Source organism: Ixodes scapularis, unplaced genomic scaffold, assembly GCF_016920785.2.
Source record: "Ixodes scapularis isolate PalLabHiFi unplaced genomic scaffold, ASM1692078v2 PGA_scaffold3__209_contigs__length_174095766, whole genome shotgun sequence".
In the NCBI taxonomy this organism is placed as follows: Eukaryota; Metazoa; Arthropoda; class Arachnida; order Ixodida; family Ixodidae; genus Ixodes; species Ixodes scapularis.
The window spans coordinates 123,719,408-124,007,765 of record NW_024609868.1 but is presented as its reverse complement, the minus strand read 5'-3'; the positions used below and the strand labels follow the sequence as shown (position 1 = coordinate 124,007,765).

The window sequence follows — 288,358 nt, the reverse complement described above, 5'->3', positions numbered from 1 at the left end:
AACTTATTAAAATAGCTAATGTACGTGTTACTGACCACAAAAAAAGTAATCGGGGTTTTCTTGGCCCTACTGTAAAACCTCGGCGTTTATTTTCTGTAGTCTCTGATACGTACTGTAGTTGTTTAGTGAAGTATACCTTTCCGTCCTCAAACCCTTCGTAAACGTTGGGCCCGTCTATTTGACGTCAGTGCGATGTACGTCGAACTTTAGTTTTGGGATGTCGTATATGGGACAAGGGATGTAAGAATATACCCTTTTTTTCTGAGAGTTCATTCTCCGGGATTTTCCGTGCGCCTGCTCGCGCCTGCTCGCTGACGTTGGTCAGTGCTCTATAAATAATTTATTTGTCTATAAATGCGAAGTTGTCAGGCCAGGGGCATATTACAGATGCGGAGAGGTTGAAGTGTGTTAGGAAAACCAGCATGCATGTTGATATCTAAATGTGGCGGAAACCTCAACTTCCGAAGCTTTGTTGAGGGCGAGCGTGTTTTGGGCACCGGTCACGTCACTGTTTTGAGCGAATATTTCTGAGGGTGATGAGCTTGTGGTGTTTCCACTTTGTCTGGCCATTCGTGATCTAAGAAGTAAGCCGCGCACGGTGACCGTCAAGATCCGGAAGAGCAACGCTCACAGTATTTCTGTCTCCGTACCACAGGCTCTCAACGCGCAGCTCACGGTCGCACTTTTAGTGTATTGCAATTTGCAACACGTGATCAAACTGTGCTATGGTTATTGATAGGAAGTTCTAGCATAGCGTGACCGCAGGCTACCGCACAATGCGGCGTTGCAACCGGAAGCTCGCGCTGTGCCTTTAGATGCTCTGTTAAGGCCTGTTCACACATACAGCGGAGCGCTATAAGCAGAGCGCTGACTGCGCTAAGCGCTTGCCGACGGGAGCGTTCACCAGCATTGTATCGCACTGTCAAAACTGCCGCTCATGGCAGACGATAAGTAGCTGACGACACGGTCCTCACACGCGCTTCGCTGCATGTGAGGACAGGCCTTTATTAGCGGGGTTAGATCAGGTTAGATGTTTCGGTGGCGCCCTCGTTTAGTTACCTCTCGTGACGTCATTACCTTGTGAACAACAAGTTCGATGGTGTTTGTAATGGACATGGTGGAAGCCTGAAATCATTGCGCTCTCAAAGCAACACTGCAAACACCGCCGAAATCGAAGTTTTTACATTCCTCTTATTTCCGTCGATGATACATCCTTTGCTGACGTCATAGTCAGCATTCGGCCAATTGTGATGGGCCGACCACAGCGACGCAGCGTAGAAAACGCGGCGTTGCGCATCGCACACAGGTATTGATTGGTCACAGATATCTAGTTCCTGCTCGCCGGCCAAAGAAAAGCACGCGTTTTGCGCGTTTTGTGCCGCACTACTTTCCCTGCGCTTAACGTCGGAGTATAACGTTGGAGTATCATTGCCGTGCTTATGGTAGCCTGCGGTAACGCTATGCTAAAACTGACTATTAACATCATCGGCGTGGTTAGGAGACTTATTCATTGCTTTGGCAACGGTCTCTTTGCTTTGGCAACGGTCTCACGACACTCTTTTCGGCCCATACTCACGCTGCTCCATGTACCAGGTGCTGATTTGGATTCTCGCTGTCACGGCGAATTCCGTCGGGACGGCGGCAGCCCCAATCTACGAGTCATGGCCAGCGACGACCTTCTTTTCGTCAACTCATCGTCCCCTCGAGCCACCGGATTTTCCAGAAAAGTTTCTGTGTCATCTTGAAGACCCACAGATGGCCAGGCATCGAGGGACGTTTCCGGATCCGCTGCACCGTTGCCATAATAGGGAGCTACTTCGCCTTCAGCCGCTGGGGCACGACACTCTTTTCGGCCCATACTCAAGCTGCTCCATGTACCAGGTGCTGATTTGGATTCTCGCTGTCACGGCGAATTCCGTCGGGACGGCGGCAGCCCCAATCTACGAGTCATGGCCAGCGACGACCTTCTTTTCGTCAACTCATCGTCCCCTCGAGCCACCGGATTTTCCAGAAAAGTTTCTGTGTCATCTTGAAGACCGACAGATGGCCAGGCATCGAGGGACGTTTCCGGATCCGCTGCACCGTTGCCATAAAAGGGAGCTACTTCGCCTTCAGCCGCTGGGGCACTACACTCTTTTCGGCCCATACTCACGCTGCTCCATGTACCAGGTTAGTTATTTAAATCATTCAAAATGTTGCCGAACGAGCAATGTAATGCTTCTCAGAGTGTCGTGCCCAATCGACAAACGTGTGCTTTGTAGATACATGCATTTTGCTGGCTCTTGGGTGATTGCTACATTGATGTCTTTGTGCTGTGAACTATCGTTTTCGTTTTTTGAGACCTTGTTGCTTTTGTCGGGTGACGTGGAGCTAAACCCCGGTCCCATGACTAAGGCACAGATTGAACAGCTTGGGAAAATTGAGACCATTTTGTTGGAATTGCAATCTGGTCAAATGACTGTTTTGGGAAAGTTAGCTGGTATTGAGGCAAAACAAGCTGATCTTGAGAGGAAGTTTGATACCATAAGCTTGAAAACTAATGATATTGAAAAACGTGTTTTGCAGATTGAAGGAAGTGGCAGGAAATTAGAAGCAAAATTAGGTGATCTTGAAAACAGAAGCAGGAGGACAAATTTGGTATTTTTCGGAGTTCCCGACAACTCTCGCAGTGAAACGTGGGAAGAATTGGAAAGGCTGATCACAAAAATCTGCAAAGACGTGTTATCGCTCGATGTTTTAATTGAAAGAGCCCACCGATTGGGGAAACACAAAGATGGGAAAAACAGACCAATTGTAGTCAACTTCCCGGGTTGGAAGGTCAAAGAGTCTGTGTTGCGAAGTGCTTTTAAATTCAAGAATACTTCATTCAGTGTCTCCGAGGATTTTAGTCTTGCAGTCCAAGAAAAGAGGCGTCAACTTTGGAATTATGCGAAGGAGAAAAAACAGAACAGAGAGAACAAGGTTCATTTAAACCACGATAAACTGGTTATCAATGGACAGACGTTTATCTGGGACAGCGAAACGAGACAACCTGTTTTATATCGGGCGCCTGGCCAACCAAGAGAACACGAATGACGGGTCGGAAAGCCTAAAGATGGCCCAAGCAATCATGAGGCTACAGCTACAAAACAGGCGCCTTCAGTACTATTGGTAAATTGCCGTAGCATCAAAAATAAAGTAGACGAGTTTGCACTTTTGTTGGAGACCCTTAAACCTGAAGTTGTTATGGGGACGGAGTCTTGGTTAGATGATACTGTTAGTGACGCTGAGGTATTTCCGGCGGGTTTTACAGTTTATCGCATAGACAGACATCGGCACGGTGGGGGAGTTTTTCTACTAATTTCTAATAGATGGACTAGTCATGAACTGGTTTTCGAAAATGCTACCGAGTCTGTCTGGTGTCGGGTCTTTTTCCCAAGGGGAACTGCTCTCGTGTTCGGGACCTTCTACCGCCCCCCTGATAACAGTGAAACTTCAATTTGTTTGCTCTGTGACATGTTATCAGTGATTCCTGTCAGTGTTTTTCTAGGTGGTGATTTTAATCTGCTAGATTTTAACTGGTCTACTGGAACAACAGAATGTATTGTTAAATCACGCGTTAACACTGTGTTTACAGAGGTATTGGGCACTTTCGGCTTCAATCAATATGTGCAGCAGCCGACGAGGTTGAACGCCATTCTAGACTTGGTCTTATGTAATGACCCTAATATTGTAGCTCAGGTCGGGGTGTATCCTGGAATAAGTGACCATAGTGTGGTTGTTGCAACGCTAAATGTATCTGGAGCACCCGAGAGGGCACAACTTCCACGCAAGGTATTCATGTATGAGAGAGGAAACTTTGACGCCATCGGCACTGAATTGGACAGCTATTTTTCAACCTTTTTATGCTTAGCAGAATCGCACTGTCTAGAAGATCTGTGGAGCATCTTTCGTAATAAAATAACAAACTTAATCGACACTTTTGTACCATCGAGGATTATTCGACAAAAACGAAAACAAAAACCATGGTTTAATATTGAAATTCGTAAACTCGTAAGAAGAGCGCGGTGTGCATATAGAAGGGTTTCCAGAGATGGCTGTCCAATAAACCTGCAAAGGCTAAAGGAAATTAATTACACATTAAAGTTATCTATAAGAAAAGCGAAGAAGTTATTTTTCTCCCGGCTAAACGATGATCTTAAGCGAAATCCCAAAGTGTTCTGGAATTACGTTAAAACAAGTAGAAAAGATGATATTTCTATCCCATACTTAAATGTTAACAATACAATAATCAAGAGTGATGCTGAGAAGGCAGAATGCTTTAATTCTTACTTCAAATCAGTATTTTCTCAAGAAACAACCAGCGATGAATCACCAGTATCTGTTATTTCCGGTAACACAATGGCAGATATTGAAATTGATGTTAACGGTATTACTTGCCTCTTGCGTGAAATGAATACCTCGAAGGCAACCGGACCTAATGGATTACCATCGATTGTTCTTTGTAAGTGTCGAGATATTATAGCCCAGTATTTATGTCTCATGTTTAAAATTTCCCTTGAAACTGGGGCAGTTCCACACGATTGGAAGGTAGCAAATGTTATTCCTGTTTTCAAGTCAGGGGATAAAAAACTTGTAGAAAATTATAGGCCTATATCTTTGACGTCAATTAGTTGCAAATTGTTGGAACATATTATATATCTTCGTGGCTCAGAAGCGCAAAACTATTAAAGACTTTTCTAGGGCGAATGACGAATCTGTTCTAGATTACCTTGAGTTATCCTTAGATACATTTTCTGGGAACGACGTTAATTATTTGTGGAATAAATTTAAATCAATCTGTCATTTTTGTCTTCGAAACTTTATTCCTAATAAAAGTAAATATGTGCGCCGCAAAAACCCCTGGATGACACGCGAAATAATTCATCTAGTACGGAAAGTAAAAAGAAACCGTAGAAGTCCAGTTCACAGTTCCTCCCTCCCCTGCCTAAAGCGAGCACTGGCAGCTAAAATTCGCACAAGTAAGCAGTTCTATCATTCCAATACACTCACACGATTCCTTAAGACAGATCCAGCGAAGTTTTGGCGACACCTCAGCTCAAATCAACAAAAAACTGTCGATTATGTCAAAATTGGGGAAATGTTGGTTCACGACAAACAACAAATAGCTACGGAGTTTAATCTTTTCTTTCAGTCAGTGTTCTCGAAGTCTTACACTAGACATTCCTCCTTTAACGAAGAAGCTGAGGTAAGCTCAGAGTTCATCACGTTTGAAGGTATCTTTTCTATGCTACTTAACCTCAAACCTAAATCGTCAAATGGTCCTGATGATATACCAAATGCATTTCTTCGTCGTTACGCTGAGTGGATTTCTAGATTCCTTGTTGTTATCTTCCAGATGTCATTTTCATGCGGCGTTGTTCCCTCAGATTGGCGAATTGCTCGGGTTGTACCCGTTTTTAAAAAAGGAGACCGTACGATGTTAACGAATTATCGCCCAATTTCACTTACCAGCTCTTCGTGCAAACTACTGGAACATATAATTTCTAATTACATCAATGATTTCCTCGATAAACATGAAATAATCTCGCCTTTTCAGCATGGGTTCCGAAAGGGACTTTCTACTACTACTCAGCTCATTTCAACTATTCATTCTTCTGCTTCTATAGTAGATAGGCCTGGTCAAGTCGACGTCATCTTCCTTGATTTTAGCAAAGCCTTCGACAGAGTTCCTCATTCCGGTCTTATATACAAACTAAATGAGATTGGCCTTCCCAGCACAGTTGTTCAATGGATTTCAGCTTATCTTCAAATGCGAAAACAATTCGTCGATGTAGTCGGTCACCATTCTGATCCTCTTCCTGTAATTTCGGGTGTTCCGCAAGGGAGTGTCCTTGGCCCTCTTCTTTTATCAATTTTTATTAATGACCTCACTTTTTGTATAGATAAAAGCGTGAGTATTCGTTTATTTGCGGACGACTGTCTATTGTTCAAGGATATTAACTCTACTAGGGACCAAGTTGTTCTGAACGAAAGTCTTAATGCAGTTTCTAGCTGGTGCGATCGTTGGGAGATGAAGCTTAACCAAGAAAAGTCCTTGTACATGCGCATCACTAACAAAAAGTCCTCTCATCAGTATGAATACTTTATTGGTGATAACTACATCTCTCGGACGATGAGCTTTAAATATCTTGGTATTACAATTTCTAGCAACTTATCTTGGTCCTCACACATTGAACACGTTTGTGCAGCTGCCCGTCGAAAACTAGGTATGATAAGGCACAAGCTTAAGCACGTGCCTTCTCATGTGAAACTTTTAGCCTATAACACATTGATAAGAACGAAGTTAGAACACGCCTGTACAGTCTGGGATCCATTCACAAAAAAAGATATCAAGATACTGGAAGATGTTCAAAAGCAAGCAGCTCGTTTTATATTTAATCGCTACCACCCACATGACTCACCTGCTGCCTTAATTCAAAGTAACAACATCATCTCTCTTGAATCACGAAGGAAGCTAGCTATACTAAAATTTCTTTATCAACTCTGGTTTAAAAAACTCCGGCTTGAATCGTCGTCCTTTCTTCACCTATCCTCGACTAGGCACACAAGGCATGACCATCCGCATAAAATAACTCCAGTATTCGCTCGAACAAATGCATTTAAATACTCCTTCTTTCCCAGAACCATAACAGAAAGGAACAACCTACCTCATCACATATTTATATCTGACAATGTTTTGGAGTCGATTGAGCGTTTGTTTGATGTGTAACTTTTTGCATTGTGTTTTATTTTCCTGTTCCCCACTACCGCCACTCCTCCCAACTTTGTTGTGTGCTACTACATGTGCTTTGTTACAACTTTTGCATACTTTTCCCCTGTTCCCCTCTCCCATTTTACGGATTACCTGGTGTTGCGTTTTTTTTTCTTTACTTGACTTTTGTAACCCCCAATCCTGCTTGGGCCGCAATTGGCCCGCAGTATTCCTAAATAAAAAAAAAATAATAGTGAAGTTTTCGATTACCTGGAATCCTGTAAATTTCTTGCCCCTTCCCAGCATGGCTTTCGCAGAGGGTGTTCATGTAACACACAACTGGCAGAATTTCAACATTACATTTCAAAATCACTTGACAGCAATACTAATGTAGATGCAGTTTTCCTTGATTTTCGTAAAGCCTTTGATACTGTACCACACCACCTACTACTGAAGAAATTAGCATCTTTAAATATAACTAACAATATTCAAAAGTGGATAAAAAATTACTTAAGTGGCCGAGAGCAGTGCGTGGTTTTAAATGGTAGCAAGTCATTACCTATAACTGTGAGTTCAGGAGTACCCCAAGGCAGTGTCTTGGGACCATTATTGTTCTTAATTTATATTAATGATATTGTAACTGACATTCAATCGCCGATTAAGTTGTTTGCGGACGATTGCGTTGTTTATAGACAAATATATTCAACAATGGACATAGAAATATTGCAAAGCGACCTAGATAAAATAGAACACTGGTGTGATAAGTGGAAAATGAGTTTAAATATTGGAAAATGTAATTATCTCAGCTTCACAAAAAATGTATCAAGGTCTCCCGCCAGCTATACCATTAAAAATGCAATAATCCGCAGAGTAAGCGACTGTAAATACTTAGGAGTTAATTTCACCCAATCCCTTAAATGGCACAATCATATTGACTATACAATAGCAAAGCAAGCAAAATGTTATATTTTATCCGGAGGAATTTCAAGGGCGCTTCAACAGAGGTGAAAGAAACTCTTTATATTTTGCATGTTAGGTCGATACTCGACTATGCATGCATCATTTGGGACCCATACCAAGATTATCTTATCGAAAAATTAGAAAAGGTACAGAATCAAGCGGCACGATTTGTCAGCAATAACTATAACTCTTATGCAAGTATCTCTGAAATAAAAGCCATGCTGGGATGGGAATCATTAAACACTAGAAGATATAAGTTAAGGTTGAAGTTTTTTCATCGGATTTATTATAATGAAACTGGCATTGATAGAAATGAGTATTTGTATAAACCAAGTTACATGTCAGCGCGGTTCGATAACTCTGAAAAGGTTTTTGAGTACTGTTATAAAACAAACAATTTTGGTAGTTCTTTTTTTGTTCAAACAATCAAAGACTGGAACCTGCTGCAACAGGAGCTGGTCAGTATCTCAGACAACGATGTATTTTTTTCTTGTTTGTAAAAGTCACTGTTATCTGTTATTTCGTGATCCCCCCCCCCCCCCCCCCACGATAATGCCCACGAGGCGATGTCGGTATTCTGTAAATAAATAAAATAAAATAAAGAAATATCTTAATACACCGAACCGTTTTAATATACCGTGTTATTTTCGACGTTGCGGTCTGCCTCGCCAAAACTGCCCGTTCTAAGCTCTCATTGCGAAAGCTTGGCTAACACAGACGCGCTTAAAATGCTTCGGGCATTTTGCTCTTTGTATTTGTAATTAACTGAAAGCAGGTACGTGTATTTTGACTCTTGAAAGCGCTTGGACCAAATGTACACGTTCCTTGTAACGGCCTTAAAACGTGAACCCATTCGCGATGTCTATTCCTTGGCATACCGTTGCACGACCCGTTTTCTCCAACTTATACCTCTGTCAGACGGGCTAATCTAGTGTCACTACAAGCGAGTGCACTTCGCCCTTAGTGTCCTTTCTGTAGTGTGCCACACGGCTCCTTCCTGAGGAACACACTTGGCTTCGAGTGAGTTTGACGAACTCACTTCGCTCGATTGAGTGCGTGGCATCAATAGGAGTGTTTTAACAGTAAAACAAAACAACACAGAAACCAAAATGGGTGGTGTAAGTTTTATTTTATAAAAAAAAAAAAAGAAATTCGTGAAAGAGAGGACATGTAGAAGAGTGGCATTGCAAAAAAATAGTGAGGGGACTTGGAGTTTAGGCTGGTCTGAACCAAGATTTGCGCAGTGCGAATTAATAAAAGACGACGACAAAGTCAGTAATTCAATGGCTATCTTGGTTTGCAGAGAATGATGGCGCGTACTTTTGTTTCAGTATGTAACTATTCGACACAACAGGATAATTATGATCCAATTAGGCAGTTTCAGGGCCTCCTCGTAGACCTCGATGGAACGAAGCGGAACGCCAAATTCGGATATGCTTCGTTCTTTTCCTTGGCTTGCGATGATCGATCAGAATCATCCAGTTGGCGTAAAAATCGTTCATTATTGCAACGTTCTTTTAGAGTACAGCTCCTAGGAACCCGTTTCTGAGTTGAGTGGCGTCGGCGTAACCGCGCGTTGCATTAAGGGCTGATTCCCAAAATGACGTCACACGTGACGTCACGTATGTCGTCACGTGAGACGCCAGGAGGGTAAAATTGTCCCGCTAATTTTTGTGGTAAAAGTTTTTGCTAAGTTTGGTGTAAAATTTTTATGCTAAATTTAAAGGGAAAATTTTACCCGTGTGACGTCACGTGACGTCACACTTCAAATTTCAGGTGACATGTCATGGGGCGTTACACGTCAATTCAGCGGGAAATTTAGCGAAAGTTTTACGCTAAGTGGGATGGGAACAGGAGAGGAGGTTGGGAGGGTACGGAGGGAAGCAGCTGCATATCTTCCCCTTCGTACCCTTTCCCCCTCTTCCTCAAGAGCTGCGCTCCAATTCGGCATTACAGAAAATTGTAAACGGCAAATATGTTTTAACGTGTCTTTATTAAGGGGTATTGGTGGCCGAGTGAGCTCGCCGACCAGATTGGAGTGCGTGGGGAGAAAGCTCGCGCTGGAGAACCCAGTGATCCTGAGCTCAATCCCCAGCCCTGCCCGAAGAACACACTTCCAATGAAGGGAGTTCGGGGAGCACACTAGGCTCGCTCCTGTAGACCGAGTGTGTAATCTCGATGGCAGTGCTCAAGGAGTAAAAATAATAGAGAAAATTAACGCTGCGTAAAATTAGTATTTTTTTATAGAAGCAATATTATATGCGCACTTGTTTTCTGTTGGCAGGAAAGTAGTGCATTGTAAAAAAACAAGCGGCTAAACTAGTTTCCAGCTTTGGCCCCAGCGCACGGCGAGCGACGGCCAGGAGGCACCTGCAAGACTCTACCAGGAATCTGAAGGTGGCAGGAGAGACGCAAAAGGCTTTCTTGAAATGGAACTCGCCCAAATGGAGCAAGGTGTCTTCGAACCACCGTTCGTTCCTCTGGAAAGTCCACCGTTCTCGACTGATCGTAGGTAGGCTGTCGGTCATGAGAGCGGGTGTGGTGAAGACATTGGCCTGCAGCTGTTGATCGATGTCACCTGAAATTCTTGCCTCTCCGTCGGCATCCAGGTACAGCTGCCTCTCATCTGAAAGGCGTTAGGCTCTCACGGAGAAAAGTGCCCCAACCACGCGCTTCTACTGTCCAACATCGCGGATATCGCCCTCCAGCTCGTCCTCCACACACATATGATGTTTCATTGTGGCGAGTGGCGAGTGGCCGAGTGGGCTCGCGCACACTAGCTCGTAGCACGCGGAGCGAAAGCTCGCGCTGCAGAGCCCAGGAATCCTGGGTTCAATTCCTACCCCTGCTTGTTTCGATCTGGATGAGCATCGTACCGGCATGCGGACGTGTATCACTGGCTTGTAATGGCTGATCGTAATTATCAAATTGGACTTAAATTTGGATTAAAGCTCGTGACTCAGCGCAACAATGTGTGGTAACGTGTTTCTAATAAGACGACGAAGTTATTTATGAAAATATGCGTATGCACTCTAATATTTTGCGTGCCCATTACTTACCCATCGTCATTGCCATCATCTTAAAGTTGCACTAAGTTTTCCCATGTAGCACCAACACACTTGGAGTGTGTTTCGACGGGTTGAAGTGCACTCACTTGTAGTGACACTAACCGCCGAATTCAGAAACCTCGCTCAAACTGAAGGGCCCCTCCACTTCCTCGAGGAAGGCGCGAGGGCCGGCACTGGCAAATCGCGAGGACGGATCCGCCGTCGCGATTGGCCAGCACCGGCCCTTGAGTCTTTCTCGACGAAGTGGAGGTGCCCCTCAGTTTGAGTGAGGTTTGTGAATTCGGCGGTAAACTAGCCCCTTTCACAGGGGTATTAGGGCAAAGAACAGACTTTTCATCCAGAGCTCTAAATGATAAATCGGGAGCGTTTAAAAAAAATTACACGGGAGCCTCTCCCCAGCACTGTCACCCTCTTTCGCATAGTTCCGACGCCTCTGGCGGGAAGAAGGCACCTCAGTGCTTTTGTGATTCCTCAAGACCCTAGGAAGTGCCGTAGCACTTTCGAAACTGCAGCACAGTGCTGATAAAAATTTATATCTTGAAGGGGAAGCATGAATGAAAGACCTTCGGTCTTGTTTTCGCCAGGCGATTAAAATGCTTGAAATGAGAGTAACACACAAGTTTTATGTAACACACATACACACATATTATAGCATGATTAAGTGCTGAACCTCGACTGAGGTGACACCACATATAATGAAAGAGATAATTGCTTTGTCAGGTAAGAACTTAGGTATCTCTTGTCATCGAACACTTTAAGGTGATGACTTGCCTGAACTAGTTTGTAGCTGACAGTGTGGTCAATTTATTGTGCATGCTACTGTGTTTAAAAAGTTAGTTGAGAGGCATATATTTGAGAAAAAAAAAAGTGTCTTGACATTTTCGGATTGTGTCTTTAATATCTCTTACAGCTGGGACGCAAGCGTGTTAGACACAATGCCGCGTTATTCCCCTGAGCTCAATTCACTGTGTAAGTCAATTTGTTTTTCTCTAGTCTTTGCGGGAGTTATACATGATCCCGCCTTATTAGCTAAATCAAAGTAGCAATAGCGTTGAGAATTAAAGTGCCCAAAAATATTTGGGATTTTCAAAATATTACAAAGTGATACTTCATTCCAGGTTACTATTTCCTATAGTAAAACCATGCATAATTCTTTCACCATTCATCATGCTAGTATAATGGGCTTGAAATAAATGGCTATATAACATACGACCACTTTTCGTTGAAATTTCGTTTATTTGATTTCGCAAGTACTGTAAGACTTCTAGTATTGCTCAGGACCCCAAGCGCCAATGTGGTACTTGCACATTGGCGAGGCACCTGGTTTTAACTCCGCGCATGGCGTTGCAGCGGAACGCAAGGAGTCGTAGCATTAAGGCCCGTTCACACACTTGCGACTTCTTAAGATCGGGAGCCTTAAGTGGAACCTCTTATTGTCTCTTGCGACGAAATGACACACTGGCGCCATCTATTGGGTAGCAGTAGAAGCTTGGCGGTCCCGCATATTTTCTATTTCTCTCGCACATCATCCTTTCTTTCTTGGCTTGAAAAACTTTTGTCAAGGTCATAAATTACCACTTTTTATGTGTATTACACACATTTGACCTCGAAATCCCGCAAAACATTCGCTCTAGTGAAATACAGTTGCAGGGTCGCCGCATAGATGGCGCCAGCGAGCTAGTGTGTTCTCTCGTTCTAAGCAATTTTAGGAGGTTTCAAGGCACTGGATTCTAAGGAGCCGCAGTGTGTGAACGGGCCTTTATAGTAGCGCAGTCGGTCGCAGTGAAACGTAAGCGTGTGAATCGATTTTGAAAGTTTTTGAGAATTTGCTTCAGCCGACACATATCAGTCGCACCCTGGGGCGGAACATCAGTGGTTGGTAGATTATTCTAGCGGTTAAGTGGTATGGTTGGTTGGCCAGGTTTGGTACAACAGACGAACGATGAACAATGATAGACCGCTTTTGAAAGTCATGTGTTGATTATTACAAGGTTGGAGCGACTGCACAATGGCGGAACAACTGACATCATGGAACGTGCATGTCGGTCCGTAAGATAGCGTAGCGAACGTCGGAGCGCGGCCAACGCTAGGAGCCGACGAGCCAATCAAAGAGCGTTGAAAGTGCAACATCACGGCGCTCTTCACCTATTTCTGTAAATGCGTTTTCGCCATCTAATCCAACCAAAAGAGTAAAGTGTGTTGTGCGTGACGTTGCGGTTTAAGTAGGTCATTGTGCAGGGATTCCACAGCTGCCAACAGATGGAAGTCTTTCGAAAGGGGTTTATATAAAGTGATTTCACAAACCGCACTTTTCCTTAAAGGAATACGTCTTTGCTATACTCCGTTTCAAACATAGCGTGCAACGTAGTCAAAGCTAGCGCGCCGGTTTGCACAGCCGACCGCGACTACGTTCGCTCCACAGAATAGTGCGGCCCCTGAAAAAAAAAAAAAAAAGTCGAAAAGTGTACGTCTTTGTAGCTAGTAACTAATAGTGGCGTTATGATTTCGAGGGAACACCATTCTTTTTCAATAAAAAGGAAAAGATAATGTAAACTGCTCCAAATTATTTTCCGTTTTCGTTCGTGCGGCACTCGCACTCGCTTCGGGTTTTCGGGTTGTGCGGCCGGTGCGGCTGCCCCTGCCCGCCCTGCCTCGCCGGTTTCGAGAAATGGCGTCTTACGCGGGAGTGCTTTCTTTTCCTGCTCGGATATTTTCGAAGATTCGTTGTGTGAAGATCTCGCAAAAGTGCAAGCAGGTGATCGCCAACGTGTACGCGAGTTCAAGAACGTGTTTCCCGGGGACGTCGGTCCGTGAGGTCCTGGAGACGGTCAGTAACGACACCGGAGTGTCTGGCAAGGTGGCGTCCCCGAAGCGAAGACCTCGCAACGTGAAAGTTCCGAGCACGCGGACAGTGTTGTGAACTGCCACCTGTTATTTCTGGTGTTGAAATCGGCCTTATGGCTTCAAAGTGAAACAAGCCTCAAGAAGGAACTGTGTCGGTGATGAATCGTGCCTACACTCTTAGAAAAAAGGGTCAGTATAGTCCTCCCTAAAGGGAGGAACGCTCTTGACACATATGTTCCTTCAGAAAGGGAGAAACTTTCGTCCCTTAAGCAGGGGAGGAAAAGTTCCTCCGTCGACTGCATCTCATTATGGCGGCCACGAATCGAGCAAATCGAGCTCGGTAAGGCTTAACGAGAACACTAAGTCTATTACACGAAGCGAGAGGAGCAGGAAATAAAAACGTAACACGAGCTTTCCGCGAACTGTATTTATTTCCGAAGTTTCTTTACCCCTGCAGGTAAAGAAACTTACGTTTTGGAAAGCATGCAGTCACTCAGTCTTCTCATCGTCAGCACTGCGATGTTCAACGGAGACAACCGGCACTCAGTTCGCGCACTTTATGTCCTACCTTTGCTATTCCTCGAGCCACAATTCCTTCGTCAACCGTAGCGTCAACCGCACATCACGGAGGAGTGAAAATCATTCGCCCGCAAAACCAAAAGCCGCTCTCAAAAAAAAGCAAATCCGAAGCAACCTCTTGGCTTATCTCAGCACGGTAACACGAAATTATGGCGTAGCCGCGTAGCGTAAAAGGATGTTAAATCGCTTGCCACCAGATGGCAGGGTCAAGCAGAGTAATCGCACGTAGCTAGGCTAGGTGGCGCTAGGTACCGCCCAATTCATGTTTTACAAAAAAATATTTTTATTTTCTTACGCCACATGCGTTTCCTTTTCTTCGGTATCTCTAACACATGTAGACACGTTGCGCACACTACAAACATCAGGTCAACATATATTGAACGCATACACAGGCATCGCACATACAAACATCAATACAACAGCACACTACCCCGATCACTACTAGCGAGCCCTGCGTTTCTGTCTTTTATAGTGGTCGTTTTGAACGTGCGGAATTTTTCGGTGACTCCCTAAGCAAAAAAAAATATTCCGAACATGTTCATTTTTTTTCAGCAATGTCATACATCTGAGGCTATTTTTAATGGCTCAGGGGATGAATCTCTTATTAAAAAGAAGACGCTCAATCATGCCATAATTATTTGAAAGCCAATAAATCGAGCCGCTCCAATGTGGTTCCAAGCCATGAGTTTGTTTTCCCGCATGGCCCTTCGTAGCCAGTATTTATATTGTAGTGCTCGTTTTTCTATTTGTGCTGTTCGCGCAAAGCTGCAATTGCCGTCTTGAATTAATCTCTGTAGAGCGGATATCCACTCAGCTGGAAGTGATGCTTCACGGGCACAGAAATCGCTTTTCGATCAACTTGAATGCAGTCAAAGCCGCGACTTCCGACAACTGTTAAGTGTACGGAGCTGCGCCGTTGCGAGCTCGAAAACTTCTAGCGCTCATCCCAGCGCGCCACTTAGAGGGCAGTTTCTACAGGAACCGTAATATATTTAAACAGTAAAATAAAGGATAGCGTTTTTTTTTTTTTTCGATTTTGCCTGTCTTTTTTTTTTTTTATGCTAAACTTCCATTATAAATATACGTACTTTCCGTCATACTTTCGTAGTGTTGTCTTTTCCCCAGAGCGCAATCGCTCTCGGGGACCGACAGTCACATTGGCCACTGTACGATAGGAGCTTACCGTTCAGACCAGCGTTCCAACATGACTATCCACACGTCGATCGACTGCACCTAATCCCTCAAGTGGTTTTAAACTCTTTAATGTAAAGCGGAATGTCATCCTGCGACACCCCGGCCCCTCCGATAACGGCCCGACCAGCGGCATCAATGCCCGACAGTTTACGTCATCTCATCTTGTTGTTACACCACTGATACGCGAACACACGGTCACATCGGCGATAATTCCAGTCTTTTGTTCACAACCCACAACACTGCCATCACGATGTCGCTGACACGAAGAAATACAGAACCACGTTGACGATGTTGCTGACACGCAGAAGAATCACGTTGAACGCCGGTTGGCACTCGGCACGGGACAACGGAACCGAACTCAGCACGGAAGGCACCCAGGCAGCCGGCAGGAAAACCTGCCTTCCTTGGACGCAGTTCCCGCGATTTCCATAACGTCGAAAACGTCGACACAGTTCCTCGTGGTTTCGCTGCTGTAGTTCCGCGTGTGTCCCGCAAATTGGAGACGGCCGTCTTACCCAGTGTATGTAGCACTGCTGGCACTGCTCCGGAACTTCGCTGTTTCTAGCGGCTTCGTTAGCTCATTTGATAAAATTAGTGGTAAAAACGTCAATGCAACGGAAATGTTCTGCACGTTTGGACTAGAAGACGGAATTACAGGCGGCCTTCGCTGCCGCGGAAGCTCAATCAACTCAACATTAATTTATTAATAGCATCTTCGATCAACTCGCACCGGAATCGCCCTGAAACCAGCACAGTGCACAGCGCTCCTCGGTCGTGCAGCGCAATGTCGGTGCAACATCGAGGACAAACTGCGCCGCGCCGGTGGAACGCGGCGAGCTCCACCTTGCGGCACTTCGCGCTTTGTTCGTTTTTTCTTGCGTAGGTCAGCGCACGGTGCCCGTCTGCTGTCAATGTCTTCTATTTTTTTACTCGCGGATTTGACGGTCCCACAGAAATAAACATCGTGGACGTGATTGTCGATGGGGTCACGAAGCGGGTGACAATTCCACATGTATATGTTGGCCATCATTATTGGTTCAAGAAAATGAAACACCAGATAATAGCCGTACCTCGCTGTCATCAAAACGCTTCGCTCCGCTTTCCACGAAGTCCGTGCTTTTCGGGCGCTCCTTGCCACCGCAGCAATTGCCAGTAATCGCGGCGATGGTGATAAGCTCGTCGTCTCGCCGTCAGAAGACCCGAGGAAATCATCTAGTGCAGCTGCGAGGCGTGTTCGTTTTTACAAGATCGCCATCTCGTTAGTCTGCGCGTCTGCTACTCCCGCCATCTTCTCGATTCCCGCTCCTGGCCGCAATGCCTCATGGGACTGCCCCCCCGGCGCACCGCCGATTTTCTTGGTGCGCGTTGGGGCAACGAAAAGCCGCACCGGGAGGGTGCGCTTCGTTGATCGAGGACGTCCGGTGCGCACCGGTGCACTTGATCGAAGATGAAGGGGCGCAACCCAGTGCCCCGGTGCGCACCGGTGCGGATGATCGAGGATGCTATAAACAACGTGCGCGACCTGCTCGAAAAACGAAACCGAAAGAAGATGGGTCGGGAGGGCGAAAGCTTTCTCCGGTCTGCCTGGAGGAGGAAAACGTCTCGGAGAATAATAAGGACTTTAATTTTCCTTTCATCGGTCTGGGTTTGTTTATGTGTGTTTTGGTAAATAAAAATTAAAAAAAACTTTACAAAAAAAAAAAAAAAAAATCCACTTTCCTGGGGATCGAACCGTTGACCACTTGGTCAGTAGCGCGATGTTCTACCCCTGCGCCAACTGAACAAGGAGGTACACGCCCTCCTCCTTTCATCTGAACTGCCGTTCCTCCCTTCTCTGGGCAACTTGTCCGCAACAAGGAGGAACAGTCGCTTTTGCTACCTTTCTCCTCCCTTTTTTCTTAGAGTGTACGGCTCCGTCTGCTTGCGGGACCTTAACGCAGGCGGTGCCCGTGATTGCATTCCGAAGCGTCTGGGTTCTTCTGCCTGCGGGACCGTAACCTTGGTCGGCTCCGTCTGCCTGAGGCACCTTAACCTTGGTCGGCTAAGTAAACGACGCACATGCCCGTGCCTGTATTCCGAGGCCCCTGCTTTCCTCGAAAAGGAAACAACACTCGATCCTGATCTCGAGTGCCGTGTGTTGTGTACGCGTCTATTGTGAATCACTCCCGGTTCATGGGGGCGCCGGCACCAGAGCACCGAGATACTGCCGTCTGGATGACTTCTTCCATACACCGGCGAGTATTTCGATTCTGAAGGAAACTTCCATGAAGTCACATCACATGAGGGAATGCGAAGCCGTCTGACCAATGGCAGTGCGGTCCCCTAATCACAGTATTCGTGTTATAAAGGACCGTCCACCACACTCTCAAGGTACTCTCTGATTTTCACGCTACCATGTAAATAAACGGCTTTAAATAGAGACGCCCTGGATCTCGACCGTTCTTCCGTTTTGACGAGGCCGGCGCAAGTTCAAGCGGAACACCAACCCCTAGTCTACCTTCTTATCAATAAAAAACGACAAAAAAAGAGGAATTGAAATATGCACTTCCGCAATACGCACAATCTTGCACAAAAAATAGGTCGAGGAAACAAAATTTAAAAAAAACCCTTGCGCCCTAAGTGGATTCGAACCACCGCCACCGAGACGTCGACATCGCCAGAGCAGTGCCTTGTACCGCTCGTCCACGAAATCTCGCGCAGTAACACATTTTTTTGTGTTTTTTCATGCGCACTACTTCAGTAGCTTTCCCAGCGTTGCACGCGATGTTTGAAACGAAGTATAGTGCTAAGCGTTAGCACAGACTAACTTGGTGAACAAAAATGCTGATTATACACTGACCTTGGAATAGTCTGGACGAAAGCTTCCGTAAAGTGGGCCTTGGATTTGATGATTCCTAGAAGTATGACAGGGAATTTCGCCAACGACCGAACACAAGCTCACACAATGAGGAACATATTTGGTCATTTAGGTGCATTCTGTGGCCAGTTCTTTCGCCGAGATTACACTGGCCTATTTTCACGTGTCAGTAAAGCCGTCGACGTATCGACTGCTGAAGCGCCGGTTTGTTTCATCCCCAAACAGCGTGCCAGTTAAGCCAAAACTGAAGAAATCAGCGCATTTTAAGTAAAGAGTTCGCTACTCGTCAAGTTTTACCCATACTCTGATATTTACCGCGGAAGATGCCGTTATGCCGAAGGAAGCATTTTTCTTTTCTTCTTAATTTTAAGCGCTTGTTTAAACTAGTTCAAGAGGTGCACTCCACGGCACTCTTAAAGCGAACAGGAGATGGTCGGTTTTTCTTTTCCTTCTTAGTAATAAAGGGCCGTTATCAAGGTTTGCTTAACGGGAGGACAAGATTAGTTTTGTAATAGATGTCCTTATTTTTTTTTTCAAAAAGTGTGGATACTTTTTATTTATTATAAATTACATGAACTATGACAATTCCTTGTAGACCAGAACATAAAAAAATTCCCTCCTTTCACCCTACGACATTATTGGCACAGTCTAAAGGCGCGTTCACACTAACAAGTCGCAGCCATCGCGCGACAACTTTTATCCCCAAAAGCGACAGTCGCAAGTCGCAAGAGCGACCGGTTTGAAGCAGCCTAACTTCCAGACTATTTGTGCGACCAGTCACCGAGTCGTCCGGCGGCTGAACCACTTAGTGGTGCCTCGGAAGTGACGTTGGGTGCGCCTAGCGTTTGTTTACATCCGACTCGCCCAACGTCTGTGGGAAAAGCAACCAACATGTCCGTCCAGCGCCTCGGTTCGCGGTAGCGGCCGTGCATACAGAGCCACGGAAGTCTCTTCGGCGGCTCTGGTCAGCGCTATTAAAAATACCCATTGCTTTATAAACGCAGTACTCTGATTTCGATGAACGCCCGAAAAGGAACTCGGCCTGGCAGCAAATTCGTGCCACGTTTGTTTTGACAAGTGCCCACAGCGACGCGGTAGCTCGAGTGAGTGCACCCCTATGTAGCGATTGTGCTTTCATTGTACGGTTCCGAAGGTGCCAATACCAGGAGTTTTTTTGTGGCGAAAATGAAGCTCGTGAAAAGAAAAATAGCAAAGCAGCGAAACGTGGACCCGAGCTGTATCCGGGAGGGAAGGATCGAGGCGGCTCCCGAGAGCATACGAGAAGCGACTCACCGGTATCGACTTGCCGATCACCCGCAGTGTGAACGTCGGTTGTCGCTTGTCGTTACGTGCTCACGTGACTGACCCTAGTCGCAAATGTGAACTCCCCTTTACTGCTGTTGGGTGAAACATGTTCAGGCCGCATTCTCACACAATGACAACAGGAGTCGACCACCGTGTACAACAAAATGCTCAAAGGTCATCGAAACTTTTGTCAAAAGAATGGTATACCAGCGGAGTCGTAGGTGACATTTGTCGTATATTGTGTTTCACAAGTAACCGCAGTGTGTGTAATTTATGCTGAAATAAATATATCAGCACTTTTTGAATATATCAATCATTTTATTGAAAAATTAATTCTTGAGACGCCTTGTATTCCAAACAAAATTCCTTTGACTCAGCGGAATAAGAAAAGTTTTAGTTAAACATCTAATCCCATTCGGCGGCTCGCTTTAAAGTTGTTGCGAATACCTTTCGGAGAGTGTAAATTTTAATTTGGCTCGAACAAGGGGAAGGAAAAGCATCAAAGACGTTTGTCGACAAGTAGGGCAGCAAGTCATGAAGTTGGGTTAGTTAGCACAGGAATATAGATATATGAAACAGGCCCCAGAAGACTTACACCACAGAGCACAGAGTAGACAAAGAAACCGGGCCAGCAGATCAGATTGAGTACACGGCTGCCTGAGGGGACATAGGGGATTGGCTCACAACATGCCCCAGTTTCTGTGGTTTTAATATTAAAAAAACAATAGTGAACATTGTAATAATATATTCTCATCTCGCTGTTAAATCTTAGATATACCAATGGGAATGTTTCACATCGAAGAGACATATGGAATTCCACTTAATACCGATACAAGGTGAGCGAGCGTTTCTTCTACGTGCGCGTAGTTTTCTTCCAAAAGAGAAGCTAACACAAATTTTATTACAGTTTTATAACTGCAGCCCTTCTCCGGTGGAAGATACAATACTCTATAGCGCCAATGTTTTCAGAAGCAGGTAAGCATGCTTTCATAACGGGGTGTTTATGTAGATGCTATCTTTAGAACATTGAACCTTACGTGGATGAAGAATCAGACTAGAAAACTTGTTAAAACTGGAATAGCGCTATGAACGAGGACACGATACGAGGCAAGCGAAGCTAGTTGACTGTTACAGGGTACGTCGTAATTCATTTGACTATTGAGACTGGGACAGCCGTCATCTCTTTAGAAGTTGGAAAAAACTTGCAAAGAGATACAAAAGTAGTTATTATCCTAAAATGCAAACGAGCTTTAAACAACTATGGTTACATGAAGTCGACAAGAGACTGCTTTCAAACCTGCATGGTATAAAAAAAAATCGGCGAAACGCGAACACAGTGTGCGATATTTACAGTCATGATCACAGTACTCCACGCCAATCAGGTCGATAAAAACGCGCAAGATCACGGTGCCTACACTGTGCTGATCCGTATAGCCAATCACGCGCAGTGATTCGCTATGTGATAATATTGTTGGCCACGGCCGGACTAAAGTCAAACGAAATATAAACCTTGCGAGAGTCAGAAAGCGGTTTACAACCTGCGCCCAATGGAGATTCAAAATGGAAATTCGTCTGGATATATATATCCAGACGAAAGACCGTTTTATAAAACGGTCTTTCTACCAGGCTTAGATATGGTGAGGGAGGGGGGGGGGGGGGGAGGTCTACTTGGAAAGCCCACCTGTGCTTTTCTATCGAGGCGCAAGCAGACTATTCAAGCTTGTCTAACACTTCCTACACACTAAACATTATAACACCCATAATCGTGTAAAAAGGGTGTAAGTTAGGAAAAACACCCTTCTTACACTTCATTTACACGATATTTGAATATCGGTGGGTGTAAAAAGGGTGTGCTGATGTTTTTCATCCCTTCCACACCCTTTTTACGACCTCGCTTATTGCGATGGCGTCTGAAATCGTGTAAAAAAGGTGTATGGGCGAATTATACGCCCTGTATTAACACGGTGTGAAAGGGGCGTTATGGTGATGCCAGTCTAATAAACCATGATTTCATATCCGTTAATGCTGATTGCTTTGCTGAAACTGTTGCTGATGTACGGCGGTATAAACATCCAGTATAATTAATCGCTACACGAAGTCGCGTATGGTTAGGAAGTGATGGAGTATAGTTTTTGCAACTCCGATCGAACTCTTCGTCCGAGAGGAGCCGAAAATTACGTGTCGCGTGTGCGTCAGTTTCATCAGTTCAACTTCGACTTAAAAACAAAACATCTCCACTCGCAAAAGATGAACGAAGACGTGTCAATATACAACCCAAACAGCACACAGCATTGCGCCGATATAGGATCAAATATGAAAAATTGCGCCGTTACCATTTTGGTCCAGCCAATATCTGTGAAAAAAAGGATGGGTCGCGGCGACGCCATCCTGACATACCGTAGGCGATGCCGTTTTTGGTTGAGCGTCAAGATTCCCGCATGAATGGCCTATGCCGGCGAGGTATGTCTATTTCTTAACCGCCTAAAATCCGACGTTAAAAAAGAAAAGAAAAACAAGATGAAGCAAAACGGAATCTGCTTACTTTTAACCAGAGAAAGACCTCCTGCGCTGAACCACTGAACAATTTATGGGCCGTGGCGCCCTCATTTCGTGTATTACAAACTCACCTGACTGGCCCTCGCACTACTTATAGCACCTTCACTGAGATTTTATTTTTGTGTGTAGTTCTAACGAAACAATTCCGCAAGACAATCGAAAGGGCCGAATTTATGACACCCCGGCTATAGTACGCGATCCTTAGTTGACACCAAAATATCTAGCCTCCCGACGCTTTTTTTTCCTTTTTTTTCTTTTTTCGTACGGGTGAAATTGCATCTCTTGTTTCATGCGTTCGAATTTGTTTTGTGTTATTTATTTCGTGATTTCGCGGTCGGCATCAGAGCACGCACGCCACTGCGTGAAGCAAGTCCTGACGTGTCCCATTTTGCGACCCTCCTTGGGCAGCCCAGGTGGCTTATACAAAGCCGCAGAGGGAGATTAGCTGCTTTGTCCACCCCTCTTTGACCTCGTCTTCTGATAAGCCTCCACACCTTCTTTTGTGCCTTCGTGTGGCTGTGAGCGAGTGCGAAGGCCGCTTCCAGCAAATCAGAGGGGTGGTGTGTAACACGTGACCGTTCTCCGTGGGACAGGGACGCTTGGACTATAATATATCACGTGACTCGCTCCGACGCGCTGATGGGCTCACTGGGGCCGAAGTCTTTGCCGTATTCCAAATTACGGTGAGTGTAGGGGCCACGTAGGCCCGGTTTCTAAAAAGCTTCCGTCAGGCGTCAGTGTTCTTCTGTTTTTCGTGCGTTGCAGTCGCAGCCGTGGTTTTTCGTCTTGAACGGCCGGAATACGTTCATACTAATTTTTTGGTAATATTTGTGAATTTCGTCGGAGTCCATAGAATTATTGTGCTGTGTTTGTTGGACGCGTTTCGACAAAGAACTAACTGCTCGTCGGCGCTCGTGAGACTTCCGCTGATTGTGATCGACCGCCTTCATCCTCGACATTGTGTTTGCGTAGTTTTGTGCATCTATCACGACAGAGAGCTGCTCATCGGCGACGGCGAGAGTTCCGTTGAATGTGAGCAACCGCCTTCATCCTGGACGTTGTGTTTGCGAATTTTTCTGTGGTGCCCGAACCGGATTATGCAACTATCACGGATTACATGAGATCGGTGTTTTATTTGTAAGTACTCTGCAAGCATGCTTCTGGTAGTAGTCCTGCTTCCGTCTTAATAGACCATTTTACTGTTTACAAGCATGAACTGCTGCTTACGCCTCAATCAACTCCCGGTCGTTCCGTCTCTGCCAGCCTGTCGAGTTTTGCCTACGTCAGCAGAGCTAGAAAGCTTTAAAGTAGGTTTAGGCGAAGGAAAGCCTTATTTAAAGTTTGAGTGCATTTATTTTAAGCCTCTAAGAATTTTGTAGCTTTGTCACAAAAACTTAACACTAGGTCACAAATGCCAGCATTTGAGGTTTGACATGGGTTTCTCGCGAATTCGCGAAAGAAGAAGATGAGGTCCATGCACGTTTTTTCTGGATTCACGTTTTTTCTGGATTCAAAAAATAAAGTGTTCCACATGTTTCAATTTGTTAGCAATCATTTCTCCGTAAATACTTTTTGATGAAGTGCTGTGTTACACATTTAGTATAACTTCTTGTAGCTGAATGAAGTGAGAGTTACTGCGCAGGCGAGCTGGTGAAGGATCATGGTGAAAAAAACCCAAGACTAGGACAAGACATCGGGACAACACAACACGTCTCAAGACATTTTGAGGCAGTATTGTGTTTTCCCAATTTTTTTGTCACTAGTCTCGGGGTTTACCCACCATGCTCTTCTAGCTGCAGTACACGTTTTTGGTAGGGTGTACTGCTGCCATCACACCCTAATAAATAGGTGTAGAGCAGAATCACTCCTTTCTGTGTAGGGTGTAAGGGATTACACCGGTTTTTGAGGGTGTGAGAAATAACACCATTTTTCTAGGGCGTTTTTGTACACCAATAAGGGGGTGAGTTGTGACCCATGCCATTTACACCAATAAGGGCGTGAAAATGTTTAGTGTGTAGATAAGAAACGCCGTATTGCTGAATGTTTAAACTCATTTCAGACGTTCCAAATTGGGGTGTCCAGTTGGCGGGGAACCAATTCGACACGACTATAGCGTAATCGTTCGGCTCCGGCTCGTGTTCACTCAATGAGAATTCGCGTCTGAGCCGAACAATGGCGCAGCACTCGTATCCTATTAGTGCCGGCGTTAAACTCTAGGCAGCGACGAAAATTCAGCCCCACGGCTTCGTTACCCAAGAAGTGTTGACTTGTCCAGCCTGGTGCAGCAGGGCAGAACGCAGGCGGGATGGCCATCCCCAGTCTCTGTATAAAGTTTTTGAAGCACCCCATTCAGATAAATTCGATAACAATACCCGGACCCAATCATTTTGAATAAATGTTTTCTGATCTGATCTGATCTGATCTAGATAGCAAAATGATGCACGCGCAAACGCATCGGTGTAGTATCGGGTACCGTTATCGTCGTTATCGGAACCATCTACAAAAACTCCATTAAGATCTGAGATTCATGAGCGCAAAAAACACTCGCTATGCGGAGTTGGTATATGTAGGTATAATAGGCTTTTATAAGCACCATATTTTAGTAAATCGATCATGATCGCATCTTCTTTTTTTTTAAGTCACTGTTTCATATAAAATACGCCATTTTACTGTCGTAATGTTCTCATCAATTTACACAAACTAACCGTACTCGAAAGCGCAATGAATCTAAGCTGCTAAAAGTGCCACACCCCAATTCGACCAAACACAATCAAGTTTTAGCAGTGAGACCAAACTCTTGAAGATGGAATGAGTGATACTCATGCAGTTTTGCAGCCTCCCCTGTTTCATGAATGTTAAAGACACAGGGTTAGCAGGCGTACGTGACGGGACAAATTTCACATTTACTGCGTTAACATTTGAAGACATGTTTTTATTGAGATTTCAGGGTGTAATGGTCATGTTTACCCGACATTCAGGGGGTAAATCCCTCGTGTTGTGCCTGTATATTATTGTTTCTTGTTCTTGCTGCTCGTCCCTATTATAGTCTCCGGTGTGAAATTGACAATAATACTAAAGAGGCAAAGAAAGGCAGACTACCAACCTGATTGGTGAATTTAAATGTTTTGTTTTTCAATACAGATTATATCATTGTCTACATCTGTTGTGGCATTAAAATCTTTTACCCCCGACAGCCTGTTAACACCGACATTTTTTTGGCGACTTCAATCCTACTAATAAGAGCACATTCATCTGCGATTAAGAGAACCACTTGAGGATAAATCGCGCTTTGCCGGAATTTCACGCTTTGACTCACAGTAATGACGCGCGAAGTCTCCTGAGTTCGTCTTCTTATGATGAACTGCTTGGAATTCGCAGAGTTCCAAATGGCGGTTTCGGTGGTATTTCTGTAGACTGTCGGCGATGGCAAATATCTTGCCGTGACAAACTGGTAGGTTCGGTACGCATGAAAAGTAAAAAAAAAAATCACTTTTTGTACTAGTCGTTGCTAGGAATGCCTGCTGTCTGACACTCACTCCAATGCAAGAAATGGAAAACGTGAAGCATTTTCAGTAGTAATTAAGTGCTCGATAAAGGTTGCTAGCCAAATAAGGCTTTTTTTTTTTTAAATGTCGCTAATTGTTGGATGCATATTTACCCATTTGTACTTCTGAAAATGCCAGCCTCAACGGAACGCTCCAAAACGACAGCCGGTATTGAAGTCCGTGAATCTTACGAGAGGTACAAAACGTGCACAGTGAAACAATATTCGGAAAAGTTGGACAAGTCAGTTGGGCTACGCGTAAGTATTGTGATTGTCATTGACATCAAGTTTTTTCAGTTGCTGTGATTACAAAAATCTTCATCCTTATTTTCAGCTTAATGGAGAAGACACTTTTATGAACGATGATAAAGATATGTTTGCTGCTATTTCTCCGACTTTCCTGGTAATACTGTATAACTACTACTACGTATGGATCAACACTTCTCGGTTAAAATTTGGTGTACCGTCCCTAACTTAAAAGTCCTGTGGTTCGCGGACCTACTAGAGATGAGCATGTCAAGCCAATCAAGAAAAGCAGACAAACGATTATGCAATATCTTTTCCAGGCCCAAAAAGTGTGTAGCATATAAATAGAACTATAGTTATTAAGATCGCACTTAACATTCCTATACAGCCCGTTTATAACTTAGCGGTTTGCATTCGTGTTAGAAATAGTCCTTTTTCTAGACAGAATTTTATGGTACGCAATAAGACGTATGCAATTCGAGCTAATAAACGTTATATACTACAAGCTTGATCATTCTCACAATAAGTGTTGTTGACCGTTTTAGTTCTGCATAGCCTTATACCTTACTTTATACCTTACATAAACCTTATACCTTATACCTTACTTATACCTTACATATACCTTACTTTGCATAGCGAAAATCAAACTTCTGTGTTTATAGGCGGAAGTTTGTTACGAGAGAATAGTGAACATATTGAGGTCGTTTATGCAGCGGGATTGATTGGAAAGATTCTGGAGTCATTCATTTTTTTTTTTTTTGAAATCTCTAAAGCGAAATTGAATCGGTTTTGTTTTGAGGAAAAACACTTAAATTGTTTTTGCTTGGCCTTCATAATCACGAATATTGAGATTATCGTCAATTTGGTGTACTTAGGTTGCAGAAAATGATATTTTTAAAGTACCACTGAAGTCCCTCCCTTCCGGAGCGTGATATCATATTCATAGGTTTCAGAATCTCGGCTCTTGTACATCTTCAGTGCATATCATAGCTAGGCATGTACACTCTTTTTTTTTTTCAAAAGAGGTGAAAAAGAAAAAGACTTCACGACTGGTGTCAGTACCAGCGGTCTTAGATCAGCACAGTTACGGAACTGCTCCTTGACGCTGCTAGAACGAGCGGCACCCCCTTTGCCCCCACGACTCGCTTCCCATCGTTCGAAGCAGCGGACGGCTGCTGTACTAAATGCAGTGTCCTTTATGAAATACGTCCGTTTCAAACTCTGCAAAGCACAGCGTCTAGATGGAGTTCCACCGTATTCTATAGAACACAATTTGGAACGAAAATCTAGATGGCGCTTTAAACGACGGGAGGCGGACTGAAGGGACAGTAGGGGTGAATAGTACCCTTTTCCGCTGGAGTTCCACAACTGATAACTCTAGTAACGTTTGACAGTGCCGGGGAATATACCAGACAAGCCTGCAATCGCACGCACTGCCCACATGAGTGACATACGCATGGCGGCCGAAAGATTTGGGTATGGGCAACGTTACTAGAACCACTCGGTTGGGAAACTGCCATAGAGACTGCTCTGAAAAAGTGGCCCCAATCTGTCCACCAGAACCGTGCTAATGGCGAACACAACGCCGCCATTTCTCCCGTAGCGGCCACTCGAGGAACTGCACTTTACTTCCATTTTGACTTTAATCGGCCATTTTGGCGCCGAAACAGATACAGCTGTAGAGGTTACAGGGGTGCCACCCCCGTCTCCCCAGCGGACACGCCGCGAATTACTCCCGAAGTTAAAATGCACCTAGGTCGGGACGCGCTACCTGAAAGGACCGCTGAGGCATAGTTGTGTAAAAACAATAATAATTGTTCCGCGAAACCTTGCAAACTAAAGATTATAAAAACATTACGCGCCGTTCATTTTGTATTAAACTCCAATCAATTTCATACAAAAAGTGTCTTTTCCGTTTGCTTTTACGCAAAAACATGCTTTCTAAAAGCTCGAGGTGACCACAGTACAGAGAAATGATAAAGAGTGGCGTTGTTGTCGTATTTAGCTCGGTCTCGGTGGACGCCAGCGGCCCAGGTTTCGACGGCGAGTTTCCCAACTGAGTGTTCTAGTAACGTTGGGTATGGCGTAACGACTGGTCGGAGGTTTTTGTGTTTTCCCACGTTTAGTTAGATCTTCGGGGAAAAAGAAACGTAATATACAAATTCTTGGGACAAAAATACGCTAGAATTCTCCTATCGTTTTTTGTTGTTTTTTTTTTTCCCAAGACACTCATACGCTTTCGTTCAAAGTCCTTTTGGAGGGGAGATAAGCATATATAAGCTTAAAGTATTTAAAACATTGTCGTAATAAAAATTAAACATTTCGTTAAAAGCATTAAACTTTAACGATCTGTTAGGTCATACAAAAAGTGAAAGCCATTTACAACTCCCTGTAACACCTAATCAGAGTGCAGCTCTTGAGGAGGAGGAGGGAAGGGTACTGAGGGTCACGTGTTCTCGGGGGAGGGGGGGGGGGGGTCACGCGACGCCGGGGGGGGGGGGGGAGGTAACGTGACCTGGGGTGGGTGTCGTGTGACCTGGGGGGTAGCCCCAGGTCACGTGACGTTCTAGAGAAAACTTTCCGTTAGATTTAGCGGGGAAAAATTTCCGCTAAATCTAGCGGGGAAATTTTTTCGCTAGATTTAGCGCGGAAACTTTTCCACTATATTTACCCTCCAGAGAAAATTTTCCGCGAGATTTAGAAGGGGAAATTTTCCGCTAGATTTAGCGGGGCAATTTTCTGCTAGATTTAGCGGGGAAATTTTTCTGCTAGATTTGGCGGGAAAATTTTTCCGCTAGACTTAGCGAGGAAATTTTTCTGCTAAATTCAGCGGGGAAATTTTTCCGCCAGATTTAGAGGGGAATTTTTTCCCCTAGATTTAGCGGGAAATTTTTCCGCTAGACTTAGCGGCGAACATTTTCTGCTAAATCTACCGGGGAAATTTTTCGGCTAGAGTTAGCGGGGGAACTTTTCCGCTAAATTTAGCGGGAAGAACTTTCCCCGCTAAATTTAGCGAAAAACCTCGCTAAATCTAGCGGAAAGATTTCCCCGCTAAATCTAGCGGAAAAATTTCCACGCTAAATTTAGCGGGGAAATTTCCGCTGGATTTAGCGGGAAAATTTTTCCGCTAGATTTAGCGGAGAAATTTTTCCACTTGATTTAGCGGGGAAAATTTTCCGCTGGATTTAGCGGGAAAAATTTTGCGCTGGATTTAGCGGAGAAATTTTTCCACTAGATTTAGCGTGGAAATTTTTCAGTAGATTTAGCGGTGAAATTTTTCCGCTAGATCTAGCGGGGAAATTTTCCGCTAGATTAAGCGGGATAATATTTCCGCTAGATCAAGGGGGGAAATTTTTCCGCTATATTTAGCGGGGAAATTTTTCCGCAAGATTTAGCGGGCAATTTACCCTTAATAGGGAGTTTTCGTACATCGTTTTCGCCGTCCCGCAAGGCCCTCCGCAACCCGCTACGATAGCGGGAACTCCACAGTCAAGGCTATCGGCGCGCAGGCGCAGTAGCAACTTCTTCGTTGCGGAACGCTTAGCAGAGGGGGCAGCGCGGTCTACGAAAACTCCCTAATGTACCGCGTGGTTACGCCGACGGCGACGGCGACGCCGCTCAAGCTGGAAATCGGCGCCTAAGAGCTGCGCTCTAAAAATCTGAAAAATAACGGATAGCTGTCGCCTAAATGTGGAATGTACTTGAACGTTGTGCCGATACACCTCTGGAAAAGTAAATAATGTAACAATCACTACCTTTGATTTCCCCCGCTACAGAAAGAACCGTAGAGATTGACTCTTTTAGAGCGCAGCTCTTAGGCGCACGTTTCCGGCTTGAGCTGCGTTGGCGTCACGGCCGCCGTCGGCGTAACTGCGCGGTGCATGATGGGACGTTTCCCATGATGACGTCACACGTGACGTCACGTGTGACGTCACGAGGGTCACCAGTGATGTCATAGAAGACGTAACCCTGCGTTGCACTAGAGGTAAATTTCCCCGCTAAATTTAGCGGGAAAATTTCCCCGCTTTATTTAGCAGAAAAATTCCCCACTAAATTTAGCGGGAAACTTTTCCCACTAAATTTAGTGCAACATTTCCCCACTAAATATAGCGGAAAAATACCCGCTATATTTAGCAAAAAAATTCACCGCTAAATTTAGCGGAAAACATTTCCCGCTTAAATTAGCGGAAAAATTTTCCTACTAAATATAGCGAAAAAAAGTCGCCGCTAAATTTAGCGAAAACATTTCCCCGCTAAACTTAGCGAAAAAAAATTCCCCGCTAAGTTCGCGGAATTTTTTCCTGGTAAATTTAGCGGAGTAGGTTTCCCGCTAATTTTTCCGCTAAATTAAAATTTTAATTTAGCGGAAAAATTTTTCGATAATTTTAGCCGAAAAATTTTCACGCTAAAGTTAGCGTGAAAAATTCCCCTTCAATTTTAGCGGAAAATTTTCCCCGCTTAATTTTTGTGGAAAAAATATCCCCGTTAATCTCGCAGAAAATGTTCCCCTCTAAATTTAGAAGAATACATTTCCCTGCTAAACTTAGCTTAAAATTTTCCCCGCTAAATTTAGCGGGAAACTTTTCCCCTAAATGAAAGGCGAGCGGGAGAGGAGGAGGGGAAGGTACAGAGAGGAGGGTATGCCCTCCTCATCCGTACCTTCCCTTCCTCCTCCTCAAGAGCTGCGCTCTCATGTGGCGTTAAAGAGGATTGTAAACGTCTTTCATTTTTTCCCTCATAATTCCACATTTGACTTTCTCAGGTTCATAGTTTATAAAGATATGTGTCTCGGTAGATTGTAATAATTTCACGCCAATCTTTTTTTTTTACCTGGTTGGAGCTGTACCCTACCGCTTTATCGGGACTTGGAACTAATGCCCTGGAGGTCAACTACTCAAGTAGAGAATCTTCACATTATCAAAGGAACAAAGCAAAAAATTCTGACAAAAACACAACACGGAAAGTACTTTTACACCGCCAACAAGTGACACTGCGTTGCAAACTCAATGAGTGAGGACCATCATAAAGCTTCGGTGCATTGTCTTGGAATCAATGACTCAGAAGAGACGTTTTATAATTCGATATGCCTCTGCCACACGCCTTCATTTTATTCCTTATACTGTCCCTTAAAAGCAACATGTCAACAGGTTGCCATCATTACGCTGATTAAAGGGAGCATAGGTAATATAATGGCCATACAACGACTGCGGCGAAGGTTCCAACAGAGGTCCCTAAGCTGCTACCAGAATAACGCTAAATGCCTCTTCATTCCATTTCATCGTTATTCTATGATAGCTCAACGACAGCTACGCCAGCATTTTGAGATGTCACTCAATAGTATAAATTTACAGCGAAATATTATTGCCAATGAATCACTCGTGATACACTTTGGCTTCTGTATTGAATAGAAACCTGAAGATTTTATTCATGAAACGATGTTGGAGTCCAATATCTTTAACCTGCAAGATTTGTCTTAACCACAGGCACATAGAAGGTGAATGCGACTGACCCTTTCTGGCATGCACAATTCTGTAGGGATTTTATCACGGGTAGAATCTAACACAATGATTTTACAACTATTTCAGTGGCCACATGTAAGATTGCGGTTTGAGATAAGTTTCGAAAGCCTTACTCTAAAAATGTTTTTGAATTTCCAGGACATGAATAGGTCTGAAATCATTGACGGCGCGTTTTCCAAAGAACAACTCTACTATATATATTATGGCATGGTATGCACTTTTAATGCTCTAAAGTCTAATATTTCTAATTGAACCTTTTGTTTCTATACTATCAGTCAAGATGCTCACCGCTTGAAATCAACCTGACCCGAAGTCTGATAGAAAATAGGGAATTTAGCCCAGCCAGGTACAGGTAAGACAAAAAATATTCTTATCTATATGTTAATAAAACAAACAATTTATAAGAACAACACAAGTTCTGCCATATATTATGTTGATGTACAGTCATGTGTCGTAATTCTGGCATCCGTTAATATAAACATGTACATGCTATATTGTTCAAAGTTTCGCGCACCAAACCTTACCTATAAAATTCAGCATGGTGCATATAGAAGCCTATGGAGAGCTAGTTTGGGAGCGAACTTAATAAGCACATAAATTTTTGTTAGTTCAATATTGACACAAGCTTCTAAAGACGTTCTACAAGCTCCTCCTCCCCACACACAAAAAAAAATCGTGCATTTTGGAGTCAGAGTACAACCGGAACTTCGCTATTGTATCCTGTTGATTAACCTATTTGGGCATGGGATGAGACCTGGTCATTGTACAATAGTTTATATCAGGAGTCTCAAACACGTGGCCGGAGACTCGCTGAGACGCCGCCACGTGTGGGCTATTCCGCCGCCACGTTCAAATGAGTTTGAGACCACTGGTTCATAGTTACGAAAAACCCATAGACTGAGGTTGAATAAACGACAAGACAAAGATGAAGTCTGAAACGTTTGACATTTCATGTTTAGGGTGCCCCATATTTTACTTTAGTCTAGAGGTTCTTCGTAATTGTAATAAATTTTTCCCAGCTTGTCTGCGCACTAAATGTTGATTTAGGGCCGGTTGCACCAACGCCGCTTAGCGCAAAGCGGAGCTTAGCCGGGAAACTAAGCTAAGTTTCGGTTTCGTTCGGTTGCACCAAAATCGCTTATCGCTAAACCTAGCACTAAACTACGCTTATCTTAAGCTCTCAACATTGGGCGCTTTCCTTTTGGTTGGTTCTTAATCCTGGATTAAAAACATGGCGGCTGGTTTGTCGCGGTCGACCCGGTGGACGAAATTGGTTGTGCAAAGTGTTTTAGGCTATATCAGCGTGAAAGTCTCGATAAAATGACCTTCGATTGTGACAAGGATGCAAAATATTGTCACGTGGAGTGTTTATAGACCCCTGTTTTCAAGTTGGCTCCCCACTCTCAGGGCGTGTTAGCCCTAACCGAGATACGTACGGAGCTGTGGGGCTCACGTCTGTCTTCCCGTTGGTTCTTCTGTCAACGAGCTTATTCGTATGTGCTTATAGCATCTTCGATCAACTCGCACCGGAATCGCCCAGAAACCAGCACAGTGCACAGCGCTCCTCGGTCGTGCAGCGCGATGTCGGTGCAACATCGAGGGCAAACTGCGCCGCGCCAGTGCACCGCGGCGAGCTCCACCTTGCGTCACTTCGCATTTTGTTCGTTTATTTTGCGTAGGTCAGCGAACGGTGCCCGTCTGCTGTCAATTTCTTTTATTTTTTTACTCGCGGATTTGACGGTCCCACAGAAATAAACATCGTGGACGTGATTGTCGATGGGGTCACGAAGCGGGTGACAATTCCACATGTATATGTTGGCCATCATTATTAGTTCAAGAAAACGAAACACCAAATAGCCGTACCTCGCTGTCATCGAAACGCCTCGCGCCGCTTTCCACGAAGTTCGTGCTTTTCGGGCGCTCCTTGCCACCGCAGCAATTGCCAGTAATCGCGGCGATGGTGATAAGCTCGTCGTCTCGCCGTCAGAAGACCCGAGGAAATCATCTAGTGCAGCTGCGAGGCGTGTTCGTTTTTGCAAGATCGCCATCTCGATAGTGTGCGCATCTGCTACTCCCGCCATCTCTCGATTCCCGCTCCTGGCCGCAATGCCTGATGGGACTGCCCCCCGGCGCACCGCCGATTTTCTCGGTGCACGTTGGGGCAACGAAAAGCCGCACCGGGAGGGTGCGCTTCGTTGATCGAGGACGTACGGTGCGCACCGGTGCACTTGATCGAAGATGAAGGGGCGCACCTCAGTGCCCCGGTGCGCACCGGTGCGGATGATCGAGGATGCTATTACTAATTTTCGCATAACTGTACCGTATTGTTATTTACCACCTTGTTTATTTACACTTGCAGCGCGTACCCTTCAATCCGATCAGCGCTTTGAATAGTGGCAGTACATGATCTCGGCGATCAGCTGATTGTCGACACCTCTGCCGTTCGCATTAGATTGCGGCGCTTTTAAGAAATAAAACAGCGAAAATTTAATTTCTTTTGTTTTCTGAGTTTTGAGACAATCTTCAGTGAATTTTCCTAATCTCGCGAGTAGGATCTTGGCTTCAGAAAACTGCATCGTTCCATAACCGTAACTCTTTTGGTGATCGCGATTTTTTAGGAATATTTTTTTTTATATCTTTCATTCGTGGCGACGACAAATCGTAACGACTACTATGCTAGATTCGTTCATTGCTGTATCGGGGCAGGCTGGGGCAGGCGATGCGAAGAGACGACCGTTCTTATCGGCACAATGTGATGTACTAATGGCAGTTTTTTTTTCTTCTGAACTTTGAGGCTGCAGCGGATGTTCAACGGCGGTACAATGCAGTTCTGTCCCCTTGCTGATAGCAACGAGTACCGTCGATGCAAAGTCTCGTGACCTGACCTCTCGACGACTTCTATTCGACGATTTCCGGGCATTTTCGCAGCTGCCGTGGCGAATTCGTCACTGTTTTGAACTTCATCAATCTCAGGCTTGACTTGATTTTAGCAGTCATCTTACCTGCCTACTTATATCGATAATGTTTTGTCTTCAGCGATGTAGCGAGTAGAGTGTCCTTCTCGCGTTCGGTGAGATTTGGGGCCCCCGATGGCTGCTTCACCTCAAAATGTGAGCACGAAAACTACTAGCACTGTCAATATATCATGTTATCAACCGATATTAAACACACAATCACAGATGTAAAGAGCATTCGTGTTTATTTGAAGCTTTGACTTTTCTTATGGAAAGTTAAGCGAAAAAATGATTTAATTTGAAGACCTTTAATTTGTTACTCACCGAAAAAATACAGCGAAAAGCAGACGCCAACGACGACTGCTACGGCAATTTTTTTTTTACATCACGTGATTCCTCTCCGCCAGTCGTATTCGTCCCTCTGAGCGTTCCCTAGTTCGCTCTGTTTGTCCCTAGATTCCCTACGCAAATCCAGCGTTTAGCTAGGGTCGCGTGTGTAAAGCCGGCTTAACGTTGGTGCAACCGGAATTTAAACCCGTGCTTATCTGAGCTCGGTTCAGGGTGCTAAGCCGGCTTAGGAAAGTGCCGCTTTGGGTTAAGGTAAGCGGCGTTGGTGCAACCGGCCCTTAGTGTGCAGATTCAATCCTTCGGAAATTTCCAGCCAAATGGATCACTTGCCCTTTTCTCCCCATGTGTTTAACTGCCGTGGATAACAAACCTGAAGGATATTTATAAGTCATGTGTTCCGCTTCTGCTTAAAAGGCTTCTGCTTAAAAGGCTTAAAGGCCGGACAGTTCACTCGCCAATTAGAAGGCAAGATTATGCCAATTTTTGTGCTTTTTAGTCCTATGATTACATTTTCTAGCCTATGAATATTTGTCAACACAGATAATAATTCTTGAATTTCGTGCTAAAGACGTTTTTAATGGCCAAGCGTAACAGCACTATGCGCTTATAAATTGAGAAAAAGCTTAGTGCGGACATTTTGGGTCACCGCATATAACAAAAGAAAAGTAAAGAATAGTATATTTCCGACTTATCACCGTTTATTATTTTACAGACTGAACATACCGCTAAGGAACTCCAAAGAGTTTCGTCAAGCCTGGAAATGCTCACATCCAAGCTGCTCTATTCCTTCATACGACTAGCCTTGTATCGTATATTTTGTTTGCGTTTTCATCCCGCAATACATTTATTATTCACCGATCAATGTGAAAGAGTGTCCAGTAATAACAGAAGGAAAATGTATGCTACAACGTGTGATGCGGTTAAAACATAGGTTTACTTTTCGTGCTCCATTTTTTTCTTTGTGGAAGTAGCAAAACTCTAGGGTATGGTAAGTGACAGTTTAACAAACGTAGAGAGTTGAACATTATGTTCCCGCCCCTTGCCTCGTGATAGTCTACACTAACCCCCACGAGCAAGCTGAAAAAACCGCGACGGCGCCTTGTTTGCGTTAGCTGTGCATCATACTTTCGTCAATGGTATCAGCTCGCTCGAGATAGCGTCTTCGTGAAATGACCGCGATCGAAGTTGTATCACTCGACCGGTGCGGTGAAGATCTGGTTTCATCAGCTCGTACGGCACACCCTTGGGAATTATAATTCGCTGACTGACTTACATAAAACATTTTAAACAGGCTGGTCTAGCTTTTTTTTTAATCCACTGAAGGCCCTTCTAAAACAAAGGCCGTTCTATTTCGCCCTAGAAGTTCTCTGTGTCAAATAGATATACCACTTGAGCTAGATAGATCGACAATACAAGTTGTTCCAACGGTAAAAATACTAGGAGTGTTCTTTGACCAATACATGAGTTGCAACGAACATGTAGACCATGTTATGTCTAAATTAACAAAAATAACAGGCGTTATTTCTAAACATCGTTTTTGTTTACCAGAAAGGGTCAAGATTATATTATATAACACATTATTTTCTTCACATTTAAAGTACTCCCAGCTTGCATGGGGCAATACGACAAAATTAAACCTAGACAGATTATACATCGCACAAAAAAGTTACGTGTAGCAGCCAATGTACGATATAATAGTCATGCCGATATTTTATTTTCACAATTTAAGGTAACACGTGTTTTTGAATTATATACACAGACATTAATCCAGAAATATAAAGACAGTATTTATTATAGTAACAAATCATTCCTTCACCTAGCTTCGCTGGAAAAAAACTTCGTTTTATTATACGCGTACTCCAGAGCACTGAAGAGTGCCGCGTCCCAGAACCAATTACGGATTTCAAATGCTCCAGTATACTGTTCCATCTACCATTAATGAACTCATTAAAACAATATAACAATATTCACATAAAAAATATATCAAAGAACCAAATTAGACAATTGTATTTTAACAACAAATAATATTTCAAAAGTTCTGTACTGTTCATCAAATCAAAAGCTGTCAAATGTTCTGTATGTATTTTTTCTTGTTTTATTTTTTTTTGCAAGTTCTGACAAATTTGCCCAAGTCTGTATGGGAGGCAGGGACCTGTAAAGCTACGCAATGTAGCTTTTTCCCTCTCTCCTTTTCCATACTGGAGTCAATAAAGTTGAATTGAATTTAATTGAATTGAAGTATCGGGTGTCTCTGAAAAATATTTAAAATATATAAGATTATGTTTTGTCACCGAAAAAATAAACTAGGCATTGTAGAAAGCTCAGTCTCCGTGCAAGTGTATAGCTTACGATTAAGGCCAAGTGCCAAGATACCAAGTTTCGAAGCTAGCCGCTGTCTGATTCAAAAGTTATGAGTGGTACTCGGATATTTCTAACTAAAAAATAACCCAGCCCGCTTCCTGATGGCGGCGCCATTTATTGGACATTTATATCATCTCCGTGTATTCGTGGGCTTCATCGACCGCCATTCATTGGAAATTTCCGAAGATTACTCATCACATTTGAGTACAATTTCTGTGACCTCTGAAATTTGAGCATTTTTTCCGGATCGCTAGTCCAATGTTTGGGCAGAGTCGGAGCGTTCGGCAATGCGTAATTTCTTTTTACGCAAAAAAAAAAAGCAACAACACCGCAAATGTTTTTCCCCCGAATTATCTTCTAAATATGAGACCCTATATCGGAACTACTTGATGAGGAGGCCGGACTAAACAACAAAAACGTCTATTCAACACAACCTTCCCCAAGGGCGCCGTTAGTTGTAAACCAACAAAGAAAAAACAGACATACTGTATACACTTAGCGTAGTTCAGAAAGGGTACTAATTTGGGGTCAATACCCTAGGTAGCGCGCCGCCAGAGAAGCGCCCAACTTGGCACAAGCTTGACAATCCCGGGAGCCTAACTCGGGCCTACTACGGTTTAGCTTCAAGGCGTTAGTTTGTGCCAGGGTACTTGTCTTTGGCGTTCATTTGGTTTTTATCTGCCTCGTCACATAATTCACAAAGTGCCAGACTTGAGCCAAAGGTTGTATGAACCGAAGAACCAACAAGGAAGCCTAAATCATGCACCTGGAAATTTAGGCCCAAAGTGGCCACATGAAAACCGAACAACCAGAAGGGAAGCCTAATATTCTCTGGCACTTGTTTGGCGATTTATCTCCAAATCTACCAGATTACAGCGAAACTACCATAACTGAAGCCTAAATTTGGTGATTTATGGCGGAGATAGGCAGACTATGGCCGCCAAGGAAGGCCAGTTATGGCCATACCTTGACTTCGCACTTTTTAATGTCATAGATTTTCATACGAGAAAACAAAGTTTGGCCCCCCAAAAATACTCCGCTACAACGAATCATCTTTATTTCCTCGGACACGCATCATGAACGGTCTTTGCTGGGGTACAGATTAGCAGTGGAAGTCAAGAAACGGATATGTGAATGCAGATTAATTTGAAAATAAGTTTTCCTCGAGAAAGTCCTTCAACCAATCTGATATTTTATTAAAACATTTTTGAAAAAGAATGTTTAAAGGGTTCATGAAATGCATTTCCGATTGAGCCAATTGATTAAGGATTGTGATTTTACGAAGCTCATAGTGTTTAAGGAAAGGCAACGAAAATAGTGCACAAGTAGAGGGAATCAAACAACACGCTATTAGGTACCAAATTTCGCAAATAAAAATAGCATATTCCTTGCCTTCTGCCCTTTGAAGCGAGATCTCCCTTTTAACAGTGATGCATCCGCAGTCCGCAGGCGCGCCGATCAAACGCAGCTACACGAACATTGCATTACTCAGATGCACGCGCTCGTCAACAGAAAATCTGTCGACAAATTTTTAAATTCGCGTTCGTTGCCAATGTGCCCCATGAAGGCACATGTCAAACGCGAACAACGTGTTTGAAAGTGTGCGTAAAAAGAACTTCACAACTTTATAAGTAAAATGCGAAAATCGCTTTGCGTTAACTGTGTTGCACAGTGTACCACCTGCGTAAGAGACGCTTAAAGCCTTGGTAGCACTACTGCGATTTAATGATAACGACAGCTTTACATAAAAGTTCATTTCGGGGTGTTCTTTTCTCTGGGTTTGTCAAAGGACTGGTAAGCTTTTCCCGGACCCGTAAAAAAATAGGTGAGCGCTTCTGTTGTCAGCGTTTCCTCGGTGAGCTTTTCTCCGTGATTCACAGGTCAGCAAGGTCAGGAGCCTACGTACCAATTTCTAAGGGACATACAGGGTGAATCAAGGAGAGGGCAGGTTCTTTAAATTGACCGCAAAATTTGGTTTTTTAACTCATCGCGCAACGACTTTGTGCAGCGTTGCCCACAGATGGTGCATTTTTTTTGTAAAAATTGCAGAGAGCGAACTTACCTGAGGAAAAAGTAAAAAAAGTGAAAGCCGCTTACAACTCCCTGTAACGCCGAATTAGAGCGCAGCTCTTGAGGAGGAGGAGGGAAGGGCGCTGGGCGGGTTAGACTAACCAGGGGGGTCACGTGACCTTGGGGGGTCACGTGACCTTGGGGGTCACGTGACCCCCAATGCCGATGATGTCATCACTGACGTCACTGATGATCTCATCAGTGACGATGACGATGCGGGTACCGATGACGTCATTAGTGACGTCACTGATGACTTCACCAGTGATGATGACGATGACGATGCGAATGTCGGTGACGTCATCAGTGACGTCGCTGACGACGTCATCAGTGATGATGACGATGGCGATGCGGATGCCGGTGACGACATCAGTGACATCGCTGATGACGTCATCAGTGATGATGACGATGACGATGGGGATGTCGGTAACGTCACCGGCATCCACATCGTCATCGTCATCATCACTGATGACGTCACCGGCATCCACATCGTCATCGTCATCGTCACTGACGACGTCACCGGCATCCACATCGTCATCGTCATCATCACTGATGACGTCACCGGCATCCGCATCGTCATCGTCATCATCACTGATGACGTCACCGGCATCCACGTCGTCATCGTCATCATCACTGATGACGTCACCGGCATCCACATCGTCATCGTCACTGATGACGTCACCGGCATCGTCATCGTCATCATCACTGATGACGTCACCGGCATCCACATCGTCATCGTCATCATCACTGATGACGTCACCGGCATCCGCATCGTCGTCGTCATCATCACTGATGATGACGTCATCAGTGATGATGACGATGACGATGTGGATGCCGGTGACGTCATCAGTGCCGATGACGTCATCGGGGGGTCACGCGACATCGGCGGGGGTCACGTGACCTCGGGGGGTCACGTGACCTCGAGGAGGGGGTCACGTGACTGCAGATGGTCACGTGACCTCGGGGGGTCACGTGACCTCGGGGGGGGGGGTCACGTGCCCACCCACGAAGTCACGTGACCCCGGTGGGGGGCTCGCGCGGTGCATTGTGGGACATTTCCCATGATGCACCGCGCGGTTACGCCGACGCCGACGGCGACGGCGACGCCGACGCCGCTCAAGCCGGAAACGGGCCCCTAAGAGCTGCGCTCTAAAAAGAAAAAGGCTTAGCTCCCATGGAAACGCAGCGACGCAACCGGTCTTCAAACAACACGGCGCCGTTTCGCACCGAAGACAAGAGATGGCGCAAGCGGTCGCGACGCCAGCTGCCGCCAACGAACGAGCATACGACGCCGAGAGCCGGCGTCTTTAGCAGACAAGCAACTGCAGTTCCTTGTTGTTACCGCGCCTGCTTTTGTTTCTGTGACTGTCGCCGCATGCAGAACGCGCGCCGCTTTTTAGTCGAAAAGATCGTTTGCTAAAGACGCCGGCTCTCGGCGCCGTATGCTCGTTCGTTGGCGGCGTTCGTTGCTCCATCTCTTGTCTCCCGTGCGAACCGGCGCCGTGTTGTCTGAAGACCGGTGGCGTCGCTGCGTTTTCACAGGAGCGAAGCCTTTTTCTTTTTTTCTTACTTTTTCGTCAGGTAAGTTCGCTCCTTGTAAATTTTGCAAAGAAAAAAAAAAGCACCACCTGTGGGCATGGCTGCACAAATTCGTAGCGTGGTAGGTTAAGTAACCGAATTTTGCGGTCGATTTCAAGAGCCTGGCCTCTCCTTGAATCACCCTGTAGAATGCCGTAATTTGTGCTCTAGCCAATGGAAAATGTGAAAACTTGCTGCTTATTGTTAGTGCCAATGAGCTTGACGGCTTGGCGGCACTTTCAGAAGGGAAGGACCCATCCACCTTTGTCCTCTTTTCAGGTTGGTGAAAACCGAGTTTACAGTTGTGTTAAAGATGATTGTCTCTGTTAGCAGTTGCTGCCGAACCCCCATGCCCCGCGTTTCATTATTTATCAATGTTAGGACGCTAGTGCATCTCTCCTTTTGTGCTGTAGCGACATAGACACCAACCCGGGTCTCGCACCGGAGGTTTGCTGTAGGCCTTCTCGGAGAATCAGAACGAAATCAGAGAAGCTATAACCGAGAGGAAAGAGAAACTGGCGAACGTATAAATAGCCGTATCGGGGGTTAGAGAGCTAAAAAACAAGATCGAAAAGTCCGAAAATAAATATCTGACATGCGTATTTGTACAAGTAGCTTGTTTAAAAAAGTTGATAATCTCTAAAATCGCAGTCGGAGCATTAATTTAGCAATCTGGGGACTGGACAGGTGTTAAATAAAACGGAGCAAACCTTGAAAGGTGAATCAGTCGACTGGCGAATTTAGGGCGAAGCTGGATATCTCAGTCACGAGCGTTGTGCATACACACAAATTGGAAAAGTTCACTTGTGGCAGATTCAGGCCGGTCATCCAGAACCTTGAAAATTTTTACAAAAAGGAGATACTAGGCAATACTAAAAGAGCGGAAAGGTAGAAATATTTCTTTCAAAGAATATATTTCTAGTACCATGAGGTCGAAAAGACAAAAGTTTTGGCAAAGCGCATAAAATTACAAAACGAAGGGCAAACTATTCTGTTCATTTTTTTATAAGCTTAAAATAGAGGGTGCTATCTATGTCTGGAATGAAGTTATCGATCGCCGTTATCGAATCAACGAGCCGTCGTCTGAATGAGTAATCAAGGCTCGTGAAATGATACAAAAATTACACCAGCACATCGATAACTTTTGCTTGCTAAATGTTATTGTCCGTAACATTGTCAACAAGAGCACCGATTGGGAAAACGTTTACAATGAACACAAACCGTTAGGGACAGAAACTTGGATGCATCCCGCTATTCTGGAACTCCAAGATCTGTCCGTCTAGATATAGCGTAATAGGAAACGACCGGAGTGGTCGAGGTGGTGGTGTGGCCATATTTGCTGATAAAAGATAAAATACTCGGTGATTTAGAATCTGTCCGACATTGAATACGTGAAGTACAAGGTTTATTTGGGATCTCAAGAATTGATTATAGGTGCTCTTTATCGCCCGCCCGGGCCATGCTTTTAAGTGGTCAACAAATTGGATGACTTCCTGCATCACTCGCGCGCGCAATACAAAAATCTCGCAATTGCAGAGTATTTTAATGTAGTGAATATGATATGGGATGAAACGCTAAATGAAACGCGCGAACCTCAAGCAGCTATGGGACTTCAACATTTGTGTTTTTCACTAGGCACTAATGCAGATAGTTAGGTCATATACTCGTGTTCAAGGCAATCGCTGATTCATTCATGATCTCCTTTTTTTTTAACGAAGATCGCGGCCGTTTGAACATGAATTTTTGCCGGGTTTCTCAAAGCACTTCACAGTTATCATGACTATGGCTTTGACATCATTTAGAATAGCGCCCAGGCTTGTGTCGTCCTTCCAAAACTTTAGAATTGCTGATGACATGACAGTACTTGACGAGCTAGACCACCACTAAGAGCAGTTTGAAGAATTAAGTCGTGCTAAGTTAGTAGGTGTAAACGAATTGTGGCTTTAGTTTAAGCACTAGTTCACAAATCTATATTTTTTGTTATGTGCCTTTGAAATCAGAACAAACCATTGCACACTCCTTCGATGACGAGAGATGTTATTCACTTAAAAATAAAAGTGGGCCGACGCAGGTCAGCGTACCGTAAACACCAACGTCGACTTCCATGAATGATATCTCGGCTTTTAGCACCGAACTGAGAATGTTGTTAAAGGACTCCAAATAAAACTTAAAGGACTCCAAATAAAAAGAAAAATTCCTCTGTGAATCACTTCAAAAAGTTTGGAGGCACTTAACATGAGCTATAAATTCGTTTACGTATATAAATAGAGAAACTGGCTTCATAAATGACTAACATGCAATTGTCAGTAACGTCAACAAGTTCTCTGAAAAAAAAAATTATACAAAAGATTATAAGCAGACTATAACGTTTGGTTTACCTGCTGAGATTCAAGTGTCTGATGACCTGAAGCTGTCAGTTGAAGGAATTATGGTCTTGTTGCGTGACTTGAAAACATTGAAATCTTTGGGCCAAGACAAAATTCCTCATTATTTTCAAAGATATATGATGAATGGGTGGAAATTAACCCAATCTTGATTTAAAAAACACTTTCGTCCATATAACGGCTCTCTATGTCTGCAGGCTCAGAAAGGTAACTCGAAGACTAAAAAGTGGAAAGGCTAAGCTTCCCTGCATTGATAGGCCCATCGCGTCAACATCTGCATCATAAACAATTCTGGAACAAATTGTTCCTAAACATATCCGACAGCATTTGTCACCAAATAAACTATTTAGAGAGTACAAGCCCGGCTTCCCTAAAGGGCTGTCCACTGCAACACAACTAGTTGGAAACATGCATCATGTCTGTTAGATAACAGATCGGAAGGGACAAAAGGATATATTGTTCTAAAGTTCAAGAAGGCAGTTGATAAGGTTAAGGACCTGAAGCTGTCAGTTGAAGGAATTGTGGTCTTGTTGCGTTACTTAAAAACATTGAAATCTGTGGGCCAAGACAAAATTGCTTATTATTTCCAAAGATATATGATGAGTGGGTGGAAATGAACCCAATCTCGATTTAAAAAGTACTTTCGTCTATATAACGGCTCTCTACGTCTGCAGGCTCAGAAAGGTAGCTCGAATACTAAGGAGTGGAGATGCTAAGCTTCTTTGGATTGATATACCCATCGCGTTAACATCTGCATCATAAACAATTCTGAAACAAATTGTTCCTAAACATATCCGACAGCATTTGTCATCAAATAAAGTATTTAGAGAGTGCAAACACGGCTTCCGTAAAGGGCTGTCCACCGCAACACAACTAGTTGGAAACATGAATCATGTGTGTTAGATAACAGATCGGAAGGGACAAGAGGATATATTTTTTTAAAGTTCAAGAAGGCAGTTGATAAGGTTAATTATATGGAAGCTGTTAATTAAATTGCATAACATTGGAGGAAACGCTAAAGTTGTTCGGTGGATAGAGGTATTTTTAGAGCGCAGCTCTTAGGCGCCCGTTTCCGGCTTGAGCGGCGTCGCCGTCGCTGTCGGCGTCGGCGTCGGCGTCGGCGTGACCGCGCGGTGCATTAGGGGACGCGTGACGTCACTGGTGACGTCACTGTTTACGTCATTAGCGACGTCATTGTGATTACGTCATCCTCATCAGCATCGTCACCATGACGATGACGTCACTGATGACGTCAACAGTGACGTCAACGATCACGTTATCACTGCTGACGTCACTGATGTCGTCCTCAGATCGTGATGACGTCATCACGAGAACGTCATCCTCATTGTCATCGTCACGATGACGTCATTCACCTCACGGGGGTCACATGACCTCAGGGGAGTCACGTGACCTCACGGTTACGCCGACGGCGACGCCGCTTGGAGGGAGGAGTGGCACGCAGGATGAGGAGGTGAGGAGGGAGGAGGGGTATACGCTCCCCTCAGCACCTTTCCCTCTTCCTCCTCAAGAGCTGCGCTCTAATTCGGCGTTACAGGGAGTTGTAAACGACTTTCATTTTTTTTAACAATATCGGAATGTTTGTAAGTATGGGAGGGTTTAATTCGGAAGAGTGTGATGTATGCTTTGATGTAGCACAAGAATTGGTTCTGTGTCTTTTGTTGTTCTTAGTTTTTTGTTCATAACCTCATAGAAAAATGTCCTATGAAACCTAGACTATTTGCCCACGACAGTTTTATTCGTACTGAAGTTAAGACTCAAAATGATCAACTTATGCTGAACTTATTTGTATGTAATACAACGAGTGGTGTTCTCAAGGGCAAATGTTGTTCAATCTAGATAAGACACAGCGCATGATCGTAGATCATAAACGACAGCCGTTATAATTCGTGCACACGTTTCAGGGGAGTGTGTTGAGCCGAGTGTCATAGTATAGGAATCTTGGTCTCACCATATCTTCAAACCTACGTTGGACACCACACGTTAACAATATCGTCGGAAAACGTAATGGACTAGGGTACATTAGGCGCTTGCTTAAACACGCTCTCACAGAAACAAAATACGCCCTTTCCTAAAATATGCCAATGAAGTCTGGGATCCGCATGCTAAATGTGTTCTTTCAAATTTGGAGCAAGTGCATCGTCGTGCGTAACCTTAGTTATTCTCGTTAAAGAAGGCTAGGCTGAGTATCGCCTGTTGATAACGAGGCGTATCTACACCTCTTTCAGATGTGTAGCAAGCAGAAACGATTGAATTTTTTACAACATAATTAATAACCTGGTTCTTGTAAACAAGCAACTGTATACACACGAAAAAGTATCGAGTATAACCCATGGAAGCATAGTAGATATGTGGAAGAGAAAAAGTTTTCTAAAAATTGTTTTTAAATAATTTTTTTTTACAGACAGCGCGGGAATGAGATGAACTTCCAGCACGCATAGTGACTGCTCAAATTCAGGAGGAATTTGCTTTAGTCGCCTCAGACAATTCAATCAGTGGTACCCAAAGCCTTAAACTGTCGTGTTTTTTTGTTTTTTTTTACTTGTTTTATTGACATGTACTTGATTGTTTGTGTTGATGTGTTATTTTTGCGCGTGTTTCCTTGTGTCGTGTAACTTCCATTCTTATTTTGGTCCTGTGTATGACTGATAGTATTTCACATTAATAAAATAAATAACGGGAATATTTTATGGACTTTAATCATGAAGTATTTTTTTCAATTATTGGTTTATTATTTCTGTAGGAGCTGTTAGGTGCACGCCACAGGAGCGAGTACAAGCTTTCAAGATTACAAATAAAATATTGCGATTTGATTGCATGTTATTGTATTTAAAGCACGTTTATATCAAAATCTTGAAAACTGTCGATTGGTAATAGTGTTGATTAATACAAATAGTTAAAGCGCATAGGAGCTGCCTCCCTAAAAGTTCCTTTTGTTATGCGGTGACCAATGACTGAGAGATTCTACATGCGATGCATACCTTTCGCTTCGATTCTCAGGCATTCCGACGCTCAAAGAAGGTTAGGAGAATGCGAAAATTTCATGCTGAATGTTCTATCGATCATCAAACACAACTGGAACTTCGAACACTGCTACGGCGATAGGACTGATGTTATCTTACAGGCGCCAAAGGCGGTTGCGCAAAAAGAATTCTTCATTATTTTTTTGTTTTCGCGTTATTACTGCGTTCGAGAGCACGAAGAGCTCTGAAATTGTTGGCAAGCAGGTGCACATCTTGACTATTGCTGTTCTCACCTCAAGAACCGTAGTAAAATAAGTTCGGCTCCTCGCGGAGGATTACCAATTTGCACCTTTATGTGGAAAATCAAGATATGTGTAGGTGCACTTCAGATTAGATATATGTTATCTTTAATACGTACAGGTTTCAAACGCCAAAAGCATCGTTTCTTTCTCCAAAAACCAAATCTTGTAAGAACTACTTCGCGCGGCATATAAACAATACGCAAAACTTTTTTTTTTTTTTTTTTTGTCGAGGTTAAAAAGAATGTATTCTGTGCCGAACCAATTTCCCTCAACAAGCTCCGTGTTCTGCTGGCGCTGCCCATCTGATCGATTACGCCAGGTATTTTGTGAGGTCATGCGACTAGTTAAAAAAAAAAAGTGTAAAACATGGCCCCAACATGGGGGAGGGGGGGGGGCACTTTTTGACTTCCAGTTTATCACTCTAGAGCCTTCATGGTACATAGCAGACGGACCTTGTCTTTGCGGAAGAAGACGGTGGTGTGGCGAGATCAGGGCCGGCTTGCTAGAAACAGCGTCTCAGCTGAGACTGGGTGGAAGAAAGCACTGCGAAAGTCAGCACACGAGCTGCGCGGGACTCAAGCTGCGTCTCAAGACGCTCGCGCGCCGCAGCCTTTGCAGCGCTGTCTTTCACTCAGTCTCAGCTCAGACGCTGATCTAGCAAGCCGACCCAGGTGTCTACTTGAACTCGATCTTTCTCCGTGCTTTTGAATTTGTGTTAACGTTTTAGTTAATAAAAAAAAAAAGGTTCAAAACGCCGGTGGCTGAATTTTTCAAGAGCCTAATATATTGACTAGCCTTAGACAAAAATTAAGTTTTTTTTTTATGTTTCGGCTATCGGGCGGCTGGTTTATGTTCTCTGGACGATGAGGTTAAAGTATCAAACTGCTTGATTTCTTTAAAAGAAATCGATTAGACATAACTTAATATTAGGTAGAATTCTTGAAACATGAAACAACGGCATGCTTACTGAACGTTTCATGTATTAACGCCTGTTCCCGCGCCGTCTACGAAAACTTCTAAAATATCGACCGAACCTACTCTATATTCCCTATTTCTTCTCGGAAATTCCTACCACACTTTGGTTTCCTTGCTCTCAGCTTTGTGGCAACTTAAAATGTCGCTTTCACCAATTTTTGCCTCGCATGCTGTCGTGTTCTGTAAGTTTATGAGTTGATTTTTTTAATGTGAAGTTGAACGTCTACCTAATTTAAAACATAATACTATCGTATACTGATTCTAGAAGGTAATACATACTAAGTCATAAAAATATGTAATATTCTTCTCGCTCGTGATCTAAAGAAGCATTACCTAACGCCTTAACTATCTCCCTATAATTTCTTCAGCTGCGGGCCCTTTCAATTGAGTAATTAGGCCTCAAATATGCAAATTAGTAGTAAGAAGGAGTTTTTTTTTTTTTACACTTGTAATTTCTCAGCGGTAGTTACTTACTTGTTTCTAACAATTTATTGTTGTTTCTGGTAACTTCTCCTACGGCCTCGTAAAATAATCAAATTGAATAACTGTTTCGTCCCCCAATATCTTACGCTCGCTTTTTTGCTGATACGACTACTGTTCCTGCATACCGCTTCCCAATATTTCAACATATATTAAAATATGCTAATGCTTAATTATCTTGCCATTTCCGAAGGCTCTCTCCATCCCCTTTTGTTGGTTCTTTTTAATCAAGATTTCTTTCCTTCAAAATTTTAATGTAGCTAAGAATTTTTTTTTTATATTTACATCTTTAAATCTTTTTTTTTTTTTTGCTAATATAAGAAGGAATGAAAAACTCTGCCGTGCAAACAAAAGTAGATGAAACACGTAGTGATTTCAAAGATAAAACACATGCACGTTTGTCGAGCTCAGGGTATGTGCACAGGAAAAAAAAAATGAAATAAAATTTTAGCTATATTCGGAAAACTTTAAAACAGAAAGTGTAGACGTTTCTCGCAGAAGTGTGATTGTTAAGAACTAATTTCAGGAACGTTCTAGAGCAGCAGAAGCCCAATTTGCAGGAGTAAATAAATCTACTGTGGCGCACGGGAATAATAATAATAATAAGAAAAATAACTTGATGGCTGATAGGCTCATATACTACGCGAGGGCACGGTACCGTTATGACAGACATTTTTATTACGATTAGGCAAGAAGTAAGACTTGTATGAAGTTGAGCATTGTAAACTGAGTGTGTGGTCTACAAACGGCCGGGGAAGCCCGTACGGACTTGTGACGGGCTTGGTTTTGTAGCACGCCGTCCTATTCGTCGATGCGCACGTGGTGTGAACGGTGTTTCCAAACAAAGAATTGGATTGCTTTGCTGGTTGGCGGCGAAGCCGAGGAAGCCACAAGCCGGTGGACGATCTAGGAAAGGTCTCTGCCGGTTTTTAATTCGCCTTGCGGCAGGGCGACATTAAAAGCGGCCGGTATGCAAAAAAAAAAAAAAAAAAAAGGTTATGATGGCAGTAATCTAACTCTCCGATGCGAAGTTAAACGAGTAAGGCATGCATGGTGATCAAAAACGGCGCAACAGACAAGGACTCGTGAGAAACATTCACGCAAGGGACGTGCGCTTTTCCTATCGTGTACGTTCCTTTTTTTTGTCCTTGTCTTTTATATGCTTAAGATCGCTATGCAAAAGTACCAACTACCCGTATTGAAAATAATTCTGAAGGGCCCATCAGCCTTGAAACGATTATGGGACCTCACAGGTTTTCAAAACCCTTCAAGAATACCCTGCAGAAAAAAGCTTCCAGGTATTTCAGTTTTCAACTTTATTTCCGAGTAAGACACCTAACCGAATGTCGTTTAGAGCTTTGGACGGACCGGGTAGACTCGTTATTCTTTGGCACTGGACCGGGCCGGGGCCGGGTGCGAAACAGGAGCAGTTTTTTTTCCTAAGCGGATTGCAGCGGATTCACATGAAGCCCGCCTCGGCTTCTCGCCGGGCAGGGACGCGCTTTAAAGGGATACTACAACGAAATTTCGGCGCTCATTTTTCAGTCTATATGTGTTCAAAAGAGCAGTATCACATGGAACATACCAATATCTTGTTAAAAAAGTCTCGAAAAGGAATTTTAAAACGAATTAAACGATTAGCAAAGAGCACCTGGTGGATGTCGCTAACGCCTCGTTTGTAATGCTCGTCTAGGAACCTTGACAGCTAGTGACGGAGGTTGTCTCGTCTCCGGCCACGACGAGAGAAGGGGAGAAGGAGAACTCCCCTCTTCCCGAGAATCCCTTTTGTGTGTCGCAGAAGTCGTTATTGTCCCCCTAGAAGATTATAGAAGATTAACCCGTCACTCAAAATTCGTACAAAAGCAGCCGCTTCGGTGGCTGGAACGACTAGGCCATTCTCTCGACGTCAGCCTCGCCGTAGCTTTGCTCGTCTTGAGACAACCTACGTCACGATTGCGTTGGATGTCACGTGCTCTAAGCTGGGCCTTCTCCGAGCGCTTGCCAGTGTGGGCCGTTTATAACGAAAAATACAGCCACGAGGATCAAAATACTAACGTGCGATTGTCATTTACGGATATTGTGGATCATATTCAACCTATTTTTGAACACGACGGGAATATTTCAAATTTCGTTGAAGTATCCCTTTAAAGGGATACTGAAGCGAAATTTGGATTTCGCAAAGTAAGGCTGCAGAAGTGTTGAACGGGACGCTATGAACCCCAAAACATCACTCGTACATCAATATCTCAAACGGATGGCCGTACTTTTGTAAAAGAAAGGCGCGATCAAGCGAGTTCTTTGACGTAACTGTCCTCCGGGAGAATTTGAGAATGAGGAGAAGCGGCTTTGCTTCCCCCCTCCTCTCTTCGGTTCACCAGCTCGAAGGGATAAAGCAACACCTCCTAGAGAAGAAGGCCAGAGCGCTCTGAGAGGTTACGTCACAATGGCGGAGGAAGGAAGTCCATGGCGCAACTACGTGAGAATACGCTATCGACGTGAAAACAATGTCCCTTGACAAGCGGCGCGGTGGTAGTGGTGTTCGTTCATGCGCGTTTATCCGACATTAATATACGTTTTAAAGGCGCAGTCTTGTACAATTTATTATATATATATAATATAAACGTATTATATAACGCGCTACCAAGGTTGAGAGTACCAAAATTATATTTAGGAGTATTCCCGTAACCGCGGGACTACGTGCAGTTCCGCAGCACCCCACACTTTTCGAAAGGACCGGCTGCGATGCTGCTGATGCCACATGGCTCCGATTCTGGTAAATTTACGTTGTGTGTGAGCTGCTGCCTGTCTGAAAAGGAACGCTGAGACATCTCAGAAGGGAAGCAAACCGAAAAGAAATCCAGTCGTTGTCGCAGGGAGCGCACACCAGCAAGAGATGGGTCGACAACGTTAAGCCTTTCGTCGCCGCTGCTCTCGTGTGTGGTACTTTTGAGACTTGTTTCCCGTCGTATTTCTGTCATCAGCGTAGTCTCGGGTAGTTTTTTTTTTTGTGTTCGCTTGATACTACGGCATTTACGTGCATTTGTGAAACAAGTCCTGCTACGGTTTGAGTGACGTGTGACAACTAGCCAACGAAGGCTCTGGTCGACTAATCGACAGACCTCTCTCTCGACAGAGAGAGGCTTTTTGGAGTTCGTATTCAAATGTGTTCGTCACGGATATTGTGGATACGATCGACAGGTGAGAAACAACTTATATACGGGCTTTCTTGTTCATGTAGGACGCAAGTAAGATGCTGCAATCGTTTTTTTTTAATCGCATGATAAATTGCAATTTTGTTCCTTGTCATTATTCGTATGCAGTTGCGTCGACATTTGTAAATATGCGCGCTAATCTAGTTTTCACTGGAAGATGAAAATCAAGTTTGTGTGATTATTGAAAGTGAGTTGTTTGTGGTTCTGTGTTTATTTATACTAAAGTTATTTTATTGCCTTTTCCGCGTTTATACTAGAATCTGAACTGTATTAAGGTGATAGTATTATTATATACAAAACAAGTTATGTTTTGTTCTAAGGCAGCTCGAGCCCATAGGGAGAAGTAAATTAGTAGACTAAGTAGTGAGTTTAGTACCCCTGCCACAGGGAAACGTTAATATATTTTCATTCAGTGATATAAGATTTAATCAGCTCGCGGTCTTGAGTGATTATACGAGCGCCGAAAGCGGATTTGTCGACCCTATAATGTCATTCGATCGAAATTACATTAATTTTGCCATGTGGCCGGGGTGTGATGCAAGAATTCAGTGACTGCACGCGATAACGTCGCTTACATGATCGTGAGAAACGCTTGTCTTGCCTTGTTCGCGTTGACTATGTCTACCTGATTTTTAACTGTTTTGTTTTGCTGTTTCAAAATCACTGCGTGTCTCGCCATTTTGTCAAAGTATTTCTGTATAAAATATGCATTCCTACAACAATAATTCCATGACTCAATGTTTTCGACTTAGAACAATCACATTTTTCGATAGACGTCTTGTACGCATACCTCGTGCCATTTCGTACCGATTATTTAGCGGTGTAATATTTTGCTCGTGTAATAAAATGTTTTCTAGACCCGTTGCTATCTGCAGCTTTCATTTTAGCTAATATGACACGCGTATGTGACTAAAAACGCGTTACGACGGTCGATCTACGCGCGTTGCATTCGCTTCGACGCGCGCCCCCGATGGCCTTCCTTTGCGACGTCACGAAAAGAGCACTACGGCCTTGTCTTCTAGGAGGTGTTGGATAAAGCGAGGAGGAGAGAGAATGGGAATCGTGACGTGCCTTGTCTCGTCGGCCTCGTAGACCGGGTTCAATCGCGCACTTTTTTTCCAAAAAATACGGCGATTCGTTAATATATCGCCGTATGAGCGATATTTTTTGGTTTTGCAGCTTCCCGCCTATCCGCCCGGCCTTGTTTGGTGAGCTCGAAATTTAGGTTCAGTATCCGTTTAACCCCAACAATTGAGATGCCTCCAGCCTTGCCGGGCAGGCATCCCATCAGGCCGGGCTCAGGTCGGGTAAGGCTGAGGGTCGGCCGACACGGGCATGGTCAAGCCTCAAAACGTAAGCCTGTGTAGAGCTCAATAGTCCCTGACTGGATGAGAACGGCGGGTCACGTCTTACGAACGCCCGGTCTCCACTACGCGCGCGTCACCGTACGCCGTACCATAGCCGCCTCTGTACTCACAGAGCCTGGCAGTTCGACGACGGAGCCATAGAGTGCCCGGTCGCAGATTTGGAGCGCAAGGATTTGGTAGCACAGAGCATCAAAGAGCCAGTTCTCGGGGAACCTGGACGTCAGCGCACAGCTTTTGCAGTGGCGAGGACCCGAAACAGACTTGTTCGCTCGGGAGAAGTGTGTTTCGGCGTCTCGCCGCAGCGGAGCGCCAGTCACGTGGCTCTCCTCTCATCCGTTGACTGCTGCTCCACCTTTTCCATTTCGGCGGCCGCTTCTTGTGGCGATGTGCCAGGCTTTGTCAATATATAGGAGGCCTTGGCCGCACTTTGGCTGCGCACGCGCGCGCTCGAGGTGCACGAGACGACGAAGCTTTGTCGAAGAAAGCGCTGGAGATGGGACAGCTGACGCTGTTCCCTACCATTCTAACCCTGGCCTAATTGAAGGGTTCCTGCAAACGGACTGAAGCGTTGGAACTTTGAACACAAAGTATTCGGCCAATACTTCTAGCAAAAAAAAAATTTTTTTATCCGTACACGATAAAGAGTGTATCCTCTTTTTGTTCAACTAGTTTCTTCAGATTACTGGCCGCCCGTTTCAATACAAACGGTACGTGCAAAATACAGAATTATGGCGGTGACCAGACAACAAAACTCGTAGGTTCGTACTTTATGATTCCGGAAATCAGTAATTGGTTTATTCATTCTTGTCAACACAGTCACACGATTACCGCATAAGGCGAAGTGACCAGAATCGATCACGTAGAGAAGTAGTCACTGCTGCACGAAGGGACAATGAATTGCGCCTAAAAAATAATCAGAAAGCTTCATCTGTGTGCTTTAGATTATCCAGGCTTAATGCAATCGTTACACACAGCGGCTTAGTATAAAACGCAATACCCAAGGTATTGACTAGAAAGAAAAAAAAAATGAAAGTCGTTAACAATTCTTCATAATGCCGACTTGGTGCGCAGCTCTTGAGGAGGAGAGGAGGGTACGGGGAGGGGGAGGTTATGCTTTTTCCCTCCTCCTCTCGTCCCATTTAGCAGAAAAGTTTCGCTAAATTTAGCGAGACATTTTCCCGTTAAATTTAGCGGGAACATTTCCCCGCCAAACTTAGCAGTACCATTTCCCCGCTAAATTTAGCGGGCAAATTTTCTCATAAGGACACGCGCGGTTACGCCCGCTTGCATTATTCCCATGATGCAACGCGCGCGGTTACGGCGACGGCGACTCCGCTCAAGCCGGAAACGAGCGCCTAAGAGCTGCGCTCAAAAAGAAAGAAAAGAAATGATAAAAAAATACCCAGTGTAATTTTTTTTTTGGAAAGGGGAGGGGGGGGGGGGGGGTGGAGGGGGGTGCTTTGTTCGTAATATATATTCACTATTGGCTGTTCGTATTTCAGAGATACTCCAGTTGCTACCTTTCTCGCTCCCACGACAAGTCCGATACATCGTGATACTCGTTTATTTCACTAGCTCCCTCAATTTACCGCTATCCCTTAAGCTTCTATCGAGGGTACGTCGCAGAAATAGGAGCACGCTAGTCCGTGGCTTTTGAAATCTCATCTGTAACGCGAGAGAATTTTGCCTTTTCCCTTAATTGTGTTCCCCCCGCCTTATGTCGCGCATACCGGAATCTAGGGCCGCTAAACGTCTTCGGACGAGGGGTCACGTGATAGGCAGTTGTCCCGGTGGTTGAGCCCGTAACGAAGTTAAACTCGCTTTCTGACAAAACTGCGACGCTCGCTGGAAGTGCGGCGGTCTTCTGCACAACGCCTCTCAAGAGGAAGTGATCAACGGAAGAGGACATCGCCGAATAAAAACGCCGGCGCATTAAGTCTCCACAAGTTTGTCGTGCCAACGTTGCGCCGGAAAAAAAAAAAGACCAGCATTTTACCTTAGAATAAGAAATGGCGTACGCCGTCGCTATGACTACACTACATATTTAACACGTAAAGGAAAATTAAAAGTAAGAAAAAAGAGCTTTATTGAACGAAAATGCGTAAATTCGACGCTTAGTTACCTGTTATAGGCCAATGCACTGTTTACAAACCAGCCCACACAAGGCGCGTTCAAACTCGCAGTTCCCACCCGGATTGCACGTGCACACTACACTCTTAGAAAAAAGGGTCCGTATAGTCCTCCCTAAAGGGAGGAACGCTCTTGACACACATGTTCCTTCAGAAAGGGAGAAACTTTCGTCCCTTAAGCAGGGGATCAAAAGTTCCTCCGTCGACTGCATCTCATTATGGCGGCCACGAATCTAGCAAATCAAGCTCGATAAGGCTTAGCGAGAACACTAAGTCTATTGTACGAAGCGAGAGGAGCAGCAAATAAAAACAACACGAGTTTTCCGCGAACTGTATTTAGTATTTCCGAAGTTTTTTTACCCCTGCAGGTAAAGAAACTTACGTTTCGAAAGCATGCAGTCACTCAGTCTTCTCATTGTCAGCACTGCGATGTTCAACGGAGACAACCCGCTCCCAGTTCGCGCTTTTTATGTCTTACCTTTGCGATTCCTCGAGCCACAATTCCTTCGTCAACCGTTGCGTCAACCGCACATCACGGAGGAGTGAAAATCATTCGCCCGTAAAAACCAAAAGCCGCTCTCAAAAAAAAGCAAATCCGAGCAACCTCTTGGCTTACCTCAGCACGGTAACACGAAATTATGGCGTAGCCGCGTAGCGTAAAAGGATGTTAAATCGCTTGCCACCAGAGAGCGGGGTCAAGCAGAGTAATCGCAAGTAGCCAGGCTAGGTGGCGCTAGGTACCACCCAATTCATGTTTTACAAAAAAAAATATTCTTATTTTCTTACGCCACAATTGCGTTTCATTTTCTTCGGGAATCTCTAACACATGTAAACACGTTACGCACACTACAAGCATCAGGTGAACATATATTGAGCGCATACACAAGCATCGCACATACAAACATCAATACAACAGCACACTACCCCGATCACTACTCCCGAGCCTTGCGGTTCCGTCTTTTATACTGGTCATTTTGAACGTAAGGAATTTTTCGGTGACTCCCTAAGCAATAAAAAATATTCCGAACATGTTCATTTTTTCCAGCAATGTCATACATCTGAGACTATTTTTAATGGCTCAGGGGATGAATTCCTTATTAAAAAGAAAATGCTCGATCATGCCGTAATTATTTGAAAGCCAATAAATCGAGCCGCTCCAATGTGGTTCCAAGCCATGAGTTTGTTTTCCCGCACGGCCCTTCGCAGCCAGTATTTTATTTATTTATTTATTTATTTATTTATTTACATACCTCTAAAGGCTCCAAAGGAGCATTACATAGAGGGGGGTGTCGTATAAACTTTTACATAATCATACAATATTTTACAAGAAAAAATAGAAGACATCGTGTCACGCTAAACAGAACCATGAAGGGAAGACATTACATAACAAAAAAGCCACACACGCACTCACATCATTGGAGGCAGTCGACGTGCTAGAAAAAAAAGCAATAGACCCAGCGAGCGAGTAACAAACATACAGGGCAATATATGATTCATTCACTTTAAAGATTCACGCAATAACAACATAAATGTATCATGATCAGTGACCGTCGCAATTTCGCTTGCCAACTCATTCCATTCAGTCGCCGCTTGTACGAACGGGGAGTATTTGAACAGATTAGTTCTTGCAAATGGAATATGAACTTTGTAACAATGATCATGACGAGGGGAAATGCGAGCCGGTGGGAGAATGTTGTTTTGACGGAAATCTGAGGAACTATGATAGAGTTTATGAAAATGGGATAACCTTGCGAGGTATCTTCGCTGGTGGAGAGTCAATAAACCAAGTGAACTCTTAAGTTGACTGACGCTTATAGGTGAATACGTTTTTAGTATAAACCTGGTGGCCCTGTTTTGTAATGATTCTAAATTATTAATTAAATATTTTTGATGCGGGTTCCAAATTATAGCTGCATATTCCAACTTGGGCCTAATGAGGGTAGAGTATGCAAGTAGTTTCGTTTCTGCTGTTGCCATATATAAATGCCTTCTTAAGAAACCAAGTGACTGGTTAGCCCTCCTAAGGATATAATCTAGATGAGTGTTCCAGGAGAGGTTGGAAGTTAAGTGGACTCCTAAATATTTATATGTGGATACTTTATCCAATTTTGAATCTATAACTTTGTAGTCGTATTGAAAAGATGAGCGACGATTGGTAAATGTCATTATTTTTGTTTTATCTATATTTATCTGCATTTGCCACGTGTCACACCATGAAAGTATGATATCCAAATCACTTTGAAGGGCCAGGTAGTCGCTTTGACTAGATATTTGACGGTATACCACACAGTCGTCTGCAAATAGGCGAATCTTTGAAGAAATGTTGGGGAGGTCATTTATATAAATTAAAAACAAAAGTGGTCCAATAACGGATCCTTGAGGGACACCAGATTTGACATGTATAGGTGGTGAGGTGATGTCATTTGCAAGTACTGATTGTTTTCTATCGTGCAAAAACTCACGAATCCATATAATTACCTTATCATTAATTTTGAGATATTGTAGTTTTTTTATCAGACGACTGTGTGGTACACGATCAAAGGCCTTCGAAAAGTCTATAAAAATAGCGTCGATTTGTGAGGATGAGTGAATACAGGTATGCAAATCCGTTACCAGTTCAAACAGTTGGGTTTCACACGAAAGACCACGTTGAAAGCCGTGCTGATTGGGAAATAGCAGGTTGTTTGAGACTAAGTGTTTCATGACAGATGAATATATTATATGTTCTAAAAGTTTACAAGGAACAGAGGTCAATGAAATTGGTCTATAATTTGTTGGGCAATTTCGATTACCAGATTTATAAATCGGCACGACATTTGCTGATTTCCATTCGTTCGGAATGTGGCCAGTATTAAGCGATTGCTGGAATAAGCCGGCAAGCACGGCACCTGATGCATCCTTTGTTAGTTTCAGTAGCTTCGAGCATACACCATCAGGACCCGGGCTGGATTTTGTCGGCAAGCGGTTAATGGCACTGATAACACCATCAATATTGATTTGCACATCGTCCATTTCTGGAATGACGATTGTAGGTGTAACATGGCGGTCAGATAAAGGGAGCTCATCGGTAAACACTTCGCCAAAAAATGTGTTAAGTTTAAAAGCGGACTCGGATGCAGAAAGCTTTACGTCACCTTCTTGAAGTAAAGGAAATGTATTTTTTTCTTTGGGGTTTACGACATGCCAGAACTTCTTTGGATTTGTTTTTAGTATGCTTGATAAATCGTCGTTGAAAAAACTATTCTTTGCCTTTCTTATCTCATTTTTGCATAAGCGCGCACAATCTTCGTACGACTGCCAGTCACGGTCTGAATTTGAAGAACTGGCCTTTCTGAAAAGTCTCTTCTTTTTGGAGATCAAGCGTTTTACGCTTCGTGAAAACCAGGGACAACCCTCACTCGGGTTAATGATTAACTTAGGAACAAAAGCTTCACGTATAGAGATTAGTTTGTTTTTTATTGAAACCCAGTTTTCTTCAACAGAGCGTGCATGGAAGGTGTTTTCATACTGAATCAAAAAGTCTGACAGTGTTACCGCAATATCACTATAATTTGCCTTAGAGTAGTCATATATCACTTTTTTTAGGTTCACTCTCGTAGCATCCGATATCTTATAGCAGAAATAAACAATTCTATGGTCGCTAATTTCATCCAGCACGCGTACAGACATGTTTTCGGGGTGAGTGGCACAAACAAGGTCCAGTACTGCATCTCCGCGTGTGGGATCATTTACCAATTGTTTCATTGAAAATGAATCTAAGAGATTTATAAAACTTAAACACTCTTCTACACGTGAGCAAGTATTACGTACTTGGAGGTTGGACCAATCGATCCCAGGATAATTAAAATCACCTGCCAATATAAGTGGTAAATGTGGATACTTGAAATGAATAAATTCTAGAATATCTGTTAGTCTGTTGACAAATTCACATGTTGAATCAGGTGGTCGGTAACAAATTCCAACTATAATATTCTGAAAGGATACGGTACCAATGGAAACCCAAAGGGTTTCAAGAGGAGAGTCGATTGAAATCAGAGTGCAAGATATGTCCTTTCGAACTGCGATGATTACGCCACCGCCTCGTTTGGAAATTCGGTCCTTACGAAATATGTTAAAATTGTCGCTTAAAAGTAAACTGGAATTTGAAATAGTATCGGTAAGCCACGTTTCGGTTGCAACAATAACATCTGCTGAGCATGAAATAATGCTGCTTGCGAGGTCATCCTGTTTTGGCAGAAGGTTTCTAAAGTTTGCTAGCAAAAATGAGAGAGGGCGGTGCTGATTGCAGGCGCTCACAGTTGTTCTAAGTTTGGATTTATATTTTTTGTGTCACGATTGTAGATCCCGTGGCGCGTCTGCAGTTCTCCGTTCCCTCGAGGCAGGCAAAACACTATCGGTTTCGTCGCAGTAAACGTACATCTGATTGTTGATAAAGAGCTTATCAAAAGCAAGGTTTACCCCATCGCGCGTGGTTCGGACCGATTTTGCATAATCCCAAAGTTTTTTTCGAATTTTCCTCACTTTTGGCGAATAGTCTTCCTCTATCCAAACTCGCGGGGTGTCAGTCGACCTTAGTCGCGAAGCGCCATGGAGCACATCGCGCTTGCTCTTGAAACTTAGGAACTTAACAATAATTGGTCTGTTAAAACCTTCCCTTTTGCGGCCAACACGATGCGCCCTTTCTATATCGCCGACGTTTAGCTGCAACCGGTCCGAAAAGAAGGAAAGTGCGATTCGTTCAGTCTGAGCCCACGATTCGTTTCCCTCCTCAGGAATCCCTTTAATCAGCAAGTTATTTCTTCTCATTTGGTTGTTCATGTTGTCGACGATGTCACCTAAACCACTTACGTCCTGCTGTTTCGAGGATACGTCTTCAATTTTTCTTTCAATCTCGGTGACAACATCATTTGTTTTTTTAATTTCGTTTTGCAGTTCCTTAATCTTGTCAACGGAGCTCTCGAGACTTGAAACTCTGCGTGTCAAGTCACCGATTCCCAATGACAGTTCATTTAGTTTGTCAGTGGTCTCTTTTTGATGTCTCGCATTGTCAGAAATAACAGTGTTCAGCTTCTGAAGTATTAGGTCAAGCTTAGAGCTATCGCCCTCTTTAGGGCCGGGGCCGGGGTAAGCTTCGATGTCACCAGAACACATGAGCAATTTGACGATGCAGAGAGTGAGCAACGGGATACGAGCACTTGGAAAAGCCCTGCGCAATAATAAGGCACCACTTTGTAACCTCGTGGGCACTCCCTTTGGTCTCACTTTGTTTTTTGGACAAAAAGTACCGACACGGGCCCTGTAGGTACAAATGTCGACGCCCATTGCACACAAAAATCACAGGGCAACACTTTGGGATTTGCGGCAAAAAAAGAAGCGGGTAATAACAACGTGGTAGGATTTCAACTCACCTACAGCAAAGATAAGTTCAAAATTAGCGTGCAAAGCGCTAGGCCGCAAATCCCGCTTGAGGCGATGTGAGCACTTCTTTTGAAGGATCGGTGATGCGGTGTCGCTAGTAGTCCGGATGGTTCCGATATCAGGGCACGGGGCAGTTTTCCTCGTCGATGGCAATCAGCTGTGGCGACGATCAGCCTCGAAGTGCGGGTGACTACAGCAAAGATAAGTTCAAAATTAGCGTGCAAAGCGCTAGGCCGCAAATCCCGCTTGAGGCGATGTGAGCACTTCTTTTGAAGGATCGGTGATGCGGTGTCGCTAGTAGTCCGGATGGTTCCGATATCAGGGCACGGGGCAGTTTTCCTCGTCGATGGCAATCAGCTGTGGCGACGATCAGCCTCGAAGTGCGGGTGACTACAGCAAAGATAAGTTCAAAATTAGCGTGCAAAGCGCTAGGCCGCAAATCGCAAATATTGTAGTGTTTGTTTTTTTCTATTTGTGCTCTTCGCGCACGGCTGCAATTGCCGTCTTGAATTAATCTTTGTAGAGCGGATATTCACTCAGCTGAAAGTGATGCTTCACGAGCAGAGAAATCGCTTTTCGATCAACTTGAATGCAGTCAAAGCCGCGACTTGCGGCAACTGTTAAGTGTACGGAGCTACGCCGTTGCGAGCTCGAAAACTTCTAGCGCTCATCCTAGCGTGCCACTTGGAGGGCAGTTTCTACAGGAACCGTAATATATTTAAACAGTAAAATAAAGGATAGCGTTTTTTTCCTCGATTTTACCTGTTTTAATTAATGCTAAACTTCCATAGTAAATATGCGTACTTTCCGTCATACTTTCGTACTGTTCAGTCTTTTCCCTAGACCGCAATCGCTCTCGGGGACCGACAGTCAGATTGGCCACTGTACGATAGGAGCTTACCGTTCAGACCAGCGTTCCAACATGACTATCCACACGTCGATCGACTGCACGTAATCCCTCAAGTGGTTTTAAACTCTTTAATGTAAAGCGGAATGTCATCCTGCGACACCCCGCCCCCTCCGATCACGGCCCGACCAGCGGCATCAATGCCCGACAGTTTACGTCATCTCAACTTGTTGTTACACCACTGTAAAAAGTTTAAATGAAAACCTACTCCAATTAAATGAAAGAAAGAAAAAGAAAGAGAAAGAAGAAGACTCTGAAAAGTAATCTATACTTCGTCTCACCCTACGATGGACTAAAGGCAAAAGCTATGAACCACCAGATCCAATCACGAGCCACTTAGAAATTGCCTGGTATTTCACTTCAATGAACGTTACTGAGTGACTCATCAATTTTACATTGCAAAGAAAGCCACGACGTACAGGCTCTTTGCAGTGTCGAAGCTATAGAAATGATGCAGCGCATTTTGACGAGGAGCATTATTCGTTCATCCTTAATCAATGTTAAGCATGTCATAGTTCATCGTGGAACGTGATTGGACCTGGCGGCCCGTAGCTTTGGCCTTTAGTCCATCGTAGGATGAGACGAAGTATAGTAAAACGAAGTTCTCGCACAAAATATTGTAAGTAGTGGAATTCCTTCGCCGATAAGGCTACCGACGGTGCACTGATGCACCGTCGGTGCATCAGTGCATTGTCACTGGTGACAGTTCAAAGCTTCAGCGCAGGAGGCCTTGCTCGGGCCAAAAATAAGCAGATTCACTTTTGCTTAATCTTTTTTTTTTTCTTTTGTTTTTAAGCGTCGGATTTGAGGCGGTCAAGAAATAGATGTCCTCGCCGGCATAGCCGATTCACAAGGGACACTCTTGATACTGAACCAAAAACGGCGTCGAGTACGGTATGTGCGTCGGCGCGACCCATTCGATTCTTCACAAACATCGGCTGGTATGGTATCGGCACAATCTTTCCAATTTCAGTTCAGTATCGGCGCAGTATCGTGTGCTGCCTGGGCTGTAAACTTCCACGTCTTTGTTCATCTTTTGCGAGCGCAGACGATTTTTTAAACGGAACCTGAACTGATAAAACTGATGCACGCGCGACACGTGATTTTCGGCTCGTGTCGGAGGGAGACTTCTATCGAAGTTGAAAAAAAACTATTCTCTAGCATTCTCTAATAATACGCGGCTTCATGTGGCGATTAATCATGCTGTGTGTTTGTACCGCCGCACATCAGCAACAGTTTCACAGAAGCAATAAACATGAACGGCTTTGAAATCATGGTTGTTTCCGACCGCATCAGCATTACGCCCCTCGCAAACCCTGGCAATGAAGGACGTAAAATTCGCCGATACACCATTTACACGATTTCAGTCACCGTCGCTACAATTGGGGAGTCAAAAGGGCGTCTAAGGGGTGTAAATCATCAGCACACCCTTGTTACACCCACGAATATTCAAAAATATTGTAAGAAGTGTGTTTTTTCTAACTTACACCCTTCTTACAGTCTTTTTACACGAATGTGGATGTTACTATGTTTATTATGTGCCCGGGAATTGAATTCGTTTAGTACGTCCGCACATGTGCCCGGCCAATAGGAACGCCACCACATCGGCGTGACGTCAAGGTCACCTGTTGGTGTATGAGGTTTATCTCAATTCATAAAGCACAATATGGCCTTTAATCACGAGAAACAATGTTATCGCATTTCAACGAACTTCGTACCGGAGCAGCGCAGAATTCCGGCCCCACTTTTTTTGCTTCGATGATATACTTCAACGAGAAACACGCTGCGGTTGAAGTGGAATTCATTTTGCTGTGTCGTAGAGTTGATTACGTAATGTTCAAATTCCCTGTTTTTTTATTATAATTGAACGTTGAACACGATGGTATACGGATGAAATGCATCTATTCGGGTCACTCTTTATCGCGATGAATCGATACCCCTTATTTCTGACGAGGTTTTAGGTTTGGTATCGTCTTGTACGTTTTATTTCGCCTAGTCTCAAGGCTTGGAATATGACATTTTCAAGGAAGTTCGCCCGCATACTCTTGTTTCTTGAAATACCGGCCAGGGTCGTTCAAATGGACTGGACAACATCAAAAAGGATCCACTAGCAACGTCTCACAGGATACATCCTTCCTTTTTTCTTGGAAGCCTTTTTCAACCCCAGTAACTCCGAATGCCGGGGTTCATCTGGACACATTGAAAATTAAGGGTCAATAAGCTAGAAAAGAGGAAATCAGCTCGTGATAAAAGCTGACAGTGCAGTTAATACCCCGAGTTTGTTGAGCTAATCGTTCTTCTTCGACACGGCAATTATAGGCAAGCTCGTGTTGGGCAGGTGAACATTAAAAGCGCAGTCACGTGTTGCGAATCAGATGATCTATTGGTTCGCAAGGTATGCACTTTTCTGCTCCACCACCGGTCTGGAAAGGAAAGAGATGTGGTATGCGTTGGACGTCTATCCCACTTGCGTAGTAATTAAATTACATCATTTGAAATACAGATATTTACCACATAACTCGGAATGAACGCCCAAGAGAATGAATGAGGTGAGCAAACAGTCGTTGTGGGCGATCGCACGGCAGTTTACGGTAGTTATGTTTGAGTAATTTGTTAATTGTAGTTTACTACATTTGGAGGAAAGTAATTGTAGTTGAAATTTAATTACTTATCAACATCAGCAACTCCAAAATCTGAATTACAATTGAAACAACTTTTGTTGTGTGGTTTTTCATCCTTGATAATACGTTCATAAGTCATAGGCAGGCTGAAAAAAATAGAGCGTTTCCTCTATCTTGTTTAATACTGAAGAAATATTGCGGTGGCTTAGCTCGGCTATGCCAGGCTATACGTACCGCGAGTTTATGCGCACAAAATGAGAGGCGCGATCGAGCGGCTCTGGTGCAGCGTCAGACTTGGCTACTGCGCAGCGGAGGCGCACAGCTGGGCACGCGGCGGCGCCAGTGCGTCTGCCGCGGCTATGACCTCACTCCTCTGGAATGCGCAGACCTGCGAGGCGGGCGTGGCGGCGGCTCCGGCGCGCCAGCTGTGCGCCGTGTGACGTTAGTGCTCCTCGCGCATGCGCAGCACGGCTCTTTGGGAGCCACGCGAAACTGCTAAACCCTGGCCAGTGTAGCTCACACTACAAAAGTGATGCACGCCTCTTACCAGGCACATAGGTAGGGGCGGGGGGCGGAGGGGGGGGGGCATGGGGTTCGGGCCCCCCCTCCCCCCTCTCTAACGAAATCTTCTATTTTGCAAGGACCTCCTCTCTCCCCCCCCCCCCCCCCCCCCCCCGAAACAAGATCGTGGCTACGTGCCTGCCTCTTACGTTCACAAATAAGTTAGATATAATTAACAATATCTGACAATGCCGATCGCACGCTTGTATTTTGAACGATTTGTTATTCTTTTCGTTCTAAAAGGCCGATTCTGGCAAGCGCTCGAAAGCAGCCATCAGAGAACGCGCTGCGTCTCGGGAGATATGGCGCGTAGAAGGGCATGCATTTGGGCTAGTTGGTGATTCATAGCTTAGAAATTAAAAACGCAAAAAAAAAAAGAAAAAAAAGCAACGGAGTAGTGAATGAGGCCAATCCGGTAGTTGTATAAATGACAAGCTCAGGGAACGTGCACTGTCAGTAAGATCGTCACCCTCGGGAAATCCGGCAGCACACTGTAACACATGTGGGTGTGTCCCGAAGTTTCAGAACACCATTCTCTTAGCCAGAAACCTAAAGAAAACTTCAAGGGAGGTATCCAAAAGCGTTCTTCATAACGAAGTGCGTTGCGAGCACGTGTGTCAGCGTTCCATCGATGTATCTGTTTGACTCTTAGGTTGACGTGTTTTTTTTTTTTTTTTTTTTATCTTTAAATAAGTAAATGGTAGATTGATAAGCCTTGGTGGGATGATTTTACAGCTCTTTCACCATACGTTTTTTGATTTCACGGTGTGTGTGTATATATATATGTAAGTTTTTCCATGAGTAAACTTTAGTTACAAGCAGCACTTTGTGGTGTTGGTGTGTTTCACTGGCCCACCCCTGCTTGTTTCGATCTGGATGAGCACCGTACCGGCGTGTGGTCGTGACCTCACTCCTCTGGAATGCCCAGACCTGCGAGGCGGGCGTGGCGGCGGCTCCGGCGCGCCAGCTGTGCGCCGGAGCCGCCGGAGCTACTGCGTGATGCACGTTTAAGACCCCAGACTAGCGCACCAGCGGTTGTACTGTACTGGCTAAATATCTCATCTTCAGCTTGGAGACTCGTCGCCCGTTGAGGCAGACCAAGTTCTAGGCTGTATAAACATAAACCCACCCCAATTTTTTTTCTCTTTCACTTGTCTTTTTTTTTGTATTGCGCTTTTAACCTTTAACTTAAAGAAATGGGGCCTTCGGTGCATTCGTTACGTCGCTTTTCTCTTCATGGGCAAGGCTATGGCGAAGCTGACATGGTTATGAGCTTCGCCACTTGGTGACGTCGGCGTGTTACAACGTAGACGTTCGAGATGGTCGATGACTGGTTGTCGACACGAGTAGACACAAGAGGAGGAGAAGTGAGTCACCTGCGCTTTAAAACTGCACTGACCTTCAACTCTTGGCCCAACCCCTCTTCCCATCTTCCTTTCTATTCCTTAGCCACAAGGTTTGATGGGCGCGGGAGACAAGGAAAATCCAATTCAGCCAAGTTTGACAGGATATGCGCGCTTGGAGCTGGGCACCGCACTTTCGTAAAGCGGCGCTGTTTTTTCGGAAACGATTAACCTAACGGAATTCCAAGTAGCAGACACATGCACCATGGGTGATTTGGGAATGGTTTTATTTCTTTTTAGCGAATCTTTTTCTGTCTTTTTGTGCAAAAACAAAACTGTGTCCTTGTGGTGTTGCCACAACATAGTGAACATTTAAACACTCAAATATGGGCTAGAATTTCGTCTCAGTAGCCTTTGAAAGCCACGGCACCCTCAGAAAGGCACAGAAGATACCGCAAAGAAAAAAAAAAGCGAGAGTGCCTTTTGTGGTCAGGATGTCGTGAGAGGATCAAAATAACGCAAGTTTGACTGAGCCTAGAGTATATGATCACGGCTCATGTCGATTATTTCCAGAATAATTCAGAGCCTGATCCTCTATTGAACCCTCCAACGCCAGTTAGCACTTATAATCGCGTGTTTATAACTGCCATGATGAAAATATTAATAGCATTACTGGTGGTGTTGCAAGATAATAAAACAACTGACCCGTATTATACTTGGAAATCAGCACCTCCTTTATACCATGAATGTCATTGAAACGGGGGCACAAGATGTAATGAATACAAAATATAATACTATACTTTATCCTAAACGCTAAGATGGTTAATGAACCAGTATACAGAGTGTTTGATCTTAATTAGAAATAGCCTATTAATAAATATTGGTGAAAAGTACACTAATGGCATCTATGATGGTGAGTAATACGTCCAAACGCTAGATTGGGTAACTCGCCAAAAAAGTCGAATAATACCTAGAATTTGTAACTTAATTTTTTTTTAATTATTCAAAATTAGACAGATGCTTGTTTTAATTAGAAACTTGCTGAGCGTCAGCGCGAACCACTGAATTAGTAAATTTCAAAAGTCTTGAGACGCTTGGGAAGCACGGGGAGGAACAAAATTACCACACCTATAGAATTCAGGTGCGAGGCTGGCGCAGCGAATTCGCGGATGATAGTCGGGTTACCCGGATTTTTGCACCCGCCAGCCTTGCACCGGTTCCACGAGTTCGGGCACCCACAGCCCAGCGTTTTTGTGTTTTTCACGTGTCTTTGTGTCTCTTTACGCTATTCTATTTATTTCCCGGTCCTTCTCACGTGCCTCGAGTCCTTCTAAAATTTACTAATTTGTTTGTTTTTGATGACGGTCAGCTATCTTCTAATTGAAAACATTCTTTACTTTCTTTTAGTTAAGAGTATACTTATAGTATAGTTAAATTATATAGCCGACTACAATGTCTCCTTCTGGCGGTGTAACTCACCTGCAGAGACCGCGTTGGTTAACTTTTCACTACTTTTCTGTTAAATGAATATGTTCGAATTAAAATCAAGCATAATATTTTCTTAGGGGAAACTCGACCACATCAGCTTCATTGAAGTCGTGCATATCTTTTAAAAGTAATTAGAAAGTAATCGCATTAATTTCTGAATGCCTGGCTTAATTTTAAATATATACGTTCGAACGTTAGCAATACTAGTTATAGTTTAGCTACCTTTGCAGCGACATAGTTATAATTTTAACTAAGTTACATTTTCAAAGTACTTGACATAAGTATGAATATATGTCGGGCTCGTTTATGAGTTAAAACCTTTAGATAGAACGTAACCTAGCTTTCTTTCAGCAGCGCCCTACTGCCTTCTCTTCGGAACATTTAACAGTCTCGTGGACTTCGACATAACTTCATGTCGTCACTTTCTATTTTACCGGAACTCCCGTTTGCATCGGTGTCCCTTTAATTAGGTTTCGAGGTGTCTATGTTTGTGTCGAGATGTGTGTATTTGCTGCTCAAAAAAGAATGAATTGAAAAAGTCAGGAATCTGCGCACTGCAAATTGGGTTGTTAGTCGATACATGACGGGCGATTTAGTGAATCGGTCGCGTCGTGTCACGCCTCTTGATGGCGAAACGTCGAGAGAGACTCAAGATGAAAATGACATTCCCAGCGTAGGGACGTTCGTATGGCTGCCATTCTCAGACCTTTTTGTGTGCCAGATACCCGCAGCGTTGCAATGAAAGAGGGCGTGAAGTTTGCCTCGAAGGCCCGTATACGGTTGTTTTTACAAACGATCGAAATCCCCCAGGGAGCGCTCCATGTTTCTCTGGCAGTTTCCCGCGCCGATCGAAGCGCACAAGGACCCCTGGTTTCTATACTTCCGTAAGGACGGATGGGTAACTTTTTCCACGATAATCCAAACATTGGATCGCTCTTCTAGCCAGATTCAATTTGCTACAGATCGGACTTGGCGCGGAGGTGATAGCTTGCAATAACACTCTAAAGGTCGGAGCCACCGGGAAAGGTCAACAGAGCTGTTTCGTCGTCCCGTCAACCTGCACTATCGATTTTTCCCTATGTTTATTGTCATGGGGTGAGGCTAATCTTGCAATAACAGTCCACTGCGCAATTATCAAAGACCTGAATAGTTTGATTAGTTTGCACCACGAGGTAATAAACGGCACGTACCTGTGAGTTTTGTCTGAAGTATGCTTGTCGACCCGACCAACTTCGCAGCGTTGCTTTTCATTTACATTGCGACCTCGATTTGATATGAACACCTTAAACACTTGCTGGTGTCTTTTTTTCGCTAGATTTAAGTCGGTATCTGCTATAATAACCAATACTGCTTATAATGTTTCTTCTATTTCTTTACGTTCCGAAGTTGTTGTTCTTTACTTTGAAACGCTTATGGTGTACATGATGGTGACCATAAGGCTGGGTTGTTTAAAAGTAAGAACCATAGTAAGGACAGAAAAAAAAAAGAAAGGCCGACATACAACTCCTGGCACTCAATTTCAAGGTTTATTCCGTCCATGTCTTATATATCCTTTTCGGTTGAGTGAGAGACCTTTTGTTAGCGAACGGGCGCCTTGTTTACTCCTTAGCTCTTTTTTTTTTTTTTAAATTTCGATACACAAAATAATTTACGTTTAGCCACCTCTGTACTTAACTTAATACGCAAAAAAAAAAGAAAATAATTTTTTTTTTTATTTAGCCACATATCTATATGAATTACGCGGTGTAATGCAGGCGATGCCAGGTGTCGCTGTGCTGGGATTCGTCTGTGGTCTTAGGGTCAAGAGTACCTGAGTTTTCTATTCTAGAATGTTCTAATATCACAGACGGCCCAGCTCGGTGGCAGTTCCCAGCAAAAAGAAAATGATGCTGGCATTCGCCATTCCAAACGACACCTGTGTATACTATATTAATGCAATATAATTATTTTTTTCTCGCGTGCAGGCAACTTTACATACTAATTCACTTGGATACTAAATAGGGGTACGTTGAGGTTTGTTAAAAAAACTAACAATTATTTTTGTTCAATTGCCACTGGCTACTGTTTTCTTTGTATTTGCACACTTCTTATATCCGAGAAATCGAAATAATCCAGATTGTTTTCAATACTCTCGGCTGTCTCCCCAGAAGCCTGTCTACGTACGCAGCTGCGGAGCAGAGATGACAACGACTTCCGGGCGGGAAGGAGACGCCACGCCGCGGCTGGCGGTGACAGCTCCTGTCAGCGCATCGCAGGTTGCTTCAAAAGCCCAATTTTCCGCTTTTGTTTTGTTTGGAGACTTCATTACAACCTGCTGGCAGCGCGGGACCGAAGCAGAAATAAGATTAAGATCACTTTCTTGTGCGCGGCCGTTCAATTCGGTGATCCCGGGAGCTCTTAATGGATGTAAGTGTAGTGTATATAGACATGCCTCACTCGCAAGATGCGACGTTTTCATTGTTTTGACGTCGATCTTACGAAAAGAAAAAAAAAGTGTGGTGGGATCTGCTGTGCTTTACGTCGCGATATCGCCAGCAATTTTGCGCCGTGTGAATCAGGCTGGACCTTAGCTTATCGACAAACTTGGGTAACGGCGAAGGCTACGGTGCCAGTCAGCTAATCAGTGCGTCATTATTAGGCACGTGACTATACTCTATCTCGCAAGTTGCGCGCCATGTAGTTAACGACATAAGTAAGAGAGACGGGAAAACTTTATTTGCACGACTTTTGAGAGACAGACTAATCTCCGAGGGGGTGGAAACCCGACGCCTGGAACAACCACGGCCCTTTTCTTATCGAGAGAAAGGAACTTGTGCTGACACATTTCAAAGGCCTACCGGCTTCTGACTCCTTAAAGATACCGACGTCTACTGTGTTTGTGTTTCAATTGTATTTATCTACAATTGTACTTTAAATACCGAATTTGCGGTACTTATATACATTTGACAAATGTATTCTGTAAAATTTAGTGAAATAAAAAGATGACTTTAAGAAAAGGGGGCCGACGTCAGGAGGCTCGCGCCTATATAAAGCCTAGCCTCCCGGAGCCCGGGCCAGTCATAGAGAAATATAGTACTACGTAAAGAGTGGCCACTCAAGCCGTTTCGCAGCCCAGGAGTTAGGGACTCTACTGGTCGTTAGTAGGCGCAACAGGGCCACGTATCCTGAACATTTGTCAGATATATAATATTAATAAATTAGTTTGTTGTATAGAGTAAACTTTCAAAATTATTAAGAACTTTGAAAACTTTCAAAAACAACTTCAACGGCTGTGGCTTGAGCTGCGACGATACGGTTGGCTTCGGAGTCGTGGACTCGACGGAGGACGGATACTTCGGCTGCTTGGTCTGTGTCTCTTGCCTCGTTGTGTGGGTTGAGTTGGTTCCGCGGCTTGTTGCCTCGTGCGGGATGCTACTCATTCTTCCGTTGCGGTCATGGTATACGGTACACGGATGAAGTATTGTGACTGTAGTTTTTTTTGTTGACGGACATTTGCCTTAGGTCGCTGAATTTAGAAGCCACTGGACCAGATTGTTCTTCTATTGTTGCTGTCACATGTTCATACGTGCGAGCCGTGCAAGCACTTTTCGTGGAACATGGACGGTAATTTTTTTAAATGCCCTCCATTATATTCCATTTGTCGCAGTAATTCTCGCTGTAATACAGTACTTTTTTTTCCAGTGTTTCACTGTTGACGTGTTATTCACATATTTGCCTGTGGATTCTTATTTTTGTAATGTATGAATAGCATACCTCACTCACTGTCTTCAGAGTTGATGTTTGTTTTGCTTGTCATAGTTACAAAAATAAATACTTTTGTGTGTCAATCCCTGGTGTCGTCCCATGTCGTCCCTTCAAGAGAGTTAGCACAAATGTGAAAATATCCTTTTTGGTGTGCGGTCAGTTTGAATTATATGTAGCGCTGGATGACTTTTTTTTGCAGTACATTTAAGGTATACTTATAAAACAATTCTTACAATAACAATAACACTGACTCGTTAAACTAGAGGGCGCATGCCACTGCCCGATACAAACATGCCGCCAGAATTCGCCTTGAATCCACTCATTCATCTGACCAGCGGTTACGACGTGTATCCGTTCATTCAACACTCTAATAGGGACTGTACTGACCGTTGGGTGCGCTTGCTGACACTGAATTGGGCCGCTGGGGCCTACGGAAGTGTCCGCTCTTTACGCAGTACTATATTTCTATATGGGGCAGTCGGTTGGATTGGAGTCCATCTGCAACACCGAGGCGCAAGTTTCTGTCCTGGATTTGTTGCATTGTGCTTTAAGTACCGATTGATGTGTATTTTTTGTGAAACAGACAGCTAAATGCAGCACTTACGGTCCAGAATCTCCAAGGCACCTGTGCTTAGGTGGGTGATATAACGAAAACACCCTTTATGATATGTCTTTAGCCCATATCTCTCACAGTAATACATACATTCCTTTCAAACTGAAAACAACAGCCGGAGTCTAGAGGTGGACATAAAAAATACAAATGTTCTTTTGTGTCTAAATTCTAACTTCTTCTTAAAGGTTGGGACAGCTCTTGTTGCGTGCATTTTTTATGCGCTGTTTTTAGCTTCAGGGTGTTTAACGTTTAACTCAAACAAATTTCTATAAAAAAAAAGCCGCGAAGGCTACTGTTATACGCTCCGTGTGGGTGAGTTATATACGTCCAGTGGGACAAAATTTATTAAATAAATTTTTCCATAAGTAAAAATAATTAACAAAAATGTGTTAGTCCATTTTTTATTGGCAAAATAAACATATATTTCCAAATAGGAACTTGCTGACTGTAACCTAAAGCCTAATAACATTATGATCCGGCTTTTGCCACTATCAGACTTGTGCCTGCTGCACCGAGTGGTTACTTTAGCGCTTCCCAAGTCCTCAAATTTACTAATTTAGTGCATTTTCACGACGCTCAGCTAGTTTCCATTCAGAACTATACATGTATTTTCACTTAAAAAAGGTAATTAACAAATATTAGTTAATTATTTGACTGAGCATTACAGTTCGCCCCCAAAATTATGTCCTCCTGGCCGTCTAACTCACCTGAACACGCAGCATCAATGAGCTTCTTACGGCATTTTTTTTAAAATATGTTTGTTCGAATTAAAAGCAAACACACTGTATATTAAGTATACTTTGTGCATTGAAGTACCTGGATTGTTTGTGTTTTAGAAGGCTACCTTCGGACTGTTTTTGTATCATTTTCGTATCTATGATTGCTGCCAAGCTTCAAGGGATTGCCCGATATAATTGTGTTTTTCAGAAAACAATTAGATGATATCGTCATTGCCTTTTAGGAATATCATCCGCACAATATCCGAATTTTTAATCCTCCGCTGCACAAGTAATGTATTTTTAAACAGAGCCGAACTGGTCAGACTGCAGCTCCAAAACACAAAGTGTTTTCCATGCCAACAGCGGAAGCTGACGGCGAAGAGAGAGACCATATCCCAACGTGGAACCGTTGTCTAAGAGAGAACTCGACATTTGCTACCGCGATAAAAAATATCGTATACCGCTGTTACGTACGAATCAAGACAGAACACCGTAATAGGCTTCGTGCGAAGCGCCACTAGCTTTACTAACCCAAGGCATGACAGTGACACAGCCATGGTCCTGCTCGAGAAGGCTTCGGTGTAGAAGCGACAAAGTTCTGGGCTCGTGGAAGGGCGCTTGGAGAGGCCTTCACGCACTCGGCGCTCGCGCACAACACTCAAGAACACTGCCACAAAAAATGTCTGGCTCGGTGAAAGCCCGATTGGACATGCAAGAATTATTGCGTCGTGCAAGACGAGTTTTTACGGAAACACAAACCCGGAAAAGATTTTTTTTTTTTCCCCAGTTTCAGGGTTGTCTTAAGTCATGAAGTATCGGAACCTGCGTCGCGTCAGCGTGACAAAGTTTTTCAGTTTCTTTCACGCGTAGAACCAAGAATTGCGCGACAAAAATGAACTAGCGAACGCACACAAGAACGGTGCGCCATTTTTGTTTTATTTGTAGAAATAGACAAAATAAACATTGTATTGATGCTATTTAAACGCTTTTCAAGTCAATCTCCCGCCAAAAATCCGCGAGTGGAAAGGCGCTGGACTGTACCAGTCCGTGGACGAGGCGTGGATCGCAGGAACCGGTGACGTGACGGTCACGTGGTACACGATCCGCGGACGAAAATCACGATTCGGTTCGTCGTGTGTGAATCGGTTAACACCGGCGCACGTTAGCTCAAAGGGGTAACTGCCTTCAATCAACACTTGGAAAAGCCTGAATATCGCAATTACGTGCTTTTGATAAACACACACTTTCAAAGCGGGTTGGTGCACGCACGCGCCTGGTGGATTTAACAAGAAACGGAAACTCTTTAACCCCTTAATGGTAAGTGTTTTTATGGAAAGTTTGTAGAACCATGGACTAATTTGTTTTGACGAGCTGACGAGGTCAGCACGTGAAATTACGTTTGACGAGCTGACCTCGTCGTAAACCATGGAAACTGCGCCAAAAAAAAGGTGTGACGAGGTGAGCTCGTCATAAACCAGAAAATGGACGATCACTCGTTAAAGCTGAACTCGTCACAAACCGTTAAAGGGTTTGTGACGAGTTGCTTTTGGTGATTTGTTTAGGTACCCAAGCATACTCTTCCTTCGGAATCACCGGACTTTGCCCTTCCCGGTAGATGCTATTTGGTATCCCGAAATTAAGACTAGTTACTGGAAAATTAACAAATGAAAATGATGCCCAAATCAGCATTTAAATATATACTCGCTTTTCAGTGCCGTTACGTCAGTGGAAGTCAGGCTTGCAGAAAGAACGGGAAGTCTAAAATGGACTATGACGAGCATTTTTCTGCTGCTGCACGGATGCTGGAGCGAGCTTTTAAAGCATTATTTTGACACCCGTGAAACTTTTTGTAATCAGATCGGGAACGAAATCTACAGTTGAAGGAGTGAACCTCTCCCTTCCACTGAAGTCACTTTTTTGTTGTTGCTAGTAGGGTCATTCCATGCGGAAGGAGACGCGGCAATTTTCTCATGTCCGGGATTTGTACAAACAAAACATAATGTGAATAAAGTGCTTAAACTCCAATAAAATCTTTTTTTTTTTTTTTGTAAAAAAATAATTTTATTTTTGCTGAGATCACATTGCAATGTAAATTTCTGGAATTTTCATAAAACCCGCGTAGCTAAGAAAAACATCGTGAAACACGGTTGCATGTCACACAAATTACTTAATAATATGCCCTTGTACTAAAATACCAACATTAAAAAAAACATTTTGAGTCCAGATAGGAGTTCTAGAAGGAGATACATTACGAGGTTTCTTAATTTTTTTGTTCAACTTCAATTTGGGTTTTAGATATATTATTTCTTTTTATTTCTTCTCTTAAAATAATAATTCAATCGCTTGTATTAAATCTTCAAAACCTCGTTTTGTTGGGTTTTAATTGAACGACAAAATCTCCAGTAAAAGCAGAAACGACCTATTGAGAGCCAGAAAAAGCAATGTGGGCAGCGGTGCTCGGAAATTTCGGAATAGCCAAACTTTCAATTCACATCCTCTGTTTAACATATAAAAAAAAAAGTAAAAAAAAGGATAAAAAAATTTTTTCTTGTTTTTCTTGTTTTGTTTTCGCTGAGAAATTAGTTTTGAAGATAAGCCTCTTCGAGCAAGCTTAAAGGCACTCGCCTCGTAAGCGACGCACCGTGGCGTTCGCCAGCGAAACATCTACGATGTGGGACACCACCGCAAGGTCTTGAACGCCCTCCCAAAAACACGTTTTATTCGGTTCATGGGGACGTTATTCTGACTTTCATGCATCCGTATTCTGATAGTGGCGTCCTAATTTTACTCTACTTCTGCCCTGGTAACTGCCGACGAACGCAGGCCTTCATCGTCTGCTTCCCGAGTTTGGGAATGCGTACTGCGCGTCGGCCTCGTCTGTCACGTGTGTCCAGATATAAAAACAATTCAGACCGGATAGCATTTCACCGATGTGAAGCAATAACGGTGATTTCGCTTCTATACTGAACTTAAATGTATTTTGATAGGAGGTCCCATACATTTGCAATATTTTAGGCTTCGGAATACACTGGAGGCCATAAGAATATGTCTAGAATTCTGAACTCGCTATTATTTTTAGAGGAAATGTGTTTGATAAAAGGTGAGGGTTACACGAATGCCGTCTTCGCCACATGAGTGTCAGGCTCGAAGAGTATTAGATGAGGTAGTAACGGTCATGGTAAGTCGGTTTAAGAAACAAACTGTCGATTAAATTTTTAATTAATGGTTTAACGGCTCACGTTGCAATTGCAGTATTGACGCCAACTACAATCAGAGGCTTGACCAAACTCCAAACTTGGCGCAAAGGTAATGGTTTCATAAGGATTCATCGATCACTTTTCGCGTTTTTACCTCTCGATTTCAATATTCTGCCAGAAAGGATTGCCACAAGGCTTGCCCACAATGACGCTTAGAAGAGGGACGTAATCACATCCATGTCGTCGTCGTCATCTCAGCAGCGAGTCCCTACATGTTGAATGCGCTAAGAACTTCAATACATCCCAGTTCTCTCAATATAGATTTCAGTTCAATGGGGAAGCGACATCACTATTATACTTTTGCATCCGTAAAGAGCTATCCGGTCTTATTAGACCCTTTCCGAAATTCAGTGCCATCTGGTCGTTCGTATAGGAGTTTCGCTTTTGCCATACCAATGGCGGTAATGAACTTGTAATTCATCGGACACCGTCACTTTCGCAAGTCAAGGGCACGCGAGAAATTGTTCAATGTGAGTTCTTTCTTGACCACTTTCAGTTCGATGATGACCAAGAACTTGCAGAACAAAGGTCTAACCCACAGAGATGCTTCGATAAATTTCTATCCACCAAAGGGGTTTAAAGCCGATTGTGTGCCGCCCACAAATTGACTGAATCTAAGTTATAAATGAACGCTCACCTAGCTCTTGTGTTCCATTCCTACGTCGTGTTGTACTAACCCCCCGAATGTACAGGCCTCGCATCATCTGCTTAGGAGCATCTTGAACGTCTTCCTATATCAGTCACTAGAAGGCCGCCATTGGTAGGACACCGATGCCGTTCCACAGATGATGATAGTGATCAAAGTGGCCAGACTGAATTTTGAGAAGGGTCTATTGTTTTTACATCTGAACATACGACAGTTGGGGTCGACGCCCCCCTCACCAAGCTCGGAAAGCAGACAATGACGGCCTGCGCTCGTCAGCAGTTACCTGGGTGGTACAGTAAAATTAAGACACCAGTATCATTTAGGGCTGGGCGTGGATTAAAAGTTTTAACCCGATTAATCGCCACCCTTTAATCGATTAATTAATCGATTAATTGGTCTCGTTTATTTCTATGCATAATATTTTTTTTAAAAATCAAAAATTAATATGTGTTTTCTGTTTTTGCCTTTGCTGAACATAAGGTGAAGGGCCTAATACACAAGTTTTATTACGAATCAACCTTTATGTGTAGTTAAGAACAGCTCGGAGGCACTCACACATTATTACTTCAGCTGCATGAGGTGAAAGGTTCGTTGATATTATCCGGCAAGAGCGACCTCCTTTCAGTGTTCACACTATAGTCTCTCTCTGCTGCGCTAAACGGACACTCAAACGCTATTGAAGCGGCCGGGAGACGTGTAACCTTCTGCACCTTGTCAGGAGTTACAAATATTCCCCCTACAGTTTACTTTAGGCTAAAATCTGACCTTAAGTTGCCCCTTCATAGAGGCGTTCTCGTCCACGTCTGCGTGGTGAAAGCGTTTACTTTTTACTTTATTATGACTCGTTAAAATATTACCGATTAACCGGTTGAACAAATTAATCGCGATTAAAGCATTAATCGATTAATCGGTAGGTTAATCGATCAAATTCCCAGCCCTAGTATCATTACGTAAGGTAAAGAGGATACGGACGCGTGGATGTTAGAATAACGTCCGCATTAACTGAATAAAAAGTGTTTTCAGGAGGTGGGTGCGTACGAGGGGGGTGCCTGGAAGCATGGTCGAAGAAATTCACTTAAAAAAAAAAAAGATCTTAGCAACAAGAAAAAAGTAGTTCTCCATTTTCTTTTTTTTATGTTGAAGAAATGAGGGGAATCGAATTATTCCGAAAGTTGCAGGCACCGATGCCCATATTGCCTTTCCCGGCTCTCAATAAGGCCGTTTCTGCAGAAACTGGAGATTTCGGCATTTAATTAAAACGCAACAAAACAGGGCTTTGAAAATGTACCACATGCAATTCAATTACCAGTTCTAAGCAAACAGAGGCAAAAAGTATTGCAGCTAACACCCAACTCCAAGTTGGCTAAAATAATGAAGAAATCGCATAAAGGTTTTGCTTTCTTTGAGCTCCTAATTGGACTCAAGACTGCGCCTTTTAATGTGTGTATCAACATAAGATAGGGATGGCACGTTATTGAGTAATTGGGCGCCCATCTGATTTGGTGCAGTACGCAATCTTTTTTCACGATCTTTTTACAAAGTATACAAGTTTTATGCCTATTCCAGAAATTTAGAGCATGATATAAGCAAAAATAAAATAAGCGTTTTACAGCAAAATACTTTTATTGGAGTTCAGAGGCTGCTTTATCAAAATTAAATTTTTCGTACATATCCTAGACACGCGAAAATTGCCGTCTCTCCTTTGCCATGAAATGACCCATCAAAAACTTCCCCTTAAAAAAATCTCGATGAGCGTTTAAATTGTAAAGTCTATGACTTCGCGAAAAAAAATTTTCCCTAATATTTGCGTTTGTATTTCAGCGATGTCTGTTGGTGTGTTTAGTCAATTTTCAGGCAAATCGGGGGATATGAAGAGAACGCTGGAGTACCCCCTTAGAGGGTTAATGCTGATATCTACATCGCAGTATAGGTTAGGTAGAGATGCCCTGAAAACCTGCGCTCATCATTTGGTATTTTTCTTCTTTTTTTAAATTCGAGTTTAAATGACAAAATATGTGCCCTGTAGCAAGTTTTGCAATTTTACTTAATCAGGTATAGCTGGGCATCTCTAGAGGCTTAATTTTATGTCAAATCTGTCGTTTACTTGCCATCTCAAGGCATCGGACTTTTTCAGGTCGTAGTTCATAAATATAGTTTGCTTGAAATAAGCTTAGAAATGGACCGGCGGAAGTTGGGAACAACATTCAGGAGTTTAGCTGGGTTTTCGTTTCAGCATGTATTGGGCAACAGAAGCGAAGGGCTTGGACAAACTATTCCATGTTTGATTACAAGATGTTTTGCCAAACCGCTATTTGGCTTCCAATTTGCTTTGAACACAAAATCTACTATTCAACCATGGCTAGTGCTGCGCCATCGTTCGGCTAGGACTTACTAGTGGAACGCGAGTCCCACCCGGGATCCGGACATTTCGGTGTCGGACGTTTCGGTGTATGGCGTTTCGGTGTGGTCTTTTTGGTGCAAGGAATTTTCGGTGCACGGACTTTTCGGTGTAGGACGTTTCAATGTACGAACGTTTCGGTGCATGGACTTTTCGGTCTAAATATGAGTTTCGATTGCATTTCCCAAATTCAAAGGATCACAACGTAAAATAGCATTGATGCCAACGGCTTGCATTTGGGGAGCGAGACGAGAAGTACGAAATGTGTCGTCTTGCAATGCAGCCAACACTTATCTTGCTTCTCATATCGTCATACGCTTGCCGTGAATTGTTCCATCGCTCTACAGGGTGCCGTGGTTTTCCCTAAAATAAATCATGACTGAAAACATTGTCACAGTTTCTCTTCCCGCGCCACCCAGACGTAGATCTACGTAAATACCAAGGATCCCAAATAACGCACCCTGGTTTTTGTTTTCTGCGAAAGTGGATCGCTCTATGCCTATGAAACCAACTGTAAGTTGTTCGGAAGCGTCTCGCGAGAGTTTCAGTATTTTAAAATAAAGCCTAATTAATACAATTATATTAATTAATCCATTTTTTTTTCAAAATTTTGTATTAAGAGCCGCAATTTCAATGGGAAGTTTAGGACCCCTTGAGAAACACCCGAATTATCTATTTCAACGCGATACGGTTCGAGTTCATTTTTATTTTACCAGTAAAAAAGCCCGTGAAACATTACAGAATACCCCGATAACGCGCCCGCCTCCTCGAGGACGCATTTTCAATTGTCACGGGCTTTCTTTATAAACAAAAAAAAAAAAGAAAAGAAAAAAAAAGGAGCGCCCAAGACGCGTTTATTACGCTTTATTTATTTCGTAAGAAAAAACCCTGTGTGTTATAAAGATTTAACGAATTGCCAACAATATGACCATTGAATAATAAAAAAAAACTATTTTTGAAAATCAAAATTTTGTCGAGGGGGCGCTAGAAATTGTGAAGTATATGAACATTCTTGATCTAGTTAACTAAAATTTGCTAATTTACTTTCTAATTAGAAAGTTTAGGTCCATGTCGCAATTAAAAGTTTGAAGGCTACCACCACGGAGGACTAGAGCAATTTGCGGAAAGTAAAAAGAAGAAACCGGCTTGGAGATATTCGCCGCAAAACTTTGCGCTGTGATGGGTGTGATAAGTTGCGTGAAGTGATATATCAAATTTCGGAAATCATACCCATATAAAGCCCAAAGTTCGTCGACGGATATCTCGACTGTTGCTTCATTTTACTTTCCGTAAATTGTTTAAACCCTGCATGGTGGTAGCCTTAAAAAAAATATAACTGCCATAGGTCGCTAATTATGAGGTTAATTAGCTCACTATACGGTGAATTAGCAAAACGACCTGCGTATAAAATTGTGGTTGGAGTTTATTCTCCTCTATGGCACCCCCTAACAAAGCACAGAGCTGCCAAAGCTTTCCTTCTCGCCATGCACGCGGCCATATAACCGCTAACAAGACAACGAAGCTTCGCCGACGGGACCGCGCCACTTCCAACCCCTCAGACCACCCCACCTCGGGGCCATTGCGTGGTCTACACGGACGGGGCATTTTGTCGCCGGAAAGACAGGACGTCTTTCTGTCGGTCTTACATGAATTTATAGTAAATTATCTAGAACCTTCTCTCCCGAACCAGCACGCCACCATGTCATTCTCAAGTTTCGTCTACGAAAAAACACAGCACCGGAAGTCGAACGATAACGTTCTTAATTCTCAACTACGCAGAATGTTTTCTTTACACTCTTCAAGGTGTACTCCAACCTGTCTAAGGACGTGTTGGCGAATATTCTAAGAATTGAATGCTGGTGCTCTTAGCATCAACATACCCTTTGTTTACTAGTTCACGTGCGACGCGCACCGTATAGTTATCAAATGCACAAAACAAACAAATACAGATACAATGCAACATTCAAAAATCAAAAATTAGGACCATTTTAACTGCTTTATCGCTTATAAACTCAACAATTTTAAAGTTATTTATTCGCAAGTTACCGTCTCACTAATTGTGTGGTGTATATTAAGTTAGGTCTGCCGGAACTTGACCCGAATGGGCGTCTAGTGTGTCTGGTGTAGATGAGAGACTTTGCCAGTGTACTACCATGCTAGCCTGTGGTGGTTAAGCCGAATGCCTCCGATATCACGAAAGTGCCAAATATGTTGTGTGGCTCTCCTCAAAATTTCACATAACGGTTAATGTTTCGACCTTCAAGGATTCTACACCCGAAAAAAAACATTGGTTAATGCAATCATTATTCAACACAGCTCCTAAAACTACCTCCTCGAAAGCTATTTAAGCGCGTTATTGAAAGGTGTAAACAACGGCCCTACAGCACTCTTTCTACTCCCTTCCGAAGTGAAGGGTGTTACATATAACCGTACCCTATTTTGTGGCTAAGAAAGATGTGATATTCAAAAGAAAAACGGATCCTGGAATAATCTCATGGGTGAATGCTGGAACAAACTTTCCACACACTTAAAGTTATAACATTATTTCGAGTTTAAATGGCTGTTTTCCCGATGTAAGCTCGCATGCAAAGTCTCCTACGGAAACGTTAAGTATAATTACGGGGAAGTTGGATAACGCGATAACACGTTGTCCGCAGCACCTATCAGATATCCCCTACAGGATTTCGTCCGCGTAGCTCCCCCGAACCTTGTAATTCTTTTTGGCGCGAACGCGAAAGACCCTCTTTCCGCGGCTCGCAATGTCCGCAGATGTTGTTGGAGGCAGCGAGCGGAACGGCGATGCAATCAATTGGTGCGGTATCGACTGACGCCCTCTGCGGGACTCCAGGGATCCTCGTTGGTCCGACCGGCAGCTTCGGGACTCCCGAGGAGAACGGAAGCAACAAAAAAGAAGAAGCGCGGCGGCAACGGGTGATGGCTCCAGACGTCAAGAACGTTCCGAACGCTCCCAGGAGGATGTAATTACGGGTGCCGGTGGCAAGGCGGAGTGTGAGGCTGGGCATTAGGAGGCTTTGTAAGGCAGCCACCCTCCTTCTGCCCTGCAGCCAGAACACAAGGAAAACTTGCGAATTCATACTGTAACTTTCTTGGCGGACTAAGAAAGTTTGGTTCCATCCTTCACGGCGGGAGCTGGGCTCGGAAGGAACGCGAAAACCCCGGCAGGGAATCGGCCACCGGTCCGGTGCGTAACTCAGGGATAGTTAGATTGCCCTAATTACGGATGTTACCTGGATCTCGATGCTGAAGTTTTACTATAATATATTATTGTGCGTTGAATACTCCTGAGAATACTGATATTTATGCTTATTAAGAGTTAAGCTGCTATCCCCTGTGGTAAGCCAATATATTAGATTGATATACTTGAGCGGCATCAAACGAGAAATGCATTATATCCTACGGCATCTCAAGCTGTGTTGTCTCTAATGTTTTATTTGATCTTATTCTCAATGTTTAGAGGCTGATTTTAGACAAGATCGACCAAAGGGTGTGTAAGGATCGACGAGGGCTCTGCGGGTGGGCCGTTTACACCACGGAGACTTGGCTGGTGGGAAAGCGTTGTTGTAAACACTTCCCGTGGTGGGCGACCTCGAGAGACAGGCGTACTTTACGGCTCGAGGTTCGGAACGCGCGTTTCTGCCAAGAGAAACGGAGCGGGCGTTTCGGGCCGGGAGAACGCGGCAGAACGGCAACGTCAGACCGCGTCTGGCAGAATGAATGACGGGATGACGGGATGGCTCACTTGGTCGGCGCTATCCACACCGGGGTCAGTTGTTTGCTTCGCCTTGCAAGAAATAGTTTTGTTTGCATCCGAGCCAGCCCGACCTTTGGCCGTGAGATGTACGAGAGCCGTGGGTTCCCACGCGGGAGTATAAGCAATTGCCACGTGGCGAGAAAGTGAGCTGATTGGTTGGCAGTGGAAACGCCTGTCTGAGAACACGTCGAGGATTCGCCGGTCCACTAGAAGGGGACGGACCAACCAGTGACTTTGAGGGTAAACTCAGCGAGTGAGTTTAGTTCGTGCAGGGGCTCGAGAGCTGACGCTCCGCAATCGAGTCAGGTCGTGGGATTCCGAGGGACTTTTGTCCCCGTAGTCGGGACGTAATCCCACGAGCCAGCCAACTCCCGTGCTTTGATAAGCTAACACCCGACCACACCCTTCCTAACCCCGTACAGGGGAAGTTATCCTTTTTTTCAGTTTTGTCTCTCTTTGCCTTTCCATTCGCTACAATGGTATTCATTCGTTTATTGAAACGTAATTTCTAACTTCAACCGAATTAGTCGTAGACACCTAAGGGAAGCCACTTCGCCTCCGGCAAGACCCGCCGAGCTTCCCAGAACCAAATCCGTCGCCTCATCCGGACCAGGCAAACCGGGCGGCGCAAAGTGACCGAGCGAAAGAACCCGGACTGGGTGGCACGTCGACACTTTTAAATCAACTGAAGTTTTTATATGTCATTGTCTAGTGTCTGGTATGAACAAATCCACACTTAGTTTTGACCAGAACAAAACTTTTTGGACAGGAAAAGTCGCAAGGCATGAAGAGGTGGACAGTTGCATTAACGCGCACTGATGGAGGGGGCACGTTTGAAAGTGAATAACTAAAACGATGAAATTATGAGAATTTTAATACATTTTAGAAACAAATTATGGGTACAGCTTGCTGTAATATATAGTAATATTATTTATTTAGATTATATTTCTTTCTGGAAAAACTGCCAAACATGCCTGCTCGAACGACAAATGGCAAAATTTAGAGGCCTGTATCTCATGAAATAATTTAATCGCCATCATATGCTTTTCAGACAGTGTTCTACTTATATATGGCTATTATTTTATATCTATATTAGATGAATTAGTGTTACAGTAGTCGTGATATATTTAAAAAAACAGAAAAATCAAACAACAAAAATTTTGTTGCAAAAAACAAAACAAAAACAAAAAGAAAAAACACCACCTTCAATTTTACTAAACTTGGGTACTCTGTCATATTCTATTTCGGTGTTCATTTCTGTTAAAACTCGTTGCATTATTTGAGTAAGAAAGAAGACACAACTCCCCAATTTAGGGTCCTTGTTCAAAGCCTACACTGCAGTGCCCTATACGAGAAGTGACTATGAGTTCCAGTTTCATAAAACTAACACACATCTTTCACAAATTTGTATTGAAATGAGGTCAACTAGAGCAATCGGTCACACAGTAAAAGTGAGAAGAAACTATATACAGCATTTTACATACAGTGTACAAATAGGTAATGTATTAGAGACTAATGTTTCGAGAAAAGATGAGTCAGTGTGAAATTTTACCTTTCCGGTATATTTTATATTTAAAACAAGAAATAGCGCTTTACTTCCACACACAAAAATAAAGATAGAATACTGAAATTGTTTAGGTTGTCATTAACTGAATGTGCAGGAACATAATTACTTCTACAGGTGTCAAGTGTTTACCAGAAAAGTTGTTTATAGGCTAAATTTCATGCAACACCTGTCACGTTCGAGTGTCATTAAAAAGCGTTACACACAGGTTAAATCAACATAACGATACACATCCCATAGTAGGCAATGCAGAAGCCTCTAAAGAGGAGGTAAGTTCGTCATAATCGTACGTATACTCATGATTAAAGGAAATCATGAGCATATCACCTTTCCTCGGCGCCATTAGAGGAGGGGACAGAGAACGCAAACAGCAGGACCAACTGTGACGCAGGGAGCCTTCCTGAACAGGCGACCCCTCGCGCGCGCAGTTGGCTCCCTGATGACGAAATGTAGCTCCACACGTTGTCGTACAACGTCACGTGGGCGGATCGCAACGCACCAAACAAAGAATAGCGCAGCGGGCGAATGACACGCGACGCAGCACAGGAGTCAATGGATAGATTTGTGGTTGCGATGAATCTGCTCCCTGCGCAATTGAAGAGCACTAAGGACGCAGTACGCTACACGCAACCTCGGAAAAAGCGGAACTCAAACGTTTTATTCTGCTTCGCGCATATGCACTAGATAATGCGCCTCCAGCGCCAAATCCTACCCGAGCAGATTGAACCCCCACCCCCTTCCCGGTCGGTCTTAGCGAACGCATGCGCATTTGGCTTTCAATCTGCGACCAGGGAGAAGCTGCTAACGCCTTACCCAGATACTGGATTCGCCAAGACAGCAGAAGACGGCAGCTTCCGCTGTCTTGAGGTGTTTACACGACGATAGATGGTGGAAGCTACCCTTCATAATTCAAAGGGTAAAACCCCGATGTTGCGCGTTTCCAGCCGCTGCAACCACGCAAAAGCTGTCGGCGTCAAGGCCATGATATTTTCGTAGAGTAAGATGAGTTCTCTACTAAAGTATTTGCAGAACCGATAGAAACTTCCCATTAGAGCACACTCTCACACATTCCGTTCCTGAATTAATTTAAACTTGTCTTGATCATTCTGATGAGTCCGGCGAATACAAGAGTGTGTCATTTGTGCAACGCATCCATAACCATGCCAAACACCCCATAGCCACGCATAACTAACCGTAACGCAAGCATAATACACGCATGATGCGTTGAGTGCTCTCCGGGTATATCAGTTTAGTCGAGACAAGTTTTTCTTTGCAGATCCTATTTTCCAAATGTCAACGAGGCGAGTCACAGTTTTTCGGCATTACGGCATGTAACTATCAATGACTACTGACGCTCATGTATTGACTATTAGCTTTGATATTGTACTTACAAAGGTGCCAAACGGCAATTGGTTTTTTTTTTTTTTTTTGTGTAGTACAAAATACGTCTTGACATTTCTTTGGCTAGAATTACTTCTGTTCCTACCACGCTATTGCATGGTCCATTATTTATCAGCATAAAGCAAGAAAACTTATCTAATTTAACCAAAAGTTGCAGCGACTGAAAACCTCGAACTCAATTTGAGGCATCGCAACCAGCAAGTTTGCCTGTACCAAAATTCGTGTGATCCACGCAAAAGCAGTTTGGCAAACTTCGACGCCCTGAACGGCGTTCGCGGGCTATCGGCTACATGCAGGTGCTTTCCTATGTCCCCTGCGGCTTCGCGGTCTTATATAAATAGTGCTCAGGGGACCCGTGTTCGGTCTTCTCTTTCACTTACTTTTCTCTAAAAGCCCGATGCCCCATATCCGAGTCTTGACTCGTGATGATGATGCAGGACATAATGTTCGAGCGCTTGAAACGAGGCCACAGATCAAAATTATTAACTTTCTGAACTCCGCATCTTCCGAGGTGTGGTGTGAAGAAGTTGGGCGGTAGAAAAAAAGGAACAAAAAGAACAATCTATAGGGCAGCAGAGGCAATCTTAGACGAAGTGCTTAGAGTGGTTAATGCAGTGCGATTTTCGGCATGTTTTGTTTTTGAACTTGTGTTCCCGCCTTGAAGCACTTTTTGGGTGGTCTGTAAGATAGTAATAGCTAAAACGCATAAATCAAAAATGCATATACATATATGAGATGTCAGTTTTCAATTTCCAAATATCAATTTGAAGACCAGAACGAATGAAGATGCCTAAGAGAACGCTCTCTTTGGTTTATTACCTTGTAAGATGTAAAGAACAATCAAAACTTACCAAGCCGGATGAAAATTGGAAACCAACGTAGTTGTATCGGGGTGATATTTCGACCCTAAGCCACAAATTGGCCTAGATGACGAAAGAAGAATAAAACATGTAGTAGCTTTAATAAGGGGTACAAAGCAACGATCGCTAACTGGGACATTTCTACCGGCAAATTAGGTCGAGAGGAGCTCACACATGTCATTAAAGAAGAAAGAATTACCTTAAGTTGTTTTGGGTTTTTTCTTCAACAAACAAACGCTGAAGATATATAAAATCATTCCACTTGCGGACAGCTAATTTCATCAAAGAGTTTGTTCAGAAACTTTTCGCCGTGGCGTCGTCCAAATAACCCGCGACCTATGGTCCGTGCTTGTTCGCTCGTTATTTCGACAGCGTTATTAAACCATAAAAAAAAAATGCATTGTGACAAAAAAAAATACAATGAAACCTAATTTTTTTAATGTGATTCAGTTTCTTTTCGGCTATGCGATGTCACTTACAATATACGTATATATTTTCCGATAAGCCAAGTCATGAAAAAAAAACGCGAGTTTTACATCAATGTGTCATAATTCTATGATGAACATAACCGTCAGATTCTGATCATCGATCCTTTAAAAACCTTTTTCTCGCCTCGTCTCGATATTATAACATGCTTCAAAATCGCTCCCATTTCAAAATGTGTCTCGTGACGCATATGTTTCGTCTTTATCAATTTTTTTTTTTTTTTTTTTTTGGGGGGGGAAGTTTTATTTTGGGACAGATATGTCCTCCCTAACCAGGCACTTCAAAGTATTTACGAGAGTTCAGTGTCACTCAAAGACACCAGACGGTATCGCGTTCTGGCCGTTACATTTGTACTCAATTATAGTTTTCACCCCCTGCGTTGACCTTCTTTTTCATGTTTTCTTTGTCTCTTTCTTTTGTCACACGGCCAAGTAAGCTTAAAGAGTACCGCATCTCGAGGAGTACGTTCTGAGAGTCATCGACTCATTTGCTATTAGCTCCTTCCAGTAGTCCCCAAACAGCTTGCTGTTTGGATCAAATCTCAAAAGGAATATGTCCACACCACCTTTGCGAATCATCGGTCAGGGCAGTAGTACTGGCAAAACGCGTAAATGGCCCTATATATTGCATGAAAATACGTGACTTAAGCTGCTCACGCATTTTTTTCCTCGTGTCATGTTGTTAAATTAGTTAATTTATAATATACATTGCTGAGACAATGTCAGATTAGCGCATGAATACCATATATACACAAATATTTTACACCAGTTAGATGTTCCCCGAAATTGAGTCACGTTTCGCAAACGTTTCTGATAGCACTGGTATTGAACAAACGAACTTTCTTAGTGCATCTTTGTGTTCGCTCTTTACGTGCATGTCATGACCGTTAATTGTCTGCTTATCTTGGTAGGTGTAATGTCCCTTTAAGGACCCCAAAATCTGAAGAAATATATAAATAAAAAAAAATGAAAGCCGTTTACAATTTTCTGTAATGCCGAATTAGAGCGCAGCTCTTGAGAAGGAGGAGGGGAGAGTACAGGGGGGGGGGGGAGGTCACAGGTGACGTCACGTTTGACGTCACGAGGGTAAAATTTTTCCTCTAAATCTGGGGAACACGTATTCTGCTAAATTTAGCGGGAAAATTTCCTTTAAGTTTAGCGTGAAAATTTCTCCGCTAAATCTCACGGAAAAATTTCCCCGCCAAATTTAGCGGAACACTTCCCCTCAAAATTAGCAGAACAATTATCCTGGTTCAGTGGCGTCACGTGTAACGTCATTATGGAAAGCCTCCCATAATGCAACGCGCGATTACTCCGACGGCGACGGCGACGCCGCTCAAGCCGCGAACGGGCGCCTAAGAGCTTCGTTTTAAAATATGTATAGGCAACAACACCAGTGACCTTTTTACAAATAGTCAAGTGGTGGAAATAGTATGCCAGATAGAAACCATAATTACCTGTATGTTTTAATAACTATTAGAGGAATGAAAGTTCAGGCTTCCAGACATAGACGGGTTGTTTGATAAGTTTTTAAAATTATTATGTGATGTCACAATTCATTTGATAATAATAAGGCTGGTCAATCTGCCACTTCTCAAACTAGCTCAGGCCTAATTTCAGTCAGACACAACACGTACCTCACGCTCGTGGAATATTTGAAGCGAGCACTTCAACAGATGTTACTAAAAAAACAAGAAAAAAACACACGAAAACACGAGTCTCTCGCAGTCATAAAACACTTTTACTTAAGGATCTGAAAGGCGGTGCAAATCAAAACCGAACTGGAGGAAATTTTTCAAAGCGTCGAAGACTGCTTTGATTCACGAACATCCCCTGAAGATAGAGCGCGCTGTGGACCCTGAAATAAGCACAACGGATATCGTTGGCAAACTCCACTGTATATTATGGAAGGCCGTTGAGAGAAAGCGAGCGAGAATGCAGAAACTCTTGGCATCTCAAGTGAACGACTAAGCAATATCGCACACGAAATATTCCACATGAAAAGGATGTGTGCGCGATGACTGCCGAAATTGTTGACTTCTGACCAAACACGCGTGCAAAGATCGCTTCAGTGCAGTGTTTGCCGATGTTCAATCGCAATCCCCGTTTCGTCTAACGTAAATGTTTTTCCGTGCACTTGCACGGAGACGGGCCACGTGACTTCACCGTGTTATCATGTATACCTATGAACTGTTCATGAAGCACTTCGATAGAAAATCAGCCTTAAAGTGCATTATGAACTTAAAGAAATGTGTCTAATGTATTGGACAGTATACTATGGTGCTCCAACTTCCCAATGAACTAATTTCGCAAAGTAGCACTTGCGAAGAAGACGCGCGTTGCTTTGTTATCATTCACGACGCAATCCGAACGCGAGACTCAGACATGTTGATTGCAAATGCAAACGGTTTTATTGTTACGGGGGTAAGGATCAAAGCAAATTTCGATCGAAGATGCAAAGTGTTTTTTTTCTTTTTTTTATGCTTTTGTTTTCTTTTACAGCGGCACGGAGCGCCGCGGAAGTGCAAGGCGGAGCCGCACGCGGCCTTCCTTGCGAACTGCCGCTCTTTCAGTGCACGGACTCGTTGAATCATAAAACCGGCGACGTCGCGGATGTACTCGAGTGTAGCCTAATGAACCCGATGGAGAGAAAGGAGTGCACCACTGCCATAGGAACAACTTCTAAACATGCAGTAATGACTGCTGCGAAAACGGGAAAGGCGAAAAATGTAATGCGGGAAAAATGTAATGCGGAAAAAATGTGAATTTGGCGTACGGAAAACGAAGAATACATATTTTGTGTTGTAGCACTGCAAGTTTTCAAAACTATTGAACACATATATAGTCTAATTTTATAATTAAGGCTGTTCTCAGAAATGAGCCCATCATGCGCGACCTTGACTGTGATTTTAGGTTCAAGCAGCAAAATATCACCGGTATACTGCTTTTAGTCAAGGGGGCGGCTTTCTATTGAGCTATCGGGTGGAATCTCTAAATTCCCGTAAAATTATTACAAATAAATCCGGTCGCGATAATTAAATAAATTACTGAAATCTGTAGAGGCAAGTATCCTTGTTTTATATTGCCCCGCGATAGTGTGTGTCACCCTCACGATTTTGCTGTTTTTTCTGATGTTTTGCTTATATTGCTACACACACAAAAAAAAAGAACACATTTTTGTTGCAAGATTTGTTTATATTTAGGGCTGGCCTTGGGAATGGGCGACCGGCGCGGTGGTCCCTGGATCTTTTATAATAGTATGAGATGTACTGTTATTGTAATACATCTCCTTTAGCAGAACACAAAAAAGAAGGCATGGTTTTCTTATATCACACAAAAGCGCCCACAAACACACAATGACTAAAATACGCAGAATAACTGTCCAAATAAGCAAACGAAATATAAATGCTGTTTAATATTGAACAATTAGTGAAATATCTGGATATCCCAAAATTCTAAAGTCAGATTTGTGTTGGAATATCTTTTTTTTTTTTTTTTAATATGCTTAACAATCATTTATGAAGTATATGTTCATAAAACATAATTTTGTTCATTGTTTCGCCTATACTTTCTATAAGCCCCATTATCCGGGTTGCACAATTTAGCACATCTTAACTACCCTGTTTCCAAGATTGTCTTTCTCCGGCATCCCGGCAATTCAAACCTCTTAGCCCCATCACCCATTTAGACCTCTATATATAAATAATTCAGAGCGCAATTATGTGAGCTCTTAGTCCAAACGCCTTACAGTTACAACACGCACACGAGACGGCTCACATCTGCCAATTTAGAGCAACTCCGCTTTCTCCGAGAAGAGCTGGCTCGCCCCACTAAAAAAAACCCGACCCCACCTACTGCCACTTCTGATCCAGCACGTTCACAACGTGCTCAGGGAAACGTAGTAGATCTGCCCTTCGAGGGGCAGACGAGGTGTGTGTTAAACAAAGAGCTTATCTTTCCCTCTCTCTCCAACCAGAATCGCAACCTATTGAAAAGTAGAATGCCTAAAAGGACGTAAGCCCTTAAACATTTAAGCGTTGCTGAATCTTTTTTTTTTTTTTGAAGACCATTGCAAAAACGGTTTTTTGGCACGTACCATATTCAGCGTTCCTATGCATAGCGCGTGCTTTGCTCGGTTTCTAAAGTGACGAACATGCGCGTATTAGGCTGTGATTTCAAAAATATTGTAACGCTGGGCAGAGCTTTACAGGCGCGTAGAATTCCTCTAAGATGAAAACAACCAAATTACATTGAAATCCGCCTACAGGCCACTGTGGATGAAAAACGATCAGAACGAAAATAAACCACCCAGTCTATCTTTTAGAGTGCTCGCAATGTTGTTCAGTGAATTCTCAAGACGTACGGTTGTCCAACTTTAAAATTCGAGCCGACGCCGCAACACACACGCACACACACAGGCACACAGTGTCAGGAACACTTTTTGCGAAATCTACGAGCAAGACATCAACTTGCCGCCGAATGAATCCTCAGCTCGGTTACGCTTACCTAGTCCTCGGCCATCTTTCCCGCTCACTGTACGAGCGTCTGTGGCAGGACAGATCAAGGGGCGTGAAAAACGAGGCGCGTAGAAACCTGCCCCCGCAATGGTTAGCCCCGAGAAGTTTGCGTTGCGCCCGCTTACGGCGAACCGGGGTGACGTCGCGGCAAGGACAGAATATTTGACTGACTCGCTCCGCTCGCCTTGTGGAGGCTACAGTGGCTTAAAGGGCCCCTGAAAAGAAGAAAAAAAGTTTTTTTTAAACAGTCTGGTTGGGACACGCGTGTCAAAAAATGAATTTTACGCGAAAAAAAAAATTTTTTTAGAGCAATATTGACGGCGAGAGATTTATTTGAAGTTTTGCGCGCAAATTCCATGGTCATTCAGCTCGGCTTCTCATTGGTAGCGGTGGTCATTCAACTCAGCTTCTCATTGGCCAATAGAATGAGTGACAGCTTAGATGTTGGTTTTAAAATCTTCGTGATTTTTTGAAATCGCCTGTTGAATTACATATTTTTAGGTTTAAAAAACAGTCCATTGAATGAACGTCGTAATTGTTTCCAAACGTTCTACAAAATCGTAACTTCCGTTCGGATATCGGAACAAACAGAAGCTTCGCCATTTTGTTTTCTGTCATGGTCGCCGTCTCGTAACGCGTCTCGCGTACGTCGTGTACCTCGGGTGGTTTTATAGTTTTATCGCGTTTATATGTGAAGACCTCCTGAAGAGAGCTTGTTGCTTGTGTTAGGTAGTCATTGTAAGTACTTAGGAAGTTGCGCGGGGTGCCAGGTTTTTTTTTGTTTTTCTGCTCTTTGCGTGATTCGTGTGTCCCGTTTACCCCATCTTTTATCTGTTTGCTGGTGCGCGCCAGTGCCAATTTTTTTTTTTTTTGAGATGTTGGTTTTTGTAAAGCGGCGGCGATGTCGGTTTCCGTAAAGGGACGGCGCTGTTCCGTCAGTTGCTGCAAGCCTAGTGATCGCGATGCCGAGTGTATCAGCAGCCATGCTGTCCCTGATCATTTGAGAGCTACTTGGTTGGAGGCAATCGGGGGTTCGTCTAGCGACACAGTTCTTCGGGTATGCTCGCGACATTTCGCTCCGGATGCTTTCAAGACGCGCACAAAGGTCACGGGACGTCTGCAACTGAGACGTGGGGCGATCCCTACGCTGTTCTTACCGACGGCAACAGCAGCAAGTGCAGCATCATTGGTAAGTGACTCAGTCAAACTTCATTGTCTACTTCGCTATGATAGAGCTTCTAGTATTACATTGTCGCTTTTTCAAACTGTTGTGCGTGCAACTGCAAATCGTTGTAACGCTGCTAACTGAGGTTCACTGCGTAACTTTTACATAAGGTAGAAGTTGCAAACACAGCTTACCATCAGTGGCCTCCTGTGGCAACCAGATTCTCCACTAAACGAAATATCAATAATACATCAATACATCTTCTTTTATATGTATTCCAACCAGCTGCCAAGGGGATCAAAACTGAAAAGGCTAGCAGCTGCGTCTAGCAGTGACAGCCCTGCTGGAGGCTCCATTTCAGTGAGTTTTCTACCGCTTCCCAGTGTGCAATGTATATTGGGTGCAAGCTGCATGTTCTACTACAATTATCTTGCGCGCAGCAACCGGCAGAAGCGTGGCAAGGGCAAGCGGCTGCACATGGATCCTGCGATGCTAGTCAAGGAGCTGGACCAGATGTACGAAGCCTTTGTACCATTCTGGTGACATTTTTTACTGTGGCCATTCAACCCTTTCGTTGATTTTGAGAGCAGATTTTTATATGCATCAGGCACACAGACAGCAGCTGCAAATGTTTACTTTTCTGTAGGTTGCTCAACTTCTCAGCTGACCCAAATAGAGTTGACTCGGTGTGCAGGAGCATTATATTGCACTCAGCCTCCCTTGCATTGTGTTGTAGGCTTACTGCTCCCGGTGTTCTGCCCCTCGTGCAACCGTTGGCACACAGACGGACACTACAGAAATTGGCACCGTAGATCGTGTGACACCAGTGTGTGAGTATGAGAGAGTATTTAATTAACTTAATTATTTTGGCAATGCATCAGCATGTTGACAGCCTTTTCTGTAGACTTCATACTAAGCTTGCATTATGTATTGCATCTCTAGCGTCATCGGTCGACCAAGGGTGCAACGCCGCTGTGCTCGCACCACAACCAGATGCAGGGTCCCCAGGAGCGCCCAGACCAGTCGAACCTGCCACAGCTACCAAGGCTCGGGTGCTGTTGCCAGTCCCCGGCACAACAGGCGCTACAGGAACGGCCACTGTTGACCCTCTGACACCAGTGTGTGAGTATGACAGAGTATTTAATTAACTTAATTATTTTGGCAATGCATCAGCATGTTGACAGTATTTTCTCTAGACTTCATACTAAGCTTGGATTATGTATTGCACCTCTAGTGTCATCGGTCGACCAAGGGTGCAACGCCGCTGTGCTCGCACCACAACCAGATGCAGGGTCCCCAGGAGCGCCCAGACCAGTCGAACCTGCCACAGCTACCAAGGCTCGGCTGCCATCGCCAATCCCCAGCACGGCCCCCGGCTTCGGAGCCCCGGACGAGCCCACCGTTGAAGTCGCTAACCGTCGCAGCTCCACACCCAAACCATCCGAGGACGACCAAAGTGCAGAGCAGGTAAGCTCTGGCGATGAGCCGAATATGCCTTGGTACGCAGAGAACAACGATGGGCTGGAGGACATGTCAGATGACTCCGGTGACTCGGACAATGAAACAAGTTCCGACATGGAAGAGGGCTCAGACTTCTGCTTTCAAGCTGCGAGCGACGTGGGCCTGGGTGAGGAGTTCCGCATACTCGTACAATGCGAGAAGGGGCTACTTCACCGGAGGTGTTTACACAGAAATTTGTTTAAAGAAGGCTAAGCATCCAGGTTACTTTGCTGGTGTGACTGGTCTGAGATGATAGCTGGGCAAAAATTTAGCATTGGAAAAAAAATCTGTCAGAAGACCACTGTCTCAGCAGTGTTTCCCATACTAATGCTATGCCAGCTCCTAATCACTTCAAATATCCTTACATTGAAGGCGATGACACGGAGGACGACTATGATGCGCCTGGTGAACCCGACAGCTCCTATGTGCTCTCTGCAAATGAGAGCTTCCTGAGGTAACAGTTTTCGAAAAATTCCAGTGTGTATTAAAGTTGAATTTACATTTCTAGTGATCAACAGGACCGTGAAGAGGTGCCACCCCAGAAAGAGGGCAAGTACATTGTTTTTGAGGGGCAGCTCCTGGAGCTCTTCCGGGTGTGCCACACGTGTCTTGCCCTTTGCCGCAGCACCACTGTAGTGAAAGGCAGTCTGCTGACAGTGACGAGCACCTGTGAGAACAAGCACACGAGAAAGTGGAGGAGTCAACCGATGCTGGGGGGCAAAGGAGCAGGAAATGTTCTCTTTTGTGCCGGCATTCTCTTTTCAGGTGCCCAGGTCGCGACCACCTTCAGGGTGCTCGAGTCACTTAACATTGCGATGATCACGGAGCGCATGTACTACTACTACCAGAGTGGTTACCTGCTGCCTGTGGTGAAGCAGGTCAGCTAGTACTGAAAGCGGTTCTGAAAATGAAATGACAGTCTTACACACTTAAATGCCATTATTGCTTGCCAGGTGTACGAACGACGCAACCGCGAGCTCTTGGAAGAACTACGAGGCAAGAACCTTGATCTGGCTGGCGATGGCCGCTGCGACTCTCCGGGGTTCTGCGCCAAGTACTGCACATACACCTTCCATGAGGCGAGCACCAAGAAGCTGATCCACATTGAGCAAGTGCAAGTTCGTGAGGTAAGATTTACTAACCAAGGCAAAAGTGGTTACTGTAGGACTGATATATCTCTCATTTACAATCCCTCATCTTTTGTTAAATTGTATAGTTTAAATGTATTTAGTCAGTGCAATGAGCATTTATGGGTGAACCAAAGAGAGTGGTAAACACGACAGACATACTGTCTTTGCCGGTTGATGCAGCTGACAACAACAGATATGGCATTGACAGCGACTGCTGTACCATTAAATGTATACATATTGTAATCAGACAGCTGAAGTGCCCTCGAGCAACGCCATGGAGAAGGTGGCCTTCCTCCGCGGCCTTGCCAAGCTCAAGGATCAAGGCTTCACCATTGCCTCTTTCATGTCAGGTATATAAAATTTACCAGAAGAATTTCGAATCAGCCTATGCTTTTGGGCTCTCTACCACGCAATCCCTCTTCTGCAGACCGTCACCCAGGTGTGGAGTGCCACATGAGGACCATGGAGAGTGGCACAAAGCACTACTTCGACACGTGGCACATCTCCAAAGGTTTGTTGTGCACATTGTTGTTTGCCTACTGGGTTCCTACATGCTGTGGATAACAGATGCCCCCTTTCCAAGGCGTGAAGAAGAAGCTCCTCGCAGCAAGCCGGAGTGGCCCTTGCAAGGATCTGGAGGTGTGGGTGCAGCCGGTAAACAACCACCTGTACCACTGTGCTGCACTGGGTGAAGGAGATGGCCCACTCATGGTAAGCATGTGGATGAGCCTCCTCAACCACGTGGTCAACAAGCATGACGGCCACGACGGACCCTACCACGAGTGCCTGCACCAGCCGCTCTCCGATCGCGCTTGGCTAGCTGTCGGTGAGTTAACTATTTTGTTCATTGTTCACCATAGCCGTGCTGCGATTCTGATGTGGTGGGGTGAGGGGAGGGAGAATGAACATGCCTTGATGATGTCACATAGCTGTATATGTACACTGCAGAACACAGTAAGCACAAACATGGCATCCGCGCTTTTCCATGTTTTCCTCAAACAGGGTATTGAAAAGCGGTCAGTTTTGCTGCCTAACTTAGAGCCCCTAATGAGCAGCTGATGCTATTACTATTACTAGCACTATTAGTTCCTATGACAACCTTTCAGGTCTGAGAAAAGCCGGCAACAACTTGTTCGGGTTAACACTGTCACGCTCTCTACATTTTTCAGGTGCACCAGCTTACGAAAAGCTCAGGAGTATCGTTGCAAGCCCGCGGCTTCTCAAGGATATCCAGCACCTGTCCCCCGGAACTCAGACGTACTGCGTGGAAACCTTCAACAGCCTGCTGCTAGGGTTCGCCTCCAAATCTCGGGTTTTGTCACCAGAAGGGATGGAAGCAAGGTAAAGCTAAACTGGCCTAATGGTTCCTTCCTCTATTCAGTTGACCATTTCTCAAAAAAATTTGCTATAGTATATTGTCACAAAATCTTCCTTATCAAATGTGAAAAAAAATTTCGAAAGAGTTAGGCGGGAGACGACGAAGTGCTAGAAGAGGGCACACAGCACTTGCTTTCAGTTCCTGACCAACCGAGCACGGCTGAACTTCCCTTGTGTATACGAATACATTTTATAAGAAGTTCGTTATGAAGGGCAGAACAATGTATGGCCGTATAAAAGTATCGCAACCGGCGGCGTAGATTCACCGAGCTCTTTATTTTGCATGTGCCGACGACGTTTTTTGTCGCCTTTTATAACAGTAGCTGCCTTTGCACCGCCAAGCAAAGGGCTCGATCGCGTTGCATCACTTCGAACAGCAGCACTGATATGTACAGTCACCCGCTTTTTCTTCAACGACCTTGTCAAGGCTTCTTCAATACCGGCGTCAAATAGAAGCGATCGTGCTCGCCATCGCCTGCTTCCAGTTTATTCGGAGACCGTCTGGCACAGGGGAGGAAGCAGAAACTGTGGAGAAGCAGGTTTGGAGCCGCGGGTTTTTTTGCTGTTCAGTAGGTTCAGTAGGACTCCGACTCGAGTCACTCCGTTCGGAGGCAATGGAGGCGCTACTGAACGCGCCCAATGCTGTAAAGCTTGCAGTGCAGTGTATTGAAGATGGCTTGCTTGGGAAGTTGCTAGTAAAATATCTGAAATAATGCCAACGTGCCCTCGGCTCCCTGAGGCCCCACGACCCCCACTTTGCGCACTTCTGCTGTTGTGCATTGCTTGTAATTGGGAGGACAAGCCTGAGCAGAGCAAGGTCAAAAGTTCCGTTGGTTGTTTTCAAGCCAGCACCCTGTAAACAAGGCTTCATAATTTATCATCAAGTTTGAACTAGCTTTTCGAATTTGAATGTGCTACTCCACTTAGTGTATGAAATTTGTGCCCTGTTGAAACCTTATACTCTTGCGTCAATTCGGCCCCATGCTGTGTCTGTCTTTATTGTTGGACCTTGGTGGCTGTGCATCATTTCAACGAAAATGTCGGGCGTGAGCAAGCCACAACCAGGGAAGGGGAGCTTTGCTTCAAGATCGCAACACCCAGATCACGGAAGGGCCACTCAACGGCACGCCCGAAGCCAGCCGACGCAACTTTTCGTATGTTATTGTGGAAACAGTGGGTAACAAAACCGTGACACGTGATATCGACTTGCAGAGTACCGTGATGAGCTCCTGGACGAGTTAATGGTCTGCCTGGGGAAATGGCCCACCTTGAAGGAGGCCGTCGCTGCGAATCCGCCGGACCATCCGCGGCCCATGTGTGCCAGTTATCCAAGGCCCCCCAAGAGCGAGCTGATCGTGGCAAGACGAACCCGGTTTGCCTCTCATGCCGGGTATGTTTACACGAGTAGTGAACATTTCTGGTAGCGTGGCTGCTTGATTAACAGCAAAAATATAACAAAAGCGTAGCCCCCTCTTCATCGAAGTGAGGGCACAGATGATTGTTTTGTGTTTTAATGCGAAAGCATTAACTGGTCTCATGGAGCGAGCTGAACGAAACGCAAAAACGACTCCTAGTTTCTGCCGCGACCCCAATAAGAGCGATTCGCCTTCGGTTCCATTGACTGGCGTGCGTCGACGGAGCTCCCGTTGGCCGCTGCGGCCTCCGAGATCCATGGCCTCCGAGTTCCCGAAGCGCACGCGCGCTAGTACGTGATAGAACTCCGGCGTGAGGAACGAGCCGTACGCCATGTTTGAACAAAAGCCAAGCAAGAAGATGACAATGTTTATTAGGATGGCGTAATGTGCGATAACTGTACAAGAAAGACTAAGATCGAGTTTTTTCAGTACGCAGCAGACGACAAAGGGAGCGGCTTGCATGCTTTCGCATTTACAACTCGTAAGAAATGCTTAGGTGTACCTCGAGTTTTTTGCCTTCCACAATAGTCGGTGGCTGCTGGCTATTGTGTGGTGTAGCTCACACTGAAATTTGCACAGCAGATCATCTCAGAAGCTCATATGAACCACCTACGGCACTCTCTTCACTGCAACCAGTTACTTGTTTATGGCATAAGGTATGCTACGGATGAAGCAGATTTTCTTTTTCCTGCAAGGTGCATGAGTGTATTGTCTGTCTGTGTAACATGCTTTCACTGAAGTAGAGGAAGCGACCCAACTTTGCAAGGCAAGGTTTGTAGCATGCCTTTTTTTGGTGTCTCTGTCAGTCGTATTTATGCGAATAAATTGTTACTTTGTTGCTTTGTTTACAGCAGAGGTAAGTTGTTGTTTGCTGCCGGTGTGTGCCTTTTTTTATGTCGCAGGCAGACCCCAGGTTCACAAGAGGGCTCTCCTTCCCGTTGCCAGCCGTTTGTCACTGGCCATGAGGTAGGGAAGGTAACGAAGCATATTTTTTATCCCTGCAAGCTGCAGGTGCACGCTCGGAACCTGAACGTTCCCTTGGAGCTCAAGGGCGGCCAGTCTCTTCAGCATTGCATTGTTGCCTCGCTTTCTGTCTAGTCACGTTTATTCGAATAATTTGTTGCATTGTTGCTTTCTTTACAGCAGAGGTAAGTTCTTGTTTGCTGCCTGTGTGTGTCTTTTTTTATGTCGCAGGCAGACCCCAGGTTCACAAGAGGGCTCTCCTCCCCGCTGCCAGCCGTTAGTCACTGGCCATGAGGTAGGGAAGATAACGAAGCATATTTTTTATCCCTGCAAGCTGCAGGTGCACGCTCGGAACCTGAACGTTCCCTTGGAGCTCAAGGGCGGCCAGTCTCTTCAGCATTGCATTGTTGCCTCGCTTTCTGTCTAGTCACGTTTATTCGAATAATTTTTTGCATTGTTGCTTTCTTTACAGCAGAGGCAAGTTCTTGTTTGCTGCCTGTGTGTGTCTTCTTTTATGTCGCAGGCAGACCCCAGGTTCACAAGAGGGCTCTCCTTCCCGCTGCCAGCCGTTAGTCACTGGCCATGAGGTAGGGAAGATAACGAAGCATATTTTTTATCCCTGCAAGCTGCAGGTGCACGCTCGGAACCTGAACGTTCCCTTGGAGCTCAAGGGCGGCCAGTCTCTTCAGCATGCATTGTTGCCTCGCTTTCTGTCTAGTCACGTTTATTCGAATAATTTGTTGCATTGTTGCTTTCTTTACAGCAGAGGTAAGTTCTTGTTTGCTGCCTGTGTGTGTCTTTTTTTATGTCGCAGGCAGACCCCAGGTTCACAAGAGGGCTCTCCTCCCCGCTGCCAGCCGTTAGTCACTGGCCATGAGGTAGGGAAGTTAACGAAGCATATTTTTTATCCCTGCAAGCTGCAGGTGCACGCTCGGAACCTGAACGTTCCCTTGGAGCTCAAGGGCGGCCAGTCTCTTCAGCATTGCATTGTTGCCTCGCTTTCTGTCTAGTCACGTTTATTCGAATAATTTGTTGCATTGTTGCTTTCTTTACAGCAGAGGTAAGTTCTTGTTTGCTGCCGGTGTGTGCCTTTTTTATGTCGCAGGCAGACCCCAGGTTCACAAGAGGGCTCTCCTCCCCGCTGCCAGCCGTTAGTCACTGGCCATGAGGTAGGGAAGATAACGACGCATATTTTTTATCCCTGCAAGCTGCAGGTGCACGCTCGGAACCTGAACGTTCCCTTGGAGCTCAAGGGCGGCCAGTCTCTTCAGCATGCATTGTTGCCTCGCTTTCTGTCTAGTCACGTTTATTCGAATAATTTGTTGCATTGTTGCTTTCTTTACAGCAGAGGTAAGTTCTTGTTTGCTGCCGGTGTGTGCCTTTTTTTATGTCGCAGGCAGACCCAGGTTCACAAGAGGGCTCTCCTCCCCGCTGCCAGCCGTTAGCCACTGGCCATGAGGTAGGGAAGATAACGAAGCATATTTTTTATCCCTGCAAGCTGCAGGTGCACGCTCGGAACCTGAACGTTCCCTTGGAGCTCAAGGGCGGCCAGTCTCTTCAGCATGCATTGTTGCCTCGCTTTCTGTCTAGTCACGTTTATTCGAATAATTTGTTGCGTTGTTGCTTTCTTTACAGCAGAGGTAAGTTCTTGTTTGCTGCCTGTGTGTGTCTTTTTTTATGTCGCAGGCAGACCCCAGGTTCACAAGAGGGCTCTCCTCCCCGCTGCCAGCCGTTAGTCACTGGTCATGAGGTAGGGAAGATAACGAAGCATATTTTTTATCCCTGCAAGCTGCAGGTGCACGCTCGGAACCTGAACGTTCCCTTGGAGCTCAAGGGCGGCCAGTCTCTTCAGCATGCATTGTTGCCTCGCTTTCTGTCTAGTCACGTTTATTCGAATAATTTGTTGCATTGTTGCTTTCTTTACAGCAGAGGTAAGTTCTTGTTTGCTGCCAGTGTGTGCCTTTTTTTATGTCGCAGGCAGACCCCAAGTTCACAGGGGGTTCTCTCTACGATTACTTTGCTTCCATGCACATAAGCTGTGACTGATTATTTGTATGTTTTTGTGCCTGCCCTTGTTTTGTCTCTAGTTTGAGTGGCTATACTATGCATGTTCTCACATCCCCAACATCCCCCCCCCCCCAAAAAAAAAAAAGCCTCCCAGTGCCAGTGATGAAACAATAGACCACTATGCAATGGAGCCTACAATGCAGAGGCCAATATTCTGAGGCTTTGCTAAAACAACCTCCCTTTTTATATACTAAACACCCCTCCCCAGCATATATGTAAAACATTTTCATTTTGATAATAAAGAATACGTCACAAAACGGTCAGCTTGCAACTTCTTTTATTTCTATAGGCCTCAGCACAGCAACTGGTGCTTCTATGTGCAACTAAGCAGATAGTGCTTTGTTCGAGAGAATCAAACTTGTCAAGCAATTGATGTTAACAAAAGGTTGCACAGGAGTGGGAGGGCAAAGTAGATAGTGTTTTAGTTGAGCATGCCAACACATTAACCGCATGATAATATTCACAGTGGTAAGAATAGAGACGAAGTTTTTGCTTACATGCCAATACATCTTTTAGCAGCTTCTAAGCGTACTTTTGGCTACTCCTAAATGGACTTCTGACTACTGCAACAGGTGCTCCAAAGTGACTTGAACGAATCACATTGCTGTAAATGTAATCTGTAAAAGTCACAGTTGCATGGCTTGTCAGATATATCAGATACTCTCTGGTTGTCTCTCGGTTAAATCTCTTTTCTTGCATTGAACTGCCTTATTATAGCTAAAATATAGAGTGCATATAACTTGATCTATTTGGACCCGTGCACCCACTGCTTAAATTACAATTTTTTACATAACATAAAATAAGGCTTGCTGGAGTTCGTATGGTACACAACTTTGTTCTTCAAATCCCATATTCTGTGCGTGGCACTGACTTTTTTTTCAGGTTCCACATCATGACGTAGAAGGTACCGACAACTGTGCAGACCACGTAGAGATTATGGCTGCTGAATGCTCCAAGGCTGCAACAGATGTGAAGCTCTTACTTCAAATAATGGTACAGACGTAACAGGCAAGGAGGGTAGACATCGCTGGCAAGACCACCACTGATGTTATTTAGCTGTACCCGGCCCTCTGCATTCCCGAAGTGGTAATTTTAACACCTTTTCCACTAAACTTTCAAAGCAATAGACAGCCTGGATGGTGGATCAGTTTTGTCTGGTTTTGAGTTACTTCAAACCTAAAAAGGGTATACTAAGAGACTTAGGCACTGTCTAAATTCAGCTAACAGCCTGGTTTGCAGCTGCCTACTTGCAGTGCCGTTGTGCTCTTTGTCTGGGTTTAACACCTGTTTGTGCCATGCGCCCTCGCAGTGTGTGGTTGGAGAGGGGCATCATGAGAAGGAAGGGGCCAGAAGTCTTGTTTTGCCGCAATTTCCTTTTTCCTGCTTCCACACCTGAGTGGTTGCCTCGTCCATCTCGTCTCCAAGATAGCATTTTTATCCATAAAGTATACCTCAACAAGAGAGGGTTTTGAAGTTTTTCCAAGTCAGTTTTTGTTTTCTTTTGTTAGTGGTCAAATAATAGATCTGAGCTCGCTAACGTGCCGTATATGAAATCAGATATCTAGAACGTTGTCTCCATTTTCTCAAGGCTAAAATTTCAGTGTCTCATTTCAGTGTTCCACTAGGCCGTGTTATATTTGATCTATAGTTTAGGCAGAGAAGCATTCTACTCATGTGCTAAGTTTCAATCTAGTCATATGTTCAATAAACGTCAGTATGTTTTTTTTTTTTTGTGAACCGCGGTATCTTGTCTTCATTTCACCATTGACAGGTTGGACATTGCAGAGCATCTCTTTTGTTTCTCCTACCTTTATTCCCTATACCTCATACTTGGTCTTGACAAAAGTATCAACGATGAATGTGTACTTGAATACCCATCCAAGCCAGTGGTTATGCAGTAGATGTAGTGCCCCAGAAAAGGAGCCTTGTCGTTCAAAGCCTGTTTTGCACGTCTCTTGACGTTTGCAAAACGTCTAGGTGATGTATATTGCCTCTTTGAACAGTTCGAGACAGTCAATGAAGAACGGTTTACAAAAGAGCTACTGTACACCTAAAATTGCTGCCCAAGTCGCTTTTTGCGAATAAGTTATTCACGTTAACTCGAAAGTGGTCTTTGCAACAAACCTTTCATTGAAAAGGTTCATAATAGAAAGCTCTCTCGGTGAAAAGTAACTTAAAAGTTAGGGGTGAGCAAGTAGTGGTTGAAATAAAATCCTTGGTAGTTTTGTTTTTGTTCTCTCTCGGAGGGAACGGTTTTTCATCAAATGCCTTTGCAAGCTTCTTATAAGCTCTTTCAATTGACCAGTAAATCATGAAAAACCTTTATTGAGTTTTTTGGGGGTCTAAGGAAATAACAGTTCTAAATAACCTCTCAAGGGAACTTTACTGTTGGGGTGTGCGAATACCCCTCGGTTCAAATAGCGCAGCGATATTTCTAGATTCAAGAAGTCCACTGTACACAATGACTTTCATTGCAGTGTTGAACCTAGAAATATCGCTCTTCTTTTTGAACCGAGGGGGTATTCGCACACCCAACATAAAAGTTCTCTTGAAAGGTTATTTAGAACTTATTTCCTTAGACCCTAAAATAACTCAATAAAGAGTTTTCATATTATTAACTGGTTAATTAAAAAAAAGCTTATAAGAGAACCTTCCAAAGGTACTTGATGAAAAATCGCTTTATCCGAGAGAGAACTAAAAAGAACTGTTTCAGCGACAGAAGGGCTGAAAAGAACTTTTGAAACGTTCCGCACGAAGAACTGTTTCCCTAAGAAGAGAACTTAAAAGAACTGTTAAACGGTTCTTCACTAAGAACTGTTTTAGCGAGAGAAGGGCTGAAAAGAACTTTTTACAAGTTCCTCACGAAGAACTCTTTCATTAAAAAGAGAAGTTAAAAGAACTCCTTAAGGGTTCTTCATGAAGAACTTTTTTATAAGGTGCTTAAAATAACCTTTTAGGGTGCAAAAGATGGACAAGCCGAAGAACTCCAAAAAGTTCTTTTTTGAACTGATTTTTTTTAGTGTGTAGTTGGGCAGTTCGACTAATATCTCTCATATAGTAAATCCCCTTGGAACTGCGTGCGTGCTGCTTCTAAATGCTTCAGTATGCATTTACATCTTCAAAAGTTTTAAGGAATTCTTGTCCTTCTTAGAAGTACCAATAATATTTCTATTACACACATTGTGTGTCGTGACCCACCTTCTTCATGTACAAGTAAAAAAATATTCATATCCGGGCACTTATAAGCAAATGCCACATGAATTTAATAAAAAAAAATTGTTGTTTAAAACTTGTAACTTTCTGTGCCTCTTAAGCGTCTATTTTGTATGTTTGTAATTTTTTTCTGAGTACGCATGATTGTTTTTGTTATACTTTTCATGTTTATTTTGTCAACTTAATGTGCGGTGTTAATAGTTTCAATCTAAAATATTAAATACACGCTATTTATGTATTGCAATACTTACAGTTTTTCTCTGCCACCTCTTCCCCAAGGCACGAGACAGACAGACAAGGTGACAAATGCATTGCTCTGCCCGTCCACTGACCGTCGAAACTCGAGCCAGACCTGCCAGACCCGTCCACGAATCTGGCTCCTGTATCGGTTTCGAACCTAGTTTTTTTAGCTCTCCGGCAGGCGGCAGCACTACTACTATTCCTCTGCTCCTTCCAGCCTGTTTTTCTAGGTGTGTGTGTGTGTGTGTGTGTGCGTGTGTGTGTGTGTGTGTCTGCGCGTGCGTGCGTGCGTGTGTGCGCGTGCATGCGTGTGTGCGTGTGTGTGTGTGTGTGCGCGCGTGCGTGTGTGCGTGCGTGCGTGCGTGCGTGTGTGCGTGTGTGTGTGTGTGTCTGTGTGTCGAATTTTTATTAATAAAGAAGGTCGACATGGTTTAATCTATAGCCTCCAATGTACTGGCAAAGCCTGGAAGATCGATATGAGAAGCGGCCGCCGAAATGGAAAAGGTGGATAGCAGACAACGGATGAGAGGAGAGCCACGTGACTGGCGGCCCGCTGCGGAGAGACGCCGAAACACACCTCTCCTGAACGAACAAGTGTGTTTCAGGTCCTCGCCGCTGCGAAGGCTGTGCCCTGACGTCCAGGTTCCCCGAGAATGGCTTTTTTGATGCTCAGTGCTACCAGATCCTCGCTGTCTAAATCTGCGACCGGGCAATCTATGGCTCCGTTGTCGAACTGCCAGGCTCTGTGAGTATTGTGGAGGCTATACCTCAAAACAAAGGTCCGCATTAGCTGGTGACAAAATACAAAGATATCTATTAGAAAGATACAGATGATCTACTATTTCTTATCACGAGCTGCACCACATCCACAATAACTCCGTAACTGTATTTGGAATGTGCATATTGCACGAACATTAAAGGAAATATTCACTTGCCCTCAACGTTTTCTTTTTTTTTTTTCTCTGCCTTCCTGAATGTTTGCAACGGTACCACACAGCGAAGAACTGTCGAATATATACATCGTACGGCAAGAAATTAATAATGAGAGCCCCAAACCACTGGAGCCCAAGTGAGCGTTTACTTAAACTTTGGTCCAAACTGACGATTAAAAGCAAACTTATGTGGTATGTTCTATGTGAAATAAAGCGTGTACAATGGGTTAATAATGCGGTGTTTTATTTCTCACTAATCAGCGTGATAGCTGGCAATGAGTGGCATTATCAGCTTTCAGTGCTGCTGGCACACAATAAAGAGATATCACGATGCCTGTCCTAGAATTCTTCTCAGATCACGAAGCGCCCTGTGAGCAATGAGTTATTTTTCCAAACGAAGCGGTTGTGCAGCGCGTATAGCTCACTTGGTCAAATTGCTTGACTGGGAATCTAGCGTTTCCCGTAGTCTCGAAGTTGTCATTTCGTAGCTTCACCACTGCAGCACAGTTCGTTTGGGGCCAAGAGGTAAATGTCATTATATTGATGGGTTTAAAACGTTTCGTCTAAGTTCAAAGCATGTTCTTTCTTTTTTGTTGTTGTAATTATAGAGTTTGATAAATTATATAAAAAATTAAACTATGTTAGGTCTACACGTCTAAGTAAGCTGTGTCATTGCCCTCTTTTATCTTGACTCCAGTCTGTACCTCGCGGACTAAGAAAGCCTCACAGGCAAATAGGAGTCAGTTTTGAGACCGATTTTGACACATGTGCAGCGATCACTTGCACACATACTCGTCGGCTTGGCACTGTCCTTCTGCACGCGAGAGAAATAGAGTTCCACTTTGGCACACGCAGACCTGGTACACGTTTTGGTACGGACTTCCCGAGGAGGCAGGAAGTGCTGTTCGGAGGTTCGGAAAGACAATCCGGTCTGAATCCAGTTGAACCTGCGTTTGAACAAGTTGTATAAATATAGCGGACACCTAATGCACGTTCTTTAGTGGTAAACAAATAATTAATCATTACCACTCACTATTTTTTTAATTTGTTTTTAAACGCAACCCGCATAGAGCACAAGCTTTGCTCGAATTAAAAAGGTTTTTACAAAACGACTGTGCACTTGAGGTATGTTAAATTATCAATAATTTGATTCAAAAGGCAATCCGGATATAATAAATACGTCCGTGCATTGGCGCTATGTAACCAAAGCTTGCGAGGATTTGTACAATGCACTGATTGAAACAAAACAGAAGCACAGGTTTTCAGGGTTAGGCCATCATTCGTCTAATAATGCGCAAGTCTACGCGCAGGCTAAGACGTTAAGATAATAAATAAAAGATCCTATAATGCTGATGAATTCAAGCAGCGTAATTTCTAGTGGTTTTGTTATTTGTGTATTCTTCACGGGAATAAGAAAAATTTAAGTAATTTTGTAAAGAATACTCGGCGAATGTCCTGTTTTTAGATGAATGGATAGGTATGAAGATACCCTGAATGGTGGAAGTTGTGCCTTACTATTAAATTAAACAAAGAAACTGGTATTGAACATGACTTTTGACATGTCGACAACGCTCCTCAGAAATAATGACAAACGAATGGGGAGCTTAATGCTACAGGATGTCGACACCTTTTCACTTCTCTTGAAGGAAACAAAATGACATTGGGCAACTTATAAATGCTTGCCCCAAGTGAATCACCACCTTGCTATGCGATCAGTGTCAATATGAAGAATACCACATTAAGTTGACGCACTTACTCAAAAGAAAATACGCAGTCATCAGCCTATAGACAAAATCTGCTAGGCCATCCGCAGTTGCTAATGGACCAGTATCCCTTCATTAGTGATATCGATTTAAAATTTAGAAGAGGTCATCAAAAGTTAACTTAGACAAAATGTGGTCCTCTCTGGGATGCAGGCATCATTGCCAACCAGGTGGTCTCGGTCCCCGTTTGTTGCGAACGTCTTAATAAACTTTCCAAAAATCACGTTTAGCATTTGAACCCGATAACTTCAGTTCTAACACTTTGTAATCTTATCCCAACTCTCACTAAAACACGACCCGATAGTAGAATTTGGTTTGGGTCTAAACGTTGGGCCTACGTGCAGATATACTTAACGTAGCTCACATGCTTTTGCCGTGCCCAAAGTGTATTTTATTTCCTGATTAGATACATTTTGTTGATCATGTACTGTTCAGGATCTAGCCAGATATAGATATAAAATTAATAGGTCTGTTCATTATTTCAGGAAATCAACCTGCTACGTATGTTTCATATTAGGCGCAGCTGGTCATTTTATTTTTTAAAAATTATAGTTCTGAGTCTGAAAGCACGAGTTAACTCTGTAACAAAATTGAGATGCTACAAGTACCTTGCCCTGCTTTTGTCTCGGCATGATATTTTTTCTTAACAAAAAGTAAACAGAAGAAGAGGGGATGAGACCGTCGGTGAGAGGCGCCAATATACCTGCCACGAGAAATAAAATTTAAAGCTGCCTTTGAGATTTGTCCATGTCAGTTTGTCTCGCCAATGTCCTCATACATTTAGTCCCAGGGTTATCATCTCGGTTCGTCTCTATCTTTTCCCATGAATCACTGGACGTCCAGACAGCAAACCTGTCAATGCATGCTAACGCCCGCCTGAGCAGATGGTTCGACTGATAGCCAATGATGTATTTCCACTTCTGAAACGTGACTCTCAGATCTTGAACTTGTTGAAGACATAATCTCAGACATCCGAAACCCGATCTCAATGAGATGGCTGCAAACCGGCAAATTATATTAAATATAAAAAAAATAATGGTTACTCAAAACACAGATCCTATAACTTAAGAAATGTATTCCACTGTCAAGAGTGTCCTTTCCTTGATTTGTGGATTGGCGGTTCTTAGGGTATGGTGCCTGGAACGCGTCTCCGACTGGTGTGTTTACCGGTTTCAAAAAAGTGGTCCCTCGATTTCCGACTGATGACGTCATAGAAGTGTCATGCTGTCGCCTGTTGCGACCCTGGCGGCGCCCCAACAGTTGTGGTATAAGTGGCAGACGCCTGTTCTGCTGCAGATCCCTTGCCACTGTGACAGTTCACGGAAGCTGGAGCAGCTGGAAGTTGGGACGCCTAAAGGGACGCTGTGACGAAAGCGACACTCGCGTTCGCTCGTGCTTTTCGCCAGCATTTCTACGGCCAACCGCCAGGATCGCGACAGGAAACAGCATGACACTCGCGTCATTTGTTGCCACATTGGGACCCCTTTTGATGTATGGGCGGGATAGGACGCTAAACACACCAGTCGAAGACGCGATCCAGGCACCATACTTAGGGTAAATGTATCTCTTTTGGAAGCATCGCCATTTTCCGCACTAATTACATTTGTACGCAACCGAACTATCTCACTGTAAGGGTAACGATGTCCTCAAGAGCTCAAATGTCCTTAAAAGCAAAAAAATTATGTGTATGTTAGGAGTTTCTTATCAAAGTACCAAAAAAAAATATATTTCGCTCCATTTCGAACAGAAAAAAAAAATATTACTACGAATAGTTATAGAATATTGCTCTAAATGACACCTGCAGTGTTCCTTTCTGGGAAATCCTAACTCCCAGCGTATATATCTACAGATTATAAAGACGCGTTCCTTATCATGCTGAAGCGTCCCATATACCGTAGGTGCTGATATCTGGAATGCGTTGCAGGGGAAGCTAGTGTAGGTACCAGTTACGCGTATTGTGACTATTTAAACGCGGAATACCTCAAACGCTTCGCGAGATTTTGAAGTAAGAATGAGCATCTTTGTACAAGATGGCTTTAACCCGAGACTAGAGCAGAAGTAGAAAAAAAATTAACAGTGGTCGAAAAAGAAACAGGGCCAGACAGATTTCGTTCTGTCGGACTGGTTTTCTTTAATCCCTCACCTAAAGAGTGAATAAATAAAATTATTAGCTGAGCCAGACATCATCTGTTTCTGCTTCTTTTTCGGCCACAATCCAACATTTCTTTTCCTCCTTCTGTCCAAGTATCGGGTTAAATTCATGATAATAAACTTCCACCAGCTCGCCTGCGCACTGACTGTATTTCCGGTAATCAACCTAGTTTTTCTTGTAAGCTCCTCGCTCTAGCCAATTGGTTGCTCCTAGATCATATAGCGTGACTCTGGCGGTTCAGTTTGTTCCTGGGTAACGTTTACTCAATAGAGTGCGCAAAAGTGCTCAGACCAGACATTTCTAAGGACAGATACTATACGCACATAAATTTCGTTGCTGACATCATCCGCGTGTATCTACAATGTTCAGAGCTCGACAAAACGAAAGAGACCAGCGGAAATAATTGCTTTGTGCACGTGCGGTGACCCTTATGGTACCTAGACTAACCAAATAAAAGTACACTATAGTTACTCTCAGCTGGAGTATTTATATGCTGGCTGCATACGCTAGAATGATGGTGTGTGCTCCTCGTGAGGAGAAAAGGCAGTTCATGTAGGCGGTCCGCTGGTCCATTTCGTTTCGTTGATAGCCGTACTTCTGCGATCAAGCGCAACACGAGAACCTAATTTACTTGGTGTTCAGCAATTTCGCCGGAAGCAGTTACACGGACGCCACCCCGTCATACGTACAACGCAAGCATACCTCGCCCTCTTTTGATTTCAGCGTGAGGTTGCGATGGCAGGATATGCCGATATCGCCAGCCCTGGATTCGACGAGCACTCCTTGAGGTCCCTGGACCACTAGCCTCCTGGTGGGAGATTCCAACCTGCAAAGATTATCATGATTTGTTTTTAAAGACAACACCGTCTATTTACACGATCGCGTAAAAGTGGACGCGGTACTTAACAACTGAAAATAAAAAAGCAGACACTGCTTGTACTGGAACCTCCATATTTAACACAATTAGTCCTTACATTTTATGCGGCGCGAAACTATAAATGTGATTCAAAGGCCATTTTCATATAAAAATGCTGGATATTATTATACGCGGCATGGGACTATTTTGTGAGGTAATTACATACCGAACTCATGGCGCCTTGTAAGCGCTGTCTTTTGCAACTGGTGCTAGCTCAGCGACTATGCAGAGAACTAGTTGTCACGTGATGGGACATACCCACGGACGTGAAGGCGGCCCGGGGGTGGGTGGGGAAGGGGGGGGAGTTAGGCCAGTACCATTAGGAGACAAGGCCTGCGCCATTTCTTCTCTCAAGTCGTCATTAATGGGTCAAGGCAGCGCCATCTTGCTCACATCCACGACACCGCAAGCGTGACTAGCAGAATCTGACAACGAGCTTATGTAATGCTAGCGCGGCACGGTGGCGCCAAGATGCAAGCCGCTGCCGTTTAGCCGCATTCCCTCTTTGAGAATTAGGGCGCTGTTTAATTTTATTTAATTCCCTCAAAGCGTTCGAAGGTATTACATGACGGGGGAACAATAAACAAAAACACATTGATCACAATGTACATAAAGTTTAGAGAATTGTTTCAAATTCTTAAATAAACAACAAAGAGGAGGAAGCAAGAGCTGTGTACCACTTCACTGCATAAAGGTAAAATAAGTGTAAAAATTTGACGCAAGCACCTTTAAATTGATTACAATCAGAAATGTTTACCGCCCTTTCGGGTAGATCATTTTATTCCTCAAAGGAGTCTCGGAGCACTGCTTGGTGCGACATAAGGGCTACCTGATTTTGTGCTGGTGGTCGTGCCTAGGGAAATTTCGGTGAGGAGGAAGTAAAAGCTGACTTCTAAGAAGCGGAATATGGCAGAAAAGTAGGTGAAGAAGAAGGAATCGCGATACTTTGCCTATGTTGCATCATAAAGATACGAGGCTAGACGTAAACGAAAAATGCCTAAAAAGAGAGCCAACGGCTTTTTTTATATAGATTTGATATTATTAATTAAGCAGTCCTGCTAGGTACTTTAAATTAGGACAGCCAGTTCTATCATCGAACGAACGAAGGACTTATAACCAAGCAAGCGAACCTCCAAAGCTGGCAGATGCAAATGTTTTCTCAAATAAACCAAGGTACAATTTGCTTTGCTAATTATGTATTCAATATGCAGCTTCCAATCCAAATTTTTTGTTGCAATGACTCCGAGATACTTAAAATTGCTTATTTTTTTAGATTGAAACCGTTTTATTTCTAGTCAGAGTTAATTGTTGTTTTCTTCGTAGAAAATGTCGGAGGTTTAGACTGAAATGATGATGCCCATTTGCCAATGCTCGCTTCATGTTACTGAGACAATCATGTCACGCTGCAGGGTCAAGGTATCATATTTAGTAATTATACTCCTATAAATTACGCAGCCGTCTGCGAAAAGTCCGATTTTTGAACAGATACAATTTGGGAGATCATTAACACAAAATAATAAATAAACAAGCCGGACTTTTCTCTAAGGAACACCTGATTTTACTGTAATTTGTGAGATGAATCATAACGAACTGACACTGACGGAGGTCTGTCCTATACGAATGCCCTGATCCACAAAAGAGGATACTCTTTTTTCTTTTTTTTTTAAGTAAGCGCTGGCGTTGAACGCGGTCAGACGCCTTCAAATGATCGGCAAAAAGAGCATCAGTTTGTGTCCGAGAATCTGTGATTTTAGAGTAACTCAGTAAGAATATCAAACAGCTATAGCTTTGCTCCAACGTAACGCGCGCGGCTCCGCGAAGTTACGTCGGCGAAAACCAGACATTCTAGAGTACGGTGTATTTACGCAACCGACGCGACTGGTGTCCTTCGGCGTGCACAGACCTCGTGGCGCGAAATGGATTTGCAGGTGATCTGTAGACATCTCGCACGGGCCACGCCGAAAACCCCGGACCAGCTTCCAAGCATGCATTAACCGCGCGCGCGAGCTTGTCATACAAACTGTGTACATAAAAAGAAAAAAAGTATCGTAAAAAAAGCGAGAGAGAGAGAGGTACCGTTTGAGAGTGCGTTTAGCGCATTATTGACCCTGGGGGGAAGAGCGCCGTGGAGAAGTCGAAGCAAGTTGAAATGGAGACAGGAGAGGCTTCTGACGTGTGCGGCGTAACCGACGTGTCGCAGCTGACTTCAGCCAGCGATCGCTTGCGCGGGGGAGAGGTCTGAGTAGCACCTTGAGAATGTCTACCGCTTTCAGGCCGGTGGGATATACCCAATACGACATGATGTGCAGGCTTTGTATGCCAAGAGTTATTGACTTGTCCGACCGCTCCGGGACCTTTCTTTTTTTTTTTAATTTGTGTAAACAATATTAATTAGCAAGTTACTTCCTGCATGAAAATGTTTCGGAGATGATTGCGTATTATATGGAAAAGTAACATCTGATAGCCACCACTTCATCATTCAAAAAGCCCTATATATACATATATATATATATATATATATATATATATATATATATATATATATATATATATATATATATATATATACAACGGGCATGGTGGCGGGAGGCCGAAGGCGTGGGTATATAACTGAGAAGAAAAAACCCTTAGTGAAAACAGCAACAACGGACGATTTAATCTTCGACGTTTCGGCCGGACTTCGGCCGAAACGTCGAAGATTAAATCGTCCGTTGTTGCTGTTTTCACTACGGGTTTTTTCTTCTCAGTTATATATATATATATATATATATATATATATATATATATATATATATATATATATATGTGACCGCAGAAAGGGTCGAATAAAATTCAATCTGGATATAACTGTGTGCATGCCTTTCTCTATAAAACAATCACCCACCAGATATATTTTTAAACAAATAAACAACACTCATTTAATAAATGTTTCAGAATAGAGTTGTTTATATGTTTAACCCACATCCTCCTTGTGTTGGCGTCGACATGTTTATTATTCATTAACAAAAGCTTCCAAATCTGCGGGTTTCTATCGACGAAACATTCGTAACTTTCCACAGGTTACGTTGTGGAAATGTATTATGTAAAAGAATTGTGATATCTATATTGCAATATGCCTGCACAGTGTGGGGCCCCCCAACTGGTACAGATATAAATAAATTAGAATTAGAAATTTAGCTGCTAGGTATATTTTACGGAATTCACAGAAAAAAAAGTAGAGAGTTTAGCGCGACGCACTCAAGATAATTGTTGAAATAGAGCAAACTGGAACGACCGCAGAGCAAGGCTTCTTTTGAAGATTTTCCACAGTGAATTCCCCTTCCTGACTGGCATCCCACGTGGAACCTAGCTGTTTTCCCCATATTATCCATCCGCGCCTGTGTATCGCCTTCATAAAGTGCGTCAATATAGGTGTAATGCCCGTGCCACACGGGCAACTCGAATAGCATTTACAACGAATGACATTTGAGCGGACGGCCAATCAGCGCGCGACACTCCGGGCGTAGCGCATTCCACGCGCGACAGATTGCGAGCTGATTCGTCGATCACACAAATGCCATTCGTTGTAAATGGCTTTCGAGTTACCCGTGTGCCACAGGTATTAGACTGCAACGTTTAAGAGTTAATTTTTTTTTTTTTTTTCGAACACGGTTAGCCAGTGAAACGGATCACCATTTGCGGTTGTCTCAGTTTTGCCGAACGACGCCGTTTATACTGCTTTGGAAACCATAAATTCATTTGACTGATATGATTGTGTAAAAGGAATTAAATCCATGCAGAAGACTAACACACAATATTACAATTATCTTCATGCTTAGGATCTGCAGACCTTGTTGTCCTCCGAGGGTTAGGGTTTCGTGTATCGTTTATTTTGTTTGATATGTCACGAATGTGACGATTTTCTTTTTTTAATGTCGCGAAATCTGTTGGGATGCTTTGAATGTCGCGAAATATTAAAATATTCATTGAATGTAACGAAAGATAAAAAAGAAAAAAAAAATTAATCCCCGCAAAATGTTATGTATTTTGTCGTATCTTTTTGGTGTTTGGTTCATAGCTTGTTGAAGATGATTACCTATTTTTTCATATTTATTTCTGTGTGTGTGTGTCACGGAACGTCAATTTTTTAGCTTATGTTAACGCGGTAACGCCAACGCCGACGCCGCGAAACCCGGAAACAGGCGCCTAAGAGCTGCGCTCTAAAATAATTACTCCAGTGACAGTATTTTTTTTTTCCAACAGAATTCTTTATATGCACAATTCAGGATTTCATATGAACGAACAAAAGACGCCACAATTCAATCCAAATATGCTATAAAGTATATTCCTACATTTATGACGCTACGCCTTTCCTAGAGCGCAGCTTTTAGGCGCCCGTTTCCGCGTTTCGCGGCGTCGCCGTCGGCGCAACCGCCCCGCTAAATTTCGCGGGATATTGAATTGCTGCTGAGGCCATGTGGCGTCAATTTTACAGCTAAATTTAGCGAGGAACTGTGGGAAAAGAGGAGGGATGGAAAAGGAGGAGGGGAAGGTACGGAGCAGGGGGAGGGGAGAAGAAAAAAGAGGAGGGGAGAAAAAAAGGAGGAGGAGATGTATACCCTCCCCCATTCCTTCTCAAGAGATGCACACAAATTTTGCATAACAGAGATTTGTAAACGTCTTTCATTTTTATGTAAAGTTCATCATGAATACTGTTGGACGTTATTACATAAAATATATTTAAGGAACATTCAATGCTTGAGCACAGCTACTCATCAAATAAACCATGACACAGACAGAAGCTATCAAAAATAGGTTTACCATTTTTTAGACCACCTGAGACTGGGTGGAAGAAACACGACGACGTCTCTGAGACGTAGTCGTGTTTCTTCCACCCAGTCTCAGGTGGTCTAAAAAATGGTAAACTTACACCAGCTCGCCTGCGCTTTAACTGTTTTTTTTTTTTTCAAAAATAGGTTATATTTTTTAGGCTTCCAATTTTTGAGTTTTACCTATACCTCTCGTGTTCAGAGTATAGAAACAGATATACACATGGTATATAGAAAAAGACAGCACTGATAGTTAAAAGTGGTACTTGCATGAGCTGCTGAAAGGTTTCAGCGCGTACGAGGGGAGTCTGCACAGAGCCGTCGAACCTAACACCACCCGGTCCTGCAGAGGAAAGTGTAAAATTTTTTAAAATATTATATTTTTTTCTTGCCTCTAATGCACCCAAAAAGACGGTCGTCACGTTTGCTCACAGTTTTAGCTGAACTGACGTAGTAGATACAACCGCTGAATCACTTTTTACTTTCAGTCGTGTTTCTTGGATGTCAAAGATAAAATGTGCCACTTTGGAGGTGCAGAATAGTTAAAGTCACAAAGATTCAAAGATAAGAAACGTAACAAGTTTCGCATTTCCCGATTGAAGAGACCATCGAAAAATGTTGATGCTCGGTCAGACTATTCTGATGGTCTAGCAGATTTTCCTCGTGGCTCATGAGACTTTTTAACAACGTCTGACGGTCCATCAAACCTTTCTGGTGGTGTCTAAATAACAACTGGTTCCTCAAGTATCGGGATTTCAACAGCAAATTTTACAACCTAGGCATGAAATACCTTGGTACTAATTATCCCAACGTCTGACCCATCTGTTCAAAACCCCTTACCTACGTTTTGATATGCATTCCTCTCGGCACACAGGCATTTCACCGATACCCTCGTTTAACCATCTTAAAGTAATCAGCACCTTCTCTAACACCCCAGGCATGAAGCCTCTGCCAGGAATTTCAGAACAACGTCCACCGACGAAATCATGAGCTTTCAGGATCACCTAAATAACTCGTGGTACTACGCCGTCTCCAGAGGAAAGTAAAAAAGAAAAGAACGATTCAGCAGACTTTAGGAGATGCCCAAGCGGAAAAAGTACAGGTCCCGTCAAAGTAAAACGGGGCGCCGGAGCGGCGACCGAAGTGCATCGCCGCGCTATCTAGCAGCGCCGGCTGGCTAGAACTGATAGGCTACATCTATCTGCGCATGCGAACGTGCCTTCCGCTGGGGCCTCCGTTTTCTTCTTCCAACCCGCACACTATCGGTGGTTCGAGCGGCGGAACGATCTTCCTAAGATCGACGCCTGATAGCACAAGGGGCGGTGCTCATCGACAACACTGGCCCTTTCCCACTTGCCCTCAACGTTATCTCCGCGTGTGAGCCGAACACCTAGCAGTGTTTATTGGAACAGCGTTCGGCAGCTCGGAGACGCCGATAATGCGAGGATCAAACAAGAAAGACGAAGGACACCGCGAACGGCACGCGCCCATGCGCAGACGGCACCTATCAGTTGCAGCCGGCGCTGCTAGATAGCGCGGCGATGCAGTTCGGTCTACAGGGGTCTTAATTCGGTCGCCACTCCGGCGCTCCGTTTTACTTTGAGGGGACCTGAACATAACTGCAGCTTGCTCGGCAAGGTGCGTGTCCTATGCGAAGAGCTGCACACTGCAGCTGTTTGCATAGGACACGTTCTGGGTCTGCGGTCGCATCTGCCTCGGCGCCCTTGTTGACGTGGGCGGAACATCGGTCGATGTTTAAGGGCTAGTTTGACTTACGCCAAATTACAAAAATTGACGTTGTAATAACGTGATCAACGTTTCTTGACCGGCCCTGGACCCGTGGCCACTTGACGCTGTCGCGGTGGCCACGCCACACTTTTGTTTTGGCCCCTTTGTTTTAAGCTGCCTCAGAAAAACGTGTTGTCTTAATAATTTCTGCGCGCAGTCGAGTAGTCACTAAACGTGGCCGTCTCTAATCAATGAAGTTAGATTCTGACATCGATGAACTACTTGTAGACCTGTAGTCTTAGTATTGAACACTAACCCTGGCAAGCAAATTGGACATGTTTTTGGTTCCGTTTTATTTTTTTATCTCGCTTTCTAATGTCTCCCTAATGCTCAGCGATATGTCCGAGAAAATAACAAAAAGAAAATTACACAAAGCGTTATTAGCGTTTTGAAAGGACGCTGGTGGCAATATAAACCGTTTTAAGAACTGGCTTCTATCCGTTGCGTTTTGTAGGTTTCTTTGGCATGGCATGTGATTTTCTCAATTTTTTTTAAGTGACAAACATGCGCGTACTGGGCTTTGAGTTTGTTAACATCAAAAGGGTGTATACACCATTCCGATGTTTGCAAACCCCTTAGCCCAGCGTGCGCAAAGCCCAGCACGAGGATGCCCGCCGCTTCGCAAAGAGAGCTAATCACGCGACATACGCACTAATGCTGGAAATGGTACCGGCAGGAAGCCCCTTTTTGTAGAGGCCTCACGGGTAAAGTTGCTAGATCTTGGGAAATTAGCACTATTGCCTTCCCTGCCTGTTGGCAGGACACCACCAGATACAAACATACAGACGACCAAACCTCGCGATGTGATAGTTCCCAGTTGACAGGGCAATCGCCTTTTTGGTCTTTTCAAATTTTACAGCAGGCTTTAAAATGATTGCACTGAACCAGTCGCGAAAAGATCGCTATGGAGCATCATCGTACTGAAAGCGTTCTTTGCCTATATACGCGTTTTGGGCACTGTGTATGAAATCAAATTGTAATTCATGCTTATTGCAACAGATCTCTTACAATGGTGTTGTTGTCCTTGCGTATTTCAAAAGAGGAAAATTATTTTTCAATGCAGGAAAGCACCGACGCCACATTTGGTAGTAGTGCGAAGATGTGCGATTGTTTCGCCGGTGTGGTTGTAAAAATCTCGGTATTTTAGAAATGTCTTTATAATACAACCCGTCACCAGCGAATTTATGTCGGCTCACCAAGAATAGAGAAATGAAGAAGAGACTGCTCATTCCATTAACCGAAATGGCGACCATACGGGGAACTTGAAGCGCCTTTCCCAGGGTGCAGTGACTGGTAGTGACTTTCGTCACAGGTAGGATGGGAACGGCGAGGCGTCTCTTTGGGATGTCCCAAACGCGATCGTTGCCTTTTGTCATGCTTTGGCTGAGTTTGGACACTTGAAGCCCAGAAGCCGTCCAAATGTTGGTATAAAGCTCGCGCTGAATGCGGGACGGCTGAAGGATCACCATGTCGTTCCAATCCTGTCAGTGACTAGACACTCGCAGCATGCTCCTAGAGGCATAGGTTTGTGTTTCCTCTTATTCCGTTTGCTTCATGCATCATTACCACAGCAGGACAGGATAGGAGGACACAATAACCACTTTAGGTGTTACTGCGTTTTCCTAACATACGCTATGTAACTCGTCAACGCCCGCTTCATTGGGGAATTGTAGTAGACCGTTTCCGCAGCCCGCTAAGCACCCGGATAGCGCTCCGTAATCCGCCACGAGACTTTGAACTATGCAGACAAGGCTGGCGGCGAGCATGCGCAGCTGCGGCGTTTTCTTCAGGGATACCGTAGCGGAGGAGGAAAACGGTCTACTACAATTCCCTATTGGCTCGGCATGTCAATAAGATAAGGTCGGCAATAGCGGCTTACTTTGGTGAGTGCTTAAAGCTGAGTTAGGCCAGTTCAGTGTAACTCAGTGATCGTTAGCGGCTCAATGACATTTTGCTCCGACATGTAACTCCTGCCGATCGCGATTGAGTCAGCTGTCGTTGGCTTGATGGCATTTAAGAGCGCTAGTGTAAATAGGGTATAAGGCGTTGCAAAATGTAACCCACCTTCTCAAGAATCACGGGGGCTCGAGCTTTGGTTAGAAAACGCTAGTGCCCTTCTTGAGCGCTTTCGTGAACCTCTTGCTTAAACGCTTGAAACGGTCGCTCGTTCGTGAGTTCATGGAACGTAAACACGTTTTTATTCCAGAAGCTATGTAACTCTGAATCTAAAGAAAATTAATGTCTGCTCATCTGCTCGCTTTGTCTTCCTCAATTACACTCTGAAACAGGAAACCAGTTACTGAGGTGAGATTATAGGGACACAGCGGTCACTTGATTCCAACTGTCCGCCTCTCTATTTCGTCACTCTCACCTGTTTATTGCAAAATCAGCTGGGAACTGGACTCCAACCAAATTTGAGTTTACAGGTAGTAGAATGAGAGAAAACATAAAAGACTTAGACATTAACCAGATCTCATGTCAGTACCGATGGCGTTTAGGATGATAGGGGGCAGCTTGTGCCTCGGGATTGCTAGACGAGAGTAATCTGGAGCAGCCTTTCTGATTGCTGCACGTTTAGTAGATTGAGATTTCCCTATGTATTTTCACCACGGTGACAGCGTTCACATTGTAGCGACTGAGGGAAGAGTGACGATGGCTTCAGATACCGCACAATTTGTTGACGTTTTTCTCGCATTCCTGAAGTCTGTTTTTTTTTTTTTTTGCATTATTGTCTTTCATTTTAGAGTGACGCAAATTATGCAGTACACCATAGTTCACACCCTAACGCCCAACGACGTGGACACGTCCGTTGCCGCGCTCTGTTCAACCTTCATGCTAGTCGCGGCGGTGGGCTGTGCTCAAATTCAATACCAGTAGGAATCGCGGAAACGTACTCCAACTGAAGCTTTCTTGGGACGCCCATTCGCGGACACTTTTCGGAATAATCTGCCTCTGGGTGCTTCTTTCCACACGTGTCTCGATTTGATGGGCTCATGTGATGAAAAAAGCCCCTGCGGTCATCTTTCCATCATACGGGCCCAGAAGCCGTACTCCCTTAAACCCGAAGTTGGACCGGATGCTTGACGCCTCGACCGATCCCGCACAGAAAAGAACGCAGGATTGCGGGGAATTCACTGAGCGAGATCGGTTGAGTCGGCGCTGGCAAACGCACAAAGATGATGAGCCTCATGACGGTGCACTTTTGGGGCTTCTTGACTAGCTCCGTCACGTTGTGGCGTTGACTGTGGTTGAAGAGAAACAGAGTATGCGGAGCGCAAGTTTGTCTGCTTCTTTTGCAGGGGTTGTGGCATATCCTCCTCCATACTCCCAAAGCCTGGCAGTTCGACGACGTAGCCATAGAGTGCCCGGTCGCAGATTTGGAGCGCGAGGGTCTGGTAGCACAGAGCACCAACAAGCCATTTCTTAGGGAACCTGGACGTCAGCGCACAGCTTTGCAGCGGCGAGGTCCCGAAACACGCTTGTTCACTCGGGAGAAGCGTGTTTCGGCGTCTCGCCGCAGCGGGGTGCCAGTCGTCATTCGTTGTCTGCCGCTCCACCTTTTCTATTTCGGCGGCGGCTTCTCGCGGCGATCTGCCAGGCTTTGTCAGTATATATCAGGCTATGCTTGTGACGCCGTCAGAACGCCGAGTTGTGATTCCACCCACTATCCTTCAATCAGAGCCAATCAGAGCTCGGCGTTCTGACGTCACCACATCCCGAGCAATAGAAGCAGACGAACTTGCTCTTAGCATATTCTCGTCGCTCTCAGCCAAGGGTGCGTGAGGGCGTCCGTAAAGCGGGGACACACTGCCCATACATCGTACAAAAGACAGTTTGCATACAGATTCGAACGCAAGTCACCGCGAGATCCGTGCTTCGGATGCCGCAGGGCAAGGAGTTGAAGGAGAAAACTTGGGCACGCGGCATTCGAACCAGAAGTATTGCGGTGACACGTGTTTGCAGAGTGTCGTTTGTATGATGTATGATCAGTGTGACCCCGGCTTAAGACGTGGCGACCATGTTATGCCTGCACCGAGCAAAAAGCGGGACCGTAGCGTTCAATTATGCGCGAGTTACGGTCGTTTACAAGCGTGTCTTCAGCATCTGTCTACGCGCGGTAACAGAGCCTCTAAAATAACAAATTAAAATAAAAAAAAAACGAAAAGAAAAGCGCAGCTTGCACTTTCGGATTTTTTCAAAATGTTAAGTGTGCTTTTATCATAGCTATTTTTCTCTTTTTGTTATTTTCTTCCGCAAATTTATATCCATGAATAAAATTTCTTCCAGCTTAGCGTCCGCGAGCAACGTAAAAAAGCGTAATAGCGCACAACGGAAACGCGACCGAGAAATATTCGACTTTGCTCGCGAGAGGTGCTGTCCAAGCTTGTGAGCTACAGGCCTATAGCCTTGTTGCTTTGTCACTTCCACTGCGCTTTTATCTGACGTCATAAGCACACACCTGCTGTTCTTATGATTCTCTGACGAGCATAATTTTGTAGAATGTAAGCATCTCAATTTTAACGCCTTGAATTACACGTTTAAACTGATGTGTCGGTCGACACATCCCTATTACCTCTTCAAGCTGATCTTGAAGATCTTCAGTAGTTTCATCTGGTACCGTTGAAAGCCTTTGCCTTCACAAAACGACATGTACTGTTTCTGGTACTAACTTCTCATGCAAATGTAGATCTTTTGAGAACTAAACTATACAGTATTTAAAACAAGAACAAAAACGTCGTGTCTAAAAAGAAAAAAAAAATTGCCGGCGCACGCACCCTACGTTACGGCAAAGGTCGAAGTTCCTTTGTATATCCGTAAATATATATCGTGACCCAAGTCACCAGGCTCGATCTAAAATGGACCGTAAAAATTGACGCCTGCACGTAGCAATCTGAACTTTTCGTCAAAAGTGTATTTCACATGTTGTTTTTTTAATTTTTTTTTTTTTTTGTAAAATTACATAGCATAGCTCTTTTTCTGTAAAAAAGGGCCAAGAAACTAGCCAGGGTCTACAGCGGGCGGCGGCGCAGACGACCAAGTCCAGCAGCGGGGTGTGCTTGGCGTTCGTATTGATAGATGGCGTTAGGAGCAGTGTCCGAAGGTGCAGCCGACCAGCCAAAGAAAGCAGACGACACGCCGACGAAATCCGTTGGCAGAAAAAGCGCCGTCATCATCCAGAAGCGTTTTTTGTTTTTTCCCTTCCAGTTTTGCTTTTATTGTTCGCATTTATTCTTTAACCAAAGGTACTTTTAAAAAAGATTATGTTCATTTTAATAAAACATGGTGGTCGTGAGCCGTCGCAATAGGGAGGTACTGCCATCTATCAATACAAACACCAAACACACACCTTTACTGGACTTGGTTCTCTTCGTCGCCGCTCGCCGTAGACCCTTTCAAGTTTCTTGTCCCTATTTTTTACAAAAAGAGAGCTACACTTTGTAAAAACCGACATGTGAAATACACCTTTGACGAAAATTTTAGATTTGCTACGTACAGGTGTCGATTTTTACGGTCCATTTTAGGTCGAGCCTGGTGAGTTGGGTGACCCAATATATCGCCTTTCCGCTATCCGGGCAACACCGAGCCGTCTTTTTTTATCTTTCCCGCTTTCCCTGGGGCGCGAAGAAACACGCGCGACAAGTAGTAGCGTTTTCATCTTCCAGCTGATCATACGAAATTTTTGCAATCTTCTACAAAAGTGCACGTGGGTCTATGTAGCCAATCTGTCAACATCAAACTACTGGAAAAGGCACTGTCGCTAAAGTCCTCACTTGCAGGACATCTCGCGGTGCATATAAGAGACTGTAACTGTACTTCAACTTAAAGCAAATCAAACTCCAGGGACGTTTCCATGACCCGAGAAATAAAGAGGTCTTCGGGGCACCGAGCATCCTAGCCCAACAGAGCGCACGTGTAAGTGCGAGTTGAACCTGTGCAAAAGCGAGCAATAGAGGCTAAGTAAGATTAAAAACTGTAGCACATTTAGAGTTCACAAGATACTGTTATGTTGATATCAAACGCATGCAAAGTCCACTTTCGCGAGTTTTTTCAAAGCTACAAGGAAAGGGAGACAAGCAAAGTGTTTCTACTCTGTTGCAGGTTAAGAAAGGTAGTACCAGCTCTTCCCTCCACTCTTTCCAATTTAGCAGAGCGAACGCAAGAGACGAGGCTAGTGGACTTTCCTTCTCGCTCACTTACTCTCCAGCGCTCGCTCTGGTGAAGTGCAAAGAGTGTAGGGCGTTGCGAGAGTACCTTGTTCTGCTTCTCTTAACTTGCGGCAGGGCAGCTGGGCGACTCGGTGCATGATCACAAAAACAAAGCAGCGTAAGAAAGACCACAAGCACAAGTACAAGTTCGCTGTCCTTGCGTGTCTTCTATTTGCCCTTGTGTCTTTTTTTATTTTTTGCGTCTGTTTCGTTGTTTTTTTTTTGTTTTTGTTTTTTCTGAAGGCGCACAGGTTTTGCTGACTTCCAGCTGATGGACCTACCTGTAACTCGTAGCGTGTCAGCAGCGACTGCCACCTCCCCGTCGGCCGCTCGAAATAAAAGCTTGCCTTCGGTATTGCGAACCAGGAATTCCTCAGCAAACGCTTCAACGATTGAATTACCTGAGTGAAAAAAGCAGTGAACAATATAGTCGTAATTGATCATCAAGGTTGTTAATTGTTAATCCTGTTGAGTTTAAAAATGCTGTATCCATACTACTAGAACTTGATTCGTGATTTGAGCGTTCTGTTAACTTGTACGTAATAATCCCACCCGCTCTGTAATGCCTTCGGGCTCTGAGGGTACCAATAAATGAAATCAAATGAAAATGTAGTAAAGACATTAGAATACCAAGGCAATTTACTAGGCTTACTCATAAAAAAAGTTCTAAGTTCACGAAGTTTTTTTTTTTTTTTTTCCTTCCGAGGGTGTTCGTGTTTTTTAGTGTCAATTTTCTGTGTGGAATAAGAAATCGATGTCTACCGTGCTTATGTCTAAGAAAATAGGAGGGACACTTCCAAGGAATACGGGCGTAAACTGAACTTACTCGTAAAATGTCCCGGCACCGATAAGAGGAAGAAGCAAGATAAGGGGTGTGGTCCCCCTCTCCCCCCCCCCCCCCCCCAAAAAAAAAAAAAGCAGTCTGGCAGCTTATTCAGGTTAAGCTATGTGCCGTGTGAACAGCAAAAAAATAATGATGCTGACAAGAAAGAATTGTGTTGTGTGTATGTTAACACAGCCTGAAGTTAGTCTGCCTCAAAGGGCGACTTGTCTCTCAGCTGGATATGAGCAATTTAGCCAGTGCAGTACAAAACTGGCCTGGGGTCCTTAACGTGCACGACTCAGTAGTGATACATGACCGCACGCCAGTATGATGCTCTTGCTGCTTGCAGATCGAAACGGGCACGGGTGATAATAGAACCTAGGATCCCTGGGTGCTCCATGTGCTCCAAGCTGATGTGCGCTAGCCCACTTGACCGCCGATGTTCCTACTGCTGAAAATGCTTTCTGTACGTAAAGTTTTTACCATTCTTATTTAAGGACCGTTCCTATTCAGGATTGTTCGATTTTTCACGAGATTAATGAAACCACCTCGGAGGCAACTTTACTTCGTTTATCGCTATACAGGCTGTGGTCACGCACGCACAAACATACAGCGTCTCCCGAAAGAACATTTCTCCGCTCGACTCTAGGCTCCTGAGAGCACCGGAATACGATAGCCGATTCAGGTGTCGCGTCGTCGGCTGAACTTCCCGCACGCTTCCACCTGTTCCGCGCAATAGCCAGGTTGCATAACCATGGATAACAACCTCATGGCTCACCATCGCACCGCGGATACTGCACAGGGAGACTTCACAACAGAATGGCACCGGACTAAGAAGACTGCTCCTAATCGTCCGACCTAGCTTAACTAAATAAAAAGTTAGTGTTGTTAACAACCGTTCCAGACCATTTCTAACTTCGAGTCTGGAGCAACCCAAGACGCTGCAGAGGATCTAGAACTCTTAAAATAAAAAGAGGTAACTTGCTTTAGGTTTTGTTTAGTCCTGTGGCTAAGTTGGGGACCATGGGGGTCAATAGCAAAGAAATTAAAGGGTTTAATTGGTTCGACATGGAACTAAAATGCTTCCAATATCGTTTTACAGTTTCATTTCTAGGGCCTATGTAGTGGGAGAATTGGCACTGGAGTCGTGGCGTAAACTTTTTCAATAACATTTGACTACAAATTTTAGTCGACATTTGATTAAAACTACGGCACCAAGTTAGGTCGGTAGGATTGCCAGGCTTGTTGCAAGTTAAGCTTTCCTCTTGCGTGCTACCTGGGACGATTTGTCCAACGAGCACGCAGCTACAACCGCACTGTCAGCTTAGGTATGGACGGCGTATAGTCTATCAGTCTCCTCCGGTCACTGGACGTAAGTAGTACGCCTTCCAGACCCGAATAGCTGGTGTCCGTGCGAATATCTGTCTCTACCAACTGGTCGAAATTTTCGGGGTTCGGAGGAGGCGTCAGGAGTCGTTGCTTAACTTCGTCAAATGCCTATTGTTCTTCAATTTATTAAAATTTCGCCAGTCTAATCTGATCTGTGTGAAAAAAAAAAATTCTTCAAACCTCGAATGAAGCACCTGTAGTAGGCAAACGTTCCAAAGCATTTCCGCACTGCCTGCTTATCTGCCGGCTGTGGCCACTAGCCTACAGCGCCAATCTTTTCAGGGCCGGAGCGAGCACTATCTCTGGACACGGGATGGCTCCGTCACTTCATTTGTCAAAGACGGACCGACGTTTCGTCAGCTTGAGTGTGCATTCAGCGGCCTTAATGGCATGAAACACATCTCGACGTCTTCTCAAGTGCTCGTTCAAGTCGCTCGAAAATATCACGAAGGTGAATTTCTTCGTTCTACACCGAAAATAGACACCGAAATACAATACGTGTATATAAACGCCGAGAAAACACCTCCGAATTCGAATAAAAATCAACAAAAACAGAAAACCCTATTTATGTTCCACGTGAAAGACTGTTCCTGAAAAAGTACGTTAAAGATGACTCACCTACAAAAAGCCTATTTGTTATTCGTCCTTCTTTACTTCTCGCATTCATAGTAATGTTCCTTGGAGACTCTATTTTGAGAGGGTCATCCTGAAAATAAACGCTGATTTGTCAGTACTTGTTGGAAGTGAAACTATGTCCATGGACACTATATGAGCACTGATCGAAGATTATATTTTATAACAATTTTTTTATATCAATATTAGTTAATTAAATTACACTGCTTAATGCTACCACTTTCTCAAAATCAGTTAATATAGTCAATCGTAGGTATTGAAATATTATTTAATTTCTCCACTTTTTCAGCATTAGTCAATATTGTGAGTGTATTATGTAATTGAGCTATATTTTATTTTATCCCCCTGCCCCGTCTTCGCTGTAAAATCTTAGAGCAAACGAATTGCCCTAATGTTTATCTACTCTCACCCTATTTTTATAAAATATATAATTAAAACTCGACAATGAATTACTCAGAAGCTATATCTTGGTTCCTGTATAGGACAGGTATGTTAAAAGCACAAAACGTTAAAAAAAAGTAAAAATACCATAATACGCATGCTGCGATACTTATTTTGCCGAGTCCTAAGCGTGCTCCAGTTTTGCGGTCGACGTCACGAAATAAGCACCCGCTTCGGACGCGCTCCCAACTCAATATATGCCTCGCGACGTATGTCACGCGCCAAAAAAAAAAAAAGATGTAGAAGGGTTTTTTCTTTAGATACCTGTCCTATTCAGGGACTTGAAAACAATTAGTGCTAAGTGTTTATTTAATAATTTCTTTAAAGGCACCGAAAGGTCAGCAGCTCACCCTCCTTGACTGTACATGTGTTGCGTGGAGTGCCTGTAGGATGTCAGCATCTCCGTTGATTTGTACGCCTCCTTCGACAATACGGAGACGACCCATTCCGTCCTGTAGGATAGACACCAAGGAAACACAGCGCTGTCATTCTTTTTAAATACAATATATTTTTATTGCCACTGATTCTTCCTTCAATTGAAGTGTTTATTTGGTCTTTTAATTGCTCAGAAGGCTGCGCGTGCCTTATATTTTTGTGAAATGAAGTGAGTCGGGATTTTCCGCGATGCTTGGGAAGTTCATAACTAAACTCATGCCTCAGAATTTATCAACAAAAAATAATTACCCTGAACTAGTGTGCAACGTAATTACGCCAAGCTTTGCTAATTTCCATAATTTCCCCAGCAGAAACAAACGTCATCTTTTTTCTCTGCGATGCGCACTTTTTGCACAAACGATTTGCCCGGCACCTCGTGAATTATCCGGTATATATCGTCTTTCAAGTGTATGATTAAACCGACTTTTCGACCTTGTCCTCCTGCTAAACTTTTTGCAACTGTTTAGAGGAAATACGCATGCTAAATACATTGTTCTTTTGAGCAAGAGATTTTTGTTTAATCTCCTTTTAACTCAGTGCCGCTATCTTGTACACTCTACAACAAAAACTAGTGAGCTCAAGTCAAATACATTCTGAAGTTACTTTTGTATTGATATAGTGTCCAGAGATACTATCTGGCAAGCAAATGTAATTTGGTGGGGTTTCGATTCTTGTTGCAGTGTTAGTGTTAAACTACTCCAGTACTTCTATGAAGTAATATGCTTCCATTGAACTGTGTTGCCCGGGTTCAGGATGGCGGGTCGCGGTATCGGCACCCACGACTAGCTCAAGCGAAGGGCTTAACCTATAGAGAAAATTTGACCATTCAATGGGATGAATAGTAGCCGACTGAGGAAAGGATATGGGCTGAAAATGGGTTGGGCGTGTTCACAGATTCATCAAATCCATCAGCACGCTCGCCAGATTTTGAATCACTAAAAGGTACAACCTTGAACACCAAAGACGTTAAACTGATTTAACCTCAATCTGGTTACTTGTTTTGCTCACTACCACCGCAGGGGGACTATTCGCGACTTGTGGTTTGCCACTTTCCGCTGGTTCTGCGTACATTGCGCTTGATCATTGTTACTGAGGTAGTTTTACTGTATTTAGCTAAAGAAAACAGTGCAGCTACTGCATTCCTATAAGGTGAGCACTACATGTTCACAACTTCACCATCCGACTCTGCTTACGCTTTTTCCGAAGTGCCGACCAAGAAAAATAAAGCTAACAGCCTTACTTTTATCTTCAATACAGATGGTCGATTGAATTCCGGCGCGCTTAGGAGAAGTTGCATTCGCTTCAGTCGCAATTTCAGGAGTTGTAAAAATCCAACAACTATAGACCTTTCCAAAAAGAGCGCTCTGGCCGCCGCCATTTTGTGTATCGAGCGACCCCTATCAGCCGGAAATTTCTGGCACCCACCTGAGCTGTGGAAACCCGGTCAGCGTGACCCCCACCTGCATTCTGCATTCGGAGTTCGCCGGCTTTTCTTGGAAGTTTTTATTTTATTCGCCTGTTTAGGATGCTTACCCTTTGTATGTTATCTTCCACAGTGAGAACCAGGGAATACCAGGGCTCGTAGCCCGCTCGGCCTTCGCAGGAAACGAACGAAGAGAGCGAACGTCAAGCAGCCCGCGACGCAGGCAGTTCGACGTGCTTGGAGGATTATTTCCGTCGAGATAATCTCCAAAAAGCCTTCCAGGCTGTGTTCCGGGTCTTCGCAAAAACTAGCTGATAGGGTCGGGTCCGGGGTGTGGCGACACAATAAGCACGTTCGTTCATTTGCTATGAAGCTGTGCAAAAAAAGGAGCTCTCTTCTACATGTTCCCCAAAACACGCCAGATTCCGTCCGATCGTCGTGAAGTGACTATCGTCGACACTGTATATTGGACATGCTGTGTTATTTGAGACCTTTCTCAAATCCTGTTCGGATAACGCGGCACCGAGGGGTACGTACAATATATGTTTTGTTCGATTGATGAGATTCATTGAATTTTATGTTGTGGGCGGGGAATATCCCTGCAGTACGGATATCCTGTGTGGTCAAATATTTTGACCTTTATAGATTGACACGGCTGAATTAACGGTGCCGTAAAACAATGAACATAAAATGAAACAAACATCCCAGTTGCATTTGTTCTGTCGCGCACGGACTCACCAAAACAGCTTTCATTTCTTTGTTTTGCTCCCAAAAAGAGAGAACTGCTTTCTTAAAGACCTCTATAAATTAAGGCCCGTTCACACTCTTGCGACCGAGTACGACTGAGAGAGACGAGATCTCTTAAAACTTCTTAAATGTTTTTAGAATTAGGGAACACACTGGCATTGTGGCGCCATCTATGCGGTGACCCTGAAACTGCATTTCACAAGAGCGAAGGTTTTGCGGGATTTCCCAGGTCAAATGTGCGTAATACTCATAGAAAGGCTCGTTTATAACATTGACAAAAGTTTTTCGAGCCAAGAAAAAAAGGATAATGCGCGAGAAATAAAAAAAAATATGCCGGACCGCCGAGTTCACACTGCTTCCCAATAAATGGCGCCAGTGTGTTCCCTGGTTTAAGAAGTTTTAAGGAACCCAGGTTTAAGAGGTCGCAAGAGTGTGAACGGGCCTTTATGCTCGCCACAGAACACAAGATAAAAAAGAAAACGCGGCAATTCAGCCGCCACCAGCGTCCGGAATTGCGCCCAACGCAGGCTGCCATAGCCTACTGACGAGAAACTCCACAGCTCAGCGCAGTCGGGCAACACTGACGTACACTCTCAAAACCAGGGACACGCGCTGTAAATCGCTTCGTTCGAGACTGCCGCTGGAAAGGTCTATACAAGCTTACGCTTGAGCAGCCGCAGCGTCGGATTAGCGTTTTTTTTTGTGTTCTGCTTCGTCAGTGTGCGGCGTGCTGATAATCTTGCAATGTCCCCCGAGGAAAGCAAAAGGAATTCAGAAAACGATTGGAAATTTACACAGAAGGCGCAAACTGCCTACGGAGGTTCTCTAAAAGCTCGCTTAGTGCCGGCTACAACGGATTGACTCGAATCAAAGTCGTGGAGTCACCACATAATCCCACCCAATATTAACACTGAATCCGTTTAAGCGGTATTCACACGAGGGAGAAATCCCGGGGATTCTTTCTCTCTCGTGTAAATACTCTCATGTGAAACTTGAACGCTCGAGCGTGGCGAAAAGGGTTACACGCGGGCGAAAGCAACACAAATATTGTATAACCCGTAACAGTCAATGCATAGTCATAATATTTCGCGCAGAATCATAACTAAGAACGAACAATCGATGCCAGAGAGATACTCCCAGGAGCTGAGCGGGAATCGAACACCGGACCATGCGATCCGCAGTTTGACATCTTTTCTCGGCGCCACGAGCAGTACATGCATGAGAGCGCAAGCAACTTCACTAAGTAGATGCCGCCGAATGTCCCCTTCGTTAGCATTCGACTGTCCGCGACGAGTGATACTTTGTCCAGCATGGTTGATTCGGCATGCTAAGCCCACAGGAGACCATCGAAGGCGAGTGATACTTAGTCCAGCATACTTAGTCAGCAGTCGGCCGCCATCACCGTAATGCTTAGACCATCATACTTAGTCCGCAGGCGAGCTTCGACGGCTTGTTACATTTAGTCCGGGAGACTTAGTCCGCATGCTAACGTCAGTGGCGAGTAATTTTTAGTCCATTATACTTAGCCCGCCGACGATCATCTGCGGCGAACCGTACTGATTCCAAAATAATTATTCCTAAAACTTATCGCAACCGACGCTACCATTCGATAGAGCCAATTGAGCCGTGCAAAAAGTGCCTCGTCACAGCGCTCGTTTTCTCCTTGAGTTAGCTCTCACCGGGTAAACCAATCACGCGAGGAACCGCGCAGGATCAAGACGCCTTCACCGCTCATTAACACTGGAAGCGGATCCGCGTTCGCAAAGCGGTTGCGAACGCGGTTGTATAAAGATTCAGTACGATTGCACGCGCACTTGATGACATCAAGTGCGCGTGCAATTGTACTGGATACATACTGGATCTTTATACAACCGTGTTCACAACCGCTTTGCGAGCGCGGATCCGCTTCCAGTGTGAATGAGCGGTTATTGTGCCTGATTGGTTTAGTCACCGATACCGAACCTACAAAGACGATTAGCGCCTTGAACTCGCCTCTGACTGACACCTGGGCACTAAGTATGCTGGACTAAGCATGAATCGCCACCAACGGTTGCCTGCAGAACTGAGTTTACTGGAATAAGTATGACTTGATGCCGACGATCGCCGGTGGACCAAGTAAGAAGGCTGGAATAAGTATGACTCGCCGTCGCTGTGCTTCTACGAACGAAGTACGCTGGACAAAGTATAACTCGCCTCCGACGGACGCCAGCCTACTAAGCACCTGGACTAACCGTAAATCACCGCCAACGGTCGCCTGCGGACAAAGTTTGCTGGACTAAATACTACCTGCCGCCGACGGTTGCTTGTGGACAAAGCATTCTGGACTAAGTATGACTCGTTGCCGATGTTCCCCTGCGGACTAAATATGTTGGACTAGGTATAACTTGCCAGCGACTGTAGCCCCCCGATTAAGTATGCCGATTAAATACGCTGGACTAAGTATGACGGGGTCACGGTTCGGCCGGAGGCGTTGCGAATGCGATAGAGGCGAGGCCGAAAACGAATAATTTACAGCGCGTTATATTTACAGAAGGAAGACGAAGATATAACGGAAAGCAAAGGAGTATGTACACAGTAAAAAGGGAAATAATACACACGCGCTTAAGCTCATCTACAGTCCCAAGAAATTAAGCTGTTCGGAGCAGGCTTTACAGTTTGAGTTCGTTGCGTCGACGAACCGAAGTGACATGCCAAAGGCAGCGAAGGCCTTTGTCTCTTAGGCGTTTGACGGGGAGTGTGGAACTTTGGCGGGACAGCCTGTGCACAGCAAGGGTCGGGCGCGTCCTGGAGCGTAGCCATGCATGGACCCCATCCGCCGCTTCTTCCCGGTCTCAGTCTTCGATTATCACTCCGTCGCCATCCTTTATCTTTTTCTTCCTCTTCTAACAACGTTGTCTCACGTGGCATCTTCTTCTTTCTTCTTGCCCCTTCAACTTCATTTTATGTCATTTCTTACACTCATGACAGACGGCGACGACGGTCGACTGCGGACTAATTATGTTGGATTAAGTGCTACTCGCCTCCCATGGTTTCGTGGGAGGACTAAGTGCGCTGCACCAACTCTGCTGGACTAAGTATGACTCGCCACTGACAGTTGCGTGCTACCGCAGGCGACCATCGGCGGCAAGTCCTACTTAGTGTAATTGCTTGTGGTCTCCCTCATCTTTCGCTTGTGGTGCCGAGCAAAGGTGTCAAACCGCGGATCGGATGGTGCGGGGTTCCATTCCAGCTCAGCTCCTGGGTGAATCTCTCTGGTTTCGATTGTTTGTTGTTAGTTATGATTTAGTATAAACTATTAGGCGTTGTATATGCTGTGGGTGCTTGTGCATAGCCTACTACGGGCTATGCATCCTTTGTGTTGCCTTGGCCTACGTCTAACGCTTTTTCGTGACACTCGAGCCTTACACTTTTCTGTGAAGCCCAGCCCATGAACACATTCTGTGTTAAAAGGTGCATGTATCCCTTTTTTAGAAATTTTAGAAAACAAACCATGACTTATACACCGGAAATAGCATAGAGTCAATATAATTATCTAGAGGAAAAGGTCTCACGCATTGAGGCCATTTGGGAACGGCGGTGCATAGACGCGGATGTCAGCGGCTGGACTTATATCGCTTGCGACGCTATAATAAGCACAAACAAGAATCAAAGCATCGCCAAGAAGCATCCTCGTGGAAAAATATCGTAATCGTGCATTGAATAAAACTAAATATGGTTTGACAAGCCCTAAAGGAACTTCAACTCGTGGCGGCAAAACAAACACACCTAATCTTACGTTCGCTTTCTTTCACTTCTTTTCTGATGCTCTCTTTCTCGTTCTTTCTCCCGAGACCGCTGATGTCAGCGCCCGGGATTTGCCATGCCCTGCTCCTGTCTTTACCTACCTAAGAGAATACGGTACTTCCTCTGCCATTGCTTTTTACCAGTAGGTTTATCGCTTGAAAAGTTTGGAGTAATGCATCAGTAAAAAATATATTTTTGAGAGAACAAGTGGCATAACTTATTCGAATCTAGTTAGAAATTTATCCACAACCATTATTTTCTTATTTATTTATCTCTCTAATCCAAGGCTTTCCTGGTGAGGTAATCTCTTTTAAAGTGAATTATATAAAAGACGAATGAGCAGTCGACAGAACTCATTGAAGTGGTTCGCGTGTCTTCGCGTCTTCATTACTCTAGCCGTGGTGTTCTATAATGGTATATATGGCGCATTAATATATGTTTCTGCAAGTGTCCCGCATTTTTTTTTCCAACGTTTTAACTGTTTACGCCTGCTATCTTGAGTCAGACAATACAACTTCTTGCCTTCATGAAATTCATACGAATCGTCGCATTTCCGAATTAGCACTGTCTCCATGGAACCAGTGCGACAATTCGTATAAATTTCATAAGGGCAAAAAGTTGTATTGTCCGACTCAAGATGGCAGGCGCTAAAGGCAGGAACGACACAGTTATCAAGGCTCTCATTACGGAGTCTTGGTAGATCGTTTTCGCCATTCCGCAACGCTCTCCGCAGCCCGCTACGGTACCCGGAACTCTACAGTCAATGTCATCGGCGCGCAGGCGCAGTAGCGAGATCTTCGTTGCGGGGGGCTTAACGGAGTGGGAAACACGATCTACGAAAACTTCCTATCGGATCTGTCTCACGTTTCTGTAGAAATGTCAGACAGATTCAATGAACGCCTTGTTAACTGTGTCATGTGTGTTTTTGATCAACTTAATTCACTGACTCTACCAAGCAATAAAACGGTTTTATAATTTTACCGGTGTAACTTCAGGGACACCTATGTACTCCTCCAAGGGGTAACCTTGATTTTTCGTAGGGTGTACAGGCCTCTGTAACTTGGCGATTATTCTGAAAATTTGAGTAAGTTATAGACAATATAGGTCGTCCAAGATGGAAACTCGTAGAGAGACTTCAGAAAATGTCGATGGATAGAAAAAAACTTCAAAGAAAGATTTAGATGATAAGCGCCCATTGATTGGCACACATAAATGTTAAAAACTGTGTGCTTCACAGAAAGAACTCTTGTTTCGTAACTTTAAGTTCGAATTGCGGACTAAGCTTACTTTTCTTTTATCTGATGAATTCGGCTCTTTTTAAGTGCTTGACCAAACCAAAAGGATGTAAATTTTCGCTTCATTTGTCTCATGTTTCTTTCATCTGTTATATTTTAACTCTACCGTGCCAAAAACTATATCGGATGGAGATAACTTGCGCCAGATCATTTTGACTAGAAGGGACTATAGGACATCAGCCCAAGTAATTGAATAGCTTCAGATCCACTTCTACCATAATCATCGATTAAGTTTTCTAGTTATTTGTGTGATTATTCTTTTCTATTGTTTGTTTTGTGCAACTAAAGCGCGCATAAGTGAAAAAAGCAGAAAAGGGGGCGCGCTGAGAGCCAGTAATCACTTGTGCGACGAAGCTCCGCCCCGCAGCTGCTCCTTGTTCCGGAACAAGCGACATCTCGGCTTGATTTTCTTGTTCGTTGAAACGTGCTTAGTAATTGGTCGAAAAAAACAAAAAACCTACCTTTTTAGCCATCTTTTTTCTATTTCCCGAATGCTAAGAAGCTCTTCGCAAAGAAACGGCGGATTTCCGAAAGCCGAAGGAAAGGTAAGACAGCAGTTGTTACGACTAGCACACGACGCCTGCGTCCGGCGCCAGAACGCCAGACCCTGGCGCCACTGCTTCCTCTGTGCGACGAGCAGATGACAGTCTTTCTGGCTCTGATTGGAGGGATAGACAAGGATATTGGGTAGACGCCAAGGCAGTTTGCCTTCGTCTCTACGCACTGCCCCTCTCCAAAACAATGGCGTCGGCGTCTGGAGCCGTCTCCTAATCGTAGCTATTGCTGTCTTACCTTTTCTACAGGTTTAGGAAATCCACCTGTTGTTTACGAACGAGGACAGTTTTCGAGAACGACCAGGGGAAACACATCAAAGGTTATGTTGATTTGTTTTTTCTCCCTCTAACTATACTACTAGACGCGTTCTAACGAACGAGAAAATCACGGCCGAGATGTTTGCTCTGCTTCGAGGAGCAGCTGCGAGAACGGAGCTTTGTCGCACACGTGATTCCTCCCCCTTCGCCCGGCGTCTTTTCTTTTCCTTTTCTACATTTACACGCCGTATACTTTGATGTCTCGAATACAAATGTTTTAGTGAACTGTTTTTTTCTTGTTTTCGTGTATGTTATTCTATATAATGTCTCGGATCTCATCGCCCTTTGTATAATTAATGCTCGTATGAACTTTTAAGGTGTCATACATGATGGTAACGATGATCAATATGGTGGTTGCCCACCAGCGAAATGCTAAAGATATGTTTTTTTTTTTAAGAAATAACTTTGTGCAATTCTCTAAGTCTATTTTCGTTCTTAGCGAGTTTGGTGCAATAGTATAAATATGTTTCAACCTCTCTTGTAATGGCCTTCAAGAGATGGTCGGCGGTATCGATAAATATATAAATAAATAAAAACTGCTTACGAGTGAGAAGTCGAGCACCCGGAGCACCCAGACGGTGAGTGCTACGTTCATGACCACCATGGCGAGGAGGAGGATGACGAGGAGGTAGAGGCAGCGCTTTCTCCAGCCGTAGATGCCCACGTGGTGCCGCTGGCCGGGGGACACAGGCGTCACGTCCGTGTCCCGGCATGCGACCAGGTCCTCCGCCGCCACGGCGTCCACGAAGACCGACGAGCGCCGCTGCTCCCAGGCCGACGCCCGCCGGGGGCCTTCCCACGCCGAGGGACGCCTCGACAGCGACGCCGCCAGAGGGACAGAGGGAGGAGCCAAGGAGGCGCTGGGCGCAGCAGCCATCCTCGGGAAGGCCCTGCGACGGTCGCCGTTTGCAACCCTCTGAACTCGCACAAGCAATGGCAAGACGAGCCAACAGAAACAAGAGAAGAAAGGAGGGAGCCAAGACTAGAGCCACTAGAAAAGCTTCGCTTTCGGTATCGGCACTCCATCTCATGATTTTATTTTGGGCGCCGCACTGTTGGTGCCTAGTGCGACTTATCAAGCTTTCGATGCGGTGCCATGATGTTTAGGCAGTATGGCTTTGCTTTGATCCTGACTGTATTACAATTTCTGGAGCACGTAAAAGCGTGTGCTGCGAGCTCAGATGAAACTTCAGATAACTGGCTACAATGATTCTAAGCACCAAGTTGCCTGAAGTGCCGCTACTCTAAAGCTTGGCTTATATAGTGGCTCTACACCAAGGTGCCTCTGGTGCCTTTTTCTCTTACTGTGTCTCTCGTATCATCTATATGTTTCGATGCGCGCGAGCGTCACGCACCCCAATAAAATCTACGCTTAACTCTTTCACCGGTGCTCTGCTTAACTATGATTTAACATATACAGGTATCCATCCTCACCCTCTTTGGAGATTTTATGCCGCATTCCACGAATACTGCCTACGATCTTCCTTTTGTACGTGAACCAGGCTTCCGGGCACGGCTTCAAGATGTGCGAGTTTGAGGTGATGAAGGACGACTGCACCGCTATTGCCACTGATCCGAATTACATATTGTGCCTGTATCTGTGAGTCTATTAATCAAATACTACGCGACAACCTTTTCTGTAAACCATGCGAGCAATGAAATGGGTCACATTTGGCAAGACGGTCTTACTGCTTTGTTGAACAAAGCCACTTTTGAAAGAGAGATTGAAGTTTTCGTTTCAGGCGGTGGTATATTTGTTTGTTAGTTTTTTTTTTTTGGCCCCTCGGGCTGCAGTCCAGATTCGAACTGCCCAGGTTGAGCGTCATGGCCGTACGAAATTAATCACGGCAATGATGATAAGCATGAAGAGAAGGGATGTTGTCGTTATGAATGTGCTGCAGTTACTATAAAAGACGTTGTTTTTTGTTGTTGTTGTTTTTGTAACATTATGAATGCACCCCTAACGACCATTTCAGCTCAATACCAAATACTTTACTAGGCATATACATCCTACTCCGAACATTCGTCTTCGGCGGCGCGCCTACTGCACCAAGTTCTCTCCTGGCGGTTTAGACGTCTTTCCGCGCAGAAAAAAAAACAACATAGTTTTGCTCTAAAAATGTTTAGAGAACAAGCTACCACACATATTGAGCAAACACTAGCATCGACCGAACAGTCTGCAGCAGGCCCTTCATCACCGGTGGCAGATGACTAATAACCGCGACTTCCATGGCCAATAGGCGGCGCCCCCCACCACTCCTTATTAAATGCGGAAAAACCCGAGGTTCTGGTCATTCAGCCGTTGAAACTGCGCCAAACCTGTCCGCGCCGAGGCCATTCTATTGTCGGGGAATGCGATCTATTCCCCTTGTAAAGCATTTATCTATACCATGAGAAACCATGTGACAGAAGGAAAGGAGAGTAGGCGGGTAGGTCAGAACCTTGAACTCTGGTTGGTACACGCAAAGGCTAGCTGCCGTTGTCTCTGCCAAATGTCTCCTTTCAATCAGAGTGAACAAGAGCGTGGTCTGCCCCTCCCGCAGTGTCTCGGGTTCGAGCGCCTGACGACGGTGTTCGGAATTCGAACACGTCTGGACAGTGAGTAGAGACAGTGGCTGCTTGCTCTTGTGTTTACCCACTAATCGTTCCAGTCAAAGCTCGGCGATCTTTGGCGTCCAAACGCGCGTCCACATCTCCAACTCCTTTTCAGTTTCTCACTCCCCTACCCCGTTTCAGCGGACCAACAGAAAAAGGTACGGCTCCAGCGAGCCAATTGGGAGTTTTCGTAGACCGTTTTCACTACTCCGCGACGCTCTCCCGCAACGGAGACGCCGCTAAAGCGCATGCGCGCCGCAGGCCTTGACTGGAGAGTTTCGGATCTCCACAGGTACCTTGGAATGAGAATAACTAGTAAACTACTTTGGAACCAGTATATAGATGACATAGCTAATAAGGCCAGGGGAAAATTGAATACACTTAGACGCACCTTAAAATTTGCGGATAGCGAAACAAATAAGACTGCCTCGTACGACCTATACTGGAATGCGCTCACACAGCTTAGTACCCGCACGTACCAGATGGGATTAATAAACTTGAACGCGCGCGAAAACTGGCTGGGAGATTTATATCTAAAAACTTCAGAGATACTGTGCCCGCGTCAAGTTTACTGGAACAAGCTGTAACCTCCATTGGAGGTTACAGCGAAACTAAACAGATAGAGAAATCTATATTATTCCATTAATGCATCTTTAATTCCAATAGGAATGGATACATTGAATTTTCAACAAAAAGTTCGTCTAGACTAAATCGTAGTAGGACTATTAAACAGCATAGCACTAAGCACGATGCCTTCAAATATTATTTTTTTCCTCGGGAAATTGATGAATGAAATTTTTTGTCAAACGAAATGGTAACGCTTCCTCCACTTGATATTTTTGTTAACGTAGTCGCTTCCGACACGAGAAAGTGCTCGTAAGCACAACACACCAAGTCAATGTGTAACCACCCCTGCCATTGCTCACAGATGTGAACCGCAATATTCTGTAAAAAAAATTTTTTTTTTTTTTTTAAATTTCTTGTAGCGGGTGGCGTTGCGGGACGGAAGAAACGATCTACGAAAGCTCCCTAATCAGAGCTTCGGAGCGAGACACGTGCCAAAGTTTCGTCACGCATCGTTGGAGGGCACTCTTTTTGTAGAAATCGATCACGTGCTTCGCTCGGTAATTTTCATTGTTTTGGGGAGACCGTAGCGCTCTGCCTTTGCTAAGTTAAGCCGACAAGGAATATCCGCCTTTCAGAAGTATCTACAATTTTTATGAGCTCAATCAAAGCGGAGGTTCAAAAATAGCTTTGGTAAAAGTTAAGTGTTAGCTTTGCTATCAAAATAATCATACTCATAATTTTTATTTGCACAGTTTTATTCTTATTCTCTAGGGAGCGCGCGAGTCATGTGCTATCTAAAGACCCTTCATGTTGTAAAAGTAGCGCAAGGTGCGTCGATGCACGAGGCACGTGCAACGTGCAGCCTTTGGGAAGATAATGGCTGCAAAGCGCAGCACTGAGCGAGATTTCAGACGCCATGAATTTCCCAGAAGTGGCGCGCGGGCACGTGTCTCGAGCATTTCTAGAACAATGAATGGCGCCACTTTTCCCAGGATAGAGGGGCTTAAAGGGATACTGAACCAAGGAATTTGGTGTCCATAATAAGTGGCGCACGTTCTTTCCACGAGCCAGCAGCCGCCGGTGTGCGCGAGCACAGGCAACAAAAATGACGTCACAGACCTCCATTCGTGGTTGAGATGACAGTGAAATGTATGGGCTTCGGACCAAAGGAGAATAAAGACAAGTTTTTCATCTACACAGTGGTGCCTGGTGTAAAAAGTAAGCGATGAATTGGTCTAACAAGCACGTAGCTTTCACTTGTAGAGATGAAAAGCCGGTCTTTATTCTCCTTTAGTCCGAAGCCCATGCATTTCATTGTCCTCTCAACCGCGAATGGAGGTCTGTGACGTCATTTTTGTTGCGTGTGCTCGCGCACACCGGCGGCTGCTGGCTGGTGGAAAGAACGTGCGCCACTTATTACGGGCACTAAATTCTTTGGTTCAGTATCCCTTTAAGTACTATCGGAATATGACTCCACGCGATCGCCTTTATTTCTCAGTACAGTAGCGTCCGACGAGACATTTGACACCACACCGCACCTCTTACCTTCTAACGAAATCTGAGCTGTCATTACCACTTTCCCGAGGTCACTCTCTCAGATGAACACACTGCTGAAATCGCTTTGCTGCTTCCCGCTTGAGAATCATATGAACGGCTTCAGCAGAATGCCTCGGTCCCACGGAGCTTGAGCAGCTTCGATCGGGCCTCGCGGGATTTCCCGCGGCGCCCGACAGTCGGCGCTCCGTTCTCGTTCCTCAAAGCTCCGGGGACGCCGCATCCAGAGAAGGAAAGAAGCAGTGGAGTCCTTCCCCTCTTCCGACCTGTTGCTAGCGCTCAGGATCTTTAAAGGCATCTCCCTAACGATACCCCAGTGTACTCAAACGTGTATTCTGACGGAGCTCCGAAGGGATAAAAACCCGAACTCTCTACTGCACTTCTCAAACGTATGTGCAGGGAATTGTTATTGATGGAATTGGCCTCTTTTCTGGGGGAGCAGCGGCAGCGAACACTTAGCATATCTTTAAGTTGCCATACTTCGCCTCTTAGGGTCATTCATCTCGCAGCAGCGTCGCGGATCCGGGGGCCTCTCATGTTCGCCGATTTACTCCGAGTTTCTCGTTTCGCCATTTTCCATCATGAGTCAGCTAGTGTTTCCGTCGGCACGCTGCGAACTCGAGCCCCACCGAAAGATGCTTCTCCGATTTCCGGCGGCTAACGATGATGGCAGGGACTCGAGAGTCGTCCCTAATGACTGCAACTCGGGAAGCTCGGGACAAAGTGTCGTCGAAGAGCATCTTCGCCGCCATAAAGACGGCAGTGGTGCGCAATGAACTACCTGCTCCGTACAATGAAACGTTTCTCGTGGTGATTCAGGCACATTCGCTTGGAATCTAAGGAGGCGTATTACGGTGTATTACCGCGCCGTATCGCATGGCGTATAATTGCGCTCCAAAACAAAAATGCGGTTATACACAATTAGTTCAGGAGTCACACTCACGAGTGTAAATTTGCCAGAAAGTTACACCAACCTATTTGTTATATTTAGGATTCCCTGTTTCCGGAATTTATTTTTCGTCAAATTTAGAGGGTGTTTTTCGGAGTTAATTTTTTTACGAAAATTCGGAGTTTATCGGAATTTAATTTTCTTTGATTTTCAATTTTCCGAAATTCGGAGTTTAATTTCGCTGTGTTTCTTATTAAAAATAAATAAATAATATCCGGGTGTAAACGTATGCTAGACAAAAAAAAGTGATTGTATCAATTAATGTTTTCGTCAGTTGTGTTTGGCGTTACTGCCATTACCACTGGCAATACTAATTTATCCCACGACAAAAGTTGCACACAAGTGTTGCTTCAATAAATTTCGATGCCTTAAAATCAATAAACTCCTGAAGGTAGTTGCTGGGAAGCTTGCATTCATTCCAGACTACTCCATCAACCTACCGCGCGGCCGCGCGTGGTAGAGCGGTAAAGGATAGAAGATTCAAATGGTCCGTCTTCCCCACTTTATGCAATCTCTATGGTCCATAGCTTTCACTATCACAAAAACACAACTTCTCCTTCCTCTAAACCACAAATAGTATGACCTAAACCGTAAACATAAATATTGACTTTTGTCGTAACCCGAAAGTACAATGACCTCTTTTCCTGACCAAAATTTGAAAGATAAGTGTGGCGGCATTTTCTTAAAACCATTGACTCTACGCGCGGATCGAACCATGAATTGTAAAATACTTGCGTGCGTGTGTGTGAAAGGGGGGGGGGGGATGCTGGCACATCGAAATTTTGAGTTTTTCCGATAAATCAGTATTTACCAAAATTTTACCGGCGCGTGTTTTTCGAACTTTTTCGAATCTATCCAAAAACACGGAACCCTAATTTATAATTAAAAATAATTATCACGCGTCCTGGTTGATCACGCGAGTTCTTTTCATATTAACGACATTAGGATCATACCTATGTTTCTGCCCTATAACATATGCCCACGAGTTGATTTTACCCAATACCACCAACCCCCGCAAAAATGTTTAGCCCAATGACTGTGCAGCGCATGAGATATTCAGCACGCCGGGCGTTAATGTAGGAAGTAAGAGTTACAGCGAAATATGTGTGAGGCGTCAATGAAGTAGATAAAACCGATGGAAGATATTGCAACGCACTTCCGGTGTGTGGTAAACGTTGGAAATATTATTAAGATCGCCACAAACTAAGCGTTACCTTCTACGCTTGCAACGGATTAACAGCTCAAAGAGAGTGCGCAGTGCCTCGGCGATGCACATAATGCCAAACGTGCTGACCATGCAAGAGAGTTGCCGCAGTTTATCTTTCGCGAAGGTGAACATGGAGTTGAAGAAGTGACGGAACAAAAACTTGCGCTCTATTAACATAGCCTATCTCTGAAACAGTTGCGATATGATCGATCTCGATTAAGTTATTCTACCCTTTCCATGTCTCGCCGCAACTGAGTTCTCGGCTCACTGGGCAGTTTCACCGATGACACCGGAGGGACGGTTGGATCGGTTGGAACAATTGTGTAAGAACACTGATTACTAAGAACAAAATATTGAAAAATGGTGGAAAAAAAAAAGACTTGGACTGGTGTTGCTACATATAAAAGTGAATGCAAACGACTACCCAAAGTGTGCTGCGATTGACAGCGATAGCTGCTGCATTGTGGCAAGGAAGTTGAAGAAGATTCGCCTTCAGCCTGCGTGCTGCACAATGTTTGTAATGGGTTCTTTGCTTTCAGCAGAATTGATGTAGGAGACGTGTGCGAGGAGATGTGTGCTTTGGTGGAACGATTGGACGAAATGTTGCATGTGCTGGAGAACGGCGCAGAGACGTGCTCTATATTTCATCTGAAACGGTCTTTCAGAACGGGGGCACCCGCTATCGCGCCAGCGGTGGAAGAAGCTAGTGTATGTAATCGAGTTGTTTGGTAGAGGCGCGGAGCGCTTTTACACAGAACAGCTCGTGTACATACTTTGATACGGTGGCTGTAGGGAGGCAAGGGTTCAGGGAGCGTGGCCGCACTGCGCGAACACGTGCGTTTTTCGGAACAGCGGCGGCCTACAGGAAAGAAAAGGGCGGGGGGGGGGGGGGGGGGGGGGGGGAGCGGGAAAGGGTTTTGTCGTGTGTTCGTTGAATTAAATTCGTTAAAGTCATTAGGGCTAAAACTCGTTAAATGTTCTCTTTGCAGTTGCAGTCGTGTCTCATTAATATTGACTCCGTTACTACGGACACCCCTCCTATATATATCTGCAAAGTTCTTCGGGACGAACTGGATAAATACAAGACATGTCTTTTTAACTCGGTATCATGGACCGCTCACCCGCAATTTGGTGTTTGAGGGAGAGGCGAATGGGAGGGGATGGAATGGGGGAATTGGCCTTGTTGAATAATTAAATTATGTTTGATATTGAGCGCGATAACTGCGCGCTCACAAAGAATCATAGGGCCACTTTGCTCAAAGCGTGATTATCTTTTTCGATGGTCTATAATCAACTGCAGCTCCTGGGATCAAGCGGTACCTAGAATAAAAGTGAGCCTAGTTACACTAGTGCTCTCAGCTGTCGTTACGCCAACAATCGTTGGCATTTCCCATCTGGCATTGAGCTCAATAAAGTTTTCTGGTGTTACACGGTACATAGGCCTCACAACCCTTGTTGCGATGCGTGTCAAGGGACACACTTGAAGCCGAAAGAAAACCAAAACTGATGTCACATTACCGATTTTTTTAAATGATGTAAATTAATTATATGCGCACTTTTTAATCATTATTAACGTTGAAAACAAAATAAAATAAACTTAATTATTTTTGTTTTTAGGCTAAAGAATTGATAATCAGAAAGTTAAACAGGAATTCAAGCAAGGGACACATAACGGAAGTCTAATCGACACCTACAGCCCAATGGCCGCCTTCGCCGAGCTTTGGCCAACGTTAGACTGTACTACAAAGAACGAGTGGGGATACCGGAGTGCTATTTTCGGTACCTCCGCATGTGGAAAAAAACGGCTAATCCAAGCCACTTCGCTCGTAGCGCCCTCTTGGGCGCTAGAAGCGAAGTGTTTCGGATTAGCCGCTTTTTATGAAAAACGTGGTTCATTCCAACGCCAAGCTCGACCGGCACACTGGTCAAGGTCATAGAAACGATAGAACGCCGGACTATATTCTTTATACAACCTAGACGTCAGACGTCATGTACATAAAGTCACCGCGACCTGACTTGTCCTCACAACGCCATGCGACATCAGGACGACGCCTTGACGTCAACGTCGTCATCGACATTGCCAACGTGCTTTGCACGACATCAAGACTGCGTTCTGACGTCATATTGCGTTGAAAACTACGACGATGACAACGTAGACATTGATGACGACGACGACAACGTCACGGGACATCAAGATGACGGCGTCCTTGGCAATGCAACGTCATAAGGACACTTGGTGTCAGTTCGTTGCCGTCGTTGTCTACATGATGCTCGACGTCACGAAGACGTCCCGACAGCATCACAACGTCGACGTCATCGTTGACGACGTTACACGACGTCAAGATTTCGTCGTGACCACGCTTCGACGTTGATGCTGGCGAAGCCAACGACGTTACACGCCGTCAAGGCTTCGTCGTTACGTTGACGTTAACGATGACGTCCGGACTACGTTAAAGACATAGCGATGTTTGTCGCTGCGTAGGGCGTCGACGTCAAGGGCGGCATCGACGACCACGTCCACGTCACCCTCGATCTGGCGCGCGACGTCAAGACCGCGTTACAACGGCGACTTCATGTCGCGTAACAACGTCGTCCTCAACCCGACGCGATGTCACGACCGCGTCACGACGGCGACTTGATGTCGCCGAACGGCGCCGTCCTCGACGCGACGCGATGTCACGACAGCCTTACGACAGCATCTTGGTGTCGCGTAACGTCGTCGACGACGACGTCGTGGCGTCGTTGTGTCGTGGTGCTTTCACGTTACCTCTGGCGTCAAAATCACAAAAAAATACAATATAGCCCCTAAGGGGCTATATTGACCATATAACCTTGGCCTGTGTCGTAGCCCGATCGCATCGAAGGTGGCGCTGCGATCAAAGGGGCTTGGGTCTACCTGATCGCTTTCCACATTTTGAGGTACAACTGAAAGCATGACCGGAGCCTGTAGCTCGTCCCACTCGTTCCTTCTAGTACAGTCTACCAACGTTACTAGATTACTTCAATAAACCATTTGCAAGCATCGAGGAGAATGCAGGGATTGGTGCTCCACGCGCCAGACGCGCACGCCTTTCCTGTATAAAAGATTCGAAGTAAATAACCAAAATAAAGTGTTCACGAACGCGCGTGCAGGATGCCATTTGTTTTAGGTACTTGCTTTAGAAAAGTTACTACTGCTGAGGCCAGCACGTGCAGTGCGTGGAGCACCAATCCCTGCATTCGCCTTGATGGTTGGGTAATATTACTGATCTCTATTGTAGTAGGTAATATAGCAATAGATCTATTGTGGAACTCTTGAGCAAGGGAGTACCGCCCCCTCACTCACTTCAGTCCGCCTCCCGTCGTTTGAAGCGCCATCTAAATTTTCGTTTCACAACTCTGTGTTCTATAAAGCAGGCCCTGAACGTCATCTAGACGCTGTGCTTCTCTGCAACACAACTGCAGTGTATTGCAGAGAATACACTGCAGTTGCCATAGCAGCCCTCTGGCTCGACAAGCGACGGGAGGCTGAAGCCCCATTCATGTTTTAGAAGTTTAGCGAAAGGTAGGTCGATGCACGAGGCACGTGCGACGTGTAGCCCTTGGGAAGATCATGGCAAAACAGCGCTATGGTAACAGCGCAGCACTGAGTTAGATTTCAGACGCAATGTTCTTCCCAGAAGTAGCGCGCGGCACGTGTCTCGAGTATTTCCACAACAATGAATAGCGCCACTTTTCCCAGGATAGAGGGGCGCGAGTCGTGATGAGTGAGGGGGTTACTGCTCGGTGCAAGCAGCGTCAAGCATGGCGCCACAAGTGGTGCCCCATGCGTGCAAGCGCGTGCAACGCGCGGGTGAACGTAGCTTTAGCAAGCTCGTCATCGCACGGGCGTGCCTGCTCGAGCAGAGACATGGCGGCGGACAGTCGCCCAGCTTGCAATCGTCTATAAGCAGTTCCGTAACTGAGCTGATTTTATAACGTTGGCTTTGGCTTACCCGACGTGCCGAGATCGTTCTAGCCGCAGCTCTGGCCCCGAACCATACTTTTTCCGACACTATTTGCTACTATGATACTTTCTAGATACCTCTCCCAATCCTTCGCAATAGTAAGTGCTTTGCTGGCGCTGGCCAAGGGCGGCGATGCGGCGGACGCTGCCATCTTTAGCTCTATTAGGTCGAACCCCCATCAGGGAACTGGGCTAGTCGAGCTCAGTTGGACTAATTCATCGTTAGCGGCTCAATGACAGTTGATGCCGCCGTGTAGCTCCGGCCGATTTTCATGAATCATGACGATACGCGGCCGATTTTCCTATTAAAAGAGCAATCAAAGATCGCAACACACTGAGGTCACCTCTGGCGATGGGATGAGCATGTTCCGGAACCAGGACCACTGTCAGCCAATAGTAAGCGAAGGATCCTCGACCGGTGGAATCGCGGAGTGATATCTCGAACGCGCGCGGCTCGTTGGCCATACAGGCCGGACTACGATTCAACCCAGCGAGCGCGCGCTCGAGAGCTGACGACCGGACACATCACTCGCAAAAGACAAGAAAAAAAAAGAAGTGCGCTGTTTATTGAGACGATCATTGCAATTTTATGTTCCCTCCCTGCGAAAAATTTACAATTTTCGACTACTCTTATTCCCTTTTACCATCTACGAAAGCATAGACATTTTGTAATAGCAGCGTTGGCAATCTCAAAGAAATGTCGTGTTTTCATTGGCCGCATGTCGTCCTGGCTGCCGGAACAATGCCCCTCCTATCACCGGAGAAGACGTCGGTATGTTCGATCTTCGATTTCTTTTTTTTTCTTTCTTTTTAAATAGGGAAATATGCCGCAGATCGTTATGATTTATGGAGTTGTAGAATGCTGAGAGCCCGCAGGGTGAGTAATCACATAAGAAACCTCCTTCAGGTACTTTCCAGAGCTCTAGTGTAACTGGGGTACTATACACAAAAGCTTACAGCTTTATTACTGAACAGTAGCTTGAGCCGTTTTGAGGCTTTGAGAGTAAGTAAAGTAGTTAAACAACTATCTATGAACAGAGTTTTTTTAAACATAAACTTCCCCTTTTGACGAAACACATTACTGTTATAAAGAAAGTTATATAACTACACAGACTCATGCGATTGAGTACCGCAGAATTCAACAAATGTTTGCAAAGGTTTTGCACTAAAATATTGCGGTGCTTTTATTTATTCAACAACACTGTTCTAAGTTGTTTCGCTGTAGTTACCAACTTCCTTACCCTGTGATCAGCACGTTTCATCAGGTAGTTTTCCCAGCCAATCTAATACATACGTCGGCCGACTGCCGAGGTAGCTGACAATTAAATTAGGCTATATGTTCATATGCACAAGACGCGAGAATATCCTTCGGGATGAAACGCCGATATCAATATTACAACATTTGTGTTCAGGTTTATGGTCGTGATTAGATACGGCTGCCGATGTTCAGTGATTACTTTAACCCTGGGTATGAACGAGTTCGGACACTATAGACGCTTTGCAGGAGCTGTGCATGGACGCCGCCATAACTGACCTTCAGTTTTTGTTTCCTCTTATTCCGTTTATTTCACTTCATCATTACCATAGCAGGACAGGTTATTGCCATATTAGATTCGACTGTGTCCTTTTCTAAAGCATCGGCCTTTGTAGAGGATCGTAAACTACGGTTTCAGTTGCTCGGCATCTCGGTAAGACAAGAGAAGGTCAGCAATGGCGGCTGTAATTTGGCGCGTGTGTAAAGCGTCTATAAAGAACTTTCTACTTGAAGTCACTCGCTCGTTATGTTGGAATGTAGATTTCTGACCTCTGCGACATTCTCGATCTTATCGACATTTCTGCTTCTCACTGTGCAGCACCCCTTAAGCTTGCAGTACTCTCCTCTGAGATTCTGTGAATGTCTAGGCTTTGTTGCCTTGGTCGATTCTATATTATAGATATTTTTCTGCAGCTGGTATTATTCGCCGTTCATCCTTTATCACTGAAGTCTGCGTTGGGAGCTTCATTGACCAGGTCCTGTCTCTCGCAAGGTCTCCCAAGGCTGCTGTTGCAGTCCGTTGTCCTTACACGCTCGCCCCAAGGACACCGACAGATCGAGGAACAAACCTTTCAATAAATAAATGCAAGTTTTCAATATTAATTGTTTCTTTAATTCATTCAATCGCTTATTTAAATATTTATTTATTAATTCGTGGGATTGATGGCCGTGTTTGTTAACGCAACACAACTCGGAGCGCGTGGAGCGAAAGCTCGACTGCAAAACACAGGGACCCAGGGTTCACTCCCCACCCCTGCCCGTTTCGACCTGGATGAGCATCGTACCGGCGTGCCGTCGCGTATCACTACTGCGTGATGCGCGTTAAAGACCCCAGGCTAGCGGTTGTTCTGCAGTGGCTAGATTTCTCATCTACAGCTGAGACACCAGACGCCCACTCAGACTAACTTCCTTATTTCTAAATATACACACAACACAATTATTGATTGATTGATTGTTTGATTGATTGCTCGATTAATTATTTAATTAATACATTCTATTGAGGTATCATGATATATGTAGCTCTTACCAAAGTCACTCACTTGAGGCTACAAAATAACTTCCACTCTGTTCCAAACTCGTTTAAGAATTTAAAAACTCGCTACTGACACCCTCAGCAGAAATAGCGGTTCCAGCTTTTTCTGTTCCTCCCCCACTCCTTCGCAATGACGTCCTTGAAACTCACAAATGTATAGATATATATAGCTTTTCTTCCGTCTGCAAACTTTTCCTGAGGTACCCGCAAGAAATCATTTAACGGTTTTGTTAACCAAGGTTTAAAATTTCGCCAACTCAACTCTAAATCCGCCCTCAGTATCCACAGACGGCCGCTTTATCGTTCACTGGCTGGACTTTTTATAATGGCCCGTCTTCAATCTCAGACACACAGCACCTTACATTAACACACTGAGCTGAGTCTGCCCAAAGTTGTGCCGCCCAATTTACGCCAACTCATCACTCACGTTTATCCAGTGTTTTCTTAATAAAATCATATTTTCTGCCTTCCCAAGTGTTTCAGCTCTTCGGGAAGGCAGCACTTCGGAAAGGTTTCAGTGAAGCAAAGTGTTTCTTTTAGCTTTACTAAATCAGTCCCTTGCCTCTCCGCCAACCTGTATGTAGCGAAAGTAAAGTTAATGCGCAGACCAGCTGTTGCAAGTTCACAGTGATGTAGGCTAACCTTATTAAACTGGGTTAGAGAAAGCCAACTAATAAACAAGCTAGAGACCGAAAAGAGGGAGAGACGACGTCTCAAACATAGCTTCTTTCTTTTTAACAGTGCCTGTCCGCCTCTTTTTTTTTCTTTTGCCTTTTGACGTTTTGATTGTTACTATTTCCTTACCTTGTCTCAAGTTAACCTACAGCGTGTTCCCCCCAAAAAATCTTGAGTATTTATTTTTCTTTTTTTTCTTTCACAAAAAATTAACTACTCGACGCTGAGTCTGCGTCCCAACGTTGCACTAGTGGACCAGACCAGGTGCTAAGGTTCGAGTGCTCGCGGTTGTATGGTACAAAAGTCATAGGTGATTTTGGGAACTTTTCAATAGAGAGTATTCACTGGCGGCCATAGCTGTGTGCGCGAATGCTGAGCGCGTTCTGATGGCCAGCTTCCACAGTTCTTTTGCAACGTGCATTCCGCACCATCAAGATTGCACGTTTTAGCAGGCTATTAATGTGAGCTCCTTCTGAGCATGCGCTCTGAACAGCACCCACAAATATGGCGTCCAATGAATGCACCCTATCGGAAAATTGTGGCAGACGAAGCCAAGGATAACATGGAGCTGTATGGCGTCAGTTGCATGGAACGGGTCCTATTTTCCCATTGAATAATTGAGTAAATTATTTGTAACCTTTCAATACGATAACTGTTAGTTCTGAAATTGGGCATCTGCTCTCGACCGCTAGGGTTACATTTGGATGGAGCTTTCGGCAAGTTTATTTTTGCGGCGAAAAAAAAAGTTCTAAATTATATTCGCGGGGGCACGCTGTACACCACTTTAGGCCGACTCTTTTTCCTGATCATTTAAACTAAATAATACAACCAGGAATTTTGTTTTGTTGCATTTTAGTGTTTTAATTTTTTTTATGCAATTGGAGGCTAACGTCACCTCACCGTCAGTATCGCAATCTTCGAGGACCCTATCAAATTTTCGGGAAGCAATTCTCATATCTGTAACCAACGCTCACACCTTTTTATTTTACTTTTTTTACGCCTTATGGTTATGGAGCATATATAGGCAGTGCAAAGCTTATCACAAAGTTTTGAAACTTTTTCCAGCATTGTTCAACGCCACCACAACGATCATTGGTCCGTTAAGTGACGTGACATTTGTTTAAGTGACAGCGCCTCGTGCGCTCCGCCATTTTGATTCCGAAATCCGCATGAATACCGTTTGCAATTATTATAGCCATAATATTCGACTTTTTAGCGGTGCAAACGGTGTGAAGAAATCATCAGCGTGTTGTTTTGCCGCGTTGTGAACTATGCTTGAAAAAATGATGACGCAAAGCTCTTCCTTTTTTGGCATTTTTCGTCACTTAACAACGCGGCACTGTTAGCACGAACAAGCAGTCTCGACTTCATCTGTTTTTCTCTTAGAATCCTAAAGGCTGTCATCAAAACTACAAGTGTGGTCGAGAGTATTAAGTTAGGGCAGTAACCTCAGTGGTACAATTGAGTGCCTACCAGAATCCTTTCAAAGTGGCAAGCAAAAAAGCGCCGATGTCATGTTCCCACTAACAGTTTCGCGCAGTGAACGTCACATACGACATCGCTTCTAGGACCAATATGGCTGACATGTCGTTTCTCTGGCCCGCAGCCTATTTAGTGACTGTCGTGACGCTGTGTGAATTTAAGGAAATAAAAAAGAACGAATTTACGGGTGCAGGGCTAATGACTAGCCAGCGACAAACACTCCGTTGTTAACCTTTCGTACCCTAGATAAAGGACGACATAGATAAAAATCCGCATCGTAATTGGCTGTTAAGATCTACATACGGGTGTTAGTCGGAAAGCTCAGTTGGATACAGTTTTCATTTCAATGTGGATGTTGTGGAATACGGCATTCAGGGAGCATTCAGGCGTTTAGAAATGTCCACACGGAGAAAGCAGATGTTTCACGCGGGATGCTGGGAATACGACCGTCAGAAGGCTCCGTACCTCTTCTACCTAAGCTGAGAAGAACATAATACTGCAAGTACTCTTGAAATTGACACACTCTTTGCACGCCAACTGTCTCCGTCAAAGGAGAATTAAAGTCGCTGGCGCCCACTCTTTCTTCCGCGTTTATGTCGAGGCTGTGATTGCGTGAACCGCTATTCGTAGCTGTGCAGCGAAACTGTGGAGAGTTTTTTTTTTCTCCAGATGGGTGTAATGCCTTAGAGTTTTTCGGATATGGGTGGACATGGAACCCCACTGCGAACCTTTTCTAACTAAAATTCTCGTTTCGTGGCCAGTGTAATCATATAATGACCAGCGCTATATGTTAAATGACATATCATAGGAGCCTTAGACAGGGATGCCTCTTTAATGTGGACACATCCTTTCCCGTAACAAAAATCGTCCGTAATGTGAGTTGTCAAAAAGAACCAGATAAAAATGCACGTATTTTCCTAGTTTGTCCCCGAAAGTGGTGTCCATTAAGCGGGGTCTCTATATAAACGGGGTCCATATTAACGAGACATGACTTTATGCCGCCCTTTCAAAGTGCAAACATAAATATCTAAGAGTCTCTATAAATTCCTTGCAGATCACATTATGCGGAGGCCTTACAATGCGAATAAATAAATAATAAGGGAAAAACAGAGCGCGAACCTTCCGCATAAGAGACCGCCATTTATCATTGCACACCCATTTAAGTGTTTTTGTTCGGCTCACCAATATCAACTTCGAGATCCCTAGGACTGATTATTGTCGTCCACCTCGGGGAAACGGTTCGAATTTCTTTCCGCGTGCCCCTCCCGAATCAGGTTGCTAGGCCCGGGCCATCAAATGTGCTCCGTGGGCGGCTTTACTTCTGGCACGGCAATCGTTTCGAGCTGCAGCATCGCTACACTGCGCCAACCCGAATTTCCATCGCAGGGGCCTCGGAATTTCTCCTGACGGTCTATTTTCTCGTTTTCCGTTTCTCTTGCGCCTCGACGCTATAAACAAGAATAGGGGGAATTTCTAGGGACACAGGATGGTATTATATTTAAATCTATTATTTTTGTAATAATGTAAACCCCATTGTTATGAACATGTTTGTTTAACTAAGCTTTTGTTAAAAATCTAACTGATGTCTGTAGAGGGTCGACGTGGTTGGACACATGGAGGGCGTTTGCGAGTGCGTAGTACGACGGCCGCTCGCTACAGCCTGCCTGGTTTACCAGGAGATATGCAAAAACAGTTATCCAGCTGAGCTTGCCGAGTCCGTCGCTGGAAGCGCAGCCCAGCGAGCACTATATGAAGTTTCTCTATCAAATTCGCGCTTTCAAATACCGCCAACCATTGTTGTGGAAACGCGCAAGACACGTGACAAAAGCCGCTCATTAAAGCCCCTTCGTCTTTTAAGATTAGCGCAAGGTGCGTCGATGCACGAGACACGTGCAACGTGCAACCTTTGGGAAGATTATGGCGGCACAGCGCAGCACTGAGCTGGATTTCAGACGCTATCATAGGCGTACCAACCGGGGGGGCAAGGGGGGCGCTTCCCCCCCCCCCCCCAGTTCTCAGAGTGGGGGGGCAAGGCATGTGTTTTGCCCCCCCCCCCCCCCCCTGAAACGGCCGCCACTGGGCAGGGCAAACACTGGCCGGCGGCGCCCAAGGAGTAAGTACCAAGGACACCGCCCCCCGACCCGCGCGGGCATATTTTTAACGCGCAGGCCATACATACCCTAGCAACGGCGCTCATGCCGGATTGGCTGGTTTGTGGAGATAGGCGCTGCCGCCATCAACATAGGCAGCAGATACAATGCGAGTTTCCGAAGCGGTAGCATAACTTAGTGGTAAGATGCCTGCCTCAGACGTGTCAGACCCGAGTTCTGTGCTTACTTCCTTTATTTTTTTCCTCAATTATTTCGTTTTGTCGAGGCATTTAACAAAATTTACAAAATTTTTTTTTTTTTTTTTTTTTTTTTTACGATTAACACTGATAAAAACGAATGTTGTTGACGAAACATCGCTGAACTAAATCGTATGGGATTCTATTTACGGAAGTGCATGGGGGGGGGGGGGGGGGGGGGGGTGAATTAATAGTTTTGTAATTAGCAGCCGCACACTGTCGCCGCAAGGCGGCGTGAACGCACGCACGGGCGTGGGTTAGCGCGCTTCGAGTGATACACGCGCCGTCCGAATCTGAAATTCAAGTTCACGCGCGTTGGCGAGCAGCCAATCCGGCGTGAGCGTCGTTGCTAGGGCTCTATCGCCTGCGCCGTAAAAGGAGCCAGTCACCAAAACGCCCGGTGCGCATACACAACTGGCCCTCTCTTCTCTCCCCCCCCCCCCCCCCCTCTTTTACAACGCCTACATAAACACACGCCGTAAAAGTTAGTGATGGACCGAATCTGCCAAACTTCTGATTCGGCAAAGTTCCGCACATGCCGAAATTTTGAAAGAAAGTTCGGTAATGATTCGGCAAAAATTTGGCAAATGTCTGCGCACGCGCACGAAAGCGATGGGGCCATGGATCGCTAATGGACGCCGCGCAGTCGCGCGGTTTCCATTGTACAGTTTAGTAAAACCAGCGGTTACGGCGAGGTGTGGAGCAGGTGACACGGTAACTGTGCGTTTGTGAGCTCTTGCGAGTGTGGTTCTCTTCAATATTTTCTGCCTCAAGAACAGAAGACCGACCAGGAATTTACGCAGTCCACTGCGCAAGTGACAAATGATGCGGTGCATTCAGGATAACGTGATTTTCATTTGACCTTTGCGTTGATGCAACGGGTTGGTGAAACAATGACTGACAAGTGACAATTACGCTTAGTGTGCGCAGCCCACTGCCGTCAAACGGGCCAGAGTCATGAGAGTTTGCCAGAATGTATGGAATGCAGCTGGCATCCTCGTCATAATGTGATACATGTTTTTTCCCTTCTTTTCTTTCCTTTTTACGCACTCCCTGTAGTGTGTACATTCTGCACATTCTGCATATTTGGTGGCGGGCTGGCAGCAGATATGTACAAGCTACTCAAAAAAAAAAAAAAAAAGTAATTAAGTTAAGTTATTGAGTATTAGCCTCAAAAGTAATTTGAGTAGAGTAGAAATTACTGAAATGGAAAGTAATTCAGTAAATTACTAATTACCGTAGAAAAAGGAGCAAATTGCTTTTGAAGTTGCTTTTATTTTTTTCTTTGCTAACAAGGAAGTACTTGCATAGGTTTTGATGCGTTAACAAAATTCTGCTAGCCGAATATAAATCGGCTTGTGTTTTCACAGAAACGCTTTAATAGCTGGTTCTGCTTCTGCATGCCTAATTGTTGTGTATTTCTTTTTGGTCAAGTATGTACTGCGGATGTATCATTTCACCTTTGAGGTTTAGCACTGCCTGAGCTTGGTTTTGCAGACAGTGTTTGATTGGTAAAACATATAAAATAGCGGAACAGAAACAAGGACAAGAAGTAAACAGGACAGTGTTTGATTGCCTACAGTGCTGCGTAAAGTACGTCTAAAAACTACTTGGAAGTACAAAGTAAATGAGAAGTTATGTACTTCAAGTAAAGTAGTAAGTACAACGGGTGCAATGTACTTGAAGTGAAGTACTATAAATACAATGTACTTCCAAAGTAAAGTAGAAGTACTTTTTAACGCACTCTTTCAGAATGCTCTTTCATTCCCTATACAGCGTTTTTTTCTTTCTTTTAACAGGCCGGTATGCATAGCATCAGGGAAAATCGGAGGTGCATTAGTTTTTTGTCTCTTTTTTGGAGAAAGGGTGGCAAATCTAAAATGCATGTTTTTTTTTTTTTTTGGGGGGGGGGGGGAATGCGGCAGCTATTACGCCATAGAGTAATTGCTTTATTCTCGCTGCCATACCATTCAACACAGTCAACTTATCAAGCACTTATTTGTATCGGTCTTATAGCCGCCGTTTCTTCACTCAGAGAAATGACGAGATGGCGTTTCGAAAGACAGCACAAGCTATACAGGAGCACCAGGTCAACTCCAGAGCGAGTGCTGCACTTTGTTACCTCCTTTGAGTAAGGATGTAGTGTGTGCACCTCCTGCAGTGGGCAAGAATTCCTACACTGGGAAGAAGCGGGGACAAGCCTTTTCTTCAAATGCGTCAAGTCTCCTTGGGCTTCGGGATACAAAGGAACGCCAGTCTTCGGCGCTATTCCAACAGTTACTCGGCCTCTCTTGAGTCGTGTCTGTTCGCTTCCCGCACCTCATAGCAGTGGGGTTGGTTACAATTTTGGGGGGTTTTGGACTATCCAAATTGCTTTCTTCCTCCCCCTCCCCTTTTCTACGCCACCATGCTTCCCCCTCTGCAAATATCAGCTGATCGTCTAACATCTTATCTCTGTTGATAGGCAAAACAACCACTAAAATTCGAAAGTAATTTGTAATTTGGGTAGAAGTCACTTGGAAAAGTAGTTAAACTAATAATTACCAAAATAGAAATGTAATTGAAAGTTACTAAACTACCTAGAAAAGTAGTTAAACTACAGAAATTTGAGTAAAGTAGTTGAACTACGCACAAGTCTGGCTGGCAGGCGCTCTGCGTAAGGGTTTTCACCTATCTGCCTAGCCCCGCACACCATTACATGGGCACCTTCCAGTATGTGCAAATAAAGTTATAATAATAATTATTATTATTATTATGATTATTATAACCGGTGTCACTCACCTTGAGCGCGTAATAATGGCTCATGCTTAGACGATATTTTAACACACAAGTAAAGCACTGAGTGCGCCAGCGCGTCCTACGCTGGCCCACTCGGTCCAACTAGCGCCGCTAAATGAGCTACGCTTAGAGCATCGGCACTCTGATCCCCGATATTGTTTGGGGCACCGCCACCTTGGTGGTTAGTATACAGAGAAGGCGCAGCTGCAGATCGTCATGATTCATAAATGCGACTTCCTCGGCATTAGATTCGGTTGTAAGAAAACTCATGTAATAATGCTTTGCTCTGTTGCGTATTGTTTGAACATTTGCGGAGGACGTAAATGCGTTTCCAGTGATTTGAGATAAAGCTTCAGATAACTGGAAACCATTATTTTAAGCACCAATATGGGTAAGTGTCGTTACTCTGGAGCGTAGTTTCTTTAGTGGCTCTATGTGCAGCAAAGGATGTCTTCACCCTGAAGACGACAGATATGTAGGTAACCTAGACGCAAGCAATGGCGCCGTTCCCGCTTTTTTTTACTTATTTAGGTAGCTCCAAAGGCCCCGGTGGGGCATCAAATAGAGAGGGATATTGTAAAAAGCATTTGAATAATCATGCAAAATATATCAATACAAAAGTAGAAAAAAGATCATCTCAAAGTTATCAAAAACTAAAATTCACAATCAATAATCACAGCCACCAACACACACACACACATACGTACGCACACACGCCCACACACACAAAGATAAATTGAAGACATTAATTACGAGACACATTTATAATACATAATCAAAGTCACCAACGCAAACTTGAGCTCCCCTCGCGGGTCTGGAGTCTGGACAACACCTGCTAGACGCAAGCAAGCTATAGACGCAAACCGAGCCTGCTAAATGCACGCAAGATAAGCGGCTCTGCTTTAGTCTTTCTTATCTAATCACTGACAGGGCGAGAACGGCATATCTTTCGAACGCGCGGCCTCCAGCGCATGCTTTGTGTCTTCCGCCGTGTTCTGGCTGCGCGTTCTCTCGAGCTGCGCGAAACTCCGAAGCGTTGTCGAAGGCAGAAAACTTGCGCTGAAGGCGGGACGACCGAAGCCCCTTCCTGCCGTTCTTATTTTGTCGGTGATAATAGCGATGAGGTTACAGGAGGAAAGTCGCGGGCTTTGCTTTCTAGGTTGCACTGGTCCACACCATCCTGGACAACGACTGTCAACGAACCGCCAAATTTCGGTTTTCGTTGTTGAGCGTGGATCTGCCATGCGCTAATGTCTTCACATGTACATTACCCTTGTCTTCGTGGTTTTATCCAGCCTTGCAAGCAATTTAGCAAGTGCACTTTTCCCCTAGTTACTACTACCGCAAGAAGTAGCGAAGCAACCTGGAGATCAGGTTCAGAGAGGGTCGCAATCACGATAAATATAAAGCGAAAACAAATTCCTTCACAATCACAAAGTAAAAGCAGAGCTTGCTACTGTGAACTCAGCTTCGGATCCACGAGAACAGCCAGCACCAAGATTATAGCGCCGGACTTTTACACCCTACTTCAACGTTCGATCTATTTTGCGTATCTGCCTAGCGCGGTACATTGTGAGCTTCACCTTTAGAGACTAAGGAAAGGTAAACACGCAGCTCTTGCCACGTCGCTTTCAAGGGGTTCGTCACTGTGGTTTCAATGCCTGTGTATACAGTCGCAATATTGGCGTTTCCTTATTCGTCGCAGTTTAGGTTGTTGACTACATGCTTGACTGCCTCGTTCGAAATTCACACGAACACACCCACAAGTGGCCAGAATGATAATCCGCAAAGGCGTATAAAAGACGTAGTGTTCACGGCCTATCGATAGCACTACAGCTTGTGTTGAATCATATCAATCATTTTGCGTTCCGGAGGGCGGCGAAATGCTAATCGCATCTCGGAATCAAAAATCTCGCCCTCGTTGTTGTCAGTGTCTCTGGGAGCAGACGCAACGGGAGTCATATACAGACAGTCAATGTCACTATTCACGAACTCATCCCTGTTACGTCACGCCACGGTGGTGGCGCGTCGGACTCTCTTCCGGTCTGGGGCTGTGGGCGGAAGTGCCCATGTGAGACGTGTATTCCTGCGTTGTTTTGAAAGGAACCAGACAAAAACCTGCCTTCTCGTCAAAATGCTGCGACTGGGGCTGTACCAGAAGTGTCGAGAAAGATTTGAAGGTCAGTTTTCATGCACTCGGTTCGTCCGAGAACGCGGATATGTGCCGTGAAAAGGGAAAACCAGACGCCGTCGGACCACGATTGCTTGGGCGGGAAGCATTTTGGGTTAAATTCACGGATACTTCTGGTCATCAAATTTATTTGTTTTGTTCTAAAATGAGCGCCGGAAAATCGTCAAGTTGTACGGACCACCTGCGGACTACCTTCAGTGCATCTTCAAGTTCAAACAGCCGCCTGATCCTTCAAACTGTCGTCTACTCTTTCAAACGTTTCTGCTTGTCGTCTGCTCTTTTAGAGAACACCGGCCCGTAGACCAAACGTTGGCCCAAACTTGCGATTAGAAGTAAGTGCAGGCCTCAAAAGACTTAAGTTTGAAGGTTGGTAAGCAGGCTGGGCGTAAACAGTTGATACAAGGAGATGTTCATCATTGTTACCAGTGGCCATCACCGACTTGTTATGCTTGATTCACTTAATTAGATTCTGCTTGCGATTTTCAGTATCGACGTCGATATCTCAGCTACGGTTTACGCTTTTGCAGTCCGAGCGACGTCGCTACTGAAAATTGCGAGCGAAATTTCATTATGTGAATCAGGCTTTAGCGTACATTCTGCGGCGTCCACGCGGAATGAATCGCTCCATGTCAGATGATTCACCAGAAGTTTTGCGGTGTAACGAGCCTCGCTGATTTCGCTGACGCCGCTCAAGTAGTCAGACATCGTTAGGAGGACGTAGAATCAACAATTCCAACGCCAAAAAGAGCGCGGGGACTCTCACCGACGCCGACAACAACGCATTTCAATGGTTTGTTCATGGGCGACGACGAGCTTCTCGCCCACACCCCCATCGCGCATGCGCGGCGCCGGTGGCGTCCGCTAGGGGCGCTCCGGTTTGTTTGTAAACATGCTTTGGTCTATACTTGCAGCCACACTTGTACAGAGCTTGTACACCACTGTCATGTCGAATTCTTGCAGTCGGAGACACCACCGAGCGTGGCGTACTGATGGATCCTTGAGGCTTGTGAGCCACGAAAACGGCTGATAAACTTTGATGACGCGGAACGGACTTTACTTTAATTACAGAATAAACCTGATGATTATTCAGTTGACCGCGGTACAACCTCTCTCCACCGGGGAGTATTCTCCTCGTGGCTGCCCGCCTTTGGAGAGTGTCCAACGTACGCCAGTCATTACACAGTGTAATTATTTACGAACGTTTCGACCGCTGTCATTTGTTCAATGACAGCCGGCACCCCCTCTTCAATTCGGATGATTTCAAGGTGCAAAAAATACGCGAGTGACTACCAAAGTATTGAATACCTAATTTTTTTAGGGGCGTCTTCAACGGTAAGAACTCGACTTGACGTGTGGTGTACAAGCACGGCCGCGGAAACTGTGATACTGAGTGTCTATTCAGGCCAGAACAGTTAGAACAGATTCTATGTACTGACAACAAAGAGAAGGAAACTTTTTTTTCATGCAGTGAACGTCAACAACATTGAAGCACTTTATTGGGATTACCCTGAAATCATAGCATCGCTCACATGGAAACTCAAAAGAGTTTAGATACAAGAGTCATTTCCAGGTCTCTAAGCAAAAAATGTTCTTCAATGGCTTGTGCTAAAAAAAAAAAAAAAAAAAAAAGGTAGTGGTACCAACTCAGCGCAGGTGTTGACAGTCCCCAGCAATATTTGAAAAGAAAAAAAAAAAAGATAACTTTGAAACGCGCCATGATTGCATGACGACTGGAGAGCATCTGTTAAGCAGAATGCTTGTACTAATTTACTAAAAGTATTACTAGATCAAGCTTTCCAGGACAGTACATCCGTAAAAAAAGATCGCGATATGAAGGCTAACAACACAAGTACCTCCGGCAAAGCCGGCAGGACATCTGCAACGGGTTCGCCACCGACTACCTGGATCCTACAAATCGGAATGCACCTAGCTGAAGCTTCACCATTGTCGGCGAGAAAACCGATTGTATAAGTTGAGAGGCGTGGTGTTTTGTGACCGTATTTCTTCTATTATCTACGATTTTAAACGTGTGACTTAAACCAGCTCGCCCGTTTGCCTACGCTGTTCTTCGATAATCGTCGCCTCGTATTATTTCTGAATGTGCTCCAAAATGAAATCATATCTATTCAGTGTTACTGCAGAAATAAACAAGCATTACTTTCAAGGGGTATGAGCTGAGCTAGTTGGTTGCACATGTTTAGTGGAACCAGCTGAACTTCCAGAAAATTATAGAGATAGGAGAAAAGATACCCGATCGCTGGACTACCATTTATTTATTAAACCCTCGCTTCAGACGAAAAAGAAGACGTAAAAATAGCAGTAGCAACATCAGTAGAAGGAGAAGCGAAGGTTTAATAAATAATTGATAGTCCATCGATCGGGTGTCTTTTCTTCTCTCTCTATCATTTTCTGTTAGTTCAGTTGGTTCCACTAAACAAGTATTACTTTGGTGCCATTATCTCATGGCACAGCACGACCAAAAACCGGATCAACTCGGTGGTTATGACACAACTGTTCTTCAGGCGAATCGTTAACAGTATTTTGCACACTGACATATCGTACAAAATTTATAAATATCACAGAATTAAACTCAAGTGGTAATAATTTCTGTAATGCAACCTGGCATATAGGTTTCGAGAGTGAGTTGCGTTGATTGTGTACTGACAAAAGAATTTCTTGCCATTAAACACGTCGGGGCAGCCCGACTCTGAACGCCTTAGAATTACGTATCCGCGCTACTTTTCATTTTCAAAAGCAATTTTACGTATCCGTGTTACTTTTCATCTTCAAAAGAAATCTGAGGTTTTCCATCTTGGAAAACATAATAGCGCTTCACGACAAGGACGAAGAGTAGGAATGAGACAACATGGCGCTATTATGTTCTCCAAGGTTCAGTACGAACTCGCCCAAAAATCCGCTTTACATCTTAATTGTACTTGACTGGCCGTAAAGGAAACGAAGGGTGTACTTTTTGCGTTTTTCACGGACAACTTGTACTTATGTGTGTGACATTTTTTTGCAATTTCCTTATCATACAGATGGGACGCAAACGTAAAGGTCAGGGAGCACCATTGAAATTTTGTCCCTAATGTGCCATCATCTAGTGAACGGAAAAGCACAGTAGCAATCTGTGCGCACCCCGGGTCCGTGCAGTACACTTCAGTTGAACTACTACAGTGGTCTGGCTACTATTCGCCTGTCTATCGGTAGCCTAATAATTGCACAGAGCCCTAAATATAAAAAAAACGTGTCTAAAAAAAAAAAAGATTTACAACAGTTTTTGTTTTGTTAGAGAATTTGTTTAAGGGCTAGAATTCACAATCAAGGTGTTATGGAACGCCAAAGAAGAAAAAAATGAAACAAAATGGGTGACACAAATTTCGGAAAATGCATACAAAAAGACAAATAATTTATGATAAAAGTGACAAATTAAGAAGTAATAATAAAATTCCTGACGCTCTTCAACAAGAATCGCATACGGGCACTACTCAGGGGGACTCGAGCAAGCAAAGCGTCATGAACACCACCGCTGTGCCTCTCGCACTTTGCAATATAAATGGTGATTTGAGCCTCGTCATCTGCCAGATGCTCTCTGCGAGTTGTTGAGATGGGCCCACCCCGTGCTTCCCAGGGAAAGTAAAGAAGCAGGCACTTTTAAGAGTTCATGGCTGTCAGCCAAAACTGAATCGCGATTCGCCATGCCAAGTGTCAACGGTACTGTACTTGAACAAAAAAAAACACGCTTATATCGCATTATTTGGCCTCCAGGATTACGAAAAAATGGTGTGCCATGTACACCTTTTTGACTCTTCGCATTCAATAAGGTTAGGGCATGAGCCGCTAGGAACGCCGAATAAACACATCACGAAGGAAGGAACGTGAACGTGATAAGCCATATCCTGTATTCCCGAGTAAAACAATATATATATATTATTTGTATGAGAAATTTCTTGGTTCCATAAACGCATATGATCGAATAAGAACACATAAAGCATATAAGAACCATTCAATAGTATCTAAAAAAACTTATGATAGGTTTGCTATAACTTCTTTATATAATCGTATATTGTTGTTCTACAGGGTGCTTTTCTTTAAGCTCTACAGATTTGTTTTAAAAAAACCACAATTTAAAAAAACCACAAAAGCTACACTTATGCGGTTTGTGCAGGTGAGTTATGCGGCAAGGGAAACATTGTACAGGGGGTCAAATTGTAATGATCCGTCGCTTAATTCAGTAAAATTTGTTAATTCACTTTCTGGGTAGTGAAAATAGACATATGGTTTCAATAATAACCTTTATGAGCGACATCAAAAGCCACAAAATCAACTCTTTATAGAAGGATGTAACACAAGGGGGAGAATTTTCTGGCCTTCCGTAAGAACGTTCCATTTGTACGCCTGTCTAGGTTTTGGTTTCTTATCGGAGCGCATCTCTGCGCCGGCGGTCCTGCTCCCTCAGGGCTGAGACTCCCAACACACGTGCGTCCTACTTTTCTCCATCCTACGAGGGAGGCGAGGTGGTGGCTTCGCGTCACGACCACCGGGGCGCACGACCGCGAGCGCAAAGACGCGCTTTGAAAAGAGCATGAAACCTATGGAAACGCGTCTGAATTGAGCGTTTTTACGGAACGCCGTCAAATGCTGCCCTGCCTTCTATCTTCCAAATAAGAGTTGATTTTGTGGTTTTCGATGATGCTTAGCAAGTATCTAATTGAAACCCTGTCTATTTTCGCTAATAAAAAGTCAATTAACAAATTATGTTACGATTAGCCCTCTATACTATGCCCCCCTGGCAGTTTATCTCACTTGCAGAAACTGCGTCAGCTCAGCTTTCAGGACTCTTTTTAAACAAATCTGTAAAACTGAAAAAGAAAACACCCTGTGTGATCTTATAAGGTTCTATATAGGCTCTCATATATTCTTATATTAGCCTGTGTTTATTATTTTGTTCTTTGATATTTTTATTAATGATATCGTACGGATACCAAACACTTCTGAAATAGTTTTGTTTATTTCTGGTCCATTTTTCCCTGACCTTGAAATTATTGATAACACGTAGTTGAACGAGTTATCAGGCGGGCTTGACTCTAATCAACTTCTGTTAAATGTTAGGTAAACGAAATATGTAATTTTAAAGCCACGAAGTAAACCTGATGATTGTAAAATTATTTTAAAATTCCAAGACTTTGTGATTGAGCGTGTCAACTTCGCTAAATTCTTAGTTATTTTTTAAGGAAAATCTAAGACTTAAACCTCGTATAAATAAAATGCATGCGAGTATCTCTAAATCAAATGGTGTTTTATACAAAATTAGACTGCTGGTTAAAACGTCAGTTGTACTGTACTTCAGTGCACTCTCCACTTCATTACAATCTATCAGTATCGGGTTCAACGACTAAAACAAATATTTATAAATTATTTCTTTTGCAAAAAAAAAGAGTACGTTGTATAGCAAACCTTAAGCTTACTGACCCCACAGCACACCGTTTTTAACAGTTTTCCTAACATGAGTCATCTATTCCTAATTGAACTTTCAATGCATGTCTACACTAAAATATGCATATCAATGTAAGTATTTACGCAATTCTTCCTAATAATACACAACACAATCTTCGACGTGGCTCTTAAAAATTCCTTGGTCTAGGCCGAATTATGGACATCATCAAGTATCATACTTAAGACCGGATTTCTTAAACAACAATCCAGCCGTTATGGAAATTAATTTCGATTGTGCTTCAAAACGTAGTTTCAAAAAGGGTACAATACGGTACCATTGATCATGTTACATTGAGTGAATACTCGCACATAGAGTTTCAATTGCTGATGAGTTGTATTACCTGTTTTTTTTTTTTTATTTCCAAAGTGTTAAGACAAGCACTGACGACCGTATAAACTCTGTACAAAATATGCTGCTCTGATTGTTGTTGATGTGCTGCTGCATCTTCTTCTACTTCTTGAATGTGCATTGTTTTGTTTTTTTGTTTTCACCTGCTGAGAAGTGTAAACTGGTGATAGGGCCACGTCAGGCAGTATCCAATCTGCCTTTTGCACTGTAACCCTAAGCATCGTGTCTAAAAAAAACAATTTAATTTAATTCTATTCAATTGGGCGAAATATTTCTTATACGTGTAAAATTCTATGGTTACTTAAGCTTTCAGCGACTATAGAAGTTTACACGCTTAGAAGCATTCTCCGTTAACATCCCTGAAAAACGCTCAAAAAACCAATCAGTGCAAACATGGGAAGAACCCAAGTAAAAAAAAATAGGACCAATCTTTTTTATGCGGTGTGCGTAGAGCCAATATGACCATTATGTTTCAATTGTTTATTGTCTTTGCGCACATTTTATATATCTCGGTCTAATTGTATTCCAGGCTCCGTCATTTATTCGAATCCTTTTTCTGTTCCCAGTGATTGGTAACATAATTGACCTGTAAAGCAGTGAACGAAAAGTTTTTTTTTTATATAGCGTTACCAAAACGTATAGGATGCAGATGTTTGTGGTGATATCAAAGCGAAAAGCGAATATGGCTACGGTTTCAGGAGGATTTCTTAAAGGTCTGCATTTTTAGCTTATTCCCATTCATTAGCTTGCAAGGCTCGGAGCCGCCTTCCCCCATTAGCACACTTCCCTTGGGCCAGCTTGGCGCAAGCTGTGGCCAGGCTTGAGCCAAGTTGGCTCTAGCTCGTGCAAATATGGCCCCAACCTTGGCCGTCGAAGTGTGCTACTTGGGTTTAGCTAGAAAAAATCCCAGAGAAACCAAACTTCCTTATCCAAAGTCGCGCCCTACTGAAGAACGAACCTTTCATTGAGAGATCGCCTTTTTTTTATCGCATGCGTGCTTCCTAGGAGGTTTACCCGTCCCTGTCTCAAGTAACACGACGACGGGCAACTGACAGTGCCTCTATATAAAACGAAGGTCTGCTTTGTGGAAGACTGGGCAAATCACGAAGTCCTGGAAGTATGATAGAATTTGTTTTGTTCCAAAAGATAAACAAAACAAATAAACTATTCTCGTGATTATCAGCTCCTGCCATCTTATCGAATGTCCAAGGGACACCGGCGTCGAGACTGCTGAGATTTTCTTCCGCTTCGGTTACCGTAAACAAAAAAAACAGTTTTTCCGACACATTGTAACGCGAAGCACCAACATTTCAAGAAATGAAAACGAGAAATAGGAAACTCCATAGTCGTGAAATTGTTATTGTCAAGAACACCAAATCGATTCGACTACTTAAGATACAGAGGTTTCGTATCCCCGTTTTTTTCTTCTTTTTGATAAAACAAAAAGAAACAAAACGCAATCAAACTCACAAACATCAGAATCTGAGCGACGCACCACATCAAGGGGTCTCAAAATCTAATGGTGTTCTCGTGTTGCCAAGTCCATTGACGGCCGACGAACGTTTCCTATCTACAGGGGGTTCCTCCTCTCATGCCATTTCTCGGCGTATTTTCAACTCTTTTATATACCGGTGGTTTGCGAAGAGCGAATGTCTGTTCGGTTGTGCAGAAACGGTTTCTCGGTGCCGTCTTCTCACGTATCTTGGTGGGGGGAAGAAAGCATCCGATGCCGGTTCTAAAAAAATCACTGCAATTTTTTATACATTCTTTCACTCGATTCGATTTACAGAAAGTTCAAAATAACGGCCTCCTGGAAAGTTTTCACGGCTGTCGCAGAACAAAAACAAAATAGGGAGTGCCTTCTGAAACTGGTCTCAAGAAGAGTCATTTGGTCTATTACATTTCATGCAGTCCAGATATAAAACGTAATGTTCTTTGCATAGTATCAGTAGTCTCCCTACCGACGTATTCACTTGAGACTAAGGAAACACAAAAATGCCAACGAATCTAGATAATATAGCACGTTGCTACAACAATGTTCTGAAATATCTTTTTTTAGTCAGTGATATTGCATAGTTTTATAAAAAAAACATATATTTGTGCATGCAGCACCACGGAAACGCCGTTTACTTGGGCCATGGAAACGGGGACATAATTAGATATCAATTACATAGCTACATACATACCAAAAGTCAAACATCAGCGTATTATGACGAAGGTGGTCACGTATTTAAGCATTTTGAAAAAGGTTCTATAGCTGTAGCTTAATGCCTTACAATCGAGTAATCGCAGCGTTTTCGACCATGGCGTAAAATCTTCGCGGAACAAATCGTAACCTAAGAGAGGAGATGCGATACGCAGCTGATGCTTTGTTTCACAGACGTTTTAAAAAGGGTTTTCCTTTCTTCAGGGTTAAACGTGCTGCTTAAAGGTTTCTGCAATATATCACGCGGGCGTGACCCAAAAGAAATAGCGACATAATAAAAAGCTTTTCATGACTACACAGATACTGACTGTCAAGCTCAGAAGCATACCGCTGCACTGAAATAACCGCGCTTGGATTTAGCGCCGTAGAAGCGAAGGAAGATGCATGCCCAGAAGCCTGTTTTATTAGATACTTTGACAGTGATAATCAACAATTTTATAAAGAACCAATTGAACCTAGATGTACCTATACACGTTTTCATCTAAAGAAAAAAATTAATTTTTGCGTTTTGTTCCTGCGCCGCGCGAAGTAGCTCTTACAAGATTTGGTTGTCGGAGAAAGAAGCGATGCATTGACGTTTGGAGCGTGTTCGTCTTACTAAGGTAACATATATCTAATCTGAGATACATCGACACGTATCTGAATTCTCTTAATAAAGGTTTAACTCAGTGATGCTCCGCGTGGAACCGGACTCTTTTCCAACGGGTCTTGAGGTGAAGAAGAGTTGATGACAGGCCATAAGAGTATATCGGAGTACTCAATGGTCAGTGGAAAATATGGTTGGAAAATGAGGTGGATTGTGCTTAGTTGTATTCTACTACAGTAAAATGTTGTCCTTAAGTGTACTTTCAAAATGCGCACATGTCAGCAAAACGGTTATTCTTTCTTAATTTTGATTTGTTCACGTAATATACAAGGTCGGGGGGGAAGGGGGGGAAGGGGGTTGGGTAGGTGGCTGTGTCAGAGGTCCTGGGTTCAATCTCTACCTCTGCACGTTTTGACTAGAATGCGCATATCGCACCGGTGTGCGGGTGTGTATCACTACTGCCAGATGCGGGTTCGACATGAGGCTGGTCAGTGGTACTGAGCCGGCTACATTTCTCATCAACTGAGGAATCACCAGACGTCCATTTGGGCCGAGAAACCTCCGCCCATCGCAATAAGCACGCAACACAAATTACCATTTTTTTTACATAATGGCTTCGAGCAATTTCTAGGGCATAACGTAACATCTATGACGGGCCAGCCAGGACTCCCGTATAGGGTATCACAACCGTGGCGTTTCTCCGCTGCATGCGCGCGTGCTGCTGTCTGTCCGACCGAATGAGATAGTGGGAGTCCACAATTAAAACGCCATTAAGGTTACTGCAAACAGGACTCCTCTCATGCTAATCACAGCACATCAGCGCAATGAGCACAGTGTACCCGGTCGTAATAAGCCGCTAATTAGCGAAGGATTTGGCGCTCAGCTGGCGCGTGCGCTATGGTCAGTGGTATGCAAACATTCGGGGGCGTCACTCTGAAGTTCCCCCAATGTTCCCCTTTGAACTCGTGCATTTTATATGAGACCTTGCGATCAGACACTGCTACAGACGTCTGGAGCTTCGTAACATTCTTGCAAACTTACTGTTTTCATCAAATTTTATAATTTAAAATAATTCAAAACAAATAAGTTTTGTTCGCAACTAAATCATGATAAATTATAACCCAATTAGATCTGTAGCTTATCCGGCTAGTCTTAGATCCATACAATAACAAACATGATCATGAATGTGGCGGCTTCCGGGCAGCCCTGCTTGTGCCATACAAATAACAGTAAAGATCAATAATGTATTACCGGCTCTACGTATTCATAAAAAAAAAACGTTTAAGAGATGTAAAAATGTTTTGATTTTGTTATGTTGTTACTTAGAGCGTTCCGTAGTTTACTTCCCGTACACCTGTTAATTTTTTATCTTACGAGGTAGCAGCAGTCGGATGATGAACAAAGCAAATTGTGAAACGGAACCATGCATCTATATACGGGAGGAAATACGTCACGTAACATGTGAAATGTACAGGGTTGGTTTGCTGACGCTATGCTAGAATGACACCGCTTGTGCCCTGGTACAAAAACATGGCTTCCGCCTTTCCTTGTCGAACGTCATCACTTCTGGATCCCCGCAGCGCCATCTCCCTACTATAGTCCGTGTCTCCGCGATAGTATTCGTGGGGCGTTGGCAGCATCGAACAAGTTGAATGGAGATAACTGTCGACATAACCCTACTGACGTCTGCTCTTTTACCTAGTGCTCTTGGCGAGCCTTTCTGTCACATGGGTGGGGCAGAGGTACGCTAACAATGACGTAATGTGTGAGCCTAGTCGTCTCGCCTCCTGACAGCTTAAAAAAAGGGGGGGGGGGGGGCCTTCCGAGTTCCGCGCAACCTAATGTCGTTCAGCGGACAATGGAATTGCTGAATTAGGCAATACTAATCTAAAGAAAAAGGATCACTATGCAAGAAACGTGGTTTAAATAAACCAGCATGCCCGGCGTTCCTTCTTAAGAGGAACGTTATGTGGTCATTGTTTATTTCATTCTGCAACTGATTTCAATCGAGTCGTTACACCGCAACCTGTCGGTGCAGCATTTTGGTTGTCATGAGTAACACAGACGTGATGGTGCAACACGAACGTGACTGAAGGTCGCTTCTGGCGCGCACCCATATTTCATACACAAAAATGTGGCCGCCTGCGGTATTTTTTCACCTGGCCAAGCTACAAAGCAAGCATTAAAAGAACGCTCGTGATTCCATTCCTTTCCCAGTCTTGACAGCGATGCAAGCCAATATCGCCAACCTAGTTATAGCCTGCATTTCATCCTAGAGTAAGGAACGTAAATGATTCAGTCAGTTCTATATTTATACTTTGAAGCAAACTGCTGCCGAATCAACCGTATGTTTAGTGTGCCGGTGCGGTGGGAGCTAAGCGTGAGCAAGGTCATCAAAACGCTTGCCAAAGCGTTGGCGCAGCCCGCACACGGGACGTCAAATAAAGTGCTATGTAGTGTAAGGACACCTAAGGTCGTCTCAAAACACTAAAATTTGGGTTAAAAAAACTACGTAAGGACATTCAGCAACTTTCAAAACCGGACCGACAGTGAAAGTGAGAAATCTATTCTACGAACAAAAAATCTGAAAAAAAAATATAAATATCCGGGCGATCCAACAGCCTGCAAAGCTGAGAGATATCTTCGGGAGGCGATCTCCAACGAGCCCAAGTGTAAGGATGGTGCAGCCTTTGGGTTTCGGGTGGAGAGCATATTCGTGGTTCCCCCGGCCGTTTTGGTTTTGTTTTGCTTGTTTGGCGAGGTTTTTTTGTTTTTTTTTTCTCGTGAAGTTTCCGTCGGCCGCGCGTTTATTTAATGCGAATATTTTCTTTTTTTGGTGGCAGAGGTTGTTACGTTTGTCCGAGCCCCTTCCGCGGCTCATCGGGCTTCAGCAAGGGCTCCGGGACGGCAGGGACCCAGTGCACAGCGGATCCTACGGTTCTCGTCGATGATATCGGCCGGGGTCTGTTGCAGGCTTGACGGATGTCAATGTTCACTATTGATCTGTTTGCGCCTCGAGCCTTCGTAAAAGTTTGAAACACTTGGCTACCTCCTGCCCGAGGACAAAGAGGTTGGTGCCCTCAAAATCCCGCGCTTGGACAAAGAACAGGGCAATTTTTGGCTGGGATTTTGACCCCATAACGGCTTCATCAGGGATCCCCTACTTTCTACATACAGATCAAATATGTACATATTTTGTAACAAACTTATTCGTGTTAATACAGTATGTATAAACAGTTCGCACTCTACGATCTCGAAGTCTCAGCCGCACTCCTTCAACTCGGTGCCGAAGAAGACCTCATCGACCATCGCCCTTCACAACAACGCGAGCCAAGGAGAAAAAGAACGATCTTTACTCCTTGGTCGATCTCTTCGGTCTTATTTCTTTGGTTAGTCTCACTATTTCCTCCTTGATCTCCCCGATAAATTTAAGACAATGGACACCATTTTCGAAAAGCCCACCAGGGACTCCGACCTCGACAGCTGTCACTGAGTTTCAACGTTTAGATAAGACCAGAAAGAAACCAATCTGTTTTTTTTTTTAAGTATTAAAAGAAAGTCAATTCAAATTCGTAAAAAAATAAACTAACAAGAACGACTGTCAACCGTCACGTTTCAAGTACATTTACTCCACTCAACGTGAACGAGCCTTTAACCATTCCGAGCAGACGGTTGCTCAGAATCGCGGTCGCACAAAACAGTGCGGTCGGATATCAGTTTATCTGGATTAAGACAGACAGCGCGTTGCACTGAAGAACGAAGCCACGTACGCAATAAAGGTCAACAGCTAAATTCTCGTCGGAAAGAGTGTTCAATAGAGTTTGGGTAAACCTTTCGTCTTGACCGTGTCCTTCATTTTATTTGGCAGCCAACTGACCATTGATAGTTTAAAACCATTAATGGTTTTAAATCTTTAGTGGTCAATTTACATAGGACGTTAGTATCTGAAATGGCTCAGAGATAAAGGAGTATCCACCATATTTCCACAACTATCCGGTGCGCAAGTTCTGCTTTTTGCGCAGGAGTTCAGGTGACGTCAGAACGCCGAATTATGATTGGCTCTGATTGCAAGAATAGTGGGTATACCTAGTGCTAGCTACCTTGAGGTCTACCCCCCTATCCTTGCAATCGAGCCATTCAGAGCTCGGCGTTCGGTCGTCCCCGCAACCCCTGCACAAGAAGCAGACAAACTTGCGCTCCGCATAGTCACTGACAGCTTGAGAAGCGCGGGGTGTGGCGAATCTGGAGCATCTTATTACTGCTCCGTAGTCAATCAGGGTACGGCAGCATCAGCCAATGAGAATGTCAAAGGACGAATTACGAAACAAGAGCTGGAAACCTAATTAGCCAGTCCCTGCGTTTCTCAAACTGTCACCGTTGGAAGCGCGCCGCCATAGAGACCTTAGATTCTGGTGAGGGTCCAACTCAAACCAAGGGGAGCTTTGGCAATTTAATGGCGGACGCTTCCCGCGGAGATTCGCCCCAAGTGCGCATGCGCCGCGTTTTTTCGTGGTGAGGACGAAAGCAGGAGGAAAGGCGGATACGTTTGCAGACGATCAAAGCTTTCGGCACCTCCTTGCAGTTCGTATAGCAAACGCGGCCCATAAACCACGTGACCCCGAGCGAGAAGTTCAACACTCTCTGTAATCCAGGCTCTATATGTGCTTGGTTGCTTTTTTTTTTTTTTTTCAATATTTGAAGATTGATAAGAAATCCTCTCCATGCGCTGGTGAAAACAGCCACGATCGTCTAAACCCAACTACATCTACTCGATCCGCCCCAGCGAACGAAGAGCGACCTGATAATTAGAGGAGCGAAAAATACTTTTCGTGTAGGTTTCATTGCTTTGTAGCAATGCTTTGCGGCGGTTCCAAGACGCAAATGCTTCATGGCGGTATATTCCAGGACAGATAAGTGAAAAACATAGCGGTTGGTGGTCGTCGTCGCCGCTTACATCTGCGGAGGACATGAATGATTCCAAGCTTCGAGCAACTTCTGCAGCTCAAATAACGTGAGAACAGATACAAAGCAACGTTGGTCATGGATACGTTCTTAAATATCAAGGTTCCAAACCTTTACTCGGGATTGAGAAGGTGTGGCAACGCAGCGCTTTACCAGGTATGTTACGTGAGGCGGACGCTCTCCTAGGTCTAACTATCAAGGCAGATCGGCGTTCCTACTTTAGGTGTCGCACGCTCCCCATGCAACCGTGAAAGCTGTGCATAGAAACAAAAGGTCTGATGGCAAAGGTGCATATTTTAAGCAGCGGTCTGAGTCATGTATTTTCGAGCGCTCAAAAAAAAAAAAAAAAAACATGAAAGGTAACATTTAGTGCCTGGTTACAAAAGTGACAATTGTGACAATCAAAAATGTTCATAAAGCAACTTCTGATGAAAACTGACAATTGCATTAAATTTTGATAGCATCTAAGAATTTTCAAGTTCAAGTTCGCAACCACTCATGATTTTAGCATTGGGAAACATCCATGTGCATGTTGCCATCTGCTAGAGTTATGAGAGGTTTTGTTTTTGTATTGATATTGGGTGCACAAGCTCGAATGACAGACACGTCAAATAATTTCGTGACATCGGGAACCAAGACGCCTGTCGATACACAGTAATGCTGCATAAGGGTAAATAACAAGTGCTAGCTCAGTCGACAATTGCATTGTTAAATTCAAATGGTGGAAATGTGCATCCCCGAAAAATTAGTGACTGGTTTATTTTAATATAACCTTTTATATACACGAAAATAAAAAGCCACAACGAACAAGTATATCTACAGATCAAGATAGAACAAAACATGGGAACATTTTAGCCGTCGTTTGGAGGAAACAAAGACAAATCAAAATATTCTGTTTTGCACCTTCATTAACGAGTTCAAATGCTATTTCAATAGCTCCTTTTAGAAACTGTCAGATATAAAACAGACAACAGTGTCTATTAAACATTGAGTCCCTGAGAACTTAAAAAAAAAAATCAAGGAGAAAATCAACACGTTAGCAGCGTGCCTAGCTGGCAAAATACCAAGCCTAATTTTTAAAAAAAATCGAATACACTGAATACACGGGGGCTCCTTGCTATATCTATGGGTAGTAGTTTCAGCCATCTATCGGTTATTAAATGATCACCGAAATAAATAATTTTATTTCGTAAATATATGATACGTATAACTGTTTTTTTTTTCAGATTTAAATCCACGGGTGAATAACTATGCAGATGTTATCGAGTATTTTAGTAATAAAATGTCCGACAGAAGTTGCGAATTTTAATTCTTGGTCATCAACGGTGCTGGCCCTTTTCAGATCTGGTGATGCTGTTCGCGTATTGTTTTGTTGTATACAGTGTTGCCATAGCGGGCATGAAGTGGGTGTCACCATTAATCCCACTGACCTATACCTGATCTAGCGGCGGGCTCTCATCAACTTCACTCGCAGTTTCTTTGAACTACTACTGAAACTGCAGACCGTGCGCACATTGGGCTCGAGGCTGGTTCGGCTCTCATCATAGTAATACATATCGGCTTCCACGAGCTCAAGGCTTCAATCATAAACAATTCAAAATGCACCCTTACGCATGGCTGAATGCATAAATAAAAGTTAACTCTGTAGAGGGTATTCGCCAGACGCCACAGCTGTGCACTTCGAGGTGTTAAGCGAGTGCTGACAACGAACGTTTGTCAGATACTTTTCACACCACAACAACTTTAGCTCATGGCGAGCAACATGTTGCTTTACCGACAGCTTGTTCTGATGACAAGTGAATTCCTCCTGTTACAGAAAAAACGGACCTACGGTCCCGTGGGTTTGTTGCCATACTTAAGTAGTAATTCAATTAATGCAATTTATTTACTTTTCATGGTAATTTGTAACTGTAATTAATTATTTTCGGCTAAAAGTATTGGTAATTGTGATTTAATTATTTTCTGGCGTCAGTAATTGCACAATTTCAGGCGAAATTACAATTGCTTTTGGAAGATTTTGCGGCGCCGGCACTTTACCCCTCTGACCACGGGGACGACAGTACAGCCAAAGCGACAGGGGAGAGAGTGTATCCCAATTTGTTCAAAAGGAGGGAAAGGAGGATAGGGAAAGAGAGGTTGGGATGGAACGGAACGAACGGTTTTATGTACTAAAACGATTTTGAGAAACCTTTGAGAATTAATTTAATAAATGAGGGCTATATTCGCGTCCGTTTTCGTTCCTGCCGTAGTTGAATCTGTCTCTTCGTCTCGTTCGCTTCCTGTTGCTCGTGTTTCTAGAAGCCTTTCTTATTTTCTTATTTCTCATTCCCATCCGGGGGCATCGGGGGTCGAGGTTGAGCTGGTTGGGCTCCGATCACATCATTCGGTCGAGGCCGGGAGGCTCGAGGTTCTCCTGACGCGTCTTCGCCGCTAACATATTCGCTTACATATTTTAGTCAATGTTGGTGATTTTTATTGTCCACGAAATTATTCTCTTATCTTTGTGAGTTTTTCACGTCCCTCTTCTCTAGCTCGTCTGTTGGCACAACTAACATTAAGTTGTGCTACTCTCAGTTTGAGGCGGAGAAGAAGCAGGTCTCGTTAACACGACTCACCCCGCCCTACTTCTAACCGTTGTTTCTACACCGCTCTTTCCTCTCCCAGTACTTGTCTATCTTTCTGTATAAATTTTCATTCTTTACTGTTTGCTCTAACACCTAACCTTCAACCGTTTCTCAACATGACTGGACGAGATTCCGCCACTTTACAAACCACGGCCTTTGACTGTCGGGAGCTTGTTTCTTACATTTGTTTTTCGGTGAAGCCTTTTCTTTTTTTTTTTTCTTTTTTTTATAGAGGTACGGGCTTCTCACGCACGTGCGTGGCTTGGAGCGAACCGGCGTTATCAGCTTTTGAAGCCACGCCAAACAGAACATAAATTTCCCTGTCCCATGGAGAAAAACCTGTAGTCTGTAGCAGCGAATTGATAGATAAATTCCCATTGGCTGGCACGCGGCATAGTTCCAAGAAACGTCACCCCACAGAGAAGCTTTCTCCACGGCGCGGCGGCCCGGCGCCCGGCCGCCGGTATGAGGGAGAGGCGGCCTGGCTCTGCAGAGCGGCCGCCCGGGCAGCCTCCGCAGGGGTCACCCGGCCGGGCTCAGCGCGGCGCGTAGCTTGTAGAAATACGCTACGTATATGAATGCCCTTTCGTATGCCGACACGTTAACACTCCTATGTGTCTTTGTAGTTGTTTTTTTATTCATCTCGGTGTCCATAATTTAAAGTAACATGAACAATTTGTAGGTGTCTGTTGTCGTATAAGAGCGTGTCGGTTTTAGTTTGATATTAACACTAATAAAATATTCAGAGTTGACTCATCGTCGCCTTTTTATTTGCCTAACCAACAAAAGTGTGTCAACCCAGTTTTACTTAGCGATATGGCGTCTTCGAGTATATAAAATAATTTTATTTTATTTATTGTGTATGTACTAGAATGCAGGAGTTCATTACTCCAAATTGTCAAGTTTTCTTATTCATTTAACAAATTTCCTGAAAGGAAAGTACAAGACGTGACAGCTATAGAGCAGCCCTATAACTCGTTTTAAGTTATATGGCCCAAGGTGGGTAACTCTAGAAATAAATAATCGTAAAGTGATTCGATTACTTTTTAAAAGTAATTTGTAATTGTAACAATTACTTTTCACGTAGAAGTAATTGTAATTGTAGTTAAACTGCTTTTGGAGCAAATTATTTTCGAATTGTAATTAAATTAGAGTTTCAAAGTTATTTACGTATATATGTTCGTTTCTTACTTATTGTGCGTATGCGAAACGATTTTTAAGGTGAGGAAGGTCGTCGGCATGTTGTTGATTCCGACTGTACACCAAGACGGAAGTTTCTTTTATAATTGCTTGCTCTAACTTTTCATGGAACGCGAAATTTTAAGCGCCAGAAGTTTTAAATGGTGCAAATTCTTCACTAACGCAATAGAAAAATAAACGAAGACGTCTATAGAAACAGCGAACATGTCATAATATTCTTCACTAGAACACGGAGTTTTTATCCTGTGTGCAGCCTGGTCTACCATAAAACAAAGCTGTGCGAATAAGTGTGGAGGTTTTGTAGGTAAAATATTAGACTGTTGACCAACGAGGAGAGACAAACACTTTCTCCAATTCTTGTAGCTTATTGCCCAAATATATTTCGCCTCACAAACTAACTGTTAGTTAGCAGGACTGCTTCGTACTATTTATTAAATAGATATGTATCATTGAATAAAATAAACTTATGACAGGAACCACACCTTCAAGTCACACGAACATCATTATTCATACCCAGCGAAATTCTAACATCTTTTTTGAAGCTCGTATTTTATAAACCTTAAACAAACAAAAAGCGAAATGTAAAAACCGAAGCCGCAAATAACCGAAACGCAATCTATTTTATAAATATAACGCTAACCGTAACAGTAACCGATCCGTTATTATTTCAGTCTGGGTTTCTGCTTGAAACGGGTGGAAAACAAATTGCCTCCGTTACCTGGATATGGATGCCGGGTCACATACAAAGCGCAGCGCTAATCCGGGACTAATTTGGCGCTAGTGTGCCAAAGAAACGGAATTGAAGCACATAACGTGTCTCAATGCTGTAAATCCTGCAGTTCTCAAAATAATCTTTTCACACAGGCAGAATCAATCTCGGCTGCGCAGCGCGGTAGTTGAGAGCATGCACAATAATGTGACAGAGGTTTTGCTGTTCCAAATGCAACCGAGAACACCGTTTTCATTTGTGGGCGTGATCTGAGAAGCTTGGGCTTGGTTTAAAATTTAATTACTTCCGCAACGGAGGATGAAAACCTGGACATACTGCGGAAGATGTTTCATTTATTAATCCTTGAAGACCCTTGCAGGCATTACAAAAAAAGTGTGTGTCTGTGGGGGGGGGGGGGGGGGGGGGTACAAGCTGGCGACCATTATCATACAAAGCCAAGAAACACAAAGATGAGCACTTAAACACTTTTAGGAAACAACAGCTAATTAAACAGAGAAAATATAATACACAGATAAATCTAAATTTTAAGAGACATTCCTGGGGTTTTCATTCAAAAATGAGTGGGCATTTTAAATTGGAGCCAATCCTCTATCAGCTAGTACAGTAAGCGATGGGGACCAATCATTTCGGGCTTTCGTGGCTCAGCGTGTGTGCCAAGTTTCGTTGTCTTTGTTATTCTATTTATAGCGAAGCACAATAAAATTAATGCGCGATGCCCGCGTTCGTCGGTATGATATCCTAGAGATTTCCCCATTTTGCTCCGGAGGCTATCCAAGAAGCAATTAGAAGTTACATTAAGAATAAACAAAGATGCTGCACAATATACACGAACGTGTAAGATCGTTGCCACGAAAGTATAAGATCGTTAACATCAATACGTTTTGATTGAATGACCTTTGTCTGAACGGCCAATCAGCGCGCTCCACTTCTGGCACAGCGTGTACTAGGCGATACGCTCGTAGTCAGGATCGACGATTACAGAAACGTAATTCTATAAAGATTACAGTATCTTTCAAGTGTGATATGAGTATTAGAAAGAATCAATTAGATATATTAATCTCTAGCACACGCTCGACAAGCGAGCGAGCCAAAAACGCAGGGTTGCACAATTGGAGTGTAATGCTTCGACTAGATTTTTATTCTCGTGAAGAATTTGTGCAGTGTTCAACTGGCACAACGAGAACACCGTACACCGAAAACGGATGGGGAGGAGGGAACCAGATAACTTTCAGCCAACTCAGATAGCATTTTCGGATCTAGTTTACTGCGCCCAGTGTAATAATACAGACTGCCTTTTTGTTAAAGACCCCCCCCCCCCTTTCCTTTAATTTGTCGCAACATGCCCTGTGAGGGGGGATTGTCCTATTTCATGTGTGATCGGTTTCGAAGACAGCGGCCTATATTCACGTCACGTTCTGAATCCTGAACATCAAGTACCACACTATGGAGCATTTGAAACGAATAACTTTTGGCAATTATTAGGTACGAAACTTTAATAAATGAAATAACCAGTAAAAAAATCTTCAACCTTGGCTTTCACGGTGCGTATTTAAATTTTTGAACCCTGATCGAAGCAGACGGACTTTACGGGGCGCAAGGAGACAGCGGTGTGCCAAGATCAGATGCGTGTTTAGGCTTTTTACTGTACTTTTCAATGGGCAGAGAATAAATAAAATAGTTTGAAAGAAGGCCTTAAAGCAGATAGCTCGATTTTCTCCAGCCTAATATTTTCCCATGTTTCGCAAAATTCGTCTTTGTTTGACCCCCCGTCTTTTAAAGATCATCAAATGCACGTTTATACAAATTTTATGCATATTGTACATGTTAGACGTACAATCTTTTTTTAAATAAAATTGTAACACATCAAACTATATTGAATTTGTATAATTTTCCTGATATTATTTGACAGCTTACACAGACATACCGGTCGTTTATGGTATATTTTATATAGGTTCCTTCGATAATGCTATTAGAATTTCAGGCAAAAACTACTTGAAATTGCCAGTTGCGTTCACTATTAAAACAAAAAGAGAAAAAAAAAAACGATTCTCCTTACAAAAGTAGAACATTACACTCCAAGTTATGTATCCACATTAAAAAAAAATTCAAAGCCTTTTGTTTTTAGGGAACAGGATAGGCAGGGGAAAACTTTTCTTTATTAAAATAGTAGATTAAGTACATAAAACTTTGTTACATATTTTCTGACAATCAAGCGTTCACGTGCACAGTTGATTCCTCCATTTTCACGTCAAGTTTAACACAAAGCCCAGGCATGTCGCACCACCAACACAAGTGTGCGCTATCCTCTTGCTTGTGTTGAACTTTGACATTCACTTTATTAGTATGCCCGACTTACTGTCACGTGCCTTTAAACCGACTTTTTCACCAAAACGACTCTCCTGATACAGTGAACAAAAGGTTAGCGTGCAAACGAGCTGGTGGTGGTTAAACATTTGACAAAAAAAAAACCGAGACTGAGACGAGAAGGGACGGAGCTATGTTTGACACCTTGTTTGTTCGTCCCCTCTCGTCCCAGGCTCGGGTTTTTTTAGCTAAATGTTTCACCACCGCCAGATCGATTGCGCATTGAAGTTTTGTTTACTAATTCTACAAGATGCAAAGTTCGTTCCCTTTACGCCTTCTTCCGTTCACTCCTTGGCCGTTTCGCCAGTGTACTCCCATTCGTTGTGGGTTTTATGCAAGCTCGGCCACCGGATCGCCTAATTGGAAGCGGAGATTGCTTACATCGGCACCTGCCTGAGAATCAAGTACGTCGACCCGGATCGCTTTGGTCTCCTGGCTTCAATGCAGGTCGGTTGGCATCGGAAAAGGAAAGTGCTCAACGACTACCGGACCTGCGTCAGAGAACAACTAAGGACTGTAAACCACCTCAGCAAAAATCTATGAACTGTACTTATCGGTGAGATGTTTGACTGTTCGCCACTGTTCACGCAATGACCATTGCTAAAAAAAAAAAGAACTTCAATGTTACGTTCCGTACCTTACGTGGAAACATTCCACTTCATTGGATCTGCTCAAGCGCCTGTTTGACCGTCTTAAAGCCGTTGGGCGCCGTTATCATTGCGTTTTCAATCAGTTGTTGTTTCTCGTCTTTGTCAAGAAAAAATTCCAAAGTGTTTTTAAACCCACAAAGCGTGTGGTTCTTCCATTTTGTTTTCACCAGATATCGCATAAACTTAGATTCATTGGGAACAGGTGTAGTATTAACAATGTGTTCAGCAATGATTACAGAATGAACCGAATGACACCGCTACAGCTTGTTGCACTATGAAACACAGGGAAAAAGCGGTCAGTTGCGTGTCTGGAGTAGTACACAGAATCCCGTTTGATTGCGGATTATGCCATATAAGACAGACCAAGCGCTGTATAAACGATCGTCGCACCCAGCACAAACGTTGTGTCAAAAACAAATATCCATATTCAGAAGTGTTGAAATATGTAGTAGTTAAATGCGATAATTGTCTACTTAACTGGATCTCAACCACAAAAGTCGTAAGAGAAAAAGACCGGAAATATTTGATAAAAAAGTCTATAACAATCATAAACCACGGGAATGCGGTAAAGAAGCCATCCCTCACTTTGGATACAGTACAGAGAAGGTTTCTACAAATGTGATGCAATGGTGTGTTAGGTCAAGTCAAATGTGATGCAATGGTGTGTTGGTCAAGTCAAATGTGATGCAATGGTGCGTTAGGTCGTTCGACTCCCATACAGCTGGTCTGTTTAGGGCTTTCCGCGTTATTAATATATACAATTTATACAATTATAGACTTAGTAATATGTTTAAAACGGAAAACAATAGAAATACACGTTTCCTTACAAATTTGGCTAATCTTTATCTGAAAGAACCGGTTTACCCCACTCGTCATGCACACCTTTGGGAGATGGTGGCTCGGAGAAAAAATTACGGCTCCCAGATGGTTCGATATACGTTGCCTAAATCGCTGAACCAGTTAGAAGAGAGTGGACTGGAATTGAATAGAATATCACCAAAACAACTTGGAGAACATTTTATAAGCTTAGATAGGTAAATTAGCAATGACTTCATCTTTCGTGTGATATTTTTTTTTTAATATATATATTTTTTATTCATTGTTTGGTTAGTACGTATTTTGCGATTGTAAACTGTCCACTTGTTTCACCTTTAACCATGTTTTGGTATGGAATATCTTTATTGTATGTTGTGGGATTCGCCCTTTTGGGGGGTTACCACTTAGAAACACAAACACTTCCTTGGGTCCGCATAAAGACGTGTTTATTGACTGCAATGTCAGCACGCTTCGCTCTTAGACAATGAAAAGTCTGGGCGCTGGCTCAATTGCCAGTATCACCCGGTCGGTTTCCCGCGCTGCCGCATTAGACAGAATCACGGGAAGTCGGAGGCCCACAAAGAAAAACCGAGCTCCGTAGAGCCAGGGCCTCCGCCGACGAGAGCCCCTGGCCCACCTTCGGGGCCAGCTTATGTAGCCTCGGAGAATGGACGCGCCCGGGGAGGCCACTAGCAGTCGCGTCCTTTATAACTCTCAAGGGTGTGCCGAAGGCGCGTTCACCCAAAATGGGCAAGGGAGAGCCGGCCCATTTTCGGGGAATTCGGCCTCGTGGTTCCTTGTATCCGGGAGGCCGACGCCATTGCTGACGACGGCTCCCACGGCCTGCTCGAAGCTAGGCCTGGATAGGGATAGAGGGAACCCCATGGTTCCCACAATGTTTTTTTTTCTTCCTGTGCCTCTGCTATTTTCGCCTTTGTAGGAAGTCGAGGACCTTGTCAAGCTGTACTTTACAGCTTTTTTCTCGACCTCCGCCATCAGTGTGTATTGGAAATAAACTTACTACTTACTTACTTACTTTCGTTGCGGACTAGGTGGTTTTGGTTGCCTTTATACAATTTCAAGGTTTATCAAGATCAGTTCGATTTGCGTGGGATTCTTGGTCGTTTTGTTCGTCGTGTCTTTCTTTTTCTAGTGTTCCGGCTTCCCCCAGGAACGTTTACGTTTTTAGTGATCCTTAAAGCATCCTTTTTTTTTTGGGGGGGGGTGGGGGAGCACTGCCGGTGTAAACAATGTTAAAAAAATTCTTTTGTTTTTGTTGTATAAAGAAGGTACTTCTCAGGTCTATTGTAAAGGTTGCTTTGTTGTACTGGTTGTGACACGGGATTCCCCATTTCTTTCTCTTTCGTCTCTAGTGTTTTGTGAAGGATTCGATGCCTATATGAGCCCTCTCGTTGTCGAATAAATTTCAGCTGTGTTCGATACTGGTGTTTGTCCGTCCCATCTCGTCCTAGACTCGGGGTTTTTAGTCAGATCTGTTTCCTGATATGTTTAAAAGTATGATGTGTTTTTTTTTAGCTTTGATCCTCGTGTGTAACTTACTTTTTTTTTTTTTGTCATGAAATTTAAAATTTGGACTCATTTCTTTCTTAGAAACACTCACTTTTCGGCATATTGCCCACCAGCGGCGACTCCCTTCCACCACCGGTGTATTAGTCTCCGCGTACCGTCGTCGGAAAATGAAAGCGGCAGTCGACGGCACCAACAGTGCACTGCATTGGTGACCTCTCCGTCGAACGCGAACCGCGTATCCTTTAGATGTTCCTTCAACTTGGGAAACCTCCCGAAGTATGATGACTCGAGCTCCGAGCCCTAAGGTGGGTGAGGCGACACGTCTTGGAACTGCTGCTTCTTCAGAGCGCGCCATTGGTTTAATTGTCAACAGCCGCACTCATTTTTCTACGACGGCATGCAGACACGAGACTTGTGCACCGGTGGCAGAAGCGCATCGCCACGGAGGGAACTATTTAGAAAAGAGATGGGCTTCTGGGAAATAAAAGATTCCAAAGATTCATTTAAATGCATCATCTTTTAATTTTATCTCTGAATGAAAACGATACAGCTCATGAGGCAAAACTTACGAACAGCCTTCGCATAATGTTTGGCTCGCAACGCTGCGGGCTCCTCGGCAAATTCGGAAAACTAAATGCGTTATTTGAGCCATGGCTGAAAAAAAAAAAGTTTTTCTTTTTTTTAATAGTCCCGGAAATATGCGAATAATATTCCAGAATATATCTGATCTCAAAGCAGCTACCTCTGAAATATGACACTGCTGATCTGCAGTAGTTCCTTTGAGGTAAAGTCAGCATTCCGATGCCGGAGTGCGAAAACATACTCAAAGCGGCAAATTTGACCGGATGCCCAGGAATAGAAAATAGAAAATATCAGCCAGTATTTATAACCGGTTAGATATCATGATTGAAGGGATAAAATAAAAGGCTGCACGGAATGAAAATGACATTCTTAAAAAAACTCTCAAGTATTCCCAAATATTCGTTTTCATAAAAATGTGGCCAAGATGTAAGCTTTAGTAACTTCCATCCGTATGATCAACATACCACATGAAAGCTTAAATTAATAGTTAACGCACATGTAGTGTTTATATCTTATATTAATATTCAATAATTCGCTTCATAAATTCGAATTAAAAAAAAAATGGTCCGAGTTAAATGACGGAATATTAAATCGGATCGTGTACAGATACACCACAATATGAGATTATGCGCGTTTAAACGTCGCAATTCGAAGGGTTGTTGACTCGTTGGTTAAAGGCCGAGTAGGATGTGAGCACATGTGGCACAACTCGCTAAATTGCCGAAGCAATCCTCCACCGCTAAATTTTGGGGACGGAGGTCAGGTGTCATCGTCAACGTAGCGGTGGTTCTGTGACATCATCAGAATGACGTGGTGGCGTGATATCAATCACATGACCACATCAGGGGTCTTCACTGATGCAACAACGTGGCACTAACCACAAAACCACGTCACCTAACACCGATCATGGGATTCCGTGCCGCATCACATCGCTTAGTGTCCCGTGGCATCTTGACTTCGCGAAATTCAGCCATGGCATCAGTGACGTCAACTCACTTTACGTAACGTCACTTAACGGGATTTAACGGACGTGCATTGCAGTGACAACACATGCACTGCAAAGTGTCACTCAGTGACATTGTGAAGTCAAGTGGCAATGTGACGTCATGTGGCGCTGCGTCATATGAATTGACGTCTCATGACCAGGGGACGGACTCATATGTCACGTGATCACACTATTTCACGTTATTTCTGAGAGTAACTGTTCTCTCGGATATTTGCACCGTAACCTCAAACTTGCTACACCCTCCGTAACACGACTAGCGTATACTACTCTTTTAAGATCGAAGTTAGAATCCGCCTCATCTATATGGTCCTCATGACAGTCCTACCTTGCAAATAATGTAGAATTCGTGCAAAAAAGAGCTCTTAGTTTTATTTATAAGAACTACTCACCATATACTAGCATATCAGGATTACGCCAATCAGCTAACCTTCATTCACTTTCCCTTCGCCGCCGAGTATCACGCCTTTCTCTCCTCCATCGGATTGTTTATCACAATAGCACCCTCAAAGAATCACTGCTATCACCTCCCCATCGTATTTTCCCGCGTCTAGATCGCCTTTGTAAATTACGTCCAATTCGATCATCAACTGTTTCTCACCAGACTTCCACACTACCATCGGCCATCGAGGATTGGAATTCACTACCTCATAACATCGTTTCTATTATTGATACTACTAAATTTGTTAAAGCCATTACCCTCTCTTTATTTAACCTTTTTTAACTAACTTAGTGTCATAACCGTGTTTATTGTTCTATTTGTTTTTGTTCTATTGCCAACCCTTTGTATAACGCCCCACTGGCCCTCAAGGAAAATAGGCAATGATGATGATGGTGATTACAGGCTCGTGACGACGTGATGACCGCGCCAAAGGAGATAACATGGAAGTATATGAGCGTCCATGTCAAAAGGCTCTACGAGTTTATTTTTATTTATATTATTTATTCAACAATACTACCTGGCCCACAGGGCCGTGGTAGAAGAGGCATAACAATACGAAAAAAAAATATATCTGAACACCAGCGGTATGTGGCCCAAAACTTTATAGAATAGAAATAGCACCCAGCATACAAAACAATGACTATTAACAAGCCATCTTAACGTGAGAAAGATAAATTTAAATTTGTGTTGAAAAAAAGACAGTGGCTTTATCGACAAAATGGTCAATAGAGTCTGAACTGGTAACATCAGCGTGCAGCTTGTTCCATTCAACAATGCTCCTAGGGAAAAAGGAGCATTTGAATGTGTCTAATCGTACTTGATACTCCAGTATTAAACGTGCATGAGATGATCTTTTGTTTAATCTGCCTGAAAATGTAATGCATCTTGAAGTTTCGATGTTTAATTTACACCAAGAAAATTAAAAACAGCATCGTTAATGTATCTATCCGGGCTCTTTCACTTAATGTAAGCAGGTTAGCTTGTCCTAACATTTCAGAATGGGAGCTTCGCGTTTTATATTTGTTGTAAACAAACCGCATTGTTTTCCTTTATACACCTTCTAGCTTATTAATATTTATTTTAGTGAACGGGTCCCATACAACATTTGTGTATTGTGAAATTAGCCTTAATATCGTTTTATAGACTAAGTTTTCTGTTGGGGGAAGAGTACCTCAAGAGGCACTCTTCCCCAAGTTCTTCTACTCTTCGACGCGTTGAATAGGGTGACCATCAATGCAATTCGCGTCTCCAGCTCGTTCCTTGCTCTCCAGCGGAGGAAGCGGGAAGCGCTCTAGTGAGGGTCTCCCGATTCTCCAGGTCAGCGGGTACGGCGGAACTGCTCGATAATCGTGGCTCGCGAAATGCCATCTCCCAATGCAAACAACACTCGTCACTGTTCACAGCCAGTATGGGATTGCACCTTATTAGAGAGTTTTAGCATTGCGCATAGAAGGAAACGCAAGCGCCGTGCGTTTGCGTTAGAGTTGCGTGCTCCACGTTGCGCATGCCCGTCATCGACATGCGCCAATCCTAGACGGCAATTTTGGGCTCTGCGCACGCGCAGTGTGAAACTACCGCAGACACACAGCGGTTCCGTTGGCTCGTGTGCGCAATACTAAGGCTCACTTCTGTTTCACCAGCTTCCTTCCAACGACAACGAAACGTGCTGCAGTGAGCAGACGTGCAAGCAGGTAAGCGTTCCTTCCAACTGGAAAGCCTGAGATTGGCAGAACGACGGCGCGTAAAAAGGAAAGTAACTAAATGTCATAAAAATATTGGTAATTTAAAAAAATTGTTTTTTATTTTTATTTTTATTTTTATTGTGGGAAATTTGGTCTGGAAGGCTATTGGCGGCGACTTTGGGTGTTTTGCCGATTGTCAAAAGTCGTGACTTTTATATATGCTTTAGCCACAATTAATGTAATTTTATGTGGATTTCTTACATTCATGAGGATGTTTTCGTTGATTTTAGGCTATTTTTATTTTATACCTTGGTAATTAAAAATGCTGAAATTGGCATCAGTGATGACAATGAGCACATTTTTATTGTCATACATGTTCGTGCGTTTGCAATTATATCATAAACATAAAATTATATCAGAGTTTGAGAAATTGCTTATTAATATATTTTAATTTTATTATTACTACTATTAATACAAGTCGCGGCATTGTGTGCCCCTATTAAAGCCACGATCTCAAAAACTCGCCATTTAACCATATTTCCAGGGTTTCATTTTGTTTTCTTTTTAGCATATGAAAAACTCGGGCATCATTATCAAGATAAAGGGTCAAAAACTGGATTCAATATAAAGTCCTATGCGTGACGCGTTGCTTTAAAAAACACACACACTTCAGCTGTCTGACTCAGATTTCCCTTTTTTGGGTTTTTGTAGTGAGAACAGCGTTTCGAAAGTTATACGTTTTGCTAACTTATTGTAAAAATTTGATTTGTTATGTTATACTTGTGCTGGGCCTAATGTTAAAGCAATTAATCATCTAAATAGACAATAAAATGCCCGCAGGTCGTTATTTCACATGACAATTATCTGAGAAAAAAAAGGCAGCGAAAACGCACAAAAATCAGCACTGTTTTTTTTTGTTTTTTTTTTTTTAAGAAATACAATATTCTATGTAAACTCCAAGCTGTATGAAAGATCCCGTCTTTAAAGTGACACTGAAATCTTCCAAAATATTTGAAGTGCCTGGATAGAACAGGTATGTCACGAAATAAAGTTTTCGCGAACAACTTCTTCAACTAAATAATTACGGCATGAGACACGTCTTGAGTTATGAAAGAATCCGAAATTAAGACCTATGCCGATAAATGAAAAATATAAAATGGAGGTTAGTTTCGGTGTCGCTCCAGAATTAAAACGTCCTTCCTGGAGTAAGTATCACGCTAAACACTGTTTTTGTTTTCAGGATAAAGAGGTGACTTTCGCTCATAATACCCTAGTTTCCTCGCATTACCAGAAATAATTTGTGTCGCTGAAGCAGTGAAGTGAAGCCAGCACACTAGACAGGCTCAGAAGCGGCACGCATCTCCGGCCCTCACAATTACTGCCACTTCGGAAAACGAATGGCGCCACCTATAGTGAACCGGAGTCGCGAATAGGAAAATTCCAGGGGACACGCTTTCCGCGTAATGGTCAATAGCGAGTTTTAGTAGACCGTGTTTCCCGCTCCGCTAAGCCCCTCCGCTACCCGGAACTCTACAGCCAACGCCATCGGCGCGCAGGCGCAGTGGCGGTTTTTTTCGTAGCGGAGGGCTAGCAGAGCGGGAAACACGGTCTACCAAAACTCCCTATTAAAACAGTTCTTGAAGTGTTTAGCTTCATTTGGCGATCCGGACACCAAGACAGTATACACTCCAAGCAATTATTCAAAACTATTTGGTCTTGATGAGACTTAACTTCTTTGTATAAAATGCAATTTTCTGCGAACAATCTAATGTTGACGTCTATGTTTGTAGTGATATCGTTGATATATAATAGGAAAAGTAAGGGCCCCAAGACAGAGCCGTGGGGCACACCGGAGTCAACGGGCACGAAATCAGATTCAGAACCTTTAATCATGTATGATCGTGAAAAGCTTCTTGAAGAAAATAACCTTCGAATCGCCTAAGCAGTGAAAAATGCTGTAATAATAATCAGTGAACTAATATTTAATAATGTTAGAAATACCGCCGTTCAGTATAGGTCTCATGCACTATACGTAGCACTCGTGTGTGTACGCACATTTTCCTCGAGCCTGTGATAAGAAGGGAGAACTGTACAGTTCTCCCTTCGTTTTCGTCCATGTTGCTCTGGCATATTACACCATGAAAGTTCACTAATTCAGTTACAATTGAAAACGAGCGTGTTGGTTAATAGATACAAAATTTGAAAGTATAAAAAAGAGAGGACGAGGACGGGAACAGGTCATATTTCATTTAGCAACAACATAGAATGGCACGACAATACCCCCCCCCCCCCCCCAAGGATCTCAACATTCTCAAAGAGGGAAAGGAGATACTAGTTATAGAGGAAAGGGGAAATATAAAAGTTTAAAAAGCACATCACTAATCTAGTTATCCCTGATTACTTAGAAGCCTTTGATTCTTCCAAGTTGCGTTCTCTGAGTCGATGGTTGACGCATCAACAATCGACTCAGAGAACATAACTTGGAAGAATCAAAGGCTTCAACTGAGTCGTATCACCCCACTGTCGTTCACAGGCGCACATGCGATGACTGTACTCCTCATGTTTCTAATACTAAAATACTGGGCGGGCACAACAACAGATTTGGGAGAGAAATCATCGAATTATTTGCCATGGGGACTGTAAACAGCAACATTTCTGCGCAGTCATTATCATTGACAAAGACAGAGGTCGAATTCTTAATACCAGACATGACTAGATTACTGACACCTCGTCGTGACGCTACAGCTTTTTAAACTCCTATATTTATAGTACATTTCCCTTTTGGACTGCAAACAAGAATAATTCTGCATTATCACTGACAATGACAGAGGTCGAATTCTAAGTAATCAGAGATAACTAGAATAGTGATGTGCTTTTTGAACTTTTATATTTAGTGTATTCCCTTTCCTTTATAACTAGTATATCCTTTCCCTCTTTGAGAACGTTTAGACCCTTGGGGGGAGGGGGGGCGGTTTTATCGTAGTGCCAATCTATGTTGTTGCTAAATAAAAGATGTCTTGTTCTCGTCCTCGTCCTCTCTGTTTTATACTTTCAAGTTTTGTGTCACTAATTCAAGATGGCGAATCTAAATTTCTGCCAATATCTTACCAACGACTTCATGAAATGTGGTGAGCAAAAGAGCGCTTATAACTGGAAACATAATCGTAAGGTTATGCGGAACACTCTTCCTTGAGGCATTAATGGATATGGATACGTGAGCATAAAAAAAAATGAATTTCTATACTGGCTCTGAAAACACTGGGAAAAAAATAATGCGCGGGGAAGTGCGACTTCTCCCTGAGTATAAGAAATATGAATGACTTGATATTTTTGAGATAACAATGCAGATCTCGTTTACTCAAGTTTAATGAAGAAAATATTTCTTTATACTATTTAGAAACATGCTCTATGTTGCATTGAGGATTATACAGCTGATGGACGTCATATTAGAAACAGGACAACAACATAAAAATGTTAAATTCTCCTAAACATTCTATGCTATCATTTATCCAAGATAAACATACAGTTGCTGTCTGAAGTTTTCAATGAATAAAAAATCTTGAGAAAAAAAAAAAAAAAAAAAAACTCTCGAAATGATGGCGAAATCCCGTCACTTGAGAGATCTACGATTTTTTTCTTTTCACCTGCTCACCTGTCATGTTGGAGGAAAGGCGGCTATACGTTCAATCAGAGACCCAGCACTCTGCATCTATTTGTTTCGAGCAAATCTCAAGATCCGACAAGCTCGGAAGAATTCAAGTGGAGCCAATCTTTCATTTTTCAGTGCAAACTCTCGATTTTCCACGGAAACCCTCGAGGCTACTTGACGCAGTCATTTTTCTCGCCAGACTTTGTTGCTAATGGAGCCGCTTTAGACGCATCTAGCAAGCCAAGAACTGTTTGCGTTCAGGGCCCCATAAACCTGACCAAGCACAACAGGCACCGACAAACTCCAGACGCGATAAACCGCACCCCGCGGGGCGGCACACAAACAAGCCACCGAGCTCGGCCATGGGCTGCGCAGGCACTGCGGCTCTACCTGTCCCAGCGTGGCCATCCTTCAACTCCTAACTCTGTTTCGGGCCGTTTTACGGTGCGCCAGAAGTGCGCGTCAGTTGCTAAACGCGTCGTTTGGACGAACCTACGGCGCTCTGGCGGTGAGAATTCCAGGAGCGCTAAGTGTTCTTCTAAGCAAGTCATAAGGTAACGACACTGGCGCGAAATATCCGGTAGTATTTACTAGCCCCTCTGCGGTATATAACGGGCATGATAATGCGGTGACTTAGAAGATCGCTTGAAGAAGTATTACCTGGGTAGTCCTTAACTTAAGGGTGGATGCGACGCCGAAAAAACCAAACAGCGAGTAATGATGATGATGTTATAAAATAACACGTTTTCAACCAGTAGTCGTAATATATATATATATATATATATATATAAGTCAAAGATGCGTGCTGTCGGAGTTACTGATTCGAAGTTTATTACGATGTTTCGAGCGGGGACCGCTCTTCATCACCCCGCTCGAAACGTCGTAATATACTTCGAATTAGTAACTCCGACAGTACACATCTTTGACTTATTAACCTCTCTCGGTCCATTGTTTTTATATTTACCTGACTTTACCTATATATATATATATATATATATATATATATATAGAGAGAGAGAGAGAGAGAGAGAGATTTGTATTGTTGTTTATACTTTACTCAGACATTAGGCTAAGTACTAATACAAGCAGTTATTTCCTTGTTGGTATATGCAAATGAAGCATCAAAACTACTTCCCGGTGTCAAAATTGCTGTAAATCCCCCTTAGACGAACATCGGCGCGTAAAGGAGAAAGGAACGTGTACCTGAGATACGGAAGTATACTGAAACTATATTTATACTTGAAGTGTAGTTTCTCGTTTCCTAAAAGTGTGCACGTGTCGACTCCCACCAACGACAGGTACACCTCGGAAGCCCTGGTGATGAACGAGACATATTTTCAGCCCAGATTTTTTATGGCTACCATTCCAGCAGGAAATCATGTTGGATTGAACTTGTGCCGACAACGTTGATCATTCACAGTCGTGCGGGTATGGTGCTATTCACAACTCCAACGCCCTATAGGTGGCAGGGAGATAGTTCCACGTTGGCGGAAGAGACGGGCATAAATTCTCCAGGATGCCCCGTGCGGCTGCTCGATGACGCGTATCAGTGCGCTAAAAATAATCAAATGCGAAGCGGTTAGGGCAAGAGGATAATACAGGTGACGGAGATGTTTATGTGCGGTAGCAAAACGAGCAGGATGATATTTAAAAAGCTGCTGAACTTTCGAAGCTTTGAGGAGGGCGAGCGCGTTTGGGCACCGGGCACACTAGTTTGTGGCAAAATATTTTTAAGGGTGACGAAAAACATATGATGTCTGTGCTCTGCCTGGAAATTAGTTATCTAAGATGTGAGCCGCACACGGTGGCTGTCAAGCTCCGGAAGTCTTCGTGTCACAAGTTCACAACTCGCTCCTTGTCGTCGCGGTTTAACGCATTAGAACACGTGATCAGACTGCACTTGGTTACTAATAGGAAGTTTTGGGACAACGTGACCGCAGGCCACCATGCGCTGCACCATTGCAACCCGAAGCTCGCTTGCGCCCTTGAAGCATAATTTCCCGCGCCCGCTAGGAGCGTTGCCCTGCTCACGGTAGCCTGCGGCAACGTTATGCTTAAACTGTCTATTAACATCAGCGGGTTATTTAGGGGTTTTATGTCGTCCTCTGTCAAAAACAAATATTTTAAGTGTTCGTTTGTGTACCGTGTTATTTTCAGCGTTGTCACCCACCTTGTCAAAACTATCAGTTCTATAGCTCTCGTCATAAAGGGCTGGCTAACACAGACGCGCTTAAAATGCTTCGAGCATTTATTTATTTGGCTGGGTAATGTTCCTTGTAACGGTCTTAAAACGCGTACCGATGCCCGATGTCTATCCCTCGACATACCCGTTGGGCGACCAGTTTTTTCCTACTTATGGCGGTAGAGTAGAGCTCTAGCGTAGGTCTACTTTTCGTAGACCATACACTAGAGCTCTGCACTACTAGCGGGAGCGTTTGCCGTCACATTGAGCACAAAGTGAGTTGGTTACCCTAAGACCGAAAATCCGCAGTGTACGCGATGTACGAGAAGTCCCTAATGAAATTCAATATCCCGGTCTATTCGTGCAACGCTGCTGCGAGGCGGAAAGTAAGAATTCCGATTTTAACGCGCTCACTTTTTTTTCCTTCAAACTGCTCCGCGCATGAACACGCCGACCAGAACCATACGGTAATAGCAGCACCAAGGCACTAAGGCCGACAGTCCCTGCCACCGTCTATGCGACGCCGCCACGGCACCGCTGTCCCCTCTCCTCTGGTTCTTCGTTCGTCCTCGAGAGGGCGAGCGGCGGGCAGGAGTTGCGAATAGAGCACGTCTCCGACTTTTGTTTTCTTAACGCGTCCTCAAACGCGGCCCCTCGATTACCGTTTGATGATGTCATAGTTGTGCCTGCCATGGACCCGGTGATGGCGCAGCAGTGGAGGTGGTGCGTCAGACGCCTGTTCTGCAGCAGGCGCTCTCCAATTCGACAGTCCAGGGAAACTTCGGCTGATAGGAGTTGAGAGGCGGCTGGGGTGTCCAAACAGGACACTACAAAACCCGCACATCCGACAAATCGTGAAAATTGAAGCGGACGCTTCTATTTTTACGATGTGTCGGATGTGCGGGTTTTGTAGTGTCCTGTTTGCAGGAGTCGTGAAAATTTTTACGCTCGCGACTGCTCTCCTCGCCTCCTCCACTTTTCTCTGACGTCGGTGCTCGTCAGATTTGACGTCACACGCCACCTGCGTCTGGCTGACCTCGCCAACGCCCTCGCGTACCACCGTCGCCTCGGCTCGAAGGCCAAGGAGGTCCGGCTTCGGGTGGATTTGGGACATTCCTGCGTCGAAGGGTGCGTTTCGCCCGCCTCGGATCTGCTTTCTTTGTCGAGATTCACTTTCGTCGTGATGGCGTCCGACGCGGTTCCGTATTCTGAGCGCATAGCTGCCCTGGCGAATCTTTGCATCTTAAAGTACATCCGAAATGCCGAGGAGATAGACCCTGATGCACTAACTACCTTTGCCGCTGCGAGTGCGGTCTACTTGAAGAGCCTAAAGAAAAAAAAGCGTAGAGCCGTCCGCTTGCTTCTACGGTCGAGGAAGCAGGTTGGCGAGTACTCTACCCTCGTGCGGCAAATGTTCCTAGACCCCAGTGGCCAGGACTTCTTCGACACCTTCCGGATGACCAAAGCCAGGTAAGTAAAACTTTTTTTTTTTTATTTATTTCTAATTTTGCTTAAAACCCCGCTTCATTGCAAGTGCAATAGAAGCTATAAGAGTGAGCTCCGGGCTTTCAGCATGCCTGCCGAGCACGCGCCCTCGTTCTTGGAATCACTTTCATCGGGGCAACATGCTCGTGCTTGTGCTTCGGAAGAGAACCGTGTTTTTCGGCCGGGTGTAATTAAACTATGCATCGCAGAGAGATCAAACTCTGTGATAACGCGATTCTACCGGTTGGAATAGAACGCATAAGTTTGAGAACATGACGTTACCTGCATCAAAAAATAATTGAGACGAAAAATTTTTTCTGTACTTCCATCGTCAAAACAAGAACTGACATATCGTCGACGCTTTTGGGATTTAATCAGTGAAAAACGCTTGTCAGTTAGAAAAGAGTTTTTTTTTTTTCCCATTTATTTTAACAAGTTTTTTTTTTTTTTTTTTACTAAAATAGAGCTACAGGCGCTGACAATATCAGATTTTGTTTTGACGACATTAAATTAAGGTAGACATAGGCTCATAAAAAATCCCGTTTGTCCCATTTTTATTTTTATCCAGGTAACGTCATGTCTTCAAACTTTCACGTTCTATCCCCACTAGCATCACCTATCACGGAGTTTGATCTCTGTGCGACGCATAGTTTATTGTAATTTATTGACCCGATAAAAAAAAAAAAAAACTTTCTTCTCTGGAGTTTTTGGTACTGCAGTGCGGTTATTTTAGGCCGTAGATAATAAAAGAACTACCTCTCGTGGTGCCTGTGGGCATGGTACTTTTGTTGATGTATTGACATCACGATTTTGCAATTTAGTGTATCAAAGTTGTTTGGTTAAAACACATCAGCCTCTTGACAGCAGGCAGGTATACGTACAGACGGGGGAATGAAACTAATACTTCTGAACAGCTGAATAAATGCGTATAAGTACTCTATTTCCACGGCCTCACTGTTTGCTAATTTATTGAGGTCCTGGTTTCGTCAACATTTCCCAGGTTACAAATTTTCACTACTCCGACTGACCTGAATGTGTATTCGTCAGACAGGGTTTCCCACAAACATATTGATAGAGCAAGACCCTCGTACGAATGCACTCTTCACGGATGGTAGCAGCTTTGGGATAACATTATCTACCGAAGCAGATGTCTGGCACAGAGTGGAAAGTGGCAACTGGACAATTCATTGACTAGTGTCTGTCAAATGATCATTTAAATATTTGCTTCATCTTCGATTGTAAGTAAAGATCTTTTGTCATTCTTCAAAATATGCCACATCTGTTCTGCCATGGTGTGCAGTGTTATTCCAAAGTTGTTCTATTTCCAGTGTTCATTTTTTTGAAATTCTACATAGTCTTAGTGAGAACATCCTGTATCTGTGCATGTATATGTGCATGAAGGTTTTGGACATTTTAAAGTGAGCTACATGTAAAATTGTAGCAAATTTTTATTTCTAGGTTTCAGCGTCTCCTTGATCTTGTCGGTCCGCTTCTGACCAAGGAGCCCACCAACGTTGGCAACACCATTTCTGCATCAGAAAGGCTGATTGTCTTTCTAAGGTGAGCCAGTTGCTTATTTATAATTGTCGCCAACATCTTGAGACGGCACTGTATAGCATCGAAGTAACTAGTATCACGGGCATCTACACCTCAAGGAGTGGAGTCCAGTTCCTTCGTTGCAGCCTAGAGTAGTGCCAATTTTTCAGGCCACTGCCCCCCCACAAACATCTAAATGGTGTTTAGCCATACCGCCAGGAGCAGACTTACCAATAGGCAGAGTAGGCAGCTGCCTAGGAGCAGCAGAAATTTGTGGTCGGCCAAATTGTAACTGCTCCCAAAATTTTTTTTTTTTTCAATATTAGGCTTTGACTTTGGCTATTTTTAGGATTCTAGCTTCAAATCTATCTACTTTGAAAAAAGTACAAACTTGGCTATTTCCCCCCACTACTGCTCCCCATAGCCACTATTCATGGGGAGCGGGGGTGGGGGCCAGCAGAATGCTAAGTCCGCTTCTGACAAACCCCCCGTGAGCAGACCAATTATACTTAATATTGAGTGCAGTCCAGTCTCGTGATACTTTATTAATAGCCCAAAAATGCCAATTGGTACTAAAGCATGCTTTCTCTGTGCAAAGAAAAAAAATGTATAGTCAGTATTGCATGCAACCTCCCCTTCAAGTCAAGGCGCATTTTCATAAATGGCTAGCGAGAGTTCTGGTTCCACCTGGTCTGAGACGTGACTGTTTCTTCGTCTTGATTGTTGGCAAGGCTACAACACCAATTTATGCAGGTACATTGGGCAGAAAAACATAAACAGCTCTCTTAGACGACAAGCCATGGTGTCGCTGCACCTGCAAAGAAAAGGGAGAGTCACATATTAGAAACTGCATGCACTCCATTTTGTTATTGCGGGATGTCCTTAATTGAGGTTGGCAAACGAAACAGGAACCGCGGCCAATGGGTTACCAAGCTGCTTTGCGCTGTACTGTGACAGCTCTACTACCAAGCACCACAAAAATGACAATTATCCAAATTCAATTTGGTTGTATTTCCAAGATGGCAAACCTCAAAATGGAAAAATAATCTCCTTACTTAAATGCATCAAAACACACAGATGGGCATTTTTTTATACCGTGGGAAAATATTTAAAATATGTGTGATATGGCTTCATGTGTTTTTGAAAAATGAAATCTCACCACCATGAGAATCCAGAATGGTATACCTTATAGCTCAAAACTGTAACAGTGCCCAGCGTCCAGATTGCCTTTTTTGGTTAACCAGAATAGACCCTTTTCAAAACCCTATCAAGCAATGTTAGTGGTCGCCATTTCTTGAGCGCAAAGCCCATGATTGGATCCGAGTCCTCGCCAATCGCTGATGCAGCACTTCTTTTCGATGCAAGCCGAGTCAAGTAGCCCATGATTGAATCTGAGTCCTCGCCAATCGCTGATGCAGCACTTCTTTTCGATGCAAGCCGAGTCAAGTTCACGCTAAAAGCACGAAGTATGTGATCAAGGAATGGTGGACTCAAATAATTGCTGCAAAAGCTACAAGATGGCATGCACTTTTGAAGAGGGTGTATTGTAGCACCTTTCACCTCAACATACATTTTCGTTAAACCTTGTTCATCACGTGTTCGTGTACTCAGTATTTTTGCACTGCCTTTTCTTGCTTTAGGTACCTGGCCCACGGCTCGTCCCAAAAGTCGGTGGCAATGAGCTACTGCCACAGTACCTCATTTGCAAGCCAAAATGTGCGGGAAACAAGTGCGGCGCTGCGGAAAGTACTACAACCTCTGTACATGCCTGTCCCAACTCAAGAGATGTGGGAAAAAATTGCGCAAGGTTTTAGTGAGCACTGGAACTTCCCAAACTGTGTGGGTGCAATCGACGGGAAACACATTGCAGTGGAGGGGCGTGGATCAGCTACCTTTAACTACAAAAAAACACACAGTATCATCCTATTGGCGGTGGTTGACGCAAGCTACAAATTCGTGATGGTCGACATTGGTGAATATGGCAGCTGGAACGACAGTGGCGTGTTCAGAGAGTGCCCATTCGGCCAGAAAATGATGTCCGGGACTCTCCAGCTCCCTTGTCGAAAAGCACTCCCTCGTCATGCTGGCAGAATGCCCTTTGTTCTAGTTGGAGATGAGGCATTTCCCCTTATGGAAAATCTCATGCGGCCTTTTCCCGGAGAGGCTCTAGACCTGCCAAAACAGTGCTTCAACTACAGACTGTCCAGGGCTCGACGCATCTCTGAAAATGCGTTTGGCATCCTAGCAGCTCGATGGAGGCTCTTTCGACAAGCGATCCAAGGAGACCTAAGCTTGGTGGACAACCTTGTCTGGTCGGGTGTTTTGCTTCAGAACTACATGAGGACATGTGATGACGAGGAAGGCGTACCTATGACCAGTTCATATGCACGTCCTGCAAACATTGACTGTAATCATGCACAAGATGCAAACAGGCAGAAGGCTGCTGGCCAAGAAAACCCTAGCCTCAGCTTCCAGAATCTAGAACCGATCACCAGTGGCCCTGAGTCCCTGCGAGGTCAAAAAGTACGGCAGGCTTTTGCAAATTATTTCTGCTCGACGATCGGAGAAGTGCCATGGCAATATGATCAGGTTTCCCGTGGATCTCGCCGCGCGACACTTTGAGAAGTTCCATGCTATACAGTCAAACCCGTTTATAACGAACAGCAGGAAACGCCACGATCAGTTTGACATAGCAAGTAGTTTGATATAGCAAAAACCATTTACAACAAACTTCCACAAGCTCCCGTTTCTTTCTCATCTCTTCACTACCGCCTTGTAACACAGCGCTGGATTTTTTTTTTTTTTTTTTGCATGCGTGCAGATTTTGTCTTTTTAGCTTTCATTTTCTGAATCGCTTTTCTTTGCGGGCAACCACTTTCGATAAAAAGATTTTCTTTTCTGTGCTTGTGCACAGTGTTTTTTTTTTTTAGCTTTTCTTTTTAAAATTGCTTCTCTTTGCTCAATTTTGTTTGCGACTGGAGCTTTTAAAATTTTATTCCTCTCCTACTTTTTTTTTGGGGGGGGGGAACAGCTAGAAGACGATTTTTTGCACGTTTTTGTAAGCCTTCCTGGGGGAAAAAGTTTGATATAACCAATGTGTTGTTCGTTATAAAAAGTGCTTTTTACATGCATTTTTATTTAAATTTTTCGTGAGTTCGATATTGACAATAATTCACTGTACTTCGGTTCGTTCTAAACGGGTTTCGCTGTACTAACCCCTCGCAACTGTTCTAATACTAACAAGACTGCAGTGTTAGCAAGAGGTTCAGTGCTGCCGCCTGTTAGGGACCTTTTGTTATCACAGCAAATGTCATCATGTACTCTCATTTTTAGCCACTTTGCTCTCTTCTATGCTTGTTGTACTAACCCCTGGCAACTGTTCTAATACTAACAAGACTGCAGTGTTAGCAAGAGGTTCAGTGCTGCGGCCTGTTAGGGACCTTTTGTTATCACAGCAAATGTCATCATGTACTCTCACTTTTAGCCACTTTGCTCTCTTCTATGCTTGTTTTTACCTCAGCAATCATAGTGAACAAAGTTAGTCTCTTCGGGTAGCATTACTAGTTTCTCCCTTTATGCAAAGAGTTAAGATATTATGTAGGTACATCGTAGCTTAGACATTTGACGTCTTATCAAGCTGTTCACGTTTCAAGCGCCTCTTCCTCCGACAACCAAACCTTATAAGAACTACATTGCATGGTGTATAAACAATGCACAAAACTTCCTTTTTTTTTTAGGTCATTAAGGTCGGTAAGATACATTGTGTATCTTATTTCCAGGATTCCACCACCTCCCTTTACTTCAGTGCTTACATGCAGTGTTATTAGGATTTTCTGTCCATCTAACACCAGTTATACAAGGCGTGTACGATTTACCTGCACCGGTAGAGAAAAGTGTAGGGCGGTGCACTTCTGGTTGTATCTGAATACACATACCGGAAGTACACTGACCTGCACTTTTGTGCACCGGTGCAGGTAAATTGGAACCAGCTTACTGTCTATCCAACGCACCAGTGCAAGGACATTTTAGCACCGATTCTTGCCAAGAATCTTTTCTGCACAACATTTTCTTTCCAGGTGTTGCTATATATCACAATTATTTCCTCTAACGCACGAGCAAGGTGCGTAATCTTAAAATACTGCATTGTCTTTTTAAAAGTGCATGACCAAAAGTGCTGAAGAGCAATGTTGCTGCTCGGGATTAATTTGCATGCACCTAGGTCTCCTACCGAGCGAGGCTCTATTGGTCCGTACGTTTGGTTCATTGCAAGCCATCGGTGGTGTGTTGTGTCTTGGCGTGCCTCTCCCTCAGTTGCAGGTGCAGGCGCTGGCAAGGCATTCAAGTCTGGTGCACCAACTGCTATATCCTTGCTGGTGTAGTTACCTTCAGTGTTCCCCACATTTTCCACATCTCCTTACCCATTCCCAGACTGGCTTGTGGGGGCCAGATCCAGATTAGGTGCGGGCTCTCGGCAGAGCCTGACTGCTAGGGAGCGCGTCTCCCACGTGGTGAATAGGAGGCAGCCATCACAATGGAGTTCTCACATAAATCAATCTAATTACCCTGAAGGCACAGGTCAGCAATCAAATGGTCGCATACTGTTGGAAGGTATCAAGTTGCACGGATTGTGCCAGTTTTCCAGGGGCTCCATTTTGATGGCTAAGTGCTTGCACTCGCGAACCAACAGGCATGCAGGTACCGCAAGGAGTTGCCTGGCCGAGCAGCAGTCTTGTTTCAAGGTTGCAGCAGAAGACTTCGTTTCGACAAGATTGCTAGGAATAAATCTGCTCTGATGAACCCACCCACTGTTTCTCTCACCTTACTTGAGCCCTCGGGTCCTGTTGCAGGAAGGAGACCACCACATCAAGCACATTGCCAGGGCAGGTCTTTCTGCAGAGTAGAGAAAATGCAGAATGCCTACAGGTCTTTGGTACATCCCAGTCAGCGCTATAGACCTTTTCATCCTCCTCCGCATGGGCGCTGCCATCTTGGAATCACGTGACGTGGCAGCCATTAGGTTGCTTCAACTTGCTGTTCTGCTCTCCTCTCCGCGCCGTGGCGGATGCGTTGTATTCGTGTTTTTCGTCGCGTTTCACCGTGCTTTCTTGCCTTACTTCGGAAACTAGTCCGATACGTCTACTCGACAACTAAGATATCATGAGGGTTCAACGTTCCATATGACAACTGAGGTTTGTTTCTTAAAAGTGGCGGAACACTTTCAGTAAGAAGCGCGTATATTCATATCACGCATTTTGGATCGGAAGGAGCGCAAGGAGACTATCTGTATTTCCTGAAGGCATCGTTCTTTGTATTCATAATACATTGAAAACAGTTTCTTTTGATTATGTGAGGAAACTCGTGGAGGAGATAGACAACGAATGTTTAATTTGTATTTTATCTGAGGCTAGAAGTAATGGTACGCCAACATCGGGCGATTTGTTTGTTCATAATATCACACCCACATGTGTATGAGGTTCTTAATCTTTTTTTTTTTGCGACGTAAATGTTTGGTTGATTGGTTTACTTATAAAGTTTAAGAAATTGTATACCGTGCTCGCTCCCATTTCAACAGTCATTTAAGTGATTTATTGATTATATTTAGATAACCAGTGCCAACCACATAATTTATTTGAACACAACGGTCGAGACTTCCCGCTTAAGAAACTGCCACAGACACCTAACAATAGGGGGTTTTAGAATAGCGCGCACAAAAAAATAATGTTGTTTCTATTGGCAAATCTAAAACGCGTTTTGGGTTCGGCGCATGCGCAATAATGACGTCGCTTTCTTTTTTTTTTGCGCACGCTGTTTTAATTTTTGCCAGTATCTGAAATTCGCAATATTTAACGCGAAAAGAAAAAAGACGTCTGCATCACAATTATTTGAGTCCAAGATTGTTGATGGCAAATAGAGGTTCACTTCTGGTGGCTGCCGACGCCGAAATTTACAAAGCGAATCTGTTCAAACAAATAAATGTTTGTTCACACAGGTCCGTGAAGTGGTGCCTAGCGCTCGAATTCAGCCGAACTTTCCGGGGTATTTCTCCTCCTGCGCCCTTTAATTTTATTTCGCCAATTTTACGGCAGACAAATGCCAGATTTAATTTGACGGGCCTGTCCCTTATATCATATCTTTAGTAAGCAAATATTCATATAAAAATAATTTATTTTCTAGGGCCAATATCGCGAAAGGCTGCTAATGAGTTCTTTAGCAGGGTTGCTAATTGAACAAATTTCCTACTCGGCCTGTCAAAACACGCTCAAGTACCGAGTTAAAAAAGGGCCCGAGACGATTCTACTTGTTTATATCAATTATCTGCGTCATTACACAATACGTTTTTAGTCTGAGAAGTTCGCTAAAGGTTCGGTGCCCATGAAAACCAAAGAGTGAGTAGTAAATTCGCGAGTTCATCTGTTCTGGTCGATTCAGCACAATGCTAATCAAGCTGTCGATATGCTTCCTTACATTCACGTGTTATCCTGTTCAATAGTTTGCTTTCCTGGAAACTGGTGTCATCAGGTACAGCCGTAGACGATGGTAATCTTCCCTGTACATCAGTCAGGCGTTTCGCAACCGTCCATAATCAGATCATCAAAGGAGTGGGTAAAAAACAAACAAACGCAATTTAGGCTAAAATACACCTCGCAGTCTTCAAGGTGGTTCAGTACCAGTGTTTCATTAATTTTGTTCCACAAAAAAATAAAAATATATATTACAAAATTAAGGGAAAACAACGTAAAACAGCAACATAGCCGCGTTCATGTTGAAACCGAAACCAATAAAATTGAAGCAACCTAATGGCGCCGAGCGCATCAGCGCCCTCTATCCGCCGGTAGGGCAACTACTAAAATGAAAAGGTCTATACGACATGTGTCGCCGTGTGTCCAATTGCCAGGCTGCCTTCGACAAATTGTACAAACGACAGGAGTTGCGCCTCGGGCGAACCAAGCTCGCCTACGTAACCACAACAACCGTGCCACGGAGCGGCAAAGGGGCAACGTTTGCTCTTGATAAGTGATGACTGAGACACGGGAGATGTGTGGGCCCATTGTTTGACGACACCGGTTCGCACATTGGTGTGGCCTTGAGAAAGGCCGTTTGGAGAGGGGTGTGCCAAGCCTCCCACAAGGGTAGTGTCAAGTAGTATGGCTAGAACAGGCACTGGGCGTGACAACTCGGTGCCCGATATACTAAAATGTTTCCATCGTAGTATATCGGCCACCCAGTTGCTACGCCCTGTGCCCCCTCTACCCATGCCACTTGGCACTACCCTTGTGGTGGTTCTTGCACCACAGGACAGGAAGGAGGTGGCGCTGGATGGCTTCCGGGCTGAAAAGAGGGGTGAGGAGTGGTGAAATATTACTGCCAATACCGAAAGAAAACACAAAATGCATGCTTTTGAAGGGACCATGAAGGCAATTTCATTTGTTTTTAAAAGAGGGTGTATTCAATGCATTACGTGTCCTGGCATGCCACTAAATTTTTTTTGAGAACTTTGTGCCTTATTTTTGCCCCTGCAAATAAATTTGTGAAGCCGAAACAAACATTCAGATAGATTTCTTTCCGTTTTCGCCTCTGGAAAGAGAAGCGACGTCGAGAAGCACTGTCGGTATCGGTAGGATTTAGTGGCCGCTCGGTGGGGTTCTTGTGGTTGGTTATAGTGTACGACGGTATATAAAGGAAATCTGGAACAAATGGACGACAACGCCACACTTTCAAACGAGTTTGAGCTCCCCCGTTCAGCGACTTCATGCCGACTGAACAGGAGAAGCTGCTCAGGACGCACAACCCTGGATTGGCGCTTTACGAGGACACCCCAGACCCGCCCAGCGACTCTCCGCCCTACTAGCCGACGCAACGCCGTTATGGGAACACAATGCGCAGCCTACTAGAGCACATAAACGCGGCATGATTGAAGAGACGCCAGTTTGCAAAGCGGAAGGGTGACAATGTAGAAGACTTGTGGAAGTAAATGACGGCTGTATGCTGTGCTGGTTTTGAGACGGTGGTGCGTATGTCCCTTTTTGTTCCCTCGTTGCAAAGCGAACATGAGACGGCATACGAAACCAAAACGAAACGTCCCCCGCTTGTAACTTGCCTTTTCCTTTTTTTTTGCCCCTGGTTGCTTAATGCTCGTTACGCGCCCAAGGTAGCAGTGCGGGACGCGTTCAACTAGTGGCAAACGGAGAAATCGCTTCAGATTATGCTTTTATACACGCGACGAAACCTGTCAATTCCAAACTACAACTTTAAAAAAATTATCCGACGTTCAAGTTACTTTTTTTCATCACACCTCACCACCGAATTTGAAACGAAGAGCGCAACATTCGTTTGAACCAATCGCCTCACGATGAGCTTTCTGCCGCCGTCTTTGCGGGGGGGGGGGGGGGGGTGTTTAGGGCATTGTTTTTGGTGCAACTGTTACCAGAACTGTTTAATTGATTGGTACGGCACCCAAACTTCTGTTCGGGCTGGATCTTGGTAAAACAGTGTCCGAGATGTGCCCGATACCCATTTCAATCGTCAAATAAAATTTCGAAATTGCCCTCATGGTTCTTTTAAAGATTCGACTGCAAGCACAAGGTTAACCAGATGCGTTCTGCAATGTGGCTGCCCTTGAACACCACAAATAATGCGTATGAGGCAGACTGTACTCCTTCCTACCCACATGAAAAAAAGGTGCACTGCTTAGGACATGCACTGAAAAGCGTAAGCAAAGCTTTCCTACCGTGGCTAGTCCTAATCCTTGAAAAAGAGGCACCCGTCTCGCGGGTGGCCTTTGCAACCACACGTGCGGCACAGCAGCACCTCGGTCACCTCGAGCCGAGGTCGGTCTCCCCCCCACTGTGCACCCAGCCTGCGGACGACCTGGGCCTTGATCAGCCGAGTGAGGGCCCGGACACCTACGAGATGGGAGACGTGGTACCCATCTCCCGCGAAGTGGTCCCTCCTCGGCTGCTTCTTGTCCAGGAAGAAGACCTGCAGGAGCCAGTCAAGTCGAAGCCATCCACATAAGCAAAGTGGAAAAGGCAAATTATATGTTTACATTATTGGTACATTTTGCAGTGTACCACAGCATAAACGAACAACAGGGGGTAAAAAACGACAGAATTACTGAAATTAAGGCTCGACACCGCTACACTTACGTGACCCCGTGTGGCCTGCAAAAAATACAAATGGAGTGAGCTACACACTCGGATCTTACGTCGGGGTTGATGATGACGACAGCACTCATCCGCCGCACCCCTTTCGTCAGCCGGCGATTGAGCTGCACGCGCCTGGCCTCGTCCGCAGCGTCTACCCCGCACCGAGGCAGAACTTTAAACAAGAACACTGTGGAGGTCGTCGTCCTCAGAAGCTCCTCCACCAGAAGCTAGAAGTACACAAAGAAGCTCGTCACACGTGGCCACTACACTGCGTGCACTCAGAACTAAAGGGAGAGAAAGCAACTTACCACGATCTCGCGGCAAATGTCGCCGGGGTTCCGTCCATTACTGAGGTCGTTACCTCCCACGTAGACAACCACGAAGTCCATGAACCGAAGGTGCAACTGTCGTAACTTTGCCAGCAAAGATACAGCAGTGGCACCTCCGACGCTGAATGTGCATGTCTGCACATTCGCTGCAAATCGCAGCCGGTCCGGGGTCAGGAACTTCAGCTGGCTGTCTCCGACCAAAACACCCAACATCGCCGGACGTTTCGATAGTCGAAAATGAGGCAACGAACACCACGAACACAGAGCAAGGACGAAGGAGCAAGACAGGCAGACGACAGTGCAGACGACCGTCGACTTCTTCTAGCAGTTCTGTGGATTGGATCGGATTCCCGCGGCTCTTATGTTCGCGGCTCTTATGTTGGTTATGTTCGCAACGTAGCTCGAAATGACATATTAAAGTCCATTGCGCAACAGTGGGACTTTTATTTGTACATATAAACATAAATAACGTAAAAAAATATATATATTGTTTTGTTAAACTCCTAGGCAATCACTTTTGTTTGTCTATACCAGCTACGTTGGGAACATAACCAACATAAGAGCCGCGAACATAAGAGCCGCGGGAATCCGATCCAATCCACAGAACTGCTAGAAGAAGTCGACGGTCGTCTGCACTGTCGTCTGCCTGTCTTGCTCCTTCGTCCTTGCTCTGTGTTCGTGGTGTTCGTTGCCTCATTTTCGACTATCGAAACGTCCGGCGATGTTGGGTGTTTTGGTCGGAGACAGCCAGCAGAAGTTCCTGACCCCGGACCGGCTGCGATTTGCGGCGAATGTGCAGACATGCACATTCAGCGTCGGAGGTGCCACTGCTGTATCTTTGCTGGCAAAGTTACGACAGTTGCACCTTCGGTTCATGGACTTCGTGGTTGTCTACGTGGGAGGTAACGACCTCAGTAATGGACGGAACCCCGGCGACATTTGCCGCGAGATCGTGGTAAGTTGCTTTCTCTCCCTTTAGTTCTGAGTGCACGCAGTGTAGTGGCCACGTGTGACGAGCTTCTTTGTGTACTTCTAGCTTCTGGTGGAGGAGCTTCTGAGGACGACGACCTCCACAGTGTTCTTGTTTAAAGTTCTGCCTCGGTGCGGGGTAGACGCTGCGGACGAGGCCAGGCGCGTGCAGCTCAATCGCCGGCTGACGAAAGGGGTGCGGCGGATGAGTGCTGTCGTCATCATCAACCCCGACGTAAGATCCGAGTGTGTAGCTCACTCCATTTGTATTTTTTGCAGGCCACACGGGGTCACGTAAGTGTAGCGGTGTCGAGCCTTAATTTCAGTAATTCTGTCGTTTTTTACCCCCTGTTGTTCGTTTATGCTGTGGTACACTGCAAAATGTACCAATAATGTAAACATATAATTTGCCTTTTCCACTTTGCTTATGTGGATGGCTTCGACTTGACTGGCTCCTGCAGGTCTTCTTCCTGGACAAGAAGCAGCCGAGGAGGGACCACTTCGCGGGAGATGGGTACCACGTCTCCCCTCTCGTAGGTGTCCGGGCCCTCACTCGGCTGATCAAGGCCCAGGTCGTCCGCAGGCTGGGTGCACAGTGGGGGGGAGACCGACCTCGGCTCGAGGTGACCGAGGTGCTGCTGTGCCGCACGTGTGGTTGCAAAGGCCACCCGCGAGACGGGTGCCTCTTTTTCAAGGATTAGGACTAGCCACGGTAGGAAAGCTTTGCTTACGCTTTTCAGTGCATGTCCTAAGCAGTGCACCTTTTTTTCATGAGGGTAGGAAGGAGTACAGTCTGCCTCATACGCATTATTTGTGGTGTTCAAGGGCAGCCACATTGCAGAACGCATCTGGTTAACCTTGTGCTTGCAGTCGAATCTTTAAAAGAACCATGAGGGCAATTTCGAAATTTTATTTGACGATTGAAATGGGTATCGGGCACATCTCGGACACTGTTTTACCAAGCTCCAGCCCGAACAGAAGTTTGGGTGCCGTACCAATCAATTAAACAGTTCTGGTAACAGTTGCACCAAAAACAATGCCCTAAACACCCCCCCCCCCGCAAAGACGGCGGCAGAAAGCTCATCGTGAGGCGATTGGTTCAAACGAATGTTGCGCTCTTCGTTTCAAATTCGGTGGTGAGGTGTGATGAAAAAAAGTAACTTGAACGTCGGATAATTTTTTTAAAGTTGTAGTTTGGAATTGACAGGTTTCGTCGCGTGTATAAAAGCATAATCTGAAGCGATTTCTCCGTTTGCCACTAGTTGAACGCGTCCCGCACTGCTACCTTGGGCGCGTAACGAGCATTAAGCAACCAGGGGCAAAAAAAAAGGAAAAGGCAAGTTACAAGCGGGGGACGTTTCGTTTTGGTTTCGTATGCCGTCTCATGTTCGCTTTGCAACGAGGGAACAAAAAGGGACATACGCACCACCGTCTCAAAACCAGCACAGCATACAGCCGTCATTTACTTCCACAAGTCTTCTACATTGTCACCCTTCCGCTTTGCAAACTGGCGTCTCTTCAATCATGCCGCGTTTATGTGCTCTAGTAGGCTGCGCATTGTGTTCCCATAACGGCGTTGCGTCGGCTAGTAGGGCGGAGAGTCGCTGGGCGGGTCTGGGGTGTCCTCGTAAAGCGCCAATCCAGGGTTGTGCGTCCTGAGCAGCTTCTCCTGTTCAGTCGGCATGAAGTCGCTGAACGGGGGAGCTCAAACTCGTTTGAAAGTGTGGCGTTGTCGTCCATTTGTTCCAGATTTCCTTTATATACCGTCGTACACTATAACCAACCACAAGAACCCCGCCGAGCGGCCACTAAATCCTACCGATACCGACAGTGCTTCTCGACGTCGCTTCTCTTTCCAGAGGCGAAAACGGAAAGAAATCTATCTGAATGTTTGTTTCGGCTTCACAAATTTATTTGCAGGGGCAAAAATAAGGCACAAAGTTCTCAAAAAAAATTTAGTGGCATGCCAGGACACGTAATGCATTGAATACACCCTCTTTTAAAAACAAATGAAATTGCCTTCATGGTCCCTTCAAAAGCATGCATTTTGTGTTTTCTTTCGGTATTGGCAGTAATATTTCACCACTCCTCACCCCTCTTTTCAGCCCGGAAGCCATCCAGCGCCACCTCCTTCCTGTCCTGTGGTGCAAGAACCACCACAAGGGTAGTGCCAAGTGGCATGGGTAGAGGGGGCACAGGGCGTAGCAACTGGGTGGCCGATATACTACGATGGAAACATTTTAGTATATCGGGCACCGAGTTGTCACGCCCAGTGCCTGTTCTAGCCATACTACTTGACACTACCCTTGTGGGAGGCTTGGCACACCCCTCTCCAAACGGCCTTTCTCAAGGCCACACCAATGTGCGAACCGGTGTCGTCAAACAATGGGCCCACACATCTCCCGTGTCTCAGTCATCACTTATCAAGAGCAAACGTTGCCCCTTTGCCGCTCCGTGGCACGGTTGTTGTGGTTACGTAGGCGAGCTTGGTTCGCCCGAGGCGCAACTCCTGTCGTTTGTACAATTTGTCGAAGGCAGCCTGGCAATTGGACACACGGCGACACATGTCGTATAGACCTTTTCATTTTAGTAGTTGCCCTACCGGCGGATAGAGGGCGCTGATGCGCTCGGCACCATTAGGTTGCTTCAATTTTATTGGTTTCGGTTTCAACATGAACGCGGCTATGTTGCTGTTTTACGTTGTTTTCCCTTAATTTTGTAATATATATTTTTATTTTTTTGTGGAACAAAATTAATGAAACACTGGTACTGAACCACCTTGAAGACTGCGAGGTGTATTTTAGCCTAAATTGCGTTTGTTTGTTTTTTACCCACTCCTTTGATGATCTGATTATGGACGGTTGCGAAACGCCTGACTGATGTACAGGGAAGATTACCATCGTCTACGGCTGTACCTGATGACACCAGTTTCCAGGAAAGCAAACTATTGAACAGGATAACACGTGAATGTAAGGAAGCATATCGACAGCTTGATTAGCATTGTGCTGAATCGACCAGAACAGATGAACTCGCGAATTTACTACTCACTCTTTGGTTTTCGTGGGCACCGAACCTTTAGCGAACTTCTCAGACTAAAAACGTATTGTGTAATGACGCAGATAATTGATATAAACAAGTAGAATCGTCTCGGGCCCTTTTTTAACTCGGTACTTGAGCGTGTTTTGACAGGCCGAGTAGGAAATTTGTTCAATTAGCAACCCTGCTAAAGAACTCATTAGCAGCCTTTCGCGATATTGGCCCTAGAAAATAAATTATTTTTATATGAATATTTGCTTACTAAAGATATGATATAAGGGACAGGCCCGTCAAATTAAATCTGGCATTTGTCTGCCGTAAAATTGGCGAAATAAAATTAAAGGGCGCAGGAGGAGAAATACCCCGGAAAGTTCGGCTGAATTCGAGCGCTAGGCACCACTTCACGGACCTGTGTGAACAAACATTTATTTGTTTGAACAGATTCGCTTTGTAAATTTCGGCGTCGGCAGCCACCAGAAGTGAACCTCTATTTGCCATCAACAATCTTGGACTCAAATAATTGTGATGCAGACGTCTTTTTTCTTTTCGCGTTAAATATTGCGAATTTCAGATACTGGCAAAAATTAAAACAGCGTGCGCAAAAAAAAAAGAAAGCGACGTCATTATTGCGCATGCGCCGAACCCAAAACGCGTTTTAGATTTGCCAATAGAAACAACATTATTTTTTTGTGCGCGCTATTCTAAAACCCCCTATTGTTAGGTGTCTGTGGCAGTTTCTTAAGCGGGAAGTCCCGACCGTTGTGTTCAAATAAATTATGTGGTTGGCACTGGTTATCTAAATATAATCAATAAATCACTTAAATGACTGTTGAAATGGGAGCGAGCACGGTATACAATTTCTTAAACTTTATAAGTAAACCAATCAACCAAACATTTACGTCGCAAAAAAAAAAAAAGATTAAGAACCTCATACACATGTGGGTGTGATATTATGAACAAACAAATCGCCCGATGTTGGCGTTCCATTACTTCTAGCCTCAGATAAAATACAAATTAAACATTCGTTGTCTATCTCCTCCACGAGTTTCCTCCCATAATCAAAAGAAACTGTTTTCAATGTATTATGAATACAAAGAACGATGCCTTCAGGAAATACAGATAGTCTCCTTGCGCTCCTTCCGATCCAAAATGCGTGATATGAATATACGCGCTTCTTACTGAAAGTGTTCCGCCACTTTTAAGAAACAAACCTCAGTTGTCATATGGAACGTTGAACCCTCATGATATCTTAGTTGTCGAGTAGACGTATCGGACTAGTTTCCGAAGTAAGGCAAGAAAGCACGGTGAAACGCGACGAAAAACACGAATACAACGCATCCGCCACGGTGCGGAGAGGAGAGCAGAACAGCAAGTTGAAGCAACCTAATGGCTGCCACGTCACGTGATTCCAAGATGGCAGCGCCCATGCGGAGGAGGATGAAAAGGTCTATAGGGCTGACTGGGATGTACCAAAGACCTGCAGGCATTCTGCATTTTCTCTACTCTGCAGAAAGACCTGCCCTGGCAATGTGCTTGATGTGGTGGTCTCCTTCCTGCAACAGGACCCGAGGGCTCAAGTAAGGTGAGAGAAACAGTGGGTGGGTTCATCAGAGCAGATTTATTCCTAGCAATCTTGTCGAAACGAAGTCTTCTGCTGCAACCTTGAAACAAGACTGCTGCTCGGCCAGGCAACTCCTTGCGGTACCTGCATGCCTGTTGGTTCGCGAGTGCAAGCACTTAGCCATCAAAATGGAGCCCCTGGAAAACTGGCACAATCCGTGCAACTTGATACCTTCCAACAGTATGCGACCATTTGATTGCTGACCTGTGCCTTCAGGGTAATTAGATTGATTTATGTGAGAACTCCATTGTGATGGCTGCCTCCTATTCACCACGTGGGAGACGCGCTCCCTAGCAGTCAGGCTCTGCCGAGAGCCCGCACCTAATCTGGATCTGGCCCCCACAAGCCAGTCTGGGAATGGGTAAGGAGATGTGGAAAATGTGGGGAACACTGAAGGTAACTACACCAGCAAGGATATAGCAGTTGGTGCACCAGACTTGAATGCCTTGCCAGCGCCTGCACCTGCAACTGAGGGAGAGGCACGCCAAGACACAACACACCACCGATGGCTTGCAATGAACCAAACGTACGGACCAATAGAGCCTCGCTCGGTAGGAGACCTAGGTGCATGCAAATTAATCCCGAGCAGCAACATTGCTCTTCAGCACTTTTGGTCATGCACTTTTAAAAAGACAATGCAGTATTTTAAGATTATGCACCTTGCTCGTGCGTTAGAGGAAATAATTGTGATATATAGCAACAGTGGAAAAGCTGGAGTAACAATTTTTGTCATACGTTTAGTTACATGTACCATATTTTCTGCAAAAAACAACCTCTATTGTACTCACCATTGCAAGCATACCCCACAACCCAGCCATGCAGTGTGACAGTGAAGCAGACATTTGGCAAAAGCAGCTATGCTCGAGAGAGACTGCTAACGCACCACAGCACCCAGTCTCATCCCATAGCACAGCACTTTAGCCATGAAAGCCATGCACTAAAAGAGTAAGGAAAGCTCTTTTTTACTGAAGCATACCTGAAGAAAGGGATATGTTGTACGAAAGTTAGTACTGATTGCGACTTTAAGGGGGCATGCAATACAAAATTTTAGCTTCCATTTTAATGAAGGACTTTAAATAGCTGAGTAGTCTGTGCTAGACACTGCAATGGAAATATGTTAGTCATGAGGCTGAATGCCACCTCAGCTGAGCACAAAAGCTTCCGTTTAATCGAGTTTCCTACAAAGCCCATTATGTTTTTTTTTTTTTACGTTTCCAGAGGATCGTCTTCTGGGAATGGTTCGAGCTCAAGCAATTGTTCGAGCCTTTCTTCTTCTCTCTGAAGTGCCTCTGATGCGTCCCTCTCTTCTCTCCCTCTTTCCTCTCTTTCACTTTCTTGCCTCTCCCCCATTTCTTTGCTTGTTTTCTTGTCTTCAACTGACTGTTCGATGGCCAGATCATGCGCAAAGTCTGTCACTGACCGGAAAAACTGCATTCGCCTCTCTACATTATACTGCTTTACGTATAAGCGGAGGTGTAAGAGAGCCTGTCCAATCTCGTCCTTGTGCTCTGGAGGGCAACCAGAGGTGCGCAGGTTAGTGGCAGCCGCATGCAGAGCCTGTTCTACGGGGGTGCTTGAACTCTCCGTAGAGCAACGCTTACGCTTTCTTCTTTGGGTTCCAGGTGTCCGCGATGCTGCTGCAGAGAGCTGCCCCGGAGGCTCTGGGGTTGTAGGCAATAGCCGACCAAGCTCTCCCTGTAGAGCTGCTACGCAGGCAGGTGATGGATCGAACTCTGGCAGTTCGTCCTACGAATACGCCCACCACTTCTATGATGGCTATTCAACATCAATGAATTTTGGAGAAGAGCTCACTGTAATGGCCTCGGTGTATAAAATATTACATACATTTGTTTGCAAGTGCAGAGAAAGCTCTGTGCATTTTTTGACAAGCCCAAAGAAAAGCTCACCTTCAATAGAAATCGCATATAACAATGCTGCGTCGGCCACAAAGATCTCAAAACTTTTGTTCAAAGAATGGTGCAGCCCATGCTATGCTCAAATATGGTCTCTATGTTTGATTTTAATGTGGTCGGATGGAAGATGACAAAAATGTTCCATTGGCCAATCTAAAAGCATTAGAATACTAGACCACAAAAACTTCCAAAAGCCGCATGGAAGAGGAAAAGCAGAAAAAGGGGGAGGGGGACCTTTCACAGGAATAAACGAAATTCGAACTATTTTCAATCTATCAGAGTCAAAAGCAGTCCTACTGTATGTAAGGTAGCAGTAGCACAAGACTACCAAACCGCTACCTGTCTCGATTTAAAACGCGTTCCATTTCTCTTTTTGGGGAAGTGCTCGTATGACCTGGAGGGAGGGGGGGGGGGGGGGGAGGGAGCTGCGAGCCGCACTTTAACACACAAAGAGCCACATGCGGCTCGCAAGCCACAGCTTGACCACCCCTGGAATAGACCCTCTTCAACACTACTGCTTTTCTCCTTTTGGGAGATCCAGAAGTGCACGGTGGAAATATGAGAAACACTTTTGTTTGTGCCCCGGTTATTCCAGACCAAGGTGTGTCGAGGAGTCGCAAGTTTCAAGACAGCTTGTAATACAAGAGGGGACAATAGGACATTCCGAATGCGAGATGATATGGTGCTAACTATGAATAAATACAATTGACCTGGTTTAGAAATTCGTTAATTAGCTTTTTCAAATGTCTGTCAGAAGACTGGTGAGCTATCTCCGCATTCCACGATTTGGACTGAGAGTCATCTCCTGGAAGCTTTTCCCAGCCGCCCAACATAGACAGGCAGTGGCAGAGTTCATTCACAAAAGACAGGGAGGGGGTATATTGCAGGGCAGACTTCTTGCTGCTTGAGCCAAAAACACCAATTCCTACAAACAGTACCATTAACAATAAAAGAGAAAAAAAACAAAAGTGGGATGCACTTATCTACCTCAGTCATGTCTCTGGAGGCTTCCTGGTCAGGGCTGCATTCCTGTGGCTCTCGTGACATTGAGGGTTGTCCAATCAATTCTTGGAAAATCTCTAAATTGTTGATGAAAAGAGAGAAGGCATGTTAGCTATACCAAATGATCAACACAATTTTTAGGAACAATCTGGACGTGCAATTAATTTATATCCCCCATGAAACCTCGGCCAATACGTCATTACCTTGTGGCTGGCTGCTGCACTGACTTGTCTCGTGCAGTGCTGGTGCACATTCGTTCCTGAGTGTAAGTAATTGTAAGGAAGGATAGAAATGAGTACATTGAGTTCTGTGACTCAGTAGGATTACGAATAGCGTACCGGCGTGAAACGATGGTCTTGCCATCCAAGAAACGGCAGACATCAAAGTACTGCCACCTGGACGTGAAGACGTCCTTTGCCCCGCAGCCGCTTCGCCTGGTCTTTTTGACTTTGGTATGTTCCCTCAGGTAGTAGTCCTTCAGGTTCGTCCACTTCTTCTTGCAGACACGTGCTGAAGCAAAAATGGGTACTGTGAATGCTACAAGTTATAAATTGTGAACCAAAAGATTGCATGGGTCAATGTATAAATGTATAGGGAGGTGTTCATTATTGGCCGAAGCTGTGTGCTCGACTGCTGAGTGCATGCTGATGGCGAGCTTCCACAGTGCTTTCACAATGTGCATTCTTCACCATCAAGAGTGCCGGTCTAAGCAGCCTATATACATGGCTTGTACATGACCTCAGTCCAGCCCTCTTTCTAGTGGCCAGAAGTGCCTCAATAATGCAGCGGAAGCTACCCTCTCGCGCACGCTTTCCCCATTACATCCGACCTAGAGCCACTAAATGAACTATACTTGGAGTATCGGCACTCCGTTCCCCGATCTGCTAGTGGGCGGCGCCATCTTGGTGCTTGGTGTGCAGAGCAGACGCGACTCAGTCGTCAAAATTCGAAAATGCAACTTCCTCAGCTTTAGATATGGTGTTAGGAAGCTCAGGTAATATTGTTTTGCTCTGTCATTAACTGTTTCAGCATTTCTGGAGGGCGGAAAAGCGCTTCCTGCAATTTCAGATACACCTTCAGATAACTGGCAACCATGATTTTAAACACCAAGATAGCTGAGGTGCTGCCACTCTGAAGTGTAGCTTATTTAGTGGCTCTAATCTGACCAAGTGAGATCAGTGCAAGGTGTGTATAATTGTGAGCTCGCTTCAAGCATTGCCCTCAAGTATGTCATCGTGAATACCGTCTATAGCTTTACTGAACCATGGACAATGGCGTTTGATAGACAATGTAGGAGAAGTATAGTTTAATTCTGTCTGATGCAGGTTTTGCTATTAAGCTGTTAACTAGAAGAAAATGGGCAATGCATGTAATATATAGTAAGTGACACTTGAAGAGTTAACTGGAATCTCCTGTCCTTTCCATTTCAGCAGAGCAACAGGTGGAGATGAGGGTGGGTCCTCTCCAGCATTTGCTCTGCTAAAGTGCAAAGAGATAAGCTTTTAAATCCTGTCAAGGACTGTCATACACTCTGCCTGGAAAGCATCAAGGTCCCCTTATTTCTAAAAGAAAAAAAAAAGTTTTTTTTTTCTTCGTTTGTAGGTGGAGAGGAAAGACGCATCCTTGTAGGTACTTAAAGTGGTGAGGTCATCCAAAGCAACCTTGGGAGAAACTCGACCAAGGTCTCTGTTCTCAATGCTGTCAACAGGATGTAACGTTCGCGCTGGTTACGGTAGTATTTTGCGGGCACCAGGTAAGTAATCGCGCGTTAAAATTTTCGCGACATTTTTATAATGAAATGGATTCATTTACATTCATGAAGAAAATAAAATTATTTTTGTAGAACATTTTGATACTAGTTCCTTAGTCAAGCAATTATAACTTCCATATCTCGATTTTACAATAAAAAGACGCTAAAGAGGCTCTTGGAAAGGAAAAAAAAAGAATTGGAGGTCAGTCCCAGAGTATTCTTTTCCCGGGAATTTAAATATCACGTTCGTTTTCACCGAAAATGTAATTAAACGCGAACAGACACAAAAATTTTCTTACGGCCGCCAAGCGCGTGTCCCTCGTCTTGCCAGATATATCCTCCCGCACTGACACCAATCGTGACGTCTTTTTCTGACCTTATCGAAAATAGGGAGAATGCGCGTGCACAGCTTTGATAAGCGCTGAAGATGCGCGAGGGCGGAGATTCCGAAAACTAATTTTATGACGTAACGTTCCGGGGAAAGGGGCTTCAACGGCACTTTGAAAAGGGTATTCTGTAAAGGATATTATGTACCCTTGGTGCGCCAAATTAGAAAAAGAATTATCTCGATATTCGTAATCCTGAAGGTCAAGCAAGGAGCCACAAGACCAAGCTCCGGGGTTTCAGCGTGCCCGCCGAGCAACGCGCTCAGTCTCGTAGCTCTGGCTTCCCTCGCACTTAATCATAAGATACCCGTCTGTCAAGTTCCCCAAGGAAATGACAACATGGCAGGTATTTCACAGGCTAGTACAAAAACCAAACACGGGTACATTTCCGGCAGTTGTAGATGGAGTGTGAGGTGTTTCTTACTTACCGCCATACGCCGGGTCCAGACCTATCTCCTTGGCAATCGAGGTCCAGGCGTTGTTGCGCATCGTGTTCGTCTTGTAGTTGCCGCTGTGTTTGTTGTACAGCCACGGGTACCTTTCGACTCGCTGGATGAGGTCGATAATCTTCGCTGGCGTGTTGAAACAGTCGTTGACGAGCTCCGTCAGTTGCTGGCTTGTAAGCTTCCTTGGACTTTTCTTGTTCCGTTTGTGATGCTTTTGAGGACTCCGCTTCTTCGGGGAGCTGGTGGCTTGATCCCTCGAATCATCAGAGTCCGTTATTTGCGACATCCCACCATAGGTAGCAATTGCGTCCATCCTTCAGAAGAAATCGGGAGCAACTGCGCGTCCTTCGTTCTGCTTTCTCTGGTCCGCGTTCGCCTCGCGCGAAAAGCCCTCGCCTCCTCACCTTCGTGTCGTTCCCTTTCCCGTTTCGGGACTTGAAAAACGGCGGAGGCCTTGAGCGATTGACCGACAGCCAACAGAGCGTGTGAGTGGCTCTCCGGACCCACGTGATAAGCAGAGCAAGGCCGCCGTGGAGGAAGCGAGGGGGAGATTTGACGGAGGGAAGTTTCCCCCCGGGAAGAATTGACGGAGGGAAATTTCCCTCCGACGGCCGGAAGCGGATCGCGGCAGAGCGCGGCACGATTTGTCGGTGTGCGGGTTTTGTAGTGTCCTGTTTGGACACCCCTTAAGACAGCGACACTTGCCTTGGCTCATACTTTGTGCCGGAATTTCTACGGTCAACGGTCAGGGCCGCGACAGCCTACAACACGACGCGGGCGCTCATGTAAGGACATTTGTTGCCACTTCAGACTGCTTTCGATGCATTTGGGGTACGAGACGCTAACCCCACCAGTCGGAGGCGCCGAACCGGCATTTAAATTGCGACGTCCCGTTCTCTATGTTGACCTTAATGGCCCTGTCAGACTGAGGCAACAGTTGGACAACTCTATCCGGCAACATGGGGAAGTCGTGTTGCCGGCGACCCTGTCACATCAAGGCAACAACAGTCGGGCAACATGTTGCTGCCGCCCGGCAACCGTGTTGCCCGATTTGTTGTCCGACAACCCTGTCACACCGCGTTGACGGCGAGGACAACGCGGGGAATACTCCGCCATCTTGATTGTTTACCTTCGTTCGTGTGCGGCGCGGGATCGCTGGAAATGTGACTCTACAAAGTGTTAGTGCGTTCGAAGGGCCGGGAATTACCGCGGTACGACATCAACCAGTGACTGTGATTAGAAAACCTGACACAGGGAGTATTTTTCGCTCTTTATTTTATCGAAATGTTCTTCATTCGCTGACAAAGCAGATAGTCCTAACCGAGGAAAGTGACATCGCTGATATATGTTCGGGATTTACGCCACCGTATGAAGTAATTCTGTCCGGTTCTTTCATGCAATTCCTATTTCTACTGTAAAATTGCGTTAGCACCGGCAGTACCCCAAAGCGTCGTTTGTAACGTGGTGTTGACCTGAACTGACAGTGCTTCAAAACTGCGACACCGACACCATCGGCCTTCATAACAATTGGTGAAATAAATATTTTTCAACGCTGTCTACTGGCCTACCGCTGCTACGTGATCGCTTCATTCCCCCAAAACGTCCTGGGTATTTTTAAAAGAAATCAGGTGTCTGGTAGCGGCTGTTTCCAAGTTCCAAGCATCAAAAATCATGATCAGAGTTGTCGTTTTATGCTTCGATTTTTTAATGTTAGGTTTTCTGGGTTATTTTTATTATACTTTATTAGTGGGTGAGTAGGCATGCCATTTTATTTCACTATCCGTAATGTGCGCTGATCTCTCGGGAGTTCTAATTTCAAAACCAGTCTGAACGTTCACGACCGTAGCTGTGACCATTTCGAAAATCGCTTTCCGTAACTACGCAGCAAAAACATTAATCGAAAATATTTTAGCTGCACGCCAGCCCTAATTATTGTTAAATAACGTTTTCCAAGCCTTTGTCTGAGTAAGACTTTATTGATAGGAGACTAACTCTACCATCGAAGCTATCTATGTGGTCGTGTTGCCGGCCCGAAATTCGCTCAGCCATTGATCAGGGCAACACTCGTTGTCCAACACAAGTTACTGCTGTTTTTGTTGCCGAAAGCTGTCATACCGAGGCAACATTTTAGTTGTCGTCCATGTTGTTGTGCTGTGGCCGCGGTGTGACAGCTTTGTCGGAGAACACGGAGAGCGAGCAACAAGTTGCCCGACTGTTGGACAACGTGTTGTGTTGCTGTTGCCGTCGTGTTGCCTCAGTGTGACAGGGCCTTAAGGGTTCCTCTGCTTCAGGTTGGCCCATGCCACTTTGATTGTTGCGAACTCGACGTCCCGCATTTTCTTAAGGTCCATACGCACATTCGCGTTGGAACGCGTTTGAGTGCGTTGCGGAGTCCTTGCAGCCAGGCGCGGTCGCTTGCGGAGCGACGCGCTCCTTATCGCAACGCAACGCTCGGTAGCGCGACGCAAGAGAGTAGAGACTCGCTCAACTTTCCGAAGCGTTGCGGTGCATTCGGGTACATTCGACCAATAAGGAACCGAAAGAGGAGAGGGGTTGACGTGTTCGCTCGCCCCACCCGGCCGACTCTGCGAGACGTATCCGGTTCGCCGGTCGCAGTGCTTGCTTCTTCGTTTTGAGGAGCGGTGGGTACTTTATTTCCCAAGGCTGCGATGGTTCAAGCTTGACAAAACGTCGGGGAAGCCGGCAAGATTGTCCCAAGATCGAACACTTCGACGCTGTCGCTGTGCGCCGCCATGTTGCCTTGGATTTCACTTATTATTGGTGAGCCACTAGCGACGATAGCGCGTTCTTATTGGCTCTTAACTGCGGTTGACTGCGTGTCAACACAACTGTGCGTACAAGTTTGGCGCAAGCGGTCTTCGCAACGCAACGCGTCCGCTTGCCGCTACGGAACGCACCGCGCTCAAGCGCGAATGTGCGTATGGGCCTTTATGGTTTCGCATCAACCCGTGCGTGCTCTTTTTAACGAGACGTCCTACCCAAACATATTCACGTATGGGAAGTTAGGCAGCGGAAATAGACCTCACGATAGGCAGATTTCATGTAAAACCTATCCGGCTTGAAATTTCGCCCGTAGATCGCGGTGACATGCCATCGCACTGACAGCGTTATTCGTTAATGCAAGCGTCTTCGGCTATGTACGTACATTCAAAACACCACTTAAAAGTCTATCTTAAGCAATCTCCGAAATCATATAATTTTATCGTTTTTTTCTTCTGTCATTAAATATCTTTCGTCGCAGACGGGGGTAAAGACGGCAGCAGAAAGCGGCAAACCTTGAGCGCTGACATTGACGGTCCCGAGAGAAAGGACGAGCAAAAAAGTGGCAAAAGAGAGAGAGAAAAAAAAAACACAAAACAGAGGCTAGCGTAGGTTACGTTAGATTAGATTAGGTTAGGTTTTGCCGCGAAGAGTTGAAGTTTCTCGAGCGCTTATGAACTTTATTTTTATGCAATGCGCAATTTCAGTGTTTTCCTGTGAAGTATAACTATAAAATAACTAGCTACAGACCTTAGAGCAGGCACGTAGCCAGGAAAGGGGGGGGGGGGGAGGGGCCCATGGGTCCCCCCCCCCCCCCCGAAGTCTTACATTTTGCTGGGGCCTCCTCGCCCCCCTTCCCTCATACAGCATTTTGTCATGGGCGGCTCCCCCCCCCCCCCCCCCCCCCCCCCCCCCCCGCTCTCCCGAAGCAAAATCCTGGCTACGTGCCTGCCTTAGAGGCGATGTTTTCTGCTTCTTTCGGCATATATTAAGGTGTCGCCAGAGATATGGGCCCGCCGGGACCATCGAATGAGACCACCGATGTCTGCATCTATGCCCCGCCGTTCCGAGGCGCCACCGAACGCATGGCACATTTCCCCTTTATTTTAGTATATTAACTCTGTAGTCGGCGTTCGGAGAGGCGGTCTTCATTCGCAGAGTCGTGAACTGTATACGCCGAGATACTGAGAGAGATGAGGAGACTAGAGCGCGCGGGGCGTTAGAACGCTCAGCTCCGGTTGGAACGATTAGCGGGTAGGCCTAAAGTTTGCTGTCTTTGTCTCCACTGCACTTCTCGAACGTTTTAGAGCGCGGAACGCTGGCATCCGGAGTTGGGATTTTGCTTTCGTACGCGTTCTACAAGTGCAATGGAAAGAAAGGCAGCTAGCTTTAGGTCTACCCACTAATTGGTCGAATTAGAGCTCGGCGTTCTTACGTCCCTTTGCGCTCTCGTCTCCTACACTCCTTCTTTTCCTCGGCGCATAGCCGATCCCGGAGGCAGTGCGATACTCGCCTGTCGGCGCTCGGACAGCAGCGAGGCCACATCACCGCTGAAAAGCTATGATATATTGTCACGAATGAAAACTGATGAGGTGACAAAACTGAAGCAAACTAAAAGTTTAATGGGACGAACTTGTGCCCAAAAGAGAATAGATGAAGGGTAGCGTCTCAGGCGTCGACGGCGGCGAAACAGCAGGATCGAACGCTGGGGCGAGACTAACTGCGGCTAGACACGCGGAACCCCTTGTGTACACGCGTTGGCTCCTGCAACAATCGGCGTAGAAGGTTCGGCGACTGGAACATTCGGACCTCGAACAAGCCAACAGGGTTCTCGAATTTACCAGTAAAATGAACTTAAAGAATAAATTAAACACTCATAACTCCTACGAATCGAACCCTGGGCCTCCGCACGAAAATCAAGCGTGGTAACCACTTTGCCACGCACGCGCACGAACGTTGACGCGCGGGGCAAGACTTCCCCCTTTGAAAAGAGCGTCGTCTTGTTGCCACGTGAAAGAACAAACAGAGTAAGGCAAACTAAATAATAGGAGAATACGGAGGCTGGCAAAACACAGTCCTATCAAGTGTTGCACGAGATCACAGTTCACAGTCTTACCGTGCATAGTACGGCTTGAGGCGCACGACGTGGACGACTTCAGGTCGTGGTGGGCGGCGTGATGCTGTTGTTGTTCCGTCGGGCATCATTCCGTAGTTCAGCTCCCCGAGGCGACGAGGTACCCACTACCTTGTATGGTCCAAAGTACCGTTTCAGCAGTTTCTTACTGAGGAAGCGGCGACGGATGGGCTTCCACAGCCACACCCTGTCTCCGGGCTGGAAGTGGACATCGCTGCGACGAAGGTTGTAGCGGCTTGCGTCGACGCGTTGCTGGTCTTGAATCAGGAGTCGGGCGAGCTGGCGGACTTCTTCGGCCCGTTGCGCAACCACTTGGGCGTCGTCGCTCCCATTGTCAGCTGGCTCATGGGGTAGCATTGCGTCCAGCATGGTAGTTACCAAACGACCATGTACCAGCTGGAAAGGTGTAAATCACGTGGTCTCTTGAACCGCCGCATTGTATGCGAACGTGACGTAGGGCAGCATCTCGACCCTCGTCTTGTGATTTACCTTGACGTACATAGAGACAGGCACGTAGCCAGGGGGGGAGGGGGGGGGGGGCCCATGGGGCCCGAACCCCCCCCCCCCCCCCCCCACTCCCCCCGGAAATCTTCCATTTTGCTGGGAACTCCTCTCCCCCCTCCCCCTCATACAGAATTTTGTCATGGGCCTCCCCCCCCTGAAACAAAATACTGGCTACGTGCCTGCATAGAGATGATGTCGGCGATTGACTTGATGAGTCGTTCCGTCAGCCCGTTGGTCTGCGGGTGGTACGCAGCAGTACGACAGTGGCTGGTGTGACTGAGCCAAAGGATTTCTTGGGTCAGCTATGCCATGAACGATGTTCCGTGATCTGAATTCAGTACTTCGGAAGCGCCGTGCCTGAGAACGATGGACTAGATGAAAAACTTTGCGATTTCAGCCGCAGCCCCTGAAGGAAGGGCTATCGTTACTGCGTACCGCGTGAGGTAATCTGTGGCGACAATTATCCAAGGGTTTCTCAGGGTCGACGGCGGAAAAGGACCAAGTACATCCATTCCGATCTGCTGAAACGGTGGAGTTGGCGGGGGAATGGGCTGCAGGAGACCTGCCGCATTCGTCGGCGGTTTCTTTTGTCGCTGGCACTCGCGGCATGATCGGGTGTACAGGTGGACGGTTTTGGAGAGCTCGGGCCAGTAATACGTTTCACGAATACGGGCCAGTGTACGGCTGTAACCAAGTTGTTCGGACGTCGGGTGGTCGAGACATGCTTGAAAGATTTCCTCTCGAAGGTCGGTCGGGATTACCAGCAGCCACGGCGAATTGTTGTCCCCGAAGTTCTCTTTGTAGAGTACACCTTGTCGAATGACGATGGTCGGCAGGGCTTATGAGGAAACACGTGGCACGGTACTCCCGCGCCCTTGCAGATGCTCGATTAATTCGCGCAGCTCAAGATCGTCTCGTTGATGTCGCGCCATGCTGTGGGTATTCACTGCTTATAGAAAGCACTCGTCGTCATCGTCATCGTTGCTGCCGGAAGGTGTTTCTACAGGGGCCGTGGATAGATAGTCGGCGTCACTGTGCTTGCGGCCTAACCCAACCGACTACAGTCATGTTTAACTGTTGTAGTTGGAGACTCCATCGAGCGAGGCGTCCTGAAGGGTCCTTGAGGCTCGCTAGCCAGCAGAGCATTTGATGGTTTGTGTCTACCCGGATCGGGCTCCCGTACAAGTACGGGCGGAACTTCGTGATTGCCCAGACGACCGCAAGACATTCTTTTTCAGTCGTGGAATAATTTCTCTCCGCCTTGGGCAGTGTCCAACTTGCGTAGGTGATGACTCGCTCGGTACCTTCTTGCGCTTGAACTATACCGCTCCAAGCTCTACATTACTAGCGTCCGTGTGAATCTCGGTTTCCGCATCCTGATCAAAATGTCCAAATGCAGGAGGAGTCTGGAGTCTTCGCTTCACCTCGTCGAATTCCTGCTGCTGCTCCTCGTCCCATTCGAATTTCTCGGCGTCCTTCGTGAGGTTTGTGAGCGGTGCCAAAGTCCCAGGAATCTTCTCACGGCCTTCTCGGTTGTCGGCGCTGGAATTGCCACGACGGCGCGAGTCTTCTCGGGGACTGGGCGGACGCCTTCGTTAATAGCCGCGTGGCCTAGGAACTTCAGTTCGTCATAGGTGAACCTGCACTTTGACGGCTCGAGGGTGAGTCCGGCGGTCCGTATAGCTTGGAGAACAGCTCGGTGTCGTCGGAAGTGCTCGTCAAAATCACTTGAGAACACTACGACGTCGTCAAGATAGACGAGACGGCTCTGCCACTTCAGCCCTGCCAGTACGGTGTCTATGACACGCTGGAAAGTCGCTGGCGCCGTGCATAGTGCGAAGGGCATCACCTTAATCTCGTACAGTCCATCCGGTGTGACGAAGGATGTCTTCTCTAGGTCCCGTTCGTCGACTTCGACCTGCCCGTTGCCGCTTTTCAGGTCCATCGATGAAAAATATCAAGAGCGGCGAAGCCGGTCTAGAGTTTCGTCGATGAGGAGGGGGGGGGGGGGGAGGGGGGGGGGGCTGGATAGACGTCTTTCCTTGCCACCTCGCTCAGCTGCCGGTAGTTCACGCAGAACCTAAGCGTTCCGTCCTTCTTCTTAACCAGTACGACTGAGAGGCCCACGGGCTGCTTGAGGGCTGGATTATGCCTTCGTTCAGTACGTCTTCAAATAGACCCTTTCAGGAATTCAGTTTGGCCACTTTGGTCACCGTCATCATCTGAAAAATGGCATATGTGCTATACTCATGGCTGCCTTCTGTTCACTCAAGAAAGAATAAGTTGAAGATGCTCCTAAGCAGATGATTCGAGGCCTATGCATTCTAAACGTTAGCGCGACGTGAAGCAGGAATTGGATGCGAGAGCTGCGTAAGCTTTCATTTCTAAATCGGGCCCAGTCGATTTGTTAGCAGCACACACTGGGCTTCGAAGCCCCTTGCTGCATCGAACTTTGTCAAGGCGTCTATGTGGGTTGGCGCTTCGTTCTGACTGGTTGCATCTTTTTCGCCATTGAAACTGAAAGAGATTGAAAAAGAACTGAACAGTGAAGCGCACATTCTCATTCACCGTTGACTTGCGAAACTGACGGTGCCCCGTAAAATACTGCAGGTCGCAGGTTCATTTCCGCCATTAGTACGGTAAAAGTTCAACTGCCATTCGAGTCACCAGATAGAACTGAATTCCGGAAAGGGTCTATTGCTCCTGGATAACCTCCCTTTCTTCTACGGAGACTCGGTACGGCGATCGATGCACAGGTACCACGTCGCCCTCGGTAACGATGCGGTGCTTTGCAACGGTGGTTTGGCGCACCTTCGACGACGTCGCGAAGCAGTCGCTGTGTTCGGAGAAGAGGTCACTCAGCTGCCGTCAGTAGTAGTCTGACCGGTAGATAGAGGGTGCTGACGCGCTCGCTGCCATTAGGTTGCGCCAGTGTGGTTGGTCTCGGTTTCATCGTGCACGCGGCTGTTTCTGTTTTACGTAGATTTTGGTTAAGTTTGTCATACAATTTTTTTTATGTGGCACATAATCAATGAAAAAGTGATACTGAGCCAATCTGAAGACTACGAAGTGGTTTCGCTCCTAAATTGCGGGCTTTATACGAACACCTTTGATGCATCTGATTATAGTAGGCGGTGAAACGACTGATTTGACGTACAGGGAAAGTCACCATCGCCTACGGCCGTACTCGATGACACCAAATTACATAAGTATAAACAGATTAAAAGACAAAAACATAAATGTGAAGAAGCAGGTGTATAGCTAGATTATCAGTGTGTTGAATTGCAAAGAGCAGATGAACTCGCAAGTTTACTATTGACTGTTTTGTTTTTTTGGACACCGAAGTTTTAGTAAATCTCGCAGCCTGAATATGTCTAGTAGAATGAAGCAGAGAACCTATAAAAACAAGTGATATTGTCTCGGCCTGTTTTGTTAAAAAGCATAAGTACTCGAGAAATATTTTGACAGAGCGACCAAGGCCAAGTACAATTATGTTTAATTGTTAGCCCTGCTAATGTAATTATAAGCAGCATTTCACAATATTGGCCTTAGAAAATAAACTATTTTTATATTGACACTTCAAATTAAGTCTGAAAGTTGTCTTCCGTAAAAGTTTTGCTGAAGTCTAACGCTGGGCTCCACTCATAGACCTGTGTAAACAGATCTTTATTTGTTTAAAAAGATGCGCCGCTTTGTAACTTTTGCATTCCACTAAAAGTACACCTCTATTCATCTACGACAACGCTTTACTCAGGTAATTTTATTGCAGGAGGCTTTATTTTAGCGTCAAATATTGCGGACTCCAGGCGCTGGCGAATTAGAACAAGTATGCAAACCGTTGCATAGGCAAGACAAAAATAAAAATAAAGCTTCGTCATTACTGCGCATGCACAGAACCCAAGACGCGATTTGAATTGTCACATTGATACGACGCTATGTTTAGCGTATTCGAATATTTTGCGTACGCCATTGCAAAACTCGGTACTTTTCAGCTCTCTGTGAAAGTTTCTTATGCGGGTAGTACCAACCTTTGTTTTAAAGTAATTTAAGTGAATTGAACTGGTTATCTAAAGACAATCAATAAGTCACCTGAAAGACTGTCGAACTAGAATTAAGCATGGTATACACTTTCTTAAAATGCAAAAATACACCAACCAACCGAATGTTTATATCCCGAAAACGATTGAGGACCATCGAACGCATGCATACCATTATTTCTGGCATGAGATAAAATCTAAGTTAAACCTTCCCTGCCTATGTCCTCTTCGAGTTCCCTCACGTAATCAACGGAAACTGTGCTGGGTCTATTATGTATAAAAAGACGATGCTTGGACAAAACACACAATGCCTCCTTACACCGACTATTCTTGACGGACCTTATTCTTGACATATTCCTATCCCAAATGCGCGATCATAAATATGGGCGCTTCTATTTGCGAATGTCGCGCTACTATTTTTAGGCGCTGTTCTTGTAGGTGGTGTTTTTCTTAAACGTATAAACTAAATGGCTCAAAACATCACTTTGCTACAAGCGAAGCAGTTGTCCATTGTCCAAGAAATTGACGAGTGGCAAATCAAAGTGCCAGACACTCCGAAAAGCTGAAATAAGAATCAAAACGTAGGTGAGCTGATGTTGCATAATTACTAAAAAAAACAAAAAAAAACAACAACAGAAACACGGGAAGCAAAAAAGGGGACAGTACAACAACATACGTTGCTATCCTGTCCCCTTGTGTATCCCGTTTCTTTGTTTTTTCCCCCCTGTTACACTCTGAAGAAGAACCTTGCGTCTCCTTTCCCGCACAATACCCTCGGAGAGCCAGTCACCGCAGCTCACGGAGGCAGCTCAGCGATTGACGATGCAGTTAACTTTTGTTTTGACCAAAAAATACAGTCTGAGTTGTGACGTTAAGCAACTCAGAGTGCGTTTTTTTGTCGAAACATACGTTTCGGCATCGTCATTCAGTGAGCTGCCCCCGTAAGTTGCGGTGAATTTCTCTCCGAGAGTTGTGCGGGAAAGTAGATGCACGGGTCTTTTTTACAGTGTAAGCGGAGCGAAGGGTTGAAGCAACCTGATGGCGGTCGCGTCACGTGATTCAAGGTTGCAGCGCCCATGTGACTGAGGATGAAAAGGTCTATAATCAACTGCCTGCGACCATCGATGAGTTTGTCTCCGAAGATCAAATGAGACTCGCGTTTCAATCTGCTCTTTTTTTCGATTTCATTTGTGACTTCTGATTGAATACACCTGTGTCGTACCTGTGCATTTGTTTCGTTGTTTTTTTTTTTTATGTCGTTCAGTAGTATTAGCTTACCTATGTTTAAATACTTGTTTCGTTCCATTGTTTTTGTGACTAACGAATAAATGTATTCAATTTCATACCTGTGTTTTTTCCGTTAATATTGTTACATCAAAACAAATCTGTTACACTCGATGCATGTGTTTCATTTCACTAACTCGGCCATGTCGTATACACAGCCTACCTTTTTCTTTATTTAGTTATTGTGCCTGGTGTTTGAATGGTGAGCCAGAATCGTACAAATTTGCTTCTATAAAAAAAAAGTCCACCTTTTGCCTTTAGTCCACCCTACGATGGACTAAAGGCAAAAGCTACGAACCGCCAGATCCAATCACGAGCCACTTAGAAATCGCGCGGCATTTCGCTTAGATACATGTATCGGTGCCCGCGTCTCGGATCACTGATGAGGGGACGGGTGGACAGGGGTTTTAAATCGAAGAGCACTGAGTGACTCAACAATTTTACAACGCAAAGAAAGCCACGACATATATGCTCTTTGCAGCGTCGAAGCAATAGAAATGACGCGGCACTTTTGTATTCGGAGCATTATTCGTGCACCCCAAATCAATGTTAAGCGTGTCATAGTATAGCGTGGAACGTGATTGGACCTGGCGGCCTGTGGCTTTGGCCTTTAGTCCATCGTAGGATGAGACAGAGTATAATGGTATGGGGTAATGTTGAATAAATTGTATGCTCAACCCCAAGAAACCAAGCAACGTTCTGTTCTCTGTTTTTCTGCTTAAAAACCAACTGGCTCTGTTTTTCTCTGTTTTTCTGCTTAAAAACCACCACTTTGCTGCAGGCAAAGCAGTTGCCCATTGTCAAAAAAAAAAAAAAATTGACGAGTGACAAAACGAAGTGCCAGACACTCCAAAGAGCTGGAATAAGAGTTAAAACGCAGCTGTGCTGATGTTGAATATTTACCCAGAAAAACCAGAAACACGAGAAGCAAGAAAGGGGAGAGTACAACAATATCCGTTGCTATCCTGACCCCTCGTGCTTCCGTTGTCTTAGGTCTTTTTTTTTTTTTTTTTTCCTTTTACACGTTTAAAAGAAAAAAAAAAGACGTGCGTTTACTTTTTTCCACAACCCTTGGAGAACTAACCACCGCACCTTACGGAGGCAGCTCAGCGAATGACGATGCCGAAGCATATGTTTAAACCAAAAACAAAAAAACGCAGTCTGAGTTACTTGTGACGCTAAGCAATGCAAGCGTGACGCTTTGCATTTCTTAATGTCACAACTCAGACCGCGTTTTTTTTGGTCTAAACATATATTTGGACATCGTCATTCGCTGAGCTGCCCGGTAAGTTGCAGTGATTGGCTTTCCGAGCGTTGTGCGGGAAACTATACACGCAGTTTTGCTTTAGAGTGTACTCCGAATAACTTACAAAAAGACTGAAGGAAGTTAGAGTCTCATGTTGCAGCACTGAGTATAAAGGTAGCAGCTATTGAAACCCATTCGCCAGAGGGACCAGAGGTAACCGAGGCGCTCACTGCAGCTAATCAAGCCCAGTAAAATATAAAATTCAAATTGACGATCCTCAAGACTTAGTGTATAGATGTCGAGAAGAGATAGCGACACTCCAAATTGTTTTGCTACGTGAGGCTGTGGTGCGGAAAAATGAGGAAACTTTCAAGTCAAAGAAAAGGGCTACAGTAGAGAGCGTCTCAATTGAGACGTTCTCCCACTGTTGTCTCTCCTTCGACTTGAAAGTGTCTCAAATTTTCCGTACCACGGTCTTAGGCGAAACGTTATGACTAGTGTTCAACCAAAGATTTAACGACTTGAAACATTCAGAAAAGAGATGCGCCAAAAAAAAACAAAATCTTTACGTTCGCTTTATGATAGATGCTCTAATCAGGAAGCATCATCTATATATTTTACATATCCGTAATACGGTAACCATGGAAATCACTTAAATAAGTATTTTTGTCACAATCAAGAGATGAAAAGGTTTACCTCCTCTCTACATCACAGAGTTAAAACCAAGTCACTAAAAACCCCCACTGCAACAAAGATTCCATTGGTATATAAATATCTCTCCTCGGGCAAGCTACCTATAGGGACCGAAAAATTGGACAGATAAGTCCCGTCTCAAAATAAGGCGATCTAACGTTACCCTCTAACTATCACCGTCCTAAGAATTTCAGTGGTATAAGTTGTGAGCTGCTTCAGCACATATCATACTCAGAGGCCCTAAAGCAAATAAAATATTGACAGTGCTTTTTTTTGTTTTTTTCATTTAGCGTGAAATTCCACAATGATATTCTAGTGAAACGAATCTGGTGTAGCTTTTTCACGAAAACCCTAGTGACATTGGAACAAAGGCTGATATATTCATTGTAGAAAGCATTTGACGGAGGTGTCTTGTAGTCAACCTTTGTCTAACAAGTCGATTCCGTCTACATTCATCGGTGCCATCCTGGATTGAGCAATTGTTTTTAACGAATCGTACTTTTCACATTGTAATTAACCATCGCCCTACCTCAGATTGTGCCGTTTCATCCCAAGTCCTCGACAACCTTCCCGATCACATAACGACCTATATTTACGGGTTCTTGTTTGACTGCGTGATTTAAGGACCCGTATCTAACGGCCCGGAAGAATAAATAAACGAGCGACGCAAGAAAGAAAATGAGCAAATCACAATTATTATTTTTTTTTTTTAACACCACTGGTTTCTTTCACTTATGCACACAATCTCTCTGCAGGTATACCTCTACGTCATCCGCTCGTCTCGCAAACATCTTCGGATATACTACTTATATTCTGTGACCTTTTATTAAGCGGGCATATAACACACGTGCTGCGTAACACTGTTTCAACTTAATTTACACCTTAGCCGACCGTATATATTTCAATAGAGCCAATCCAGCAGACCAGAGCCGTATATGTAGAGAGTTTGGCCATTCGTTGGGAAGTCTAGGAGACAAATGAGGAGGCGCCATTGGCTGAAAGCGGGCTGGGCGTGTTCCAGGGCGTCTTCAGAAATTCGAATGTGGCCAACCAGAAGCCGTAAATAATACCCTGGCGGTGGTCGCGAGAAACAAACCTGATAACTGCATTAGAGTAACTCTCGATGACTGAAAATATGGTACGCGTGATGTTGCAATCACGCTCATCCAAAATGATGGTGGAGGAGTGCGACCAGCGGAACGATCGACATAATCCGTACGCCTTGCGCCGAGGGCCGGGAATCTGCCATCCGAGCGGTCACACTCTGTCCGAGCAAAACAGAGTTGAGCGGCGCATTCGTTTCTTACGTCTTTCTGCATGATCATGATAAAAAAAACACGTGCACCCTATTTTCAACCACGAAGAGTTACTACACTTCACTATTATGCGCTTATTAAAACCATTTACGAACCTAGACCTTTGATCAGAACTGTTTCTCGCTACCACCGCTAAGGGATTCTTTTCGGCTTCTGGTTGGTCAAGAGAGCATGCCGAGCCCTTTTTCCGAGTCTGGTGCACGCCCTGGCTCTGCCTGCGCCTCCAATTGACCAAACTCTCTACATATACTGCTCTGCGGCAGGCTCAAAAGTGTATCATCCCGGCGTTCGTCGTCGATGGATGGAAGGATGTTAATAGCTTTATTCTTTGTAACGGGCGGTAGCTTGCGCCATTTAGCCTAAGTCTAAAAAGACACAGTTGTGCGCTTTCTATCAAACAAAACAAGACAAACTTTGTGCGTTTACCATCACAGAATAAACCAATTAGGCACGGTGAATGTCCAACGATTATACGCTCCTTCTCGTATGCGATTAGTTGAGCCGGTGATAGGAAACCCAGGGAGAAAACGAGCGCCGTGACGATGCCCTTTTGCCGCTGTTTCATTGGCTCCATCAAACGGTAGTGTCGGCTTCAGTCGAATGTAACGTGAAACAGACTATTGACCAACACACTGTTTACAAACAAGCCCGCTTTTGCCCACACCACGTGTGGGCACCGCGCGTGACCAGAAACCGAATCGGGGAGGTGTGTAACATCTGCGCATGCGCAGTGCCGACAGCAGCACCACCACAGCGGCGTGACGTCAGAGTTGAGTTGGTCTATAGACCAACTGAACACTTTGACGTCACGCCGCAGCGGTGGCGCTGCTGTCGGTACTGCGCAAGCGCAGATGATTCGCCTCTGGCGAATCCGGTTTTTGCGCACGCGCGGTGCCCACACCCAGTGTAGGAAAAAGCGGGCTTGTTTGGAAACAGCGTGTTGGTCGAAAGCTGTTCTTTCCGATACCTGCTACTTGATCTCAAACCTCCAACGTCATCAAGAAAACGGTTAGTTATCTGATAGTGAACTTGTCGGATCACGGTTTGGGCGCGTCATCTGTTCAGATCCCCATACAAATATGCACTGGTATCAAGCATAGAGGCACTACAATAATTGCACACTCAGATACTTTTTTTTATTAATCTCGAGACAAGAACGTATCCTTAGATTGCGACGAAATCGAGCAAACTGACTTGATCCAATTAAAAAAAAGGTATATCGTCGCCTTCGTATTTTTTTAAAATAAAATTTAACATCATAAGTGCGCTGACAAATATGAATTGCTACTACCACCCGATTATATTTTTAGCCGCGCTGTTATCGTCAGTAAGTTGTCGATTTTGCCTTTCTATGCTATGTAAGAACTTTAGTTGCGAGATACATATTTCTGTTGGTTATTGCCATTTGAAAACACGAAGTTGAATTGCCTGCCGTACAGCATTGCGACCCAACGTGAACTTGCGGTTATTTCTTCTTCAAAGCACAACTGCACTTCTATCGTGAGTAATAAATTACATCTATACCACAGAGTTCGATGATTTCTATAATGACGTCTTTGTTGTTGTAGTTGTAGAGTTAAATTTTATAGTTTGGATTGCCTGTATTAGCACTCAACGCGTAATAAAAAGTTGTAAAGGTATGTGTAACGTAACTTCGAAAGGCACTTATGTTATGAGGCCTCAGCTGCTTCTATATTTCCTGTAGAAAGTTTCTCAAGTAGGGCGACGCAGAGGGAATCCACTTAACGTAACTTTGTGCAGCCTGTTCAGTCCGAGCAACCTTGTAAGCGTTTATAAAGCAGAGACCTCCTCTTCTCTTTGGGTGCCCCCTTCACACGAGGCAATCTCTGTTTGCCAATGAATTGTCGCTGTGCGTTCTGTGTTTGTCTGCCGATCACTTGTAGCAACACGTACCGCCGCGAAAAGTACCTGGATATCCTATCGTCTGAACGGGAGCGAGAATAACCAGGGATAATCTTTTCGCCGTCGGCGCGTCGGGCGTCGACTTACCTTCCCGCACGTTCACCGTCGCGGGCGCGTCGACGAAGGGTAAAGCACACAGTGCAACAACAAATACTTTCAGACGTCATATTGGTTGCCGTTAGCCATAAAGCAATATTCAGTATATTTTAGTTTTGTTTTTCTACTACTGGAAGGCGCTGAACACAGAAAGCTCGAGGCGTTTTAAGAGAAACACAACCAGTGGCGGGGGTTAGAATTGCTACTGCACGGGTCTAGAGCCACTAAAAGAGCTGCGCTTAGAGCATCGACACTCTGTTCCCCGATATCGTTGTGGGCGCCGCCATTTTGGAGTTTGTCCAGAGCAGACGCGACTGCCAATCGTCATGATTCAAAAGTGCGACTTCCTCAGCGTTAGGAATTCGGTGTTAGGAAGCTCATGTAATATTGCTTAGCTTTGTCGCGAACTGTTTAAACATTTGTGAGGACGAAAGAACGTTTCCTGTGATTTCAGATAAAGCTTCAGATAACTGGCAACCTTGATTTTAAGCCATAATATGGTCAAGTGTCGTTACTCTGAAGCGTAGCTTATTTAGTGTCACTACACCGGTCTTTTGAGACTTATTTTTCCTTAGATAGTGGCGCTGCTTATGAGGCTCTAAAATGTTCTCTTGCTGTATCGCCTTTTGGCACAGTAGCGCGTGTCCATCCTCTATTTGCCGCATAATTACCTAATTCAATTTTTCTTCTCTTTTTTTTTTAGCTAGAAACAGATGTGAATTAAATATTTTCGCTTTTTACCACTACACGAAAGTACACCCCAATTCTTAAAAAAAGCAAATGGAGCTCTCATTCACAGTAAACGTAGAAGTTTTTTTGTTTTTTTTTTCAGTAAAGAGTACCTAACTTAGAGAAAGACTTTAAGGCACTCTTCTCCTCCCGACACATATACGGCAACAATTCTCAAGATCCTATTGCCCCATGGAATGTTCTGACTGATATGATAGAATCAATAAACTCACAGGGATCTTTATCCAATGGCTCCTGACTGCATCGACTGGGTTGAAAGCGTGCTCACACACACACCGACAACAATGTGACGTATAGGCTTAGTGTATTGCACTTTCTATTAGTTGAGCTTACTCCTTCAGCTTTGGAAGACTTCATGTGTAAAGAAAGAAGTCTGAGCCACCAATAAACACAACTGTCTCGCTAAAATTTCCATGTATAGGTGTCTCTAAAAGATCGCATAGTACGAAGATATTTATGCGATTTTGAAATTCCACTTTAAAGTGTGCGGTCAGAATCACGAAAGCGGCGGCTCTAGAGAGAAGACAGAGTTCGAAATAAAAAAATCGTAAGAAGCTACAGAAAATGTCCAAATATCGTATGGATGGCGATTTCGCGGAATTGCACGAATGCTGCCCCGCGAGACCTAGTCTGAAAATCCCCGATAGCACTGACACTGCTTTTGCAAAAGAATCATCCACTCTACCCTCACTTCGATTTCTCTGTGAGCAGAAAGCATCCCCTCCTTCCGGTCGTCCGGCTACTGAATAAAAGACGCCATCGTCACCAGTTCTCACTGGTGAGCAACAGACGTCGACCGAGCCCTGTCCTCTGCCTGAACAAACAACCTCTAATTCTAATCGATTCGAACCCATTTCTGTTGCTGCTGATCACTAAGCTCTAAAGCACGCCGGTCACATTTCTGCTACTGCAGACAACAAGCCAGGAGCCTTCTCACCTGTTCCCCGGTAGATCGAATCATCAGTCTCCTACCGACGACGTGTTCCTCGAGAGGACAGATTAGCTGTCTCCATGTTTGGTTAGAAATGGGGGACAGTCTTTCCAGCGGTATGAGGCAGACTGTGATTGCCCAAAGTTACTCAACTAAGTGGCCGGATGTTATTGCTCACAGGATCACTTAGGAAGGACGAATGTACTTCCGAATTGGACAGGAAGCTTTTCCTTTCTCGAAAGTACAATAAAAATATCAGAGACGCTATATTGCTTTTCATCATTTAGCGCGAAACGCTATAAAAAGGGAAGCGTGCGAGAGGCACTGGTTTATGAAGTACAAAGGCTTGGATTGCTGTTTTATGAGCAAACAATTTTGGACTCCGAGCAGCTGGAATTTTGTCAACATTGATGAATTTTCTTACTGAAAAAAAAAAAGAAGAGGAAAAAATTGGCGCACATAAAAACAGTGTTCAACCCTGTAAGAACGGGGTGTAATGGCTAGCCTACTTTATTTCGGACAGCACAGGTGGCAAACAGCTGATGAAGCCTATCGGGGGGACCCCTTTATTGGGGTTCCTCCTTGGAAGGAGGGGAAAAGCAAAAATAGTTCGGCGGTGGTTTTTCGGCTAACTTATTGCCCTCGACCTTCATCGACCCACTTGTGGTGCCCTTTCGTGCTCCTTTGCGGGATTGGGCTGGATTGGCATGCGTCGGTCTCTGCGGGCGTTTCCAGAACATTTGTCCAAGTGAGAAATTCCTAACTTGTCGCGCGCAACGCACGGTGTCATTTTTTTGTCACTTCATAATAGTAATATGGCACAAGAAAATGCCACAAACTGGACGATACATTTGACGAAGCCCTAAATGCAGTCTTGTTTTGTTGTTCCAATTTTAGAAAATATGCGTTTTCGACTTTTGTCGAACAACCATAGAAACTCAATTATAGAAATCCGTCCAATAAGCGCGTAAAAACATAGAGGATGGTATAAAAACTTACAAATGCTTTACATAATATGATGACTTTTGGTATACTTATTAAATAAATTATACAATTATATCTTTGTGTTGTTTTCAATAGGCCACTCACACGGAATGAAAGACGGAAGGCAAAGTTTCTATATTGGGGTGAAAGTCCTCGATTGCCCAGAAAGAATAAAATTGTTACGAGTTTGCTCATTTATGCAGGAAGTAAAAGTAAATTGATAAAGTTTTGACTTGTTTGCCACGCACTACCATAATATTCCATCCCTACATATCCGTGCACAAATAAAACGACTCAGGAAATTTGTTTTATTGACATATTATTAAACATGACACCCAAGTCATTACTCTTTTTTTAAGGTGACTCCTCCTGCTTCTTACTTTTTGTAAAATGCCCATAAAGTGTTATCTCTATTCTTCGTTATGTTTAGACATCTAGTTTTTATCGCATAAACAGCGATATGTCTAGCCAGAAAGGGTTCTCTATGAGTGTTGTTTGTTCTTACTGGAATCTCAGAAAGTATAAACCGCTTCATCTTCGTTGTTGCGCTGTCACGCCTCGGTGGCAAGCTTTTCTGCACCTGATGTCGTTGCACGTCCGCGAAGGCAGATAGATATCTATTGCTCTCAAGTTATTTACAACTTTCAATCACGCAAGGTTCAACAGTAAACCTTTTACAGTGTGCAATTAAATGTGCCTCATCCACGACTATTTTATAGCTGAGTCAAAAGAGGCAAGCGTGTTTTCTGTATATTTTTGTCCGTTAGCTGCCTAATTTATTTAAACATCTGGATGACCTATGGCGCCACTTGTCTACAGAAAGAAATAGTATGAAGGAAAGCACTTTCATACCTACGTTTATTGACGATGTTTCAAATGCAAGCCTGCGGGTGTTGTGTACGGATTCGGAATTTTTTTTTTCAGGAATGGGAAGGTTTCTTTTTATGGCAACATATGAGGCTAACAGGCGAGCAAATTGGGTGGGTGTGTTATAGCTAGGATTCCGTGTTTTTGGTACTCATTTCTGTCAAATTCAATGGGTGTTCTTCAAAGTTTTTTTTTTTTTTTGGCAAGTTCGGTGTTTTAAGGGGTTAATTTATGTTTGATTCCAAAATCTTCAAACTTAAAAGCCTAATTTTGCAGTGTTTCACATCAAAAATAAATAAATAATATCCGGGTGTAAGCATATGTTAGATAAAGAAAAATAAAACGCGCTTATATCAATTAATATTTCTTCAATTGGATTTGGTGCTGCTGCCATTGCCATTGCCAATACTAATTTGCCCAACGGCAAACGTTGCATACATGTGTGGCTTCGATAAACGTCTATACCTTAGAAATGAACTCCTGGAGGCAGCCGCTGGGAAGCACGTATTCATCCCATACTATTCCATGCTACCCCGCGACCGCGAGAGGTGGAGTGATAAAGGATGAAATAAGGAAGTTTCAACTGCCCCTCTTTACAATTCTATGCAATATGGTCTGTAGCTTTCACTGTTACAAAAACACTTCTCCTTCCTCTTAAAGCAAAAATAGTATGGCCTAAACTGGAACCCCATACAGAGGTTTTTGTCGTGACCCGAAAATACAATGGCAGGTCGTCCTGGACCTTGACGTGATAAGCGGTAAGACCATTTCTGGGTCAATGACCCGAGATTTGAAAAGGTAACTGTGGTGGCATTTTCCCGAGACAATTGACCCTGTGCGTTGATGAAACTTAATTGTAAAATACCGTCTTTATTTATGTTTTCTTTTTTTTTTTTTGTAGGGGGAAGGGGGAAGGGGAGCATTGAGCACATCCAAATTCGGAGTTTATCGGGTAAATCCGAATTGACAGAAATTTTACCGGCGGATGTTTTTCCGATTTATCCGAAAACACGGAACCCTAGTTATAGCCTATTTCGCCATCGTTAGAGTGCAGACGCGGTTCTGCTACATTACACGTAGAGCGGCAGCATAGCAGGGGGCGTCTGAAGGCAGCTGAAATGCGTTACGTCTGAGCTGAAGATGCACTTGAACAAGACTGACTTTCTTCCAGCACATAGCTTTCATTTCTCACAATGTTTTGCTTATTGTTCGCATTATATTAAAATGTTCCGTGTATATAATTCAGCAAAAGTTGATCTTTTTTTTAATCTCATATTAAGTTTACTAATTTCGGAAAGAAAAAGAAAAATCCGACAGATGAATGGATGGGGAGAACACACAGTCGGTAAAATAGGTGGTTCAGTTCCTCACTCCTTGTCCACGCTTATATTGTTCCTTAAAAGAGTCATTCATTCAAATGAATGAATGAATTCATTTGAACTTGCTGAATTCTTTGAATTCGCTGAATTCAAAGAATTCAGCGTATTCTTTGGTGATATTAAAAAAACGCAAATTATCGAAATACTCTCTGGGTCGTTCAGGAGACGTCGCTTAACATATCAGAATGAAGAGGAGGGATAGATTTCAGTAATGTAAATGCGAAACAACGTTACCAATGGCGACTTATCGCAGCTTCTGGCTACAGGCAGATACCTTATTGAGCTTCCATAAAACAAGATTTCCAGCGAAAAAATCCACCGAACCTTCCTCAACCTATTTTGTTTTTTTCCCGACAAGCAGCGCGTGTTGCACTACTTTGTATTTGTTTAAGCCACGGGACTGTTTACGCGGCCGGCTAAAAATAAAGATCGCGGCTTTATCTAACAGCTCGAAACGGTCCCGAAGGCGGACGGACAGCTCCCCAAAAAAGGACAGGCACGGTCGTAACGGCCAAAGGACGTACCTGACGAACGATGCGAGTCCGGAGAAGCAGCAGGAGCAGCGGCGGCCCCTCGAAGCGAGCAAATAAAGCGCGTCTCCGGGGTCCGGAAGCCGTGCGGGCGTCCCGGGCCAGACAGTCCGGAAGAGCACGTGCGTCGACACTCGGAGAAGGCGCTTATTTGGAGCAGCCCGGGGAGGCCCGCATCCATCCCGCGCCTCCCGCACCCCGCCTGCGAACTTTTCCTCGCAGGCCGGCCGACTGGGGCTCCACTTGGCCGCCACGCGGCGCTCCGCCTCCGGAAACTCGCGCGGGGGGAACCCGCATTCCACAGTGGGAGCAACATTTTTTGAAGACACGGAGAGCTTTCGCTGTTTGATGGCTGACTCCCCTCCGCGCAGACCCACATGCGCCTGCGCACTTTGTTGCGAGGCGAAGAGGTGAGCTGCCGCCGGAGACGCTTGAAGACGATCGACGACGCGTTTGCCTCCTTCTCCTTGGGGTTCGCACGGCGTAAACGAGGTTCGCAAACCGCGTGACCCCCGATCGAGTGGTTGGAAACACTCTGAGATCTAGGCACGCTGCTAGCACGGCGTTACCATTGGCCCGACGGGTCCGCTCGGCGCTGCGGTGTGGGAGTTTGTTTTCTTTGCTTTTGGTGACCGCCAGGGCGAAAAGAGGCGCTGTCCGGACCCTGCCTGCTCGCTTCACCAGATCCGCGTCGAGGCAGAAGCTCGGGAGGGAGGTTAGTCGCCTCGGCGTGGAGGTCTTCGGGCCAGATCCGATAAAAGGGCTTATTTTTAGACGGGCCCCAAGCGAGATAGAAAAGAAGCAAAAGGATGGCTCGTGAATTCAAAGATTCAAGACCTCGGACGATCAATTTCCCGCAACAAAGAAATGCACACAATCCTCGACCTTTCTGTGAAATGATACGCGAAACCGATTCTGTCATCGAAAGAAAATAAAAAAATTAAAAAAAATCAGAAAAACAGATCTTCCCAAGACGGTTATTCCCTTTTCTGGTAAAGGGAGAGCCCCTATTTAGAACGCCCGTATCCTTCCGATTACGATTTATTCGGACGGAAGCTAATTTTTTTTTTCTTCGCATTAACTTTGAATATTAGCTTTCTTTACGAAATGAATATTTAGGTAAGCTCGAATCAATATAAACGGAAGGAGTTGCCGCTTTCTGACTAAACCTTAACACATATTTTAAAGGTATGGAAAATGATCGTGCCATATTGAAACGACAACAATAATAACTAGAAGAAAGAAAAGAAACACACAATTCAGCTAACTTTAAGAATGCTTACGCCAAAGTACCGCGGTATTCAACTATCAGCCGTTGGTCTTTTTTTTATGTTCGAACGTTCCTATTCAAGCAAGTAACTGTGTTCTGGTCTGCGATGTTTTTGAACAAAACGTGTGTATATGAGAAGCCGTCGACTGTCGGATTCACTCACATTTCCGCTTTCGTTCGACCTCTTGTCACGTCAAAATTGGAACTCTTTTGCTAGTTTGCTTGTTTTAAGTGCAGGTCTACATCGCTAAAGTTTATTTTTCTCTGTTATTGTCCGCATCATCACCAGCCAATCGTGACAACAATAATTTTATTCATGCGACTTCATTTGTCCGGTATGTTCTTCTTTTGAATCAACTTAAAAGGAAGCTGAAACAGTTTCAAAAAATGAATTTACTTTATTTATTCATTCGCTTAATTAATTTAAATTACAGCACCCCAGGGTCATTTTTGCAGGAAAGCGGGGAAGGTACAGATAAAAAGTGCACATAAAATATTCGTAAAAACGTACACAAATATATACAGACAAATATACGAGCATTAAAACAAAGATTTAAACGAGAGAGAGAGAGCCATTCGAAAGCAATGAAACGATATTACTCGGTTGCCGATTTCATTCTTCAGCCACACGTAGAAAAAGAAGGGTATTTGAGAGCATCTTCTACAGTTGGATTCCTTAATAGTGCGAGCGGTATCCAACCTTCGTGATATAAAATCTGGTGAGTACAAATATCTACGTTTGTTTATGCTTGCTCTGTTCAAGTTTATGTTAGGCATATGTATTAACAAAAAACATGTTGTAAAAAAATACAGTGGCTTAAACTGAAGGTAATGTTTGATGGTCCTACAGGACCATCAAAAGTGACCTTCAGTTCAATGCAATGTTGTTTTTACGTTCATCCTACTCATAAATAACATAAATAAATATCGCAAGTTTGTTTCGCGCTCTTTCAATTTCCTCGCTAAGCACATGACGAAAAAGGAATCCCAGATTGCACAGGAATATTCAAGGACGGTTCCGACATATAAGCAATAAATACTTTTTCTGACATTCAAAGGGGAGCTTGGTTCATTTTCAAAACTCCTAATTGATTGTTTGCTTTGGATTCTGGATCTGAACTCTGGGGGCTCAGGAGTGGTTTTCAGCAAGAAATACGCCAAGATGCAGCACTTGGGCTACTAGTGCCACTCATTTTGTAATTAGAGTGTGAGTGAAAATAAGTCTAAGTTGTTCCTTTGTAATGCGTACGTTGTGGCAACATAGTTTTTATTAACGATGACTAGCTGGTGAACTTAGTCCATGATAAAAAAATAGAATGGGATTAGATAAAATAAAAAGAACGGACAAGCGCACACACCGTTTCGGACGGTGTGTATTCTTGTCCGTTTTTTTTTTTTTTTCAAATCTGTTTTTAGCAGTTTTGTACGCGTTACTGACAAAAGTAACTGCTTACAATTACAACACCACATAATAATTACTTACTCTTCACGCTACATTTCTTTTTTAACTTTTTATTACGAAATAAAAAAATGTTTATGCTCTTTTTGTCAAATTTTCTATTTTATGACTCCAGAAAGAGCACGTGACCTTCTTCGCGGGTACATATTGAGAACGAACTAAGCTATTGCCAACAGGATTCGTCACTTCCTAAAGTAATACAAATAGATATAGAAAGAGAGAGAGAGAGAGAAATATAAATAAACAGCCCAATGGCTGGACTAGTAGAAGCCCCGATCAAGTAACAACAAAAAAACGTAGCTAAAATAAAAAAAAATTAAAAAAAAATTCCTAATGATGGAGAGATTGAACTATAGGGGGCGCTGCGTTCACCAAAACAAATACCGCCGGCGTGGAAAACAACTCCGGCCTTCCGGCCTTTGGCTGCTGTGTTGTTTTCACGTTTCCTGCAGGTTTGTTAGAGTATGGTACGCTCTTGTTGCATACCGCAGTGCTCAGCGCATGCTTTAGAGCTTGGAATCAGTTTTCATCGCTTTCCTGCCCCCCTCCCCCCCCCCCCCCCCAAAAAAAAAAAAAGAAAAAACAAAAAAACTCAAATCGCAATGGATAAGTTAAGACTAGTTAAGAAGTTTACTGCGCACGACGTGGTGTATGGTCGTCACTTCGCAAGCGATGCCTTCCATGCAAACTACGCTAATGGGCGATGTATGTACGTGTGTGAATCACGCCTGCATCGACATCCGTTCAAACCGTACATCGTATTTCACAGGGGGTGGATACTCGGCCAACACAAAAACCGAGCAAAAAAAAAAAAACAAATTGCCGGTAGTTTTTTTTATTGGGTCTCGTGTAAAAGAAATAGTCAAAACGGGATTTTCAAATTTTGTGAGTAGCTGAGTGGAAAGGTGTCCGCTTCACGTGTCGTGGGTTCCAATCTTGCATAAAAAAATGCCAATTTTTTTTTCGTTTTTCGGAACATTTTGTGATATAAATCGCCAAGATTTTTATTTATTTGTTTATTTAAATAATCATTGCCGTCCGAAACTCGCGGCAATTTTTTTTTCCCGAGTGGTTGTGCCGACCTGCCGGCAAAATATCTCCACCATATTTCAAAGCAGGGCACAAAAGGAGGTTCTTGAAACGCAACGCCGTTCCGTCGTAGAATATTCTGAAGGGACCACACGACCGGGTCGTGAGGCTTCGGAAGCCACCGAAAGATACTGCTATCATTTGATCACTATTTTATTCCAGGCTAGCGTTTACACTGGAACATATTAGGTAGCAGTATCAGTACGATATTGTGATATTTACGCAATTGCGTGAATCATTTTGCGATTCCTATTGTTTCGATCGAGCAATGCAAATATCTGTATACCTAGGCCCTCGTCGTGCAGAACTCATTTATATTTCATCGTGAACCGTGCACCTTTGAATAACCGATAAATTAAACTGAAAAAGACAACTTGTAACGTTTAATGCCAATATGCAGTCTAACTAGCCACATTCTACATTATAATGTTCACCAGTGTGTCGTCTATTTTGACATTTCAAGGAAAACGTAATGTAATGAGTATTTTGGTTGATGTTTTAGTGAAAATATCTCCGGGGCGACGATGCACTTGATTACATGATCACATTTCAGTACGTCCTCGCCTTCAACGAGGTACCTCTTGCTCTCGCCGACGTGGCTGATGATCGCTGCAAGACACAGGGACCCTGAAAAGCAATGCGTGTGTTTTGTGAATACGGTTTCTTCAACCTAGGAAGCGAACAAACATCGCCACACCGCGTCAGTCACCCACGACCTGGCGCGCGCAGCCCCAGCGACGCGGCCGATCGCGAGCCGCTACACGTTGGTTGGTTTTTGCTTCCAACAAAATCGCAGCAACATTTGCAGCAAGATGAGACAAGCAGGGACTATGCTACCTCTACGCAGTCGCTTTTCGAGCATATGAATATTATTCACATACCTTTCACGAGCCTCAAGCCCTCGTCCTCGATGGCTGAACGAATACCAGCGGCGGGATTGTTATCCCCACAGAATAGTTCAGACGGCGCCCGCTAGCCAGCGCCACCATTCGATATCCTTCCCAATACTTCGTTTCACCTTCCGTCCGTGCGCAGCCAAAGCTACGTGTGGCCGGAGCTGATGACACGCCGGTAATAGGTCACGCGATCTCGCCTGCACCTTTGTATCACTCCGCTGCGCCGCTGGTCGCCCGCGCCGCCCGCGCTCGCCGAGTGTATAGCCAAGGGGAGGTATTTCGTCTGCTACGGGTGTATCAATGGTATGGTCTGCTACAGGTTTAAAAAGTGCCCTTTCGCGTTCTGAAATTTAGTCACAGGGGATGTCAGTACGTAGGCTGGCCGCTGGCGTCTGTGTTCGTGCTTTCCACCTGTTCGGCATAGTTTCGAGATGTACACGTTGCAAGGTGCCCGATGACCCGGCCGTTGATGTTTCCTAGGCGCAGTCCTTTCCACTAGCAGCTTGGCGGTCATAGTTATCGGCAGGTAAAGGGGTGCCCTGATTTCGCCGCGTATCAGTGAATTGTAGTGGCCCGGACGCTTTTCTTGTTTACAACGCACTTATGTAAGCGTGCACGTACAAGTCGAAAGCGCTGCAGAGGAAATTTCGGCCGTTGCATTGCGTGAAATTGGTCACTCTGTAACGTCCGGTTTACGTACATTCCGGACTGTCCTTAGAAGATGGGCCCCGTGATTGGGGCCCATCTTCGAACTGTCTTTTAACTTTTATATCCAACGATACTGGAAACAGCGGAGACGTGGTGTGTGTGCACCGTTGGCAGTCGCGAATCCCGTAACTTATTCTGCAAGTCCCTGTTATTCGTTGTTGGTTTGCGTGCCTGACGGTTCTCGCTTCCACCGTGCTCGCTTCTTAAAGCGCTGGACGACGGGTGTGGGGTGCTCCGGTTGTGCACTTGTGCGTGTGCTTGCAGGACACTTCTCGCTGTATTTGTGAGAGCAACCGAATTGAAGGGAAAATTACTTGGCATCGGCGTGGTAGATGTCGTGCCTATCGGCAAGGGAGAATCGCTGCAACCAAGCCGCCTCTCAGAGTCCTCAAATAGAGGTTCCCATAGTTCAAGTGGCTGATCTTATTCGCGTTCTAATCCACTTTACCTCCCATTGACGTGGCATCCTATTTTTTTTAATATCACATTTATTAACAGTTCTGTGGTTGATCCGCCAATAACACCAAAAATTTCTGCAGAAAGCCAGTATCAAGTTGAATTTTTGATTCGTATTTATTGTGGTGCTTTCTTTTCGTGCATTCCTGATGTTGCTACTCCCATTACATAAAGCTGAAGACTTAATTGTTAAGCCTCTGGTGGATGTCATTCCCTTGCTTCTTCATTCTTTCTGGAAAAGGAGTGATCCAGTGGAGCCTTAGAGGGATTCATGCTTGTGTAAGAGTGAAAAGATCTGGCTGAAACATGCAATATCAAAGGCGAATTTGGGCGTTTACGTGACAAAACTGCGAGGACATCTGGCACACCCCAGCAGAGGATGAAGATCAAATTCGACTAACGGGGGATCCTTTCACTTGTAACCGAAAGCTCGGTTACACAGTGCCTTCTTCGCAATAAGCCTCCGTCGTATTGCGGGTACCTGTCGGGATCCATAGGCCGGTGCTTTGCCAAGGAGCCACCGAGGCGGCAACATGTAATATCAATTGGTGTTCTACTAAACAAGGAACATTTGAGCAGAAAATATGTTTATTTGTGAAGGTAAAGAAAAATGAGTGCAGGAAGTGAAATGCCAGACCATGAAAGCAGTCACAAACGACCATGTCCTTTACAAAAATCCCTCCACCTTGTGTAGTGTTGGCTTAACGGTGATACAGATATGCAACCAATATAGTGTACTGCACTGACTAGACTTATCACCGACGGCATAATTTACTTGCTTTCCCTACAGAGTGATTTCCTACCGAGCATTCTCACTGTTATTTTTAAAATCTTAAAAAAGTCTAATACCGCTGTTACACGGGCACACTTAACCGCGGTTAACTCAGCTTTAACTGCGGTTACGTGGCAGCACAGATGCCGCACTATACCCTCGGACAGCTATTTCAAAAGAAGTGAAGAGAGCGCGTGCACTGCTTTATTGGGTGCTCAAGATGCTCAAGCGCACGTTCGCCCATAGCTCTGACTGCATCGCCGTAGAACGTTGTCGGCAAGTATTGTGCGCTAACTGTGGCTTAGCGTAACCGCAGTTAAGTGTGCCCGTGTAACAAGGGTATAAATGAGCCCGTTTTAGCAGACTTCTTCTTTCTTTATGCTTCGTTCTTCAAACTTTGGTTAATATGCTTACTGTATTGCCAAATCGGCATGCTGACAAATTAGTGCAACACATGAGCAACTGTCTGTTCTTTTTGTTCGGCACATGGAAATGTTAGTGTGCGTACATCAAGAACGTCTTCAATTGTCTCCCGGTCAAGTCTGGCATTCTGCATCTTTTACAAAAATCTCCGGTTTTCTTTCGCAGATTAAACATATTTTGGTTTGGATGAACTAGGCCTCCCCTGTTTTAGAGCGCAGCTCTTAGGGGCCCGTTTCCAGCCTGAGCGGCGTCAGCGTCGGCGTCGGCGTAACCGGGGGGGGGGGGGTCACGTGACCACCCCGAGGTCACGTGACCCCCCCCCCCCCCGAGGTCGTGACCCCCCCCCCCCCCCGAGTTCACGTGACCCCCCCCTCCCCCGAAATCACGTGACCCCCCCCCCCCCCCCGAGATCACGTGACCCCCCCAGGTTACGTGACCCCCCCCCCCCGAGGTCACGTGACTACCCGCAGGTGACGTGACCCCCCTCAGTACCCTTCCCTACTCCTCCTCAAGAGCTGCGCTCCAATTCGGCGTTACAGGGATTTGTAAACGGCTTTCATGTTTTTTAGGTTCGACAACGATGCCTCAGCGGACAAGTTTGGCTCGATACTGAAGACAGAATGGCATGTGGCGCAGCTCGTAGCCTTTCTCAATTTCCTGCTAAAAACTCCTGCTAAATAATAGAGTATACTATCTACGACATTAGTTCCTCCAGAAAGAGAAAATTTCCTCACATTCCCAGTCAACGACAAATATGAGATTTTCCAGTTCCTTCTTCACCTGGTAGACGAAGGGAAGAGATGACCTGCTCTCTTCATCTATGCTGATGAGGGCCCTGAAGTCCGATGAGTCAAGTAAAGGTTTTTCTCCTTCCACCACTCTGCAGTTTCCAAACTTCGGAGGTATCAAACGACTGTAGATACTCAACGTCTAGTACAGTTGTAGAAATGTCGGCTTTGATGGATGGTCCTTCTGACTGTCTGTCATTCTGATCTTTCCAAAGAAACGTTTAATAGGATCCTGGTTCATCTTGCTTGTGAGGACGAATTTGAAGTTGTGCTTCTCCAGCAGGAGCTCAAAGTTCTCTCGTAGATTTTAAGGTGACATGAAGCCCTTCTGATGTGCTCTTTGTTTGGAACATCTCCTGGATGACCGCATCATTCTTCAGTTCCTTTTCCCATGTGACAAGCCATTCCACACCACGGTTTAGGACAGCAAGGTCCGGGCCATTCCTGACAATGCCTTCATCTGGAAAACGACGGTTCATCGCGTCAAACAAGTCATTCAAAAGCAATGTGAACTCTTCGGTTCACTCGCTGATCTCCAGACGGTACACACCTCGTCTTCTGTAAAACCGAATTCCTGAAGCCATGAAGCAACTAAACACTTGCGTAGCAAGCTTGACACAGATTTTCTCTCAGGTGCTAGGGTAAATGTGTGCATGTGTAATCTTGGAACAACCCTTTAAATCCCCGGCGACAACGAGGTCTTTTTTTGTAGACGGCAGCGTATTCCTCCCACCTTATCCACCGCTCGTCCTTCAGCTACTTCTGCCGATTCCGGATGCACTTGAAGAGGTACGGTGCATCAGAAAAGGCAGACACCTTACTATCGGGGTAATTTGCGTGTGCGAATCAGTTGACAATACCTTCGAGTTCTCCACTGATGCCCAAGAGTTTCCACATTCTTTTGTTGGTGGATGTGCCATCACTAACAAAACCGTGAATTTGCGTACCGGCATTTTCTATAACTACCATGGCTTGCACCAGAAGCTGTGCAAGCACAATGCCTTTCGTTGCACTCTTAGCAACAAAAACTCCAATACGCTGCGTGTAACTTTCTCCAGGCGGACGAAATATAAAAACCAAACTTTTCTTCAAATTCATCGGCGTGTTAGATGTCTGAAGTCAACCCTGCATAAGTCATTGTCTTCGTGTTGACACGCTTGCTCTTCCTGAATTGAATTTCGTCAAACATGATTATGCCACCTCATTTAAAGTCATCCTTTTTCCATTTTCTTCTTGAGGGCACTGAAACACTTGTTGTCAAAACCAGATTTAAAGCTGACCATCTCAACATAGCGACGCATTGGTTGTACTGATGGTAAAGGCAAAACTTTATTCTCCATGAGAAATCTATATCGGGCAGGCGACCTGATGTGAAGAAGGAGGCAAAGTAGAATTCAGTTGTGTGTATATTCACGACCCTTTTTCGATCGAGCCTTCGCAGCTGTAACACACTTCAAAACAAGTTGCTAACCCTATTGTAGATTTGCCTCTCTGGAAAGATGATAAAGGGTTTCATTGTTTACTACTTGCAGTTTGGGTTTATAGCTAGCCAACTTTGTTTTTAGCTTAATTTTTCCTTTAATAAGTTCCACTTTGGATCTATGGCAGGCAGTTCTAGCTTTGCGTATTATGTTAACACTGGCTTTCTCCGATGGGATAGCTAGAAGCTGAATGCGTTTCGTTTCACGTTTTAGAGCGCAGCTCTTAGGGGCCCGTTTCCGGCTTGAGCGGCGTCGGCGTAACCAAGGTCATCTCAAGGTCACGAGACCCCCAAGGTCACCCCAAGGTCACGTGACCTCTCCAGATCACGTGACCCCACAAGGTCACGTGACCCCTCCTAAGGTCACCTCAAGGTCACGTGACCCCAAGGTGACCCCCACGTGACCCCTTGAACGTCACGTGACCCTCAGGTCACGTGACCCCTCCAAGGTCACGTGACCCCGAGGTCACGTGGCCCGCTGCCCAAGGTCACGTGACCCCCCGAGGTCACGTGACCCCTACCAAGGTCGCCCCAAGGTCACGTGACCTGGAGGGGTCGCGTGACCCCTCCAAGTCACGTGGCTCCCCGAAGTCACGTGACCCCTCTTAAGGTCACCTCAAGGTCACGTGACCCCCCGAGGTCACGTGACCCCTCCTAAGGTCACCCCAAGGTCACGTGGCCCCGAGGTCACCCCAAGGTCACGTGACCCCTCCAAGGTCACGTGACCCCGAGGTCACGTGGCCCCCTCCCCAAGGTCACGTGACCCCCCGAGGTCACGTGACCCCTCCCAAGGTCACCTCAAGGTCGCGTGACCCCCAAGGTGACCCCCACGTTACCCCCAAGGCCGCCCCAGGTCACGTGACCCCTCCCAAGGTCACGTGACCCCTAGATCACACCTCCCCGAGGTCGCGTGACCCCCCTCCCCGAAGTCACGTGACTCCCCCTTCCCGAGGTCACGTGACCCCCCGGAGCATATTAAGAATGAGGGAAGGAGGAGGAGAAGGAGGAGGGGTCTACCCTCCCCTCAGTACCCTTCACTCCTCCTCCTCAAGAGCTGCGCTCCAATTCGGCGTTACAGGGAATTGTAAACGGCTTTCACTTTTTTTTTCTTTTTTTCCTGATATGAATTCAAAGCACGTCCTTCAATATCTCGCAGGCTTTGCAACGTTTCTCTTTTGTGAACAATGTGAATTTTTTGCGCCGCCATACACCACAGGAGTCAACTTACGCACACTCAGGGTGGATGCCACGGTACATTTCGTCGCATGGACCACCGGCACACACATGCAGTTCATGAAAGTCGTGAATGGCACTTTTCACTGTACTTAGATAATTTAAAGGGAAATCTTTCCTTGTGTCTACGAGAGTTGCAACATAACCGTAAATAAAAGTCCTCATTGACAGGGAGTCATCCCTTGAAGGCATCACCTAAGCGCCTTTCGGGTAAAAAGTGGTTTGTCGTAATTCTTTGGTACGGCTGATTCGGTGAAGATGGCAGACTTCACTTCAAAGCCCTCAAGTACCTGTACAGCCCAAGCTTCGCTTGGAAGGGGAAGGTTGGATGCAGAGCTTAACAGGAGGGAAATTTAAGGTGTTCCTCTTTAAGGTGTCCGCGACCAGTCGGAGGAGGAGGCTGCTTGTCAGTCGGACGAGTGTGGCATGGCATTCCCGAACAATCTTGTTGTTCCACGGAACCACGAGTCGAGTAGACAACCTGCGTGATAAAAGAACAGAGCGCGTCAAGTTAAGAGACTGTCCCACTACTATAAGAGAGAGAGTAAAAATGTGCGCCATTTTTCTCTTACCTGTCCGCAACCAATCGGAGAAGGAGGCTGTCTGCCAGTCGGACGAGCGTGGCATGGCGTTCCCAGTCGGACGAGCATGGCCCAGGCCCAGTCGTGTGGCGACTCAGCACTGCAGTTTGTCACAACCCATGTCTTTATCATCCGAACTGTCCGTGGCAGAGTCTCCATCGGTCTCGATGATGAAGCTGTTGATGGCGATGTCATCAAATCCGTCATCTGCCCACATTCGCCACTCCACTCCGACGGCGTGATGTACGTAGCTTGACCAGTTCCCTGCAGTCACTTGCTGGATAGCGACTGGGGTCAGCGCTTCCACATCCGCAAGCTTGAAAGTGACGTTCTGGCATGCGATATAGTCCTAAACTTGATTCTACACCAGCTCAACCGGATTGAGCTCACAATGGTCAGGCGGCAGACGAAGAACCACGTGTCCATGCTGCTCTGCTATTGCGTCCACGCGACACTTCTCCAGTTCCGGCCTTTTGACTCTCTTCATTTTTACAAGGTTCAGCAGCTCTACGTTCAACATTGTAGAGTCCCAAGTAACTCTATGCAGCGTCAGCCAGCCTTCCACATTCTTCTTTAATGTGCTGCTGCTCGGACAGGCATTCAGCTCGGCGGAGGGGTATGGAGCGTTGTCCATGACAATCCCGCTGTCGGCCTTGATGTTGGACAACAACTTCTCTGTATGCCACTTCTCAAATCGCTTGCCGTCCATTTCCTGGTGATAGTCACCGGTGCCCTTCTTGGCCCGGAACACTTCAGCTGCGCCTTGCATCAAGCAGTCCTCACTGCCAACATGTAGGATGACGACGCGGCCTCCCTTCCCGGATGAACTCTTGAGTCCAAGACTGAGGCCTCTATAGTAGGCATGTCTTGGTGCCTTCACGTTTGTATCTGTCCACACTTTGGAGCGAGTGTGCCCTGCATTTGCCGACGTTTCATCCATCAAATAGATGGGACACCCTTCTGCTCTGTATGCCTTGATTTCTCGCAGGTACTGTGCACGCCACAGAATAAGGTCTGTTCGCTCCAGCAGGGTGGAGTTCCGACCACGCTTCTTAAAACGAAAACCTAGATTTTGCAGTGCTCTCCACAGAGTAGATCGGCTAACCTTGGGGAAAGGAGCATCGCCGCGGACATCGTCTAAGACCTGCGTAAGGAGTTAGAAAAACAAAAGTCACACTGTGCACTTTTGACAACAAAACTTAAGTCAATCTGATTACGAATTATTTGGACATGAGACACGTTTCTATCTACTACATGGCCTCAAAGACAAACTTTGAAGCCAGATAGTTTAGGCAAGCTGAAAAACGCTGTTTTTTAACGTGCATAAATAAACTATGCATCACAGAAAGTTGGAAGTAATCCAAATTCTCCATAGCACCGTCTATTTTCTTCTTCTTCTTGGAAGTATTCTAAAGTACTTCCAATATGATGCCTGCGGTGATGACTGGATGCAAACGCTTAGGGACATGACGTTACCTGTATCAAAAGCTAAAAGATAGAAAAGAAACACCTATGAGGTGCCCCGACCTTAAAAAGGACCAGGCTGAACAAGTCTCCTTTGCGTCACATCTCACAAATGTTGCCACGCGACACAATAGCAAATGAGTTGCTGCAAAATGAGCCCTATTTAACAGTGATTCTGTTATCCTGATTTCTCCATTCCTGCAATGTGATGCAATAACGTGTTCCATCTGTTTCTTTCTATGATCGAATCTCTCATGGATACTTGTTCTCCAACGTTTGCATCCTATCACCTCTGGCATACTTCCAGCTTTCTGCGATCTAGTTTATGTATGAGAACTGAAATACATATTTTCTTTTCTCATTCCGGCCATGTACGTAGAGGACTATTGAGAGACAAAACCAAATTTTACGGTGTTCAGCGTTGAGCCGATAATTAAATGTTGCCTACATCAAACTTAGTTAAAACACCGCTTGCACCATTTTTTTTTAATTCTTCCGGTTTAGTGCATTCATTCATATCATTTTCGGCCACACTGTTATGCTCCGTTTGAGCACAAGTGCGAACGGTGTGAATGCTATGGGCACGAGCATGCAGTCTGGAACGTAGCTTGCACTGCGCGAGCGCGCGTCCGAGCAGACCTACGATGCGCGGTCTCGTATTTCTAACTTTGGCTTCGCTCGCAAGCTTGCAACTTTAGTATGCACAGTACACGGTCGCTGAACCTTGATAACACGCAGCAAACTCGTGAAATACTCATTGAGGAAAGCGTCCTACTTTTAGTAGAGTAGGACCTTGGTTCATGTGGAAGTAGCCGTGAATGATGCCTTTGAGCGCTTGAAGATGAAATGAGTCCAGAGCTTCCGGAATTGCCAGAGACGGTCTCTTCTTGGGTCGCTTCGGAGATGGCAGCGAACACGCACCGTCAGGTTTTGTTGGCGTCGACATGTCGAGCCGCTTCTACGAGAAAATTGTTGACTGTGCGACGCCTGTCAGTACGGATGTTCGTTTGACAACTTCGCGGTACGACGCGGCAGGAGTCTCCTGCCGAATGTGAAAATAGACATTCATCACGACCTCTCGCGCTTGACGCCCAAACGTGCCTTTGCAAAAGGACGCTTTGAAGCGAATCGGTGAGGAAAGCAGCAAAGCACATGATTCGGCCATTACGGGAACGAAATCACACAGAAACACCGAGCGCTGCAGCCGTCTTGCCAGCAGATGTACGTGTTTTCACCAAACCACATTCATTTACATATATTAATAAAAACCATAATCCTCAGACATTTCATTCCTTCAGTTGCGAATCACTTTCAGCAGTACATATCTGGAATCTTGTCCAATGTTTACACAGAAAACAGTTATATATAAAAAAAAATATTTTGCGGATTATTTTGTGGTGTGTAGGAATGCTCTTCTCGAAGCTGCGAACCGTCCCTCAGCCTTCGGCTGCGCTCGGACGGAAGCTGGAACGAAGTATAGTACGTTCTGTACAAGCACGCACTGGTGAACTCTTTCAAAATGTAATGGGAGGGGGAGGGGGGGGGGGGTCAATTTGTTCATAGAAACCGAGGCACTCTGGACAGCTTGACAGTCAAAACGTCGCTGAGCCGGCTGACATCCTAATCTTTTTGGTATCTTGGTGTCCTTTTCTAGTTGTCTAAAGGGGGAAAAGTATCCAACGTCGGTGCAACATAGGCGTTTGACGCACGGGCAGAGTATTTTACGTAAAAAAAAAAACTAATCTTAATATTTTGAGCTCTTTCAAAAACATATAATTGATTACTTGTAATAGACTACAAAAATAGTCATTGAATTACAACGAACCTCTATGTCATGGCTTTCATTGCGATCTAAAAAGATTCAAACCACTGTCCATTGCGATGGACAGTGATTTGAATCTACGAGTCACTAAGTGCTCGTAGATTTGAACCACTGTCCACCCGTCCGCTCATCAGTGATCAGAGACGCGGGCACCGATTCGTGCATCGAATCGAAATACCGTACAATTTCTAAGTGACTCGTGATTGGATCTGGCGGTCTGTAGCTTTTGCCTTTAGTCCATCGTCGGGTGAGACGAAGTAAGTTTCCGAGCTCGAACGAACATATTTGGGAGTCATCCGGAATATTACAGTCATACAAACAAAAGAGATAAAAAGGACCAGCGCTGGCGGGGATCAAACCCCATCGAGTGGCGTGGGAGTCGAGCACACTGCTGACTCAGCTATTCGCACCCGGCAATAAGCCCCCCCCCCCTTTTTTTTTTGTTCATATTCGAGCCACCAGCACACTCAAGCTTCAAAAAGGAGTGATTATGACATCAGTGTTTTCTTCATTGTTCTCCACTGTAGACGTTAGCAAAAAAGCGCCTTCTGCGCGCTGTCATCTTTGTCTTCTCGGGCTGTGGAGCGCCATGTGACCATACCCCGTTGCTCTGCTGTGAGGCATATCAGACGCTGCGCATGCTCCCATGGCTCTGTGACTCAGCATTTTCCGCCCGGGTGATAAGCGATGCGAAAGTCTATACTCCACTCACAGCTGAATGCAGACGACGAAACAAGTACGAGTGTTAGACGTCGCTGCTCTGGGGCATTTTTCCGCTGAACGAGCACGCACTATAGAAATACGCGTTTCAAAGTTATGCGGAGGGCAAGTTCGTCTGCTTCTTGCGCAGGGAGTAGCGGTGACGTCAGAACGCCGAGCCCTGATTGGCTGATCGCGGCCCCCTATCTGAGCGTCGTCTGCTCCTTTGCAACGTCGTCTGCTCGCAACGTCGTCTGCGTCTGTCTTACCTTTCCTGAGACTTTCGGAAGTGCAGGGGCCAGATTCACGATACGATCTTACGTCAAAAATGTGCGTAAGACATAACTTTTCACGAAATAAAATTTTCGTAAGTTTTGCGCAGGTTACGACGAAATCCTACGACAGCTCCGAAGCTGTCTTACGCACTTCTTACGATCAAATCAGCATGGCCGGCAGCGTCGCGGTCGTGACGACCCACGGACGTTTATTTTTCTACGTGCGCTTCTCGCGCGTCCCGCCTTCAAGCAGCAAGAAAAAGTAAAAATTACTTGAAACAGACCACGACGAACAAGAACGCTGGATCCACAAACACCCGGGAAAAGCTCCAACGGCCACGATTCCACCGAACGCGACCAAGCGAGCACGGAAGTTAGGCCTAGCAGGCATTCCGCGACTCGGCGACCGTCTGCCCACGATCGGCTGGTGTGCTGAATGGAATATGCCCGCGCGACCCTTGTGAACCCTTCCGTATTATACTTTGATCGCTGACGTCAGTTTTAGATTAAGAGGTCAATTTGTTCCTCTTGGTATCTCCTTGTTTCCCGAGGCAACGGTGACTCTCGCCGATGAAAAAGCAGTGAATCTCCGACAGACGCAGGAAAGGCATAGAAGCCGTCGCTTTGACTAGCAGACGTAAAGCAGACGACGTTAACTGCGCCAACCCTGCGTCGCCATTAAAGAATGAGGGGTCTCGCCGCACACGAAAGGAGGGAAAAAGTATTTGGGAGGGAACTTGCGGACACTAACACGCTCACTCTCGGTTCTTAGCAAACAAACCTCGGCGCCTCGGGACACCTCGCCAGTGAGTCCTTTGACTTCCTTCCTTGATGCGTGTCTGCTAGTTGTTAGACAAAAACGTACCGCTCGAGTTATTTCGTCTGCCCTCTCTGAAAGGCGAAGTCAAGCTCGCTCGTAAAGACCTGCACTTCCGAAAGTCGCAGGAAGGGTAAGACAGACGCAGACGATGTTGCGAGCAGACGACGTTGCAAAGGAGAGCAGACGACGCTGAGATAGGGGGTCGCGATCAGCCAATCAGGGCTCGGCGTTCTGAGGTTACCGCTACTTCCTTTCTCATGCGCAGAAGACGAAAATGAGCCCACTTGCGAGGCGTATATATATACTTCGCTTCAGCTTAGGTCCGAGCGCGGCCGATGTTATCAGCCGAAGGGCCAATCAAACAGCGTTGATAAGACTAGCCGGTAATTGCCGTCTCTCTGTGCGTGCTCCTCCACCGGCTAGTCCTATCAAGCGAAGAGAGCACGCCATGACGTGGCGGTTTTTGAGCTGTTTGATTGATCCTTTGGCTCGTAACATCGGCCGCGCTCGGACCCAAGGTGAAACGAAGTATTGGGGCGTGGGGCAGAGCCCCGTACACAGAGAGTTTGGTGAATGGGTGGCGCAGGCAGAGCCAGGCCGTGCAATAGACGCAGAAAGAGGGCTTGGCATGCTCTCTTGGCGAATCAGAAGCCGAAAAGAATTCTTGTGCGCTGGTAGCGAGAAACTGTTTTAATCGTAGGGATATGGCTTTTAATAAGCGCCTAAGAGTTAAATGTGGTAATCCATTTTGGTTGGAAATAGGGTGAAAGTGATGTTTCGATTATGATCACGCAGAATGATGTAAGAAACGAATGTGCCGCTCGAGCTCTGTTTTGCTCGGACAGAGTGTGAGCGCTCGGACGGCAGATTCCCGGCCCTCGGCGCCTGGCGTACGGATTATGTCGATCGTTCCGCTAGACGCGCTCTTCCACCATGATTTTGGATGACCGTGATTGAAACATCACGTGAACCATATTTTCAGTCACCGAGGGTTACCCCGACGCACTTGTCAAGTTTGTTTCTCGCGGCAAGCGCCGGGGTATTATTTCCGGCTTCTGGTTGGCCACATTCGAATTTGTGAAGACGCCCTGGAACACACCCAGCACGCTTTCGGCCAAATGCGTCTCCTCATGGCCAAACTCTTTGTATATACGGCTCTAACGTGGGGTAGCTCGAGATTGTAGCTTTGAGAGCAGTCTCAGCTTAGGGTGGACAGAATATAGGGACTATTTACTGTCGGCCATATCAGTGTGCACGGCCGCTGAGCGCGTGCTGAGCGCGTGCAGCGCGTGACGGCGAGTTCCGCAGTTATTCTACAACGCGCATTCTGCAACGCGCATTCCGCACCATCAAGATTGCCGGCTTTAGCAGGCTAATAGTGGGAGCTCGTTCTGAGCATGCGCTATGAACATCGCCCTCAAATATAAACCTTTGCATCGCTTATCACCCGGGTGAATAATGCTGAATCATTGAGCTGTGGATGCAGGTCAACAGTCCACGCTCAAAAGGCGTTCCACAGCCTAGCAAACAAAGATGGCAGCGCGCAGAAGACGAATATTGCAACGGTCTATAGCCAACCGGCAACAACCACTCGGCGCCAGCAGAGTTAGAGCTTAGGATTAAACTGTGGTGGCAGGAAGCGGAAGCCTTTTCAGCGTGGACTTGACAGTACTGTGGATTGGCACCGTCTTCGTCAACTGTGGCGGACTCTCTAAAGTTCAACTGGCAACACTTGCCGGTATCACCTGACGAAGTGGGCGTGGCAAGACTACAAAACCGGCTGCACTCATCGGAGCTACTCGGGCACGGCACCGAAACTAGGATGCGTCACTTATACCCTGTTACTTCTCAGGTTGATGTTTTTTCGACGTCTTACCGAGATAACGTCTGTGTCATTGCGGTGTCGTGCCCTTCGGACGTGTACAAACGTTTGATTCTTATCTGGCGTAATTTATCCCAGTGTGCTGCGAAAATGTCATCTATCGCTGATTTTGTAGCAAACTTGCTTCTACTGTCCGGGGATATTGAAACTAATCCTGGCCCGGATACCCTTGTTTCTGAGGATATCTCCCCGCTTTCTCAACTTTTCGCCTCGTTAAACAGCCTTTCTGCAGGTCAACCAGCAATTTTAAATGAGATAAAATCATTACGAGAAAAACAAAAAGAAACTGACAAAGTTCTTGGGGATTTGAGGATACAAATGAACGCTATTGACCGAGATGTCTCTGCCTTAAAAGTGATAAAATATGAAGTCGCTTCAATTTCCACAATGAATGCAAGAGCCAGTGCAGACCTTGAACGTGTAATGCAGAAGTGTGAAAACCTAGAAAACCAATCTAGACGTAAGAATCTTTTTTTTTCAACCTTCCTGACGTTCGCGGTGAAACGTGGGCAAAATCCGAGGAAAGCGTGATTGTCTTTTGCAACGAAATGCTTGGCGTCGCTATTCTCCCTCCTGCTATCGAGCGTGCTCACAGGCTTGGCTCTTTTCGTGAAAACCGAGCGTCGCCGAGGCCTCTCATTGTAAAATTCAACTCCTACAAAGAAAAAGAGCTAATCTTGTCAAAGGCGTTTAAACTAAAGGGAACTAGTTTCCGGTTAAGCGATGATTATTCAATCGATGTCCGTAACGCAGGAAAAGAACTTGTCACGTTTGCAAAATCTAAAGGGCACGATTTTAAGCTTCGGCATGACAATTTGATAATGGGGAACTTAAAGTACATTTACAAAAAACAATCTAACTCAGTGAAAGCACTCCCTGCATAGCCATCCCACGGTCATCAACCGCGTTCCTCTTCCCCCGAAAGCTGCTCTCGCCCCGTTTCAAGTCTAAATTTTTTCGTTGCCAACACTAGAAGACGACTTCTTTCGGCAGTCCAGTCATGCTCAGCCGACGTTATCATTTTAACATAAACTTGGCTCACAGATGATATCTCAAACTCGGAACTAACCATATACCCCTCAAATTTTATTTTTCGTAATGACAGAGCAGGCGTGCTTGTAGCAGTCAAAAAGACATACCGTATTGATTGTTCTGATACTGTTCCAACCTTTGAAGCCGTTTGGGTTAGAATAAAAATGCCTACCATGTTTATTATTGTAGTTGCTCGTTATAAGCCCCCAAGTGGTCTGGATTTTGCTCCGCTACTTCATGATTTTCTGGAGTCTCTTGTTCTTTCATATCCAAATGATGTACTTGTTATTTCTGGTGATTTCAACTACCCTGAAATTAAGTGGTCCCTTCTGTCTGATAAAATGCCATTTTTATCGTGGCAAAACCTTCCAAAACAGTCTCGGGATTTTGTTGACGTTATATACTCTTTTGCACTTTCTCAAATTGTTAATAAACCCAGTCGCGGTGAAGCCATGCTTGACCTTTTTTTTTTATTTCAAAACCCGATCTAGTTGCAAATACTTTGTATATGGAACCATTAAGTGATCCCATATCTATTAATGTTGAACTTTTTAATCCATCATGTGAGCAACCTCTTCGGAAAAAATACAAGTTCCAGTTACTCAAGGGCAAACCTCGACGCTATTAACCAACACTTTTCGTTATTTTCAGCTTGGTTTTTAGAAGAATTTGACTCTAGGTCTCTGAATGAAAACTGGATTTTGTTTAAGTGTAAATTGCTTGAGTTATGCGACAAATTCATTTCGAAAGTAACCATTCACACGTCGTTTTCGAACCCGTGGTTTTCAACACGTTTGAAGAGGTTGCTAAAAAAAAAGAATAGACTTTTGCGTGCCGCAAAAGCGCCTCAGACTGCTCTTTTATGGTTCAAATACAAGGAGTGTTATTTAACTTGCAAATATAAAATAAAAAAATGCGAAAGATAAGCTTTTTAACTTTGATCTTTGTAATACACTGAAAACAAGCCCCAAAAAGTTTTGGTCCGCTGTAAATCCAAAGCAGGTAAAGGACTCGGTCAGCTTGAGTGACGCCTCTGGAAAACGTTTATCGACAGCCGAGACTTGCGAGCTGTTTTGTGCTTTCTTTAGTGAAGTGTTCACCGATGAAGTTTTTCCATTACCCTCTTACTGCCCAGAATATCTTATAACCACCCAAATGGATCAGATCATTGTAACAAATGACAGAATTTTAAAATTAATATCAAATTTACCATCTAACTCGGCTCCCGGTCCTGACCTTATAACTACAAAGCTGCTCAAGATTACAAGTGACATGTCTAGTGTACTCTTATCCCGCATATTTCAAAACATCCTTGACTCTGGTGTTGTTCCGGCTGACTGGAAATCTGCAATGGTTGTCCCATTTTTTAAAGATGGCGCAAAAGGTGTCCCTACAAATTTCAGACCCATATCTCTAACCTCTGTTGTAAATAAATTAATAGAACATGTCGTTTATTCTAATGTAATAAATTATTTATGTGTAAATAATGTGCTCTTTTCAAACAAGCACGGTTTCCGGCGGTCATACTCCTGTGAATCTCAACGTTTTGAATTTTTAACGGACATCCACCACAACCTACATAAAAAACATGAAACTCATGCAATCTTCATTGATTTTAAAAAAAGCGTTCGATAAAGTCCCACATTGCCGTCTTATCCAAAAATTAAAAGCACTTAAAGTAGAAACGACCGTCATAAACTGGATTGAAAACTTCCTTTCAAACAGAACACATAACGTTGTTATAGACAACAACTGTTCGTCACAAAAACTTGTTAAATCGGAAGTACCGCAGGGAACCGTGCTGAGTCCATTGTTGTTTCTAATTTACATAAATGACCTGCCGGATCTTCTCAATTCCACTATCAGATTATATGCGGACGACTGTATGATTTATAGAAAAATAATGAGTGTAACCGACTGTACTCTTTGCAAAATGACTTGTCACAAATCCAAGCGTGGTGTCGAGAATGGCAAATGGAGATCAATGTTGACAAAACAAAATTTCTTAACTTCACTACCAAAAAAACATTACTCAGATTGATTATTCGCTTTTTACCATACCAAATGAAGCCGTGACACCCTACAAGTATCTTGGCATCAACTTTAACCATAACTTATCATGGGAGCCTCATATAAACTACATATCTGCGAAAGCAAACATTTTTAAAGCGCCATCTCTATGAGGCCACGCAAGAAACAAAACTCATCGCACATAATTCTCTCATCCGTCCTCAACTCGAGTATGCATCCATTGTCTGGAACCCCCATCAGTTGTACCCAGAAAAAAAATTGGAAGCTGTTCAGAACCGCGCTTTACGTTTCATTCTCCGCAATTATCAGCCTACAAGTGTTACCGCAATGAAAGCAAAATTAAACCTCCCTCTTTGAAAACACAGGAGAAGAGTATCGCGTCTTACCCACCTACACAAAATATATTATAATTTTCCTATAAAAAAAATATGAATACTGCCCACCTGCCGTCCCCGCACTGACCATCCATTCAAAATTCAACTGACTACGCCTAGGACTAACTTATTCAAATTTTCTCCCTTGCAATTGGCTATTGGTGATTGGAACAACCTCCCGGAACCTATTGTGAGCATCCCAGAATGCAATCACTTCAAATCTGCCATTTCCTCTCTCGTCACCACCTAGCGTCCTGTTTGTACGCGTTCACAAACATCCTAGCCTTTTTCTTTGTTTGTGTTATCTTGAGTGTTTCAATATGTTCCCCGTTCCTCATGTAAAGCCCCCTGTGGGCATTTAAGGGTTAAATAAATGAAATGAAATGAATGAAAACGACTCGCCTGCAGACTGCAGCACCCCTCGCGGTTGCGAAGGTTTTCATCGCCACACACGCGCTGCCCGCCGCGCGTGCGTTAAAAGGTCACGTAGCTTCTTTATATTTAGACTCGGGTTTCTGCAACTACATGAATTGCGCACGTTTCACCCGTTAGATGGATCGTGCGCCTAAATTCCGCGATGAAAATTGCGCGAAGAAATTTTCTGGGGATTGCTACGGGCACTGCAGCCAGCAGGCGAGTCAGCGACCCCCCAAAAATTTGAGTGATCCTACATTACAGAGATTTTCCAAACGCTCGATCAGGGTCACGTGGTGTATGGGCCGCGTTTGCAATACGAGCTGCGAGGAAGTGACGAACGCGTTGTTCGTCTGCGAGTGTCTCCGCCTTTCCGCCTGCTTTCCTCCTCGCCGCTTGAAAACGCGGTGCATGCGTACTTGCGACCGATCTTCGCCGGTGGCGTCCGCCATTCAATTTCAAGCGCACACCACGGTTTGAGATGGACCCTCACTACAATCTAGGCTTTCTCCAATTTTTCGTCGCGTATCGTGCCCATCTTTATCATTTCGCGCATACAGCGCTCGTCGCATTTCCCTCTGCAGCCACCATTGTTAAACCCTGCCTCGTTCTAACATGTCAAAGGGTGAACGATAAGCTCCACATTGCGTGCCGTCGGCTTCGATATGCGCCACGTATGCGAGCGCAATGCACATATATTGGAGCATGATGCAGCGAAAAGCTTCATGCTTCTTCGCAATAAAAGCGTACTCCGATGATACGTAGTCACGTTCCGATTGGCCAGCCAGGAACGTAGCTTCGGTCACACTGGCATGTTATGCGATCACGGCTTCCTGGCCGACCCAGTATTTCTTGCTTCAGACACTAGGCTAAGCGGTGCTACCAGAGTAATACCTCACCTTTGAACAATGATGCCGCCACTCTCAGGCATGCCCAATGTTTCTTGCTTCCGTCGCTAGTTAGCGCCAAACCAAACAGCATTGCCGGTTTCCTTTGGCATCCATTGAATACCACCTATAAAACTCATCCACGAGCTAGAATAACGGGGGGTGTGCAAACACCAACTCGAATCAAATAGCACTGCGTCATTCATAGCCTTCACAATTGAACGCAAATTTACAACAGGTTTTGGTTTTTTTTCTAACTGTGTTTAAGCTAGTGATGACACTGCGCTATTCAATTCAAACCGGTATTCGCACACCCCTAGAATAAAGCTTTATGTCCTACATCGCTACATCACTTCCTTCCACTGGGAAAAGAAACATATTCCTATAGGACAAGCGGCATTTTGTACCAATTTGAACCCATGGTTTTTACTTGCAATGGTTTATTTCTTCGCTTGCCACATGGAGGCGCTGTTGAAGTTCTCGCACATGAAGTCTTAGAAGTGTGTTATTTACGTGAAGGTGAGAGGGGTCGACATTCAACCGATTCGTTATTTTGCAACTCTGCGATAAAATAAAAAAAAAAAAACATGCGTGCCACAGAATGAAGCCTTTCTCAAAGTGTAGCTCGTGTAGGACCTATATTGAGACCTGTCTGTTTTTTCTGTTTCTTCTGCTCTTCAAAAAACCCCCCCAGTCTCAGGGTAAACGACGAAATGGTTGACCTATATATTGTTTGAATGAAGAAGTTAAAGCAGAGCTAGAATGTTTTTCCACCCTTCTCATGTTTCGTCCTGCAGTGATATCTGTTTTGGTAATTCCAACAACACTTTTATAGCTTGAGGCTGTAGACAGGAGTTAGACTGTTCGCCTAACGTTGTTTTGCGAAGAGCGCAGTCAACGACTATGAGGTTGCAATGTCCAGAATGCGTGATCTCGTCTTCGTGGACCTTGTGCCTTTTGTTATTGCTAAAATATTTATGATCATCTGACTTTCACGATGTTTTTGCCAGAGGATCTTGCAAGGATGCAGTCAATATATTTTTCCCGAAATACATTTCAAATAAAGCTCGCAGTTGTGAAATGAGGTGCTTCCTAAGCCGTCAAGAAGTTGTTCAATCCGGAGGTTCAGCATTGATTTCCAGTGTTATCTCTATTTTGTATTCTCCCCTTCGCGAATTTGGACATGAGTCCTGCCTGAGCGCATGACGTGTGCTCGGTTGCAACAAAATGGCTGGACTGAAATTCTGAGTGGTACTTCTGTTCATCATGACTCTGACGGGAGCCAAATTTTACCAATCTCTGGAGCAAGGCATATGCCCTCTGTATTGCCAACTCCAGTGAGTGGCGTGGCAGCCTGTTCTATAGTCTGTTGCATATTAAGAAACCAGGGCAAGTTTTTTTACGATAACGAAAGAGGGGCATGAAAGAGACAGCACAGCAAAACGCTCAACCATCTACAGAGCAAGCTCTTCCCGCAAAGCAATCCACTCATTCAACTTACGCAGAGAGAACCCTGGAGTGGAGGTAAGTCCCTCCTCGCCTCCTCTTCAGCATTTAGTCTGCTAAGGAGGAAAGACTGAAGGGTTTTTCGGAGGGAAGTAGCCACTGATTTGCCCCGAGATTGGTTCAACACATCAATAGACAAATCTAAACTAGTCCACCTAATCACAAGGCACAATATATTTTTTCTCGCGCAGTTACTGAAAATAAAGTTAGTTCTGAAAAGCTTTACTGGTAACACTGAAAGTGTGACATTCCTAATTGTAACATGGGGCAGTACAGCTTATTTCCGACGGGTTGCAAGAAGGTCTATAGAATTAACTAAATCCTGGAAAAGCTCACGCCAACAAAGCAAACATCACAGCGCGCAAAATGGTGTGTATTTTAGACTTACTGCTAGATTTGCGAGTTACACAACATGTAACGTCGCCCCGCTCGAGAGCGCGGAAAATGTGTAAATGTTGGTTTTTGCATAGACATCATTTGCCGTTCTCTTAATAGGCATTTATAACTTAGAAATTATAAATAGCATGTCGGAAAGAGTAGAGCCTATGTCATCATGCTAGTCCACGTTGCTCGAAGACACTACGGTGCCCAGTCACGTAGGGGAATGGCAATGTATAAAAGCAAACCACAACACGAGAAAGACGCGGAAGGGAAGCAGTCTTATGGTCTTGAATGGACGTTGATAGCGCTCTTGATTATTTTACCGTTTATTGCAATTTGCTCCGTTCCCCTTGATGCTCTGTTAGTGAGCATGAAAGACCCCGACAGACGCTTTTGTACATGGTATTCTGGCGACTTCCGGTCACCATGACAAGGACCGAAATCGTTTCCGGTACGGGTATTGTTTTTATGCTTTTAAAGGGCCACATTTGTGGGAAGTTTTTTGTGTTCTACTATGCTAGCGATCTATTGACATGTTCTGCGTGCCCACTGACTGTGGAAATGGCGCGGTGTTGTGTTGTTTACGACGCAAGTTTGTGTTTTTGAACATCTCCAGAAAATGACAGACGCTCTCGCATTTACCAAATAATTACGAATGCCTAGACATGATTAGGCGATGTTCGTTGAACGTCTCCTGAAGTACAGAAGTTTACATTGTATGTCAGGTGAGACCAAGTATCTTTTGAGAAAGAAGGCGGAATTTTTAAAAATGTTGTCTATTTTTGGTGTTGTGCACTCTAGGAACATACATCGATCCAATGTACGTCTGCTTCGCGACATCCTTCGCTGATTATCCGCCGAGACTGACTTCAAATACGTACAGCTAATTTTTGGCCACCGATGTTTAAACAAAAAGCGGTCCAACTGAATGTCACTCAAGCCACCAGAAGTTCGGCCATGTTTTTTTTTTGTTTGTTTTTTTATGTGTGGATTAAGGATGTTACACTGATCTCTATTGTATCGCGATTCGGTAACCCGTCTGTGGCACCACTGTCGGTCATTCTTTGACACCAAGAAATACTCTCAAGTCTGTGAAAGCAGCACAGAAAAGTAGGGATAGTGAAACACGGTGCTCGGCTGCGATTACGTTATGACGTTTTGCGATCATCAGATCGAATGTTTTGAGGTGTAATCTATATTTGGCCAAGCGTTCAAACGACGCTGAAAAAAAAAATCTTGCATCGGCACATGCGTTTTAAAGGATGCCAAGGTGCCTGGATGCATTCCTTAGCCTGCGGCCACAAAGAGAAGACAAGAATAGAAGTAATCCTTCTTTTAAACACCCAAAAACTATCGAACTATCCTGAAAAAAACCACGGGGTATGTATGTATATACCCTGTATATATATATATATATATATATATATATATATATATATATATATATATATATATATACAGGGTGTTTCAGAGAACGCAGGCCGAATCGCTTCTGCAAAAACTACTTATCACAACAAAAAAGGCTTGTGGCGTTTTGGTCCTGGGCCAGGGGCCCATTTAAGAAAATTGTTAAAGACCCGGATAATTAACTTGTTAATTATTTTTGCGTGATCAACTTTTTTATTATTGTGTTTAAGGGCATGGTTTAAGTTAGAAAATTGCGCAGCATCATTGAAAACCACTAAATCAACAAATTGCAGAACGATGGAAGGCACGCAAAGCATTTTACGGCTTTCGGAAAAACCGCACAAATTCGACATGTGTTTTAGTTTCGGTTTGTTATCGGAGCGCATCTCCGTCCCGACGGCACCGCGCCCCGCGAAGAGATAGTGCAACCAACCTCTGCTGCGCTGTCATCGCGCGACGCAGCAGGGTCTGGTTGCACTGTATGTCAAAGCTTGTGGCGTTGTGGCCCAGGACCACAACGCCACAAGCTTTTTTTCGTTGCGATGAAAGGTTTTCGCAGGAGCGATTTGCCCTGCGTTCTCTGAAACAACTTGAAACAACCTGTAGAGAGAGAGAGAAGGTTGAACGGGCCGGTTCGACGTAAAACGAATGTTGAGGAGATCACAGAAAGGCCTTTACTGCACCAACGTTTCAAGCGGGGACCGCTTTTCTTCAGGGTGGGATGGTGTGTTAAATGTCCTCTTCTTCTTGTTGATGTTCATGTGGAAGAGGAAGAGCGACTATGAGGGGTATTAAAAATATTCGGAACAGGAGCAACAAAAATGTCGCAAATCTTTGAAATTAGTGATTATAAACAATGTTAATCCAAATCATTAAAACTAAATAAATTGATTTGTAGTATTTGCCAGTCTTTGTTACAGCTCTTAAGCATAATCACACCATATATATATATATATATATATATACGGTGGCGCAGGTTACCGTTGCACACTCAACTTTCTGGCTTGTGAACACCGAAAGTCAGTGATCTGCAAGAGAGGAACTTACCTTCATGAAATGCGCCTTTAATTAAACCCAACTCTCCCCTGAACGTCTACCAAGTATTATTCTAGTAGCGTCTTACAGGAGTTGGCATATTCCGCGTTAAAAGGCCTTGTAACTTGATGTCTGTTAAGCTATGATGACTCCGAGACCCCAGGCAACTGCACGCAATCTCTCTAGAATTCTTCTCCCGTTAAAGCGCATCACAGTTCACGCAGGACAAAGTCCAAACCTTCGATTCTGGATCCCAAGATACTTATTAAATAAAATTATACAGGTTTGATCCAACAGGGAAGCACAAAGTCTCCAAATAATATGTTGAGACCTAAAAAAAAGTAAAAAAAAAGTTGTGTCTCTGGTCTGCTTCCGCGGTAGCATTGCAGACTGAAATCAGATTATAAAATAAACAAGAAGGGCTGAGCGCCAAAAGAAAAAAACATTTTGTCGAGCGCGAACTATCACCTCACAAAATTGACGTGACGTGACTTGAGGTAAAATGATGCGATCACGTCAAGTCATCTTCACCACCAAATTTAGCGGAGAAAATTGACGGGACGTAACTTGAAATCACATGACGCGGTCAAGGGACGTCAATCTTTCCGCAAACATCTGGCGGGGAAATTGACACTTGGTATCAGTTCCCCCGCTAAATATAGCTAGGAGGTTGACGTGACGTTTTTTTGTGAGGGGTTTCTCGTGGAACTTTGCTTATAAAATATTACGCTTTAAAAAGATTGGAGTCTTAACGCTTTGAATATTCGAACCCAAAATATTAAGCGTCGTTCCCGGAAAACGGTATAAAAATTTTGTTGCCGATAACAACCTTCCAGAGTAGAAGACTCCAGTCTTCCCCGCTTCCCCCTTAGAGTCCCATACAATTGTTGGTGTGTCAGGCGACCCCAGCAAGAGAAGCATCGATTTTACAACTATATAAATCAATGGACAGCAGTGCATACGTGGATCCTGGATACATGTAGCTTTATGCCAACATTACATAATCGCGTCTAGCCCATTAGTATTTTTTCCCCAGCTCTTTGCCATGAAGTGATGGGACTCGATGTCAGGGTCCTCGCTCGTCCTTTGGATGTTGAGATTTAAGTCAGCTTTTTTACTATCATCTTTCACCTTCATCAAGAGGCTCTTTCTTTTCTCTTCGCTTTCAGCCATAAGGGTGATGTCATCTCTAGTCCAGCGAACAGTGGGCCGAGGTGTGTGGTTTTATGGAGGCATTGGAAATATGTTGGCTTTGATTTCTGAGTTTTGTTTGAGGCACGTTTTTTCTCTGATATTTTAGCGCAAAAAATCCGCCCCTAGCACCACTTTCAAGATAAATTATAGCGTATTAGACTCAAAGAAGTCTGGAGCGCCTAGTTTCCCTCCAAACACTTAGACGAACAAATCGCTGCAATATTCGGTAGAACTCGGCGACTTATGAAGCTGAACGTAGGACTAGACTTAGAAAAGACAGACTGCTCTCGGACACAGAGCATTATGTTTCATCGTGCTCAGCGTTACAGCACAGACTATTTTTTTGCTAAGTCTAAACGTATGTTCAGCCTCGTCAGAATATAGTAAGAAAACTTCAGCTCTTTATCGATAGTGGATTAAATATATCTGGATAACACTGTAGTGCGTGTTACGTCGCGACACAGCAAATGTGCAGCGTGTTTTCAGCTGCGTTGAGTTGTGACACGAAGACGGTGTTAGTTGACGCAATATCACTGCAACGCAGTGGTTTGAAGCGTTTGGGGTATTAATTCCTGTAAATTAACTCACGTTAGAAAATAGAGACGAAACATTTTCTGCATACATAAAAAAAAATTTACTCAAAACAGAATTCAAACGCAACAGGCAAAGAAAAAAAAATCGTCAATATAAGCCGGTCATTAGTCTACGTGGACAAAAAGAGACTCGCGTTAACGCCATCACAAGTACACTTTAGGTCAGTGTGTCAAGGGCAACAAATAATCGTTCACAGTCTCAGTGGTGTCGCGGTGCAGTGTCACATTGCCTCCTCCGAAGACTCGAGAAGAGACGGCTGGCATCGACGCCAGGAACGGGTGATGCTCGGCTGACTTGTGCGGCCGTGGCTCGTTGGACTCCGGGGTAGCGTGCGGTGACGTTCGCAAGAGCTGTGGATGACCGGATATAAGACCAGGGGCCCTATGTTCCGCTTTTTGGATTCCCAGGGCGACCAGGGAGAGGGAAGTGACGTCAACAACGCTCTTTGGATGTTGATTGCTGGAGTCGCTCGTAAGGAATTTCTGCAGAAGAAAACAAAAAAAAAGTTGGAAGACACTTGAGGACTTCTTATGAGTTGTGAATGCGAAAGCATGAATGTACAATGGAATGCCGCGTAGTGATCCGCGGAGTTTTGTGGCGGGAGTAATGTTTTCGAGTTGTGGCAGAAGCACCGGCGACGATGTGGATGCTTGAGGAGGGGCAATGTTCGTTGGCGGGGAGGCGAGCAGAGGCTCCGCCGACGATATGGATGATGGAGTCGACGACATGTTGGTCGGCGGCGAGACAAGCAGAAGCCTCCGAGCGCAGCGGTTAGTTTTATGCGCGCGCTGGCGGCACGAACACGCAGCGCCATGCAGCAAACTGAGACGCGCAGCGGCCGATGGGAGCCACGTCGCTGCGCGCGAGCCAATGGGACCTATGGGATCAGGGAAACTTGGTGCCGTTTTCGCGCTTCAAACTGATGACGCCGGCTCGCTCCATGGGACAGTTAATGGTTTCGTATTAAAACAAAGAGAGCGGAAATCGGTAAGCTAAGATACGTTCATTCACACCTACGTCACTTCCTTCTCCCTAGTCACCGTGGGAGTCCGAAAAGCGCAACATAGGGCCCTAGGATGAAGATCAGCGGGAAGCCCAGGGGGATGCGCAGTGAACCTCGGATCCCGCACCCTACAGCCTTCTGCTTCCACTATACCTGTATTCGATTCGTCTCCTCTACTTTTTTTAAGAGCCCAGACCGCCGCATAGAGATCCAACACACGTCGTTTTCTTTTCTTCTGGGCGTCGTCATGCATGCAGCGAACGCGCGTAGTTCATTGCACACGTGTGGCCCTTAACACTCGGGAGACGCGCACGCCAGAGTCACGCCACTCGGCTTTCTGTGGCACCTCAACCAACCACGTGACCATTTCATGTGGTTGTCACGGCACATGATGTCATGGTGTCACGTGACATTACACGGGAGATCACGTGACGCCACTGACAATGTCACGTGAACACCATACGGTCATGCAAAATGAAACGAGACACACATCCCGCCAAATAACGCTGCTAAGTTTGGCGGGCGGTGACGTTTTTTTAGTTACGTCACTATCTGTTCTTATAGGTGTTTTAGTGGTGTGAAGTTTCTTAGTTTTTTTTTTTTTTTTTAATGTCGTGTCACGTAACACGTTCCTTGAGTGTTACGTATCGAGGTGCGGAGCACGGTGTGAATAAAAACGACGACGACGGCGCTAGGGCAGTCCGAGCCGAGGCTGATACCCAGCCATACATCACTTCGCGTTCGGTCTCTTAATTATGATATTTCTTGGAAATATCACATTGGCGACGAGCAAAACGTAACAAACTACGCGGGCAAGGACATGAAGAAGGACGGAGAGGCACCAGATTTCTTGGCAAGGCAAGTCTTTCTGGAACGCGAGCAATATTTTATTGCAAATGACATAGCAGAGGAAAAGAAGCGCGCAGTATTTTTGTCAAACTGTGGCAAACGCACATATTCGCTTCTCGGAAATCTTCTGGCTCCAGAAAGGCCTAGAGATGTTTCCTATGACGGCATTATCACGAAACTGAACGGGCATTACGCTCTCAAGCCTTCCGTAATTGTAGAGCGTCTGAAGTTCCACTTAAGGATTCGTTAACAAGGAGAAACCATGAACGACTTTATTGCATCTCTGCGGAAGTTGGCGGACTCTTGCGACTTCAAGACGGTGCTCAACGACATGCTTCGAGATCGGCTAGTCTGCGGCATCAATAACGACCTCATGCAGACCCGACTTTTGGAAGATGCAGAACTGACTTTTGAGAAAGCGGTCAAGGTCGTGGTAGCCATGGAAGCCGCGACGAAAGATTCACAAGCAATTGCGTGCCGGGCTGGGACGACTTCAGCTGTCGAAACCAACCGCCTATCAGAGCAGTCATCTAGACAGTCTCGATGTCGTCACTGCGGAAAGTCACACGGCTCAGCAGCATGTCGTTATGCTAATATGACATGCCGCAACTGCAAAAAGGTTGGCCACCTCTCAGCGGTCTGCACAGCAAGATCCTATGACGAGTCAAGCAGCGTCAAGAAAGATGGGAAAGCTGCGCGAGACTATCAGAACTCGCCAGGACGACGGTCGAAAAAGGCGCCATCGGCGGTTACAGTTCACAGCCTCGACGACCCCAACGATCAGGACAGTGACGATGATCCCCCAACGTAGAACATGTGGCAACTGAAAGCATCTCAGGTTGCTCCAATTATTATAACTGTCATTATTCAAGGCAAACCAGTTGACATGGAACTCGACACTGGGGCAGGTGTCTCCGTAATGGAAGAAAGACGTTTACGAGAATTGTTGCCGGATGTGAAGGTTGTCCCCTCCACTGTCGTTCTTTGAGGGTACTCAGGAGAGTTGACGCCGGTTCAAGGTTTCGCCGAGATCCTGGTGAAGTACAACGATCGAGAAGTTCTTCCTCTGTTCGTCGTTGGTGGAACTTCCCCAACTCTGCTGGGACGAAACTGGATACAAGCTCTGGGTCTACCTGTTGCTGACGTCGTAAATCTACATAATACATCAACAGAGGGTCTTTTCAGCAAATTGCCAGAGGTGTTTTCTGGTGGGCCGGGTCTGCTGAAGAACGTGGAAGCCAAGATTTGCGTGCCAGATGGATGAAGACCCCGGTTCTTCAAGCCACTACCAGTCCCCTTTTCAATGCAAGATATGGTCACTCAAGAGCTTCAAAGACTAGAACGGGAAGAAATTTCGAAGCAAGTCAGGACTTCTGACTGGGATTGTCCCGGTACTAAAAAGAGATGGTCGAGTGCGAATCTGTGGAGACTTTAAGGTCACCATAAACGCAGCGGCCCAGGTGGAAACGTACCCGATACCAAGAGTCGAAGAGCTCTGGACGAAGCTCTCTGGAGGCATCAAGTTCTCCAAGTTGGACCTCAAAGATGCTTACCAGCAGATGGTACTCTCTCCGGCCTCAAGGAAGTACGTCACTATCAATACCCACAAAGGATTGTTTGAGTACACAAGGCTACCTTTTGGTGTTTCATCAGCGCCAGCAATTTTCCAGCGAGAAATGGAAAACCTGCTTTGTGACCTCAGGCACGTTGTCCTCAACTTTGATGACATCTTAGTAACTAGAGTGGATGACTCGGACCGCATGAGAAATCTCGAAAAAGTACTTCAGCGGCTAACAAATGCAGGATTGAAGCTGAAGTTTGAAAAGTGCGAGTTTTTCGCATCAAAGGTAGAGTATTTGGGACACCTGATCGACCACACATCTCTTCACCCTTCGCCAAGTAAAGTGGAAGCAATTGTAAAGGCACCAACTCCAAAAGACACAAAGCAACTACAGAGTTTTTTGGGCCTGCTTAATTTTTGCAAAAGATTTCTACCCAATTTGTCAAGTGTCCTGGAGCCGTTACATCGGCTGCTGGGAAAAGGATCACGCTGGGAGTGGTCAGGAGAGCAAGAATGCGCGTTCGAGCGAAGCAAAGAGCTGGTAACTTCTGCTGGTGTCCTTGCAGATTACGACCCCACGAAACAGCTTGTGCTAAGCTGCGACGCTTCACCCTACGGAATTGGAGTTGTACTGGCGCACAGGAGTTCCATGGGCGAGGAGAAGCCCATTGCGTTCGCATCACGTCGTCTGATGGCAGCAGAACAAAACTACAGTCACCTGGACAAAGAGGCTCTTGCACTCATGTTTGGAATTACAAAAGTTCACCAATATCTCTGGTGTCGACCTTTTGAGGCAGTCACTGACCACAAGCCCCTGCTGGGACTATTAGGCGCTGACAAAGGCATTCCCCCACAGTGTTCACCAAGAATCCAAAGGTGGGCGTTGAAACTAGCTAGCTACAGCTACGCCTTGGTCTATCGTCCTGGAAAAACTCTTGGTCATGCTGATGCGCTGAGTCGCCTACCATTGGTGACTAAGAAATTCAGAGTGCCAAAGCCCGCAGATGTTATCATGTTGGAACGTGACTACAAAATTCTCTCCCCAGAAGCTATTGCGACAGCTACGGGACGAGATCCGGTGTTGTCGAAAATACGTGAGGTGCTATAGGCCGGTTCAACTTTTCCCGCTACACCAGAGTGGCAACACTACGCTACTAAAACGCCGGAGCTAAGCGTGCAAGACAATTGCATGCTATGGGTACGAGAGTAGTAGTTACGAAAATCCTAACAGGAAGTGTGCTGGATCTCCTGCATGAGGGACACCCAGGAATCACCAAAGTGAAGACGGTGGCAAGAAGACACGTTTGGTGGTATGGCATTGACGAAGACATTAAGGGCAAGGTCAACAGCTGTTCTGTGTGTCAGGAACACAAGCGAGCACCACAACCAGTGGCAACGACACCTTGGCCCTTTCCCGAAAAAGCTTGGTCACGCCTTCATATAGATTTCGGGGGACCATTTCAAGGACGATATTTCTTAATCCTCGTAGATGCTTATTCCAAGTGGCTCGAGGTGATGGTCGTTCCCTGACCTTCGGCGGAGGCAACGGTGAATTGTCTTCGATCAATATTTGCCACGCACGGATTGCTTAACCTGATCGTGAGTGACAACGGACCAGCCTTCACAAGTTTTGTTTTTCAGGAATTCCTGAAGAGGAACGGAATTCGTGGTATGAGGATCCCCCCATATCACCCGGCATCTAATGGGGCTGCGGAGAGAGCCGTTCAAACAATCAAGAACAAACTCAAGAAAGCTTCTTCGGGAGATTTTCAGACAAAGATTTCATCGAGCCCTTCTGAAGTATCGCACAACACCTCACGAGATCACTAGACTAACACCTGCGGAGGTGTTAGTCCAGTGTCGTTATAGGTATTTTAGTGGTGTGAAGTTTTTTAGTTTTTTTTTTAATGTCGTGTAACGTAACACGTTTCTTAAGTATCCCACTCCGCACACCGGTTGTTGAAAGTAGCACGGGTTTCGTTGTTGATGAACGTCAATAGTTCGCTCCGAGCAGTATTTGGCCAACGGAAGATGATGTTTATGGCCTCTTCGTTTTTAAACACTTATGACTTTACTCATAAAAGCGAAAGCCTTATATGTCTCATCGTTCAGTCGACCTTCAAAGACCTTGAGTGAAAACACGTCGACGACAGGAGAACGGCGATAATATGCCAAAAGTGCGTCGTCAAAGAGCGCGCTGTCTTTCGAGGTTCACTATGACCGGGAACACAGCCGACGCCACGATCCGAGTGAGCCAATCAAACCGCGCGAAAAGTTCGCTATCACGCTAACATCGGCGCTTAGCGTTCGCTTTCAAGTCGTCTTAGGGATAATATAGGAGACCCCGTGACTTATTCTTATTTGTTTTATGGAGGTGCCCACCCTTAGGCATCTTCCCGTGCGAGCCAGCGATGTGATGTTTTTGTGGTTTTTTTTTTGTATACGAATAATATATATATATATACGTTTAGTTCTCCATGAGCTATAAAAACTAAAGAACAACAACGTATGTCTTGATCGTAAAAACGACCACAATGACGCACCATATACGGTCATGCACAAGTGAGTTTTGCACGAGCCCTCGCCAATATCCTCTCACCCTCGCCAATCTGGCGTTTGGAGAAAAAAATGCGCCTAAAAATAAACAATATAAAACGATATTTCACTGATTCAGCTTGCACTTCATTTCACCGTAACTTCGAACGGGGTCAAGAACGTGTTCCAAAAACAAAACACGAACGCACAAACTAAAAACTCAATGTCACGAAGGATTCTTCGCGCTTGATAGGATAAGTGACCGGCCACAGAAGCACAGAAACATGAAAAATGGCGCGATCTAGCGCTTTCCGAGAAACTTGAATGGTCACATTTGTTCGTAGATAAGATCGAACTCGGACTTATGGTGAAACTGAATTTAAGGCTCAAAAAAAGCTTCTTTAAGGCATTCTTGTACCTCGGTGCTGTGCTACTGAATCTGACGAGAATTTGTTTCGATGCCGACGGCACGTGCTCGCAAGGAACTTGCAAAGAAATTCTTGGTTAAACCTAAGAACCCGAGACAGAAAATGCTCTTTTACAGCGAGCAGATCGATCAAGAAATAAAAACGCCGCCACGCGAAATGGCAAAATCGTATATCCAGGAATATTTATTTTTTGATTTTGTTTTTTAGGGTGCTAAGACTAGGATGACAAAAATAATCCACGGAGAAGGGGAACGAAGGGGGCAAAAAACAAACAAAAAATTTTAAACACAACTAGGTGACCGGTGTGCGACCGGAAAATCCGCCTGCTCCTGGTATCAAACCAGGGACCTCTCTATTTCCAGTGAAGCGCTCTACCAACTGAGCTAACCAGGAGTTCTTTTTTTTTAACATTTATTTACACTTATTTACACAGAATCAACACTGTTCAATTTTGTACAAATTATGTACAATATATACAGGTGACGACTTTCGTCAGTGACGCAAAAACTTTTAAGCAAACGATACGTTCATTGACTAAGATGTTAGGGCACCTCCGTGACCATAGCAAGGGAGATATTTTGCTATGGTAATATTTTACCACGAGTAGCAGCATGGTATGTAATATCTGGTGACTGACTGAGGTTTTCAACTATTTCTCTTCATTCATTGTCCCTTTGGCATTCGAGTATGCTTTGGCCAACTTGAATTGCTATGCGTTTAAAGTTTACCCAGGAGGGCTTTGCAGCACCCGCTTCAGTATCTACTTTCCGCGTCTTCCAATAGCTATAAAGTCCTAGTACAACTAAAACATCTTGGATTGTATCCAGGTTCTCGGCAAAATGTAAGTATGCAAAATTTGTTTAAGCCACTTCAAAGTTCTTTTTAAGTGTCCTTTTGGAAACGTCTAAAAAGAAACACGGCTTCCACATATAAAATGAAAGCGTGCGTGCGCGTTTCAGTTGTTTGGCAAATTTTGCAGTTGGTGGTTTCATATGCTCCCATGCCACGCGAGTAGAGCCACTTTTTTACTGGTAGGGTGCGTGAATGAAATCTGTAAAAGAATGTCTTGCACTTGGGAGAAAGTGGCATTTTCATGACTCATTTTAGAACATCCGTTTGCTCTTCTGACGTCTAATTCCTGGTTAGTTCCTTATCCACTGAGCTAACGAGGAATTAGACATCAGTAGAGCGAACTGGTTTTATCATTCTTGCTTTTTAAGGTTATGATTATAACGCAATTTAATGCGAAGGTGCAAGTGAGCTGGAGAATAACGAAAATAATCCCGGGAGAACGGCAACGAGATTTGTTTCGTCCTTCTTGTCCAGCTCGCCTGCACCTTTGCATTTAATTGCATTATAATCACAACTTTAAAATGCAAGCCGTTCACCCTTATTGGTGTTAGACTGGTGGCAGCTGATAAAACCCGTTTGCTCTACTGACGTCTAACCCTTGTTTAGCTCAGTTGGTAGAGCGCTCCACTGGAAATAGAGAGGTCTCTGGTTTGATACAAGGACCATGGCGTATTTTTTTGGTCGCGCACCAGTCAGCTGGCTGTGTTTGGAGATTTATATATGTCTTTTGTCCCTCTTGTTTCCCTTTTCCAGGGATTATTTTCCTCATTCTTGTCCAGCTCGCTGGCACCTTTGCATTTATTTGCATTATAATAATGCTTAGACCAATATGGTCGTACCAGCTGTTTGTCCTCAAGCAAGAGAGCGAGTGCAATGGCGCACGAGTGGAGAGCTCGTTAAGAACGCCCGATTTTTCCCTCCTCTGGCACTGCTTACCACGCGAAAACTAAACTAGAGGGATACAGCCATGGCCGCAAACGCTGCCCAACATCGGCCTCCGTTCCAAAACAAAAGCGGCGAGCAAGATTCCCCCGCGGTACATACGGGAAATTCCCTCTTTGCTATATGAGGGACACTAGGACAGCGGGAAACTGGAATAGAGAATACTTCGTTTCACCTTGTAAAGGACCGCGGAGGAGGCTACGTCCAGAGTGTCGAACCGATATTTTTATCGGTTCGGTTCGGGTTCGGGTTCACGGCTTTTGGTTCAGTTCCGGTTCAGTTCCGGGGCGCAAAAAATAACGGTTCAAACCGGTTCGAACCGGTTCGAACCGGTTTGAACCGCAAAATTGAGAATATATTTTCCGCGTTGTTCTGTCAATAGGCACAATTTAGGCCGTGAAACTAACTGCTGTAAACGACCTGATTTTTGCGAGGACCTATTTTTTTAGAATTTCACGAATCGCCTACAATTCGCGAAAAATGGGTCCCGCGAACAATTTTGCTAAAATGTAAACACATTGGAATTTATATTGAGATTCCACCGCGTCGAGAAAATTACAACCCGCGAATTATTCCAAAACTTCAGCTTTGACCTAAATCGCGAAATATTGAGCCCACGAAAAATAAGTCATTTACAGTATATAGTTTTCTCTTTTTTTTATTATCGTTTGTTCAATCCAGTTTTATTTTCAGGTACCAAAATTATAAAATTCTGTTATTTATTCCTACACAACAAGAAAAGAAAATCTACATTAACATACAAAACGTTGTGTTTATACGACTCAACATCCCTTCGTTTACCGGAGTCACATACATTGTACCTGAATCGAAATGTTTTCGCAAAGTGAAGTAGGTTGCCTAAAAAAACCGTGATTGGTACAACTTTGTATCGCAGTATTAGAAGTTGAATCGTTGTTTTGCCCTTAAACTAAGGAATTAATTACAGTGAAGAAAATCATGAAATGGGCACCTGTTCGCCATATATATCATGATATCTGTTTTACGGAATACGTTGCACAATATTGTCACGGGTGGTGACCAAAAACAATAAATACACAAGAAGAAATAAACGTTTAATGTGGCAAACTTGTGCCAAAAATAAAAAGGGTACAAAAGGTAATAACAGAGCGTCGCGGGCGTCGAAGTCGGCGTGACAGCAGAGTCGAACGCTGGGGCGAGACTGACTCCTGCTTGCCAGGCGGAGCCGCTTTTGTACACGCGTTGGCTTCTGGGGCGTTCGATGTAGAAGGTTCGACGCGTAGAACATTCCAACCTCGAATCAGCTAGACGGTTCTCGAATTCACTAGAACATCACATTACAGTGTAAACAAAAACGCGTAGCCACGGCCAGGAATCGAACCCTGGCCATTCGCGTGGGAGGCAAGCGCGATAACCGTTAGGCTACGGCCGCGCTGCCTACTTGGCGCGCGGCATTACTCCCCCCTTAAAAAGTGCATCGCCTCGATGCAACACAAAACAAAACAAAGCACATAAAAAGAACGGCAAACTAAAGGGTCATTTGAAACACATAAGATCCACAGTCCTATCGAGCGTAGTACGGCTTCAGGCGCACGACGTGGACGACTTCAGGTCGTGGTGGGCGGCGTGATGATGTTCTTGTTCCGTCGGGCGTCACCTCGTAGTTCAGATCGCCGAGGCGACGAAGTACCTTGTATGGTCCAAAGTACCGTTTCAGCAGTTTCTCACTGAGGCCGCGGCGACGGATGGGCGTCCACACCCACACCCTGTCTCCGGGCTGGAAGTGAACGTCCCTGCGACGAAGGTTGTAGCGGCCCGCGTCGACGCGTTGCTGGTCTTGAATCATGAGTCGGGCGAACTGGCGGGCTTCTTCGGCGCGTTGAGCAACCGCCTGGGCGTCGTCGCTCTCATTGTCAGATGGCTCATGGGGCAGCATTGCGTCCAGCATGGTCGTTACTTTCCGACCATGTACCAGCTGGAAAGGGGTGAATCCAGTGGTCTCCTGAACGGCCGTATTGTAGGCGAACGTGACGTAGGGCAACACCTCGTCCCACGTCTTGTGCTCCACGTCGACGTACATGGAGATCATGTCGGCGATAGTCTTGCTGAGTCTCTCCATTAGCCCGTTTCGTCTGCGGGTGGTACGCGGTGGTGCGACGATGGCTGGTGTGGCTGAGACGAAGGACTTCCTGCGTCAGCTGGGCCATGAATGATGATCCACGGTCTGAGATCAGTACTTCGGGAGCACCGTGCCGGAGGACGATGGACTCGATGAAAAACTTCGCGACTTCAACAGCCGTTCCTGGTGGAAGGGCTTTTGTCTCGGCGTACCGCGTGAGATAATCGGTTGCGACGATGATCCATCGGTTTCCTTGCGTCGACGGTGGGAAACGTCCGAGTAAATTCATACCGATTTGCTGGAATGGAGCAGATGGCGGCGCAATAGGCCGAAGAAGTCCTGCCGGTCTCGTCGGTGGCTTCTTCCGTCGTTGACACTCGTGGCAAGATCGGGTGTAGTGGTGCACTGTCTTCGCAAGCTTGGGCCAGTAGTACTTTTCGCGTATCCTGGCAAGAGTCCTGCTGTAACCAAGGTGTCCCGCCGTCGGGTCATCGTGGCAGGCTTGAAAACTTTCTTCTTGAAGACTGGAAGGGACCACCAACAGCCACGCCGTGTTGTTGTCGCTGAAGTTCTCCTTGTAAAGCACACCTTGTCGGATGGAGACGGTTGGTAGTGTTCGTACAAAACCGCGCGGAACGGCGCTTCCTTGTCCCTCTAGATGCTCGATGTGTGCTCGCAGCTCAGGGTCGTCTCGCTGGAGTGCTGCCATGTCGCGGACATCCAGAGCGCCGAGGAAACACTCATCGTCGTCCTCTTTGGTGCAGGAAGGACCGGCCTCGACTGGGGCCCTCGACAGGCAGTCGGCATCATTGTACTTCCGGCCGGACTTGTACACCACGGTCATGTCGAACTCCTGCAGTCGTAGGCTCCACCGAGCGAGGCGTCCGGAGGGGTCCTTCAGATTCGCCAGCCAGCAGAGCGAGTGGTGGTCTGTGACCACGCGAAAAGGACTTCCATACAAATATGGGCGAAACTTTGTTATTGCCCAGACGACAGCGAGGCACTCCTTTTCAGTCGTTGAATAGTTCGTCTCCGCGTTAGACAGCGTCCGACTTGCGTATGCGATAACTCGCTCTGCACCGTCCTGCACTTGGACTAGTACAGCACCCAGTCCAGTGTTACTGGCGTCGGTGTGGATCTCGGTTTCAGCAAACTGGTCGAAATGGCCAAGACTCGGGGGCGTCTGGAGTCTTCGTTTGAGCTCGTCGAATGACCTTTGGTGTTCTTCTGTCCACTCGAACTTTACGGCGTCCTTCGTGAGGTGTGTCAGCGGTGCGGATAGTTTGGCGAAGTCTCGAACAAAGCGCCTGTAATAGGCACAGAGTCCGAGAAATCTTCTTACTGCCTTTTTGTCAGACGGCGGCGCAATTGCAGCTACGGCGCGGGTCTTTTCGGGGTCAGGTAGAACACCTTTGTTGTTCACGACGTGGCCGAGGAACTTTAGTTCCCCATAGGCGAACCGACACTTTGTTGGCTTGAGTGACAGGCCGGCGGTCTTGATGGCTTGAAGCACGGCTCAAAGTCGTCTGAGGTGTTCGTCGAAATCTCGTGAGAACACCACGACATCGTCCAGGTAGACGAGGCAGCTCTGCCATTTCAGACCTGCCAGCACGGTGTCCATGACGCGCTGGAAGGTGGCTAGTGCTGTACAAAGTCCGAACGGCATCACTTTGAATTCGTACAGTCCGTCGGGAGTGACGAAGGCAGTTTTCTCCCGGTCACGCTCGTCGACTTCAATCTGCCAGTAACCACTCTTCAGGTCCATCGACGAAAAATATCGGGAGTGGCGCAGTCGGTCTAACGTATCGTCGATGCGGGGGAGCGGATAGACATCCTTCATCACAGCGTTCAGTCGACGATAGTCCACGCAGAACCGCAGGGTCCCATCCTTCTTCTATACAAGGACGACTGGGGACGCCCATGGACTTCTTGAGGGTTGAATGATGTCGTCGTCGAGCATCTCCTGGACTTGATCTTGAATCACTTTCCTTTCCTTTAAGGAGACTCGATACGGCGACTGGTGGACAGGGAGTGCGTCGTCGTCAGTAATAATGCGATGTTTCGCCATTGGTGTTTGGCGAACTTTCGATCTCGTGGCAAAACAGTCACTGTATTCGGCGAGGAGGTCAACCAGTTGCCGGCGCTTCGGAGATGGGAGCTCTGGGTCGATGTCGAGCGGCGGCGGCGTCGTGCTCTTCTGCTGTGGCGACGAGGTTTCCTCGGAGATTGCGGTGACCACGGCTGGCGCCTGAAGCTCCTCGATGTGGCCCACGGTGGTACCCTTCGTTAGGTGCTGCGGCTCCTCTCGAAAGTTCGTCACAAGAACAGTTGTACGTCTTTCTTGAAGATCCGTCACGCCTCTTGCGACACCAATTCCTTTTTCGAGGAGCAGTTGGACGCTCCCTTCCAGAAGAGCTTCACCGTGCATGGCTGCGTCGGTTATAACGGTGACGAAAACACTCGACCGCGGCGGTAGGTTCACATGGTCGGCGGTAACTCGGATCGCGGTCGACGTCATGTTCATCTCCACCGGCGGCACGACGGGCTTTCGAAGAGTCAACTGGTTTGCAGCGAGGTCGATGACGGCGCCATATTCGCAGAGAAAGTCCATTCCGAGGATAACGTCCCTCGAACAGTCTTGCAGGACGACGAACTTCACAGGGCATGTCTCACCGTGGATCTCGACGCGAGCAGTGCACCTCCCGACTGGTGTGATGAGGTGCCCTCCGGCGGTTCGTATTTGAGGTCCATCCCACGGCGTCGTCACTTTTCGAAGGCGGCGGGAGAGCCTCCCACTCAAGACTGAGTAGTCTGCTCCGGTGTCCACGAGTGCTGATGCGTCGTGGCCGTCGATGATGACGTTTAGGTTGTTGGACACCGTTTCAGGAGCGTCGTTTCGGTCTCCGGTAGCGTTCGAGTGGGGGCCCTCCGGCGTTCGTGGCGGATCTTGGCGTCGGTCGTCTTCGGCAACTCCACCTCCAGGGGTTGCCGCGCCTAGTTTCCCCGGCGAGGAGCGAGGGGTGACAGGCTTTCACGTCGGGGTCGGTGCATCGGCGAAGCTGGACGTCGAGGTGACGGCGACCGGAACTCTCGGCGGGACGCAGGCTCGGGGGACTGGGGTCGTCGCAGGTACTCGTCGATCTCCCGAGGGCGTTCACCATACCGGGGGCGCGGGTCGCTTGGGTGGAATCCACGCAGCCCGAGTTGTCGGTATGGGCATCGGCGGTACACATGGTCAGCTTCCCCGCAGTGGTAACACAGCGGGCGTCGGTCGGCCGTCCTCCAGACGTCTGTCTTCTACGGCGCAGGTCGGTCTGGGTGAACGTGCGCCTGATCTTCCTGTCGTCGGGGACAGTGCGGCGTTGGGGCGTCTCTTCGGGGTGGCGCCGCGGCTTGGCGGGGAGCTTGCGGCGGTCGTCGGGCTATGGCAGCGTAGCTCAACGTCGGTTCCTCCGGTGCCACCGTGGTGACGGGAACCTCTGGTTGGAGCGCCCGTTGTACTTCCTCGCGCACAGCCTCGGCAATGGAGAGCGTCGCTGGTCGACTAGCGGCTGGCAGCAACTGGCGGGGTTCCTCCCGGACGACCTCCCGGATAATTTCGCGGATGTCCGTACCAGGAGCGTTCTCGCCGCCAAGCAGCGCGGTTGCAGCGACACTTGGATGCCGCTGGTAGTGGGAAGCGCGCGCTTGGAGGGCGCGCTCGATGTTTGTCGCCTCGGTGACGAAGGCTTCGACGGTGCCCGGTGGGTTGCGCACGAGGCCTCCAAAGATATCGTCTCTCACCTCCCGCATGAGGACCCGCAGCTTCTTGTCGTCTGTGGCTCGTGGATCGGCACGGGCGCTCAGGCGGAGGACATCTTCTACGAAGCTTGTGACGCTTTCGTCGGGGCCCTGCGTTCGAATTCGGAGGAGATCTTCTGCCTTCTCCCGTCGGTGTAGGGTGGCGAACGTCCGCTGCAACTCGGCCACACAGATGTCCCACGACGTAAGCGAAGCGTCGTGATTCTCGAACCAATACCTCGCAGTATCCTCCAGCGAAAAGTAGAGGTTCTGGAGGCACTGCTCCGCAGTCCATCCGTTGTGCCGCGCGACACGCTCGTAGTGCTTGATCCAGTCTTCGACATCCTCATGGATCTCACCGTGGAAGGGAGTCGGCGTACGGGGGGGCGGCGGGCAGGTAGACGACGGCAGGAGCGGCGGGGGTCGGCGACTGGTTGGCCATCGTCGGCTTCGTTGGCTGCTTGGTCCTGGGCGGCAGAAGTCCGAATTCCGGGTGTAGGCCTTGGGTGCGACGACTGAACCGGATCTCGGTAGTGCCTTCGTTGGTTCTTCGTGGGCTTGGCGTCGGACTTGCACTGCGGTCCCTCGGAGGGGTACGCGGCAGGGGCATGCGTTACCCCGCACCTCCACCAAAAATGTCACGGGTGGTGACCAAAAACAATAAATAAACAAGAAGAAATAAACGTTTAATGTGGCGAACTTGTGCCAAAAATAAAAAGGGTACAAAAGGTAATAACAGAGCGTCGCGGGCGTCGAAGTCGGCGTGACAGCAGAGTCGAACGCTGGGGCGAGACTGACTCCTGCTTGCCAGGCGGAGCCGCTTTTGTACTCGCGTTGGCTTCTGGAGCATTCGATGTAGAAGGTTCGACGCGTAGAACATTCCAACCTCGAATCAGCTAGACGGTTCTCGAATTCACTAGAACATCACATTACAGTGTAAACAAAAATGCGTAGCCACGGCCAGAAATCGAACCCTGGCCATTCGCGTGGGAGGCAAGCGCGACAACCGTTAGGCTACGGCCGCGCTGCCTACTTGGCGCGCGGCAATATATATATAATGACGAGACGACTGAGCTTAAGGCAATATAATTTTATAGATACACTAAGCGACAATCACAATGCTTGTTTTTCTAACCAGCATTGCTTGCTCTCAGCACCATGATGCGGGCGACGAATCATGCAAAAAGGAGTGGCTGAAATTGTTCACTCTAATCTATGAGCACCTTCGTACTGAGATCGAATCTCACCTAAAACAGTGCTTATCCATGTGAACATTTTCTTATATTGTATAAACTGGCATAGCGGTTGAGGTTTGTTCTTGACAAGACGCCGGTCAATTTAATTTGCAAGTAAGCATCACCCTCGCTAATTGATGATTTTTGTTATATAGAACAAAGTGGTATTTCATGCTCTACTCAATTTGGAAGCTACTTAATTGGACACTTTCTTACAGTTTGCGTGTGTAATCGTCATAGTTCCACCATTCGTCCCAGTGTATTTTGTTTTGGTTCGACCCACAGACACGTAAAAGTTCTGTTTAACAGATAAAAGACGCGATAATAAACTTCTATATATTTGAGAAGTTATATATACGTGAGGAACACACAGTTATTTAAATTAGCTTCAAAAAAAATTATTTAAAGCTTTCCCAAATCACCTATAACGTGTCTATAGAGGATTAAAGCGCCGAAAAAGATTTGCAGAACATCTTTCAGATAATTTGAAGGTGCGTTTACTTATATGTGTATCTTTGAGGTGAGGATCTTTTATTTATGCTGCCAAATCTTCAGACAGGAATTAAGTATATTTTTATTATCATCGATAAATTTGACTTTATGAAGTTCACATAACCGCCTGAGACCGACACGGAAGGACGATACTCGAAAATACGCCAGCTGCATGTTGAGTCTTCGGAAACGTGCTTTTGTTAGCTGTTTTGCAGTGTAAAATACTGGGTTGCAGGGATGCCAAAAAGCACTGTGGTCACATGATATATCGGAAGGCAAATACGCGAAATGTGCAGAAAAAGGAGATGACACGTTATTTTTCTAAATAATCCCTTACACAATGCTTTACGGCAAAGAGAGATGCATAGAAATGCATAAAATGATATTCCTAGTTAAACATAAATTGCGCGAAGGGCAAACGAAGATTCTTAGAATCCTAATATAAATCACGTTTGGGCATTAGCTTGCCTCAGCTCGAAACGTTGCGAGATACTGCCTCGGGACGCTAATGTTATCTTAGGTTTTACGTTCACTTGTTTTGGGACCATACTTCACGACTCTGTTCTTTATCAGTCATGTGCTCCAACATTTCATAAGGCTGCCGTATATCATCGCGAGACTGCTATAAATACTACACAACTTTACACCTTGGACGTCTAGTGCTAGTGTTGCGAACGTCGCACTTCACCAGAAAGCTGAAGTATTTAACATGGTTTGCACGTGACGTAATCGCACTATATACTGGTTGTCATTGCAAGTTGTTGTTGCTGAAAAAGTCAAATCCGGTGGGGCAAAATGCACGCTGCAAAAGGTTCGCACTCAGTGCAAGCTATGTATTTGAGAGGCACACATTTTTCTTGTTGGTGCATCGCCGTTAGGCACGACGCGAGCATCTGGCACGACGAAAACGTGCTTTCTGGCAAGAGTGTTTTCACAAATAAAAGTTGTACCCACTACCCATCTGTCACTATCGTTTCCAGGCCACGCTTTCTAGTCTGCGCCGAAAATGCGGGGCAGAGGATTCTTTACGACACATTATGCTTTAAAACTACACCCCCTCCCCACTCCCTTTTCTTTTTTAGTTGCTCCTCAAGATACTTTTTATTCCTCAGGGATTGCCTGCTCCGTATTGGGTGGTGTTCATTCGACAATTATATTTGTGTCACTTGTTAACAGTAATTCTTCGCTGCTTTTACTTTGCACCAAACTGTGAAGTTTAAACAAAATACAGGGCGGTCGAAACTTGGAGAACTTGAGAACGACAGTCCTGTGAGACTTAGAGCGGCTGCCAACGTTCGGCTATCCCCCCGAGGCCACTGGGATCTTTCTTTTCCGGTATCCCTCCCGTACACACTAATAGTTCTATGTAATGTCGGACTAATACGTTACATTTAGACCCTTTAACACTTCTATTCCCGGTACAACTTTCTGAGGCCGTTCAGCAACATCGAAAACATGTTTGGGAGCCTCAATGGTGTGCATACATGCAAAATAGGTCGTACAGCATTTTGTTTACCTTAAGTTCAATAAATACCGCTAAGATGTAATCCCTGACGTTGATAACTTGCAAAACCATCCATTAGTTTTCCCCTCTGCGAAATGGTAGACGCAGTTGAAAGAAAGAAATGAAACAGCTTTCCCCTCCTCAACTCGCAATTAGAACTATCAGCCACGTGATCTGATCCTAATATATACACCGTCAGTGTTTATCATAGTCATACGGAGGGTTGGCAAAGCATAGAGCATGGGCTGATCTTCAGATATAGTTTTAGTTGGGCTATAATGCCCGAGCCCTACTAAAGCAACAAACAGAAACAAACGACAGCGGCAAGCCTTAAACCAGAGTATTTCGCGATTTGACAGGCTTTGTAGAATAAAGAAGGCTATGCTCAAACACGAGCATCACGCACACGAGGGTACCATTTCCAGGCTTGTAAACACTCGTGCTAACTTTGCGAGCACCGAACAACTCAAAGCCGTATAAACGTACCATCGCGAGCATGCTGCCTGTGTCTGAGGCCTGTAGCTGTCGTTTTTTTCTGTTTCTAGCTCTAGTGGGACTCGGGCCCATTATAATCTTTGAGTTGAACACGAGCCGTTACCCGAATGTTTGGCGATGCTGGTTGTCATGAACCAGAGCATTCGACTCGGGATCATGACAATCGGGTACATCATGGTGTCACGTGACTCTCAGTGCGAAGTTGTGATGTCATGTGACGTCACGGTATCAACAACGTTAATAGATATAGCGACGTCCTCAATTTGAATCGACTTAACGCGGTGAGTCACGTGACGTCACGGGGTCACGTGATGTGACATTACTTTACAGCATGTCTTGACAGCACGACGTCACGTGACGATGTGACACATGCTTAATCATAGTGCCAATAAGAAAGTGCCGCAAAAACCCAGGATTTATTATACATTGCAATTCTGTATATGACGATTTGATCAATACGTAGAGGAATACACGTGCCACTTTTTTATTCCCAAATATAAAATGTGTAATACTAACAAAAAAAAAAATACCGTGAACCGTTTTGAACCGGTTACCGTTATATTTTTTTCCGGTTCAGTTCCGGTTCAGTTCCAAGATGGCGGCGAAGATTTCGGTTCGGTTCAGTTCCGGTTCGGCTAAAAATAACGGTTCTGTTCCGGTTTTCGGTTCGGTTCGGTTCCGGTTCGACACCCTGGCTACGACCCATCTAAGCAAATCCGAAGCCGTGTGAGTGTCACATGGCCTTCGGAAGGCCCGTAGCGACGCGAGGGTTTTGTAGTCACGCAATACGTTCTCGGCGTTGGATTAGCTGGGATGACTTCTAATGCGTCTACAGCGCTCCAGTTTTAGCTGAACCGGAATACACCAGTTCCTTAGTCATCTTAAGTTCACGAACACGAGAGCCACACCGGGAATCCGTCAATGCGCAGCATTATTGGTTGAACGCTGATCAGGTTCACCAAAAAAGTAGGGTAAAACGTCAGATTTCGCGTGTGTGAAAGGACTACGGCTATACCGGCAGACAGGCCTCCCCAGCAGAAGGAATGCCGGATTCTGGGGGTATGATCGAGTAGCTCCGGCTCGGGTAAATAAACGGCCAGTGGGCGGGAGTGCGCGCTGTGCACTTGGTGAGGCGCGCATTCCACCGGCTGGAAGTGCTGATCGCTCGATAAGCACGGCAATAGAAAGACGGTTGTTGCCACGCTGGATGCCGCGAAAAAAAAAAAATGCCGACGGACTCCGCGACAAATGGAAAATTCCGGCCGGTTATCATTTTTTGCAAGTTTCTTCGTCGAATATGTTCTCACGAACAATTTCGCCGGAAAGCAAACGTTCGTGGATTGCGCAGTTGGTTGCTTCGCGCGGAGTTATTCGCTATCGCTGTCCTTGTTCGTTGAAAAACGTATGTTACGCGCTCGCTCGGTGAGTTTGGTGCGCTCAGCGTAGTGGAGATTTTTTTTCTTTTTTACACGCCCGTTTCTGTTTTTTGTTTCGCTATTCGCTGTATTGTTGCTAAAACTGGAAATGTTGCTTAAAACATGGCGGAAAGAAACTAATGTAGTGTTCCAACACCCGCTAGGGGCCTGACTAACAAGTAAAAAGAGTCAACGCCGCAACAAGCGTTTTGCGCTGATGTTGCCGCGTGCTTGGCTGAGTTGGCAATACGCGCCTAATGTCACGCGGATGTCACTCGGAGCAATTCAGTTCAAAACCCGCTCGGCGCGCTTGTCTCTTTTATCACTCTGGTCTCCCGAAACGTTCCAAACTATTCTCGGTTGCCATCGCGTGTTCTAGTGTTCTAGTTTAGAATGCCCCGGAACGAATACCCTGCGTATGCAGCGGTAAGGTACTGCTTCGCGACAGTTGCCCTTCCGTCGGCGATACCAGATGCGTAGAGTTTCTTTCTTTTTGAGGTTCGAAGCACAAGACTGCCTCATTTAACGTTTTCCTTCAGTATTACAAACGTCTTTTTTTTTTTTTTGACAATATTCGGGAGCTGGTTGTTTTAAATGCTCTTAGATGGTGTTTGACTGAGAAGTTGAATTTCTGCTTGCCAAAATTAAGTTTGCGGCCTACGTGGTATCTCGGAATCCGTATAATCAGAGTTTATAATTTCGTTAAATTTGGAACGTGTTTTTTTTTAATTTTTTTTTATTTTTTGAAATTCGGAAATTAATTTTACTGTTCCCAGATTATCAGTATTAAAAGCAAAACATAATAATAGCAGGACGCAAACGTACGCAAATTCATAGGAACTCGCATTTATTAAATAATATGACGGCAGCTGCGTTTCGCACTGGCGCTCTTCCCAATAGGAATACCACCTACCCCATGGTAAATTTTACAAGAGAAATGTCGCTTCAATTAAGATCAATACTTCGAAATAACTAAATCTTTGGACGTAGTCACTGAAAAGCAAGGAAGCTCCAGCTGTCCTGCCGCTCTCCTGTGAAATTTACAGGTTCATAGCGTCCATTGTTATAAAACAGAAGCTTTCCTCCCTCTAGGAAGCGCAAATAGTATGTTCCAAACAGTAAACCGAAAGAGTGGTTTTTGTGGTTACCCAGAAAGTGCAATGACCTGCTGTTCTGAACGAACATTGACGAAATAAACGGTGAGCTCTGTTTTGTGAATAGACCCCTATTTAGAATAAAAATAAATGGTTTCTCCTCACTATCATCGACTACGTGCTCTCGCTCAATTTATTCAAAAATACCATCCTTTTCTTCTTTTTTATGTTTTTCTTTCGCCATTATGACCTTGAATTTCGGAGTTTTTGGATAACATTAAATTCACGAACATTTTACCGGCCAGTGTTTTTCGGAGTTTTTTTCGGATATATTCGAAAACACTAAGCTTTAATTATAACTAATGGAATTGTGATTGTTTTCATATGTAAAAGTCAGTAGCTGGCTGTTATGTCTGCGGTGCAAGGAGCGGCCAGACGAAGGAAGGACTGCGAAACAGCTTTATTTCCGCAGAGGCCGGCAGCGATCTGGCTGCGCGTATGACGGTGCTCTTCTTATAGAGCGCCCGGTGACGTCAGTACTACGCGTACTGCTGATAGCAACGGCAGCGGCCTCTAGCACTTCCTCCACCGCAATTTGGAACGTCATGAGGCTTCATAGCGATCGGGGGGTCTTCTCTGGCGTTGTGGGTATCGCCGAGGCGCAGCGTTAGTGGGGGTGACGGGCACCGTTTGTCTTGCGGAGACAGTAGACGGAGGTGGTACGTCGGCTTCAGACGCAGGATAGATGGTGTCGGTATCGTCCTCCCCCACAAGGGACGGCGCTGTCACTGCAGTAGACGCTGAGCGCAGGTGGTCCTTGTGTCGCCTCCAAGTACGGAGTCCATCCGGTGTCCGCACCTTGACCACGTAGGACACTGGTCCCGTCCGCTGCAGTACTGTTGCGTGGAACCATGTGGGGCCGCTCTTGGTTCTCCAAGTCCGTTTCCAAGGAGGGCCACCATACGTAGCTTCGGGCGAGTGCTTTGCTCCGCACTATTCCTGGGTGTCCCTGGTGTAGCTCCTCCAGGACCAGCTGTTGAAGTTTCGGGGGCACGACGACTCTCATTCCATGCATCAGGCACCGCTCGTGGACTGTGAGTTCCCTGCGTCTGTCAAAATAGGGCTTCAACACTTTATCATCAAGATGTGATGGCCATCCCTTCTTGGTGAAGTCTACGACCAAGCTGAGGACGGGATCACGCTCTGTATGACGCGCGATGTCCCTACTGGTGACTGGTAGAGATGCCAATCGCAGCGTATAAAACGACTCGTCGTGACTGTCGTCTACTTCTGTGGACTGCAACGGAAGTCGTGAAAAACAGTCCGCGTCCGCGTTCTCTGCGGACGTCCTGTAGGCAAGTTTATACTTGTAGGCTGACAGAGTTACCGCCCACCTCTGCAGTCTTGCGGCGGCTATTGCCGGGATCCCACTCTTTGGCCCAAGGATCGCTTGCAAAGGTTTATGATCAGTAATCAACGTAAACTCCCGACCATAAATGTAGAAGTGGAATTTCTTGACGCCAAAGATTAGGGCGAGCGCCTCCTTTTCAATCTGGCTATAGTTTTCCTCAGCCTTTGATAATGTTCGGGAAGCGTAGGCAATTGGCCTTACCGTGCCATCTTTCATGACGTGCGACAGCACAGCGCCGAGACCATACGCAGACGCATCGCAGGATAGCTGCAGCGGGCGTGCCGGGTCGTAGCGTGCCAGCACCTCCGTCGAAGACAAGATTTCCTTGATGGCTTGGAAGGCATCTTGACATTTCCGATTCCAGCACCAGGGAGCATCCTTCTGTAGTAACCTGTAGAAAGGCTTTGCCAGCGTTGCTAGCAGTGGCGTGAATTTTCATAGTAATTTATCAGTCCAAGCAGTGAACGCAACTGTGCGATGTTAGTAGGCGCTGGGGCATGCAGCAACGCATGAACTTTTTCCTCGCTTGGCTTGACGCCGGTCTCGCTGATAATGTGCCCCAGATACTGCAGGCTTTCTTTAAAAAATTCACATTTTTCACGCTTGACGCGAACACCTTTCTGCTGAAGTGTACAAAACACGGCTTCAAGGTTCCTGAGGTGTTCTTCTGCGGTTGCTCCCGTGACGAGAATATCGTCAAGGTAGCATATGACACCCGGTAGTCCTTTAAGTATGTTGTCCATAATGCGCTGGAACAACGCGGGCGCAGACGCTACTCCGAAAGGGAGTCTGTTCACCGCAAAAAGCCCTTTGTGCGTGTTTAGTGTGAGAAGTTTTTTTGAGTCCTCCGACATCTCTACCTGCTGGTATGCCCTGCTAAGATCTAGCTTGGAAAAGTATTTGCCTCCGGCGAGCGCAGCTAGTATTTCCTGAAGTTTGGGCAGGGGGTACTGCTCCCTGTCTAGGACAGGGTTCAACGTTGTTTTGTAATCCCCGCACACACGTATGGTGCCGTCCTTTTTAACTACCGGTACAATAGGCGTAGCAAACTCACTGGTTGACACTTGCGTAATGACGCCCATTTGTTCAAGCTTCTGCAACTCTTCCCCTACGGCCGACCGGAGTGCGTAAGGCACGTTTCTCGCTTTGAGGAACTTCGGACGTTGCTCTTTCAAAAATAAAGTGGCTCGCTCACCTTCTATCTTGCCAAGGGTGCCGTCGAAGATGCGGCTGTACTTGGCTTGAAGTTCTTTTAGGCGTGCCTCGTACTTCTTGCTTGCATCAGACCGATGAGGGTCCGACAGCTTGTGTACGCCGCAGATGTTGTCCCAGTCCAGACGAAGACGTGTGAGCCACTCGCGGCCCAAAAGAGGCGGGCCATTGTGGTCAACTACGTAGAGGGGTAGAACGTCCTCTTGACCCTTGTATCTTACGGACGCTTTGACGAAACCGCAGGGTTGCACGACTTCCCCGGTGTAAGTCTTGAGGCGTAGCTCGGTGGGTTCAAGCTTCAAAGGAGGCTGAAATTTCTTGAACTGCTGCTTCGGTATTATGGACACCGTGGCTCCCGTGTCCAATTCCATGCTCAAGGAAGTTCCTTGAACTTCCACGTCGACGATGATGGGTCGCCGGCTTTGCGGTGACAGCATCTTGACGTTGAATGTGTCGTCGCTTTGAAGAGTCCGGACCCACTTCTTTCCGCCAACAGTCTTCTTCTTGGCACTCCGACATGCACGCTGAACGTGACCCTTCTTGCCGCAATTCATGCACTTATCTGCAATGTGCGGACACGCCCGGGCGAAATGCTTATCAGAGCCACAGCGATAACACTCGAACGACTGTTTCCTTTTCGCGGAATCTTCGGTACTCATCTTGTGCAAGTCATCGCTCCTTTCTTTTGCGTGCGCCTCCTAAACATTTTTTTTTAGCTTCTTCTAACGCGAGTGCGCGTTCAACGGCTTTTTGAAATGTCAACGTTTTATCCTCTGCAAACAAATACCGCTGTATGTCCGCACGGAACAAACCGCACACGAACCGATCTCTCAGCGACTCATCTAGGAAACCGCCAAATTCACAGGTTTGAGGGAGCTTCCTGAGCTCCGCTACATATTGTGCGATACTCTCGTGTTCCAACTGACTACGGCGATGGAATTTCGCTCGTTTTCCAATCACTGATACTCTCGGTGACAGCTGGTTTCGCAGCAATTGGGTTAGTTGCTCTAGCGTGTTTTCTGACGGTTTGGCAGGTGCCGTCAAAGACTTCAAGAGACTGTACGTTTTAGGCCCAATAACGCTTAAAAAAGCATGCACCTTGAGGTCGTCAGGTATTTTGTTG

General features: G+C 45.0%; 6 protein-coding genes and 2 pseudogenes across 6 annotated transcripts; 3 read left to right on the top strand and 5 right to left on the bottom strand.

The window, feature by feature from the left end:
- The first annotated feature begins 1,571 nt into the window (after positions 1-1,571).
- On the top strand, positions 1,572-3,075 carry LOC120843628. The gene has a single exon (XM_040215050.3). It carries the CDS (start codon positions 1,585-1,587, stop codon positions 3,073-3,075), a length of 1,491 nt encoding a protein of 496 aa, XP_040070984.1. The 5' UTR covers positions 1,572-1,584.
- Positions 3,076-55,949: 52,874 nt separating this feature from the next.
- LOC121047433 lies at positions 55,950-56,781 on the bottom strand. The gene has a single exon (XM_040502654.1). It carries the CDS (start codon positions 56,737-56,739, stop codon positions 56,041-56,043), a length of 699 nt encoding a protein of 232 aa, XP_040358588.1. The 5' UTR covers positions 56,740-56,781; the 3' UTR covers positions 55,950-56,040.
- Positions 56,782-93,513: 36,732 nt separating this feature from the next.
- On the top strand, positions 93,514-97,453 carry LOC115326149. The gene is made up of 10 exons (XM_040215065.3): positions 93,514-93,649; positions 93,895-93,976; positions 94,031-94,400; positions 94,476-94,649; positions 94,900-95,002; positions 95,080-95,163; positions 95,236-95,478; positions 95,822-95,992; positions 97,034-97,183; positions 97,242-97,453. The coding sequence occupies exons 1-10, from the start codon at positions 93,514-93,516 to the stop codon at positions 97,451-97,453; spliced, it is 1,725 nt and encodes a 574-aa protein (XP_040070999.3).
- Positions 97,454-105,089: 7,636 nt separating this feature from the next.
- LOC8042322 (delta-sarcoglycan) lies at positions 105,090-235,584 on the bottom strand. Its single transcript, XM_029987182.4, has 8 exons — positions 235,352-235,584; positions 134,878-135,223; positions 126,129-126,230; positions 125,323-125,410; positions 122,774-122,893; positions 114,769-114,841; positions 109,477-109,600; positions 105,090-105,806 (listed from the first exon to the last, which is right to left on the bottom strand). The coding sequence occupies exons 2-8, from the start codon at positions 135,208-135,210 to the stop codon at positions 105,636-105,638; spliced, it is 1,011 nt and encodes a 336-aa protein (XP_029843042.1). The 5' UTR covers positions 135,211-135,223; positions 235,352-235,584; the 3' UTR covers positions 105,090-105,635.
- A 7,664-nt stretch (positions 235,585-243,248) lies between these two features.
- LOC120843641 lies at positions 243,249-243,802 on the bottom strand (annotated as a pseudogene).
- Positions 243,803-246,873: 3,071 nt separating this feature from the next.
- On the bottom strand, positions 246,874-247,452 carry LOC120843640. Its single transcript, XM_040215063.1, has one exon. The coding sequence runs from the start codon at positions 247,450-247,452 to the stop codon at positions 246,874-246,876; it is 579 nt and encodes a 192-aa protein (XP_040070997.1).
- A 7,008-nt stretch (positions 247,453-254,460) lies between these two features.
- Positions 254,461-266,992, top strand: LOC120843639 (annotated as a pseudogene).
- An 18,093-nt stretch (positions 266,993-285,085) lies between these two features.
- On the bottom strand, positions 285,086-286,261 carry LOC120843627 (uncharacterized protein K02A2.6-like). Its single transcript, XM_040215049.3, has 2 exons — positions 286,225-286,261; positions 285,086-285,721 (listed from the first exon to the last, which is right to left on the bottom strand). The coding sequence occupies exons 1-2, from the start codon at positions 286,230-286,232 to the stop codon at positions 285,343-285,345; spliced, it is 387 nt and encodes a 128-aa protein (XP_040070983.1). The 5' UTR covers positions 286,233-286,261; the 3' UTR covers positions 285,086-285,342.
- Positions 286,262-288,358: the final 2,097 nt, after the last annotated feature.

Coding starts and splice junctions, on each gene's coding strand:
- LOC120843628 (XM_040215050.3), top strand. CDS start 1,585: ATGTACCAGGTGCTGATTTGGATTCTCGCTGTCACGGCGAATTCCGTC.
- LOC121047433 (XM_040502654.1), bottom strand. CDS start 56,739: ATGCAGATAAATATAGATAAAACAAAAATAATGACATTTACCAATCGT.
- LOC115326149 (XM_040215065.3), top strand. CDS start 93,514: ATGCCTTGGTACGCAGAGAACAACGATGGGCTGGAGGACATGTCAGAT. Junction 93,650..93,894: donor TGCGAGCGACGTGGGCCTGG/GTGAGGAGTTCC, acceptor CTTACATTGAAG/GCGATGACACGGAGGACGAC. Junction 93,977..94,030: donor GCAAATGAGAGCTTCCTGAG/GTAACAGTTTTC, acceptor TTACATTTCTAG/TGATCAACAGGACCGTGAAG.
- LOC8042322 (XM_029987182.4), bottom strand. CDS start 135,210: ATGGCTGCTGCGCCCAGCGCCTCCTTGGCTCCTCCCTCTGTCCCTCTG. Junction 114,842..122,773: donor TGACACGCTACGAGTTACAG/GTAGGTCCATCA, acceptor TTTCCTCTGCAG/GACCGGGTGGTGTTAGGTTC. Junction 109,601..114,768: donor GAAACCTTTCAGCAGCTCAT/GCAAGTACCACT, acceptor TAATCTTTGCAG/GTTGGAATCTCCCACCAGGA.
- LOC120843640 (XM_040215063.1), bottom strand. CDS start 247,452: ATGGATGAAACGTCGGCAAATGCAGGGCACACTCGCTCCAAAGTGTGG.